Here is a 288,358-nt window from a genome sequence, read left to right on the forward strand (position 1 = left end):
TCCCGATAGACTTGCCATTTTCCTAGGGATGGATGTCAACAACCGACTCAACAGGCGCTGATTCATCTGTCTGAAACTCAGAGAGCTGACTCTGTCAAGGATTTAAATAGCTTCTGGGCTCTGGAATTCCTTCGGACTTTTGTGCAGATCTTCATCGGTCCTTATTAAGAAGATTCTCGGTATGGTCTGACTTTGTGCATAAATATAAATTGATTAGTCAATTAAGAAGCGAACCTGACTTAAAAAAAAAACAAACCTCCAGATCCATGGCTGAAATTGGGAAGCCTAAGGGGGCTACGGAGATGGCTTCAGCCTTCGGAAACCCATTTCAGGCAGCAGCTTGAAGCATAGCAAAGGGGTTTTACTTGCTAAAGTCAGACTTGCAAATCTAGGGGCCGATGCAATACAGGGCGCTCTGCTCTCAGCCGAGCGCCCTGTATAACCCGCAGTCAGATGCGGGTTATACAGGGCGCTAATCCACCCCCTAATGCAATAGGGGGATTAGCGACTATTTAACCTGCGTCGGACGCTGAGTGAATGAGAGAGAGCTCATCACATGCAAATGCATGTAAATAAGGCTATTACTCATTCACTCCAATGCAAAAAGATAAATGTGCGTCTCAGACGCACATTTATCGCTCGGATATTAACGCCTGCCTGGAGCAGGGATTAATAGCCGAGCGCATTGAAAAACAGAAAAAAACGCTTTTCTGTACTTCTTTTAAAAGTTAAAGAAAAAAACCAACTTCATCCGGCCGCATTGAAGACCGACATCGCTATGCTCGGCGTCGGTTTTCATAACCAGTGGGCTGCGTTATGAAAACAGACGCCGAGTTTATCGGCGCCTGCGATCATAACCGGCAGAACGCCGGTAACCGTGGGGGTTGCGTTAGCAAGGAGGCGGTAAGGTCGTGCAAGCGACCCCCTAATTACAATATAGAATGGCAGCCCTTGCGCCATGCGCACATTAAGGAAGCGGGCGCTGACTTTTCAGCGCCCGCTTTCCGCGCTTTTTTTTATTGACCCCCTAGCTTGCTGTTGGCAGAAGGGGGGGTGTTTGTTCTCACTACCATGTAAGCAAATGTACGTCCTACCACTCCTACCATTTTTCTCATCACAAATGTCTTGAAAAAATGAATGAAAATTAAGATTGTTTCATGATTCTTTTAAAGAAGACTTAAGAGTAATGAGATTATTTTCTGTTTTTATTACTAGAGTAAATTCTTTGAATGATGTGGTTCGTTATTCATTCAGTTATGTATGTTTTCTTGTTAGCCGCCTAGGGTTTATGCATAAGCAGCATATAAATAAACCATAAAAGAAAGTGAATGGATTATATATATATATATATATATATATATATATGTGTGTGTGTGTGTGTGTGCGTGTAAGAAAAAGGATCTAAATCACTGTAAGCCCCAATGTAAAATGAAGGCTTTTTATTTCTGTTCTTGTAATCATTCCTTAAGCATTCAAACCCTTTAGAAATCCAACCACTCGTGTCAACGAGAATTTGCAAGGTAAAGTTGTCCTTGGCGCAGTCTCCTTTCAGTTGTTAATAATTGCCCCCAAGCGCTGCAGATAGCGACCGCTGCTAACCGCGAGCCTCGCCATGAGACCCCATCCCGGGTGCAGGCACCAGCGCCACCACCACCACCCAAATCCTGCGAGCCCAGAGCCCACCCCTCACCTTCACGGCGATCTACCCATGCCTCGGCAGTAGAGGACGCTACAAGAACATGAGAGCGAGGGGGGGGGGGGGGGGGGAAGGGGAAATTGGGAAGATTTTATTGCCCCTTTAGCTTAATTCTTTGTCTTCTCAGTCAGGCACAGGATCTCTGCCTTTCTGGAAAGAGGATTCATGAAATAATACATTGATATTTTATGAAATGATTGATTGGATCTGATGTTCGTCATGTGTTTATTTGTTTTTTTTTTAACTTAATTTTGTATGGAAATACAAATAAATAAGCAAAGAAAAAAATAGGTATCCATTCTCATATAAATGACAGGAAGAGGGGGAGCAAGGGAAATGTATAAGAAGAAATGAATCTTCCAGAAAACCCCCAAATAAAATGAGGCTCCAGCAATAAACAGGACAGCTGATTCAAATGGGAGCAGCTGCGGATGTTATTACCCTCCCGGCATCTATAAACGCTTTAAGTTGATTCAGAGCGAAGCAAACATAAGAATCATTTTGATATTTAACTAAGCGTTCACAGGGATATCCTAATAAAAACGATGCTCCCATGGCTGTAGCATCTGCTCTTCTCCTCCTATCCTACAGAAATCAGGGCAAACCTCACTGTTTGAGCATGAAAAGAAGCAGAGAAAGCGGCTAGGAATGTGGCCCGCTCAGTCATCTCAACCGCAGGTTTCCAAAAACGGAGTCAAACTCACTAAGAAGCAGCAGGCGCACCCTGTATATGAGAAGATGCAGGAGAGACATTCATAGACAGTCTGATAAATATCTCATAAAAGGAACTAAAGATATTTCCCCAAAAAAAATTACATGATATTCTTGTGCATTTATAAACTGCAATAAATATAAAATACATTAATACTGGGTAATAAGGAATTTTTAATGATGGTAAGTAGTTTAAATAATTGCCTTAAAATATTTTTGGTTCACGCATGATGCAGAACAGCTGCTGTAGACTACTTAGAAACCCACTGCAGGGTACATGCCAAGGCATTATTTATCAATAAGAGTACATCTAGTAGCGCGCAAACCTGTAGGCCCACGGCCCACCCATGTTAACCTTTGACCCACCAAAAAAATCTTAGTTCTGGCTACACCACGGTTCCAAGCTAAGCTAACTTTCTGACTATCCAGACATGGCAAATATTTAAATAAGAGTCCAATATAGCCAACTTCAAAAAATTCCTAAATAGTGGGTGCATAGCGATACTATATTTCTACATAAAGGCCACTCAGTGGTGGGATTTTGGTCTTGGCACCATCACTCTGTGTGACATTGCTGTCACAATGACAGCCAAATCTACATTAGCAGATAGAGGGCTAGCTGTGCAGACACCTGCTATCACCTTAGCTAGCGCCGTACGGAACAGAAAGGAACTGGAGCAGTGTTTCTGTCTCTGGAAGCGAGATCCAAATGCATTCAAAGCAATACTGTCTCATGCTACCGCCTAGAAGCTGGAGATCAATTTCTGTAGGGAAAGGGTGGTATATGCTGACTCTACGAAGCAGCTATGAGTATGGCTGGGATGTATCTCGTCCAGTCCCGTGGCCTTGTCCACTTTCAGTTTTCCTAGTTCCACCCAAATATGTTTTCAGTTTCCACATTTCTACCCTCATATACTTAACTGACCTGTTGTCTTTGCCTGTTTATTAAATACTTTATTTCAACTTAATATAGCACTACATGAAACTAACTGAGCAGTATTGTAGAGAGATGCGAGCGCTCAAGCCAGAAAGACCCGGGCTAGCCAAACCATGAAACAGCTGTGAAGAAACCCCATGGGACATGCAATTTACAGGTTTTCAAAACGAGCTAGTCCAGGCAGTTTAAGGAAGATCACCAATGCTCCAAATTGTATTGCAAAAATCCAGTTTTTATTTGCTTAATTATCCTAAAGTCGTTACAATCTCTTTCTAAAGACCAAATTCTCACACGGACGAGAACAGTTGAATGGCATCTCCCATCCACACAGCAATGTGGATGGGAGATGCCATCCACAGCCACGCAGCCCATTATGTGGTAAGCCCAGCGTGGGATGTGAGCGTGGGAAACACCAGGCAGAGAGTAACACACGGCCCATCACTGCGGAACATAAAACAGATCATAATTCAAACGTGTTATGTAACGGGCACTGTGAAACCAAAACTGGTTAGGCCATGGCCTTGGAACATCAGTTATTTTTAAGATGTCTCAGGGCTAAGACCGGCTCACTTTGTGAGATGGATTTCCTTTGCTGGTTACTGATATTCCAAATTTCCCAGCCCATACTGTAAACGCTTCCCCTTTCACTGTGAAGCAGCTCCTAAGAAAACCCGCATTCACTTTAATCTATGGACAGAACTGAAGAACATTACCACGGGAAGATGCCACGGCAGAGCTATCCTGGGATCACGGTGCCACACTTTGTCCACGACATCCCTAGGGGGATGGGGGCCAGTGGCAGATCAGAGATGAGAATGATCTTTTGTTCTGCTTCTCCGATGCTTGGGTGGTTTGCTAGGCTTCTGAAAGATGATTTCAACTGGAAAATTTTACTGACAGGGAGCGGTGTGATTTTCTGTAGGGAAAGGCAACACTGAAGAGCGTAACGGCAGAGTGCTTGTTACTCTGACGGAAACGCTGCTTTGTAATTATTAGCCTGCTGGCATAGTGGATAAGTTATCAGCCGCTGAAGCTGGGAATGGCGGATTCCCAGGGGGTGGGGAGAGAAAACACCATAGCAGGCGCTGGCCAACTCCCAGACATCAAGAGCCACAAACTGCTCGGGGTTTTCAGGATACTCACAATGAATATGCATGAGAGAGATTTGCATAAGAATCGAGGCAGGGATGTAACTGTACCTCATGCACCTTCATTAAGGATATCCTGGAAACCAGGGCTGTTTGTGGCTCGTGAGGACTGGAGTTGGCCGTCCCTGCACTATAGGATTTCAGAAAAGCATAGGGCAAGTACAGAGAGTTTTTAAGTCTGGGACAGCAAGGGCAGAGTCAGGGATGAAGTAGGTACTGCAGGATCGCATGAAAGCCCTCGAGATCTTCATCTGGCATCGGTTTTTATGTCTATGACACTAAGATTCTTTACTTTTCCCTGCATTACAGGGCATTTTTGCTGATATCACTGCAGCAGATGCCACTGTTTCTCATTTATCTAGCTGGGAATGGACAATTTCATTTCAGAATCAGAATTCCTCTCTTCCGCACAATTCGTTGCGAGCAAAACAGCTCCAAGCTGCAGCCTCAGGGTGGACTTCTATCCTGGGTCTGGAGATGTTTTTTGTTTCTCCTTCTGTTTTGCAAATTAAAAAGAATCTAGTCCAATATATTTAAGTTGGGATTTTTTGCTATGAACCCTCTCCTCTCTCTTTCCAACTGCATTTCAAAACACCAGAGCTCTAGGAGCCAACTTGCAAAGAACTGTAAAGAGCATTTTGAAACGCTTATGGTAAGAGGGACGGGAGGTCAGTCATCAAATTCCAAGTAAATTGTATTGCACCGGATTGTTATTATTTTGCAATACCGAAGCTTGGTTAATCATTTTCTGTACTTGTCCTCTGCTTTTTTTTTTTTTTAATTCTTATATTCTTTCTGTTCCCACCACTGGAAACCTTCCAAGCAAAAAACAGCCATCAACCCAGGTGGGACTTGAACCCACAATCCCCAGCTCCGGAGGCTGATACCTTATCCATTAGGCCACTGGGTCACTTACCTGTACAGCTTTCTGCCACTGTAGTAACAAACAACCTGGGATGAAGCCATTCAGCTGTAAAAACTAAATACAAAACAAAAAATAAAATCCAACAAAGAACTTGGCTAGAAGTCATGCGATTATAAATTTAAAGTACGTCTGTAGATCTTTCCAGGACTACTGAGGCCCCTTCAGTAGGAAAATATCTTCTAAAAGCCTTCCGAGAATGGAGAACCTGAATTGTATTTAAACACAGAAAACAAACTAGGGACAGAGCGAGGGGTGATGGTGGCAGAGGTTTTTGAGGATAAGCAGTAACTTATGCAGAGCACTAATACTACCGAAGCAAAGGAATCATATGCATAATATGCTGCTGCTGGCATTAGTCGTGTGCTTTTGCACGACTAATGCCAGCCAAAATGTGCTTCCAACAGAAGATTTCCCGCGTCGGCCCCAGGGCGAAGCTGCTCTCTACCTGCCAGTTCGTCAGCTATTTGCAGCATCCAGGCTGGGGCTCTCCAGTCTTCCTGAAACAGCTCCCCAGCAGGGTGAAGGTTGTTCATTTTAACGTGTCGCAGCTTCTGGGCTCCTTTCCTGTGGGGGTTTCTCCCCGTTGGGCCCCATTGTGAGTCAGATTTCCAGAGCAGATCCGCGGTCCTCTCCTAGGAGTGTGTGTGCACTGTGCATGCCAGCCCACAATCCATGCCGGGGCACTGGCACCGCAGCAGCAACACCGGGCACCCTGCATCTGCCAGGCCAGGAGCAGCAAAGGAAGGGAAGGAGCAGAGTTTCACAGACTGCCCTGGCAGCAGGGTGCACCAAACCATCTCCCGGGAGCTAAGATGGAAATGCGAGATATGCGCGAGGAGGTGGAAAATAAACACACACGTAGTCCAAGTTTGGAAAAGCATAAAAGGGACCATGAAGAATGGACCCTGCACTGGAGAGAATGGATGTGCGCTGGGCAGAATATTCTGAGTAGGACAAATGCCAGAAGCTCTCTCAGGCACGATGGTGTCCATATGTGCAAGGCATGGTCGGGGTCCCATGAGACAACGGGAGGGGAAATGAGAGCTGAGACAGGATTACATGTTAGGGTGGAAAACTCATACCCCATCTAGTGATGTGTGAAACTTTAAAAAAAAAAGATTTTCAAACTGTAAACACAAATGGAATCTGATGTCACCAGAATCTTCTGGTTCTTGTGGATCCGCTTTGGATCACGTTCCCCCCCCCCCCCCCCCCAAACTGGGCAGAAATGCACCTGGCTGGAGTTCAGTCTTGAATCCGATCGCATGTTTCTAACCCCAAAATCCAGAAAAGGGGAGGAGCTAGCAACAGCATGAAATGCCCCCCCCCCCACCCCGCCAGGGGGATGCACTCAGCAGATGAAGGCTCCCATAGCTTTTAATGATCTCACCCTCAGTGACCTCCAAATTACTGCATTCGGCTACTGAAAGTCACAGCATCCCACTGATTGGCCACGCAACCCGCTGGAAGGGTTAAACATAAAATGCAGAGCCGTCCTCTTATTCTTGTAGAGTTTATTAATTATAAGAGCAGAACTCCCCACCTGCGCTGAACTCTCTTCGGCACTGCCAAGTTTATTTCTGTTCAAGTAAATCTGAAACCACATCAGAAATAAAACAGTGACCTATAGGGTTTAACCCTACTAAATCCTCTCTAAAAATACAGCGTATGAAAAAAAACAAAACAAACCCCCACCTAGTTCAGCAAATTCTGCCTAAATACCATCGCCCGCGTCTAGGCCCTTCCGCCTGGAAGAAAAGGAAACCTAATCAGAAAAGGACAATTTTTCCTTTCATTACGCGCGCGGTTGCCAGGGCTAACAGGCTGGGGCTTACGCCTCCGGGAGCGGGGATCGGCGTGCGGGGACCTGAACGCCTCACGGCTGCAGCTCCTGTCATAGCGCGCCAGAAGTGAAACGGGTGATTTATCACACGCTTCACTCAGGCTTCCGTTTATTGTGTTAAAGCATAAAACATTTATTTATGTATTTAAGGTGTTTTGTATACCGTCATTCGGTTTCACCATCAAAACGGTTTACATAAACATGTAACAAATTGTTGAATGTGCTGTTACATATACCAGTGATTTCTTACATCCATTAAATTCCTGCATCCCTGTTACATACTGCAAGTTACTTCATTCAGACTGTTGCTGCATACTCCTCCTTATTTCCTTTTTCTTTCTAAGCTCTTGTTATCTACATCATATATTTACTCTTCTGATGTCCCGTTTTTCTTACCTAGGGTTATATACATCAGGTAACATTCAGATCCCAGTGCTAGTTGAAAGGTATTACATATTGTTACACACTGCAGGTTCTGCTTTATGTCCCTTACAGTGTTGCTATTATAACACACTGTTGCATGATAGATTTTCCGACTGCTATGATGAGTCTGGTATATTATTATTACTAAGATGTGGATGTGACCTTTTTGTTGTTGGATGTGTGTCAGATATGTGTTTTGGTTGATTGAGGGAGTCTGAGTAGGCTCTCTTGAATTAATGGGAGATCCTCCTGTTTTATTCAAGTAATGCATTTTCTTTCTTGCTAAAACTGCAATACACTGCACTCTCAGGGATAAATGAAATGAATATTTACTGATATATACATTTATATTTATTGTAGGTGTATATATAAATAGTCTGCATGTGTGTGTGTGTGTGTGTAGCTATAGATATAGGTACTATGTACACACATATATTTTCTCTCATGCATATGTTTACAAAGAATTCTTTTATTTGATTGCATTACTCCATGTTCTTCTTGTTCATTTCAGAATTACAACGCATTTATTTAGCGTTGCCAGTTAATCAGGAGCCAAAATCAGCAGCCTTAACTCATAATAAAGCCTGGTGCAATCTTGCCACTGATGCAGTGATTTAAAACAACAACAAAAATACCCCTAAAACTAAGGTTTGATTCAGTTTCTTACTGCTGATAAAGCTTTTGGTAGGGGCAGCAATTCAGAACTGCCCTGGCGCTGCCGTTTTAGATGCCCTCCATCTTGGTCCCAGCAGAGATCATTATTGCTTAGATTAGGGCTAAAGCAATTAGAAAGGGGCCGATACAATGCGGTGCGCTCTAACCCACAGTGGGACGCGGGATAAATAGGCGCTAATCCACCCCCTAATGCAATAGGGGGATTAGCGCCTATTTATCCCGCGTCCGACGCGGAGTGAATGAGATAAACTCGGCGGCCGTTTTCAGACAGGCAGGTTATGAAAACCGAGGCCGAGTGTAGCGGCGTCAGTCTTCATAACCGGCAGCCGCGGCGCGGCGCGTTAGCAAGGAGGCGCTTCCGCGACCCCCTAATTTACATATTGCATGGCGCCCCCCCTTGCGGGCGCCATGCGTGCATTAAGAAAGCGGGCACTGAAAAGTCAGCGCCCGCTTTCTGCAAACATCACTGCATGGGCCCCATAGAAAGCTGCCCTGCCTACGAGTGAGCGGTAAATGTCTCAGCAGCCTGAAGCCTGCGATTTCTGAGCGCCTGCATGCGTTCGGGGTGAAACAGCTCGTTTTCCCAGCAGCGCCCCCTCGCCAGGCGCTGGATGCCTTCCCTACAATACAGGCTCAGTCTCATTTCTCATCCCCAGCTCGTGCAAGGCAAAGATAATGCACTCGGCAGGTTTTTTACGTAGTGTTTGAATACATCAGTTACAGAGAGCTGCAGCTTAGTTACTAAAAACAGAAGCTGACGCGCTCCAGAGGTGAAACAGCTGCGGACTCCTGTTTGCTGCCTCCAGAAAGCTGAGAATCAAACCTGTCAGACGACAAGGGGACAGGGCTAGCTTGATTCTCCATCGGCCTTTCCGTGTCGCTTCCCCTTGTCACAGGGCAGCAGAGGTGGTGATGGGTGTTTAAGCCTCGGCACCTTCAGCAGGGGTTACAGGTGAATCTTGCACAAGTTGTGGGCTATGCATAGGATTATGGGAGTCTGCACTCACTCAACCAGGCCACTTCCACTTGTTGTCTGTCTGTTATATTTAGGTATTAGGTTTATTTATTCATGTGCTATCTATGTATTATGTATGGAAATTATTGGATAATACTGTACCTTGCGCTGAGTACTCTGGTAAGAGAAGGAAAACACAAATCTCTGTTGTAATAATAATCATGTGTACAGAAATGCATATTTATTTATAGAGAGAGAGTAGGGATGTGCATTTGATTGTGATGAAATAGGAAATATAGACAATATTTCCTATTTTGTCGCATTTCGGGGAGTCTCCAAAACGATAGGAAAACCCACAAAATTTTGTGTGGTTTTCTTATCATTTTGGGGGGTGGTGGAGAAAGGGCCTATAACCCCCCCCCCCCAGCCCACCCCAACGCTTCAGATTTAATTAATTACAATCCCCCCCCACCAAACCTGCCTAAAGTCCCTGGTGGTCCAGCAGGGGTCCCGAGAGCGATCTCCCCCTCTCGGGCCGTCAGTTGCCACTAATCAAAATGGCGCCGATGGCCCTTTGCCCTTACCATGTGACAGGGGCTATCAGTGCCATTGGCCGGCCCCTATCACATGGTAGGAGCAATGAATCTTCCTCCAGGGAGGAAGATTCAGAACCAATGTCAGGAAGTATTTCTTCACGGAGAGGGTGGTGGATGCCTGGAATGCCCTTCCGGAGGATGTGGTGAAGACCAGAACTGTGAAGGACTTCAAAGGGGCGTGGGATAAACACTGTGGATCCATAAAGTCAAGAGGCTGCCAATGAAGAGTGGGTGACTCGCCAGAATGATGGCTACTGCCTGGAGTCAATACCCTTATTAAATAAACATACACAGGCTTGACTCCAACATCGCTCTAAGCTTCAACAGCAAGAGGAAATGTGGAAAAAAGGATTCACACTCACAAAGAGGGGAGTAGCTGGCTTGTTACGGCGGTTACTACCCCAAATCAAATAAGCCGATACTTCACTTTCAATGCATATACAGCATAGTTCTCTGATTCAACGGCAGGGGAGAAGAAAAGAGGGTTCGCACTCACAAAGCGGGGAGTAGCTGGCTTGTTACGGCGGTTACTACCCCAAACCAAATGGGCCTGATACTTCACTTTTGATGCACATCCAGCATGGCTCTCTGCTTCAAAGGCATGGGAGAAGACTTATACGTCACGCATATCCAGCATAGCTCCCTGCTTCAACAGCAGGGGAGAAGAAAAACAACCAATAAGGGCTAATAACATAGTCTGGGTAAAACAAATAAGCATGGGTGCAGCTTGCTTATTGCGGCGGCTACTACCCCAAACTAATCAAGCTAGATATTTCACTTGGATGCAGCTCCATCACTGCTCTCTACATTAAAGGTGGGGATGGAAGGGAAATAGAACCAAGAGCTAAGAGAAACAGATAAGTATGAGAGAAAATATGTGTGAAGCTTGCTGGGCAGACTAGATGGGCCATTTGGTCTTCTTCTGCCGTCATGTCTATGTTTCTATGACTGGCCCTCACCATTTTTTTTTTAATGGCGGTGGGTCGATAACGAAGGCCGAATCGCATCTCTAATAGAGAGCGAGAGCGCCACATACCAAGTTAAAAACCAGAAGTTCTGCTGAGAAGTGGTGAGTAGCAGCAACGTGAGCAGGAGGCGTAGCCTAGTGTCTAGAGCAATGGGCTAAGAACCAGGGAAACCAGGCTTGGAAGCCCACAGGCACTCCTTGTGATGTTTCAAAGGGCTTCCCTGTGTACAAGTAGCATGGTATGTACTCACACACACATGCCCTTTCATAAACATCAAAAGTCTGCACGTACTTTCCATTTTGTTCGTGCATTTTACTGGCAGAAAAAATGGGTTTTACAGGTGCACACAGCAGTTGCTATTTTTGTAAGAAATATTTGTGTATATATTCAGTTCTACCCCCCCTTAAAATCCATATGATCACCTACGAAGAGATTTAAAAATTGTTGCTTGATTGTTGTTCACTTAAGAAATCGTTCGCCTAGTTACTATTTAACTCTGCTTGTTATCTACTCTATAGCTGCGCTATGTTAAGCTATTTCTTCCTCTCTTAGTTGTCCTGTATTCATTACCCTGTTTTCATGTAACTTTCTGATCCTATATCGTTGGTTTTCCCGTGTTTGATGTAAACCGGTACGATAAGATTTTTTAATCTTGAGTATCGGTATATTAAAAGATATTAAATAAATAAATAAATTACCAAACTTATGTGCACATTTTTACGCCTGTTAATTGACTAGTGCAAGTGAAATCGGACTTGTGTATTGGCTGCAATTTTGTTGCGGGAGGTCTGAGTGAACTGGAGGGGGTTCAGGGTGTCTCAGTGAACTGGTGGAGATATCCCATGCAAGCGTATTCAAAACAGGGGGAGGTAATTTGCAAAGGAGTGACATTTATGCACGAAACATACTTTTGTAGCAATTTCAAAAGCCCACTTGCACGCTTAAAGTGCACTTACATGAGTAAAACCTATGGACAATTCAATGGCCTAGATTGTAGCAGGGAAATACCCGCCGTACCTGAATATAATCTGCTTTGAAGTGGCTGACCAGTCACGAAAGGTGGAAAAGAAATAGAATTAAATCAGAACTAAAAGGAGCCCACTTCCTGTAACAGGGAGATGCGCATTCATGCTCCACAGATATGCATGGATCCTGGAAAAATAGTCTTCATATTCCCACACCAGCACAGGCCCTCAGGAAGCCTCACCCCTAGCCTTGTCAGTCTCCCCCTACGTAACCCTGCCTTGTCCAGTACCAAGCCTTCCCTTCACTGCCAAACCCTGCCTGCCTTTGTCTCCAGTCCAAGTCCTGCCCGTGAGGACTCATCACTATGATGCATGTACTGCTGCCTCAACCTGCAGGGGAGGGGGCTGACGAGACAGAGACCGGCCCTTGCCTTGTCCCGAGTCCTGCCTTGAGGTCCCCTGGCGCTCCCCAGGTGGGATTCCCCTGACTCCAGAGCCCTCTCCATCCCCGCTGAGTGCGTCAGCTCCAGGATATCCCTCCACACGAGCCTCACGCACCAGAACTGGGGCCAGGCCATGTCCCTGCAAGTTGGGTGTAGTCAGTATTTCCAGCTTCTCTGCTGTCACATCTATGAATACCGCAAGTAAATTATATTACCCCATAAAATGAAATAAAAAACAAAAAGCACAGCAGAGCTAAAAGAAGAACTACAGAGAAATGGAGTTAATTTCATACCTAAGTAATCCCCTCCCACCCATGCAAAGCAGTTCCAGGGTTGCAGCTCTACCCTTTGCGGCAGTGGTGTTGTGAAGTAACTTACAGGCCGACCATCCCAATCCAATCCAGGACTGCAAACAGCAAACGCAGAGCAAGCGGTGCTCCTGAGTCCTGAGGCCGCACACACGCCCAGGCCCCGCCGTGGCCCCCGCCCTTGCATGGATTGGCCTGGTAACAGGAGGGCTGCGGCCATGCCCCGGCTCACAGGCCCCCGTGCTGACCTTTCATTACTAACGCCGCTGCCATTTCCAGGTCGCTATGGGAACCGTGAGGGGAGGGGGAGTGCCCCAGGCTGGTGAAGATTGCCATAGCTCCCCCTCTCCTCACCCACCACTGAATTTGTTGTAGGCCCACCAGTTGCAATCCACTGTTGGCCCGGGGCGCAAAGCAAAATGCTGGCAGGATGGGGTGAGAGGGAAGGGGCGGGGGGGTATAAGAAGGGCTTGAGGACATGCTAAAAAGCCTGAAGGGAGTGGAGGGGGTAGGACACAGTTTGCTGGAGGATGCTAGAGGGGGATCTGTTGAAGGGGAGGGAGGGGAGAATGTCCTCTGGAGGGCTTGGAGGTGGAGAGAGGAAAAGCTGGAGTGCAGGGAGAGGGAGAGAGATTGTTGGACGGGTGCCACACCCCTGCTCGTCCTCTAGGGACGCGTTGAATAAAAGTTTGAGAAGCCCTGGCAGAACGGGAATTGCTTTTACTTAATTGGAAACACGAGCATGCGGAAAGCAAGATGTTCCTCTCCCCCTTCTCCTTTAGGACACAGCTCGCGTTTCAGCGCTTGTGAGGAGAAAAATGTGCAGGTGGCACCGCAGGTAAAACCCGTTCAAAGGTATCGCAGAGAGAATGACTGCCTCCTCCTGCTGCCGCCGCCCTCTCCTGCCTCTCGCCACATCACTGCACACCAGATGTCATCAATAGGCCATCAATATAGCCAACAAATAATTTTAAACTGGCATTTTACTGCCATTGCTTGCCCCAGATATATGGAAAAAGATCTAAAAGCTACAGGCCATATCTTACTAGCCAGAAATGTGTACACGCGCACCCCCCCCACACACACACACACACACGCGCGCGCACACACACACACGCGCACCCGCGCACACACACACACGCACCCACATCCACACATGCACCCACATGCGCGCACACACACACACGCGCGCACACACACCACATACAGTGGAGACAGGGTAAATAATTAAATGTGCATTGCCAATGGAAAATTGTGACACCAAGGAAGAGACCAGAGGCAGACAAAAGATAAGTCTCATCTCCATTTTTTCCCTTCCAATGGTGCAATATTTTTCAATTGCTGAACAACAGTGTGGATTATTGTTTATGTAAGCAATTCACTGAGCAATATTTCATTATATAGGATTACATGGGCGGTAATTCGTCACATGGGCTGGGTGGTGCCCGTGTGGAAAACGGGCACCGCCCAGCCACCTCTCCTGGGCCCGTGCTTGAATATTTAAATGAGGGGGTCGCACTGCCAGGGAGGTGTTAGGGTCAAATGTCCACCCCTAGCGTCTCCTCGGCAGCAGGCGCCCAGCAGAGGTGGCTGCCAGCGGGTTAGGAAAATGAACGCTCGTTAATTGAGCATCCACATCCCTAAACTGACCGCCGGCACCCTTTTTTAAAAAAAATCTTTTGGTCCTTCTGGTTCCTGTGACTTAATATCGCCATGATATTAAGTCACAGGAAGTACAGAAAAGCAGTATTTTCTACTTTTCTGAACACCTTTTGGGCTGCTCTGGGCAGGCGTTCATTTCTGAGCGTAAAAATGGGCAGGTCGGGCGCACATGGTTTTTTTTTTTTGATCTGGGAAAAATAGCCTCAACAACATGCGATGAGCGCTATTAGTTTTGCAGGGGGTTGGATGCACGTTTTGGATGTGCTAATCCCCTTATAGCATCCAAAACCCGCATCCAACCATGGGTTAAACAGTGCGCTTGGCTGGGCACACCGTATTGCATCGGCCCCTATATGTTTGGTTATGGGACCTTACTAAATTGATGGCACATAGTGAAATTGTTTAACATACAGTATATGGATAGATAGACAGATAGACAGACAGACTGTGGACACAGATATAGAGGAAGGTGGTACAGCAATATATCTGTGTTTCTCCTCTGTCTTTATTTTTGTCTTGGTCTCTCTTACTCATTCCCTTACGGACATGAATATAGTCAGCGAGGGAGCACGATGCACCAAGTCAGGAAGTCACTTGCCCGATGAATGGAGTTCACGTGCGAATAAGTAGGGAAAGAAAACGGAGGTAATAAGTTGCTGCAGAGTGAACGGAAGCTTGAACTGTATACAGAAGCGAATGGGAAGCCAATGTCCTGATGTGAGAAGAGGGTTTTTGTTTTGTTTTTTTTAAATATATATTTATATTCTGCATTACACAATAGCCTTGCTCAATATGGTCAGAGCAATGTTGAAGGAAGATTATTTGCTTTTGTCTGGGCCCATCTCCATCGCCAACCCCCGACTTCCATGCTTTCCGCCTTGAGGTGTCCTATGCATGGAACATATTTCCCTGATTCGGTGCATTGTGTTCCCTCTCTGGCCATATTCAAAAATCCAGTCTAAAAACGTATCTTTTTGAGGCTGCCTTTGCATCCTATTCACTTCTCTATAATAAATACACAGACTCTTGCATGAAATGTACTGTCCTGTCCAGACTGTAAGCTCCGTGGAGTAGAGGCTAACTTTTATATGTATCTGTACAGCACTGCATGCACTGACTAGTGGTGCTTTAAAATGATAAATAGCAGTAGTGGCAAGATAGAAACATGATGGCGAAAAAAACCATCCACACCAAGTACTCAGCTTTACAATCCCTGCCTCTCCCTCAGAGATCCCCTCTGCCTGTCCCATGCTTTCTTGTACTGTCCCTACATCCACCAGCTCCAGGGGAGGCTGTTCCTCTCCGTATGGAAATGTTTCCTTAGATCACTCCTGAGCCTATCCCCCGTCACCCTCATCCCACGAGTCCCTCGCTCTAGAGCCTCTGCAGGTAGGAGTGGTGAATATGAGTGACTTACCCTTGGACGTTTCCACTCCACTCTGCTCGGGGGAGACTTGCTGTAGAAAAGAGAGCCATCCACAGCTGGAAACTCGGGGTCCTCGAAGAGCTGCTTATGTCGCCCACACTGCTGCTTCAGCTCATGATAGGACTGGTTCTTGAATAGTTTCACAGAGGAACTCATTGCTTTGGTGGCAGGGCTAGGACAAGGAGACAGACGTGTCAGTGAGCGGTGTCCTTCCTTCAAGGGAACCTACATTTCCAGGCTAGGACATAGAATACGTTTTCCTCTCACAGCTGTGCTTTGTTATTGACTACATTACTAAGAAGTTAAAGCTCAGGAGATTTTGAGTCCTGGCTGAGGCCCAGGTACATTCATGGAAAATCTGTCTGGTTCACAAAAAGGTCTTCTCCCATTCTGTGTCTACGGGAACAAGGTTTGATCGATTGGGTCCACAGTGTCAATTCTTTCCATTGCAAGACGCGGATTTAATGCTTTAGTTTGAGACTATTTTCTTACTTTTGTGGATGTTTACCTTAAAAGTCTTTTCTAATGGCCCAGCATTTGCTTCCTGCTCCTTTGGTCTCTCAGCTCAATCAGAGCTGGTCTGGGCTGGGACACCATGACCCTTCATTCACAACTCCCAGGGGTCATCCCCTCCCCCCCCCCCCCCCCCCCACACACACACACTATTTTATATCCCAACAAAGCTTCGCAATCACAGTTAAAGTCCTCAGCCAGAGGCCACAAATTGCGGTCCTCTCTGGAACCGGGCTAACATGGACCACAACTCTGGCCACTAGGTGTCACTGATGACAATAACTGGCTAAGACTCCCTCTGCCAGGGGCTGTGACCTAGCAACTAGGAATGTGCATTTCGTATGTCACTTTATGTCATTATTGAAACGAAACGAAAAACGAATGGAGTTTTGTGTTTCACTTTATTTTGTTTTGTACCCCACACACTTCCACAACCAGCCACTATTTTAAATAAAATCCCAAAAAAGCCCCTTCCCCTGGGTTTTTTTTCACACCCACCTGGACCTCCCCCCCCCAGACCCCTCCCCCCAGTTTATCCACAATAATAGAGCTCCGTAGAGGGCAGGAGCGACCCCTGTTGGACTCTACTTCAAAATGACCTCAGGTCAGCCAGCACATTGTGAAATACTGCATTGTCAGGGCAAGATCAACAGCCTTTCATCTGACCCTTATCATTGTGGGTAAGCTGGGGGTGGGGGGTTGGGAAGAGTCTGGAGGGAGTCCAGGGGGAGGAGAGTATGGGAGAAAGTCTGGGGTGGTATTGAGAAATGGCATGCACTAAAACACAGTAACATAATTACATAGTAAACAATGGTAAATAAAGACCAAAATATGTTTTAAAAAACCCAAAGAAAACAAAATGAAGCCCCAAAGATATGAAACAACTACAAAGAAAAAACCCCCAGTGCCAAGTCCTACACACGGCACTGCCCATCACTTCCTACTGAGCCACCAGACTGGCTCCACCGTAAAACGTTTTAAACCAAACCAAACGTCTATTGATAAAGCCAAGACGTGAATCCCAGGAGCCCGCAGCAGAGATTAGATCCTTCCACCTGGACTACTCCCCAAGGATGAAATGCACTCCCCCCCCCCCCCCCCCACCACTAATAATATATTTATGAGGTGGGAGGCAGCAGGAGTACACTGTGCACCCCCCACCCACTCCCACCCACACTGCTGCAGCCATTTCACTCTCCTCATCCACTTCCTCGCTCCCTCCATCCCTCTCATGTGCAGACCTCTCTCTCCTCCTGCCCCTCCCCACCCCCCTCAGCCTTCTACCATTCCCCCAGCCCTTTCACTCTCCTCCTGCCTCTCACCCCTCCCACCCCATCTCTCTAGATGTGGCCTGTAATGAATGTGAGCCCTCCTGCTTCTCACCCTTCCCCAGCCCTCCTGCTCTCTTCCTCCCACCACCCCCCATCTCTCTAGATGTGGCCTGTAATGAATGTGAGCCCTCGTGCTGTGGCGCAGTTGATGCTGACCACCGAGCGAGCCCGCTAGGCCCAAGCTGCCTGCGGGTGAATGAACATGCGCTGGTCTGGGACAGGCTGGAGTCGTTGCCTAAACCAGCCCCGTTCCCTGCAGGCTGATAACTTTGGGGGCAGTCCAAGAGAGACCAAGAGTCCGAGGGCATGCCAGGGTCAGGACAGACAGCAAGTAAATTCAGTCAGGTGCAAGGCAAGAGGTCCGATCCAGGCGGCAGACGAGCAAGAAGTCAAAGTCCATAACTGAGGTCAGAACCGGAGAATCAGGCCAAGACAGAAAAGACGCCAAGGAACAGTACAAGACAAGATGGACAAGAATGACAAAGCGAAACTCAGAGGGGGCAGGGCAAGACAAGAGATCAAGCAAGGGAAGGAGAGGGCAAGGCTGGACCAGACAAGGCTGGAAGGTAAGGCTGGACGAGGTAAGGCGGGAATCAAGAGCTGAAACGCAGCAAAGGTATGGGCTGAAGGCACAGCCAGAAGCCATCGGTGAGCACCGCTTCCTTTCCCACTGCGAGGCCTTTGAAACAATGGGGCCGGAGTGCACGATGCATCGATCTATCAGGGCCGCAGCGGTGGCATCGGGGAAGCCGGGGCCTTGCACGCAGCGAGTGTTGCTGGTCGCAGGACTCTCCTCATTTACTCCCCTACTGCACTCCTTCCTGTTGTCTTCAAGACACTCACTTGCTATTTGCAACTAATTAGCTGGCTCAGGATCTTAAATCGTTAACATAGTCATTGATTTTTCAGTCACTTAGGTAACTGCAATTCGCTGTTTCATAGGTAAATATGACCATGTTACCCTTTTAATGCAAAACCCTCACGGGTTGCCCATTTCCTACTGAGCACAGTAAAACTGGCTGCTTGACCTGTAAAGCACTGCAGTGGGGGACGCCACTGCACCTGGGAAATCTGTTTCCTCACCATCCTTCCAGATGCTACGTTCCTCCCTGTCAGGGCTCCCGTCCCCTTAAAGATATCCACCTATGGTTTGCCTGCTTAGGACCAGCTCTCTGGAGCTCTCGCCCCCTCTCACGGAGGAGATTAAGAGAGTCTGGACTTGGCTTTATCCCAGGGCTTTGGATATTTACGTAAATTATTTATTCTAGCCAGCAGTTATTAGGGCCAAAGTTGCAGATTCTAGTTTTATCCTTCTCTTGATTTGTTTCATTTTGGATTTGCATGCTTTATCTCGTATTTATTTGTTTTAATTTGCCTTTTGCTTTGAATTGTTTGAATGTTTTATTCTGTAATGAATACATTATTGCATTGTAGAACTTTCTTTAATTATTGTGCATTGCCTTAACTGTTTTAAAGAAAGGCGATTCATCGAATATTTTAAATACTAAACACTATCTGTGCAAGCAGCCAGCCCTTATGCTGCTGAAAATATGAAGTATTCCTGCTGCTCCAACCTAAACGCGCCTCGGGGAACACATCTGTGAAACTCAGCTAAGTGTCCATGCACTGTGCAAACCGAGCGGAGGAGGTGGATTCTCAGCCAGGGCATTTTACCCAGGTGAATGGCTTCAGATATTGTCCTTATTGTGCACCTGCCAGATGATGGGGAGGCAGGAAAATACATTTCTGATGTGGTTGAAATGGTGTTTGTGTGTTCCTTCTGCACCTTAAACAGATGTGAGGGACGTCGCAGTCTGCACGCGGGCCTGAACAAAGCACGGACACTATTCACAGGCAAAACAATAGCCAGGCAGGTCAAAGGAATGATAAGAATTACCAGTTTAGTTTTACTGATTCATTTCTTTATTTATGTAGTTGAAATCCCCAAGGCAAGTCACGAAAAAAAAAAAAAAATCTGTTCTTTTTGACAAAGGCAGAGACGTTGGAGTAGCACAGTCAGAGGCAATATTAAAAAAAAAATCCATAAAATGCTTAACTTATCTGACTAAAATTATCCAAAAAAATTATCCAGGATATTCAGCAGGATCTATGCTCCAACGAAAGTTATCCAGCTACCTTTAAACCTAACCAGCTACGTCTGAATACAGCCAGTTAGGTTAGGAGCTATCTGGATGCACGTGACCTGCAAGAGAACATAAGGCGCTTAAGTGGTCATGAATTTAAAAAAAAATCCCGTACGAGCCTCTGGCTCAAATCCCAGCCCCTCTGCTCACAGTGACCAAAAGTACTCCCGCCGACCCCAGCCCCTCACACCTCCTCCAAGCTCAAAATAAAGATGTAAGGAGTCCCTGGCTTTCCCCAGTAAGACAAAATATCTCGGAAATGACCCCTCCCCAGCCCAGCCCTTCCAGCTCGGACCTCAGCAAGGGCCAAACTGCCAGGTAAGCTCAAAGTTACTCGGCCACATGCGGAGGGGAAACCAGTATTGCTCTGAGTCGGGCCTAAAGTTATCTGCCTAACTTTGCAATGGTACGGCTGAAACCTGCCTAAATTAGCCAGATAACTTTCCTCGGCCCCAGAATGCCTCTTGTTTTATCTGGCTAAACTTAAATGGACAACATTCTAAAGTCGGCATGTAGCCAGATAACTCGCCTTTGAAAATTGGCCCCAGTCATGTCCGAAATGCACATTCAGAGGGTAATTTTCAACAATGCACATAACTCAGCTCGTACACGCATGCATTAGGGCAGCTGCAGCTGTGCAGTGAGAGCCAGAGAGCTTATAAAATACCACATAGCTGCACTCTGAAAGGAGTGGCGCATTAGTTCGTAGTGGAGTGACGCATATAGCTCTGGCAAATATTTTACAAAAGTACACATGTATTTTACACGCTGAATAACTGTAACCTGTGTATGTAATAACTCTCCGTTTATGCGCAGGGGCAGGGATTATTTACAAAGTTGGCTGATGTATGTGCACATCTCGCTTATGAAAAAACGCTTGCGATCTACTTCCAAGCATCAGTTTGCCAATCCCACCACCAGCTGATCCAGACTTTCACCAGTTCACGCGCATCCTCCGCCACTTATTCCAGACCTCGCCCACTCAAAACTGAAGGCGAGGGAGTCAGATTTCTTATCCGCGACGTGATCAGCAGGCATAAATGCCTTGCACACGTTTGATGTACAGAAAATACTGCTTTTCTGTACAACCTCTGACTTAATATCCTGGCGATATTAAGTCAGAGGAACCAAAAATGTAAAAATAAATAAATAATAAATAAAAATGTGCCGGCCGTTTTCCTAACTGATCGCTGTCAGCGAGTTTGGAAAACAGACGCTGGTAAGATTGAGCGTCAGTTTCCTGAACCCATTGACAGAGCCAGCTCTCCTGGGCCTGGAAGGCACTAAGGGTACATAATCGTCCTAGCGCCTTCTTTCAGCACGACTCCTCATTTAAATATAGCATTTCGTACCCAGGAGAGGTGGCTGGGCTCACGTTGGGAGAGCGGGCGCTCAAGGAGTGCCCGTTCTCCCGCGATCTGTTATGAATTGGCCTGTAAGGAAATTAAAGAAAAGCTATAGACATGCACAAGACAGGAAAAGGTTACAAAATACTAACCAAGTGCTTGGATATCCCAGTGAGCACTGCTGGATCAATAGAAGAAATGGAAGCTGCATCATACCATCCAGACACTGCCTAGACAAGGTCATCCCTCAAAACTCAGCGTCAGAGCAAGGAGGAGACTCGTGAGGGAAGCCACAGAGAGCCCAACAATCACTTTGAAGGAGCTACAGAGTTCAGTGGCTGAGACTGGAGGAGAGGAGAGGATCACCTTGCTGGTGGCTGAAAGGAATCAGTAAGTTTTTGCTTGGGACAATGTCTTTTTTAAAAGTATGGGGGCAAAGTTAACTATTTGGGAATATTATTTAGTGTGTTTGTTCCTTTAATAGTCAGAAAGGCAGTGAATAAACAAGTTAGACTGTTTCTATTTTTAAATAGTCAATAAGGTAGCTAGTAAGCAGTAGGTAGTGTGTTTATTTTTAAAAGTCTGCAGATCTGAGTGTTCTGCAGACTTTTAAAGAACTGAGTGTTTGTATTAAAGAAAAACAAAAAAACAAAAAACCACAAAAAAAACAAACAAACCCAGAGAGTAGCCAGAAGCTAGAAATAAGCTAGGAGCAGTGTATACATAGTAAAAAAGTTGAATAGTTCAGCTCAGTTACTCACCTTGGAAAGGTGTTGAGGTAGTGTGATTGGGTTTGAATAGGCACCAACATTTGTTAATCAAGAGAGCAGTGAGTCACTGGCTGACTAACTGAAGTTAGACTGTATGGGTAATGATTCAGATGGACTGAATCAAATCACGGTGAACCTAGAAGATGTGGTAGGTCTGATTGACAAACTGAAGATTAGTAAATCACCTGGACTGGATGGTATACATCCCAGAGTTCTGAAGGAACTAAAAAATGAAATTTCAGACCTATTAGTAAAAATTTGTAACCTATCATTAAAATCATCCATTGTACCTGAAGACTGGAGGATAGCAAATGTAACCCCAATATTTAAAAAGGGCTCCAGGGGCGATCCGGGAAACTACAGACCGGTTAGCCTGACTTCAGTGCCAGGAAAAATAGCGGAAAGTGTTCTAAACATCAAAATCACAGAACATATAGAAAGACATGGTTTAATGGAACAAAGTCAGCATGGCTTTACCCAGGGCAAGTCTTGCCTCACAAATCTGCTTCACTTTTTTTAAGGAGTTAATAAACATGTGGATAAAGGTGAACCCGTAGATGTAGTATACTTGGATTTTCAGAAGGTGTTTGACAAAGTTCCTCATGAGAGGCTTCTAGGAAAAGTAAAAAGTCATGGGATAAGTGGCGATGTCTTTTCGTGGATTGCAAACTGGCTAAAAGACAGGAAACAGAGAGTAGGATTAAATGGACAATTTTCTCAGTGGAAGGGAGTGGGCAGTGGAGTGCCTCAGGGACCTGTATTGGGACCCTCTCTTTTCAATATATTTATAAATGATCTGGAAAGAAATACAACGAGTGAGATAATCAAATTTGTAGATGACACAAAATTGTTCAGAGTAGTTAAATCACAAGCAGATTGTGATAAATTGCAGGAAGATCTTGTGAGACTGGAAAATTGGGCATCCAAATGGTAGATGAAATTTAATGTGGATAAGTGCAAGGTGATGCATATAGGGAAAAATAACCCATGCTATAATTACACAATGTTGGGTTCCATATTAGGTGCTACAACCCAAGAAAGAGATCTAGGCGTCATAGTGGATAACACATTGAAATCGTCGGCTCAGTGTGCTGCGGCAGTCAAAAAAGCAAACAGAATGTTGGGAATTATTAGAAAGGGAATGGTGAATAAAACGGAAAATGTCATAATGCCTCTGTATCGCTCCATGGTGAGACCGCACCTTGAATACTGTGTACAATTCTGGTCGCTGCATCTCAAAAAAGATATAATTGTGATGGAGAAGGTACAGAGAAGGGCTACCAAAATGATAAGGGGAATGGAACAACTCCCCTATGAGGAAAGACTAAAGAGGTTAGGACTTTTCAACTTGGAGAAGAGACGGCTGAGGGGGGATATGATAGAGGTGTTTAAAATCATGAGAGGTCTAGAACGGGTAGATGTGAATTGGTTATTTACTCTTTCGGATAATAGAAAGACTAGGGGGCACTCCATGAAGTTAGCATGGGGCACATTTAAAACTAATCGGAGAAAGTTCTTTTTTACTCAACGCACAATTAAACTCTGGAATTTGTTGCCAGAGAATGTGGTTCGTGCAGTTAGTATAGCTGTGTTTAGAAAAGGATTGGATAAGTTCTTGGAGGAGAAGTCCATTACCTGCTATTAAGTTCACTTAGAAAATAGCCACTGCCATTAGCAATGGTTACATGGAATAGACTTAGTGTTTGGGTACTTGCCAGGTTCTTGTGACTTGGATTGGCCACTGTTGGAAACAGGATACTGGGCTTGATGGACCCTTGGTCTGACCCAGTATGGCATTTTCTTATGTTCTTATGGAGGTGCCCTAGTCACTCACATCGAGAGCTCTGCATAGAACTGGCCTGCATGGGAGGGTGGCTAGAAAGAAGCCATTATTGAAGAAAAACCACAACAAGAGGATCACGTGATGCTGCGCGAGGGTTAGGAGGTGCGCCTGATCTCTCTGAGGACCCCCCTCCGGAAAAATCCGAACACCCTTTGCCTCGCATTGCCCCCGCTTTAACATAATCGGCAAGCCAAACTTCCTGAGCAGCAACTTGGTCAGCGGCAGGAACAAGCTTGGCGGCATGGCGGCGAAATCGAACAAAAAAGAACGAGATAAAATGAAGGGACCCGATGCCAAGATGGTTGACGCGGCAGACCCGCAGCAGGTACAGGACCCCACAGACCCCACCGGCGCCGATATAGCCGCCACAGTTATTGCTGCGCTAGAGGGGCGATTCTCCCAGCTTTCTTCACAAATAGCTGGGATCTGATATACTTACTGATATGCACGCGCAAATGCAAGCGGCGGAAAACGGAATTTCTGAGGTGGAGGATAAGCTGGTAACACAAGAGAGGGAGGTGCTAGGCCTAAAAAACGGAGCACGAGGTGCTCTGGAGTAAGTTGGAGGACCTGGAAAACTGGTCGCGCCGCAACAACCTCCGGTTAATCGGCATCCCTGAAAGTATTCCAGACTCAGAGTTGGGCACCAGGTTGGAAACTTGGCTCATGCAGGCACTTAAAATGGGGGACAGACATGGTACATTTTACATTGAAAGAGCCCATAGGATGGGCCCTCAGCCTACAGGGGGCTCTTCACACCAACGACCTAGGGTGGTTATTCTTAAAGTTTTAAATTTTGCCCACAAAGTGCAGATCCTTAGGGCTTACCGACAAACGTCTGATTTACAATATGAAGGATCTGAAGTGCTGATATTCCAAGATTATTCCGCCGCTGTAGCAGCACAGAGGAAGGCGTTCGCGCCCGCCTGCTCACAACTAGCGAACTTAAAAATTCGTGCTACCCTGCTCTTCCCAGCTAAGTTGCGTCTAACATACAATGGACAGACTCGTGTATTTACAGAGGCCACGGCGGCGAATGCCTTTATTCAAGCTTTACCATCCGGCTAATAGGACCACAGTGGTTGCTGCTCTTTGGGTTTCACCTGGAGGCCTGAGTTTTCTGGGGAGTTTCCCACAGGTTTTCCCAGCACAGCTTGTACGGCGGATTACATATAGAAGAGACTTTCTGATTATTTTGTTTTCTTTTTGGTAAGGGGGGTCCTCCCAGTTCTAGTGATCCGAACTTTTCCTAGGTGTGCTGAGAGCTACAGGAGACAACTGTGGCCCTTTACACCTATTCGGGGGATATGGGTATGGGATTTGTGGTTTACCTTTCCCATCACAAAATGCAGTTTCCATAGTTAAAGATATGTTTCGTGTCACCATGAATAATATTCTAATGAGGGGTGGCCCAGGCTGGGGGGGCCACTGCTCATGCTAGTTTGTATACTATGCAAGCAGTACAAGTTGGTCCCAAGTGTTTGACCTACTGAATAATATCAGATATTGTACTTGGGATGTACGTGGTATAGGCTCTGTGACAAAGCGCTATAAGATCCTACAGGCTCTCAGACGTCATAAAGGGCATATAGCCATGTTACAGGAGACAAGACTTACTGACTCAGAACATGAGAAATTGATCAAACAGTGGGTGGGGAAATACTTTTATCCTTCTGCTGGGTCTCATAAGGCGGGGATGGCTATCCTACTACATAAAACACTCACTTTTAAGTTGCATAGCTCTGTGATAGACCCGGGAGGAAGATATTTGTTTCTAGATATAGAGGTAGACGGGACGCGTTTGCTCCTGGGGAATGTTTATGCACCGAATACTTATTCTCAAACATTTTATGACAGGGTGCTACACGTTCTTCAAAAATATTCCCATCTTCCGCTTATAGTTGGAGGTGATTTTAATGCAGTTCTGGATCCCTCCATGGACAGGCAACCGTCGAGGCTCCCACCCCGCACGGACTTGGGGCGTGGTCTCCCCCTCCTGTGTAAACTTTTCGAACTCACGTATGTCTGGAGGCTACTGCATCCCACTGATCGGAATTTCACTCATATTTCCCAGGCCCATGGAACTCAATCCCGTATTGACTATCTCTTGGCTAGCGCCTTGACTTTTTCCAAGGTCACGGGTGCGGACATTGGTCCCCTGGCAATCTCAGACCATGCACCGGTCTGGGCTGACTTTAAAGGCTTACATAGCAAGGGAGGGCAAAAACGGTGGAGATTTCCCGCCAAACTTTATTATGATGAAGGATTTAAATTCTTTTAATTACGGAAAAGTGGAAGGAGTACGCACATTTCAATCAACAACATAGGGGGAACCCTTTCCTTTATTGGGATACCGCAAAAGCGGTTCCAAGGAGAGAAGTTATAGCCTACACAGCCAGGAAGAATAAGGAGTTAGCAGCCAAGATAATCCAACTAGAAAAGCAGCTACATAAGGCTAAGGCCCGTCTAAATTCCATTCCCAGTTGGAGAATCGGAACAAATTTTATGCCTTGCAAAACACTTTACACGATTATAACCAGCAAAAAATGCAGAAAAGCCTTCTTTATTACAAACACAAGCTCTTTCATTTTGGCAATAGGCAGGGAAATTATTGGCGGGACTGGTTAAAACATGGGAAGGGCAATCCTATGTTAAGGGGCTAAAAGACTCTATGGGCCAATTGCATCTAGATACGAAAGAAATTGGGGCGATTTTTATGGAATACTACCAGAAACTATACGCAGCTGACCCCAGTGATGACCGGGCCCTCCGAGATTACCTTGCCAAACTTAAGGTTCCACAGATGTCGGGGGAGGATTTGGCGAGCCTGAATGCCCCACTAGGGAAAGTAGAAATAGAACTGGCAATCAAAAATTCTACCTTAGGCAAATCTCCGGGTCCCAATGGTATCACGAATGAGTTATATAGAATACTATCTGATTTGGTTAATCCTCCCCTCCAAAGAGTTCATGATGAGATATCCTCAGAGGAGTGTCCGGGATGGGCAGCAAACAGGGCAACCATTGTGGTGCTTCCGAAACCAGGCCGGAACCCCGAGCTCCCGGGCTCTTATAGGCCTATTTCCCTTATCAACTGTGACCTAAAGTTATTGGCTAAGGTCATGGCTGATAGACTGGCGGCTTTCCTTGCGAAGTTGCTTTCCCTGGCGCAGGTGGGCTTTGTCAGGGGTTGACAAGCGGTAACCAATGTACGCCGGGTCTTAGCTTCCATAGCTTTCTCACAAACTTTAAGATCAGACTCGCTACTTGTAAGCTTTGATGCCGAAAAGGCCTTTGATAGGGTGAACTGGAATTTTCTTTTCAAAACTTCGGGTCATTATGGATTTCAAGGCCCTTTCATGTCCTTTCTTAGGACGATTTACACCAATCCACAGACTAATATTTGGGTGAATGGGGAACTCTCACAGGTACTACTTTAGAGCGGGGTACTAGGCAAGGCTGCCCCTTATCCCCTTTACTATTTGGATCCGTTGTTGAGGACACACGAGGGGTGACTGGGATCCCGATGGGGCGAGTGGAGTTCAAGGCGGCAGCATTTGCGGATGATCTCTTGCTGCACCTGACAGACCCCACACAATCACTCCCCGCTGCATTACAGATTATCTCTGAGTATGGCTCACCCGCAGGCTTTAAATTAAATCTTGATAAATCAGAGGCGTTGGTGATTGGGGGAGCAGAAACTATACCTTGGAATGGGCAGGGGATCGTATTAAATATCTGGGGATTTGGGTACCTAAATGTTTAGACAATTTGTATGCTTTCAATGTGCCACGGCTACAACAGAACACGGAACGGTCATTAACGGCCTGGCTACAGCTTCCTCTCTCTCTGGTGGGACGAATACACTTGCTGAAAATGACAGTACTCCCCCGATGGCTGTATGTTCTCAGTGTTCTCCCATTGCGCCTTACTCAGGCTACAGTGACAACATTCCATAGAGTGGTGTCTAAATTTCTTTGGCGTGGGAAGAAGCCACGGGTAGCACTGCAGACTTTGATGAGACCGATGTCTTTGGGGGGCTTTGGGCTCCCGGACTTGAAATTATACAACCATGCCATCAATTTGAGACACATTGGCGACTGGATTCAAGGGACGGTATACTTCTCTGATACGCTTTTTGAATCACAACTACTCTCACCTATCTCACTAACATATGCTCTACATGTCACAACGGCATCTCTTTCGTCCACCATATGTTCAGGTCTTCTTCTGCGACCACTACGTCAAACTTGGAAGTGGCTGATGCGAAAAGCAGAGCTGCCAGTGGGTACATCGCCGTTTCTTCAGTTCTGTGGTAATCCTGTTTTCCCAGCCAGACGACAGGGAGTCTCCAATTTCAGCAGATGGGAATGGTCAAATCTTTCCTGTATTGGACAACTGATCCATGTTAATGGGTCCTTTGTGGACTTTGCTGGCCTCCACACCCTGTATGGGCTCTCGTCTAAGGACTATTTCTCATATTTACAGGCCCGTTATTATGTACGCTCAATGGGACAATCAAACTTTTTGGACCCAAGGTGGCAATTCCTATGCATGTGGTTTGATCCAGATACTCCAAAATAAGAGGTCCATTTCCTACTTCTACAGACATCTGGGCAACACTTACAGTGGTCTTTGGAAGGGGTGCGGACAAAATGGCAATCCGACCTTGGACAATCGATTCCTGCCTCAGCACTGTGGATGGCTTTTACTATCACAAAACTGATAACTAGCAATACGCTCCTGAGGGAGACCAGCTACAAAATTATATACAGGATGTATATATCCCTCCATCAAGCCTTTCGAGCGGGGTTCGCCGGGGTCGATGTCTGCCTGTGGTGTGGAGAGGGGGGAAGCGCACTTAGGCCACTGTGGAGTTGCAAAATATTACAAGGTTTTTGGAAGAAGGTCTTCCGATTCATCAACTGCACCTTGGGGCTCAGGTAGAAACCTTCCCCCATTGGTGGGCCTTTTCGGGATTTTTCCTGCTACTTTTCTTGGGAAGAAAAGTCAAAGTCTGTGGATTACAAAAGTCTGCTTATTTGGCCTGCAAAGCTATTCTTGTGGTCTGGAGGAAACCGGAGGGGCCCTCTATGTCAAGCTGGCGTTTGTCCATTATCCACCTGCTGACGATGGAAACTTTGGCTTCGAGTCATTTGTCGATACGGGCAAGGAGGGCTATCAATGCAATATGGATGCCGTTCATCTTAACCTTACCACAGGATTCGAAGAGTCTCTTTCTCAATCGTATTGATGTTTGAACGCTGGACTTCATGGTGATTTTCTTCTTTTTGTTTACAACTCTAGACGGATTGTTCCAGCTACTTTCTTAAGGTCCCCTTCGGTGCAGGGGGGTGAAATGTTGGTTCAATAAGGTTTAAGATAGTGTGATGCGTCTAAGTACAAAATACATATCACATGTCAATCTGTATATGCTGTTTATTACTGTTTCAAAAATAAAAAACAGATTTACCATAAAAACCACATCAAAGCACATCTGGAGTTTGCCAGAAAGCATCAGAGCGACCCAGCTAAAATGTAGGCCAAGTGGTCAGATGAGACAAAAATGGAGCTTTTTGGCCAAAATTCAAAACGCCAACACTGCCCGTTCCTCAGCAGACGCCATCCCAGCAGTAAAGTATGGGGGTGACAGCATCATGTGAGGGGATGCTTTTCCCCAGCAGGGACCGGGCGTCTTGTTACAACTGAAGGACGGATGGATGGAGCAACATTCAGGGAGATGCTGCAAGACAGCCTGCTTCAGTCTGCTAAAAAATAAAACTTGGGAGAAAGTTCACCTTTCAGCAGGACGATGATCCCAAGCACAAGGCCAAAGCAACACAGGAGGGGTCGAACAACAGAAAGATGAATGGTCTACAATGGCCAAGTCAAAGTCCAGAGCTCAATCCAATCAAGAATCTGTGGCACTGAAAACTGCAGCCATAAGAATCATCCAACCAACCTGGAGCCAGGAAGAACGGGCAAAAACTCACTCCCAAACAGGCAGAAACTTACCCCAACAGACCTAGAGCGGTCATTGCAGCAAAAGGTGGTTCTACCAAGTACCAGTCTGAAGGGGCTGAATACTTATGCAAGCAGCATTTTTCAGTGTTTAATTTTATTTTACAAAAAATGCAGAGAAATAATGAATTGTGACTTTAAAAATTTACTTTAAGAGCGCACTGGTTTGCAATAAACATATTGTCTGGAACAATCTGTGTAAGTGTGATTTGTAATCCACACAAACTGCTGACTTTTTGGGGAGTTGAATACTTTTGCAAACCATTGTAGTTTGGATTAGCAGGGAGGGGGTGGAATAGAAAGTTGATGGGATGAGGGTGAAAAGGGGTAGACTCAGAAGTTATCTATTACAATCTCCATTTTCTTAAATTTTGGTGTTGCTCGTGAAGTCATGTTTGCAAGCAAATTGTGTTCTTCCTAATCATTCTGCCTTTAACCAAAATTCCTTTTCTTATTAAGCCATTGTAATGGACCATCAAGAACATTAGTTTCACATAGATGCTATCGGTCATTAGCTTTTAGGGCTTCGGGGGTCATTTATTACATCCTTCCAGCGGACAGTACAGAGCTATAAAACTGTTTGTTCTTCCCATGAAAAAAATATATAATTTCATAAAAATGCATAAAAACACTCATAAAAGATTTTGCAATTACAAGGGTCAACAACTGATGGGCTGAAGTCCGCTGGCATATGTGAGGTAAATGAGGTGTGACAGAGGGTTACTGCCTCCTGATGCACCAGCACATTTACGCTCGTGTTACAACAAGAAGGGATTGTATGGATCAGCTGCACCTACGAAATCTTCCTTTATGTACTGGGGATGAGTGGAGACAGGTCTGCCTGATGCAAAATATGCAGGGCTTGCAATTCTAACCGATGTAACACACACAAAGTTTAACTAGAAGGCTGCAGCCAACAGAAAGACGCCTGATTTACTGAACATTGCCCCTCCTTGTATGTCCCAGTGCACTGCCTCGAAGACATTCATCACAAGCCACTTTTATGGTAGCAACAAGCCTGGTGTCTGAAAGTCCTGCCCGCTCTTCATTATATTTCTCTGCAGACATGGACAAAATTGAGAGAGAGCGAGAGTTTTATTATTCTGGCTCCAGGTGCTGAGTTGTAAATGGCACTCACTATAAATGATTGCCTTGGCTAAAGTGAAAGCAGTTTGGAAGAGCTGCCTTGAAATATTTTGTAGGGAAAGCATTTAATCTTCTTTACAAGATACCGGTTCACTCTTTTCTTTAGCCATTACCATTTTATCAGAGTAGGTTCTTGCAGTGTTGAAACTATTACTGGTATTATATACTTGGTATATATCACCAGGGATACATTATCTTCTAAAGACAGAGTTCTAGCACATGGGTGGCCAACGCCAGTCCCCGGGAGCCACAATCAGGCCAGGTTTTCAGGACATCCACTGTGAGCAGGCATGAGAGTTGCATGCACTGCCTGCAGTCTATGCAACTCATGCCTGCAGTGTATGCAAATTTATCTCATGCATATTCATTGTGGATAACCTGAAAACCTGGCCTCTTTGTGGCTCTTGAGGACCGAAGCTGGCCACCCTTGTTCTATTATCATGACATAGTAACCTAGTAGATGATGGCAGAAAAAGACTGTAGTCAGCCCAGTTATTCCTGTCGATACTGCAAGAATACATCCTAGGTGCTAGTCACTGAGCATGTCTGCTTGTAAGATATCGATGAGAAATGATATCACCTTTGACAGATGAGCATGCAAGTTCCTTTATTTAGCTCACATCCACCTTTCCTATGTGATAACATAAACATTAAACTAGCTACCAATCCAGTGTGGCTATTGCCCAACATCTGTCCTCTTAGATCCCAGAGGCCTTTCTGGAACTACCGACCTGCAGCACCAACCCAGCTGGTCTCTGGGAGATTGTAGCCTGTTGATACCAACCCAGTGGCCCCTGTGGCCTGCAGTGTCACTAGGTCATGCTTCTGTTATCTCTTCACTTTTTTTGCAATTATCCTCTCTGCTTATCCTATGCCTTCTGTTACTGTTTTAGCCTTCACCACCTTCTCCGGGAGGGTGTTGCATGCATCCCTAACTTTTTCAACAAAGAAATATTACCTGCCATTGCTCCTGAGTCACTATTACACTGTATTATTTATTTTCATCCAAAAGCTGAAAGTGAGGTAGAGCAATAAATAAACAAAATAAAACTAATATGCAAAACATGCAAAAACATAAAAGCATTACATATACAATCATGTAAAATCATAAGAAAATACAATAAAATGAAACATTAAAAGAAAACCAGTAAAGGAAAACTAACACAAAAAGCTTTTGAAAGAGTCAAGTTTTGATTACTTTCCTCAAAGTCAAGTAATTAATCATTTACCTAATTTCTTTACAAAAATAAAAGTTAACAAATTAAAACAAAAAATATACATAAGGTGGTGCCCTTTCAAAGGACTAAATGAATCCATTTCTTGACTAGCTCTCTTCATCAGATCAGAACAGAATGAACAAAAGATGTCATTACCAAGAAATACAAGTGAGTCATTAAAGGCATGCGATGGTAGTGTGAAGAGGAATGCGGAGAGCAAGGGGAATGTGATAGGTGATCAGCATATGATTGTATGGCTCATAATGAGAAACCTAGGTCTTTGAATCCTCTCTTATTAACTGCAACGTGTCTGATCATTTTAACTCCAAAAGTCTCAAGGTTCCTTTAAATTATCCTGATCATAAGGTGATTGATACAGTGATCGGGTCCCGAAACATGCACTCCTACGAAGCAGTTTCTTTAGGCATAGCGTTCCACAGGTAGGGAGCAATAAAACAAAAGGATTTACCCCTTGTCCCAGTTAATCCTGCTTCTTTTAAGGAAGGTGCCATTAAAATAGCCTCGCTAGAAGAACATTGACCAAACATTTTAACTACCTCTTTAAGTAGAGATAAAATTTAATTGGGAGCCAGTATAAATCTTTTCAAATAGGAGAATTATGCTCACAAAATTTGGTACCAGTTAGTAATATAGGAGATGCGTTCTGAACCAGCTGGAGTCTAAGAATACCTTTATGAGATAAGCCAATCAAAAATGAAATGCAATAGTCAAGCCACAGCGTAATTAGCACATCAACAAACCATTGCTAGATTCAGATATAAATGTATATGCACAGCCCTTTTGCTGTCGCTCTTCTGAGATGGACTTGAGCAGAGGTTCTCAAACCTTTTTCTGTCGGGACACACCTGAACGATGGTTCTCACATGCGTGACACCCTGACCATGTGACCATCACGGAGCTAAATGTATATACACTCTGCATCCACAGGAGCCCCATTGACCCCCAGCAATGAGTGCAAAGCAGATCTAGGGCATTACCCTGTGCAACTCACCAAACAAAAAAGATATTCTGGTTCTGATGACATCTCAGTAAAAGCAAAACAAACTCCCTCTACTACCAGGCACAATAGCCCTCCTTATAGAAAGATTTACCACTAATGCATGTCCTATTGAGAAAACACATCAAATAAGATTGATGCAAATGCCTACCTGCTAGTAAAATACCTCACCTCGGTCACACACACACAGAACTGACCTTCACCAAGTACAGAAAAACTACAAATTATAAATATGGAGACAGAAACTGGAATGGAAACCTAAAAAAGCCACTCTGCATGCAGTGCGAACCTGGAGAAATGGAAAGAGAAATATAGCACCTAACAGACTCTCAGGATTTGCAATAATGCACACAAACTAAGCCACACAAAGTTACACCGTATTATGGCATGCACTCCAACAGTAACAATCCTATCTAAGAAATACAACTATTAAACCAGGCCCTAAACACTAATACATTTCCTATTGGGAAAACAGAATAAGCCAAGATCCCCACACAGAAATAATTATAAAACTATACTAATAAATGTTACAAAACAGCTGATGAACAGAACATCCAACAATTTAAAAACTCATAAAAATTATTAAAAATTGTCCAAATACCAATATAATATTTCAAAACAGCAGACTCATCACATAATACCCAATAATTAAAATGGTAGTCAATCAAGAAAAATAAACTTAAAAAGCCACCTTTACTTACCCTCTCCAGCAACTCTCCTACTCCTTTCCCTTGCAGGTCAATAGCACTCACCAGAAGCAGCAGTGGCTGCTGAAGCTCTGTCCTCACAGTCCTCTTCCTTAGGGCCCACAACCAGTCTCATACACACACCCCAAATCTACCCCATGACCAGTCTCTCTCTCTCTCTCAAACACACACCAGTCGCCTTCCTGACCAATATGTCTCCCTTACACACATATCCCAGTCACCCTGTCTCTTACACACAAACACACACCCCAGTCACCTCCCTGATCATTCTGTCTCTTACACACGCACCAGTCACCTCCCTGATCATTCTGTCTCTTACACACGCACCAGTCACCTCCCTGATCATTCTGTCTCTTACACACGCACCAGTCACCTCCCTGATCATTCTGTCTCTTACACACGCACCAGTCACCTTCCTGACCAATTTTTCTCTCTGTCCCTCACGCACACCAGTCTCCTCCCTGACCAGTCTGTCTCCCTCACACACACATGTGGGGGCTAACTCTCCCATCGCCCGATGTCCTTAATTTTGGCCTGGGTCCGCGCTGCTGTCAGTACTTTATACAGCATGGTCTTCTCTTCTTCCCATGAGTCCCACTGTACCTCACTTCCTGTTCCGAGCCGTGCAGGCAGGAAGAAGAAGAAAGGGCCACGCAGCTGATGTTTCCCAGCTTCCACTAACGCGCTGCTGTTACTGCCCAGAAGGCATGACAGCAGTTTTAGTGGAAGAATATGTGCGACTCGCTGTGATGGGGAGAGGGAAGCGCAACCGGGACACCGGGAAGCCACGACACACCGGCTGAGAATCGCTGGACTAGAGGGTTCTTGGCCATAGCAGGAAAACAGACATTTCCAGACGCTACTGCAGGGGGGTCACGATAAGATCATTCCTGCTTCTGAAAAATCAAAACACAGGGTCTTGATGTTCACAAGATGTTTTTTTACTTTCCAATATTACAGCAGAGGATCAGAAATTTCAACAAAGCCCCAATATTTATGTACTTCATCCAAACTCAATAGGCAGAATCGTTTCAACCAGTCACTTCCTACACATGCTTAACAGCGAAGAGAAACCAAAAGATGCTCTCAGTCTCCACTGGGAGGGCAAATCAGACAAAGTAAGTGTACAAGAGTCTTCTGCTTGCACTAAGCACGCACCACCATTTCCCAAATCAAGTTGTCAAGTATGTAGCAGCTATTATGCTAGCTATAGTACACTTATTTCCAGGCAATAACTCAATCACTACAAAAACACAACAGGTAGTTAGCTACATTATCAGTGGAGAGAGAAACAACAGCGAGACGTCTATGGTGAGACCCAACTGCATCCTTAATAGCTGAAGGCAAATCACTGTTCAGTTGAGGGGGCTCTTGTTGCAGAAGCTCCGGAGCCAGTGTTCATTCCTTTACAGGATGGCGCATGTTTTTGGTTAAATCAAATCTGTTAATGATTAAACTTGTTGCACAATTGCTAGACCTTACAAAGGACTGCCTGACAGGCCTCTTAATCACTGTGCTTTGTGGTGTTCCTCTTCTCTGACGTAGGGGTTGAGGAGAAAACTGTATGTGTTATATATTTATTATTTAAAAATAAAACAGAGGTGGCTAGAGCTTGGTGCTTCTGCTCTCAATGGCAATCCTCGCTTTTCTGTTTCTTATAATACATCCCCTTCTTAGGAAAACCTTTGTCACGTTCAGTTTCTGTCCTTCGTCTGGCCAAGTTTCAGTCTACAATCCCAGCACTGTCCCCAACAACGTGGCCAAATGCCATTTCCTTCGGGCTACTGGTGGCTTCTCCTTCTTGCACGTCATCACTTGAGGTTAGCAAGTGGGAACTGGATTCAGACAACAGAGGGCCCCGGCTTTTATGGTCTGGGGTACAGATAAGCATGGGGTTACAGAAGTCACGGGATTACTATCCTTAACCAAAAGGTTTTGTTGCTTTTGACGCAACTGTAACATCGCTCTCCACTTCAGTGGTGGGGGTAGAGGAATTGGATTCAAACAATCAGCATGGGCCCCGACTTTTACGGTCCGGGGTACTGATATGCAGCCATAAGAGAAAAAGTGCAGGACTGCTTCTAAGGCCAAGTCCAAAAGCAAAGCACGTTCAAGCAGCACCGCCTGAATTTTCGGGAAGGCTCCTCACCCAGTAAAAAATGATGCTGGCAGTAATTGTTATGGGTTTCACAATTGCTTGAATTGATTGTTACTATTACTCCCCTTAAGAGAAAGATGGGGGTAACCTGCACGGTGCGGCAGATACCACCATAAGAAGCTTGCAGGGCAGACTGGATGGGCTATCTGGTCCTTTTCTGCCATCATCACTATGATACTGGGTTGTCACTCTTCTACCCACAGCAGGCCCCTGGATCATCTTCATGTGTTGATGCTAATGGGTAATATTTTAGTTTGGAAGCTCTCCTCTTAGACAATCTGCTTATGGCACTAAAGGGCCAGATGTACTAAGCTTTTACCCCCACCTGTGCAAAAACAGCAAAAAACCCTTTAGTACAGTGGTATTCAATCCCAGTTTGCGAAGGCTGCCAATAGGCCCGGTTTTCAGGATATCCCTAATGAATATGCATGAGATAGATTTGCACACAATGGCGGCAGGTACATGCAAATCTCTCTCATGCACACTCATTAGGGATATCCTGAAACTCCAACCTGTTAGCGGTCCTCGAGAGCTGGAGTACCAATGATCTAGGAGATCTGACACCATCACCTCATATTTATTGATTTGAAAATGTTTTTCACTTATATCAACTGTGCCGTGCTAGGCGAATTTCAGAAGTATAAATATGAATATAATCAATTTTAAAAATATACAAAAAAATCCCCACACTATAAGATACATCCTCATTGGGAAATGCTTCACACAACAAAAAACATTTGACCTTCTTTCTAAAAAGTTTAACATCTTGCAAATGTCTAATCTCAGCTGGAATAGAGTTCCACAAAAAAGGACCTAAAATAGGTAATGAACACAGCCAGATGTCTTGTAGATGAGCAATTTTGTTACTAGGAAGCTCTCACAATTTTGAGAGGCTTCTAAGAAAACTAAAAAGTCATGGGATAGGAGGTGATGTCCTTTCATGGATTACAAGCTGGTTAAAAGACAAGTTTGTTAAAAGACAGGAAACAGAGAGTAGGATTAAATAGACAATTTTCTCAGTGGAAAAGGGTAAACAGTGGAGTGCCTCAGGGATCTGTACTTGGACCGGTGCTTTTCAATATATTTATAAATGATCTGGAAAGGAATACGACGAGTGAGATAATCAAATTTGCAGATGATACAAAATTATTCAGAGTAGTTAAATCACAAGCAGATTGTGATAAATTGCAGGAAGACCTTGTGAGACTAGAAAATTGGGCATCCAAATGGCAGATGAAATTTAATGTGGACAAGTGCAAGGTGTTGCATATAGGGAAAAATAACCCTTGCTGTAGTTACACGATGTTAGGTTCCATATTAGGAGCTACCACCCAGGAAAAAGATCTAGGCATCATAGTGGATAATACTTTAAAATTGTCGGCTCGTGTGCTGCAGCAGTCAATAAAGCAAACAGAATGTTAGGAATTATTAGGAAGGGAATGGTTAATAAAACGTAAAATGTCATAATGCCTCTGTATCGCTCCATGGTGAGACCGCACCTTGAATACTGTGTACAATTCTGGTCGCCGCATCTCAAAAAAGATCTAGTTGTGATGGAGAAGGTACAGAGAAGGGCAACCAAAATGATAAAGGGGATGGAACAGCTCCCCTATGAGGAAAGGCTGAAGAGGTTAGGGCTGTTCAGCTTGGAGAAGAGACGGCTGAGGGGGGATATGATAGAGGTCTTTAAGATCATGAGAGGTCTTGAATGAGTAGATGTGAATCGGTTATTTACACTTTCGAATAATAGAAGGACTAGGGGGCATTCCATGAAGTTAGCAAGCAGCACATTTAAGACTAATCGGAGAAAGTTCTTTTTCACTCAATGCACAATAAAGCTCTGGAATTTGTTGCCAGAGGATGTGGTTAGTGCAGTTAGTGTAGCTGGGTTCAAAAAAGGATTGGATAAGTTCTTGGAGGAGAAGTCCATTAACTGCTATTAATCTATTATACTTAGGGACTAGCCACTGCTATTAATTGCATCAGTAGCATGGGATCTTCTTGGTGTTTGGGTAATTGCCAGGTTCTTGTGGCCTGGTTTGGCCTCTGTTGGAAACAGGATGCTGGGCTTGATGGACCCTTGGTCTGACCCAGCATGGCAAGTTCTTATGTTCTTATGACATAAAGTCTTAAACTGTGATCCGAGAGCTGTCTGGGAGCATCTTCTTGAACTGCTTTAAGAACATTAACATTTTAAACTTAAGCCGTTGCAAAATTGGCAGTCAGTGCAGCTGTTTTAGAAGTGGGGGTTATATGTTCCCTCCCAGGGGTTCTCAAAATCAACCATGCCCGCTGAATTTTGTACTTGTTCGGACCACACAGACATCCTCACTGCTAAGCAAAACCTAGTCTCGCCCCTTGCATGCGGAACCCTATGTTCTAGGCAGCTTAATCGGGCCAAGGCATGCGGATGTTACATGATTTGAAACTCATTTCGCTATTCTTGCCCCGTATGGACATTATGAAGACTCGGCCATCCTGCTCCTAGACATCTTCTCTGTGTAGCCCAGGAACCGCAGCTCCAGCTGTTTCCACGGGCAGGTGGCAGAATGACCATCACTGCCCAGGCAAAGGCAGCCTCTCGCTTCCTCCATCTGACTGATTTCCCCTCCCTTTTATTAATTCCTTCTCTCTCTTTCCTTCCTCCTTCCACCCCTCTTTGGTGTTGGGTTGCTCTCTTTTTGCTCTCCGTATCACACAGAGTAACATTTATCTTATTTTTGTGCAGAAGAAACGTGGCCGTGTGCATGCAACCTGCTGGATACAGCTCGGTCTCTTGTTTATTTTGTGAAAGGGGGAGAGAGATCATGAACATCCCATTATTTCAGGGCTATGACTCCTGCTGTTCCTGAGGTATCAGACACAGCATATCAGAACCTATATTTTGCAAGTAATAACAACACTTTACTTCTGTACGGTGCCATCACTGAACATTGCACTGCACAAAATGTATAAGGTGGTTACAAAGTCCCTCCATCTAGGAGCTTATAGCAAGGGTCAGCACAAGGAGGTCAGAGACTTCCTCAACATCACAGAGTGAGTGGCAGAAAAGGGATATGAAGTGAAATGTCCAAGTTTATGGTTCTGTACTCTAACTACATACCACACCCTTGGCGTGCTGAACCCCCTTTACCTACTGGCTTCCAAATATGAATCCAGCCTGACAGATAGGCAATTTCCTTGTTAGTAATAATGCAGATAACAGAAACTGTCATGAAAATTATGTTAGAAAAATGGCATTGCACACAACTCTGCTGAATGTGCTGGTGAAATGTAGGAAAGCCATGAGTTGATGCATTTTTTTAAATAAAACCGAGGACATTTTTTGCAAAGACATTACTAGTATGTGCATGCTAATCCATATGGCTCTATACAGCATAGCTGGAGTTCTGTGAATGTTTAATTAAATGTACTGCCACCTTTAGAGAACAGATCTATAAGATGACAGTCAGTACAGCCTCACGGTCCCCCAAAGCAAGTCCTGTGCAGTCCAGAGATAAGCATTTGTTGCTCCATTCATTTCATTCACTTTGGCGGAACACGCATGTCTCACAAATGGATAGTAGACACGTAAAACGAATAGTATTCGTGTTATGTAGTTGGCTGCCCACATAAGCGCATACCATCAGTTTTGCATGCATTCATGAAATATGCGTGTACCGCTGAAACGAATGGAGCGACAAACGCACATCAGTCACAAACTGATATAAGAAACTTGTACTAAATACGAGTGAAGGGCCCGCCCGGTTGCTCAATGACTGTGCTGGGCACTGCCATACAGAACACCTAGGTTTGAGTCCTTGGATCAGGCTGTGGATCACAGCCCCCGGGGGGGGGGGGGGGGGGGGGAGGGGCAGGGGAGGTAAGCAGCCCCAGTCATTCCACAATGCCGACACCTACCGGCTGCACTTAGGGGCTACAAAAGTGCAGGGCTCTGGTGCACGGCTCTACCCCGGGCTAGGGCTGTTGCTGTGATAACTGGGCTAAGTGAGATGAGAGGAGGATACAAAACAGAGGAAAAAATCCCGGCGTGGTTATGAATGGAGGCATATAATGTATAGCCCACCGTGAGCTGGGGGTCAGTTCAGGTGGAAGCTGCAGCGGAAGGACACCACAAGCCAGGCCACAAAGGAATGACACTATAAGACCTGAACTGCTGGGAAGTAAAGAGAGCTCACCCTCTCCTGGCATCCTATTATTTATAAATTGCCAACATACATCTACAGAGCTGGACCAACAGAAGGGAGGCAGAGAGCAGAGGGGAATTATGAGGCACCTACAGGTAAAAGGCCAGGTACAGCCATGCACGGGTCTCTGGGAGGTTCAGGATGATGGGGACAGAGATGTCCTCACCAAAGTGCAACTTTTTTTTTTTTCAGCTAATTCTGAGTCAAAAAAAAAAAAAAAGTATGTGGAGCAGTGTATTTAATTTGCACATCTATTCGGGAAGAATGAAGCTGGTTTTGCCCAGACAGGGCAATATCCAATATCCTAAAGGGAATACGGAGCTCCAAAGACTTCAGCCGGACCGTGCAAGCAAGATACATAATAAGATGCACATTTCCCAGAGATGTTTACAGTCCAAATGATGCAGCAGAGGGAGTTCACAGGACTCCCAGCCAAATTAGAGCCCAGAGGGCAGCATCACTCCAGGCTGCTATCGCATTATATATATATCCTGAGGTAAATAATACCCTGAGGTAAATAATAATAATCATTATAAAAAAAAAAACCCAACACAACACAAAGTAGCTTGGGACAATACCTTGGTTCAGTTTACGTTAGGAAAACTAAGGAGCGCAAACTTTGCGCGCAGCCTTAATCGCACCCCTCCTTCAAACCCGGGCACCGCATCCTCGTGCGATCGCGCTGCCCTGCGGAGGACACAAAGGCGAACAGGCTTGATTAGATGACTGAGAAGAGAGGAATTCAAGCACCATCCGAGAAAGAGAAATGTTCTCAAAAAGTACTAGATTCTGTTAGACTTGTTTTTCCCAACCCAAGAAAAAGCCCTAATCCATATAATCCACTGGCACAGTACAGAGGCGCAAGGAAACGAACAGACCGCCCCCCAAAACTATAGGCTCTTGCACACCAGAGGCGGCTGCACAGCGGAATCCCCCCCCCCCCGGCCCATGGGAAACGTCCGCTACAGTTACTGGAGGAGAGGATCCGGGTTCGAATTAAGCTCCTGCGCTTTCCCGCGGCCGGAGGGAGGTTCGATCCCGTCTCTGCTCTCTGCATTCAGACTTACGTTTGGATTCTGCCTCCTGGAGCTGCTCTGACGGCTCCCAACCCTCATGCACACGCTCGCCAAACTCTAATAAAAGTCAGCCCGGCAGAGAGATCCCCCCCCCCCTCCCCTTCTGCGAGGGGGGAGGCCTGGAGCAAACGTTTGGGAAGCCGCCCAAGTGCTAGGAAGGGCGGCTAATTCCTGCCAGGACTCCCCCTCCGCGGGGCTGGGCTCAGCCAAGGCGGGGGAGGGGGAGGCAAAGATTCCGCCAGAAAGCGAGAATCGCCTTCTTTCCTCGGAAATTAATCGGCAGAAATTACCTTTTCCCCCAATAACAAACGCCTGCTAAACTTTGCTTCCTATACGGTGAATGGCATCTGGAAGATTCATCCAAGGCCCCCGCTTCTGGAAGCTGAGACTCAAACAAATGTAAATGCAATGCAAAAGGGATTTGTTTGTTTTCCCCGTTGATACAAAATTATTTTTCAGCAATGAGTTTTCATAGGAAAAAGTTAAAAAAAAATGCAGGTGCTTTTCTACCGCTTGGACAAGCCTGCAGGACCAAAAGAAACCCAGAAACATGAGGGCAGTAAGAGGGCCTGAGGGGGCGATCGCGCTTGCCCATCCCTGCCTCACAGATCCTCGCAGCCCAATATTCAAAGCCATTTCGCTAGATAAACCACAATTTAGCCTGCTAAATAGCCCCGGTACCTACCCGCTTAACCCCCAACAGGGCAGATCATTTTTCTGGCTAAAAGCCGAAGGGGCAGTTTGGGGAGGGTTAAGCCAGGCGAATAACTTCTCCGGCTAACTTGGACTTAGCTGAACAACTTCCTCAGCCATCTCCAGGCGGTGCCTGGGAGCAGGTTCATGGGGCTGGTGCTTTAAACGTATCCAGCCCAGTGCCCCCCTGCACTCGGAGGCCAAAAGCAGCCTTTGACTGTACCTGTGCAGGTGGGGGGCGGGCAGGTTAAACCTCTGTGGGATCGCTGGCTCTGTACAGTAAGAGGAGGCAGGGGTGGGATCAGGTTTGTTTGTCAGTGTGCAAATCCAGGCAGAATTCCCACAGAAGAAGAAAAGTGTTAGGATAGGATAGCGCAGCAGCCGGGGAGAGTCTGGACACGTACGCCAACAGCTGGGAAGCGGAGGCTGGCAGCAGCACTGACTCCTGACAGATGTGCTGAGTACAGCCATAAAGTCCTGCTCTTACTGCCTGTGCTGTGATGTTTGCCTGTTTGGGGGGGAAAAAACCCCTCTAGCGCTGCTGACTCATAAGTCCAGCAATAAAATTTAAAAGGCTATGGTGGGGGCTTTCTTTCCTGGCCTCCTGGCACTTGGTGGATCTTTAACCTTTCTTCTGCTGAGCTTAGCAAGGGTAGGGGGTAGATTGTTTGCCCCCCCCCCGGGTCCAATTTACCAAGAAGCAGGATAGGCCATGCCTATGGGCAGCCGCCCTGCTGTGTGAAGCAGCTGGGGCTATAAATCCACTGCTGAACGCCCCTCGAGAGGCACAAGAAGAGTCCTTGTTAGGCGCATGCCAAACCACCTGGAGGACAGCTTTGAATTAAAAGCTTTTTTTTTTTTTTGCTTCCTGAGATTGTCTAGTGCTACAGTATCATTCAGCACTATGCCTCCTTAGGAAGGGATCTGGGCCTGGCTGACTTTTCAGTAAGAAGGAGGAGGGAAGGAGTGGTGGAAAAATTAGAGAGACAAAGTTCCGCCAAACTTTATTAATTCATAAAACAAAAGATACCAAAACACAAAATCATTAAACATTTTTAATACAACTTGTCAGTATAAAACTTGATTAAAATCAATATAATCAAGAAAGTGGGAACCGGTTCACAAACGCTATTAAAACAAATATCAAAAAATAAGCCCCAGCATAGCCATTATCATGATCTCTCTCTTCTCAAAGGCTAAAAATTCTTGTAAAAACCTAGGGGACCTAGAGAAGTGTGAAATGCAAGGGAGCTGCTTCACTGTACAGCCTTTATTTCTTCAGGCAAGCAACTCAGTAAATTAGCATCATTCCATTGGCTTGTTCACTTAATAAGTCATCATGGACGATCAACTAAACTTAAAGAGATTCGTCAATAGCACTGCTAAGGAGGGCTTTTTTAAATTACAAGTCCTTAAACAACTCAGACCACTACTGCACTTCCAAGACTACCGATCAGTACTCCAAGCAATCATTTTCGCTAAAATCGATTATTGCAATTCGTTGCTAATCGGCATTCCAGCTAACACCCTTAAACCCCTTCAAATGCTACAGAACGCCGCAGCCAGGATACTGACTAAGACTAACAGGAGAGATCATATCACCCCCATTTTGAGGGACCTACATTGGCTCCCAATAAAGTACAGAATCTTATTCAAAACTCTATCAATCATTCACAAAACCCTTCACAAGGGCATTCCTCTTGAACTCAACGTTCCATTTCAATTTCATCTTCCAACGAGACCAACAAGAACAGCTTACAAAAACACTCTCCGAACAACACACGTCAAAACTTCGCTAAGCAAACGCACACTGTCTTCCGCAGGACCATCAATTTGGAACTCCCTATCTTCTTCTCTCCGGACAGAACATTGCCCAATCAACTTCAAAAAGAGACTAAAAACCTGGCTATTCGAACAAGCGTTCCTATCATGACAATAAAATACATCAACACCTACTCACTAGTAAATAGTCTACCTAAAGACCCTCAAACCAAGCTTAAAATATAAAATATTACTACAAGATAATTTTCATTCTCCATCCTCCATTATGCACTAAGTTATTATACCCATTTTAATTTACCCATGTACAAAGTTATTTTACCCATGTAATCTGTTTCCAAGTTTAACACCCTGTTCTATGTAACTTGCATTACTCATGCTTGTCGTTTTCAGTTACAATGTAAACCGAGATGATATGCAAATTCTGCATGAATCCCGGTATATAAAAATGTTAAATAAATAAATAAATAACAAATAAATATATATATAAACCAAAAATCTGTATACACATAAATCAAATACCCCACTTATAGAGGTAGTACAAAGATAGTTCCCTCTAAGCATTACAACAAACATATCAAAGCTATAGCATATATCCCTGTAAAGAAGAAAATAAAAATAAATGGAACAGCTTCGGTCCCAACTCACCATTCACAAATCTTCCAAAAAAAAAAAGAAGAGGTGACAGGAATAATAGCGCCTACAAACACTTTGGAACTGCATCTTCTGTAATATCTGAGTCAGGATTTAAGATACTTAGACATGTCTGATAAAAAAAAAAAGTGTACTAAATACAAACCGAAAAAAGAAACACTAAAATATACCTCTCTCTTCTTATATTGTTATATAGGTATATAATAATATAAGAACACAAGGATTGCCATACTGGGTCAGATGAGGGACAATAAAACCCAGAATCCTATTTCCAGCAATGACCAATCAAGTTCACAAGTACCTGGCAAGATCCCATGCTGCTGTCACTCAGTGATAAGTAGTGGCTATTTCCCAAGTCTGTTTGGTTAATAACAGTTTATGGACTTCTCCAGGATCTTGTCCAAAACTTTCTTAAAACCAGCTACACTAGCTGCCTTTACCACATCCTCCAGCAATGAATTCCAGAGCTTAATTGTGTGTTGAGTGAAAAAGAATTTTCTCCGATTTGTTTTGAATGTGCTACTTACTGATATCATATGGTTTTGGTACAGTATTTTTTGGAAGAGTAAATAACTGATTTATATTTACCTATTCTATTCCACTCATGATTTTATAGACCGCCATCATATCCTGCCTCAACCATCTCTTCTCCTAGCTGAACAGCTCTAATCTCTTCCTCACAGGAGCGCCGTTCCATCCTCTTTATTATTTTGGTCGCCCTTCTCTGTAGCTTTTCCAATGCAACTGTATCTTTTTTGAGATGCTGTGACCAGAATTATACACAGTACTCCAGCTGCAGCCTCACCATGGAGCAATTCAGAGGTATTATGATATTCTCTTTTATTTTCCATTCCTTTCCTAATAATTCCCAAATTCTGTTTGCTTTTTTTGATTGCTGCCACAAACTGAGCCAAAGATTTCAATGTATTGTTCACGATGACACCAGGATCCTTTTCCTGGGTGGTAACTCCTATGGAACTTATTGTAACTACAGTGTGGGTTACTATATGCATCACTTTGCAATTGTCCACATTAAATGTGATCTGCCATTTGGATGACCAGTTTTCCAGTCGTGCAGGGTTCTCCTGCAATTTCTCACAATCCGCTTGTGATTTCTCAGAATAATTTCGTGTCATCTGCAGATTTGAAAACCTCATTCATCGTTCCTATTTTCCAGATCGTTTATAAATGTATTAAAAAGCACCGGCCCCAGTACAGATCCCTGAGGCACTCCACTGTTTACCCTTCTCCACTGAGTAGACCATTTAATCCTACTCTGCTTAATGTCTTTTAACCAAAATACAAAACAGAAAAATAAAAACACTTTAACACAATATATCAGTATAAAATGTAATTAAAATAAATATACCATGTGCGTATGAAATAAGGAAGAGTGAACCAGTTCACAAAATATTAAAAAAATTTTTTAAAAATAAATCCCACAGGGAAAACATTCTTGCTGTAAAACTTAGGAGATCTGGAATTTTGCTGTGAAGCTTTTCAAAAGTAGAAAACCAGCAAAGATAGAGGATGCTAAATGTGTTATCTAGTGGTTCTCACATCCAGTCCTTGAAGCCCCTCCACAGATCTGGTTTTCAGGGTAACCAGAACATGTAAACTGGCTTGGATCTTACACCAAATGCATGCAATATATTTCATGACTATTCATTGCAGGGAGCTGGAAACCCAGATCTGTTAAGGGTTGTCGAGGACTGCATTTTACATTGTGTGAACCACTGTGGGCTAAGGTATGATGCAGCATATAAATATTAATAAAAGATAAAGTCTGCAATCTACAATAGGACATCGCCTCCTAACCTGTGACTTTTCATGTTTCTCAGAAGTCTCTCATGCCTTCTGAAAATCCAAATACACTCTTATCCACCAGCTCATCATTGTTATGGCTCTGGTTCAGGCAGAGCGTGGGAAACACCACCCTTGGAGTGGCGCAGGACGGCATGACAAAGCTGAAGCAAGGCCTGGACAGGCTGGTAAGGCTGGAGTGAAGCTCGGACAGGAGAAGCATGCAGGTAAGACTGGAACTGAGGCTTGGACAGGAACAGCGTGCAGGTAAGACTGGAACTGAGGCTTGGACAGGAACAGCGTGCAGGTAAGACTGGAACTGAGGCTTGGACAGGAACAGCGTGCAGGTAAGGATGGAGCTGAGGCTTGGACAGGAACAGCGTGCAGGTAAGGATGGAGCTGAGGCTTGGACAGGAGCAGCGTGCAGGTAAGGATGGAACTGAGGCTTGGACAGGAGCAGCATGCAGGTAAGGATGGAACTGAGGCTTGGACAGGAACAGCGTGCAGGTAAGGATGGAACTGAGGCTCGGACAGGAACAGCGTGCGGGTAAGACTGGAACTGAGGCTCGGACAGGAGCAGCGTGCAGGTAAGGATGGAACTGAGGCTCGGACAGGAACAGCGTGCAGGTAAGGATGGAACTGAGGCTTGGACAGGAGCAGCGTGCAGGTAAGGATGGAACTGAGGCTTGGACAGGAACAGCGTGCGGGTAAGACTGGAACTGAGGCTGGGACAGGAGCAGCGTGCGGGTAAGACTGGAACTGAGGCTTGGACAGGAGCAGCGTGCGGGTAAGGCTGGAACTGAGGCTTGGACAGGAGCAGCGTGCGGGTAAGGCTGGAACTGAGGCTTGGACAGGAGCAGCGTGCGGGTAAGACTGGAACTGAGGCTGGGACAGGAGCAGCGTGCGGGTAAGACTGGAACTGAGGCTGGGACAGGAGCAGCGTGCGGGTAAGACTGGAACTGAGGCTTGGACAGGAGCAGCGTGCGGGTAAGGCTGGAACTGAGGCTGGGACAGGAGCAGCGTGCGGGTAAGGCCTGGAACTGAGGCTTGGACAGGAGCAGCGTGCGGGTAAGGCTGGAACTGAGGCTTGGACAGGAGCAGCGTGCGGGTAAGGCTGGAACTGAGGCTGGGACAGGAGCAGCGTGCGGGTAAGGCTGGAACTGAGGCTGGGACAGGAGCAGCGTGCGGGTAAGACTGGAACTGAGGCTTGGACAGGAGCAGCGTGCGGGTAAGACTGGACCTGAGGCTTGGACAGGAGCAGCGTGCGGGTAAGACTGGACCTGAGGCTTGGACAGGAACAGCGTGCGGGTAAGACTGGAACTGAGGCTGGGACAGGAGCAGCGTGCGGGTAAGGCTGGAACTGAGGCCGGGACAGGAGCAGCGTGCGGGTAAGGCTGGACCTGAGGCTTGGACAGGAGCAGCGTGCGGGTAAGACTGGACCTGAGGCTTGGACAGGAGCAGCGTGCGGGTAAGACTGGAACTGAGGCTGGGACAGGAGCAGCGTGCGGGTAAGGCTGGAACAGGAGCAGCGTGCGGGTAAGGCTGGAACTGAGGCTGGGACAGGAGCAGCGTGCGGGTAAGGCTGGAACTGAGGCTCAGACAGGAGCAGCGTGCGGGTGAGGCTGGAACTGAGGCTGGGACAGGAGCAGCGTGCGGGTAAGGCTGGAACTGAGGCTGGGACAGGAGCAGCGTGCGGGTAAGGCTGGAACTGAGGCTGGGACAGGAGCAGCGTGCGGGTAAGGCTGGAACTGAGGCTGGGACAGGAGCAGCGTGCGGGTAAGGCTGGAACTGAGGCTGGGACAGGAACAGCGTGCGGGTAAGGCTGGAACTGAGGCTTGGACAGGAGCAGCGTGCGGGTAAGGCTGGAACTGAGGCTGGGACAGGAGCAGCGTGCGGGTAAGGCTGGAACTGAGGCTTGGACAGGAGCAGCGTGCGGGTAAGGCTGGAACTGAGGCTGGGACAGGAGCAGCGTGCGGGTAAGGCTGGAACTGAGGCTGGGACAGGAGCAGCGTGCGGGTAAGGCTGGAACTGAGGCTGGGACAGGAGCAGCGTGCGGGTAAGGCTGGAACTGAGGCTTGGACAGGAGCAGCGTGCGGGTAAGACTGGACCTGAGGCTTGGACAGGAGCAGCGTGCGGGTAAGACTGGAACTGAGGCTGGGACAGGAGCAGCGTGCGGGTAAGACTGGAACTGAGGCTGGGACAGGAGCAGCGTGCGGGTAAGGCTGGAACTGAGGCTGGGACAGGAGCAGCGTGCGGGTAAGGCTGGAACTGAGGCTGGGACAGGAGCAGCGTGCGGGTAAGGCTGGAACTGAGGCTGGGACAGGAGCAGCGTGCGGGTAAGGCTGGAACTGAGGCTGGGACAGGAGCAGCGTGCGGGTAAGGCTGGAACTGAGGCTGGGACAGGAGCAGCGTGCGGGTAAGGCTGGAACTGAGGCTGGGACAGGAGCAGCGTGCGGGTAAGGCTGGAACTGAGGCTTGGACAGGAGCAGCGTGCGGGTAAGACTGGAACTGAGGCTGGGACAGGAGCAGCGTGCGGGTAAGGATGGAGCTGAGGCTTAGACAGGAACAGACTAAGACAGGACAGGACAGGACGAGACAAGGACAAGACAGTACATGGAACACATAGGCCAGAAGGCAGTGACACAGGAAGGCCCCAAGGGGAAAGAGAAGGAGAGGTCTAGATAGGCCACAGAGCAAGGCAAGGAGACAAGAAGACCCAAAGGGCACAAGGCAAGGATCAGAAGGCCCAGAGACCACGAGGCGAGGCACAGCAAGACTAAGGTCAGAAGACCTGAAGGCCATGAGGCAACACAAGGATAGGCCTGAGTAGGCCATAAGTGTTAGGATTTCGCCTGATAGCCAGCCTTATCCTACCTTCATGTTGCCTCCGCACCAGCAGAGTCCCTCAGTATGCCTCTTCAGTAGTCTTGCCCAGCTCCTCCTCCTCACTGCCCCAACACTGTGTAAACCTGCCCTGTCATTCTGACCTTGTCTTCCTATGGTGCCACTTCTGGCTTTGTGACCCGACCCTTGTTCTCACCTTGTGGCCTCGGGCCTATCCTGCCTTATTTCCTGTCTTGAGGCCGTTTGACCTATTCTCTCTTGTACCCTGTCTTCAGGACTTGCTACTCTAAGCCTTGCTGCCTTCAGGCTTCTGTGTTCCTTGTTCAGTGTTTCCTGTAAGTCCTGCCCTAGTCTGCCTTGTTGCTCTTGTCCTGTCTAGTTCCAAGTCCTGCTTAGTATCCAGCCTTGTCTTATCCAAGCCCTGCCTGTGTGGACTCACCACCACCACCACCATGTACTGCCGCTGCCGCACAGGCCTACTGGACCCCCAGACCCCAAGGGCTCCACGTGTGGTGGGGAGGGCGCTGGCTCGGCGGAAGACCCGCCCCTGTCTTGCTCAGTCCTGCTTTGCAGTCCCATGCTGCTCTCCAGGTGGGTGTCCCGGGCTCTGAATGAGAAGACCAACGCCCAGCTGCGAGAGTGGGTACGAGACCCTCAGCCCTGCCGGGGAGTCCAAGCCAGATTTTTTTGCTGCCATTCGGGCCGATTCAGTGAAGTCCGCGGGAGAGCGGGCGCACAGGCCATTCTCCTGTGCGCGCGATTCAGTATGCTAATTAGGCCCGGCAGTAAAACCAGGTAAAAGGAGGCGCTAGGGACACTAGCGCGTCCCTAGCGCCTCCTTTAAGCCCAGAGCGGCAGCTGTCAGCGGGTTTGACAGCCGACGCTCAATTTTGCCGGCGTCGGTTCTCGAGCCCGCTGACAGCCACAGGCTCGGAAACCGGACGCCGGCAAAATTGAGCGTCCGGTTTTCGACCCGACAGCCGACTTCAAATTTTATTTTATTTTTTTTTTACTTTTGGAAAGTTTCGGGACCTCTGACTTAATATTGCCATGATATTAAGTCGGAAGGTGCACAGAAAAGCAGTTTTTACTGCTTTTCTGTGCACTTTCCTGGTGCCCGAAGAAATTAGCGCCTACCTTTGGGCAGGTGCTAATTTCGGAAAGCAAAATGTGCGGCTTAACTGCACATTTTGTTTTCTGAATCGTGCGGGAATACCTAATAGGGCCATCAACATACCTTTGTATTTGTCTAATCAGTTAGTCCTGGTCTCTTTCCCTCACACACACACGCACTCACACATTCCCTCCCCCCCCCTATTCAAGCCCTCAATTGCTCCCCCCCCCCGCTCCAATTCTTATACACACAAATCAACCCACTCAGGCCCTAATTCACACCCACACCATCAAGCTCCCATCCCCCCCACCATCAAGCTCCCATCCGCACCCATCCCCCCCACCATCAAGCTCCCATCCGCACCCATCCCCCCCCACCATCAGGCTCCCATCCCCACCCATCATCAAGCTCCCATCCCCACACCATCAAGCTCCCATCCCCACCCATCCCCCACACCATCAAGCTCCCATCCGCACCCATCCCCCCCACCATCAGTCTCCCATCCCCCCCCACCATCAAGCTCCCATCCCCACCCATCCCCCCACACCATCAAGCTCCCATCCGCACCCATCCCCCACACCATCAAGCTCCCATCCGCACCCATCCCCCCCACCATCAGTCTCCCATCCCCCCCCCACCATCAAGCTCCCATCCCCACCCATCCCCCACACCATCAAGCTCCCATCCGCACCCATCCCCCACACCATCAAGCTCCCATCCGCACCCATCCCCCCCACCATCAGTCTCCCATCCCCCCCCACCATCAAGCTCCCATCCGCACCCATCCCCCACACCATCAAGCTCCCATCCGCACCCATCCCCCCCACCATCAGTCTCCCATCCCCCCCCACCATCAAGCTCCCATCCCCACCCATCCCCCACACCATCAAGCTCCCATCCGCACCCATCCCCCACACCATCAAGCTCCCATCCGCACCCATCCCCCCCACCATCAGTCTCCCATCCCCCCCCACCATCAAGCTCCCATCCCCACCCATCCCCCACACCATCAAGCTCCCATCCGCACCCATCCCCCACACCATCAAGCTCCCATCCGCACCCATCCCCCACACCATCAAGCCATCCTCTTCACCCTCGCAGGGATGGGATCCTGCAACAGGCTTCTTCAGGTGTGAAACAACCCTGGTTGGGCAGATCTGAGCCCAAAGAGAGTGGGCCATGGCCCACCTGTGGCTACACCACATGTTCTAAGACTCTAAAGACAGACCTTGCATCCAAAAACATCACAACCTGCTCTTATCCTAAGTCTTTTGAAATTCACAGAATCCCTGAAAGCCCTAACTTGCCAGGTTAAAGCCCTGGAAACCTCAGCCTGTCGGACCAATGTTTCTGCTCCTAGTTACCAGGCTAATTTACATTGCATAGATTATGTTCCAAGTTTTAAAATTCTTACTTGAAAAGGAATTTCCTGTTGAATGAATGTAGCACAGAGAACCAGGGCAAACAGAAGCACCACAAATCCCAGTTTGCCTGCCTTTTTGATAACTTAAACTGCACAGTTATTTCCACCACAGCATGTTCAAAATATGAAAATCCTTACCTGGGAAAGTAAAATCTTCTTGCAATTCCTGTATAAGATCCCTGAGGCAAGTGAAAGCACTGCTTAATCCAGCTCCGTCCCCGGCGGTGGAAGCCGTGAGGCAAACCCAGCTAATTAATTCCTGCCTCTAGGACCCAGAAAACCACACGTGGTTCCAGCAACTTGCTAATGAGCTCAGCGCTGACAGCCATGAAAGAAACGTGCAAACCCTTCTGCCTGCCATTTCAGAATCCAGCTCTCTTCCTGTTCCACGGAGTCTGTGCCAGCTTGCAGCTCTGCCTCCAGGTACCTTCAGCACTTCTTGTCAGCCAGCAAGTGAAGTGAAAATGCTCTTAAAACCTCTTCTTCAAGAGAAACCTGATCCTGCAGCCACGTCCCACTTCAGCACCTGCAGGACTCCAGTCCAGATGATCCACCCCAGGAGGAACAGTCCAATTCCAACAAGTGCATTCTTTTCCAGGAAGAACCTGCAGCCATAGCTTTGTCCCAGTGAGAACCTGCCTTGTCTAGCCCTCTACCAACCTTGAGGGACTCCAGTCCAGCTGTGCCACTCCGAAAGGAGCCCCAGACTACCATGCCACTCTCCACACAGCATGGGCCATGGTCCACTCAGTGGATCCTGAGCCAGATGTCTCATGCTCCATGCACCACATAGGGATTTCACTCTCCATGTTTCCTGCGCCGGTGGTAGTTTCTCAAGGATCCTGAGCCGGAGGTCTTAGGCTTCAGTCACCCTGTGCTAATGATCCTGCCGTTTGGACAGTCTGACTCAGCAGTGCTCCTGCCTGTGCACCCTGACCTCCCAGAAGGAGGCGCCTTTCCACAATCTGCCTGCCTAGCAGAGGACAGACTGCCCAGAAGGGGGCACTCTGTCACAGCCTGTATGCCCAGAAAGGGGCAATATTCCTGTTAGGATGTGCCCAGAAGTGGGTGACTCACCTCATACTATTCCAGAGGTCCAGTCTTCCAGCCGTGTTAAGCCTTGCCTTGTTTACCCAGCCAAGTCTCACCTTGTTTACCTGACCATAGCCTCCATGAAAATTGGGACCCTGGTGGAAGAGGTCTTAAAAGGGGTAGGGTTAGGATTTTGCTTGCTATGCAGCCTTATCCTAACTGCATGTCACCTCCCCACCAGCAGAGGCCCTCAGTGAGCCTTGTCACTGGTCTTGCAAAGCTCCTCCTCACTGCCCTTGCCACGCCCAAGCTCCAGCCCTATGTAAACCTGCCCGCCGTTATTAACTTGTCTTCTTATGGTGTCACTTCTCATTCTGTGATCTGACCCTTGTTCTTGGCTTGTGGCCCTCGGGCCTATCCTTCCTTCCTTGCGGCTCTCGAGCCTATCCTGCCTTGCTTCCTGTCTTGAGGCTGTTTGGCCTATTCTCTCTTGTATCCTGCCTTGAGGCCTATTCTTCCTGTTCTATGCCTTGCTGCCTTCGTGCTTCCTTGTTCAGTGTTTCAGTTGTCTAAGTCCGGCCTAGTCTACCTTGTCTGTTCCAGTATCCAGTCCTGCCTGTACCAGAGTTTTGGCCTTGCTTTGTTTCACCCTTGTCTACTGCTTAATATCCAGCCTTGCCTTGTCCTGCCTGCCTTTGTCCAAGCTTTGCCTGTGTGGACTCACCACTATGATGTACTGCTGGCGCAGAGACCTATTGGCCCCCAGAATCCAAGGACTATGGGAGGTGGCTGGCTATGCGGGCCTTGTCTTGCTTGGAGATCTGCCTTGCAGTCCCGTGCCACTCCCCAGGTGAGTTTCCCAGATTCAGGGGCCCTTAACAGCAAGGCATCGGTGACTTGGGCAATGAACCAAAGGCAACTCAATGCCAAAGCATCTAAGGTTTGGTAAGGCAGGGTTCTGGAGGGCTGGAGTCTGGGTGTGGAGCAGTTAGGAAGAAGGAGCTTGGCCAGCCTGGACAGTTTGCTCATTGAGGTCCCCTGGTGGAGGGCTGAGTCATGAGACCAGGGATGAGATGGTGAGGACAGTTTGGAGCGGGGCTCACTGGAGGCTTCTGCCGATAGGGATGTATCCTAGCCAGGGTCCTGTGAGGCTGCATAGCACCTGAAATCATAACAACCACTATTCACATGTTTATTAACTCTTTAAAAAAAAAAGTAGCAGATTGGTGAGGCAAGACTTGCCTTGGGTAAATCCATGCTGGCTCTGTCCCATTAAACCATGTCTTTCTATATGTTTTGTGATTTTGTTCTTTAGAATGGTTTCTATGATTTTTCCCGGTACTGAAGTCAAACTCACTGGTCCATAGTGTCCTGGATCACCCCTGGAGCCCTTTTAAAAATTGAGGTTACATTGGCCACCCTCCAGTCTCTGGATGATTTAAATGATATCTTAAATGATCTGAAAAGAAATGCCAAAACAAAAGATATACAAACAAGTAACTTCTAGCAGAGTGCAAATAACAGCAAACAATCTGTGAGAACCAGGAGGTTTGCATCATTACCCCAGGATACCATTATGTCACTTTAAATCTAGAAAGGATTTTAAGGTGCTCCATTCCTCCTTCCCATCTCTCATACACACATGCATGTGTGTATGAGAGAGCAAATGTGTTACGGAGACCAGTGTTGGGGGGAGATAGGGACCCAGAGTTTTTGAGGAATGGCATGGGGCACAGAGAGTGGCAGGGGGCATGGGGATAGAGTATGTATATGGGGGGAGAACAGAGAGCATGTGTATATGTGTGGGGAGGGAGGGAGAGAGAGGAGAAAGATTGTGTGCCCCCATCCTGCTTCTGCTAATTAATCCACGACAATCTCAGCATGACTGGAAATCAAACGTTCCCAGGTATGGAGAGGAGGTTCCTTAAATCCTTAATTATTGAGGGTTATTTGATGTGTCTGGAGGCGGTCCAGAGAAGGGCAACCAAAAAGGTGGAGGGTCTTCATCGAATGACTTATGAGGAGAGATTGAAGAACCTAAATATGTACACCCTGGAGGAAAGGAGGAGCAGAGGTGATATGATACAGACTTTCAGATACTTGAAAGGTTTTAATGATCCAAAGACAACGACAAACCTTTTCCGCCCGAAAAATCAACAGCACCAGGGGTCACGATTTGAAGCTCCAGGGGGGAAGACTCAGAACCAATGTCAGGAAGTATTTCTTCACGGAGAGGGTGGTGGATGCCTGGAATGCCCTTCCGGAGGAAGTGGTGAAGACCAGAACTGTGAAGAACTTCAAAGGGGCGTGGGATAAACACTGTGGATCCATAAAGTCTAGAGGATGTGAATGAAGAGTGGGTGGCTCGCGGGAATGACGGCTACTGCCTGGAGATAATACCCTTATTCAATAAACATACACACGGTTAATGCAACTCCAACATTGCTCCATGCTTCAACGGCAAGAGGAAATGTGGGGAAAAAAGGATTTGCATCCACAAAAAAGCAGGGAGTAGCTTGCTTGTTATGGTGGTTACTACCCCAAACCAAATAAGCCTGATACTTCACTTTCAATGCATATCCAGCATAGCTCTCTGCTTCAATGGCAGGGGAGAAAGACTGATACTTCACGCATATCCAGCATAGCTCTCTGCTTCAATGGCAGGGGGAATGAAGAAAAGTGGATCTATATACAGACAACAAGAGGCCGCCAATGAAGAGTGGGTGACTCGCCAGAATGATGGCTATTGACACAATACCCTTATTAAATAAACATACACATGCTTACTGTGACTCCTACATCGCTCTAAGCTTCAACAGCAAGAGGTAATGGAAAAAAGGATTTGCACTCACAAAGAGGGGAGTAGCTGGCTTGTTACGGCGGTTACTACCCCAAACCAAATATGCCTGATACTTCACTTTCAATGCATATACAGCATAGCTCTCTGCTTCAATGACAGGGGAGAAGAATAACTGATACTTCACACATCCAGCAGAGCTCTCTGCTACAACAGCAAGGGAGAAGAAAAAGGGTTCGCACTCAAAACGCGGGGAGTAGCTGGCTTGTTACGGCGGTTACTACCCCAAACCAAATGTGCCTGATACTTCACTTTCCATGCATATCCAGCATGGTTCTCTGCTGCATCGGCATGGGAGAAAGACTGATACATCACGCATTTCCAGCATAGCTCTCTGCTTCAACGGCAGGGGAAAAAAAATTAACAAACAAACAAACAACAAACAACGGCAGGGGGAAAAATAAAACAAAAACAAAAAAACTGATGCTTCACGCATATCCTGCATAGCTTCAACAACAGGGGTGAAGAAAAAAAGGATTCGCAATCACAAAGCGAGGAGTAGCTGGCTTGTTACGGCGGTTACTACCCCAAACCAAATGTGCCTGATACTTCACTTTCAATGCATATCCAGCATGGCTCTCTGCTTCTACAGCAGGGGAGAAGTAAAAAAAAAACAAAAAACCAACAAGAGCTGTACAACATAGTCTAGGTAAAACAAATAAGCATGGGTGTAGCTTGCTTATCGCGGCAGTTACTGCCCCTACTACCCCTAACTAATCAAGCTAGATATTTCACTTGCATGCAGCTCCATCACTGCTCTCTACATTAATGGTGGGGGTGGAAGGGGAATAGAACAAGGAGCTAAGAGTAACAGATAAGAATGAGAGAAAAAATGTGTGAGGCTTGCTGGGCAGACTGGATGGGCCATTCGGTCTTCTTCTGCCGTCATTTCTATGTTTCTATGTTTCTATAACAACCAACAAGGACTGAATAACATAGTCTGGGTAAACAAATAAGCATGGGTGTAGCTTGCCTATTGCGGCGGTTAATACCCCTTACTAATTAAGGGGGTCATTTTTCAAAATGCGGTAAGGCGTTTTCGCATGCGTTAAGGGCTTATCGCATGCGAAAAGCCCCGTTTTCGCATGCGATAGGCCTTTAACGCATGCGAAAACGTGTTTACTGCATGCGATCGCACCATCAAAAATGGGCAGAGAGTGGGCTGGGTTAGGCTCCCTGTGAAGAGTATCACACAGCCATAACGCAGATTTTTAGCTACACCTTTTTCAAATGCGTTAGGCGGTGTGATAGCGGCCGTGACCATGCGGAAAGGGTTTATCTCCATTTGCGATGTGTCCCGTACGGCTTATTTCAGAGGATTTGAAGGCTCCAGAGCCCCGGGGGGGAGGGGGAGAGAGAGCGAGAGAGCGAGCCTGGCCGTAATAGCATGTCCCATAGATAGGTATTTGTATCCCTAGGATAGGCCCACCTAGTAACACGAGGTGGGGATTAGGTAAGAGTGTAGGGGGTTAGAGGCCGCTTTCACATTCTACATGAGACCTACGAACAGAACAGTGGTCTCTTGTGACGATTAGCTGGCCTTCGGAGTGAGGAAACTCACTCCAAGATGAGATTTGGGCAAGGGTCTCTCAACCTAGCTTGATGTTACCCAGGTAAGTCCATCAAGCTAGGTTGAGAGATCCTTGCCCAAATCTCATCTTTGGGTGAGTTTCCTCACTCCGAAGGCCAGCTAATCGTCACAAGAGACCACTGTTCTGTTCGTAGGTCTCATGTAGAATGTGAAAGTGGCCCCTAACCCCCTACACTCATACCTAATCCCCACCTCGAGTTACTAGGTGGGCCTATCCTAGGGATACAAATACCTACCTCTGGGCCATGACATTATGGCCAGGCTCGCTCTCTCGCTCTCTCCCTCCCCCCCCCCCCTGGGATCATTGAAAAACGGGTCCCCCAGTGGTTGAATGCAGGACACCCCTTTTGCTATCGCATGCAGTACTTACCGCATTTTGATAAATCTAGGCCTAAGCTAGATATTTCACTTAGATGCAGCTCCAACACTGCTCTCTGCATTAATGGTGGGGGTGGAAGGGAAATAGAACCATAAAGTTACTAAGAGCCAAGAGAAACAGATAAGTATGAGAAAAAAAAAAGTGCAAAACTTGCTGGGCAGACTGGATGGGCCGTTTGGTCTTCTTCTGCAGTCGTTTCTATTTATATATGAGTTTAATTATTGGATTTTATTCTTTTTGTCAGCTGTTTTGAGATTTTTATTTTTTATTCATATGGTGTTACTATTATGATTGAGGTTTTATGGGGCATTGGTGATTCTGTTTTTCCAGTGTTGCGCTGCATACAGAGTCTGGCTTGTTGTTCCAAGTTCAGTTCTTTCTACAAGTTTCTAGTTATACTTTATGGTCTCTTTATTCTGCATAGGGTGAGGGCCTGTCTGGTTCCACCTGTGTGACTAAGGTGAGGTATTCTGTTAGCATGTGGTTTCTGAGTAAGGATCTATAGTAGCCTGACTTGTTCTGTTTTTGAAATAGGAGGTGTATTGTTGTTTTAGGGCCTGGTGTAATGTTTGCAGCGTTTCCTTTTCCTAGGTAGGGTTGATACTGATGGAGTGCTGGTAATTGGTGCTGTTTTGGGAGTTTACTATATTGTAATTATAATTCAGTTTACTCCTGGCTTTCTGCAGGTCAAGCCCACATCCGATGTGTGTTACAATAATCTAAGTCCATATGGGTTCCAAGTGTCCTGTTTGGTGGAGGTTTCTGCTTGGCACTCTAGGAGTGCATGTAAATGTAAATGCATGTTGTAAGTGATATTTTTATCTTTTCCATGTAAAATAATTTTTTTACTGTGTGTGGGAAGTTCAGGGGGTGATGGTGGGGGGATGCCAGGCTATAAGTTTCGCCTAGGGTGCCTATTACCCTTGCACCGGGCCTGGGGTCCTTGGCTTGTGGCTCCTTTGCATTAAATTGACAGATGCTAATGAGATGACTTTAATTTGGTATAGACTGTCATCTAACTGCCAGCAATGCTTTGCTCAAGCCAGTAAAGGTTACCGGAGGGGCCAATGCATGCAGAATAAATTGCTCTGGGATGGAGCAGCTTCTGGAATTGTTTGTGCAGATAAAGCATATTTATAAGTACAGCAGCCACTTAAAGGGACACCGCCAGAATGTAGCACAATGGCCGGGCTTGGTGGTTGACTCGTGCTGGCAGATGAAAGAAGATTGGTTCATCCCATGAAACCCTACAGACCTGGAAAAAGTCCTGTAATGCTTTCTTGCCTACCCTTTAGAGCAATCGGGTTGGGGTTTTTTTTTTCCTTTGGGCTATTTAAAGTTTGTTTTGGACTGGTGTTCCTTTTTTATTTGCTTACACAATTATTTTAAAAAAATTAACATTTTGAGTTGAATGATAAGACCGGGTGGCCCGTGCCTTGCTGGGCACAGCACCTCGTTTTTTTTTAAATATATTTTTTGATAATTGTTTCTTTGGAATATTGTTTGAATTTGTTATGGTGGATTGCAAAACCTTTCTAGTATAACATTTAGTTCTCTTTTTTTTTTGTGTGCCTTGTTTGCTTCAAATGTATGTCTTGGGCAAAATGCAGGATGCTTCAAGAGCTGTGCATGTGTAACGTTTTGCACATCACGTCTGGAGCTCTCCAGTGATAGTAGCATGCCTGTTTTACAGACTCAGACGATGACGGTCCCGCCGCAGTGACCCCCGACAGTTTCAGCAGGATATTGGCTTCTGCAGCCCTATAGCACCAGGCCTTCCCTGGTGGCCTCTGTCCAGATAGCAGCCAGGCCTGACCTTCTCAGATCCAACAGCTCAGGATCTTTCTAGTTGGGTGAGGGAGGGGGCATTATTTACATCAGAAGGACTGTGGGCATAGTTTTGATTGAGCAAACAGGTGAAATGTAAGCCTTGAGCAAAAACTAGGGGGCCAATTTTCAAACAGTTTAGGCTCCTAACTTTTGGAGTTAGGCCCCAGTACTGACTTCTGATCAGCATAGATCCCCCTTGGTGTAATACTCGTTGCAAGTGAATGAAGGGTGACGTCCACCGGAGCCCCCTCCAGAACACGACTGGATACGTCACGAGCTGCAAGAGTACGAGCTTCCCCCCACGCGCTTTTGTTTTTATTCAGTGTACGCTTAGGTCACTTCACACCGTTTCATCGGTAGCTCAGGTACAGAAGGATCTTCACTGACCCCAGAGGGCTCACAAGCTAAGGGTCTGATTTACTATTTATTTTATTTATTTAGGTTTTTGCATACCCGGACTCGCTGCCTACACCATCATGAGTTACCATCTACTTTCTCTCAGAGCTGTTCCCTGGAACCAGCAACTCCCTCCTCGAGGGCCTGCCTTTATTCCAGCTTCTGTGTTACCTTCCAGAAGAAACCGCTGTGTGAGTAATCAACCAACGAGGCTCAATACCAGAACTCTGTGTATGTTCCACTGTACTCACTATCTCAGTTTCTCTCCACTACAGCACAGCTATTGAGGGATCGCTGTTCCAGTATCCTGAGGAACCCTAAGCCCAGCCGGGCTTCATCTCTACTCACTACTGCCACCTATGGTGGCTTCTCAACTCTGTTTAATAAAAGATAATTCTTGTTGTGTGTCCTAAAGCTGAGCCTGACCTGTGGCCCCTCACAGGACTCCCCCCCCCCCCCCCCCGTGGGTGTGGATATCTGCCACAGTGTCCATGGGTCCACCCAAAACCTTACAAACAATAACAGTACCTGAAGACTGGAGGGTGACCAATGTAACCCCAATATTTAAAAAGGGCTCCAGGGGTGATCCGGATAACTATAGACCAATGAGCCTGACTTCAGTGCTGGGAAAAATAGTGGAAACTATTCTAACGATCAAAATCACAGAACATATAGAAAGACACAGTTTAATAGAACAAAGTCATCATGGATTTACCCAAGGGAAGTCTTGCCTAACACATCTGCTTCATTTTTTTGAAGGGGTTAATAAACATTTGGATAAAGGTGAACCGGTAGATGTAGTGTATTTGGATTTTCAGAAGGCATTTGACAAAGTTCCTCATGAGAGGCTTCTAAGAAAAGTAAAAAGTCATGGGATAGGAGGCGATGTCCTTTCGTGGATTGCAAACTGGTTAAAAGACCAGAGTAAGATTAAATGGTAAATTTTCTCAGTGGAAAACAGTGGAATGCCTCAGGGATCTGTATTTGGACTGGAAAGGAATATGACGAGTGAGGATATCAAATTTGCGGATGATAAAAAATTATTCAGAGTAGTTTAATCACAAGCGGATTGTGGTACATTACATTACATGTCATAATGCCTCTGTATTGCTCCATGGTGAGACCACACCTTGAATACTGTGTACAATTCTGGTCGCCGCATCTCAAAAAAGATAGAGTTGCGATGGAGAACGTATAGAGAAGGGCAACCAAAATGATAAAGGGAATGGACAGCTCCCCTATGAGGAAAGGCTGAAGAGTGTTATGCTCAGGCTTGTGAACCCTTGGGCCGATGAAGCAGAACTCTGCAGCATACAAATCAGTTCTCCACAGCTACAGACTTCTCCACCCAAAAACACAAACGAGATTATTACGCTAAAAAAATCCATGACTACAGATTCAACCCCAAAACACTCTTTTCCTACGTCTCTGGCCTCACGACTCCTATCCCTCCCACTACACCTGAATTCGATGACTCCGCCAAATGCGAGGAACTAGCCAAGTTCTTCTTCAACAAAATTGCAACGCTCCTAAAGAGATTCCCCCCTTCTTCAAACAGTCTCACACCTACCCTGACCATTCCCTCTTCCCCCTCCCAACCCTTAATGCCTACTCTTAACTTCACCCCCACCATAGAAACCCAACCCTCAATGCCCACCCTTGACTTCACCTCCACCATAGAAATCCAAACCATTTTCAAAAAACTCAAACCCTCTTACCACCCTGAAGACCTTATACCCTCCAAAGCACTTCTAACCATACCCAATACAATAGCTAAAGCCGTAGCAGATATTATCAACTGCTCGATTGCACATTGAGTGCATCTGGAACAGATCAAACACGCAGTGGTCAAACCCCTCCTTAAGAAACCTTCGCTCGACCCCAAAGACCCTGCTAACTTCCGCCCAATATCCAACCTCCCCTTCATTGCCAAGCTTTTGGAAAGAGTGGTTAACTTCCAACTCATGAACTATTTTATTTATTTTATTTATTTAAACATTTTTATATACCGGCATTAGTTGTGGACATCATGCCGGTTTACATCAAAACTGGTAAAGTATGGAAATTACATTTTAACAGGGAATTAGAAACTGGGAGGAGGGTAAATAATTAAATAGGATAGACGAGAAATAACAGTAACATTAACTATCTAGAAGACCACCAGATCCTTCACCCAGCACAATTTGGTTTTAGGAAACACTTCAACACTGAATCCCTTCTGCTCTCCCTTTCCGACCACCTCCTCAGAGGCATGGGTCAAGGCCATAGCTACCTCCTTGCCCTCCTCGACATTTCATCAGCTTTCGACACCATCAGCCACCACCATCTAATAACTCGACTGGAACTCATTGGCATCTCAGACCTAGCCCTTTCCTGGTTTAAATCCTTCCTCTCAAACAGAAAGTTCTCAGTCAAAATCGGGAACTCCACATCCACACCACAACCCCTCCAACAGGGAGTCCCCCCAAGGCTCATCTCTCTCATCCACCCTTTTCAATATTTACATCACCCCTCTCTGCCAACTCCTCTCTGATCTCCATCTCAAGTTTTACCTCTACGCTGATGATGTTCAGATCATCATCCCCATCCAGAACTCCATCTCTGACGCACTAGAACATTGGGAGAAATGCCTTACAGCCATCAACTCCCTGCGCACCAACCTACACCTCGCCCTCAACACGAACAAAACGGAACTTCTACTCATCTCACCTCATGCTGCCCCTGCACCTCCGCCATTGGGTAACTCCAAACTCCACCTCCTCTCAACACAACCAGCTGTGAGAGACCTTGGAGTTCTCCTTGACCACCAACTAAGCATGAAGAACTACATAAACTCCATTCTCAAAGCTTGTTTTTTCAAACTCAACGTACTTAAAAAAACTCAGACCCCTTCTTCACACCCAAGACTTTCGTACAGTCATACAGGCCACCATATCATCCAAATTAGACTACTGTAATGCTCTTCTTCTAGGACTCCCTTACTCTTCCATCAAACCTCTACAAATGTTACAACATGCCACAGCGAGACTCATTGCATACTCTCGTAAATATGACCACATCACCCCTATACTCAGAGACCTACACTGGCTCCCCATAGCCTCTCGTATTATCTACAAAACACTCACCATAATGCATAAAGCAATTTACACCCACAACTCCAACTGGCTAGACCTACCCTTCACAACCACCCAGTCCAATCGACCGACTAGAACGACCAATAAAGGCACCTTAGTTGTGCCCTCCCTTAAAGCAGCCCATCTCACCTCTACACGTGACCGTGCTCTTTCCATAGCAGGTCCCACTCACTGGAACACACTGCCGCCTGACCTACGCCTTGAACCATGTATGAACAACTTCAAAAAGAAATTGAAAACATGGTTGTTCAAACATGCCTACCCAGAATAAAAACTCACACCTCCTCCAATAAAAAATAGACCACATTGCGTCTGTTCCATCTTCCTCATACTGAGGAACCATATGTTGTTATCCTCTCTCCTCGTTCACACCGAGGAACCATGTTAATGTTAATGTTACTGTTATTTCTCGTCTATCCTATTTAAGGGGTTGTAATCAAGTGGATTAGGAAAGATTTGAACCACTTGATTACAACTCCCTTAGGCATCAAGGGAGTTGTAATCAAGTGGTTCAAATCTTTCCTCGACAATAGATTCTTCAAGGTTAGGATAAACAACAAGGAATCAAACCCCATCATTTCCAATTTCGGAGTTCCCCAGGGATCCTCACTCTCACCCACCCTCTTCAACATTTACCTTCTCCCACTCTGCCAACTACTTACCAATTTAAAACTAACGCACTACCTCTACGCGGACGATGTTCAAATACTTCTCCCAATCACGGAATCACTCCAAAAAACTTGGTCCCACGTCTGCAAGCCTTCCTATGTCTCCCCTTTAAACCGAAGTAACCTTTCTATGGATATTAACCACAAAACCAGCACTTCCCATGCTTTTCCTGTTTCCAAACCACATATGAGTGAAGCCGACGTAACAGGCCTAGATGCACCACTGGCTCCCCCTGCTTTTGCATGTGTGGAGTCCTAGAAGATTTTCGGGTGTCCGTTACATCGGGGTTCCCCCCTAAGGAAGCCGTTTTGGTGAAACAAGGGCCTTCTCGGGGCATTTGACATCATTCCCAAGAGGAACACCGTTTTTGTTACAGCCTTCAAGCTGATTTCTGAATAAATATAAATTGTTCATATTTCTCGCTGTGTGAGTTGTCTGTTTTGTATACTCTTGAGCAATGCTTTTTTGAGTTGACGTTTACAGCAAATTGACATTCCCTTGTGACATAGAAACACAATGTTTATATATATATATATATATAATTTCTGAGTTAAGCCATGCTGTAAGATGTTGTGATGTCTTTTTATTTTGGTATGTGAACAAGTAATATGGACACAACAGTGAATCAGTGTTCATAAAGAATCTGTATACAGGCGGGGAGGTACTTATAGTGGATTGTTTAACTCATGTATGTATATAGGGATACATGTTAGGCTGTTTGATGCGCTATACTCAACAATAATAAAGTGTTCTTTTATTTTAATTGTTTCAAATAATATACTAATAAAGATTTACTTTTTAACTGTTCCCATTTCACATACATAAGTGCCCTTTTTCCATTCCTTCGGAGTGTTTTTTTGTCTATGTATATATGGATATATAAGTATGTGTATATACACAAAAACGTTTACATTTTAAAATTATGGGGACAATTAGTTTTTCCCTTTGAACTGTGAACTTATAGGTGTTTTTAGGGTGGGCAAGATTCAAAGCACTTTTTATGCAGGTACATCAGTAATTAACCAGTGTTGTAAATGGCTTTCAGAAATTATCCTCCATATTTTTAATTCTATGTTCTTTCAGGATTGTTCTGGGAAGGATAGTGCTGGGGAAATCATAGGGGTAGATTTTAAAAGCCCTGCGCGCCGGCGGCCTATTTTGCATAGGCCGCCGGCGCGCGCAAAGCCCCGGGACGCGCGTAAGTCCCGGGGCTTTGCTTGGGGGGCATGTCGGGGTCGGCGCGGCATTCGTGGCATGTCCATAGGCGTGACGGCGGTCCGGGGGAGGGGCCAAGTGCTCCGGCACAGCGGCCTGGGCCAGGTCAGGGAGCCGGCGACACGCGCAACTTACGCCTGTCAGAGGCGTAACTCAACGAAATAAGGGGTAGATTTTTAAAAAACTGCGCCCGCGCAAACAAAAGTACGCCGGATTTTAAAAGATACATGTGTAGCCGCGCGTATCTTTTAAAATCTGGGGTCGGCGCGCGCAAGGCTGCGCAACATCGGCAGCCTGCGCGCGCCGAACCGCGCAGCCTGCCTCCGTTCCCTCCAAGGCTGCTCCGAAATCGGAGCGGCCTCGGAGGGAACTTTCCTTCCACCCCCCTACCTTTGTAGGCGTGCCATGTTCCGGTTTGGGTGCTGGTCCGGAGGCTGCGGCCCCGCCCCCCCCAGGAAATCTCCAGGACTTGCGCGCGTCCCGGGGCTTTGCGCGTGCCACACTATGCAACATAGGCTCGGCGTGCGCAGGGGGAGCTTGGGGCAGGTTTTCAGATTGAATGTCGATTTATAATAATAATAATATCTTACGCGTGTTACCCCTTTGAAAATCTGCTCCTAAGGTCAGAAGGGGGATTTAGTTAGGGCTGGGGGGTGGGTTAGATAGGGGAAGGGAGGGAAAGGTGGGGGGGGACAAAAAAAAAAAGTTCCCTCTGAGGCCGCTCTGATTTCGGAGCGGCCTTGGAGGGAATGGAGGCAGGCTGCGCGGCTCGGCGCACGCAGGCTGGTGATTTTGCGCAGCCTTGCACGCGCCAACCCCGGATTTGAAAAGCTATGCGCGTATCTGTTAAAATCCAGTGTACTTTTGTTTGCGCCAGTTGCGCGTACGTTTTAAAAATCTGCCCCATAGTGCGGTGCATCAAATTTAAGATTTTTTTCTGACTCCTCAAAAGAGCCCATGGGCTCGCACCCCCCACTTTTAATGGAGCCTTAAATTTGTAGGAACCTGCACGCAGCCTTCGCCCGGGGCTCGGAGTTTATTATGCGTACCGTCATTTAAACTAATAAGACGTGACGCATTAGGAGAGCGATTCTTCTACGTGTGGGGGACCCACCATATGGAATGGGCCTTCCGAACATCATTAAGGCTGAATCTTCTCTCTTGAAGTTTAGAAGATTGTTAAAACCTCATCGTTTACCAGCAGGTTTTTAGCAATCTGATTTGATGAGTTTGGGCCGACTTCCGATGGCTTTGTGCACCTTAGTACTTTGAATCCTGCTGGGAATATCTCGTGTAGTGAAGCCGGCGGAGAATAAATGTAGGGGTGGGTCATTGTTTCTTGTTTTCTGTTTGAATAGCTGTTTATGTTGTCAGAAACAACCTCAGATTGTCAATATGGCAATTATGCATGCTTGTATGAGCACCAGCAACTGATACGGCCCTTTTACTGGATAGTGAAGGGATGGCGATTTATGGAAATGGGGACTTCGCTTCTTTTCTGAACAGCATCTGGGCAGTTTTATTAGAGTAGGGGGAATTTTTATAATTTTTTATATATTTTTTTTAATTCGTTTTATGGTTTTTCAGTGAATTTTAAGTTTGTATCTTATTTTATTTTGTTATTTTGCTTACCTTTTATGAATATTTTATTATAAACCACCTAGAAATGGAGATTTACAGTATAGAAGTTTTTTAAAAATAAAATAATTATCAGTATCTCGGGGTGGGGGAGAGGGGGGGCTAAGGGTCTGAAAGTTAATAGGGAGCAGGGGGGGGGAGCACAGAGGCTGAAGGTTCATCTAGGGTTGCCTATAATACTGGTAGGATGGAACAGGAAAATAGGGAAGGGTTATTTACCCTTTCAGAGACACTCAAGGAAACTAACAAGTAGCAGATGTAAAACAAATTGGAGAAAGCACTTTTTTCACTCGATGCACAATCAGTCTGTGGAATTTGTTGCCAGAAGATGTGGTCAGGCCGTCTAACACAGCGGGGGTTTCCGGAGGGAAAAAGTCATGAACAACTCTAGCCAGGCAGAGCGGGGAAAGCCACCACTTACTCTTAGGAATGAGCAACAACAGAAACTCAGACCCATGAGGGCAGAGAGAGACCGTAGGGTCCATCCAGTCTGCCCCTACGTCCAATTAATTTAGCATTATAATTCCTATCCCCTCCTTCCCTAGGGAACCCCTGCACCTATCCCATGCTTTCTTGAATTCAGATTCTGGCTTTGTCTCCACCGGTTACGTTGGGAGGCTGTTCCACAGATTACTCCCGAGTCTACCCCCCCTTTCACCCTCATCCCATGACCCCCCATGACCCATCCACCATCGCCACAGGATGCTGGGCTGGTTGGCTCTTAGGCCTGACTTAATCTGGCGCCTCCAATAGACTCATAGTCTCAAAGAAAAGCACGAAATGAAATGAAATTTTCCTTCCAGTCTCTCCCCACTCAGAAATCAGGCACCAATGCTGCAGCTACTTTTATTTACAGCGCTGGCAAGAGGCAAAGGAAAACCACGCCTGTGACTGTGTTTCAATTATTTCTGCAAACCCCAGGGGTTAGGAAAATGCACAGGGCAGGCAGTGCGAGGATTGCCAAAAGAGAAACATTCTCTGATGTTTTGTGTAAATTCCCCAAAGACAGCCTCGCTAGAGATTTCCAATTCACCTTAAACTTACCTTGAAGCAAAACATTTTGTGTTTGTTACAGGGAAAATGTTTTTATGGAACTGCATCAGGTCAAACAAGGCGCGATTCTAGGTGGCTGTCACTAGGTGGCAGTACTGCCTAATGAAAGTCAGCTGAAGCCTTACTGCCGGGCTGTGCTCCTTCAGCTAAAACACGGGAGGGATCTTTCTGTCAGATTGGAGGTGGAAGGGCAGGGGTAGCCACCTCCGGCCCTCAAGAGCCACAAACAGGCCTGGTGTTCAGGATATCCACAATCCATGCATATTCCTTAGGGATATCATGAGGGACTTTGTCAAACGCCTTCTGAAAATCCAAATACACTACATCTACCGTTCACCTTTATCCACATGTTTATTAACTCCTTCAAAAAAGTGAAGCAGATTTGTGAGGCAAGACTTGCCCTGGGTAAAGCCATGCTGACTTTGTTCCATTAAACCATGTCTTTCTATATGTTCTGTGATTTTGATCTTTAGAATAGTTTCCACTATTTTTCCAGGCACTGGTCAGGTTCACTGGTCTGTAGTTTCCCGGATCGCCCCTGGAGCCGTTTTTAAATATTTGGGTTACATTGGCTACCTCCAGTCTTCAGGTACAATGGATGATTTTAATGATAGGTTACAAATTTTAACTAATAGATCTGAAATTTAATTTTTTAGTTCCTTCAGAACCCTGGGGTGAATTCCATCTGGTCCAGGTGATTTGTTATTCTTTAGTTTGTCAATCTGGCCTACTATATCTTCTAGGTTCACAGTGATTTGGTTCAGTTTCTTTGACTCATCACCCTTGAAAACCATCTCTGGAACCAGTATCTCCCCACCATCCTCATTAGTAAACACAGAGAATTCATTTAGTCTTTCTGCAATGGCCTTATCTTCCCTAAGAGCCCCTTTAACCCCTCGGTCATCTAATGGTCCAACTGACTCCCTCATGGGTTTCTTGCTTTGGATATATTTTAAAAAGTTTTTTTTATGAGTTTTTGCTTCTACAGCCAACTTCATTTCAAATTCTCTCTTCGCCTGTCTTATCAATGTTTTACACTTGACAATGCTTATGTTTTATCCTATTTTCTTCAGATGGATCCTTCTTCATAATTTTAAAGGATTTTTTTTTTTGGCTAAAATAGCCTCTTTTACCTCACCTTTTAACCATGACGGTAATCGTTTTGTCTTCCTTCCACCTTTCTTAATGTGTGGAATACATATGGACTGCGCCTCTAGGATTGTATTTTTAAACAATGCCCAAGCCTGTTGAACACTTTTAACCTTTGCAGCTGCACCTTTCAGTTTTTTCTAAATATTTTCCTCATTTTATCAAAGTTTCCCTTTTGAACATTTAGTGTTAAGAGCTGTAGATTTACATATTGCCCCTCTTCTAGTCATTAGTTTAAATCTGATCATGTTATGATCACCATTGCCAAGTGGCCCCACCACCATTACCTCTTTCACCAAATCCTGTGCTCCACTAAGAATTAAATCTAAAATAGCTCCCTCACTGGTTCCTCAACCAATTGCTCCATGAAGCAATTGTAAAGTGTATGGGGACCATCTTAAAGATCTAAAAATGTATTCCCTAGAGGAAAGATGAGATAGGAGAGAGATGATTAGGGTTGCCAGCTGGCTCCAGATTTTCAAGACACATTGATCCAGTTCTACTTTTACTCACCTGCATGCAGATACTTATAGTCTTGCTTTTTTTAGGGAATGCCATAGGAAAATCAGAACAGGACGATCAGCCTGTCCTGGAAATCTGGAGCCAGTTGACAACCCTAGATATGATAGAGACATTTAAATGCCTCTGAAGTTGTCCTCTTTCAATGGAAAGGAAGCTCTAGAGCAAGGGGTCACTGGATATGGGTGCATGGAGATAAACACAGAAAGGAAGTATTTCTATGCAGAAAGGATGGTGGATGCACCAGTTGAGATGGTGGAGAGAAGGGCAGTATTTGAATTCAGGAAAGCATAGGACAAGCTCAGGGGATCTCTAAAGGAGTGGTAGGGATTGTAGAGATGGACTGACTAGATAGGCCCCAAGGTCTTTTTCTGACATCATGTTCCTCTGCTGACCTGTATTAAGTGAGATAAATACAGAAACCCCTTGTAGGTATTTTAAAAATGAATACTGAGAGTAAATGGCCTCAAATAAGCATTCATCAAGGTGGGGGGAGAGCACTTTATTGACCCTGATTTGTCCAATGCTGCGTTCTGTGTTCAGGAACACTGAGTTAAAGGGCAGGACTATGGTTTCCCATAATAGAAGCAAAGAGTTGATATGCAGTGATTGGCTGCTGAGCCACCCACGTGGCCCTTTACGTTCCAGGGTGGGGCAGGATGAAAGTAACAGCCAGAATAATAAGACTATTGTTGGCGTTTAGCTCATTCTGGCAGGAGACCAACAACAGTAGAAAATTAAGTTCAACATCTGAGCTGAATTCCTATTTTGTAAATTCAAGGCCTCTTGTTCACAGTTAGCTTTGCCTTAAAACTAAAATTTCCTGGTCATAGCCTAGGCATTAAACATTTCCAGAAGGTTCACTTAACGTATTGGCTTAGAAATGAACTTCTCTCTTAGAGAAAGACAATGATTAATGACTGTGTTGGGGACAGCTGGAGAAAGGACCTATGTGCTCTCAGATACTCAGGTATAAATTCATCTCTGGATAAATTCCATCTTGCTCCAATTTATGACCTGCTGAGATCCCATTTTGTTCTAAGACCAGTATGGCAGAGTCTCCAAATTGTGATGACACTCTATAATGTACCAAGAAATCAGAAAAATGTCCTAGTAATTCATTAATTTAGATGTCACTTCTAACAGAAATATGTTAGAAGTGATATGTAATCTTTTTCAAATTTCATAATTTTATAGTATTTTTAAAATAAATATACATTGTAAGGTTGTTTTTTTTTTTTAATACCAGAAAGGAAAATCCTCAAAAACTTGGTGTTTAAATTGGTAAAAAAACCCCACATCAATTGAAAACATAAGAAGTGGCCATACTGGCTCAGACCAAGGGTCCATCAAGCCCAGCATCCTGTTTCCTACAGAGGCCAAACCAGGCCACAAGAACCTGGCAAGTACCCAAACACTAAGAAGATCCCATGCCACTGATGTAATTAATAGCAGTGGCTATTACCTAAGTCAACTTGATTAATAGCAGGTAATGGACTTCTCCTCCAAGAACTTATCCAATCCTTTTTTAAACCCAGCTATACTAACTGCACTAACCACATCCTCTGGCAACAAATTCCAGAGCTTAATTGTGCGTTGAGTGAAAAAGAATTTTCTCTGATTAGTCTTAAATGTGCTACTTGCTAACTTCATGGAGTGCCCCCTAGTCTTTCTATTATCCGAAAGAGTAAATAACAGAGTCACATCTACCCGTTCTAGACCTCTCATGATCTTAAACACCTCTATCATATCCCCCCCTCAGTCGTCTCTTCTCCAAGCTGACCAGCACTAACCTCTTCAGCCTTTCCTCATAGGGGAGCTGTTCCATTCCCTTTATCATTTTGGTTGCCCTTCTCTGTACCTTCTCCATCACTATATCTTTTTTGAGATGTGGCTACCAGAGGCATTATGACATTTTCTATTTTATTCACCATTCCCTTCCTAATACGTTGTTTGCTTTTTTGACTGCTGCAGCACACTGAGCCGACGATTTTAAAGTATTATCCACTATGACACCTAGATCTCTTTCTTGGGTTGTAGCTCCTAATATGGAACCCAACATCGTGTAACTACAGCAAGGGTTATTTTTCCCTATGTGCAACACCTTGCACTTGTGCACATTAAATTTCATCTGCCATTTGGTTGTCCAATTTTCCAGTCTCACAAATTGAACAATTTAAACCTAAATGTTCTACAGATTTTAATCTAAAAATCCATTTGTATTTTTCTGAAAATAAGAACATAAGACTTGCCATAGTGGGTTAGGGTCCATCAAGCCCAGTATCCTGTTTCCAACAGTGGCCAATCCAGGTCACAAGTACCTGGCAGAATCCCAAAATGTTGATAGATTCCAAGCTGCTTATTCTCAAGGGCAAGCAGTGGATTTTCCCCACCTTAGTAATAGTTTATGGACTTTTCTTCCAGGAACTTATCCATACCTTTTATCCATACCTTTTATAACTTCAGCTACACTAACAGTTTTTACCACATCTTTCAGCAATGAATTCCAGAATGTAATTATACATTGAGTAAAAACAAAGGGGTAGATTTTTTAAAAGTGCGCCCGCGCGTACTTTTGTTCGTGCACCAGGCGCAAACAAAAGTACGCCAGATTTTATAAAATCCGGGGTCGGCGCGCGCAAGGGGGTGCACACATTTGTGCAACCTGTGCGCGCCGAGCCCTGCGCGCGCTGCCCGTTCCCTTCAGAGCGGCCTCGGAGGGAAGTTTCCTTTGGCCTCCTCCCACCTTCCCCTCCCTTCCCCTACCTAACCCCCCCAGCCTTATCTACACCCCCCCTACCTTTGTCGAAAAAGTTATGCCTGCGCCAGCGGACTGCTGGCACGCCATCACCCGACCTGGGGGCTGTTCCAGAGGCCTCGGCTGCGCCCCTGGAACACCCCCGGGCCGGCACCACGCCCCCGACACCCCCCGGAACGCCCCGAACGTCGCGCCGCCCCCCGACACGCACCCTAGCAAAGCAACTGGTAATGTCGGCACAGACTGGGGATTCAAACCCCCAGATACTCCTGCTTTGTCTGCGGCACCTGTTACTGCCCTCGCGCCTTGTCCTGCCTGGATGGGAAGGCAGGTTTTTCCTGTGATTCCTCGGAGCAGGGAGAGAGGCGAGCCTTGCCAGAGGATGTGGTTAGTGCAGTTAGTGCAGCTGTGTTTAAAAAAGGATTGGATAAGTTCTTGGAGGAGAAGTCCATTAACGGCTATTAATCAATTATACTTAGGGAATAGCCACTGCTATTAATTGCATCAGTAGCATGGGATTTTCTTAGTGTTTGGGTACTTGCCAGGTTCTTGTGGCCTGGTTTGGCCACTGTTGGAAACAGGATGCTGGGCTTGATGGACCCTTGGTGTGACCCAGCATGGCAAGTTCTTATGTTCTTCCTACGGACAGGTGGAGAGGAAGGCAAGCTGTTTTCTCCTTCTCAGGACAAAAATGTAGAAAAGGCACACCTTCTGCAGATTCCTGAACATAAATGCCAGGCTGGGTGAGACCAAGGTCCATCAAAGCGCAGCATCCTGTCTCCCACCGTGGGCAGTCTGGGTCACAAGAGCCTGGCAGATCTCAAGAAGTAGACTCATTACTTGTTACTCACTGTCAGGGATAGCAATAGCTTTCTTTTCATTCCCCTTTCCAGACCATTTATTAACGTGCTGACCCCAGAGAAGAGATGCGCCTGCTCCCCTTTGAGAACTGGTGTGAAGTTTTCATGTAAATATTCCCTGCCTTGTTCTGAAAATCACCGTATCAGGGGCCAGTTTTGAAACTGCCCCTGTGGCTTTTCCCTATGGGTCCTGCATAGGGGTTTCCCTTTGATCGCTGGCCGCTTTTTCACCCCAAATGGATGCAGTGACAGGGAGCTTTCCTTCCCTCTCCCAACCTCCCTCCTCTCCATCTCCATCTCGTTTTGGGGATGGGTAAAAGAAGCTCACAGCACACGTAACCTTTTCAATGGGAACTTTTACAACTGCTCACCCCTGTCATAAGCTTTTGAAAATCACCCTCTCCAAGACCAAGCCCAACAGAACACCTTGGGCAGGCACCCGAAGAGACTATCACTAAGCCAATTGTATTCGTCACTTGGGTCTTTAGGTGCACATTTTGCATGGTCAGGTCGTGTTTGCTCACGGGATATTATTTAATGACTGTAGATCTAACTTACTTGCAATCCATCCTACTGACTGATATGCTGTTCACAAGACATAGAGCATGTCAAGGGAATATGTCACAAACTTGAGTTAGGCCAACAACTATTTTCCCTGAACCAAACTATGATGGAAGAACTTGGATTTTCTACTACAGCTTAAGAATGGAAAATGCAGACATTACAGAAAAGCAAGGTTATGAACTTTATTTGACAAAACTGTTTATCCCTGTCCTTGTCTGAGACAAAGAACTGGACATAGATTGGATATGGCGTATCTTGTAGCATTCCTAAGACCACGCGCTCATCTAGGCAAAGGTGAACTCTTAACTTCCCTGCTAATCAAAAGCTGAGCTTGGTCTTCCCCCATGTGCATGCACTATGCCTGATCCCTTACTATAAAGTAAGTAAAATCCAGGAACAAAGCAGCTGCCACCGATGATAGCCACTGGCCCCCGAGGGCTAGCACCAAAAGATGTTTGCACAAGGACGGTACCTTGACACTGGTGGTGGTGGCACGCATGCACCCAGTGACGCGGTGGTTTTACGACACGCATGCACATACATGCTCACTTTATAAAAGAGCCTTGGTGCAGTATGTGTGCACCTAATTTTGCAAGTAGGCCCCCCCATTAGCCACGCAAATCAATTTTCGGCCAAGTAAGTCAGGGGATTTTATAACCAGCGCATGTGCACACCAAGAGCAGTTTCATCAGTTTGTCCACCAGTTTGCCCAGTGTGGAGCTAGGTCTTCAAATCCCCCCTTGATTTAATAGCCTGCACTCTCCCCAGTTACCCCAGACCCCCTCAAGAATGTTTTGGGTTTTTTTTTGGTTTTTTTTTAAACTTACACCTCCTCCATAGCAGAAGTAAAGTTAGGCAGCCCTGGAGCCGGCTGCCCCGCCCAGGCGCGTAAGCATTCGCAGGCACGTCTCTCGGCTCCGCCCCAGCGTGGCCAGGCCCTGCCCAACCACGCCCCCTTTTTTTAAAATTCTGAGCGAGCGGGAGACAGGCGCGCGTGCAGGCTGCTTTCAAAATATGGTGGGCGTGTGAGCCCTACCTGCATGTGCATCTTCTGGTTCTGGCTTGCACCAGGTTTTTAAAATTCACCTTTAAGGCTGCTTCTTTGCTCCTGCTCCTGTGACCAACCTACATCCCTGCTTGTCGGGCCGATACAGCAAATCCTCAGGAGAGACGATCAAGTATTTAAATGAGGGCCCGCGGTACAGGGAGGCGCTAGGGACACTAGCACGTCCCTAGCGCCTCCTTTTTAACAGGAGCGGCGGCTGTCAGCGGGTTTGACAGCAGACGCTCAATTTTTACAGCGTCAGTTCTCGAGCCTGGTGACAGCTACGGGTTTGGAAAACGGACGCTGGCACAATTGAGCGTCCAACTTCCAAACCGCGGGCTGATTTACATTTTTTTTTTTATTTAAAATTTTTTTTTTATTTTTGGGACCTCTGACTTAATATCGCTATGATATTAAGTCGGAGGGTGCACAGAAAAGCAGTTTTTTCTGCTTTTCTGTGCACTTTCCCGGTGCTGGCAGAAATTAACGCCTACCTTTGGGTAGGCGCTAATTTCTGAAAGTAAAATGTGTGGCTTGGCTGCACATTTTACTTTGTGTATCGCACGGGAATAACTAATAGGGCCGTCAACATTCATTTGCATGCTGCGGGCGCTATTAGTTTCGGGGGGAGGGGGGTTGGATGCAGGTTTTTGACGCGCTATTACCCCTTACTGTATAAGGGGTAGAAATACCGCGTCAAACACGCAGGCTTACAGTGCGCTGTATCGGCCCATTTGTTTGAAGGCAGACGTTATCCAGCGATCCTTGCTGCAAGCATTGCTGCCACGGTTAAAGGCACTTTTCCAAGGGAGAGAGGGAGACTGCCCAAGCTGCAACCACCGATTGTTTATCAGTGTGAAGAAAATAGACATTAACTCATACCTATGTTGAAAAGTCAGTTCAGATAATTGTTCCTAAGTAATCTGGGGTTAGCTGGTGGGATTTGTGAATTTAACAGATCTGTGCAGACTTTCGATTAACGTTTGTGTCACTTTAGAAACTGCAGGAAAATCTCTAACTGTCCTGAATCTCTAAAGCAATTGCTAGATATTTGTGTGATACTTAATCAATTATGTATGATTAAAAATCTTTAATAAAGAAATTATTGAATTTAGACAAATCAAAATGGTTCTTTATTCTGAGGTTGATCCTAAATAAAAATTATGCACTAAATAATACATACGAAGCTGTAGATCTGCAAACAAGTCAATCAGGAACTGAATTTAAAGAATCACAGAAAATATTCCATACCCTTCCCTTCTTACCTACTCGTGAGATTTGTGGGCCTTGAGTCTTGTACAATGATGTGCCATGCTTCAGCTCGGTTCCCGTTTGCACTGTGGGATTCTTCTTCTAAAGATGACCTTTCATATTAAAGACATAGCACTTTGGAAACCCTTGCCTCGGATGGTCCTTGTGCATGTTACTAATTCTGTTCTCACCTTATCACAAAACCTCAGCGCATGGACGGTGCTTACCAGGAGTCAACGTCTCGCGAGCACAGGCTACCACGTTTGCAACTTTCTAACTAATCCGATCGGTGGCGTAGCCGGAACTGAATTGTGTGTGTGGGGGGGGGGGAGCAAGGTTACCATGGGTGGGCAGTAGACATGCAGACCTAGGTCCTACTAGTTGTACTCTTAATGATAAATAATGCCTTAGCATGCACCCTACAATGGATTTCTGAGCAGTCTGCAACAGCAATCATGCATGAGTGACATTTTAAAGTATTTTAATGCTATTACTTCAAGCACTTACCAGCATTAAAAATGCCTTATTCATATGTATTCATTTATTTGATATTTATTGCAGTTTATAAATACACAATATCTTGTAAAAAAGTAAACAAAGAACAGAAATATCAGATCCAATCATCTAATAAAACAAAAATCAATATATTCTTTTCTGAATTCTCTTTCCAAAAATGCAGAGAAAACTACAATAAAACAGCAATAATCATCATAAAAAGATTTACAACCGGTGGAGAACAGAACTAGGACATGCAAAAAAAAAAAAAGAATTAAAAGTCTGGTATCACCTCAGTGACAGCAAAACAAATTCCCTTCACTTCCAAACTCTTTATGAAGTAACACAAATCCCTGCAATAAATAAATACAATAAATACCTAGAACTTTACCATACCATAACAGTAATAACTCTCAGGACTCAAGCAGCAGCAACCTTATCTATGAAAAGGCAGTAAGGCAAACATTACACCAGGCCCTAGAACACTAATACACCACCTAATGGGCAAACAGAACAAGCCAGACTGCTTTAAATTCCTACAGAGAAACAAAACGCTGGTCACACATGCACAACACAGACAGAGCCTTACCTAATACAGAATAAGGGACTACAAATCAGAAACAAACATGCAGACAAAACTGAAATGGAAAGCCTGAGAAACCAGACTCAGTGATCACTGTACAAATATATAAGAAATGCACATTCCCAAAGATGGCATATTCCAGTCCCTGAAAGGCAAAATAATTTTTTTTTTACCTTTGTTGTCTGATCTTATTTTTCTAATTGGTTGGTCCCAGTCTCTTTTTCTCCCTTGTCTGTCTTTTCCTTGTTCCTTTTTCAGGGTCTCTTATTTTTATTTATTTTTTTAAACATTTTTATATACCGACATCCGTTTGCACATCGTATCGGTTTACACAAACTTGAAACTCTGACAGGAAACTGTCAGTTAGGCATAGCCTTTACAAAGAACCAAGTTAAATATGAGATAGGTAACATATACAGGAGCAGGATAACAATGAAATATGAGAGGATTAGAGAAATTATCTGGATAACCAGGTTAACTGAAAGGTTATAAACCAAGAATTCTGTCTTCTTTCCTTCCTCCTTCATACACACACACACACACACACACACACAGACTCACTCTCACATGTCTCTCTCACACACACGTGCTTTCCTCTCACACAGGCTCTCACTCTTCCATGCTCTCCGTCACATATACACAGGCTCTCACTCTTCCATGCTCTCTCTCTCACATACACACAGGCTCCCATTCCCGCACACACACACATATATAGGCTCTCACACTTACATGCTCTTTCACATGCAGGCTCCTGCTCCCATGTCCATACATACGTACACACACACAGGCCCTCACTCTCATGCAGGCTACCACTCACACACACACATTCTCTTCTCCCGACTTGTGCGTCTTTGGGCATCTACTGGGGCTGTCAACAAGATGTCAGTTGGCGATAGTGGGATTTTATTATTATTTTTTTTTAATAATAATATGAACCCCTGTCCACATAAAACAGAACTGAGGCAAGCAAATCAACCACTCCATTCTTCTGGATCGCCTAACAGACATTGGTATCTCAGGATCTGCCCATAGTTGGTTCAAATCTTTCCTCCACAATAGATCCTTCAAAGTTAAAATCAACAACAAAGAATCGCCATTAACAAAATCCAATTTAGGAGTTCCACAAGGATCTTCCCTTTCCCCAACCCTTTTTAATATTTACCTCCTACCCCTTTGCCAATTGCTATCTGACCTTAATTTAATTCATTATCTGTATGCAGACGATGTACAGATTCTTATTCCTATTACAGAATCTATTTCAAAAGCACTTTCCCACTGGAATAACTGCCTTATATCTATCACTAACCTCCTCAATAGATTAAATCTGGTCTTTAACTCTTCAAAGACGGAGCTCCTCCTCATCTCAGCAAATGAAGAAAATATTCCCATACCATTCCCTCACAACACATTCATCACTCATAAGCAGGTGAGAGATCTTGGAGTAATTCTCGATAATAGACTAAACCTTAAGAAAATGGTTAATACTACATCCAAAGACTGTTTTTACAGACTCCAGGTTCTGAAACGACTCAAGCCACTTCTTTTTTTCAAAGATTTCAGAACAGTACTCCAGGCGTTGTTATTCTCCAAGATTGACTATTGCAGTGCCCTCCTCCTTGGCCTACCCAAATCGACCATTAAACCGCTTCAGATGATTCAAAATGCTGCAGCGAGATTACTGACCAACACCAGCCATGGAAATCACATCTCACCCATCCTCAGAAACCTACATTGGCTACCTGTAAATTTCAGAATCCTTTACAAAGCAATTACCCTAATACATAAATCCATCCATCACCAACTCCAACTCAACCTTGAAATACCCTTCAAACTTCATTCCTCCAATAGGCCAATTAGAGATAATCATAAAGGTACTTTGAACTACCCCCCAACTAAAGCCTCACGCCTTTCCTCGACCAAAGACCGAGCTTTTTCAATAGCAGGTCCATCTATTTGGAACAACATTCCTTCAAGCCTCCGACTAGAACCCTGTCTCATTACATTCAGAAAAAAACTTAAGCCGTGGCTATTCCTCCAAGCCTTCGATGATCCTCCAGACAACCCTTAGTCTTCTTTATCCACACTTGGACGTAGAAGATTAAAGTCTGACAACCATTCAAACGAAGAACTCTGGCACTTACTGATTAAAGCATCTTGCTTTAATCCAAATTCCTTTTGGACTATGCTTCTTTAATTATTTTTTGGCATTTAACTTCCTTCCAGCTTTTAAGCTTCCCAAGTTTTTACTCCTTGTTAAATGTAACTTTATCTTATTCTCTTCTCTTGTTTAATTACTTTTATTTATTGCTTCTGTTATACCCTTGTTTTATGTAAACCGATCCGATATGGTTTATTTACTATGAAGGTCGGTATAAAAAAGTGTTAAATAAATAAATAAATAAATTTCATAGAAGCTAATAAACAGCTTTAAGATGAACAAGGGCTTTTGGCCATTACCGTCCTCAGCTGGATTGCAACCAGTGTCCTTGAGGTGAAAGGCTACGTAAACCTGTGGCAATAGATTGAAGCCATTTAGACCCCTTCAGGGGGCCTCAGTTTTAAAACAATTATCAACTCTTAAATCAGCCTGTCAACACGGCTGCCCAAAATGCTTGGGTAAGAGTATCTCCAGCGGTACTAATCTGCAGAACACAGTCTGATCCGACCCAGCCGAGGGTTAGAGAGGCATCAGGTGCCATCAGGGAGCAAACAGATTCTTACGCAAAGGAGTTGAACCAGAATACCACACACCTTCTTATACGGGTAGATTTTCGACCTGCTGCAGGCATAAATTCCGGCCTTTATGTGTGTGGCCAGGCCTTGCGTGCGCTGAGCCAGTTTTCCACAAGGCCCGGCCACGTGCGGAAAGACCGGTAACGCACACAAGTGCCGGCCTTCCTGCAAGGGATGGGTCGGGTGGGGGTATGTTCTGGACGGGGCGGGGGGACAGTGCGGGAGCTGAATTAAGTTGCAAAAACAAGAAGAAAAAAATGAAAAAAGGTAGGATTTAGAGGGTGGGGAGGAGAAGGGGAGGGGAAGGGAGGTTAGGTAGGGAGCGGACTGGGAGGGAATTGGGGAAGGCCGGGATGCGTCGCCATGCGAAAATTGCGGAAGTCTCACCCACCTTGCGCACGCCGCCTGCACATACGTGCGCAGTATGTAAGCCCACCGATTTTATAACATACATGCGCTGGCACACGCATGTTATAAAATCAGCACGTCCATGTGTGAGCGCCGGGAAGCACGTGCACACCTTTTAAAGGTTTTTCATTTTTCCAGGAGGGATGCATGGCGCTCTTCTCTAGTATCCACGCACGCGATCTCATGATGCTGCTCTCAGCTGAAAAAACTGCAGGAATAATACATAAAAAAAACCCAGAATGGAGTATTTTCAAAACAGTTGCTTGCTTTGGACCTGCTCGTTTGTTCTGATGGTAAAAAGAAGGGAACCAGAACCCTGGGAAGCAGGAGTCCGACCACTGCAAGATATTTCACTTCATCAGCATCAAGTTGGCAACCATGGCGGGCCAGTTCTGCTTTGGCCTAACTTTTGTATTTACCTCTCTAATGTTTCCAGATCTTCACCATGTTTCCATTTGCTTACCCCAGACTGCTCCCTGCTTTCCTCTGTCTTTTTGATGTTGTGTATTTTAATTCAATTGAAAAAATATATTTTTTTTAATGGGTGAACTGGGCAATGGGATGTTTTGGTAATAGTTTACTTTTCTGACTATACACAGCTTCTATACATATCTTCCCCTACTGACAACCGTTTCATGCGTCGTACAGCCCTCTAACATGCCCTCCAGTACTGAATGAGCTAGTTTGTCACCAGAACCTCTGGATACACAAACGTCTTTTTAGATTTGGGTCTGGAAGGTTTTCTTGGCTGCGTTTTCAGCAGAAGGGCGTGTCCCCTGACCTTGTCCCAAAGGCAGGTTGACCTACGTGCCTGATAATGTTGACTGCACACTTAAATTAGTAGATGATAGACCTGACAGGCATGGTTGGTGGAAGAAACTATTTACGAGTGCCCCAAACAGCTGCTGGGTTTGTAACACTTGCAGCTTGGAACAGCTGCAGGAATACTTGGGCTTAAAATAAACAGAAGTTCATAGCAAGGGTAGAAGGCAACATGTCAGCTTAATTTCTCTTCCTTATATATAGCAGAACATGTTTAACCATGCTATTGGATCTCCAAGGAATCTATTTATTATGGACATAATATTGTAATTTTAAGCAACGTACTTTCCATTTTATCTTTCTTCTTGAATAGGTCTGCTAGAGAGGAAGAGGTAAATGTGTATTGTGTATCTCTTTTTGTGTGGCCTCTACATGTCATACAAATACAGGTGTTGAGTGCCACAGGAATCGGTTTTTGGATTGGTTCTGTTCAATATGGGGTAGATTTTCAAAGGGTTACGTGCGTAACCTCCGAAAACCTTCCCCTGCGTGCGCCGAGCCTATTTTGCATAGGCTCGGCGGCGCGCGCAAGCCCCGGGTCTTCGAGAAAGGGGTGGTCCGGGGGCAGGGCAGAGTCCTCCGGCACAGGCCGCACGCCGGCAGCTGGCAGGCATAACTTCGGAAACAAAGGTAGGAAGGGGGACCGAAAAAAAGTTCTCTCCAAGGCCGCTCCGATTTCGGAGCGGCCTTGGAGGGAACGGGGAAAGCCATCGGGGCTCCCCTCGGGCTCGGCGTGCGCAAGGTGCACAAGTGTGCACCCCCATGAGCGCGCTGACCCCGGATTTTATAACATGCGCGTATTATAAAATTGAGTGTACATTTGTGCACGCTGGGTAGCGCGCACAAATGTACCCCGCGCGCGTTCCTCTAAAAATCTGCCCCTATATTTGTGAGCGACATTGCAGAAGGGATAGAAGGTAAAGTTTGTCTATTTGCAGGTGATACTAAGATCTGCAGCAGAGTGGACACACCTGAAGGAGCAGAGAGAATAAGAAGAGATTTAAGGAAGCTTGAAGAGTGGTCGAAGACTTGGCACATGGGATTCAATGCCAACAAGGGCAGAGTCATGTATTTGGGATGTGGTAATCCAAAAGAGCTGTATATGATGGGGGGTGAAAGACTGATGTGCACGGACTGGGAGAGGGATATTTGGGTGATGGTGTCTGGGGATCTGAAGCTGGCAAAGCAGTGTGACAAGGTGAGAGCTAAAGCCAGAAGAATACAGGGCTACATAGAGAGAGGAATAACCAGTAATTAAAAGGTAATAATCCCCTTGTACAGGTCCTTGGTGAGGCCTCATGTAGAGTACTGTGTTCAGCTCTGGAGTCCATATCTCAAAAAGGATAGAGACAGGGAGGAGGTGGTCCAGAGAAGGACCATGAAAATGGTGTGGGGTCAGTATCGGAAGACCTAAGAGGAGAGGCTGAAGGATATGAATATGTACACCCTGGAAGAGAAGAGGTGCAGGGAAGATAGGATACAGACCTTCAGATACCTGAAAGGTTTCAATGATGCACAAACTTCAATCCTTTTCCGTTGGAAAGGAAACAGTAGAAGTGGTCATGAAATGAAACTCCAAGGGGAAGACTCAGAACCAACAAAAGGAAATATTTTTTCATGGAGAATGCGTGGATGCCTGGAATGCCCTTCCGGAAGCGGTGGTGAGGACGAAAAACAGCAAACACTGTGGATCCCTAGAGGCTTGTGGATGGTAAATACTATTTATTTAATCAGGCTTTTGCAGACCTATGTGATTCGAAGTAAACCTGGCTCTTTTCTGTTTAATCCTTCCCTCCCTGGATGATATTTGATCGGATTTTATTGTATTTTATTTATTTATTTATCGAGTTTTATATACTGTCATTCGGTGCCATGATTTCTGCGTGTGGAATGGCTCAAAACTCATCTGTGCACATAGGTGCACGCGCCGGGAGACTTAGTTGTGCGCTCCGGGTGCGCCGACAATGTGCGTGCAGGATGCGAAAGATGTGCACGCAGGTCGCTATTTGTGCGCTTAGCAGAGATGCGCGCTCCGCTGTGTGCAGAGGCCTATATGTGTGCCCGGCACTGCTGTGTGTGCCGCTGTGCGCCCGGCACAGATGTGCGCGCCGCTGTGCGCACAAGTCGTTTGTGCGCTTGGCTCGCCACCATGCACACGGCTCAGTTGTGCAGACAATACGGCGATCAAGGGGGGAAAATGGCGCCGACGACCACGTGGGCAAGATGGCGACCCCCCCCCCCCCCCCCCGGAGGGTCTCCGCGTGTGTGAACCCTCGCACCAGATTGGGGTCTAGCCTGGATGGGGCTGCTTCTAACAGACGCCAGAAGGACAATCTGTGCGGCTATCCGAGCCTTGGAGACTTCACTGCCGCGCTTGGTATCGTATCCACTGCCACTCAGCCACTCTGGGGTCTAAGTCCATGCCGGGAACGAGGCTCACCTCTGAGGGATCTCAGAAATCACCTCAGGAATTCTCGACTGGGGAGGGCCCCTTAGGTATCACCGCAGGAGAGCGGGGCTCGTCTTGTAGAGGTAAGATTTTCTCTCTTCATTGGTTTGGATTTTCTAACGCTGTGCAAGTGTGTGTACTGTCCCTAACTGCTTAGGAGACGGAGAAATACCGACGAGCTAAGCTTCCTGCATGGGTATACGTAGGATGACGCCAGATTGACATCGGACTCCGTCTCCAAAACTGCTATCAGGAGTACACTATACCCATTGGTCCTGAGTCCATCTGCTACATGCTAGGAAATTGTGCATTTATTCTTAACCTCTATACCTGTTTAGATTTGGAACGTGCATGCTTACCAGAAAATAAGCATGAAAGCGGCTGAGACTATAGATTACTGACTGGTGACCCCAAATCCTCCCGTGGTGTCTCCCATAAACAATCTGTCTCGAGCTATAAATCAGCAAAAGAGGTACCCAAGCCAGGTGTGCTCAAATCAAATTTTATTTCTGAAAATGACATTACACACATCTCGCAAATGTACATGGAAACATGGGGGAAATGAGTAATAAATATTAATAGCAAAGTCCTAAGGTTAGCAAGTTTCTCTGCGACACTGCACAAAGAGGCAGGGACTGTCAGATCTGGGATGAAGGACGTCATAAAAAACAGTTCGCAACAGTCTCGAAAGAGGAGAAGTGGAAGTCGTCTCTTGGCACAAAACATTCTAAGGAAAAACTTGAAAGAATTAGACAAATATCCTGCAGGACGGTGGGGGAACGGGGAGGTTGGGATTTCATGCCTGTGATGTTCGACTTTGTTGCTCACAAAACCAGCTTGTGGCATTATTTTATTTAACCAAGTATTATTTAAAATTCTTTAAAAAAAGTGCATGCTTCATCCAACTAGGAAAATGGAATTGCACCCCTAAAACATGAGCCCTGTGACTTAAAGGCAGGGTGCGGGCGCTCACGATGGCTGATTTACCTTTCACGGAGCCCTAGAACGCTTCACATATGCACCTCTAGTGGAACAAGGTTACAGTTCAGCATAACCCATTATATTTGTTCTACTTACCGTTGAAATGATATATTCCGTTCTTTTATTGTAAAATGCCCTACGTAGGGACTATATAAAGAAACAAGATGAACTAAACCTTCTCCGTCCAGTGAGTGGCTGTGTTGAGCCACCGTTACCTTGTCTGTGTACAGAATACTTTAGTCAGCTGTAGCTGAGCTGTAACTGTAGCGTGTAAGGTGCCTTGGCTAGAGTGTTATACAAATAACAAAATAAGTATGTAAGGCCCTATTTTCAGTTGCTGGGTGGCCAAGTACAAAGTAGAAATGGGAAAAAGTACAAAACCTAGCACAAATTCACAATTCTTCACCCTTTTTTTCCAGAACATTCTATAAAATAGGCAATGTGTGTGTATGCTTTTATTGCAAAATCAACACATATTTCTGTTACGTCACGTACCAGGCACAACGGCTGTACAATATCTTAGTTGTCGGACTGCGGTAACAAACGCACAAGTTCACAGTTTTTGGGGCATTCTCTGCAAAACTGAACATGTGCCCATCACCATGTCAAATGGTGCTGTGCAGGGGGGGGGGGGGGGGTGATGGAGGGGTGGGTAATCATTTTTATTATACATCAAGCATGTCTCTGGGACCAGTTCAAGAAAGAAAGAGAAAAAGCGAAGCCTTTCTATATCTGGCTACAGAAAACACGAGTAGGAGTTGATCTTTAGAATAGGTTTTGCCAAACCTGTCCTGATGAGCCCCCACAGCCAGGTTTTCAGGATATCCACGCTGACGATGAGATGAGATAAATTAGCTCATGCATATCCCCCCTCCTGGACATCCTAAAACCCAACTGGCTGTGGGACCACCAGGATGTTTGAGAAGGCCGTGGCCATTTTAAGAAGAGAGTTTGTATTTAATTTTTGGTAACAGATGACTCCAGCTCATCAGGGCTAGGCTATCACATGCCTGCACTTCATCTTCAAGCTTGCGATCCTCCTTTACTTGAGAAAAATTGTAATTGCAAACCCAAAGACACTTAACGAGGCCAAACTAGGAGTGGTTCTGTCTGGCCTAGTTGACCTGGAGCCAACTGGTAACCCTACCTCTTTGCAGAGAGGAAGAGTCCCTTAGGATTACAGGCTGATTTACATGGTATGATTTTAAGAATAATTAAGCAGGTGTAAGAAAACCAAAAGATTGAAGAACATAATTTCTCTCCACTTTTGTTTTATTTATTTGACGTCTACACTGGGGAACCAAAATCTCTGTGCAGTTGAGAGCTGTTTTTTTGTTTTTTTTAAACTTTTGCCACACATATCTTATTTCCACCCAAATCTGCAACAGACAGCCATGAGGGAGGATAGAGAGGAAGAGGGTCTTATTTTTCAATGGGAGAGAAAAAACGATTTAAGAAATGTTCCATCCAGTACCATGCACCTACTTCCAAAAAGCTTGTCTGCGGGCAAGCTAGAGCGTCTAACACTACAACCACAAAGTTACATCTGTCGGCTAAGTAATCATGTCCTAACTAACAACTAGGGTCCAAAGAAGGTTTTCTTTAAACATCAATAAAAATGCGTTCTGTACAAGTCAAATGGCACAAAAGGCAGTAAAAATGCAAAGGAAGTCACCACATATGGAGGCGGGGGTTAGTCTAAAACATGCAGAAATGGTATACAATGGAGCAAGAGATCATTGGCTTAAAGCTGCAATATATTACAAGAGGATAGAACTGAGACATTTTGGCATTAACCTTTTGCTTTTCACCGTCCCTTCAAGAGAACTGAAGACGTTAACTTGGTTGTACAGGAAACCCATGGCATATGATGAAGCAGGTTTAGACCAGTTGCTTAGACTGCAGGAAGGATAAATAAAAGAAGTCCTTAAAAAGGCAATTTATTGTCTGTTTCTACAAGCTTATCAAAAGTTCCTGCCAATCCCCTCAAAAAATGTCAGATGACCCCTATGAGAAAAACGTGTAAATTAAAACGTTCTTTGTACAACATGTAATCAGTCAAAATACTTCATTTTTAAACAAGACAAGTCTACCACACTAGCAAAAAGTACGACCGAGCTGGTGCATTCAGTAAGGTTATATGCAGAAAATTTCAAGGAACGAGGCCCAACTCAACCTGCCGCCAAACCTTTACGTCCAGGCCAGGACGCAGCTTCTCGGTTTTTATATTATATTGCAGCTTTGTCAAATAAAGAGAAAAAATAAAAAGAGCAACTTATCGCTAAACAAGTCAACAGCAAAAGGCAATAATGAGCAGTTTTTAAATGAGCTGCATACTTCCCCTTTCATCCCTACAATATCGCACGCTGCTGAACCGACGGGGCTCAGCCCGAGGCATCAAGGCAGTGCATGCCCTTCAGACGACGGCAGCGCAGTCTGAAGAACAGAGACATCAACTGGGCACCAATTATTTTTCTGATTTAAAAAAAAAAAAGAGAAAATCTGACAAATGCTAGTGGCAGCTCGTATTAAGGGGCTTCTGATCCTCGGTCTTTCCGGAGATGGGTTGTTGTTTTTTCACACCGTGCTATTAATAAATTATCCGAGCTAGGCCAGGACCCAGTGAGAAGCTGTTCCTAGGGGGCAGGAAGAGGCGTCTCTTCCACCTTCACACTCTGTTCCAACTTGGCAGAGTAGACGGGTAATTACTTTGTCGGGTCCCCTTCAGAATGCACCGCTGATGGCCTTTTAAGCTGACAACTGGAACTGTACCGTAGTAGTATTTGCCACATCAGGAAGTCTACTTGAGTTGCACAGAACTTCAATTAGAACCAGACTAATAATTTGCACGTCAGAATCCAGCCCGCAAGTTTGTGCACGTAGGCCTTCTTGTTTTATACATTCAATTCTTTTGTGTCTGTAGACCCCAACTGGTTTAAGAGTGCAATTAATTTCATAAACATTCTTACGTAAGAAGCCACAGGGACTGTGATAAATACCAGCGCTGCTGTTATGGTGAAATAAAACCCTTGTCCCAGTGATAGGGGTGGGGGATAGAGGACGCCCCTTTTGCATCCTGTAGCACAGAGCGAAATATTCAAGTTTGTATCTTGCTTCGCCGACACAAGGTAGCGAGGATGGGAATGTGGTGGGGGGAGGAGAGGGGAAGGGATGGGGGGTTTCTAATTACTTGAGGCAGGGGGGCACTTTGGTGAGAGTGAGAGTGAAACCTGATCATTTTAGGGACCCCCCCACTCCGGAAAGCCCCATAAATACATTTTGAAATTCTAGGGCCACTTCAAAGATTCTGCTCTGCGCCGTCTCGCCGCAGCAACTCTGCGAGGAAGGCCAAGGCGCCTGACAACTAGGGCAGCGCGGCTCTGCCAATGGGCTGGTCAGACCGCTCGTGAACATGGGCACCTTCGAGCCTGGTAACAGATGCCAGAGGAATGCAATAGGTACCTACTGACAGGCAGTGAAGGGGAGAATCTTCAAGGCGAAGCAGAGGATCTGGGGCTTGACCTTGTACTGGGACCTGCGTACTATGTCGTGTTTTGTAATTTATTCTTGTTTTGGTTTACATTTTGGATTTGAATGTAGGTTTCTTTTTGTGTTAAGTGATAAATATATTTTAATAAATGTAAATGTTTTTTTCTCCCATTTTGTGATTATGGGAAAAATGCTTAGTACCTAGGTCCCATAAATGTCCTTAATATTCCTTTTTCAAATATTTCCCATAATCTACAAGGAACGAGGAGAGCAGCCTCCACTGCAGGTATATTATGGCAGTTAAGGTCAAGATTTTGTTAAGTGCTGAGAATAATATAACGTTCACATACATCTGGAGGAACATGAACCTGCTGTCAAATGTTGCGATACTTTTCAGGCGGGGGTAGCCGAGATTTCATACCACAAACGCCCTTTCAGAGGAAGGCTGTGAGATCTCAAGAGCTCGGGTTCCGCTTGGTCCTATCAAAGGTGCAGATAAATCCAACGGCATGTGAAAAGCGAATAAAGAAAGCCAAAAACGAGTCACCGGAGAATATAAATATACATTTCTTATAAAACTGAGACCCTCAGATTCCCCATCAACACCAATGAAAAACCCTTCAATCATTGATCTCAGGGAGTCTGAGCTTTACCTTTTCATAAGACATTCAGAGATCAATTTTAAAAAGCGTCGTTCGTACAAAATGCCCACATTCGCGCCTACGTGGGCCGCGCGCAAGCCACGCAGACTTTAAAAAGCTGCAAATTACACGCGTGCATACCTGCGCAGGCGTGGGAAACAAGGGCGCAAAAAGAGGCGGGGCCTGGGCATTTCAGGGCGGGGACAACATGCCCGCGCCTCCGTATTTTGAAACCGAAACCCACGGTGCGCGTATGCTGGAGATCCGCGTAACTTTACTGCTGCTCCTGCAGGGCTCACGTTTTGGGGTTTATAGGACAGGGTGGGTGTCCGGGTCCGCTGGGCAGCAAGCAGAAGGAAGAACCAGAGAGGTCGGAAAGGACCTCACTATTAACTGGTGGATTAAAAGCAAAACTGGGGATGTGCCTCGTGTGAGCACGTTTTAACATGCATAGTCCTACAGAAGCCACATGTGCCAGCTTTGCTGGAATAACCTCTTAAAATCAGGGGCATACTTACGCGTGGTTGGTGTATTTTGAAATACGCCTGTGTAAGTGCGTGCACGATTTAAAATGCCAGTGCATCTTCACCCGCACGCCAATACGCGCGTCTAACTATGGGTGCATGCGCACTTATTTTAAAATGGACGTCCCTATTTATATTCTCCAGTGACTTGTTTCTGGCTTTCTGTTTTCCCACTAAAAGCTGTCACAACCTACGGAGAATCTACTTATCCGGAGAACCGATCTGGCTCGGAGCACTGGAGCCCTTGCCCTTGACCGTCTAGTGCTATCCTAAGTCAGAGAATGCAGTATGTTCTTGCATTTTACTTTACTCTCACACATGGCAGAAGAATTTCAGGTGCAGCTTAAAATCAGAATGTCCCTCTGTGGTTTAATTTTAAGCTGTGCCATTAAAAAAACAAAAAACAATTCTTGAGGTGCAAGACCGTCATCCTGGAGTCAGGAGGAGCCACCCGACCACCAGACAGTATGGCCACTCTAGTTCAACAAACGTTATCAAGGCGCATTTCCCTTTCCTTCTCTCTCAAGCCTTTCCATTTGCATCTCCTTCCTCGCCTGCCATTGCTCCGACAGAGGGGTTAACTGCACCCCCCTCTAACTTCCTAACAGTAAACCCTGGGAATCATCTTTGCTGTCCATATCAGCCATATTCCCTTTGAAAATACTGCTGGGGAAGAACAAGAGATGGGCAGGAGAGTCACGGTGTCGGAGTGATACAATCAAGTGTCTTACATTCTTGAATCTGGACTCTCTCGCCCTCCCCCGACCCCACCCACCCAGCAGGACATACCCGGAGACGGCCACTTCCTGGCCAATCTCTAGGATTCATTTCTAACGGGGAGCATCGGGGTGTCTGTCTCTCCGCTCACCTAGCTCCGGTCCCGAGCATATCCCCAGCTCCTGCTGACACCTTTCAACCTGGGGGCTGAGCAGAATGATCTGTCAGCAGGATTAATTTCAGCTCTAGTGGAAGAGGTCACAATGACCCTTAGGTTTTCATGGGCTCTCATCGGGCAGCAGGTTTTCCAGAGGGGAAATAGATTCTCCAGGGAAGAAGGGGGGTTCACACAAGGAACAGTTTCAAATCACATTCCTCTGCCTATGGCCAAGGGCGACCATATTTTTGTGATCAGGAATGGGACATAAAGCAGTCACCACAAATGGATTACAGCATGTCGTGGTCTAGGCTTCCGGAGATATTCGTTTCAAGCAGTAACTGTTCCTACTCCGGGGGCTCTTCGTGATTTTCATTCTAAAGCCAATCTATCTCCAAAGACTTCTTCTCGCTGCCCTATGTCCTTTATGTACAGTGGCACTGCAGGTCCTCCTGATCCAATGCTCCCTTTATATGTCGACTCTCTTTACATCTGTATTACATAAACTTGGGGCAACTTAAGCCTGCATTTCTATGGGACCCAGGAGATGGTGCTCTCTAGTGATATCCGGTGGCCAACGCTCTGCAGCTGAAGCCGAGAGTTGCTGAACGTTTTCCGCTTCAGGAGAGAGGCTGCATGAGCCACTGGACTACACTGCAGCCAGGGCAATGGTTGCTTTTGGAACTTCCCTTCTCTTTCGGGCTCGCCTGCCCTCAGACTGACTCAAAAGGGCATTGTGACACCGCCTCCTCCCCAGGCTTGCCTCCCAGGGCGGTCATACTCCTTGCACGCCTGTTGCAACAGCCCTGTCAGAGGATGAGAAGGGAATCTCTTTCTGTACTGAAAACAAACAAACTTTCTTCTGCAGGATGAGAAGGCTCCAATATAATGAGATCACTGACCCTGGACAGCAAATGGAGAAGGAACGCCCCAGCTCACATGAAAAAATGGGGAAGATGTATCTTTAATATGAGAGCAAAACTGCTCTCTTTCTCTTGTTAAATCTTCCTGCAAAAGTATTTTCTGCCCTTTTACTGATTTCAAATCCCTTACTATAAAATTAGAAATGCATTAATCAGTATAATCTCTGTAAGGGCCAAACTTAGATGCGAGTTTCAGAAATCCATTTTACTGTAAGTTAAGATGCAGGTATCAACGCCGTGAGATCCACAGTTACGCCCTTCAGGCAGATAAATTAGGAAGATTATCCTCTGCACTGGGATTACGCTATTAATAAATATGCTCACGCGGAAAAGGAGACAGAAAAGAAACTATAAAAATGCATGGAGCCCAAGAGGAGAAACTGTAGTGGCCGGAGGATAAGGTTCAGTGTGGCTGGCTGCATTAAACACAGCACAAATCTGATCTGGAGCTCAGCGTTCAGATCCAGCCCTCACCACTTGCAGTGGAATCCTGTGCAAGTCACTCGACTTTCCTGTGCTCCCAGATAAACCACAAACCTCCGTCTGGCGCAGTGACTTGGGCGGTGCTGTGGACACCGACTAGGACTAAATTATACTTCCTCCACAGCTTTCTAATGATTATTCAATTACCCCATGAAAGAGAACACTGCTAGGGACCTTATGCACATGAGGCACTGAGAGAATTCCAAAAATCGTACACCTTGCACCACCGGGTCTTCCAGCAAGAGAACGGCATGACCCGCGAGCTCTCAAGTCACCGCACCTAGAAAGGCAGGCGAGGCAACGGCAACGCGGGCACTGCGTGTTTAGCACAGCGACGAGCTTCCCGAGGCACCAGGACTCCGAGCCACTCCATAAAGCACCCTCTGTTCACCAAATGCTATATACAAATCAGAGACAACGGGGTGACGTGACGGGGGCATTACCCGCCTGCCACAAATAAACAAAACTGTAACCCTCACCCCCCCCCCCCCCCACCCAGGAGCACAAGTGTGAGAATCCTGTGCACTGGGATTTAAGAAAGCCAGGGCTGGATCAGCCCGTCCCGGATCCGATGGCAGCACTAGCGTTCTGCTCATAGTGCAAGATCCGGGGGCGGAGGTCGGCAAACTCTGGCCGGACCATCATCTCAGGCGGAGCTGGAGCTCCTCGGGCCAGACCCTAAGATTCACATTCACTGGCCTGCCTGGTGCTGCCTCTCAGCTAGGAACTGTTGCAAGATTGCTATTTAGAAATGCTGTTCAATGAATACTAAGGAAAGGATAATTCCTTAAAATGTTACAAAAAGAATCCCCGATCAAAACTTTACACTGCATGGGCATCCATTCTCTCTCTCTCTTGCATTTTTCATGTTTGTCTCTGTGATTTTTGTTTCTTTTTTTTTTTTTTTTTTTTTAAACACATGAAGATTGCCAACTTATTAAAAAAAAAAAAAAAAAAGGAGAATCTTGAATACTTTCGCCAAAACACAAGACAAAAAGGTATTTTTATTTTAAAAAAGTGTACTGGTTTGCTGCTATAAAAAGCTACCTAACAGGTGTCAGGTGTGAAAAGAAGTTTTCACAGTGTTTTCAGTGGCAGCTGTCATAAAGGCATTCAGGTTCGAAGCAGGAACGGGAAGGCACTGCCCACGTTTTACGACGGCTGGGAAGATGGGCTCTGGTGGCCTTGTCTTTGGGTTATGCAAGGGGCCCAGCCGTTGCCTGACACATGTTCAGATATCCTGTAGGAATCGGCAAAATCAGTCCTCTCCGCCCGCTTCTTCATCTGGAATTCCCGAGAAATTAGTTTGCTTAAAATCAGAAACAAATTTTTATTTTCGCCTCTTTCTGATTTTTCAGACTCTTCTTCCATGTTGTGCACGCGTGACCGGGGGCCGTAATTAGCGTGTCGGCCGCATAACTTGTGTGAATTTACTGCCGTGTAAATCCCCAAGCCCTGCACGGCTGGCAAAGGGAAAAAGCCGGCAGACCCGGGGATCACGTTCAGAACACCTCACTTTTCTGAAAGGCTTTGCCATTCGGCCTACATAAACCAGTCCGATATCCTTTCATCATTTCAGACTGGCGTTATCAACAACCCATGCATTAACCTCACCTCGTCTGGATCTGGCTTCCGAGCCTTGGGATAGTCGCCTCTGAGACACTGTTTAGGTGCAGACCCCAAAACGTCTTCCCAGGAATGCTGGGTAATTAACAGGCCCGGATTGCGTTGCTATTTCCCTATAAAATTAATCACCTGGCGACGGACGCTGTGCACCCTTGCTGGGCATTTCCTAAATGTGTCCTACAGCCTCTCTCAGGGAATGTGCCGGCAAATGTCAGTTTCCATCCCCCCGCATGACTAATTCGTCATTCTCCTAAGGTGCAAACACGCCGGGGCTTGATGGCTCGCTGGTGGCATAGCCGGGATGCAAGGCTGAGGAGAGGGTTCCCAATCCCGAGTGGTTCTGAGAGATGGAAGCTACGTATAAATCACGTTCTCGGCTGGCTGAAAAGCTGCGGCTTCCCGGGGGAACCTGTGGCCAGGCCACGCGGGCACCTATGCAAAACGCAGTGGCTGCCCGCTGCCCAGTGACTTCCCTGAGATTCCCACTGAACTCTTTGACGTTTTAGGTTCTCTGCGTAGGTTGTTCTGCAATCCCAGACCAGTGAAGGTTCAGCACCAGGCCAGGTCACCGGAGGGGGAGGGGGAGAGGGTGTGTGTCCTTCCCTGACCAAAAGGTGGGCCTGCTTCCTCCCATCAGGGGAACGCAGCGGGAGAGGGGGGGGGGCATGTTTAACCCTGACAGGGCACTGACTGACAGAAACTAACCCCAGCAGGGGTAATTATTGTCATTACTAATTACCATTTCTCCATTACTGTGATTTTGAGTAGGTTTTTAAAAAAAAAAAAAAATCATATTTTGGAGAAAAAAAAGAAGTTCCATCGAAGACTGAACCATTCCAAACAAACGGTGTCATGTTTAGGGGCTTATATATATAGAGAGAGAGAGAGAGAGAGAGAGAGCAGGATTTCAAATGAACAACAAATGCTGGCAGCCTGAAGCAGTAACAAGACCCCCCCCCCCATAGAAGATCTGCCACCTATCTATCAGCTTTTCAAAACCTTCCCCTTTCTTTGCTGACAGACAGCAGCTGGTTTTACGTATATCGTGTATGTATATATATATATATATATACACACACACACACGCACATATACTCTGTACAGATAGCAGGATTTACTGCTTAACGTGTGTATATATATATATATATATATATATATATACACACACACACACACGCACATATACTCTGTACAGATAGCAGGATTTACTGCTTAACGTGTGTATATATATATATATATATATATATATATATATATATACGCACACATACTCTGTACAGACAGCAGGATTTACTGCTTAAAGCGAGCATTCAGAGCCAAGGGCGACGTGGGACGAGCGAGGCCTTCGTGTGCTGTGTGCCCTGCACCGGTGCTATCTGCTCAGTGAAGGACGCACAGCGAGCACGGGCTAATTCTTTCAGGAGCAGGCGTCCTTGCGCAGTTGCCTTCCTCCCGCCGGGTGACATCGGCTCCTGAAAGCGCCAGCCGCAGCTTTGCATTTATTTCATTTTTTTTTCCCCGACTGCGCCGCCCCATTGATTTCAGCTCGGGCAGCTCCCACCAGCTCCGCTCGTCTCCGGTGAGATACTCAGGCAAACCCCCCCCCCCCCTTCCAGCAATTCACCGATGTTAAGGGTTTCTTGTTCTTCCATAGCCCTAAAAAGCAAGCGTGCACACCGGGCAGGAGCAAAAAAAACCCAAAAACACGAGAGAGACTGGGAAATAAAGGGGTTACGCTCGCCGGCACACGAGCAGGTGGCAAGCGGCAGAGGACTGGAAGGGCTCTAGTGTTGCATCCCCTGTGAAATAACGTGAACAGATGGCGTGGGTTTATCCCTACTGGTCGAGAGGCGTTGATCTCCGGGCACGAAGGAGAGAGCACAGAAAAGGAAAACAAAAAAAAAAATAATAAAAGGCTAACAGTTTGTGTCCTTTTGCCGTGAAGACACCCATGTGACGGGTCTGCTTCTGATTTTTTTTTTTTTTCTGCAGAGGACATGGAAAGTCGAATTTCTTTACATGGAATCGCCCAGAGAGTCGGAATCATCCAGAGACAGCGGCAGGTACAAATCCTGTAGGAAGAAAAGGAGGCAGGATTAATTTCTATGCCCAGGACCCACCCCGCGATTCCTAAAGCCACCACCACGGGAGCTAGGGCTTGCCAGCCGGCACCCGGACATTTCTGCGGCATCTCCAGCGATCTCACAAAGCCGCCTCGTACATTATGCTGGTTGGCAAGGCCTTTCGGAGATCTGCGTCAGGTTTTAGCACTAAAAACACTGCATGCAAGCGGGAGTTTATCAGCAAGCCCGCTGCACTGAAGCCCGGGACAGGCACATCCAGCCATGCAACATGCGTGACACACAGGGACCGCCAGCGCCAGCGTGCTTATCTTTAAGGAAATGCTCTGACTGATTGGCTTAAAACAAGAATCCGTCACCCGGGTATTTCAAATTGCATTGAGCAGAGCATCATCAAGGAAAGGTCTGATCCGGCAGACATGGCATCGTCCCCACTGCAATCTATTCGAAATTCAGCTATGCAGCCTGGCTCTCACTACTGTCCCTACAGCCATATAATAAAATATAGCCCCCTCTCCTCCAGTCACTTCACAGACTCCTCATCTGTTCTCACACTACAGATTGCGTTCATTCTGCAGCTCCTCCTTACCTCTCCTCTCTCTCCCCCTATACTCCTCCTAAGGAACTCCGCTCTCTGGGCAAGCTACCTCTTTATCTGTGCCCTTCTACTCCTCGTCAACTCCTGACTCATGCTTTAACCTCTCCCCAGGCTGTCACCTCATGATTGGAATTCCTTAGCCGGTGCGTCCTGCTCCCCTCTGGCTGTATTCAAGTGCATTTTTATAGTGCTGTGCATTTCAGAAATGATAAATAGTGGCACTAGTAGGGGTAGTGGTCACACATCAAAGAGGTTTCCAAGTGGCGGTAGGGATATTGTGGGTAACCGCGCAGAAGAGCGGTCTTGCTGGGCAGGCTGGACGGACCATTTGGTCCTTATCTGCCACCACTGCTACGTTACTGAGTTACCTTCTGAGCAGGAAGGAGAGAATTTCTGTTTCTTCAAAACAAGGGGAAAGGCGAGACTCTGTCCGGGTCGAGTGTAGATGACGCTCACCTCCTCCGCTACGTTCCGACTGCCCCCCCCCCCCACCCCTTCCACTGTCGTGCCACACCCCATGCCTGCGGACTTAGCTCGCTCCTTCGGTGATCCCTGATCTTCTCTCTCTCCCCCCCCCCCCCCACACCCTTCGCACCCTTTATCTTCAGGACTTTAAGCTTCACACTGGGTTGTATGAATTACCTGCTTGTCTTGGTTTTTGCCTCCTCTTCTTCTTTGCATTTGGCTGAGATAATTCCCCCTCCCACCAGTATTAATTATTCACTTTGCAAGGTTGTTTGAGTAGCGGTAAATAATCCGCACGCCAGGAAGAGACAGCGGGAGGGGGTAGCACAGTTTCGGACGTAAATCGGAGACCTCCTCTGGGAACCGACCACTCGTGCACAAGGCTGCGGGCCGTGGCTCTCTTCTCGCCTTGATGGGGCAACACCGCTCCGTCATAATAAGAGATTTGTTTTTTGTTTTTAAAATCACCGCAGCCTTCTCTAACCTTAAGAGCGCGCGTACCCCTGACATCAGCTGCCTGGGAATCTTCTCTATTAATTCTGCAGCTGCGTAATTAATGTCAGCGGCAAAACCGTGTGATCCCCAGGAGAAAATCAAAATCTACCAGAGGACATCGAGCAGCACAAACACGTAGAAGACTTTCTGACACTGATGGAAAGAGTGCCTTTTTTTTTACAGCCATGAGAGTGGGGAAACCTGGTACCTGTGGATGCAGGTGATGCAGCGGTGACAATTACACATTACACTGCTTTCTGGTCCTGCTGCTGCCTCTACAGATACCCCCACTCCCCCACGCTAAATGTAAGCATTTCAGAGTCCTTTGTGGAACACAACCCTTGCTACTCGGTCAAAACTTATGCAGTGCAAGAAGATTTGAAGGATTCTGTGCTTGAGACTGAATGATCCGGGCGGCCCCGCTCCTCCTTCCCCCACCATCTCCATATATATGTGTGAGTGTGTGTGTGAGCTCCTTTCCACCCCTTCCTCTTGCTTATTTTCCCCAATTTCTTTACAGAAACGTGTATCACTTTGCTGGTTCCTTTTCCTCCCTACAGAACAGCATTCACCCCGCCTGCCTCTACTTCTATCACTCCTTGCACTCCAGCCTGATCGTCCCGGCGGAGACTGGCTCTGCAATGCTGAGGGTGGATGTTACTATGCTCAGAACTAGAGAGGGCGACTAAAATAACTTGAGAATAAGCAGAAGAGGCAATTCTTGTGGCGTTTTGGTGCAAACAGGACTCAAAATGATTTGATCCACACGTGTGACTCATGGACTGAATTTCCACTAATTCATCCCTTGCAGATTGCTCATGATCCTATGGGGATGGCAGTGAATAGGAACGGGATACCCATCTCTAGCAGAAGCATTTACATTTTCAATGATTTCTTAAAAGACCAAAAAAGAAACATTTATTTTTACAAGCCTTGTGTGCATTCAGGTAAAAATAGATCCAGTAAGGTATAAGAAACGTAATACCTTGTGTTTCCGCAGACTTCCAGGACTGGTAGGTGTGGAGATTGGAGACTGCTTGGACTTGGGCGTGGAGAGCTGGCTGCTTGATGTTCCATTTGCTATCATAAAACCAAGTAGAAATCAGAAAATAATTAGAAAGGGGCGCTCACATTTTTTGACATTTTCAAATCAAACGTCACAAGTACTGTAAGAGGGAAGTAAATTACTTAACAAATAAGATCTTCTCTGTTAGAAGGAAGCAGGATTTTTGATATGCAGCAGAAGTTTTGAAAGATGAAAAATGCAAATAAGTTTGTATGTATTCAACAAAACTTACACAATGCAGAATGGACATCAAACAAATAGAATTAATTTACTTTAATAAAAAACTGGGTGACACTACTTGAAAGATCGAAATCAGTATTCTTTCAGAGATGGGGGAAAAGAGATTGGATTGGAGGAAGAGATACTAATAAAGTGAGGGTTGTACAATATATATGGTAAATCACAGGGAACTGATGGTTTCCTTCTTGCCATTTTAAATGAAATAGAAATAGTAGAAATCATATATTACTTTAACTTTTGGGCCTTGGTTTTCATAACAACTGTCTAACAAAATGAATGGCAACAGTTAACTTTGAAAGAAAATCAGAAGCATTAAGGAAAGTAAGGGTTTATTACAGCAATAAACTAATCACATATTGTTTCATTCAAAAACATGGCATCTAGCTTAACGACGGTATAGAAAAGACTTTAAATAAATAAATAAATATGTGTATGTTATGGCCGCACTGGCCAATTTGAAGGTACCCCCTGGACAGGGGTCTGCTGGGGTCTGGGGTATAGAGATTCTGCCTGATCAGCCACTTTCCCTTCAGATTGGGCCCTCTGGTCCTGAAGGCTGGCAGATCGCAGGGTCAGGGTATCTACTGGAACTGGCAGGCAGTAAGAAGCAAGGGGGATGGGAAGGTGCCCTGGCCACACTGAACACAAACAGGGGTGAGCACCAATAAGATAGGGACTGACAAATATGCACAAGGCAGGGTAGGTCCTGAGACCAAACAAAGCATGGAACAGTAACATATAAGCACCCGGGCAAGAGGGGCCATTGGAAGGCTTAACAAAGGATAGGAGCAAAGCTAGAAACATGCAGGCAAGAAAGGCCCCTGGGAGGCCTAAACAGAGCAAAGAACCAGGAAAGGCAACAGGAACATGGAATCCCAGAATAGGGGCACTAGGCAAGACATACAAGGGGCCACATGCAGAGAAGAGACTGCATGCTGAGGCGGTGAGTAACCTGTGAGGGAGGGTTTTATAGGGCTGGTCTTGCTGCATCATGCAGCCTTCATGGCGGAGGCTAGAGCAGGTAGGAGCATGGCCCAGTGAGGGCTCCTGCTGCCAGCCAGTATCTTTACAGTGTAGCATATACCACATGTATAAAGCATTTTCTAAGTTCACTTTATTCTAACTTTTCCTAAACAATTCGTATGCTGTGAAAGGCAAAAACTTCAGGCTTTAGTTGCATTTTACATTTCTATATATCAATGATCTGGAAAGGAATACGATGAGTGACGTTATCAAATTTGCGGATGATACAAAATTATTCAGAGTAGTTAAATCACAAGCAGACTGTGATACATTACAGGAGGACCTTGCAAGACTGGAAGATTGGGCATCCAAATGGCAGATGAAATTTAATGTGGACAAGTGCAAGATGTTGCATATAGGGAAAAATAACCCTAGCTGTAGTTACACGATGTTAGGTTCCATATTAGGAGCTACCACCCAAGAAAGAGATCTAGGCGTCATAGTAGATAATACATTGAAATCGTCAGCTCAGTGTGCTGCAGCAGTCAAAAAAGCAAATAAAATGTTAGGAATTATTAGGAAGGGAATGGTTAATAAAACGGAAAATGTCATAATGCCTCTATATCGCTCCATGGTGAGACCACACCTTGAATACTGTGTACAATTCTGGTCGCCGTATCTCAAAAAAGATATAGTTGCAATGGAGAAGGTACAGAGAAGGGCAACCAAAATGATAAAGGGGATGGAACAGCTCCCCTATGAGGAAAGGCTGAAGAGGTTAGGGCTGTTCAGCTTGGAGAAGAGACGGCTGAGGGGGGATATCATAGAGGTCTTTAAGATCATGAGAGGTCTTGAACGAGTAGATGTGACTCGGTTATTTACACTTTCGAATAATAGAAGGACTAGGGGGCACTCCATGAAGTTAGCAAGTAGCACATTTAAGACTAATCGGAGAAAATTCTTTTTCACTCAACGCACAATAAATCTCTGGAATTTGTTGCCAGAGGATGTGGTTAGTGCAGTTAGTGTAGCTGGGTTCAAAAAAGGTTTGGATAAGTTCTTGGAAGAGAAGTCCATTAACTGCTATTAATCAAGTTTACTTAGGGAATAGTCACTGCTATTAATTGCATCAGTAGCATGGGAACTTCTAGGTGTTTGGATAATTGCCAGGTTCTTGTGGCCTGGTTTGGCCTCTGTTGGAAACAGGATGCTGGGCTTGATGGACCCTTGGTCTGACCCAGCATGGCAATTTCTTATGTTCTTATGTTCTTAAGAAAAACAGAATTACTGAAAAAGGTCTCTCGGGATTTTACCAACAGTAATTTGGCCCTTTTCAAATTGAAAGATAAAGCGATTGGTTATTAGCATAAGAAACTAAAGGAGCAAAAGAGCTCCCCCCTTAAAATCATTAATCACAAACCAGAACTGTTGTCTACCTGAGATATTCTCCAATGTGGCTTATAAATTTGTTTTGACAAAATAGCAGAATAAATCTTTTAGAAAGCTGCATTTTTGGTTTCCACAACGCTGCACTGCTTACACAGCACACGAGTTCCAGTGACGGTGCCTGTACCTACTGGGTCCACCTAGTTGCAAGGAACCTGCATACTTTACAGTTAATTTTCAAAGGGAAAGTACTTGAATAGTTACGTTTTGAAAATGCCCTACCTTAAGATGTGTACGCTGATGGTGTGTTCACTCTGTACCTCCTAATTTATACAGACAGCCAATCGAGGTCTTAAACAGCAGCATGCACTGCAAATGTACACACACACTGTTCACTCCCCCAACCTAACCCCCCCCCCCCCCCCGACTGCTCCATGCTGTGGAAGCCCACGCATGCTTTTAGCTGAATTGAGGAGGGCAATTTTCAGTCAGACCTATTAACCCAGGTCCTCGTTATGTCTTGGTACTTGGAGCCTGAGCAATCTATGGGCTGGGCTCCAGTAAATTTTCCAAAATGGATATGCCCCCCTCGAGATCTACAGGGCGTGATGGGTATGTAAAACCAGGATGCCAATATATACTGGATGGAAAACAATACAATAATCATTTTTATTTTCCAAATTGCAATGTAACATATTAGGGGTATGCAGTGTTTTTAAGGTGGGTCATTTTCATATCATTTTTTGCTTGATTTCATTTCTAAACTGTTTTATTGGGCTTTTTCCCCCCCTAATTTTGTGATCAATGTGCACTAACTAGACTTATAGGTGAATTTTCAAAGAAGTTACACATGTAAACTTCAAACTATCTTTACATGCATAACGTGCACATGCAGGTAAATCCAATGGATAAGTCAATGACATATACTGTAGCAATTTTCAAAAGCTCATTTACACAGGTGAAGTGCATTTACACATGTAAAACCTAGTTTTAAGTGTGTAAATGCTTCTGAAAATCAGGCCCTATGTGTACACTAACACGAAACTCAAAAAATAAAATTTCAGCATTTCTTTTGTTTCGAGGTTCCAACAAAATGATACAAAATAGACAATGTCTCGTTTTAAATGAATGCACATCCCTACAACATCGTAATAAATCCAAGATAATGAGTTTCTTGGTTTGAGGTCACATTTACTGAAGGCTTCTTCCACTAGGAAAGGGGCAAGTTTTTAGGAGTGAGCACAGAAAAGCTTTTATTTCATTTTCTGTTTTGTTTGCTACTTGTTTTGAGGGATTTTTTTCATTCCGAACCAACCAAATCCTTATTTGTTGTGTCGTTTCGGATTGGAAACAACACTAAACAACAAATGTCATTGATTTTCTATGTTTTCAAATGACAGCACATCTTTTATAGTGAAATGTCTTTAAAAAACACACCTCAAATCATCTCAGAAAACTTCCACAGTAAATAATCAGCCTCATTTGGCTCTGGATAACAGTACAGCTACTCTTGCAGCCAACAGACCTTCTCCTTTAAGACAAATGAGGAAGTGCTTCATTCTGAACATGCAAATGCTGGACTAAGTCCTGCCTGATTTCTTCCATACACCAGCAGAGGCAGCACGCAGTCTGTTTAGCCTGTGATAAATGGATCTCTCGTTGAGTACTTATGCCCATAGTGAATAAGGAAATCTATAGGTTTTAAGTGTGCAAATATAGTCAAGATTATGACGTGCTTGATTTTTTAGATTTTACCCGAGATATCAGCTTTTAAGCTAGTATTAAATTACAAGTATTAGCAAAACATGCTTAGTTAATTAAATTGAAAGTTAAAGGAACCAAAATCATTGAGACATATCGGGGTTAATATGCAGTCATTGGGTGGAATACAAAGCTCTGGCTAACTTTGGGGGGATATTCAGTGGTGCAGCCGCACTACTGAACATGGCCAGCTATCTTAAAGATATCTTATTTGGCTACCTTTACGACTACTCTATGGCACAGCTAGAGTAAGCCGGGATAACTTATCTGGCTAACTTAACTCTACACCAAAATGCCCCTATTTAATCCTGCTAAATTTCAGCCAGATAATGAGCTATCTGCCTAAACTTAGCTGGATAAGGGGGGAAAATATTTAAAAAATCAGATAACCATATAACTTGTCATTGAATAATGACCTCATAATTTCTTATTCTGGTTATTATTTCATTCTACTGTTTAAAACCAGGTCTACCATTATGAATCTAAATAGACAGGGGGTGTGCTTCTATTCTGCTCCTTATCAGAGCCTCCTAGAGGTATCCACCCTCCCCCCCCCCCAGCACAGGTAAAGCAAGGTCAGCTGAAGAGCAAATATTCTTCAGAGCCGCAAGCAGCTTTTGCACAGATACACATAAGGCATTAACAAGCACAGAAAGCTGGACAGCAGATCTCCATCAGAGCCCCCGTGAAGGCATGAATTTAGTACAGAGGGCTGACGCGTGAACTCAGTGACAAATGTTTTTAAAAACAAAGGGACACGGTCATAATAAAAAAATATGTACAATGTTAAATGCAAAAGTATGTAGAAAACATGACAAAAAAAGAAAGGAGACCTAGGAATAAACCGAAGAGAGGCGACAAGAGAAGCAAAAAATCAGACACATTGATATTTTGAAACAAATTCCAGGATTATAACTCTGATCCTGGGCAAAGAACCAGTGGCGACTTACAACCATAGTAGTTAGTGGAGAAATCATGTGAATTTCTGTCCTCTGCAGTTCTATAAGACAAGTGTTCAACGTTTAGGCTAGGAATGGGTAACTCCGGTCCTCAGGGGCCGCATATCATTCAAGTTTTCAGGATATCCTGAATGAATATGCACGAGAGAGTTGTTGCACACACACGCCATCATCTGCATGCAAATCTCTCCCTTGCATCATTCATTAGGGATGTCTTGAAAAACCCGACTGGTGGGCAACGCTCAAAGGCTGGAGGCTCCCCACCCATCGATGCACGCGCTGGCAGGTAGAGCGCGACGCGTGGAAGCCGGGGAACGGTGCCTGGAAGCGCCGTGGCAAAACCCGCCCCAATTTGTATGGATGTGCGGCCCCTGCTAACACAGCAAGAGAATGAAAACAGAGGCAAGGAGCTCGCTCAGGCCCTGAAAAGGAAACCTTTTTTGTTCTCCATCAGTGACACAAAATGAAGAAAATAAACACGCACTGCGCGGACAATGCTCTTTTGCCCCCGGTCAAAGCTTTCCTACCATGCCAGCGACGTTCCTAAATCAAGGCGACCGCCATGTGCTCCATGTCGGAAGAATCAGGGACCCAGCGGGGCCTCTGGTGTTCTCTTAGAGAAGCTGCCATTTTGCCATATTTCAGAAGGATGACATTTTTGGTGAAGGGTTTAAAGTGTAAACGCTGAGGCTGGGAGCACTGTACAAACGACGTTCCCACTCCCTCAGTAGGGATCTTTGTGAGAGCGACAGGCCATGGCTGCCGGCCAGGCTACAGAAGTACTGGTCGAAGCCCACCCCGTTGGCTACAAAAGGTTGCCATGGTTACAGGCCACCTTAGGTGACCGGTGGAAAGGACAAGAAAGCCAGCAAAGAATAAGCTGCTGTATGATAGTTGGGGGCGGGGGGGGGGGGGGGGGGCGGCAGCTCGGCTTTAGATTCCTTCTGCCTTCGGAAAGCTGTAGATGCTGCACCAGTTCACTTTCTTGACTACCTCTTTGCTGCTCTGCTTTCAAGGTATCTGTAAGGAAAACCCAGGAGATACATCTACATGCAATAGAGGCAGTTTATGCCAGTCTCCAGTGGTGATCTTCTGAAGCTGGAGTGGAAGATGGAAGACTGTATGGACCCCAGCTTCATACCTTCACACCTTTTTTCTTTTAAAGAAAACTCCCACTACCAATCTCATGCATATATAGAGAATATCCTGAAAATCAGACCGGCTACGTCAGAACTCTGCACAGACAGTCCAGTCCAGGGTTCCAGGATATCCACAATGAAAATGCATGAGTTAAATGTGTTTGTGTTGGAGATCCTGGAAACCTGGAATGGACTAGTTGTAGGATCTCCAGAACAGGTTTGGGAACTCTGATGCCTAGTTTTCAGGATATGCTACCTGATCTCATGGATATTCAATGCGGCTATCCTAGAAACCCGGACTAGACTGGCTGTGGGATAGCCAGAGTTAGGTGGTAATTGCACAGAATTAGGTGGTTCATTGCCCAGGATCAGAGTTATAATCAAAACCCCTCCCATATACCACGTTCTGGTCATTCACTTCCAGAATGTGATGAGGCAGGAAGCAATCCTGTAGCTAGAACCTGGTGATGTAGTATCCGATGTAGTTGGTGATTCGATTATTAGGAATGTAGATAGCTGGGTGGCTGGTGGGTGCGAGGATCGCTTGGTAATTTGCCTGCCTGGTGCGAAGGCGGCAGACCTCACGCATCACATAGATAGGATTTTAGACAGTGCTGGGGAGGAGCCAGCTCTCTTGGTACATGTGGGTACCAATGACATAGGAAAGTGCAGGAGGGAGGTTCTGGAAGCCAAATTTAGGATTCTAGGTAAAACGTTGAAATCCAGAACCTCCAAGGTAGCATTCTCAGAAATGCTTCCCGTTCCATGTGCAGGAACGGAGAGGCAGGCAGAGCTCCAGAGTCTCAATGAATGGATGAGACAACGGTGCAGGGAAGAGGTTTGTTAGGAACTGGGCACCATTTTGGGAGAGGGAGCCTTTCTGAAACAATGGGCTCCACCTTATCCAGAGTGGAACTAGGCTGCTAGCACTACCCTTTGAAAAAGAGATAGCAGAGCTTTTAAATTAGAACATGGGCAAAAGCAGAGCACGGGTCAGAATGATGTGCCTTTGAAGGATACTAAGAGAACAGGGAAATTAGGGCATCCCAGTAAAGAGGTTGCAATAAAGGCTAAAGCGGACCAGGTACCTTTAAGTAAAGAGCAGACAGAGCGGAAAGATTCCAAATTACCTCTATTAACTGATAAGCAGGTTCTTAATACAAACAAGAAACATACTTTGAAATGTCTATATACAAATGCCAGAAGTCTAAAAAATAAGATGGCAGAGTTAGCGTGTACAGCACTGGATGAAGAGGTAGATATAATTGGCATCTCAGAGACCTGGTGGAAGGAGGAGAACCAATGGGACACTCTGATACCAGGTACAAATTATATTGAAATGATAGGAAGGATCAAATTGATGGAGGGATTGCACTATATATTAGAGAGCATTGAGTGAAACAGCATAAAAATTCTGCAGGAAACAAAATGCAATGCTGAACCTTTATGGATAGAAATTCCAGGTGAAAGGGGGAATAAAATAGTAGTGGGGGTGTATTACCATCCACCTGGCCAGAATGAACTAATAGAGAATGAAAAGCTAAAAGAAATTAGGGAAGCTAACAAAATCAGCAGCACAGTAATCAGCAGGGAGAGGGAGATGCTGGTCAGACTGGTGGGGATAGGATGGGAGGATTGAGAGAGTGGTGGGGGTAAAATGGGACTTGGAGAGAAGTTTGGAATATGGTGGGGGTGTGGAGAGAGATACTGGCAGGGATGAGGGGGACTTGCTGGAAAAAACAGCAACCAGGCAAGGATTGGTTTGGCAATCTCTTTCCCTTTGGGTTTGGATGCTCACAGTCTTACAGACCTTCTCAGAAGGGCAGGGAGGTGTAGCCCCCGATTGGCGCCGTGGGTGGTCGCCTTGCAATGGCCCTGCTCCTCAAAAGGGACCCTCCCATCTCTGGAAAATATGAGACCCTTTGGTACTATGCAGTCAGAGTCCTTGGCTCTTGGTGCTGAAAGATGTGCTCTTATATAGCACATCTGGAATACCAGAAAGCAGGTGACACCTCTTATATAGCACATCTGGAATTCCAGAAAGCAGGTGACATTTCTTATATAGCACATCTGGAATTCCAGAAAGCAGGTGACACCTCTTATATAGCACATCTGGAATTCCAGAAAGCAGGTGACACCTCTTATATAGCGTATCTGGAATTCCAGAAAGCATTTGACAAAGTCCCTCATGAGAGACTTCTAAGGAAATTAGAAAGGTCATGGGGGGGGGGGGGGAGAGCCGAGGAGAAGAGAGAGAAGGCTCAAACCAGCTTACCATCTGCCACACGAGTGCGTTTCCCGATTAACATCGCTGAGAACAGCTGGGAGACTCGGCGTGAGAGAGATCTGGGACTGACGTATAGGCAAGCGACTGCCTATAAGAGCGGGCGCCAGAATTTGAATCTTGGGGAGAGCCGAGGAGAAGAGAGAGAAGGGCTCAAACCAGCTTACCATCTGCCACACGAGTGCGTTTCCCGATTAACATCGCTGAGAACAGCTGGGAGACTCGGCGTGAGAGAGATCTGGGACTGACGTCATAGGCAAGCGACTGCCTATAAGAACGGGCGGCCTGCGGCACACCTCGCCGCCGGTGCGCCTCCTAAGCCGCGCGCTCCGAAGGGGCGCGCGGCTTTGTCCGGCTTAGTCCGGATAAGCCCGGTAAGCTGGGAGATACTACTGGTGAAACGGGAGAGGGTGTTATTGTTTTTGTCTAGTTTGTGTGCTCCCCAGTGGGTGTATGGGGAGGAAGAGAAAATTAAAGAGCTTTCCTGTTTCCCCAGTAGTAACTAGAGGCCCCATGGACAACCACGTCAGCCGACGGGTTGAAGCGCCAACAGGGGAAGACTCAGGGGAGCATTTTTCTGCCTCTCTGAGCCCCGGCGATGGTCCGATATTTCCACCTCAACCGACGACATCATTACCAATATCTTTGGAAAAGGCAAAAACAAGCACCTCAAAAGATAATGAGGTAAGCTTGGGGAATGCCGATATGGCTTTAGGAGCTTCGACTCCTATAGATAATTTATCATTATCATTGTCAGGAGAATTGATGCGGCCAGAACAATGGCCCACAACTCCTCCAGACAATGTAACGTTAGTAGATATATGGAAAATGATTTCGTCTGTAAATGCAAATATTCACCAAATGAAATTATCTTTACCAATGATTGTAAATGAAAATAAGTTGAAAATTGAAGATCAGGGAAAGAAAATAATGAGTGTGGAACAAGAGTTGGGAAAATTGACAACAAAGGTTAAATTATTACAGGATACCGAAACTATCCATATTAAGGATAGCTTTGCTATCCATAGAGATTTGGAACATTTAGAGAACATGATACGATATAAAAATTTGAGATTGGTTAATTTCCCACAGACTAGACTCCTCTCACCCAAGGAAATGTTCTTAAAATATCTTAGAGAAATAATGCAGTATGAGGTTAAAGATTTCCCACATATTTCTAAGATCTTTTATTTTCCTAGTAAATTGAATAGAGATAATAAAGAGGTGTTAGAGGGGCAGGTGGAGGACTCAACAATTGGAGTCTCCACCTTTCTGGAGGAATCCATCGACATAATTAATAAGAGATCAACGTTGTTTGTATCATTACAATTGGAATCTGAGAAAGATAAATTATTTAGAGATTTTTTTAGATTTAAGGAATTAAACTTTTGCGGTCAACCTATACAAATGTTCCATGATGTATCTAGAGTTACCCAAGTGAAGAGAAAGCATTTCTTGTCCTTAAAAACTAGATTACTAGCTTTAGGGGCAACTTTTTTTCTAAAGTACCCATCTTCATGTTTTGTAACATATCAAGGAAACAAGTTTAGTTTTAACGATCTGATGCATTTGGAGACCTTTTTGCAGGATAAGACCAGTGTTGAAGGAAATAATGTGGCCCAATAAAGGTAGGGAATCTCTCTCATCGAATCTTTGTTAATATGGTGAAAAATTTTGTTGTTATCTCTCCCCCCATTATGGGTTTAGTAATTACAGATATGAATGATTTGTGTACACATGTTGGATAATTATGATCTGTAAATTGCCATCTATATAATTTGTTTAAATGGATTTTAAATAAAATTCAATAAAAATTTAAATTAAAAATTTAAAAAAAGAAAGGTCATGGGATAGGGGGCAGTGTCTTATTGTGGATTGCCAACTGGTTAAAAGATAGAAAACAGAGAGCAGGGCTAAATGGTAAATTTTCCCAATGGAAAAAGATGAATACTGGAGGCCCCAGGGATCAGTTCTGGGACCACAGCTTCTTAATATATTTATAAATGACCTGCAAATGGGAACAAGTGAGGTGATCAAATTTGCAGATGACAAAATTATTCAAAGTTGTCAAAACACAAGAAGATTGTGAGAAATTACAAGAGGACCAGGCGAGACTGGGTGACTGGGCATGCAAATGGCAAATGAAGTTTAATGTGGACAAGTGCAGAGTGATGCATTTAGGGAAGAGAAACCCAAACTATAGCTGCACAATGCAAAGCTCCACATTAGGAGTCACCACTCAGGAAAAGGATCCAGGTGTCATCATTGAAAATACTTTGAAATCTTCTGCTCAGTGTGCAGCAGCAGAAGCCAAGAAAGCAAATAGAATAATAGTGATTATTAGGAAAGGACTGGAGAATAAAACAGAATATCATAATGCCTCTGTATCACTCCATGGTGCATCCTCATCTTGTGTTCATATACCATACACAAACAGAATGCTGGGGATTATTAGGAAAGGAATGGAGAATAAAACAGAGAATATCATAAAGCCTCTGTATCACTCCATGGTGCATCCTCATCTTGTGTTCATATATCATACACAAACAGAATCCTGGGGATTATTAGAAAAGGAATGGAGAATAAAACAGAGAATATCATAATGCCTCTGTATCACTCCATGGTGCATCCTCATCTTGTGTTCATATATCATACACAAACAGAATGCTGGGGATTATTAGGAAAGGAATGGAGAATAAAACAGAGAATATCATAATGCCTCTGTATCACTCCATGGTGCAACCTCATCTTGTGTTCATATATCATACACAAACAGAATGCTGGGGATTATTAGGAAAGGAATGGAGAATAAAACAGAGAATATCATAATGTCTCTGTATCACTCCATGGTGCATCCTCATCTTGTGTTCATATATCATACACAAACAGAATGCTGGGGATTATTAGGAAAGGAATGGAGAATAACACAGAGAATATCATAATGTCTCTGTATCACTCCATGGTGTGACCTCATCTTGTGTTCATATATCATACACAAACAGAATGCTGGGGATTATTAGGAAAGGAATGGAGAATAAAACAGAGAAAATCATAATGTCTCTGTATCACTCCATGGTGTGACCTCATCTTGTGTTCATATATCATACACAAACAGAATGCTGGGGATTATTAGGAAAGGAATGGAGAATAAAACAGAGAAAATCATAATGTCTCTGTATCACTCCATGGTGTGACCTCATCTTGTGTTCATATATCATACACAAACACAATGCTGGGGATTATTAGGAAAGGAATGGAGAATAAAACAGAGAATATCATAATGTCTCTGTATCACTCCATGGTGCAAACTCATCTTGTGTTCATATATCATACACAAACAGAATGCTGGGGATTATTAGGAAAGGAATGGAGAATAAAACAGAGAATATCATAATGCCTCTGTATCACTCCATGGTGTGACCTCATCTTGTGTTCATATAACATACACAAACAGAATGCTGGGGATTATTAGGAAAGGAATGGAGAATAAAACAGAGAATATCATAATGCCTCTGTATCACTCCATGGTGCAAACTCATCTTGTGTTCATATATCATACACAAACACAATGCTGGGGATTATTAGGAAAGGAATGGAGAATAAAACAGAGAATATCATAATGTCTCTGTATCACTCCATGGTGCATCCTCATCTTGTGTTCATATATCATACACAAACAGAATGCTGGGGATTATTAGGAAAGGAATGGAGAATAAAACAGAATATCATAATGCCTCTGTATCACTCCATGGTGCAACCTCATCTTGAGTACTGTGTGCAGTTCTGGTGACCACATCTCAAGAAAGATAGAGCAGAATTAGAAAAGGTACAGAGAAGGGCGACCAAGATGATAAAGGGGATGGAACAATTCCCTTATGAGGAAAGACAGAGATGGCTGAGGGGAGATATGATAGAAATCTATAAAATAATCAGTGGAGTGGAACGAGAAAATGTTAATCAGTTGTTTACTCTTTCAAAGAGTACAAAGACCAGGGGACACACAATGAAGTCACTGGGTAAACATTTAAAACTAATAAGAGAAAATATTTTTTTACTCACTGCACAATTAAACTCTGGAATTCGTTGCCAGAGGATGTGGTGAAAGCTGTTCGTATAGCTGCGTTTCAGAAAGGTTTGAACAAGTTCCTGAAGGAAAAGTCCATTACTAAAGTGAAGCTGTAGAAATTCACGTCTTGTCCCTTGGGATCCTGCCAGGTACTTGTGACCTGGCTTGGCCACTGTTGGAGACAGGATGCTGGGCTTTGCTGGACATTTGGTCTGACCCTGGCAGGTCTGAGACCCTAATGAAAGGGGTGGACGTGCCAGGGGCTAAGCGAGGGCAATAACTGAAGCCTTTTCCATGTCACCCGCGTAAATCGAGGCTTTCTTTATTGCCCGACCCCTCCGTGGGCAGACGTATGCGTGGGGGAGGATAACGCGCGTGCTTTTACCCGGGGAATGCAGAGGCAGTCCAGGGGGGGCAGGGGGGAGGGAAGAGATCAGAGCGGCGCGCGGGGTTTTCTGTAATCAAAAGCATGGCGGTGTTTTCCACCAGAAAAACCGCCCGCAGGCGTAATCCGCGCAAGTGATTATTACGGCCGCGATAATCAAAGCAAAAGCCAGTGCGGATTTTTGCCTTGATAGCTGATGCTAGAGCCCACCCACCTCTAGTATCCATGGAGTCTGCAGCGACACGGGCAGTTTTGATCATTGCCCCCTGTAACTCTCCGAGACATCAGGATCGATATCTTCTCTAAGCATTTTAGGATTTGTGATCCTGCTTTTCTGAACACAGCATGCACACAGCAGGACTGTAACAAGAAGAGATGGGTGGGCCAAGAACCCACATCTGCAATCCAAAACCCTGCCTGCAATCCGGGTACTTACTGTCAGATTTATTGGACTGAAATCCAGAAAACATTGGGGAGACATAAGGCCTCTTAAAGCACTGCCTGCCTGGGGGACTCTTACTTCTCCACCTTTTTAAACGTTTTGGATGGGGAGGAGGCTGGCGGGGATCCCTCTTACTCTAACCGGTAAACCAGTTACTCCTGTGGGAAGTCTGTGCAATGGTGCAATGCAGGATTGGCGCAGCCGTCTCCACCCGTGCAAAGGTTTGTGCACGCAATCAGCCATAGGAGGAGCAGCAGCGGCGGCTAAGCCCGTGCCAGGAGAGGAAGGGGGTGAGCGACTGGACCTGTGCTGGCTGGAGGAGGCAGGAGGCTGTTATTTTCCCTTCTCTGCCGTGCTCTGGCAGTGACACGAGGATCGGACGCTGCCCCCTCCCTCCCCTCCTCACATGGCCTGAATCGCACTCATGAGCGCAGACCCGGGCTTCTGCCACTGGACGCAGTGGACGCAGGAGCAGCTGGTCAGGAAGCTGGGCCTTCAGAGGCTGTTTCGTTTTTTTTTCCCAAGCAATCCCAGAGCCTTTCCTGGCTTGGGACAATGCTGACATCTGGGCGAGCAGGTTTAAAGGGACAGCACCTTGAAAATTTATAGCAGAAGACTGAGATGAGGTGGATGGTGGGGGAGGGGGAGGAAATGAGCCTGATGGAGGAGGGAAGAACTGAACCTAGGGGACTGGGGAAGAGAGAATGCTGGGCTGAGCAGGGGAGAGTATGTAAGGGTGGGGGTGAACCTGGGGTGAGAGAGAGAGAGACATCGGGGTGGGAGGGAGGGGATTGCTGAGCCTGGGATGGGGGAAGAAAGAGAGCTGGGGGTTAAGAGAACTGAAGCAGGGGTAGATAATATTGAGCCTGGAGTGGGGGGGGGGGGGGGGGGAGAGAGAAAACTGAATCTGGGGTAGAAACAGAGAAAACCAGAGAAATGGTACTGAGCCTGGGGTAGGGGAGGGAGGGAGGGAGAGCAAGCTGGGGGGATTTGAATTGCTTTAACCTGATGGGTAAGTGTATGGCTGAGCCTGGGTGGGGAGAGAGAGCCGAGGAAGAGGAGGAACAGAGAGAGAGAGAGAGAGAGAGAGAGGGAGGGAGAGAGAGAGTGTGTGCATGGAAGAAAGAGGTGGAGGAGAGCTGTGGAGCCTGGGGGCAGAGGGCGGGGCTCCTGGTGACATTCTGCATCTCTCAGCAGGAACGTTTTCTTCTTTATTGCATTTTAAATTCATTATTACTCAAAGGCAGTGACTGTCTTGCATCGTTTTGACAAATAACGAATGCAGAATTTTAAAACAGAATCCACCCAGGAGTAATATTGCATGTTAGGGGGGGCCGTGATTGATGAGTCCCGGAGAGAGAGCGAGATGCAGAAGGAGCCAGTTTCCCCCCTGAGGGTTTCTTCAGGCCAGTGAGGTCACCCGCTGGAGGTCAGCGTCTAACACAAGGTTGGAATTGCTCTACGGCTTCCGTCCCCGCCTCCTTGCAGCTGGCGAGTGCCGGGCACCAATGCTTGAAGGTCAAGCTTGGTGAGAGCTCCCTGCTAGAGCTGCGTGGCTGCGTGGCAAGGGCTGCAGATCCCAGGTACACGGGAAGAAGGCAACGGTTTGCACAACTGCAAGTCCATGGGCGTCCGCTTCAGATTTATTATTCCGTATATGCAGCGCTAGCTGAAGTGCAACTGTAGGACTAGCAGGAGGTCTGAAGCATCTTGTGGGCAAAGCAAGAGACATCTGCTGCTTGGAACACATTCATCCGTAATAACCCTCGGGGGATGGGATGTGCAGGCAGGACAGATTGATGCTCTGTATCCTGGCTCTGTTAATTGTCGCTGCCTTGTGGAAAAATGCTTTATCCCCCCCCCCCCCCCACCCCTTCCAACAGGGAAGGATGAAATTAATCCCCCCCCCCCCCCTGGAAACAGTCACTCACCATCGATCTGATCATAGGCTGCCTGAGCCAGATCCAATCCCAGGCAGTCGGAAGCTAAGAATAAGCTGCTTTGTTATATTTAACATCGATTCCCTGCGACAAGAAGGGAGAAGAGACGGCTGAGGGGGGATATGATAGAGGTCTTTAAGATCATGAGAGGTCTTCAACGAGTAGATGTGACTCGGTTATTTACTCTTTCGGATAATAGAAGGACTAGGGGGCATTCCATGAAGTTAGCATGGGGCACATTTAAAACTAATCGGAGAAAGTTCTTTTTTACTCAACGCACAATAAAGCTCTGGAATTTGTTGCCAGAGGATGTGGTTAGTGCAGTTAGTGTAGCTGTGTTTAAAAAAGGTTTGGATAAGTTCTTGGAGGAGAAGTCCATTAATGGCTATTAATCAAGTTTACTTAGGGAATAGCCACTGCTATTAATTGCATCAGTAGCATGGGATCTTCTTAGTGTTTGGGTAATTGCCAGGTTCTTATGGCCTGGTTTGGCCTCTGTTGAAAACAGGATGCTGGGCTTGATGGACCCTTGGTCTCACCCAGCATGGCAAGTTCTTATGTTCTAAAGCTCGGTCAACCTTCTTACTGAAAGACTAACCACCAACTCCGCCACAATGGAACAGGCGCCATCGTACTTATATTCTCTATAAAACATCAACATACTACAATTGTTTTAAAAAATATTTCAATGGAATAACCCCCCCCCCGCAGAAAAAACAGTCCGGTTTGGAAAGAGAAAAGTTGTGATAGATTTATCAGCTACGACGTCTTAGGCTTTGTGTACACCAGAGGTCCCCAACCTTCTCCTGAGGAACACCACCCCCCCCCAACCAGTCGGGTTTTCAGGATCTCCACAATGCATATGCATGAGAGAAAATTTGCATGAGCTGCCTCCATGACATGCAAATTTTCTCTCATGCATATTCATTGTGGAAATCCTGAAAACCCGACTGGCTGGGGGGGGGGTCCCCAGGAGAAGGACTGGGAACCACTGGTGTACACTAACCCCAAACCACATCCTCCTGAAGTCTTTAACTTGGGAAAGCGCTCATCATCACACGCAAACTCTAGAAGACCACAGGCTGAGCAAAGAATTCATTTCATGTCTTTTTTTTTTTAATACTACTGGTGCCTTTTGACTACAAAACTCTCAGCTACAAAGAGAACACAAATGACAAAAAATGCTCACATTAAGTGCCGTCTTCTGCACCTCTCCCAGGATCTGAGCCCCAAGCAGCACACCTGAGCTCCTGCGGCAGGAGGGAATGCTGAGCTCTGCTGATTGCACCTGAAAAAGGAGGTGGAGATATCCCCCTCTGCCTCTCCTGGGATCAGACTATGGGGGTGTGGCTTCTCCTCAGAAGGTAAGACTGGAATGAACAGGCCGCAATCAAGACGCCAATGAGAGGCACCAGATGTAAGCTAAGGTTTCTTTCTTTACATATTCAATTGCAATGGACCAGTGTAGTATGCCAGAATATTTAGGAATGTTATCAATAGCTTTAAGCAAATTCTGTTTCCAGAATTTCTGTTTGATGCTAGTTGGTAAATATTTATAGCTTTGTTTGCTGTCTGAATAGTGAGCATTCCTGATGCATATTAAGCTATCTACCAGGAAAAGGATCTAGGCATCATAGGGGATAATACATTGAAATCATCTGCTCTATGTACGGCAGCAGCCAAGAAAGCAAACAGAATGCTGGGGATTATTAGGAAAGGAATGGAGAATAAAACAGAGAATATCCTAATGCCTCTGTATCACTCCATGGTGCATCCTCATCTTGTGTTCATATATCATACACAAACAGAATGCTGGGGATTATTAGGAAAGGAATGGAGAATAAAACAGAGAATATCCTAATGCCTCTGTATCACTCCATGGTGCATCCTCATCTTGTGTTCATATATCATACACAAACAGAATGCTGGGGATTATTAGGAAAGGAATGGAGAATAAAACAGAGAATATCCTAATGCCTCTGTATCACTCCATGGTGCATCCTCATCTTGTGTTCATATATCATACACAAACAGAATGCTGGGGATTATTAGGAAAGGAATGGAGAATAAAACAGAGAATATCCTAATGCCTCTGTATCACTCCATGGTGCATCCTCATCTTGTGTTCATATATCATACACAAACAGAATGCTGGGGATTATTAGGAAAGGAATGGAGAATAAAACAGAGAATATCATAATGCCTCTGTATCACTCCATGGTGCATCCTCATCTTGTGTTCATATATCATACACAAACAGAATGCTGGGGATTATTAGGAAAGGAATGGAGAATAAAACAGAGAATATCCTAATGTCTCTGTATCACTCCATGGTGCATCCTCATCTTGTGTTCATATATCATACACAAACAGAATGCTGGGGATTATTAGGAAAGGAATGGAGAATAAAACAGAGAATATCCTAATGCCTCTGTATCACTCCATGGTGCATCCTCATCTTGTGTTCATATATCATACACAAACAGAATGCTGGGGATTATTAGGAAAGGAATGGAGAATAAAACAGAGAATATCATAATGCCTCTGTATCACTCCATGGTGCATCCTCATCTTGTGTTCATATATCATACACAAACAGAATGCTGGGGATTATTAGGGAAGGAATGGAGAATAAAACAGAGAATATCATAATGTCTCTGTATCACTCCATGGTGCATCCTCATCTTGTGTTCATATATCATACACAAACAGAATGCTGGGGATTATTAGGAAAGGAATGGAGAATAAAACAGAGAATATCATAATGTCTCTGTATCACTCCATGGTGCATCCTCATCTTGTGTTCATATATCATACACAAACAGAATGCTGGGGATTATTAGGAAAGGAATGGAGAATAAAACAGAGAATATCATAATGTCTCTGTATCACTCCATGGTGCATCCTCATCTTGTGTTCATATATCATACACAAACAGAATGCTGGGGATTATTAGGAAAGGAATGGAGAATAAAACAGAGAATATCATAATGTCTCTGTATCACTCCATGGTGCAACCTCATCTTGTGTTCATATATCATACACAAACAGAATGCTGGGGATTATTAGGAAAGGAATGGAGAATAAAACAGAGAATATCATAATGCCTCTGTATCACTCCATGGTGCCTCCTCATCTTGTGTTCATATATCATACACAAACAGAATGCTGGGGATTATTAGGAAAGGAATGGAGAATAAAACAGAGAATATCAAAATGCCTCTGTATCACTCCATGGTGCATCCTCATCTTGTGTTCATATATCATACACAAACAGAATGCTGGGGATTATTAGGAAAGGAATGGAGAATAAAACAGAGAATATCATAATGTCTCTGTATCACTCCATGGTGAGACCTCATCTTGTGTTCATATATCATACACAAACAGAATGCTGGGGATTATTAGGAAAGGACTGGAGAATAAAACAGAGAATATCCTAATGCCTCTGTATCACTCCATGGTGCATCCTCATCTTGTGTTCATGTATCATACACAAACAGAATGCTGGGGATTATTAGGAAAGGACTGGAGAATAAAACAGAGAATATCCTAATGCCTCTGTATCACTCCATGGTGCATCCTCATCTTGTGTTCATTTATCATACACAAACAGAATGCTGGGGATTATTAGGAAAGGACTGGAGAATAAAACAGAGAATATCCTAATGCCTCTGTATCACTCCATGGTGCATCCTCATCTTGTGTTCATGTATCATACACAAACAGAATGCTGGGGATTATTAGGAAAGGACTGGAGAATAAAACAGAGAATATCATAATGTCTCTGTATCACTCCATGGTGTGACCTCATCTTGTGTTCATATATCAAACACAAACAGAATGCTCGGGATTATTAGGAAAGGACTGGAGAATAAAACAGAGAATATCCTAATGCCTCTGTATCACTCCATGGTGCATCCTCATCTTGTGTTCATATATCATACACAAACAGAATGCTGGGGATTATTAGGAAAGGAATGGAGAATAAAACAGAGAATATCATAATGCCTCTGTATCACTCCATGGTGCATCCTCATCTTGAGTACTGTGTGCAGTTCTGGTGACCACATCTCAAGAAAGATATAGCAGAATTAGAAAAGGGTACAGAGAAGGGTGACCAAGATGATAAAGGCGGATAGAACGATTCCCCCTATGAAGAAAGGCTAAAGAATTTAGGACTGTTCAGCTTGGAGAAGAGATGGCTGAGGGGAGATATGATAGAGGTCTATAAAATAATGAGAGGAATGGAATGAGGAAACGTTAATCAGTTGTTTCCTCTTTCGAAAAGCACAAAGACCAGGGGACAAAAAATGAAGTTACTGATCTATGAAGACACTAAGTCAACTATTCTCAACCAGTATGTTGCGACCCGAAAACCGGAGCTACAGGCCACCGCCGGAGACCAAGCCAATGGGGCCAAAGAAACGAAGACTGGAGTTGCTGGCTGTTGCTGCCCGAGACCAGAACGGCAGGGCCAATGACGAGCTATTTAGCTGGGGGTCGGTATGTGTGGTGTATGTGAGACAGGGAGGGTGCGCTTGTGTGTGTGTGTGTGTGGTGTATGTGAGACAGGGAGGGTGCGCTTGTGTGTGGTGTGGTGTGGTGTATGTGAGACAGGGAGGGTGCGCGTGTGTGTGTGTGTGGGTGTATGTGAGACAGGGAGGGTGCGCGTGTGTGTGGTGTATGTGAGACAGGGAGGGTGCGCGCGTGTGTGTGTGTGGTGTATGTGAGACAGGGAGGGTGCGCGCGTGTGTGTGTGTGGTGGTGTATGTGAGACAGGGAGGGTGCGCGCGTGTGTGTGTGGTGTATGTGAGACAGGGAGGGTGCGCGCGTGTGTGTGTGGTGTATGTGAGACAGGGAGGGTGCGCTTGTGTGTGTGTGGTGTATGTGAGACAGGGAGGGTGCGCTTGTGTGTGTGTGGTGTATGTGAGACAGGGAGGGTGCGCTTGTGTGTGTGTGTGGTGTATGTGAGACAGGGAGGGTGCGCTTGTGTGTGTGTGTGGTGTATGTGAGACAGGGAGGGTGCGCGTGTGTGTGTGTGGTGTATGTGAGACAGGGAGGGTGCGCTTTGTGTGTGTGTGTGTGTGTGGTGTATGTGAGACAGGGAGGGTGCGCTTGTGTGTGTGTGTGTGTGGTGTATGTGAGACAGGGAGGGTGCGCTTGTGTGTGTGTGTGTGTGGTGTATGTGAGACAGGGAGGGTGCGCTTTGTGTGTGTGTGTGGTGTATGTGAGACAGGGAGGGTGCGCTTTGTGTGTGTGTGTGGTGTATGTGAGACAGGGAGGGTGCGCTTGTGTGTGTGTGTGTGGTGTATGTGAAACAGGGAGGGTGCGCTTGTGTGTGTGTGTGGTGTATGTGAGACAGGGAGGGTGCGCTTGTGTGTGTGTGTGTGGTGTATGTGAGACAGGGAGGGTGCGCTTGTGTGTGTGTGTGGTGTATGTGAGACAGGGAGGGTGCGCTTGTGTGTGTGTGGTGTATGTGACAGGGAGGGTGCGCTTGTGTGTGTGTGTGGTGTATGTGAGACAGGGAGGGTGCGCTTGTGTGTGTGTGTGTGGTGTATGTGACAGGGAGGGTGCGCTTGTGTGTGTGTGTGTGGTGTATGTGACAGGGAGGGTGCGCTTGTGTGCACGTGTGTGTGTGTGGTGTATGTGAGACAGGGAGGGTGCGCTTGTGGGTGTGTGTGTGGTGTATGTGAGACAGGGAGGGTGCGCTTGTGTGTGTGTGGTGTATGTGAGACAGGGAGGGTGTGCTTGTGTGTGTGTGTGGTGTATGTGAGACAGGGAGGGTGCGCTTGTGTGTGTGGTGTGTGGTGTATGTGAGACAGGGAGGGTGCGCTTGTGTGTGTGTGTGTGTGGTGTATGTGAGACAGGGAGGGTGCGCTTGTGTGTGTGTGTGTGTGGTGTATGTGAGACAGGGAGGGTGCGCTTGTGTGTGTGTGTGTGTGGTGTATGTGAGACAGGGAGGGTGCGCTTGTGTGTGTGTGTGTGTGGTGTATGTGAGACAGGGAGGGTGCGCTTGTGTGTGTGTGTGTGTGTGGTGTATGTGAGAAAGGGAGGGTGCACGTGTGTGTGTGTGTGTGTGTGTGGTGGTGTGACAGGGAGGGTGCGTTTGTGTGTGTGGTGTGTGGTGTATGTGACAGGGAGGGTGCGCTTGTGTGTGTGGTGTATGGTGTATGTGACAGGGAGGGTGCGCTTGTGTGTGTGTGTGTGGTGTATGTGACAGGGAGGGTGCGCGTGTGTGTGTGTGTGTGTGTGGTGTGGTGTGTTGTATGTGAGACAGGGAGGGTGCGCGTGTGTGTGTGTGTGTGTGGTGTGGTGTGGTGTATGTGAGACAGGGAGGGTGCACGTGTGTGTGTGTGTGTGAGTGTGGTGTATGTGAGACAGGGAGGGTGCACTTGTGTGTGTGTGTGTGAGTGTGGTGTATGTGAGACAGGGAGGGTGCACGTGTGTGTGTGAGTGTGGTGTATGTGAGACAGGGAGGGTGCACGTGTGTGTGTGAGTGTGGTATATGTGAGAGAGGGAGGGTGCGCTTGTGTGTGTGTGTGTGTGAGTGTGGTATATGTGAGAGAGGGAGGGTGCGCTTGTGTGTGTGTGTGTGTGTGTGTGTGGTGTATATGAGACAGGGAGGGTGCGCTTGTGTGTGTGTGGTGTATGTGAGACAAGGAGGGTGCTTTTGTGTGTCAATGTGAGAGAGGGTGCTTCTGTGTGCCTGTGTGTGTGCAAGAGAGAGATGGAGCATGTTTTTGGCTGGCTGTGGGAGAGTGTGTGATTGAGCCTGTAAGTGAAAGAGAGAACATGTGTGTGATTGAGAGCTTGTGTGTAAGTAAGAGAGAGAGCGCATTGTGTGATTGAGAGAGACTGATCAGGGAGGTGACGTGTGTGTGATTGAGAGAGACTGATCAGGGAGGTGACTGGTGTGGGTGTGAGAGAAAGACTGGTTGGAGAGATGACTGGTGTGTGAGAGACAGAAACTGGTCCTGAGGGTGAGACGTGAGAGAGAGAGAGAGAGAGAGAGAGACAGAGAGAGAGAGAGGGACTGGTTGTGGTCCCTAAGGCAGAGGTCCGTGAGGACAGCTTCAGCAGCTACTGCTGCTTCTGGCGTGGCCTGCAAGGGAAAGGAGTAGGAGAGTTGATTGACTGCCATTTTAATTATTGGATATTATTTGATGTGTCTGCTGTTTTGAAATAGTTTATTGATATTTGGACAATTTCTAATAATTTTTATATGTTGAATGTTATTCTGTTCATCAGCTGTTTTGTAACATTTATTAGTATAGTTTTACAATTATTCCTGTGTTGGGATCTATAGCAGCTTGGCTTGTTCTGTTTTCCTAATAGGAGGTGTATTGGTGTTTAGGGTCTGGTTTAATATTTGTAGTGTTGCCTTTTCATAGATAGGGTTGTTACGTTTGAGTGTGTTCCATAATGCAGGTGTAACTTTGTGCGGGTTAGTTTGTGTGCATTATTGCAGATCCTGGGACTATGTTAGGTGCTATATTTCTCTTTCCATTTCTCCAGGTTCGCACTGCATGCAGAGAGGCTGTTTTGGGTTTCCATTCCAGTTTCTGTCTCCATATTTGTAATTTGTGGTCTTTCTGTACTTGGTACTTGTGTCTATGACTGAGGTGTGAGGTATTTAACTTGCATGTAGGCATTTGTATCAATCTTATTTGTTGTGTTTTCTCAATAGGACATGCATTGGTGGTGAGCTGCTGTCTTTTCATAAGTAGGGCTATTGCGTCTGGTATAGAGGGAGTTTGTGTTGCTGTTACTGAGATAACACCAGAATATCTTTTTTGTATGGTGAGTTGCACGGAGAATGTTCTAGTTCTGCTTCACACCCATTACTGAGGGTCGGGGGTGGGAGTGGGGTTAGCCCTGTGACTGTCATGGGTTCAGTGTGTCACGCATGTGGGAACTATCTATCAGGTGTGTCCCAACAGAAAAAAGGTTGAGAACCACTGCACTAAGTAATACATTTAAAACAAATTAGAGACATTTGTTTTCATTCAACGCATAATTAAGCTCTGGAATTCATTGCTGGAAAATGTGGTGAAAGTTGTTAGTGTGGCTAGGTTTAAAAAAACGTTTGGACAAGTGGGAAAAGCCACTACTAATGCCTGGGTGTTAGCAGCATGGAATTTATCTACTATTTGGGATCCTGCCAGGTACTTGTGACTAAGATTGGCCACTGGCCTTGATGGACCTTCGATCTGACCCAGTAATTTCTTATAAATTAACATCAGCAAAGGAGATTTGATAGGAGCATAGAAGGGCCAACAGAGTGGGGAAATCAGAGAGGTTCTTACATTTCCGAATGCTCTCCCTGCCACCCTCCTTGAGATAAGAGAAGGTTTGGGGAACCTGGCAATACAATGCTGCGATTTTGCCAAGCAGGGACACTAGCTGGTCAATATTCAGTAAAAGCCGGCAAGCACAGAAGATATCCAGGTCACTTTAGCTGAGCGTTCGGTGGAACCTATCCAGGTAAAAACGCAGGGACCAATCCCTTCCATAACTTAGTGACAGAGAAGGAGCCAATCCCCGCTCATTACCGCCCTGGATGAAGGAATATTACGAGCTGAGTGGGGGGACCTCTGCTCCTTTCCGCAGGGCTTCCAGGGTGCTGCTTTCAGGGGTTTTGGCTGGGCCTCATTTTTTTTTTTTTTTTGTAAGGTAGAAGGGATGGGGTGGGTGGCAGTGTAAATTGTGGCTGCTCATCCTGCACTACATTTGGGGGTTGTGAGGGAGAGCCGCTCAGCTCATGCTGCCTTTTAAAAAATAACTTGGGGAGGAGCGGACACCCTCCAGCACCACCTCTTATCCGGCTTCATTTTTTTGTGGGAGATGAGGTGCCCAGAAAAATATTTAGCTGGTGAATTAGGGGAGAAATATTCAAATCAAATTTTGCCAAAGGTTCAGCAGACCAAACCCTTGAAATATTGACCCCTGGGGGCCGGCCCGCTGGCTCGGTGATAACTGCCATGGAGAAGACTCGTATTCAGTCTCCAGGCCTGGCTTCTGCTCTCCGGGTTGGTGGTGGAAGCTGTAGAGAGAGCGAGATAGTACGCACGGCCCCCTCAGGGAAAGAGTCCCCAGCCATCATGGTCACACCTACTGCAGGGGCCAGACTCCAGGTAGCCCAAGCAGCGGGGACTAGCACTTTCACTGCAATGGCTGGCGCTCAGTGCACCGTAGTCCAATAAGTGCCGGCTCCAGCTGAGCTGAAAGCCCCAAAGGAGCAGGAAAAAAAATAATAAATTATCGGTCAGCTGGCACCGCAGGGCCTGCAATGAGGCTAAGCCTTTGCACTCCGGTTACCCACCATCTTTTGAGCTTAGACGCCACTCTTAACTCCAGATGTATTCATTTGGCATCAACGATCAGAAGGTCTCTGTGCTCGGCGGGTTCCTACGATGCACGGTTGCTATGGCAATTATTCATTATTGTGGAACAACAGAACAATTGCGAGATTAAAATTCAGAGAGATATTGCACTGTGTGCATATTAATGACGCTACCTTGAGTACCTCGTCTGCCTGTGCAAGCTTTGCTTTTCTCCCCAGAATCCCTGCAGCTGGGCACACTGGGTGCACTTAACAGCAGCTGCTTCACTGCCCTTCACCTGCTTTCTCGTCATCACTGGACACAGTTCAGTCCCGATCCGGGTACCTGCCCAGACCACACGGTGTTCGTCTCCAAGCCCATCCCCCTTGTTTACATCACCCTAACGTTGTCCACGAGGGCATTTCCAGTGCTGGAGACGGCAGTGACCAATGTCGCCCCCTGCAGGCACGGGGGGTGCCAGGCTTACCTGAATCAGCTGGAGATTTGCTGCGGCGCAGGGGAGCAGGGCTTTTGGCAGAGCTCTTCTGACCGGAATGGGCTGGTTTGGCAGTCGGCGGAGCTGACTTCATCACTCGGCACTCTGTGATATCAGGAAACAAACACAGCTGTAATCCATGGATGCGAAGGGAGAACAGTGCGAATTAACACAGCCGGAGCGGTGCATGCACGGAACATGGAACACGGAACATGGAACAGACTCTGCATGGAGCCCAGAGAGGCAAACACAGTAACAGAAGCTTGGGACAGGCACAGGCGCAGGAAAGTGAGGGCAAAGCTGGAGATCCAATGGTCCACAGCACAGATTCCCAACCTTTACTATGTCACTGCTCTCCCACCCCTGACATCACCTTCCCTCCCCCCTCCCAGTCACACCGTCACCATTCCCTGCTCTCCCACCCCTAACATCACCTTCCCTCCCCCCTCCCAGTCACACCATCACCATTCCCTGCTCTCCCACCCCTAACATCACCTTCCCTCCCCCCTCCCAGTCACACCATCACCATTCCCTGCTCTCCCACCCCTAACATCACCTTCCCTCCCCCCTCCCAGTCACACCATCACCATCCCTGCTCTCCCACCCCTAACATCACCTTCCCTCCCCCCTCCCAGTCAAACCAATCACCATTCCTGCTCTCCCACCCCCGTCACCTTCCCTCCCCCCTCCCAGTACACACCATCACCATTCCCTGCTCTCCACCCCTAATATCACCTTCCCTCCCCCCTCCCAGTCACACCATCACCATTCCCTGCCTCTCCCACCCCTAACATCACCTTCCCTCCCCCCTCCCAGTCACACCATCACCATTCCCTGCTCTCCCACCCCTAACATCACCTTCCCCCCCCCCTCCCCGTCACACCATCACCATTCCCTGCTCTCCCACCCCTAACATCACCTTCCCTCCCCCCCTCCCAGTCACACCATCACCATTCCCTGCTCTCCACCCCCAACATCACCTTCCCTCCCCCCTCCCAGTCACACCATCACCATTCCCTGCTCTCCCACCCCCGACGTCACCTTCCCTCCCCCCTCCCAGTCCACACCCATCACCATTCCCTGCTCTCCCACCCCCGACGTCACCTTCCCTCCCCCCTCCCAGTCACACCATCACCATTCCCTGCTCTCCCACCCCCAACGTCACCTTCCCTCCCCCCTCCCAGTCACACCATCACCATTCCCTGCTCTCCCACCCCTAACATCACCTTCCCTCCCCCCTCCCAGTCACACCATCACCTTTCCTGCTCTCCCACTCCCGACGTCACCTTCCCTCCCCCCTCCCAGTCACACCATCACAATTCCCTGCTCTCCCACCCCCGACGTCACCTTCCCTCCCCCTCCCAGTCACACCATCACCATTCCCTGCTCTCCCACCCCTGACATCACCTTCCCTCCCCCCTCCCAGTCACACCATCACCATTCCCTGCTCTCCCACCCCCGACATCACCTTCCCTCCCCCCCTCCCAGTCACACCATCACATTCCCTGCTCTCCCACCCCCGATGTCACCTTCCCTCCCCCTCCCAGTCACACCATCACCATTCCCTGCTCTCCCACCCCCGTCACCTTCCCTCCCCCCTCCCAGTCACACCATCACCATTCCCTGCTCTCCCACCCCTAACATCACCTTCCCTCCCCCCTCCCAGTCACACCATCACCATTCCCTGCTCTCCCACTCCCGACGTCACCTTCCCTCCCCCCTCCCAGTCACACCATCACCATTCCCTGCTCTCCCACCCCCGACGTCACCTTCCCTCCCCCTCCCAGTCACACCATCACCATTCCCTGCTCTCCCACCCCTGTCATTACCTCCCTCCTCCCCCCTCAGATCTGGACAATTATTTGCTTGTTGTAAACCAGAGGAAGAGGAAAACAACACGGGTGCAACTTCATCCTGTGCTGTTGCACAGATATTAGGCTCCTCCTTGACTCCAAGCTGCAAATTTCTCAGTCAGGACCTACTGATTAGAGTCAGACTAAACCCAGTAATAACCACTAACCTCCTCGGGACTGCTGAATACCCCACAGCTTGATTCTCCAGTTGGGAAACTGGACAAGGACCATGGACAGATTGAACACGTTTGTATTATTTTCCATGCAAGGAGATCTCTGAAAACGTTATTAAATGACATTTTCCCCTCTGGCTCTCGGCAGGACAGCCAGACAGAACTCGCTTTCCTCTCAGACACCGCTCTTCGCCCCTAGGTCAGAGAGTGATGAGATTGTGCCAGAGATACTGCAGGCCCTAAGTGCAGATAATGACAGCTTGAAATGAGATAATTTTCCTGTTCCGCTGGCATTTTTAAATCCCATATCACTAATTGAGCGAATGCGGACTCATGGGTGAGTGCTCCCTCTTTGTGGTAAATCTCAGTTATAATAAAGTCTTGTCCAGCCCTCTCACCCCAAAATAATATTTCTGCTCTGTGTTAGAGCAGCCATGTTGTGTTGTAGCAAGTTCTTGTTATAGTTTATTGTCTCCCAGTCTCTTTGCTGGAAGGAGAAATCAGTGTATTAGTAAGAATGCACACAATTTCATGGCTATTGTTTCTATTCGTTTCTGTGGTGTAGGGGAGGGGGATTTCTATTCGTTTCTGTGGTGTGGGGGAGGGCGACATACAAGACACAACAGTGACAGCATTGGGTTTTTTAAAAATTAGTTGAATTTAGTAAATGCTTTGGTGTTCACGGAAGACTAATAGCACTTTTTAGCACTGAGGATCTTGAGACCTCTTAGGTCTAAATATTCAAACCCCAGCCACACTATTTTCAGGAGACAATGTCTTAAAAATAGGTTTGCCTTGCACTCACAATAACAGGAGTAAACCTCACTCTTAAGTTGGGGAGTGCTGGCTGTGATCTCAGTCTCTCAGATTTTTTTGTTAATGCTCTTCTTAATGTGTCAGGGGTAGTGTGTGGACGTGTGAGCCCTTTGTGCTGCTAAATGGAAAGCCCCTGAGGCCTACACCAGACGCTGGAAGACGCACCCTGTAGTGGTACTGTCTGGAGCTTCACCTATACCAGCCGCTTCCTTCGCAGGTTGAGCCTTTGGGTTCTGGCAGCCAGCGGGACTTAGGCGGGTCCCTAGGGTGGAGAGGATAACTGGAGTCCAGAGACACACCGAGGTCAGGGCAGGCAATAGACTGACGGAGTCAGAGACAGGCCAAGGTCGGAGCATGCAGCTAGCAAGAGGGGTCAGGTCCAAGGGGGCAGGCAATCGTGGTCCTGTCCAAGCAAGAGGTTCAGATCCGGAGAGTCAAGCCAAGGGGGGACAAAAACACAGTGAAGACACTGAACAAGGCAAGGGAGGACAAGGCAAGGCTGGAGGACAAGATCGGATTCAGGAGCGCAAGAGAACGGGAAGTAGGAATAGGCAAGCGACATGTACTGTTAGGCAGTAGACCCATTGCTGAGCCAAAGCAATGCTGCAGAGTCATTGATTAAGTAGCCCGGTCGGGCTAATGTCATCGGGAGGCACCACTCAGCATTTCCCACTGCGGGGCCTATACTATGCATACACACGCGTGTGCATGCCCCCCCTAAGGGAAGACGGCAGCCTGGCTACATCAGCGCCAGTCAGTAGCATGCGGGAATGGCGGCGTTCTGCCACGACAGGAGGCCTCCAGCAGCGTCAGCCAGCAGAGCCGCCAAATGTAACACAATGCTTGCCCCGTGCCAAAGAGAGCTTCCTTCTGGATTCTTGCAAGGTGTATTCCTTGCAGGCAACCTGTTGTGCTGTGCTTGGAGGCTCTTTCTGATCAGCCTGCTGGCTCTCTCTTGTTCTGCACACTTTCTTGGTCTCTGATGGCATCTCCTGGCACTTGATCTTCTCTCTCCATACCATTTGGAGCTGTTTTCGGGGGCTTGGGGGACCAGAAGGAGGAAGGAATTGAGCAAGCAGGCCTGCAAGTTTTGTTTTTGGGTTTTTTTAATTAGAATCGCTACTTAATTGGTTTATTCTTTGAATACAGCAGGTTACTGTTAAAGTTATCTAGCCACGCCTTGAGCTATTTGGCTAACTCCTCTCCACCCTGGAATGCCCCAGTAATGCCTCTCACGTGTCCAGATAATGATTTATCTGGGTAAAATTTGTCCACATAAGTGCCAATAATATTCAAAGCTTGGCCTTTACCTGGATAACTAAAACATTATGCAGAATATCAAGCTTATAGTGTTCATATGGTTTCCAGTGGACAGCCCATGCTACTTTATTGTACTTCTCTGTATGCATCCCAGCTGTAATTTCATCCACAGTGGCTTGCAACTTTATAAGACTTCATCCAGAGCCAATGAAATGCTCTTAGAAATTTGTCGTCCGAGCTCATCGGGTATTGTCGCTGCAGATTCGTCTTTGTCCGCTGTGGCAGCCATTTTTTTTGAGTCTTGTAGCTTAGCTTTTCCTCGAGCATACCATGAGGTCTTAAGAGGGCACACCAGCAACACAGACTTACCGTCTAGCTCACAACTCCAAACTTCAGGCAGAGGAAATACATTGAGAAAAGTGGGCACTTCACAATGTGGATGACATCACCAGAGGCTCAGTCATGTCACTTTCATCAGGATGGATGCTAATCCTTCTTCTCCCAAAAACTCTTTGAGCGGGAACCTTTCTACTTTGCAGGTAACTGTTGCACAAGCAGTGACCACTACAACCTGTCACGTTTGGCTGAACGTGGGGCTGTCCCGCGGCTGGCCTCACTCACCCTGTGCTCCACAATGCTTCCTCCTCCTCCTCCCCGGTGCCCTTTGGCGGGAAAGGCTCCGCTGCGCCCTCCGATGATGTCACAAGCCGGCTCCACTTAAGCGCCACCGAGGCAGTGGCTCAGCACCTCAGCTACAGGTTCTCCTGCCTTCCCGCAGCATGTGCTGTTCCTTACTTCGTTCCAGCTTGCCCAGTGTTGCCGCCTGCCTGCCTGCCTCGCCCTGTTCCTGCTTTGCCCTGCCTTCTCCCTCCGTGGAATGACTTCACGTCTTCTGACCTTTGCCTGGGACCGGTACCACTTGATCTCTGCCTGGCCTGTCCACTGCTTGGACTCTCTAACCACTTGCCTCACGCCTGGTCTGACCACCGTCTGTTTTCTGACCTTGACTGCCAGCCTCAGAACCCAAGGGCTCAACCTGCAGGGGGAAGAGGTTGGTGCAAGTGAAGCTCAGATCTGGATCCTGTCCAAGCAACTCTGCCTCCTGTTGGAAAAACCCAGCTGGATCACCAGTTGGGCAGTGCTAAGCTCCCTGCAGCACAAGGGCGCATGGACCATGACACAATTGTGTGCATTGAAGTCACTTTATAAACCGTAATGACAGAGCCAGGTAAACCACAAACCATCAGGGCACTATGGTCAAGAGTCTGACCAAACTACGGATTGTAAGGCCTTAAACCAGAGCAAAACAAAACCTATCCAAAATAACCCCTCCGTTCTGCACACATCATCTCTGTATAATTCTTATGTTGATCCACCAAAGTATCAGAGCCTCTAATCCCCTGCCAAATTTTCTTTTTCCAAACAGAGCCAGAGAGAGGATATTTAGAGGGAAATAATCTAGGAACGTAGAATGGAAAGGTGGATGGGGAGGAGAGCAAGAGAGGATTTAGAAGGAAAGGACAGGAGGAATACAGGCATAAATGGGGAGAGAAACAGCCGGAGACTAGTAGTGAGGGGGAGAGTGAAGCTGTAGGAGGAGAGAACCGAAGGTAAGGAGGAGAGAAAAAGAGCTGAGGGAGCAGGCAGTAGAGATCAAAAGAGGGGAGACTGGGAGGATCCACAGAGATCCAGGAAGGAGAGACAGTGGGGAGATAAAGAGGACAACGGTTGGAGCTGGGAGACTGCAAAAGGAAGAGCCCAAGGGGGAAAAAGCCAAAGGCGGGTGCCAGAGAGGAATAACTGAGGGGCAGAGATGATGATGGGAGGAGAGAGAGAGCTTTAGCAAGAGAGAAAAGCTTTGATTGATGGAGGGAGGGAGCCAGAGAGGGAAGTTGTATGAGTGGAAGAGAGAAAGGGGATGGCGAGATCTACTGAGGAGGAGGTGAGCGAGAAGAGGCAACAGAAGTGGCACCCAGGGAGGGGTGGGCTAAGATGGGGGGCTAAGAGAAGGAAATGAGAAGGTGGAACGGCTTGAGAAGGTGGTGATGATGATGATGATGGAGTGGAGAGATCTGGAGGCAGAGAAGCAAGAAACGGACCAGATGAAAGGGAAAGTGATGTCAGAGAGGAAGGAGGGATGAAGAAGACCACAAGAGTGAAAAGTAAAGCATGGAAGAGGAGTTAGGAGGAGAAAGACACAATGAGGAAACATTCCCTGCACAACAATGGGAGAAACAGGATTCCATTTTTAGGCTGGAAATGTGGGGTTCTAGCGAGTGGCTGTGGGCTGCGGCAGCTTTTATTGATTGCCACTACATAAAAGTTATTAAATGTGGAGTTTTAAGAACACATATAGGGGGGGTCAAAGTCCTGGAGGCTTGTTGTTGTTGTGGTGGCGGTGAATGGGGTGAGGGAAGATTTTTTTTTTTTTGGGGGGGGGGGGGGAGGGTCCTGGCTGGATTTCTTCTACATCTGGAAGAAGGTCATCAAGCGATGTCCACCCTACCCTGCGTCATCCCAAACGAAGCATCCCAAGTGCTCTTATCTAAAAAAGAAGCCCAGGAAGATATCACATGCCTGCTCTTAGCTTCCAGCTCCTCTCTCTCTCTGCTGGCAGCAAGAGTCCATCAGGAAGCGAGACAAGAGCCACAGCAGCGTCCTCCTAAGCTCCTGCTGGCAAGCTGGCAAGACAAATATTTCCCTATGTACAATGCCCTTCATCCGAAAAGAACCCTAAACCTGTTTTCTTGGCTTTTGCACAAAGTGTAAGCGATGTTCCGATTAGAAAGACATGCATGTTTTAATAGTATAGAGCGGCATATTATAAATAGCTCCATACACCAGCACAGCAGTTTCGGGTAACTGAAATATCCTGCAGCTCACGCAGTTGGCGACATTGTTAGACAGTCTGGCTTAAAAAAAAAATGCCTGGATTCCAGGCCCACACAGTTTGGGTCCAAATCAAGTCCGTGGTACCCATCGCTCCAAGCATTCACCACGGATCCCTGGAGCTCCATAAACAGCAGCCTCTCGACACAATGTAAACAGTACCCAGGTCGCTGAAAAACTACTCAGCAAAAACAAAAAAAATTGTAACTTGACTGTAGAGGATTTTTTCCCCCCCTCTCTAGTTTAAGATCTCACTTCTCTAGCTGATAATATTTTCTTCTTGCTGTCTACTTTCAGCACATGGAACCCGTATGATCCACTGCAAGAGGATTTAGAAGCCCTGCCCTTTGCTCGGAGGACTGTGAGCGGTGACTCTAAGGGTTTGGAGGGGAGGTCTGGAAACGTCATGCCAGGCTATGAAAGGAGCCCCAGCGTCTTCAGCCCCTCGAGTCACCATCCTGTTAGTAAGGCAGTGAACGGGGCTTGGATCCTGTCCTGGTGAAGCAGATGGAGGTACCTAACGAGCGTAAAGGAAAGAAATCCGACGTCCCCAATTAATCAATAGCTTGGGCACGGCTGGTAAACAGGCAACTCCTTTCATTTCTAATGCTTTTCACCGAAGCCTACATGGACTGATTCAAGTGGAAAACTCATACATGAGAAAAAGAGGCCATAAAATAAAATCTACACAGGCAAGGCATAATTGCAAAACGTCTGCGTTCGGTCATTTTGAGTAACCCAACAATGGAAAGAATGGAGCAGAAACTGCCTGGGGAAACCGATGCATCTCCGTGGCACTTTCCAGTGATTGCTGTGCCGTAAGAGGGAGCAATCAAATCCAACCTTACCGTTTTCATCCAAGGAAAAATCATCTTGTGCGTAGCGGAATTTTTCTGGACCGCAGGCAATGAAGACGTCATCTTCGCCAAAGAAATCGTGAAGACAGGACACCTTGGGAGAGAAGAGAAACGCTGCCGTTATTAATTGCTGAACAGCTTGACGTGATGCTAGCGTGGACGTCCTTCGCCTGGGAATAACAACATCACAGTCAACATGCTTTTTGGTTAATCTGAGAGCAGACAGTATCTGACGCATGGCATTAAGATGCGCAAAGCTGGACATACGGGACATCTGGGATACGGACAAACCTACAACTGGGGCTTGCAGCTGAAGAAAGGGAACTAGCGTGGTCTTGAAAGCTTATGTACAACATGTGAAGCTGAATTCCTGGGGACACCGGTCCAAATATCTGAATTCAACAACGGAAACAAAACAGGAAATGTCCTATTTTGACATTTCCTATTTTGTTTTCAAAATGAAAGAAAAGCAAATATATATATATATTTTTTTAAGAAGCAGATGCTGCATTACAAAAAAAAAAAAAAAAAAGGCTAAAAATGCCACTGGGGCTGATTCCTTTCTCCTGCCCTCAAACCCACTTAATTGAAGGGCTCCCTCTGGCCCCCAGAACCCCTCTGAACTCAACCCACTTGTCCAAGACAGGTCTTGCAGGCCATTAGCAGGTAACAGCACTGGCCTTGGTCTGACCGGCGGCCATTTTGAAAAGCAGGAAGTGCTGAGCAGGAGGGACTGGGGATCGCTTCTGCCACTGGAAGACACTTAATGGGGTAAGACCTGGCTTGGAAAGGTGGGAGAGAGGTCAGAGGGGTCCTGGGAGCTAGAGGGGGCCCCTTTAATTAAGCAGGTTGGGTGAGTGGGGAGAGAGGATCCTTTTGTTTTTCTGGGGGGAGGGGGGTTGTTTCATTTTGGCTTAAATGAAACAAAAGAAAAAAAAAATGAACTGAAAAAAAAAAATCCCAAAATGAAAACCAAAACAAACTAATTTTTTTTTTTAATTTTCACACCTCTAATTCTTATGTCGGTCCTATGGAAGGCTGCGGAGCTTACAACATGAGCTGGGAGGAGAAAGATTTTTTAGAGCGTGCCGGGTAGCGGGAGGAAAACAGACACTCGTAGATTGAGCATCCATTTTCCCAACCAGCTTGACAGTCACCTCTCCGGTTTGCCCAATGCCTCAGAGGCGGCTAGGGACGCACATTTGTCCCCAGCGCCTCCTTTTTAGCGCAACCCCTCATTTTAATATTGGATCTCAAGCCCAGGAGAGGTGGCTGGGCACGTGTTAGGAAGATGGGCACTCAACATAAGAACATAAGAACCTGCCATACTGGGTCAGACCAAGGGTCCATCAAGCCCAGCATCCTGTCTCCAACAGAGGCCAATCCAGGCCATAAGAACCTGGCAAGTACCCAAAAACTAAATCTATTCCATGTAACCATTGCTAATGGCAGTGGCTATTCTCTAAGTGAACTTAATAGCAGGTAATGGACTTCTCCTCCAAGGACTTATCCACTGAGCGCCCGTTTTCTGTGTACATTTATTGTATCGGCCCCCTTCATGAGCTCCTCCCTGTAACCTGAAGAGCGAGCAGGAACCACAACCTAGTGCCGAAGGGGTTTAAATGCTGACAGTGCTCTACTTGCCTGGTTCCACAATGAGTGCTGGGGATGCCAAAAGAAGGGCAAAGTGGTCTTAAGTGGAAACGCAAGCAAGCAGGTTTGCCCGGCAGGCTGAGACGGTAGATTTGACCCTCAGCTTGGTCTATCGGGCAGGCTGTAAGTTCTGTATGAACTGGAAGCCCTTGCGGCAGCACAGGCACTCGCGTAGCTGGGTCTGACCAGCACTAGTATTGCTGGTGATTTAATTCATTCAAGAGCTTTGTGTTAGACACAGCAAAGGTGGGGAATCTCGTACACTCTTCCTCCTAAGATGGTGGCGAACAATGGAGGAATATCTTCCAAGAAGGAGCAGTCACGCGCTGTGCCTGGTAGCTGGGATATATCCTTAGCAATGGGCAGACTGGAGGGGCTAATTGGTCTTTTTCTGCTGTCATCTACTCTGTCACTATGTAAAAAAAAACAACCCTATGGAATCAAACCCTATGGAACCTCTAATTAACACCTGCCAAACCCAACAGGTATAAGTAACATAATTGGAAACAATTTTCTTTCACTCTCTATCCTCTGAGGATTCTGCGAATAATCATTTCCTCTACCAACCCTTCACCATCTCTTAAATCTAAGTAAGTGGGGACATGTAATATTTGCCTTCAGCACTGCTTTTGCGTGGCTCCATTTTTACCCCACTTACATTCAATAATTAGTCTGGCACAGCGTGCAAACCTCAGAGAACGGAAGCGTCTACCAAGGATTACTCCCCAGAGAAGTCTGGAGAATCTTCTGCATCATTAAGCCCTGCTAAATGTTTCATTGCATTACCAGCAATGAACTTCCGAAGGCCTGGGGAGGAAGAACTGACAACGGACCATGAGTGCAAGAAGCAGCCTGCTCACTTTGAAAATGACAGGGTCTGTGGGTCAGGTCTCTTCTTCAGAGCTTCTCGCCAGGTCTAGCTTTTTTTTGTTGGTCCTTTCGAAGTTAAAAAAAAACCAACAAAAAAAAAATACGTAATCACAACTTGTAAAGACTCCAGTTTTCTAGAGGACTAATACACCTCCTAGAGCTCCATGCTACAGGACTGATGTCATCGCCATTACTTCGCACAAGGGTTAGGACGTTAAACTATTTTAAGGCAGAATTACATTTAGAGATGGACTTTTCTCACCAGCTACAATGAACGCCAAAGAAGAGTCTCGTTTAGCAAAGTACTGGATGCATTTGCTTGGCGGATATTTTACTCGGATTACAGGATAGAGATCTAAAGCCCTGTGTGAGTGTTTTTGGAGTTACTTGCACAAAACCCGATATCTGGATAGTTCTACCCCTCCCCTCCCCCCCGCGCATGACTGCAATCATTTTGTGCGGAAAAGTTATTGTGCGCACGCAAAATTTATCCAGATGAAAAGAAGGCATCGCTGGAGACGCTCCAGTGAGAAGTCTAAACTTTAGCCAGACAGCACCCAGTAGGAGCTAAAGTTGCGCCTGTGAGCCTGCCCTATGGTCATCCGGGTAACTTTACCAGGGCATATTCAGCGGCAGATACCCCCACTCACCGGCTCTCTGAATGCTGACCCTCGCAGCTTTCTTCCTTTGCATCACCAGCGTCTTCCCCCTCCTCTAACAGGAGCATTAGGTGGGTACCGGACAGCTCAAGGTCCATATTCAGTAAGGCGGTGAGCGGACAACGTCTCCGGCTCATGGCTTGCCGATATGGGCCTCTGTGACCCGGCAGGACTCCAGCCTGCTGTTCGTGTGCGGCCTTAATTCCACTGAAAACATAAATGTTGCTTATTTCAACAGGGACCCCAACCCCCTATCGTCTTTCAAATTCTGGCTTGTAATCAGAGACTTACAAGCCAAGCAAAAGAAGGTTTGGAAAGCACCATTTGCTCTTCAGATTTTCGCTGGGTGGGAGATGAAATGCGTGTCCCCCGTCTAATAAATATAGCAATGGTCCCAGGCCATGGCGGATGATTCACCCCTGGAGATCCAGCACGGCCTCCTGTACGTCAGGCCCACAATCTCCGCTGGGCTTCACAGGGGCTTTTAAAGGAACAGAAGATTGAGTGACAGCAAAATGGATGATATCTAAAATGGCAGGCAGCATAATTATCTGAAAGGAGCCCGAGCATTTCCCTGCTGAAATAACAGCACTGCTTTACAATTCCATCACGTCCACTCGCCGCCGGATTGCGGGGCACCATTCACTCGGCCATGATCCCGGCAGCATTTCCCCAGGGATCCCCCCTAAGGCGAAAGGGTCGGAGTCTTGCCCTTCCCCCTCCCCCATCCTATGAGACAATCCGGAGGAGAGGAAATCTGATAAGGAGACAACGAGCTGCTGTTTCCAGACACCAAGAAACTCTTCCTAAAGGAATAAACGCAAGATGAGGCTGATGGCAGTGCTCTGTGCACCGCAGTCACCAGATCCTTCATAGAAATCCTCCTGCTGATTGCATGCCTTAATGTGTTGTTAAATCATTTTAACCTATTGGGATTGTTTTGTCTTTAGCTTCCTCTCCCCGATCCTCCCCACCTGGTTATGCACAACCTCGATTCTCAGTTTAGGAAAGGCAGCCACCTCATGTTGCCAAGATTCGGATGCTGCTGTCTCCAGGGCAAGCTCCTCCATACAGCCTCTCTAGTGATTGGATGTCACCATAAAATCACTTTTGTTCCCCCCTCCCCATGCAAGAGGCTTTCCACAAGGTACAAATCAAACCCAAGCCTTACGCCTGCCTGGCGCCGACCACAAAGAAGCTGACATCGGCAAAATGGTATCCTCCATCCATTCCACTGCGTTAGAGCATTACCTGCATGTTTCCCCTCGATTCCCCCGCGTAGTTACAGGCATTAAAAATGAAAATGTCAACAATGGACTCAGGAAACGTCCAAGAACAAGCTCTGCTGTTTTAGTGCCGTACGATGGACGCAACGGCCGTCGTCGTGCGGAAGCTGCGTATAAATCAGACACTCTTCATCATTAAGTAAAGCAACCCATCTCCCAGTCCCCATTCCCCCCCCCCCACCCCCTTTTGTAATATATTTTTCTCAGCATGAAAAGAGACCGAGGAAAGACGTCTGGGGCAGGGGAAGTCAAAAAGCAGTCAACACCCGAAAAAGGGGCTGGCTCGGTGGCTCGGCGGCAGCGCTGTGCACTGCCATGTGGGAGACTCGGGCTGAAATCCTGGGCTCTGTCTTCCATGCCCCAGGCAGGCTGGAGCCGGGAATGTTGCAGAGGCGGCGCTCACATTCCCCTGGCGGGGATGGGAATTAATAGTCATTGTTGCATTGGCGACATCTAGAGGTTGGTCCTGTAATTGCAGGGTTCCGGCAGGAGTCTCGAACAAGGACGATGGGCTGCAAGGACTGATTTGGGAGAGAGATGTAAAATAAAGGGTTAAAAAATTCGAGTAGCTGCAAATGAAGGTTTATGTGGCCAGGGCGACCCTTGGGGGGGGGGGGGGGGGTAAACAGGGGCGGCTGCCCTGGGTCCCGCACTGAGGGAAAGACACTGTACCATCATGGCAGCCCCATCCCCAAGAAAATACATTTCCTGTCAGCTTGGGGCTGGAGCTATGCACGTCTGGGTGCTCCCAGGCCCCCACCACAGTTAATTTACCCCAGGCTCCATCAGCCCTGCAAGGCACCATAGCCCCCACCGAGGCAGGCTCCCGTTTTATTTATTAAAAACAATTTATAAGCTGCACAAATCCAAACCTCTCAACAGTGTACAGAGACGCCTAAAAGCACTGACGAGAAAAACACCGCGATCAAAGAAACCAACATGACATCGGAACAGCTCTACAAGGATAAGGAGGGGACCCCGGAAGGACCTCGCATGCGATCGAGGCCCCGTTATCACAGGTACCAGAATTACTGGGGCCGCCTGAAGAACAAGCACCGGTGACGCAGAAAGAATACTGAAAGGAGCCGGGCTGTAAACATGGTAAGTGGTTACCTGCTTAAAACCTGTCTAAAGGTTTGAGCTGGGAGCCTGCCCCACTCCCCAAAATAAATGGAATTCTGCGAGGTATGGAAAATGCTGGGGGGATCAGTACAGGCCCCCCGCCCGGCCCCGCTCTGCATTAGCTCGTCACGCTGCAATCTCCATGATAAACTTGTCTCTTGCTGGCCGGGCCAAGCGACTGAGCAGCTCTGTTTCAGTTTGCCGCCTGCGACGGTTCCCAACGCCCACCCCCCCCCCCCCCCCCCCCCCCCTAGGCGCCTCCTGCCCCGTCTTTGCTGGAACACGGACAGGAGACGCCAGAAACCAGTTCTCCTTCCATCTCAAGATGCTTCTCGTGCCCCGTGATCACCATCTAAGTCCCTCACAGCCGTCAGATAATTTAATGCCTCTTGCAAATCCACTGCTGTCAACTGACTGGAAGGAAGAGAAAGATGGGAGCCGGCACTTATTGAAAAGAAAGGAGCTACACGTCACTGTTTAATCTGTATTTAACCACAGAAATGGACAATATAATGGTCAATGATGTCTGTGGCTGCTCTGTAAGACACGTTGAGAGAGAGACCATTTTTCCACAGACTCGTGAATACCCCTTTTCTCTGTTTTTACATTATGATGATGAAGGCAGCCGGAACAGCCTGATATCTCAGCGGGAAACCTGGGTTTGCTTCGGGAGCCCAGCTCTTCTGTTTCTTGGTGCCAGCCTGGGGCTTTAGATGCTGCAGAGGCAGCACTCACAGTCCCCCTAGCGGGGAGGAAAGGTCTCACGTATCACAAAACGGTGACACCTACCCGCCGCGCCCGGAGCACACGTGCATCAGGACGCTGGAGAGCGCCGCGCCCGGAGCACACGTGCATCAGGACGCTGGAGAGCGCCGCGCCCGGAGCACACGTGCATCAGGACGCTGGAGAGCGCCGCGCCCGGAGCACACGTGCATCAGGACGCTGGAGAGCGCCGCGCCCGGAGCACACGTGCATCAGGACGCTGGAGAGCGCCGCGCCCGGAGCACACGTGCATCAGGACGCTGGAGAGCGCCGCGCCATGCTCTGGGGCCAAGACCTGTACCAGGAGGGAAACAGGAGGAGGCCGGGCGTGTTTACAGTCCCAGGGAAACTCCGGAGCGGGCTGTGAACGAAGGCTCATAAAAGCTGCCAGAAATCCTATCATTGTTAAACCGGGAGGGAGATCACCCAGGGTCGTGGGATTTCTTGCGATTGTCAGTAATTCACCATTGCAAATGGATCTTCCACACCACGTTTTCAGTGGCTTCATTTTTCATTCTCATTATCCGTGCCCTTCTGAACGACTGCTCGGGGGCACGATACAACAAACGATAAAGCACACCACAGAATATCCGATTCACGTGACCAGCACACAGCCTCTTACCTTTTACATTTACCTGTGCACTGCCACCTGGAAAAAAATCAAACTGTACACATTAAATACTCGATCAGCTTTTACATAAAAGATGCTTCCACTCAACCCACCAGAAATCGAAGAAAGGCTGAAGGAAACGGGTAATAAGACACCTGGGGAAAAAAAAATGACCTCACGTTGCAACCATCCGAACCCGCACCTTTCTGCCCACACCTCAAAGCGCAACTTCTCTGCGCAAGATTTACTGCAGCAAAGAGTTCTGCGCACAGGAAATGCGCATCCCTAAACGGGAGGTACTGCTTAGCGCCCTCGTGTGGAGATCCCATGCAAATGAGGGCAGTAGGCAGTGCTCCCCAATGCAGAGAGAGAGAGAGAGACTGCATCTGGCCAGCGCACCTTTCTTAGTGCTTGGTTGGGGCTGGAGTTAGGTTTCTATTGCTACTGCGATGGCACTTAAAATCCTCAAAAAAGTAAAAAAAAAAGTAATAAGAAACAGAAATCTGGCTTCCCGCTTCCCCGGATAAATCCATATTTATTATGCGGATAGGTGGCCTCAGTGGCTACCAGGAACACACTGGGCCTGTCAGGGATGCCTCCGTTTCCAGATAAAAAGTGCGGGGTCAGCCTGTGCCAATCGCAGTTTACATTCAGCGTGCTTTTTAAAATTCCTGATGCATTTGTACCGCCATCAGCTTTACTGCATCAGGAGCTCGATATTCAGAGCTCATTCAGCGCCATTTAGCCGGACAAGTAGGACTTATAGGGCTGAGTAGCGGCCGCTGAATTTGCCCCTTACGACGCGTCACTCAGCGCCCACCGCGTTGCTACATAAGACACTGATCCAGCTAAAAACGTAGCCACATAAGTTGTGGGCATGCAGTGGGTGAACCGGGCCAGAATGAGTTAGCAGCATAACTTATCCGGCCGACTAACAATATTCAGAGTTAGCCGCGCCCGATAGCAGGCCTAGACTTAGCCAGTTAGAACTAATCCGGCTTCATCGTGCCGCTGAATATACATCGTAACTTAGCCGAGTAAGTTACTTAACCGGACAGCTCTGAATATCGGGCCCCACAACTTAAAAAAAAAAAATTAATAATGTAATCTGGCCATTAAAAAATGTGCATTGAAATCCAGCGCAGGGATTACTGCCTGGGCCCCCGTGAAGTAAATCCTCATGAGCTAGGAAGTGGGGGTGAACCAAGGTAAACAGCAATTCCCCTGCTAGCTCGGCGCATGGGCCCCGCTGCTGATTATAGCCTGGGAGTCATCCATTAGATGAGCGACCCTGCAATTGCATGCAGAACTACCCCGCCCAGGGAAGGGATCGGGCCTGCTCCTGCTGGCGGTGCTCCAGTCTAACTCGTCCGGTGAAGGAGCGATTTCCTGCTTGGCCCAGCACAATCCCTCAGCTCTTTAACTGACGGGCTGCGATATCGTCTTCTCTTTCTAGCAGGGGGGGGGGGGGCAGGTAACCAACCGTGACGGCGGAGGACAAAAAAATCCATCACCCGCCAAACATCCTCATCCTTGTAATGAACGCGCTCCGCTGCAAATAAAGGTAAAATCCGCCATCTGATGGACGCACGACCAAGGAATTAAAAAAAGAGCACCCTTGATTTCTTTGCGGCCGAGCGCGCCTGCGTTTCGACGGCGAGTAGCGAGGCAGAAGAAAGCGACTTACCCCGGCCGACTGGCAGTCTGGTTCCCGTCCGGCGGGAAGCGCACGGGGGCTTCTACGGTGCCCGTCCGGACTGAGAAGAGGCTGCTCCCAGGGCATGGGCCAAGCTTGGGAAACTTAACCCGCACCAACTGGATTTTCGTTGTTTACCAGCAACAAATCTGACCCCAGGAGAAAAGGCCGAAACTATCTAGTTTTATCTTTGGAAATGAGGCGGGCTCTTTGAAAAAAAAAACAACCCCTCCTTCTGCCCCGTGATGTGGATTTGAGCAGAAGGGGACAAAGTGTTGCCTTCCCCTGAGAACATCGTTTTGGGCTTTTATCTTGTGAAATTCTCCGCTGAACCCCCTACTAAACAAAAAAACGACAAGGGACAGAGCAGGAGAGGCATCTTTGTGTCAGCCAGAAAGCCTGAGACAAACGAGAGCCGCGACGCAGCTTTTACTGTAAGTTTAGACTTCAGAGCCAGCAGCGGCACAATTCATCCGGGCTCCAATATCCTAAAGCCCATGCAAGACTTGTCCTTGCCATCAAGTTAGGCCCTGATGACCTCACAGGTGGAATGCGGGCAGACTGGGCCTGGCCATGTCGGGTTTTCAGTCATTTTTTTTACTCTCTCACATTACCCTAGCCCCTCCTTGCTAGCGCGACCCCCTAATTTGCCTATTGCATTAAGAAAGCGGGTGCTGAAAAGCCGGCGCCCGCTTTCCGAAAAAATCATTGAAACGAGACACTGGCTGACAGAAAGTAAGGGGTAGCTCCCATGTTGTGAGTACAGGAAAAACTAGTAATACCTCCAGCCCCGGTGTGCAGGTACGGGCCATGAATACATCGATGATCCCGAAAGCCAGACGTGTCTGGGACACCCAGAAGGCTGAAGCTGCATCTGCCTCCTCCACGCCGGTCCTGGATCAGATGTCAGAGCCCGGGCCAGAGACTCTCTCCTCTGTCCGATAAACCTGCCTGCTGCAGGTGCTCTGGCAGTAGCGGGGGCTGATGCAGCTGAAGGAGGCGTCCGGGCTGCAGGGTATATTGCAACCCTGGGGGGGGGGGGAGGGGGGCATAAGCCAGGAGGATCCACTGGAGCAGACGGCACCGAGGCACGTGCACCTGCCGTCCTCGGGCAGGAGACACTCTGTACTGCCCTCCCCCCCTGAACAGCGCTAGGGGTGCAAAGCACCCACAGACATTTCCAGCTGCTTTTACAGTAGCAGGTTCAGATCTGAAACTTTGATCTACGGGGGGGCGTTCCTGTCGGAGCCCGTCCTCAACCCTCCCCACCCCTGGGAACACCTCCTCCCAGCCAGATTGCGGGTTGAAAGGTTTCGACCTTGCTAAATTGCTATTTACCTGGATAAAGAACTTTGAAAATTGCCCTCTAAAAACACCTGGGACTGGATGTGTATAAAAATGATTCTCCGTGTGTGCATTAGGGCAGAACAAAAGATTTACAGTGATTAGGACAGAGCAGAGCATTGGCAGACAAAGACCCCGGTGGGCTCCTGTTATTGACCGAGGGCTGCAGGAAGGCTACAGGTTTTTCCATCGCTCAATCAAGAGTTTTTATTCCAAAAATAACCAATGTTTTGTTCTCCCCTTAGGTACAGGGGTACACAGCGGAGCAGCACGTTCAGTTCAGCCAGCCCTGGCCATGTCTGTGTTTCCTATTCAGCTGTCTTGTCTACATTATGCCCAGATAAAAATGTCACCCTTTACCCTGGTAGTGTGCAGTTATCTGGTGCCAGCGCTATCACAGCCGTCTGCTAAACTGCATCCCTGAATCTTATGCAAGGGATCTGGCTGTCCTTCCCGGGCAGGGGTCCTTTCATGGGTTTGCATGTCGCAGTGGCGGTCCTGTCACCCCGGCTGGTGGCTTCCCACCAATACTCGATGAGCGGCGAGCAGTGCTCTCTCCCGTAACTTCCTTCTCTTTTCGCCTTTCATCAGGTTACGTTCAAGACACTAAAAATCTTAAATGGCATAAAACAAGAATTCCGTTCCAATTCTGTTCATGCTTATTGATTCTGTGTCTTTAATTTGAATGTAACACTGTAAACCGCCCCGAGCAATCTTTCTTTTTGTACGGTGCGGTATATAAAACTTTTACATAAATAAGAAATGTAAAAAAAAAAAAAAGGAAATCAATTCAGCTCTTCTCTATCATATATAAACCCACAACGAAGAGAGGTCAATACGCCATGCGTCATTAATCCTCAGAAAAACAAATGTGTCCAAAAGCAATATTCAGCAGAGAGAGAGCGGAGTAGGCAGGGACAGACACCACAGTCATTTCATTCGCTCCGCTTTTAAAAAAGCAGGTACCTAATTGATTCTTTCTGTATTTGCCCGCAATATGCATTGTATTGTCTCAGTGGCAGCCCAAGGAAGTAAATCCTAAAAGGGATATTCAACCTATTCCAGATAAGCAAGGGCAGCTCAAGGCAATCTGCTGCCTGAGGCAAGGGATGAGTTACCCTCACCCCCCCCCCCCCCAAAACGAATGGTGCAGATCAAATCACCAAAAGGGCCACGGGTGAGTTTCCTATGGAGCCGGGCTCTTTTGATGATTTGAAATGCCGGGGCCAGGGGATTTGTAAATAGAGAGAGCGTCCGTGATAATATTTCCAGGAAGCTGCAAGCCTGTCACACTTTGAGAACCTTATACCACACACCTCTCATCCTCCCCCACCCTGGGGAAGCGGGAGATGGGCGAACGGTGAAGGTCTGTGCAAGGGTATTAGGTGCTCTAGGCAAACCTTACAGCCTTGCACCTCCCCACTCACAAGAATTGTGCATTTCTAACAACAAATTTTACATTAAAAAAAAGGACATTCCAAGCACAGTCTGCTGAGATAAAAATATCACTTACAACATGTACATTATATTTACATGCACTGCTGTGGTGCCAACAAGGAAACCCTGCAAAAAAGATACTTGTAGTCTATATTGTTTAATCTGCTCTGAACAATGAGTTGGAAGCAATAGAATACAAAGCTTTTACATCAAATAAATAAATATAGTTCTATTGTAAAGTGCATGGGGTTTGACCTTGACTCTCAGAAAGCCAGGAATATAATAGAAACATAGAAACATAGAAACATAGAAATGACGGCAGAAGAAGACCAACCGGTCCATCCAGTCTGCCCAGCAAGCTTCACACATTTGTTCTCATACTTAACTGTTTCTCTTGGCTCTTAGTAATCTTATGTTCTAATTCCCTTTTCACCCCCACCATTAATGTAGAGAGCAGTGCTGGAGCTGCTTCCAAGTGAAATATTAAGTTTGATTAGTTGGGTAAGCGGCAGCATAGCTCTCTGCCATGAAGCAGAGGGCAATGCTGGAAATGTGTGAAGTATCAGTTTTTCTTTTCCCCTGTCATTGAAGCAAGGAGTCATGCCGGACATGCACCGAAAGTGAAGAATGCCTTGAAAGTCACATTAACTATCATCAAATATTGAAAAGCCTAATAATTGGTAATACCTATAAGCCCATGAACCCATCCCTGTTTTTTTTTCTTTTTTTCTTTTCTTTTTTTTAATTGGGAGATGGATGCCCTTCATCCTTCTACTCTGTGAAGGTGGACACCTACCACCGGCCACTGGCATCCCGCTCCGTTAATGCCTCTGTGGCTACTGCCGCTCCATGCAGTGTTTTACTACCTGCTCTTTATATGCGTCCTCTAGAACTGATGGATCCCATCCCTGGGTTTTTTTATTATTTATTTAATTAGGAGATGACAGCCCTCCATCCTTCCGCTCCGTGAAGGTGGACACCTACCACTGGCCACTGGCATCCCGCTCCGTGAATGCCTCTGTGGCTACTGCCGCTCTGTGCAGTATTTTACTACCTGCTCTTTATATGGACACCTACCACTGGCCACTGGCATCCCGCTCCGTGAATGCCTCTGTGGCTACTGCCGCTCCGTGCAGTATTTTACTACCTGCTCTTTATATGTGTCCTCTAGACCTGATGGATCCCATCCCTGTTTTGTTTTTTGTTTTTGTTTTTTATTTAATTGGGAGATGACAGCCCTACATCCTTCCGCTCCATGAAGGTGGACACCTACCACTGGCCACTGGCATCCCGCTCCGTGAATGCCTCTGTGGCTACTGCCGCTCCGTGCAGTATTTTACTACCTGCTCTTTATATGCGTCCTCTGGACCTGATGGATCCACAATATTTATCCCATGCCCCTTGAAGTGCTTCACAGTTTTGGACTTCACCACTTCCTCCGGAAGGGCATTCCAGGCATCCACCACTCTCTCCGTGAAGAAATTCTTCCTGACATTGGTTCTTAGTCTTCCTCCTTGGAGCCTCAGCTCGTGACCTCTGGTTCTGCTGATTTTTTTTCTGTTGGAAAAGGTTTGTCATTGTCTTTGGATCGTTAAAGTTTTTTCAAGTATCTGAAAGTTTGAATCATATCACCCCTGCTCCTCCTTTCCTCCAGGGTGTACATATTTAGATTCTTCAATCTCTCCTCGTATGTCAACCGATGAAGACCCTCCACCTTCCTGGTCGCCCTTCTCTGTACCGCCTCCAACTTGTCCTTGTCTCTTTGTAGATACGGTCTCCAGAACTGAACACAGTACTCCAGGTGAGGCCTCACCAAGGACCTGTACAAGGGGATTATCACTTCCCTTTTCTTACTCGATATTCCTCTCTCTATGCATCCCAGCATTCTTCTGGCTTTTGCAATCGCCTTGTCGCATTGTTTCGCCGACTTCATATCATTAGACACTATCACCCCAAGGTCTCTCTCCTGCTCCGTGCACATCAGCCTTTCCCCCCCCATCGAATACAGTTCATTCGGATTTCCACTCCCCAAATGCATGACTTTGCACTTCTTGGCATTGAATTTCAGCTGCCATATCTTCGACCACTCTTCCAGCTTCCTTAAATCCCGTCTCATTCTCTCCACTCCTTCCGGCGTGTCCACTCTGTTGCAGATCTTAGTGTCGTCCGCAAAAAGACAAACCTTACCTTCTATCCCGTCCGCAATGTCGCTCACAAAGATATTGAACAGGACCGGTCCCAACACCGATCCTTGCGGTACACCACTTAAAACCGCTCTCTCTTCAGAGAAAGTTCCATTTACCATCACGCATTGTCTTCTGTCCGTCAACCAGTTTGCAATCCAGGTCACCACTTCGGCACTCACTCCCAAGCTTTTTGTTTTATTCACCAGTCTCCTGTGCGGAACCGTATCAAAAGCTTTGCTGAAATCCAAGTAGATGACATCTAGCGCTCTTCCTTGATCCAATTCCTTGGTTACCCAGTCGAAAAAGTCAATCAGATTTGTCTGACAGGATCTTCCCCTGGTGAATCCATGCTGCCTCTGGTCCATCAATTCTCCGGACTGTAGATATTTCACTATTCTCTCTTTCAACAGTGACTCCATTACTTTTCCCACCACCGAAGTGAGGCTAACCGGTCTGTAGTTACCAGCCTCTTCTCTGTTCCCACTCTTGTGAAGCGGGACCACCACCGCTCTTCTCCAATCACTCGGCACCACTCCCGTTTCTAGGGATCTATTGAACAGGTCACACAGCGGACCCGCCAGCACATCTCTGAGCTCCCTCAGAATCCTTGGATGAATCCCATCAGGCCCCATGGCTTTGTCCACTTTCAGATTCTTTAGCTCTTCCCATACATTTTTCTACTGTAAAATGATTTTCATCTATTCCACTACCCTCCAGCTTCTTGTGTAGAAATGGTCCTTCTCCAGGGTCTTCTTTAGTGAATACAGAGCTGAAGTATTCATTTAATATTTCTGCCATTTCTTCGTCTCTCTCCACACATTGATCATTTCCACCTTTCAATTTCACTATACCACTATGGACTTTTCTCTTTTCGCTGATGTATCTGAAAAATGTTTTGTCACCATTTTTTATCTCCTTGGCAATCCTCTCTTCCGCTTGACTTTTTGCCAACTTGATTAATTTCTTCGTCTCCCTCAGTTGAATCAAATATTCTTCTTTGTGCTCCTCCCTTTGGGATCTTTTATATTTTTTGAATGCTGTTCTTTTAGCTTTAATTTTGTCAGCCACCTCGTTTGAGAACCAGATAGGTTTCATTTTCCTTTTGCTTTTCTTTACATTTCTAACATAAAGAGTAGTTGCCTTGGTGATTGCTCCTTTTAGATTGATCCACTGCTGATCCACATCTCTCTCATTCTCCCATCCATTTAGTTCTTCCTCTAGGTACTTCCCCATTTCCTCAAAGTCTGTGTTTTTGAATTGTAAAACTCGGGTCTTTGTGGTTCTTTTCCCTATTCTTTTAGTGATATTAAACCATATTGTTTGATGATCACTGGTGCTGAGGTGGGTGCCCACCTCGACATCAGAGACATTATCTGCATTAGTGAACTACAAACTACAATATAATAAATACAATATAATAAACATCCCATATCAAAACTGCCCTAGCTGCCAGCACCAAAACAGAAACAACCCTATCTATGAAAATGCAACACAACAAATATTACACCAGGCCCTAAAACACCAATACACCACCCGTTAGGAAAACAGAACAAGCCTGGCTGCTATAGATTCCTACACAGAACTTACACTCTAGCAGAATACCTCACCTCGGTCACACACCAGAATAGACAGACAGACAGACCCTCAGAATAAAGAGACCATAAAGTATAAACAGAAATGTGCAGACAAAAACTGAACTGGAAAAGTCAAAAAGCCAGATTCCGTATGCAGTACAACAATGGAAAAACAAACACTGCCAACCCTCATAAAACAAAAGTAGGAAACATAAAACAATCAATCATAATAGTGAAACCACACTGACAAAACAAATAAATATGACAAAACAGCTGAAGAAAAGAACAACATCCTTTAATTAAACTCATATAATCAGTTTTAAAAGGTTCTTAAAAACAAAATAAATAACATCCAATAATAATAAAAACCAATAAGTATTTTAAAAATTCCCAGCTTTCCATATCTAGGAACTTTTGATTTCTAGTCACCCTGAGATTGTTATGGATTAATGGAGGAAGGGGGCCGTACTCCAACACTGCCCATCTCTTATCACACTCACACAGTCTCTCTCACACATGCTCTCTCTCTCTCTCTCACACATATACCAATCTCTCTCTCACTTACTCATGCTCCCCATTCTCCCCCTGCGGAAGGCACAAGTGGCAGCAGCCTCTATCTTCAGGCGACTGGACTCTTTCCTCCCAGGGCAAAGGCCGATGCTGCTCGCTTCCTCTGACCATGCAGGGCGATGCTGATTCTGCCCCTTCTGACCACAGTGATGGCAGTTCCTTCTTTCCACCTCTGCAGGCCCAGACGACACAATTTCCTCTTCTGGGGCCCCCAAGCAGAAGAGATGAACAAAGAAGCACAATCGCTGCAGTTCTATCACCCCCAAAATTGTGGCACTCTAATCAGCCATCTAAACCATCTTGTGCTTCCTGGCCCTGCACTCTCTCCCATACATTTTATTTATTTTATTTATTTATTGTTTTTGTTATACCGAGTTTCATGATAGGCATCACATCAACCCGGTTTACAAATAACAAGGAGTGTAAAGCATAACGTAACGTAAAAAACAATATTTTCAATAAGAACCTTGAACTTTAAATACAGTGAATCAGAAAAAGGGAGAGGGAAAGTTACAAAAAACAAGGAAAATAAACTTGGGATGGAAGGGGAGAAATTGTATGTATGTATGTATGTATGTACGTACATACATACATACATACATACATACACACACACACACACACACCCCCCATAGGATTGCTCCTTCTCTTTCCCACCCTTTTCTCCTATCTCCTCTCCATCTCACTGATACCTCTTTCCCTTTTCTTCCCTCCCGCTCACTCACCCCCCCCTCCCCTCACATCAACCCTTTCACTTCCAACCTCTCACACACTCACTTAATATCTCCCTTCTCACTCACCCCTTCCCTCTCACTCATGTACCCCTTCCATTCCATCTTCTCTCACTCACCTATTCCCCCCCTCACACCCCATCTACTGTGTCTTTTTTCCTTCTTGCCTGCAGGGTGCTGGAGAGTCCCATGGTGCCGTTGCTGCTAGCATTTTCTTCCTACCTGTGGGGCCTGGGATACCGGAGGGCATGTCATTGCCGCAGGAATCTCGTGTCATTTTTTTTTTTTTAATTTAATTTTTAACTTGCATCATCATTCTGCACCGGCGCTGCTACATCGTCTTCCTTCCCACGGGGCTGCACATCAGCAGTATCTTCTTCCTGAGGGGCTGGGATTCCGCAGTGTCACCACTCCACGGTCGTGCAGGTATTTTCTTCCTACCCCCATGGTGAGGATCTTGTATCACCATTTTGCAGCAGTGCTGCCGCCACCGCTGCTGGTATTTTCTTCCTGCCCGCAGGGACTGGGATGATCTCTGTGGGCAGAGCATCTTGAGGCACCATCACCACCGGCCTTTTTCTTCTCAAGAGCGTTTCCATCTAGAAGCAGGGTGAGGCGGCCATTGCAGAGGTGTTTTGGGGAGCACTTTCTGCAACCTCAAAATTTTGCCACCTGCAGCAGCTGCCTCACCTCTGCCTAATGACAGAACCATCCCTGTGGATAAGATTTACCCAGCTAACTTACATGGGATATTCAGTAGAAGTCGCCTTTTAACTGGATAAATCTTATCCAGTTAACTTTAGACCTGCTATTGAGTAGTTCTAACTTATCCAGTTAATTTAACCAGAGAAGTCTGAATATTGGCACTTATCCAACTAACAGGGTCATTCATCAAAATGCATTATGGCGTTAACAGCATAACGCATGCCATAATAACTGTAGCACACATGCAAATTTTGGGAAGGGGTGGGATTAGGGAGGAGTTTATGAAAATGAGGGGTAATATTGCACGGTTTTAACACCAGAAATAACTACCCCTTTTTTTCTGGCATTAGGCTGTGCAATATGAAAATAAACACAATTCATGATAAATTTTTGGTATTGCATTTCTGAGAGAGAGAGAGAGACTGACTCTAGGAAGGCCCTCACAGTGTGCAACTATTTATATCTCTATAGGAGGGTCCTCTAATAGCTCGAGGTGAGGTGCTGGTTGTGATTTAGGGGCCAGTTTCTCATGCAGAGTGAGATGTACGAACAGCACAGTACACCTTGGTGAAGATTTGACGTCATCTGGAGTGAGGAAAGACTCACAAAGATGAAATTTTGTACTATGTTATTTCACCCTAGCTTGATGGTACCCTGCTATAGTCCATCAAAAGAACATACTAGAAATGGCATCTTTATGAGACTTTCCTCACTCCAAATGACGTCAAATCTTCACCGAGGTGCACTTTGCTGTTCGTACATCTCACTCTGCATGAAAAACTGGCCCCTAAATCACCACTAACACCTCGCCTCGAGCTATTAGTTGGCCCTCCTATAGAGATATAAATACTTGACTACTACTAAGGTCTTACAGATAGTTCTCTCTCTCTCTCCTCACCCCCCCACAAGATGCAAAATAGGAATTTATCACAGGCTGTGAAAAGTTTACCATTCTATCAATGCAAAGCACTATGTTGCCCCGTGGTGCAGTAATTCTAAAGTTTCCATAAACATGCCCCTTTTTCTTAGCGCATGCATTATTTTAGCATTTTGATGAATTTGGGGAAAGTTAACTAGATAAGTAGCTCCTTCCCGATGCCACCCATCACTTATCCAGCTCAGTGGTAACAGCCATTCGCCATTGGCCAGATAAGTAGCGCTGAATATCGGCCTCATAATTTCCTTCTGGCTGCTGGGTAAAGTCCCTTTATTCACTGAGAAGAGGGGCAAACCCAACAGCATATGATCTTTGGAGCTCTTTTTGTCTCTTAACAGCCATCCACTGTGAATTTTCCATTACCAGTGCACAGGCCCAAACATTCTGGTTCTCTGCTTGTAGCCTCTCACCATATAAACAGACCCAATACAATGATTAAGTGCCATACTAAGCAGAAACCCTACATTTAAACAGGACCTGCTCCCCACTTCCTTATTACTCAGAAGCACCCGAATATCCAATAAGTAGTGACCGGCAGAAGGATCTGACATACCTCCAACAATGGAATGCTCCAGCTGTCACAATACACATGGCTAAGCCCCACAGATGGTAACACAACAGTTTTCCCTCAGTTATATCCCAGTAAGAAATGTATAAACGATTGGAAGCTCAGCAAGCTGAGGACTGACTTGAAGAAAGACACGCAGTAGGGTCATGTGGGAGGTCCCAGTGCTAGACCAACATGGATCCAGGAGAAACAGGTCGCGTCAGAAAGGGCCCATAGCGTTGGAAGCTTCAGGTTTCAAGACATCAGTCCTTTGGCTCATCAAGGTGGTCTTCCAAGTTCTGGTGCAGCCTGTGAATGAGACAGCGTGTAATCCCAAACCTTTCCAAAGCAGCCAGCGGTGGACGAAACGCTTAGCAGAGCAGGCGGGCTGGGGGGTACAATGCCGAGAGCACCAAGTATTTCACAGCAATCAGAGACGAGAAAGCTCTTAGTCACATCCCATTCCCCGAGCACACATGTTGTAACCCCCCCCCCCCCAAGACGCACACCCACACGCACAGTGCATACAAAGAAGCTTGCTCTCCCCCCCCTCCATCAATGTAGCATGTCACCAATAATCTGCAACTTGACATGTCCCAGAAGAGCAATGGTTCAGCATCTTTCTATTAGCAACTGTGAAAATCAGATTGAAAGATTTTGGGTGGAATGATATTTTTCCATGAGGATTAATAGAAATTAAAAGCATTTAATTACAATTTATTACGGCCCTTGGCTACCATTCTCCTTTTAATAGCCCTCTACATTCGGTCACAAATCAGATTTGCACATAACTGTAACAAATGCAATTGCAATTATCTGCTTGATATTCTGCGCCACAGGAGGCCGGCACAGCAAAGGCGCCCCCGTGCAACCAAAGCGAGATGGAGTACGTTACTTACAAATCACATTTCAGAAGGCTGCTTCCTGCACTTGGGTCTACAAAAATGCCATAATTTTACTTAAGTTATTTAAGCTTAAAAAAAGTTACAGATTTCCCAAGCTTCAGTTAAATTCTAAAATGCAAAGCAGTTGAGCTAATCTCGGTTTATTTTCACCACGACGTAGAAAAGCACATGGGCTTCTATGGGACCCAGGGTAAGAGACTCGCAAAGGGGATGAATGAACATTTGGGAGCAGTAGTGCCAGCCGTCACGGCTTCAGCCTCAGCTAATTTGTGCTAATTCAGCCCTTTTGTGTGCACATGGTGGGCGCGTCGCCAGCACATAGGAAAACGGGAAGTCGGGAGCACTTTGATGGGCAGCTCCTCCATTCTTTAAGAGCTGGCGACTTGTGAATGTCCTGCTGAGGCTCCGAGAGATTCTGTAATTATAAAGGCAGGGCTGGACATTTCATGGTCCTGGCTTGGGTTTGAAGAAGCCACCTATGATACGGAGTATCCTAAATTAGAAAATTATCACTGGGGGGAGGTGGAAGGGTGGATATAAACAGAGATTTATTTTAAAATAAGTTATTCAGCCCCAGTTATTATTATGAGGAGAGGTTTCAACACAACTGGAATATTTCTCCGGAGAAATACACCGGATAGGATCAGGACTCAGAGATATTCAGCATAGCAGGGCATTCACTACATAATATGGATTCACTGGAAGAGGCTTTTCGCATATTAACCTTTCTTTCCATAAGAAAGCTGTTACAGCCTTATTAGCTCGTGCACATGATATAGTTAGTGACTGTAGTTACTTGTATATTGTGTTTGAGATCATCTGGATAAAAAATCTCCAATTGTGAGTTACCGAGAAGGTTTGACCCATCTTTGCTTTGTGTGCCCGAGTCGCCCAATTAGCACTGCAGTGGACACAAGTCCTGATTTTTCTCTGATCCCCCTGAAATACTTTTCCCCTTCTCTCCCCATCTGCTGTTATTCTGGCAAGCAGGGGTTAAGCAATAGATTCGCAGAATCCAATAATACCTAACCAAGGCTCCCAAAGCGCCGTCACATCTGCACAGTACAGAAGACATCTCTGCTCAGCGCACGTTGGTGAGACAAAAAATAGTCCTCCTAAATATGGCAAGCACCGCCATGCGGGTACCACCCAGCAATAGCACATTTACCCGGGTTAAACAGCTTCGCTGAGCAGTTCCAGAGGGCTGGAGGCGGGTGGATGTGGTTCCTATTCATAAGAGTGGAAGTAAGGAGTGGGAACTATCGGCTGGTCAGTCTGACCTCTGTGGTCAGCAAATTAATGGAATCGCTGCTAAAACAGAGGAGAGTGCGGTTTCTGGAATCCAATGGGGTGCAAGCAGCAGGGTTTTACCAGACGTAGATCTTGTCAGACCAACCTGATCTATTTCATTGATTGGGTGATCAGAGAGTTGGATCAGGGGTCAGTGGGCTAACAGGGCAGTTTTCAAGAGAAAATGTAAATGTAGCAGATTTGAAAAGCCCATTTGCCTGCGATAAGTGCACTTAATGTGGATAAAATTGGTGTTTGTCGTGGTTTTACATAGGTGACTTATAAATAAATTGGTTTGGGCTCTTGAGTGACTGAGTGGGTTAGAAATGGTTGTGTGGGAGGTGACAAAAGGTCATGGTAAATGGAGTTCACTCCCCGGAGGGGTGGGGGGGGCGTAATTAGCAGCGTGCCTCAGGGGGCAGTCCTTCAACTGGTTCTCTCTTTGTGAGCGACATTACCAAAGGATATCAGCAGAGGTTTGTACTTTTGCTGATGATACCAAAATCTGCAAAAGGGTAGACACAGCCAGGAAAGAGTGGAAAACATGAGAGGGGATCTAGAGAACCTTGAGGAATGCTCTAGGCTGGGGTCTGGTAGCTAAATTTAATGTTAAAAATGCAGTTATCTATTTAGGATGCAAAAACACAAGGGAGAGGCGGTGAAACTCTAAGCACAAAAGAAGAGCAGGATCTGGGGATGATCATATCCACAACAGGTGGATAAAGCGACGGCAAAAGCCAGAAAGATGCTTGGCTGCATGGGGAGAGGAAAGGTCAGCAGAAATAGGGAGGTGACACTGCCCCTCTATAGATCCCTGGTGAGACCTCACTTGGAAGTCCTCATGAGAGGCTTCTACGAAAACTAAAAAGTCATGGGATAGGAGGCAATGTCCTTTTGTAGATTACAAACTGGTTAAAAGACAGGAAACAGAGAGTAGGATTAAATGGTCAATTTTCTCAGTGGAAAAGTGTACACAGTGGAGTGCCTCAGGGATCTGTACTAGGACCGGTGCTTTTCAATATATTTATGAATGATCTGGAAAGGAATATGACGAGTGAGGTTATCAGATTTGCCGATGATACAAAATTATTCAGAGTAGTTAAATCACAAGTGGATTGTGATACATTACAGGAGGACCTTGCAAGACTGGAAGATTGGGCATCCAAATGGCAGATGAAATTTAATGTGGACAAGTGCAAGGTGTTGCATATAGGGAAAAATAACCCTTGCTGTAGTTACACAATGTTAGGTTCCATATTAGGAGCTATCACCCAGGAAATAGATCTAGGCATCATAGTGGATAATACTGAAATTGTCGGCTCGTGTGCTGCAGCAGTCAAAAAAGTAAACAGAATGTTAAGAATTATTAGGAAGGGAATGGTGAATAAAACGGAAAATGTCATAATGCCTCTGTATCGCTCCATGGTGACACCGCACCTTGAATACTGTGAACAATTCTGGTCACCGCATCTCAAAAAAGATATAATTGCGATGGAGAAGGTACAGAGAAGGGCAACCAAAATGATAAAGGGGATGGAACAGCTCCCCTATGAGGAAAGGCTAAAGAGGTTAGGGTTGTTCAGCTTAGAGAAAAGACGGCTGAGGGGGGATATGATAGAGGTCTTTAAGATCATGAGGTCTTGAACGAGTAGATGTGAATCAGTTATTTACACTTTCAGATAATAGAAGGACTAGGGGGCACTCCACGAAGTTAGCATGGGGCACATTTAAGACTAATCGGAGAAAGTTCTTTTTCACTCAACGCACAATAAAGCTCTGGAATTTGTTGCCAGAGGATGTGGTTAGTGCAGTTAGTGTAGCTGGGTTTAAAAAAGGATTGGATAAGTTCTTGGAAGAGAAGTCCATTAACAGCTATTAATCAAGTTTACTTAGGGAATAGCCACTGCTATTAATTGCATCAGTAGCATGGGATCTTCTTAGTGTTTGGGTAATTGCCAGGTTCTTATGGCCTGGTTTGGCCTCTGTTGGAAACAGGATGCTGGGCTTGATGGACCCTTGTTCTGATCCAGCATGGCATGTTCTTATGTTCTTATGAAGTGAATGCGAGTAAATTTGTGCGTGTAATAAGGGGGCAGGGCTAACATTTACATGACTAAGTTGCTATTTCATAAATGATTTACGCATGCAAATTTGTCAGCTTCCTGGCGTATTTTTACACCTGCTCTATATCTGGATTGTACGTGATCGTAAGCGACTTAAAAGTGAAATACTGACTGATTGGAGGGGTCTGGGAGAAATGGGGGGAGTTCAGGCTGAAGAACCAGGAGGGTCTTGATGACCTGCAGATGGGCTGGGGAAACTGATGGACGAATTGGTAAAACTGGTAATTTCATTGCCGTGTGCGTTAGAAAATCTTCTGACTTACACGCGATAAAGCTGACTTGTAAAGGGTTAAATGCGTGAGGATTCCGCAGGGAAAATCTTTACGCGTATGGGGCAGATTTTAAAACCTGCGCGCGGGCACAGATTTGTTCGCGCACATGTTATAAAATCCAGGGTCGGCGCGCGCACAGGGGGTGCACAATTATGCAACTTGAGCGCGCTGAGCCGCGCAGCCTGCCTCCGTTCCCTCCCCCCGCACCTTCCCCTCCCTTCCCCTACCTAACCCGCCCCCCAGCCCTACCTAGAACCCCCCCTTACCTTTGTTGAAGGAGTTACGTGCGCCGGCCGACAGCCGGCCCGCGATCCCGGGCACAGCGGCAAATGACCGCTGTGCCTGGAGGCTCAGGCCACGCCCTGCCCTGCCCCCCGGACCGTCCACGCCCCACCCCTTTTTGCAAGCTCCGGGACATACGCGCGTCCCGGGGCTTGCGCACGCGCCGCTGAGGCTATGCAAAATAGGCTCGGCGCGCGCAGGGTTTTGTTTTGTTTTTTTTAAGGGTTACGCGCGTAACCCTTTTAAAATCCGCCCCATATTTTTTAACATTAGACATAAATATATGCGAGTATAGCAATTGTGCACTATTTATCCAGCTAAGTTCCCATTTCTCCGGCTAAATCTTGAAATCGGCACTTATCTAGGCACATTCTGAGTTATATGGCTAAGTAGTGACATCTGGAAAAGTTCCAACTTCTCCAGCTAAAGTAGCAGCAAAGATAAGTCTTAAAACACTACTTCTCCAGCTAAGTCAGATAGCCAGGTGTCTAAATTGTGCATGGTCTATCTGGTCTACCCAGCAATTTGCTTGTGGCAGTAACTGCTGCTCCACACAGATTATCCCCATGCCTTCTGTTAAGGGTAATCACTGCTGCTCTGTTTTCTGCTACTTAGCTGGATAAGACTTGTCAGGCTAAGTCGCAGCTTTGTCGCCACTTAATCGGATCAATCGGAACTTATCTGCCTAAATGCCGGGTAACTCGGAACTCGTCTGCATAATTGGAATAACGTATTCCTGCAGTTTTGTTTTTATGTGCACGCACGTACACGAACACATGTTCCCGGGTACATTTACGCGTATTTTATGACCTGCGTACATGGAATATGCGCAGACTATAAAATACTGGAGTGGATTCCTGCGCACAAACTGGGGCAGATTTTCAAAGGGTTACGTGCGTAAGATACACACGTAAACCCCCCCCCCCTCCCGAAAAGCTGCCCCCGCCTGTCCCTGTGCGCGCCGAGCCTATCTTGCGTATGTCCCGGGGCTTGCAAAAGGGGGTGCCGCTGTGCTCGGGATCGCGGGCCGGCCGTTGGCCGGCCCGCGATCCCGAGCACAGAGGTAAGGGGGGGTTGGGTTCTAGGTAGGGCAAAGGAAGGGAAGGTGCGGAGGGGCCTCGGAGGGAACGGAGTCAGGCTGCGCGGCTCGGCGTGTGCGCAAGTTGCACAATTGTGCACGCCCTTGCGCACACGCCGACCCTGGACATGCACACGGCTAGGAAAATAAAATTAAGCGTATCTTTGCTCACATGCCCAGTCCTTTTAAAATTTACCTGTAAGAGGGGGAATTCTCAAGGAGACGTCTGTGGACAAAGCAGTAATCTCCCCGCCCTTTAGGAAACCGAGTGAGCAATAGGCCCATAAAAGCGCTGGCAGACGCGCTGCACCTGCGCGGGTTTTACGCACACAGGGGAGGCGTTCCAGGGGGTGAAGCATGGGCAGAGCTAGGGCTTACCCCACGCAATTTTGGACTTTGCAAAGGTAAGCGTGGAAATTTTCACGAACACCACACTGCAAAAGTAACCGGGCATGCGTCGTTCTGCCAAGATAATTTTCCAAGTGGATTTACGCACGTGCGTCTGCTTTGAAGATTAATGTAACTTACGCACACGTTTGCAGGCTAAATTAGGGGGCCAAGCAGGGTCAAAACGGCATGCCTACATTTTTAAATACAAACGCGTGCTCGCTGTTAACTCCCCCCCCTTAAACACCTGCTCCCACCCCAGGAATGCACTGCGGCACTGCGAGCGCACACGTGGCTACCTACCCGGGTAGGCAATCCCTGCGCGCAGAGAGCCCTGTGCGGATCACAGGGAGCGGGATTCTCGCTTCCATTGCGGGATCTGAAGCCCGGCTTCCCTGCTGCTCTGACCCCCAGGCTGCCCCCTCCTCGCAGAGGCCTGGCCTGCTAATCATTTTTAATGGCCGAACCTAACGAAACAAAGCAGCAATTACTCCTCCAGGACCTGCTGCACAGCGCAGGACCTCCGGTCCCTTCTCTCGTTCTGCACCAGCGGGCTCCTGCCGCCGCGACACTGCAACACACGGCGGCACTTCGTCCGCCACCCATGTCAGGTCAATTACAAGGAACGGACCCCGGGCTACACGCGAGCAGAACCCTTTCCTGGAATTCAACGGCAAATCACAGAAACATTTCGGTTCCTAATCAGTCTGGACCAGATTCCTGCAGGAGAATTAACAAATGCACTGCTTCTTCAGCACATAAATTAGGCTTTTTAACATTTCGGAAAGTCACTTTCTACCCTCCTTGTAGACAGTTACAAATCTCAGCAGATGCATTAGTTGTTATAAAGGCAGTGTTACTTGCATGCCAATTAACTCTGTTATTTAGCAAAAGAAAGATGCAGCATCAGTAAACCGTATGACACCTTGAAGATGGCAGACCAAACTGAAACCATCACCCCTCCTAAGGTAGATTCTCTGTCTCCAACAGAGAAGGACAGATGGGTAAATGCATTTGTACGCAGGGACCTTTCCTAGCTTTCTAACTTTTTATCTTTTAAATACTTTATTTTTGAATAAAACTGTGCTATATACCACGCATGCACCCGTACTCAAACACAAAAACATTGCCTGAAACCTGGTCATGTCAGGATTTTGTTTTTTTTTAGACAAGGATGGTTAGTCTTTTATTGTATTTTACTTTACAATGGTATATAAAGCGCGTTATTTTCTGATCCTCTCACTAAAATTGTGTGTTCCCTTCCCCACCTCATTGTTTGTTGCTGTGGGTCAATTTTTTTAGCAGTAGGCGCCTGGCAGGCAATTTTTAAATCCTGTGGGGATCTTGTAGGTCTGCAGTGTTTAGGCCTGCAAGTACATTTACAAAGTGAAACTCCCTGTGGAGTTTCCCTTTGAAAATGCAGGGATAGCTGCCGCCATGGGGGGGGGGGGGTGTGTGTCTCTCTCTCTGTACCTTTAAGGGAGGTGCAAATCCCGTGCCAGAAATCACATGCAAGGATTTCCAAACGGAAACCCCCCCCCGAGCGTGTGACTGCTGGCTCCACCCTTTCCCCCCCCCCCTGTCCCTTTGTGGCACTTTTACCTGTCAAAGGGGGGAGGGCAACTTGTATTCCCAGGTAAAATCTTTTGGAAACTGCCCTCCCCTAAGGGCAATTTTCAAACTGTTCACATAGGGAGAAAGCTTGCCAGTACCTTTAACCCGTGGGCCCTTGTGCTTGCGTTTCATTGCGGGTGCTTTTTTTCCCCCATGCGGAAAACGCAATTTGTGCGTAGCATTTCTCTCCCCCTCCCCCGACTCTTAGCCGCAGCGAGGGCGGGCAGTTTACAGGCAGCCAATCAATGCGAGCTGTAAAACTCTTTGTACCTGCGTAGATTGTCCTTTCACTGCTTCGACTTGTACGAGGACCCCATTTCTACCTATTTCTCTGTCCTTTCCAGCACTTTTCCTGCCAGATATATTCACTGGATGGCAAAAGGATGCCCTCCTCTCCGATTTTGGTGAATCCTATTCCACGTTCAAGAGCAGGGCCAGTCCTGCAGCTCTTATCGCAAGATTACTGTGTGTGTTTTGAAATATTATATTGGTATTTTGGGAAATTTTATTAACATTTTTTTTATGAGTTTTAATTATTGGATGTTCTTTTCATCAATTTATTTTAAAATATTTATTCTTTTTATTAGTATGGTTTCATTTTTATGATTGATGTTTTATATTTCTTTATTTTGTTGTTTGTTGGTCTCTTATTTTGCCTTTGGAAAGGGTTTGTCTGTGTTCTGTATGTGTGATCCAGGTGAGGGATTCTGCTAATTTATAATTTCTAGGGGGTCTATAGCCGTCTGTCTTGTTCTTTTTTTCAAATGGGAGGTATATTGGTCTTCTAGGGCATGATGCAATATTTGCACTGCTGCTCTTTCCTGGGTAGGGTTGTTGCTGTTGAGTCCTGGGAGTTAGTGTTGTGTTGAAATGGCAAATTTCCCTCTTGGGGTAAACTGTATTAATGGCAGGCTGTGATAGCTTTTTTTGGAGCTTTGTGAATTGTATGTGAATTGCTGGGATCCGTCCGTGAATGTCTCTGATCCTACATCTGAAGAAGGGACATGTAGTTTTAAAAGCTTTTGTACAATATTTTTAGGGACATGTATTTTAGGCAGCCTGGCTTATTTTGTTTTCTAAATAGGAGGTATATTGGTGTTTTAGAGCCTCATGTAATATTTGCAGTATTGCCTTTTTGTAGATAAGGCAGTTAGTGCTGTTTTTGGTATAGGAAGTTTACTATATTGCAATTGTTAATTCATGGCTTTCTGAGGGCCAAGCCTACCCCCATTACATTTTACAGCAGGCCTAATGCCCTATGGGTTCCATGTGTCTTTTGAATTTAGGGGAGAGGGAGTGAGACTGCTGTAGGTGGGGGGGGGGGGGGGGAGGATGGACAGGCAACGCATGTGGGAGGGGAAAGGGGAGTGAGGCTGAATCCCCTGCTATAAATGTCACTGCATGCCACTGATGAATATTCATAAAGTGGATTTGCACTGCATACAAATCTATCTCATGCATATTCATTATGGATACCTGAAAGCCAGGCCCATTCGTGGCTCTTGAAGACTGGAGTTGGCCATCCCTGATCTAGCCTGTTTCAATGTCCCAGAGGCAGGTAGCTCCACACAGAGCTTCAGGAACGAAAGGTTGTGTACTTATCTTTTGCATCCCGTTTGATATTTTCTTTCCACTGACAATATCAGCTGCGCTCTGCATATTTCTGAGCGAAACAAAATCAGTCCTGTGCAGCGCTGAGAATTTACCTGTGTTGTCATGTGATCGCACTCTTCAGATGGAACAGTATTTAGGATGGGGAGGGGGGTTTAAGCTGATGTTTTGACACGAGCTATCACTCTGATGGAGGGATCGGAGAAGGCAGATCCCAAGCTTTGCATGCCGATGTCCCTGAATGCATGAAAAGAATACTTAATTGGTTTAGTTCCTGATCTGTGTCCCTGGAAAGCACCCAAACATTCAATGAATAGATCCCAGGCCAGCCCGGCCAAGGCTGGGGATGCCACAGAAGCACCTGCTCGTTGGGAGGCGATCCCGGGCCATCACTCAATAGCAATGCCTACAAGCTAGAGTCAGTCTTCATGCCAACAAGAACCACAGTCTGTTCTCCTGGCCAAGGATTTCTGGTACGACGGCTGGGCTAGAAGAAAGAGGAAGAGACCTCCCCCTCACACACACATACACACACACACACACACACACAGACACACTCACACACACAAACACACAGACACACACACACACACACACACACACACCTTGGATTCTTGCACATGAATTAAAGGCATTTTGTGTTGGAAGCTTAAACTGCCAAGGAGGGAAAAAAAACAAACGACAAGTTGTAATCAGTGAACATCAAAATTTCAGTCCCTTGCCAGACAGGCCCTGATTTCCATTCTACAAAGCAGCTTTAATCATTGGGGGGAGAAGGCGTGAACACGTCGGATGCATCAGCACACAGTAAGAATGCAGCGCCGCGTTGCTCCCACCCTTTTCATACATTTCCCCTAAATCTGTGAGGCTCAAAATAGGTAAATATGGCACCGTGTGACACCCCCCCCCCCCCAAGGAAAATAATGCCTGGCAGAACAAATACAAAGCAAGAGAGCACCTCACGTCAAGTTAGAAAGGGGAGCAGGATGGGGGAGGGGGGCATTTCAAAATATGAAATGCAGGGGGTCCATTCCAGTACTGAAAACAAAATCCATGCATCGGGTGCTGCCTCTACCCTGCCCCTTCTGCCCTGCCTTCTGAGAGGGAAGAGACTTGGCTGCTGCCTGGGCAGGGACGTGGGGGGATGGAAGGGGACTGACGCTGGGCCCTGGGGAAGGAGCGAGGGGATTAAGCCTGCCGGGAGGAGGGAGGCGCACGTTATAAAATCTGGGGTCGGCACACGCAAGGGGGTGCAAACTTCTGCACGCCCAGCCCTAGGGGAGCCCTGATGGCTTTCCCTGTTCCCTCCGAGGCCGCTCCAAAATCGGAACTTTCCTTCCACTCCCCCCCCCCACCTTCTCCTATTTAACCCACCCCCCCAGCCCTACCTAAATCCGCCCCGGCCACGCCCCTGCCCGCCCCTTTTTCAAAGCCCCGGGACATATGCGCGCCCCAAGGCTTGCGCGCGTCGCCAGGCCTATGCAAAATAGGCTCGGCGGCGCGCGCAGAAACGGGTTTTAAAGGGTTACGCGCATAACCCTTTAAAATCCGCCCCTAAATGAATAGATCCTAGGCTACTAATAGCAGTTTATGGACTTCTGCTCTAGGAACTTATCCAAACCTTTTTTAAACCCACCTACACTAACTGCTGTAACCACATCTTCTGGCAATGAATTCCAGAGCTTAATTAGACGTTGAATGAAAAAGAATTTTCTCCAATTTGTTTTAAATGAGCTACTTGGTAACTTCATGGAGTGCTCCCAGGCCCTGCATTATCTGAAAGAGTAAATAACTGATTCACATTTATCCGTTCAAGTCCTTTCATGATTTTGTAGACCTCTATTATATCCCCCCTCAGCCGTCTTTTCTCTAAGCTGAACAGCCCTAACCTCTTCAGTCTTTCCTCATAGGGGAGCTGTTCCATCCCCTTTATCATTTTGGTTGCCCTTCTCTGTACCTTCTCCAGTGCAACTCTACCTTTTTTGAAATGCAGTGACCAGAATTGTACAGTAATCAAGGTGCGATAGAGGCATTATAACATCCACTATTTTAAACACCATTCCCTTCCTAATAATTACTAACATTTTGTTTGCTTTTTTTGACCACCACAGCACACAGTGCCAACAATGTCAATGTGTTATCCACTATGACGCTTAGATCTCTTTCCTGGGTTGTAGCTCCTAATATGGAACCTAACATCTTGCAACTACAGCAAGGGTTATTTTTCCCTATATGCGTCACCTTGCACTTGTCCACATTAAATTTCATCTGCCATTTGGACACCCAATCTTCTAGTCTCACAATGTCCTCCTGCAACTTATCACAATCCACTTGCGATTTAATTATTCTGAATAATTTTGTATCATCTGCAGATCTGATAACCTCAATCATCGTATTCCTTTCCAGATCGTTTATAAATATATTGAAAAGCGCCGGTCCAAGTACAGATCCCTGAGGCACTCCACTGTGTACCCTTTTCCACTGAGAAAATTGACCATTTAATCCTACTCTCTGTTTCCTGTCTTTTAACCAGTTTGTAATCCATGAAAGGACATCGTCTCCTATCCCATGACTTTTTAGTTTCCTTAGAAGCCTCTCATGAGGGACTTTGTCAAACACCTTCTGAAAATCTAAATACACCACATCTACTGGTTCACCTTTATCCACATGTTTATTAACCCCTTCAAAAAAAATGAAGATTTGTTAGGTAAATCCATATTGACTTTTTTCCATTAAATCATGATTTTCTATAAGCTCTACGATTTTGATCTTGAGAACAGTTTCCATGATTTTTCTCAACCCTGATGTCAGGCTCACCAGCCTATAGTTACTCGGATCACCTGTGGAGCCCTTTTCAAATATTGGGGTTACATTGGCCACCCTCCAGTGTTCAGGTACAATGGACGATTTTAATGATAGGTTACAAATTTTTACTAATACATATGAAATGTCTGAAGGGTCTATCCATGATCTGTCTATATGATTTTGCTAGTATGTAGTTTGTTTGGCATTTTTTCTCTTCCCAGCAGGAAGTGTACTGGTGTTCTAAGGTTGGGTGTAATATTTGCAGTGCTGTCATTTTATAGGCTCTGTGGCCAGCTACAGGAGGTATGGCCCCGGCTGGTTGCTCCTTCCTACCCCACCGCCCAAGGAGAATACTTGCATGGGAGTACCGGTATCTTTTCCAGAATATAAACACTGCATACAGACCCTTTTCCACAGCACAGCAATGGCCCATGGCTGGCGAAGCTCACAGACTCATTCAACAGAATCCTTGCATGTTCAATTAGCCTGGTGTGGCGTTTCCATCTCTGGCCATATTCAAATCCCACTTAAATATCCACTTCTTTGAGATTGCTTTTAAATCCAAACACCTTGACTCATCTTGATCTGGACATTAAATATTATTACTAGAAATAATTTGTCTTGTCTGTGTGTCTCAGCTACACTGTAAACTCTATAAAGCAAGGACTATTTTATGTAACTGTTCGCGCTGCATATTCCAAGTAGTACTATAGAAATGTTAGGCAGTAGTAGTAGTAGACATTTATTAAATCTGCCAAGACAAATATAAACATGTACTACCATTTGAATCATCATGTTACAACTTACAGATTGATAAATACCTAAAGCTTTTTTTTGTTGTTGTTGTTTTTTGCACCTACAGTGTTGGATGAAATCACATTGATGTCTAACGCTGCATGCAAATCCGAGGTCATAAGAACGGTGCTGAAATAGAGTGGATACAAAAAGAACCCAAAAGTAGAAGGCATTATTATTACAACCCATCATGCTCTGCTGCACATATGTTATACTGCAGCCATGTATTCCCAGGATGCCTCCGCGTTGCAGTGGTTGCTTAAAGAAAAGCATTTACTGGCAGCATGTGTGTGTGTTCCGGTTCTGCTCTGGTAGACCCTGGACAAGACTTGCGAGCAGCATAGTTAACACACACTCATATCAAGTGAGCTGACCATATAAAGCTATGGTTTTATTAATCAAAGGTAATAAATATCCATTCTGTGTATCTGCTCTGCAATGGCGGCCATATTTAGGCAGGAATGTGTATTAAAAGATGTGTCATTCTGGTAACTATCCTGCAATGCCCTTTTTCTAGGCTAATACCGTTATTTATAAAGCTAGCAGTACAGAAGCATCTCTTTAGGATTCAAATAGCTATTCCCAAGATTAGTCCAGGTGGAGCACATCGTATAGCGACAGTTGTAAAGAACTCTTTTTTTCAAAATTCATTTGCTAAAATGCCTGCGCCTCTTGCTTTTCACAGACGATTTTTATACTGTGTTGCAATCCTTGTTGTTCAGTGGTCTTGATTACTGCCAACGCACTTTATCTTGGCCTCCCTGATTATGTTCTTTGCCCTCTGCAATTTATTGAAAAACACTGCCGCCTGCATCTTAACAGGCACTTCCAAGAAAGATCATATTTCACCCTCCACTGGCTTCAGAATTCAATATAAAATTGTATCCACCATACACAACCTTATACATGACCATTCAACCATATGGCTGTGCTCATCTCTTCGTGTATATCAACCACACAATCACCTGCGATCCCTAAACAAAGGCCTACTCGAGGTCCCCTCAATCCGTCTAGCCAGGCTTGATATAAGTAGGAAACGCACGTTCTCAGTTGCCGGTCCACTGTTATGTAACTCCATTCCAAATTCTCTAAGGCAGATTTCCAACCCAAAAGAATTAAAAAAAACTGAAAACTCGTTTATTTTCCGCTGCCTTCAGTTTGCCATCTATCAAATGAACTCAGGCCTAAGCAATCATTCATATGAATACAGGCCTTACTATTTCTGTCCAATAATTTGTAACCTTCCTCTTCTGTAATTTCTATTTAGCTTTTAAATGTTTAGTTCATTATGTGATTTTTATATCACTATTATGAATGTTTTTATTTGTAAACCGTTTTGACCAACTTTAATTGTAAAAGCGGTATATATAAATATTTTTAAATAAATAAATAAGAATTATCCAAATATTATTGTACACAGGTTTTACAGACCACACAAGTCCCTTCAGCTTGTCCACAATAATATGCTTATTTGAAATAAAGCAATACATAAATATTAAAATTAATCAAGTGGCGGTATTAATCTACTTACATTCATAAAAATAAAAGGTCATTAAAACAAGCTGAAGGCAATACCTTTCAACTGGACTCAATACATTTTAATATGTACGCGTGCTTCCCGATGCACACACATGTATGCGCCGATTTAATAACACGCACACACCGGCGCGCGCATGTTATAAAAATCGTTGGGCCGCGCGCATAATTTTGTGATCGCGCGGCACACTCGAGGGGGGGTAGATTTCTGCAACATTCGCGCGGCAACACATCGCAGTCTTCCCCAGTTCCCTCCCAGTCTGCTTCAATTAAGGAGTGGACTGGGAGAGAACTTTCCTACCCCCTACCCTAACCTCTCTTCCCCCTTCTCCTGTCCTCACCAATCCCTAATTCCTACTTTTTCTCGGTTTTTGGGGGTTTTTTTCACAACTTACTTCAGGGCCCGACCTGCCCCTTGAAAGAGGCAGAGTTCTTGTGCGGGTAACAGGGGTTACACGCGCAGCTGGGCCCCCTTCTAAAATGCGCGGAGTGCACACAAGGCCCGGCCGCGCGCAAAACCCCCATTTTCCCCGTGCTCACCTTTTTAAAATTGACCCGTTTGTGACTAGTTGTCAAAATGTATACTTTCTTCATCAGATCCCCACTTTATACATTTTAACAAATTGTTTCTGGCATTTCTTACTGTACCTTGCTTTTTTTTTTTTTTTTAGAAAAAAAACTAATCAAGTCACAGAACTAAATCTGACTTATCTGCAGATTTTGGGTAAGAGGGAGTCTGGAGGAACTGTTGGTGGGTGCAAGTCTCAGCCAGGATTTGCGAAAGACTGGGGTATGTATGCACACAAGTATTTTCATAAGCAAGATGTGCATATACATCATCCAATTTTATAAACCTCCTGCATCTGCGCAGGAACTGAGGATGATTATGCACACATTACAATTATAAAACCTATAAAATATATGCATGTACTTTTATAAATTATATAAACTGCAAACCTCTGCATTACAAAAAAATGTGTGTGTGTACTGAAAAATATGAGCGGGTTTTTGGAATGGTGAAATGTGGTATTTTATCAACCCTGTGGCTCTTGTTGCACAGTTCATCAAATCCAGGTGGAACTCTAGGTGCACCGACTTACGAATGTTATGTGCTGCGCTATGCATGCTGTTGAAAATGCCCCCTATAATTGCAGTGCTCATCAACAAGAGCAGCTTGATAGAATTAGTACAGGCATTAAGTGTGTCCACACCAGGAAATGCAAAAATGCAAGTCTTTCTAATCAGATTTACCAATGTTCCCATTTCCTTTCTGAACAACGATCAGGGCTGTTACATTCATACAGGAAACTGTAACTTTCAGGACCATGGCCAGCTCTGCTGGGAGACAGCCATCTTCCCTTGGGCAGGCACAGGAAGCATTATTTACACAGAAAACTTTCCCAAAGGGAAATATTTCTTTTGTGGTTCTCTGCAAGCTTGTTCGATCTTTGTCAAAACAAGGGAATAATGTTACTGCACAGCACTACTCGCTCAGTGATCAGATGTTACTGATTTTGAAAGTACTGTACAACTAAATGAAATTTCCCATTTCTTATTCAGCAAAATTAAATTCAGATTGGCATCACTTGTTAAGGGTAAACCACGAGTTCCAAAAACATCACAGGGAAATAACTCAAGTCGGAAATAACTTCTAGCATTTCTTGATTCTAAATACTGTAGCTCTCTAGGCCAACAGCTCATTTGATTGCGGGACATGAGCTCTCCAAAATCTTTCAGTTGAGAGTTAACTATAAATTCCATGCAAAGCACATTTGGATCTCAACATTCAAAGGGCTGCAAAACCTGGAGAGCCCATCCCATATTGCTAACGGCTGCTTACACTGGGAAGCAAGGGCTAATGCTCAGACAATCAGTAAAAGCCAGACAAAGCAAAGCATGCTGCCTATAGGAGACTGAAATCTGAGCAAGACAAAAAAAAACCAACAAAAAATGGAATTATCGTTCTAGCCAAATCGATCAATTCAAACTGGTCAGACTTTCAATTATGCATTGTCAATGGCAACAGTAAGACGCATCTGCGTATTAGCATCAGATGTCCAGTCCATGTTTGAAGCTTTGCATATATTTACGCAGGAAGGATTAGTGTTACTAAGCACGACCTGTAAAATAAGAAGTTCTTATGAATATGAGATTATAAATGTGGCTGCCAATATTACTGCCAAAAATGATTGTTTTGTTTACTGTGTTGAAACAGTGAACATCAACATGAAAAGAAAAAGAAAAAAAAAACCATTTGCTTTGGTGGTGCGTTATTTTGGTAATAGGGACCCACTGGTAAACTTTATGGTGCATTTTGTGAAAGAAAGAAGCACCTGTGTTTTTTTGGATTGTCCATCCGCCCGTCCTGACCTCCACACCCTACGACTGCTGGTGGACAGCAGCACACTAATCACTTCCCATGGACCTTTGCATGCATGTCGGTGAACAACTCACTAGCAAGCAGAGCCACAAAAACCAGAGCCCCTCCCCCTCCCCCCCCCCAAATCCATGTTCAGAGACTGAATACAAATGTAAATTAGACCTGCTGAGTTGTGCACGCAAAACATTTTTTTTAAGACCAATAATTTAGCTGCCGAGATGCTCTAGCTGTGTCCTTAGAATACTGCAAGGAACGGTACCACAGTGTAGCACAATTTCAGCCTCCTCCAGGAACAATACAGCTGCTCATAAACTGACCGGGATATGTAAGAAATAGCACAGTCATATCTTTCCTTTCTAATTATTCATATATTGTAATGCGAAGTAGAGTGGGGTGTACGTAGATGCTGTCATCAACTCATGCTTCCAAGAGCTCACCTTGATGGGAGGGAACACCATAGCTGAAGAGATGTTTTTTGATCATCAGCCAGGCACTGCTGTGTCCTAAGATAGCGGAGCTGTCTCGCTGCAGACGCTGAAGGTGTCGCAGCTGTTCCAGTAACAAGATTCAGCACTTGCGCGACAAGTCCGCATTCCAGCGTGCTTCATGACCTCGGCCAGGGGGGTGGGATGGTTCTCCTGCTTGGACGCTGCCATTCCCGGGAGGTGTTCGGACAGTCCAGGACCCTGAGCGGATCTCCACGTGCGAAACCCTACAAGCGTTTGGGTTTCTGCACTACAATAAATGTGGGATTTTGTTGGCTCCATGCAAAATCATATTGTTTGCCTTCTTATGAATGCCCTCCAAAAACTGTGGAAAGATTATCTTATTTATGTAGGTAGGATGGCTCTGTATTTATAACAGCATATTGCGATTTACAGATGATTATTCTCCACAGAAATTACGAGGTGAGTATCCCCTAAAGTTAGCACCTTCTCCTGACCTCCAGTCAACCATGAAAGGTGATGCAGGATCCTAGTAGTCACAAGAATAGGACAAGTGCTACTGGCAGCCCACGGCTCACAGTTAATGAACTCAGTCAGAAGGCCAAGATGGCAGACAGGCTACAAAGAAGTAGAGAGACAAAGGGGAAGACTGCAAGTGGAAGCAGGGCCGGCGCGTCCCAACGGGCGCTAGCTATTAGGGGGTGGCAAACAGCAGCCATGTGGGGCCGAGAGCAGAGTCCATCCCACTCACAACCAAGAGGAGTAGACACTCAGTGGGCCGCAAGCAGCACCCATCCTGCTCGCCACCCAGAGAAGCAGAGTCTTGGTGCACCATGAGCGGCACCTCTGTTTGTGTGTGTGGGTGTGAGAGAGGGATTGTGTGTGTATGAGAGTGCAGTGGTGTTAATGAGAGAGAGAGAGAGAGAGAGGGAGGGAGCCTGTGTAAGAGTGAATGTGAATGAGAGAAGGAGCCTGTCTGAGTGAATGAGGTCGGGGCTGGTGCTGGGGACTGGACCGGGAGGGAAAGGGGTGCGGGCATGAGGCAGAAGATTTGCCTAGGGTGCCTAATACCCTTGCACCGGCCCTGGGTGGAAGAGACAGGAGGTCCTATGAAGTGGGGGAGGGGGTGTGAAACAAGTCTGAAGGGGACGAGCAAGAGGAGGGAGAAGGAGGACATACCAAATGAGAGGAGAGAGAGGGGGAGACAGAAGGAGAGAAAGAGAAAGGGGGAAGGGGGAAGGGCGGAGAGACACCATATGAAAGGAGGCAGACTTCGGCAATGCTGCAGGAGAGACTCAAGAATAGCAGAATGCAGTAGAGAAAATGGGCAGGGAGGGGGGCTTGGTGTCTCCATCTCCTCTCTACAGCAAGGCGTGAACATCGCTCATGCAGAATCCATGCCTCCCCCGCCCGGGAAGTCGGAGCGCCAGACATTCTTGCAGTGATTAAATTTAGGCACACAGCCTGCCCGATTACAACCATGTCAAATATTTCCAGCAGAAATACAAATCCTGCCAGCTGTTTGAAACCTGGCAGCCCTGACCTCTCCAGCTGAGTGCTCTTTGTGCTGCGGAGGCCGTTGCCTGGCAACAGCCCTCGCAGCTGCTGGGCCACCAAAAACGAAAGCGTGACTTGTAGAAAGAAAAACCCATGTGAGGAGCAGAAGGGTGGGGGGGGGGGGGGGGACTGCATCCAGCTCAGCTTTGTCTGACGGCGGCAATAAAACAAAGGATTAGCATGAAATCTGCTGCTAGGGCCCTGTTGCCAACATGCGTGTCTTGGACAATAACACTTACGAGCCATCAGTACCTCTGTTTCAGGAAAGGGAGGTAAGGTGACTAGGGAGCCCCATGTTAAAGGAACAGGCTGAGCCAGTCATATGGTTTTAATCTCTCTCCCCCCGCCCCCCACCCCTCTCCATATCTGGACATGCGTCTTACTGTCCCTAGAGAAACCGGCACAGTCTATAGATACATCATCGTCAACTTCTTGCATGCTATTCTAATTAAAGAGCTGGAAGCGAGTTACACCCCTGGACATCTGTAGACTTGTAACCAGCTCTTGCACTGTTTTCACGTACATCTCTCATCCAGCAGGAGATGCGCATTCATTTAAGTTCACAACGAAAGGAGATCAGAGGAAGGAAGCTGCTCACCTCACCCAGGCAGACATGGTCCCAGGAGGAACCAATGCTGGATAAATATTTGTGAATGGATGTCTGGAGTCAACTCCACGATTAAGTCTGAACGCAAATGGAAACTGTTCTGTATTTAATCCTGGTGTGAACAGAAGCAGCAAAACCAAATTAACTGCTCCAGGGCCAGATACTGGAGTAAGTAATCCAGAAGTTAATGTGTGATGACAGTATTAGCAAATTTGGAACCAGTCCATAGATTTAATGTGGTAAAGGAGCAGGGACCTGCTCAGCCTTTCCAGATGTCAAGGAGTCAGCTGATAACCCCCAGTAGGGAGACATGCCCATGACTTTAGCAGCAATAACCCAACTGAGCAAATGATTGTCAAAGGAATGGAACCAATAATGGAGAAATTACTTACCTGACAATTTTTTTTCCTTAGTGTAGACAGATAAACTCAGGACCCATGGGATTATGTGCTCCCCTGCCAGCAGATGGAGACGGAATCAGGTTTCAAAGCTGACGTCACCCTAGATACACCCCTGCAGTGACCTCAGCTCTTCAGTATTCTCTTCAAAAGCCATTGTGGAAATACTACTGAACAAGCTTGATTAAAACTTGATTAATAATGGAAAACTGTAACTGTACTCAACCGAACACAAATGCTGAATCCCAGCAAGATTATAGATGCCCTGATCTAGGGATTGGGCGATGGCATATCCGTAACCTCTTGGAATTAATTTTCATTTCACGGACGATTCCTAGGCCCCCTTTTTTGGGCAGCCGTGGGCGGGATGCTGAGTCCATCTGTCTACACAAAGGAAAACGAAATAATCAGGTAAGTAATTTCTCCATTTACTAGCATGTAGCCAGATGGACTCAGAACCAATATGATGTACAAAAGCTACTCCTGATCGGGGCAGGAGGCTGCCCATGGTCCGATTAGCACTGCCCTTGCAAAGGCTGCATCCTCTAGGGCCTAACGTCCATGTGATAGAACCTGGAGAAGGTATATAAAGAGGACCATGTTGTCGCTTGGCAGATGTCAACGGGAGACAGCAGTCTAGCTTCCGCACAAGCTTCTGCCTGAGCCCTAGTAGAATGAGCTTTAACTTGAAGGGTAATGGCTTTCCTGGCTCTACATAGGCTCCCGTGACTACCTCCTTGATCCAGTGAGCTATGGTAGCCCACGAAACTGGTTCACCCTGTCTCCTTCCACCATGAGGAACAAACAAGCAAGCAAGCGGTCTTTCTTACGCACCAATTCTGAAACTTCCAGATACCACACCAAAAGCCTACAGAAGTTTAAATGGCGGAGGAGGTGGTATTCTTCCGTGTCCTTGAGCCTATCTAGGGATGGCAATGAAATGAAAAGACACTCCAAGACTACATTGGGCAAGAAGGATGGAACAGTACAAAGTTGTAACACTCCTGGAGAGAATCCTGACACGACAATGCCTGTAGTTCACAGATGTGATGAGCCGAGCATATAGACACCAGGAACACTGTTTTCAGCTTTAATAAGTGCAAGGAAAGACTGCACAGTGGCCAAAAGGAGGCCCTGTCAAACACTCCAGCACTAGATTAAGATTCCATAAGGGAACCGGCCTCCATAGAGGTGGCCAGAGGTCCTTCATCCTTTTCAGAGAAGGGGCCACGTCATGATGAGCCAACAGGCGAGTTCCATTCACCTGGCTTCTGAAACAGGAGCCACCGCTATTACTGGCATCAGTAGCATGGGATCTTCTTGGTGTTTGGGTAATTGCCAGGTTCTTGTGGCCTGGATTGGCCTCTGTTGGAAACAGGATGCTGGGCTTGATGGACCCTTGGTCTGACCCAGTGTGGCAATTTCTTATGTTCTTAAACTTTTTTGAGCTGGGGCCAATTACAAGTTATTGAGCACAACGAGGGCCAAAGGGCGGGGCATGGTGGGTCATTGCCACAGCAATCAAATCCCCACCACTTGCTGCAGGCATTTCAGTATCCGGCAGGCTTAAGCGCTATCATTTTTAGCACCCAAGGAGCCCCTTCAATCATGGATCCCCAGGCTCTACCAAAATCAGAAAAACCTTCAACCCTACAAGGCGTTTTCCCAGCTAGCAGACTACCTCACTTCAGTCACAAATGCAGACCATAAAGAATAAATAGTAAGGTGTACTGGAAACCACTAAAAGCCAGACTCATATGGTCTTGCCGCCATTCTTCTTTCTTGGCCCTGCCAGCCTGGGGTCTAGCGAGTGCTGCTACTGCGTCGTTTTTTTCATCTTTTCCGGCTTCGGTGGGCAGCACTGCCACATCTGTCTCTCCTCACTGGCGGGAACCCAGCGCCAATGAAAAGGGTCTCTCCTCACTGGTGGGGGATGGAAACCCCACCAGCGCCAACGAATGGGGTCTCTCCTCACTGGTGGGGGGGGGGATGGGAACCCCGCCAGCACGCTGACAAATGGGGTCTCTCCTCACTGGTGGGGGGGGGATGGGAACCCCACCAGCAACAACGAATGGGGTCTCTCCTCACTGGTGGGGGATGGAAATCCTGCCAGAATGCTGACGAATAAGGCCTCTTCTCCTTGCCATGTGCTGATGCTTCAGTCTCCCTGCTCAAGTGTCATCAAGGGCAATAACTTGGCCTTTCATGACGACATCGGTAAGGCAGGTCGGAGCACTGACCGGCCGCACATAATGGAGAGTGTCCAAGTGATAGGTGGGTCAGATTAAAGACCTTTAAGGTCTAGATTTGGCCCACGGGCCGTAGTTTGGCCACCACTGCTCCAGTCCCTCAGGTATGGTGGCAGAGTGCAATGTTAGGTTACAGATTACAAGTAGCAGCTCTGAATTTCATAACTTTGTTATTTCAGAACCTTCTTTTTATTATGACCTGCATTGGCTGCCAGTAAATTTTTCAGTCAATTCCAAATACTCATGGCCACATTCAGAGCCAAGAGTGGTGTGGGGTCCTGAGTATTTTTCAAGACTAATTAGGAACGGATTCTGCAGAATTCTGCCATGGTGTGAAAACCTGGTTATTTCATCAGGCCTTCGCCATCGTTTCAAAGTGCTTTGTTACTAGGCAGTCAAAGTAGGATCCTGCAGCTTGTATTTATCACGCTGATGCTTTCCTTCTGCAATGTTTGAGATTTATCCTGTTTAATTTAGCAAACCTGTTTTAACTTGAACTTATTTATGGCTATTAGTAGTTTTATTATGTATTTCATTGCTCTAGGGAGATTTGTAACCATGATTGTTTTTATTTACATTTATATACTTGATTATAAAATTATTATACCTGCCTCTGTGCAAAAACTGAGGGTTACTGTGCAGAGATGTTAATTATTTAATGCATAAAATCTATGTGCATGCTTTTATAAAGAACAATGCATATCCCTGCACTGTCCTGAAATATATGCGCCTACTTTTGAGGCAGCGATATGCAGGGACGTGCATTCGTCCTGGATCGGGGAGCCCGAAATCCGATTTTCGGGAAAAATTCATTTTGGGTTTAGTGCGCGCTAATGAAAAATTGTTAGCGCTCACTAATGGGGAGTTAGTGCACACTAAACCGAAATTCGGGTTTCCCCAAATTTTACAGGCCCGAACCGCGGGAAATACGAGATTTCCCATGGTGGGCTGAAAACGAAGCCCGAACCAAGAGGTTCGAGCTTCACACATCCCTAGTGGTATGTGGTATTTTATGAACTGTGCAGCACGGTTTATAAAATCCAGGCATGACTTTCAGCATGGCGATTTGTGTGTGCATGCTCCGGGATGATACGTGCGCTTGAAAATGACGCTCTGAATGCATAATTCAGCACAAAGCTGCCAGGAGTTGAAGTCCTGACGGGATATCTGGGTTTCAGACCGAAAGTCTCCTGTTTTCTAAATGATCCCTCTCGTTCTCTACCATTCCAGGGCAAAGCTGTTTTGAAAACAAAGCCCCCCAAAAGTATTTTCCCTTATTGTACAGTGAGCAGAGGCATCACTAGGCACATGCCTACCAGTACCCTGCGTGTCGCTGTCCTCAGGCCAGCAACTGATTCTCCAAAGGGATGGGTCAGACGGAACCGTGCAGTTGTGTAGGAAGGAGGGCAGTCATGTTCGGGGAGGGTGACCCTCCCCCAGCCACACTCCCTGAATCCCGTAATCATCCACCAAAGCCTCTGCTGTTGATGCACAATTTAAAGCAGCAGGGTATGCAGCAGCTACATTCCCTAAGCAATAGCTTGCTTGTCCTATGGTTCGATAGCTTGAGATGTCTTATGGTCCTATTCCGAGGTCTCCCTTCTTTTTTGTCTCTTTATATATCCTCGATCTCCTAACTGCGAAGCCTTCCTATCAGCCCTTTCAGACATGGGTTTCAAACAACACATCAACCAACCCACACATAAAGCAGGTCATACTCTTGACCTTATCTTCACAAATTCCAACCTCTTTCCACTTCCACCCCCTCTATGCCTCCCGGTTCCATGGTCAGACCATTTCATGATCACCTCCACCATTAAGTCATTGACAGGATTTTCTGCTCCCCGTCAGGTGACCACTCTGCACTACAGGAAACCATGTCCTTCAGAAGACCTCGGCAACTCTCTTATCAAAGAACTTCCTAACCTGGACCTATCTAACCCCAACTCTGCTATTAGCTCTTGGCAAACTATTACTGAAAGGATAGCCAATAATTTATGTCCACTGTCTAAAAAAACCATAGATCCTTTTCGAAAAAATAAACAGCCATGGTTCTCTAAGGAGCTCCGTACCCTGAAGCAAAACCTTAGACGGAAAGAAAAGGAATGGAGGAAGAACCCCAACCCCCATTCTCTATCCATATATAAAGCCGCCCTCCACCATTACAGAACGACAACACTTCGAACAAAAAGAGATTTCTATGCCCACCGTATCCACGATATGATATTCGTTGCGAAGGCTCTTTTCTCTTACGTATCAGAACTCACCAAAACTGCCCCCCCTATCATTCCTGACGATACAGCCCAATCGAAAGCTAATGATCTGGCATTATTCTTTCAGAATAAAATCTCAAACACCCTAGCTAAATTACCCACCAACCCAAACTCACTGCCTCCGGATACCCTCCACCGACCGAACACAGACATAAGATTGGAATCCTTTGATCCAACCAAAAAAGAATGAAACCTTCGACCCACCCGCTGGACCAAATCCCCTCCAAATTCCTGATTCTCATACAAGAATACATCTCTAAATATCTAGCTGATATTATCAACTGTTCCCTCTCACAAGGAATATTCCCAGACATTCTCAAATCAGCCACACTTAAACCCATTCTCAAAAAACCGAACCTGGATCCGGATGACCTCAACAACTACCGCCCCATCTCAAATCTCTCATTTATAGCCAAGATCATGGAGAAAATTGTAAATAAGCAGCTTTCAGACTACCTGGAGGACCATAATTTTCTACACCCATCACAATACGGTTTCTGTAAAGAACACAATACTGAAACCCTCCTCATCTCACTCCTTGATCAAATCTACATCGGTTTCGACAAAGGTCAATCATTCCTTCTAGCCCTTCTTGACATCTTCGCAGCTTTCGATAGTGTAAATCACAATAACCTATTAAACCGGCTACCAGATATAGGGATTGCAGGATCAGCTCTCAAATGGTTCGACTCCTTCCTTAGCAACAGAGGGTATAAGGTTAAAATCAATAACAAGGAATCCTCTCATACTAACGCCCCATTCGGAGTTCCTCAGGGCTCCTCCTTATCACCCACCCTGCTTAACATCTATATACTCCCTCTCTGCCATGTCCTCTCAAATCTAAATCTTAAGTTCTATATATATGCCGACGATGTACAAATTTTAATCCCCATATCCAGATCACTGGACTCTACACTCAAATTATGGAACTCTCATCTACAAACGATCAACCACCACCTTTCAAGCATTAACCTGGTGCTCAACACTTCCAAGACTGAACTACTGCTAATCACCCCAGAAGGCAGTCCCTTTCATAACCAACTGCATTTTAACATACAAATATCCCATGCCCGAGATCTTGGAGTTATAATAGATAGCCACCTGAACTTAAAGCAGTTCATAAAACATACAACAAGGGAGTGCTTCTACAAGCTACAAGTACTCAAAAAACTCAAACCGCTTCTATTCCATTACGATTTCAGATCTGTCCTTCAAGCCATTCTTTTCTCCAAGATAGACTACTGCAACTCCATCTTGCAAGGTCTACCGACTTCTACTATAAAACCTCTCCAGTTGCTCCAAAATGCAGCGGCGAGAATTTTAACAAATACTAATCGCAGAGCGCATATCTCCCCCATCCTAAAAGATCTTCACTGGCTCCCAGTAAACTTCAGGATCCTTCATAAATCACTGACAATTATCCATAAAAATATTCATCATCAAACTCCATTAGATCTTTCACACCCTCTCAAATTGCACTCGACGACCAGACCCTTAAGAGATGCCTACAAGGGATCCTTACATGTTCCCCCAATCAAAACAGTTCACCAGTCAAACATCAGAGACAGGACATTCTCTATCACAGGACCCTCCATCTGGAACGCCATGCCTCTGGACCTCAGGCAGGAAACCTGTCTACTAACTTTCAAAAAGAAACTAAAGACATGGCTATTCTGCCGAGCCTTCCCAGATACTAGCTCTACAGTCTGATTTAGAATCATATCACTTATGTAAATAATCAAACGCTAATCTTGCTCACAACTTATCATGAGGTTTGGCCTCTGCCTCCATCCCATACTCCATTGTATATAGTAATTTATTGTATATAATAATTTATCTTTCGTTCTCCCCCTCTTTTTTTCCTTCTCCCAGTTAAGGCAACCTTGTTATAATGTAACTTTTATGCTCCTTCTAAATGTCTCTTGTTGAATTGTTGGTTATAGTTCTGCTTAGTTCGATATAAACCGAGTTGATTTGATCTGTATCAAATAAAATTAATCTGTATCAAATAAAATAAATATATTTTCAATTTATTTGATTATGAAGTGTACCCTTCTTAATTATGCCCATAGCACCGCTATTGAAAAACCTTACTGCACTCACACTTCAGTTATTCAGGCTGTATTCCTATGTATGCATCAGTGTTGTGCCCGCAGCACAGAATTCTGATAAGGATCAGCACGAGCCTAACACAGGCAACAGAGCAATGCATAAAAAATATCACTGCCTTTAAACTCACTCGGGGAGCGCTCTATTCCCCTGCACTGCAAGCACCATCTCAACCTCTGCATTCCTGATCAATACCAAGCTGGCTCCCCAGTGCTGTGAGACCTGGGAATCTCTGTGGGGGGATGGTAAATGGGAAGAAAGCTCACACTGTGGGTGGGACCACTCAGAAATCCCCAGCAGTTGCCAGGGAAACTAAAATGTGTTCCGCATCCTACACAATATGGTTAATTATAAGAGAGTATATATAGTATACCGTAGCTGTGCATAGACAGAGAGACTGACACAGGTATACATCTCAAGTGATGATAAATCGTGCTAATGAACGTCCTAACAAGAGTTCAAGATGCATTGGCAAGGCAATAAAAAATGATGCCAAGACAGCTCTGGTCAACGTAAGTGTTATTATGCACAATCATACACCAGAGCAGCCTTGACTACAAACAGGAAAACCCATCTGAACTTACAGAGTGCAAGGATACAAGGTACGATGTCTATTGTTTCTACTCCAGGACATCTCTTCTTTCCACACTACAGTAACTGGAAGGAAAGAAATGTCCTACAATCTCTATTTGATTTGCATTTTCAGCAATTGTATTTGAAATTCAAACAACAAATGTTCTGATGGAGTAATAGCTGAGGGGGGATATGATAGAGATGTTTAAAATCATGAGAGGTCTAGAACGGGTAGATGTGAATCGGTTATTTACACTTTCGGATAGTAGAAGGACTAGGGGGCACTCCATGAAGTTAGCATGGGGCACATTTAAAACTAATCGGAGAAAGTTCTTTTTCACTCAACGCACAATTAAACTCTGGAATTTGTTGCCAGAGGAGGTGGTTAGTGCAGTTAGTGTAGCTGTGTTCAAAAAAGGATTGGATAAGTTCTTGGAGGAGAAGACCATTAACTGCTATTAATCAAGTTTACTTAGGGAATACCCACTGCCATTAGTAATGGTAACATGGAATAGACTTAGTTTTTGGGTACTTGCCAGGTTCTTATGGCCTGGATTGGCCACTGTTGGAAACAGGATGCTGGGCTTGATGGACCTTGGTCTGACCCAGTATGGCAATTTTTTATGTTCTTATGGCTAGGAGTTGAAATGCATTCTCCACTGGAACAAAGAGCTCTCTTGCTAGTGAGTTAGCATATCACAAATAAAATGGAGACTGCATTGCCACTGGGCAAGTTCTTAGAAATGGGAACTTGCCTGAGGCCTCAGAAACCTTGACCTGTACTGCAGTGCTAATGAGTAATAATGATGCCCATGGTCTGTCCTTTAATCACAGTTGAAAATCTTTAGGCCTGAACTGAAACCAAGCAGAAGAAGCTCTGTGCTCTCACCCCATTCTCCTCCTGCTCCCCTCCCCTTCACCATGCACCAGCCTTCATCAATGGTTTGAAAACATAAGATATTAGCACATAGTCAAGGAGTCATGGAAAAGAAGGGAGAAGTGGTGCTCATTGGAGATTTTAATCTGCCAGACATAGACTGGAGAATCCCTTCTGCGGAATCTGCAAGAAAGTAGAGAGACAGTGGATGCTCTTCAAGGGGCTCTGCTCATACAAATGGTAATGGATCCCATGAGGGAGGGAGTGATCTAGCAGGTACTAATGGAGATAATGTCTCCGATGTTCAGGTAGGGGCTCACCTCAGCACCAGGGATCATCACGAGGGAGGGTGTGATCTAGCAGGTACTAATGGGGATAATGTCTCCGATGTTCAGGTAGGGGCTCACCTCAGCACCAGGGATCATCACGAGGGAGGGTGTGATCTAGCAGGTACTAATGGGGATAATGTCTCTGATGTTCAGGTAGGGGCTCACCTCAGCACCAGTGATCATCACGAGGGAGGGAGTGATCTAGCAGGTACTAATGGGGATAATGTCTCCGATGTTCATGTAGGGGCTCACCTCAGCACCAGGGATCATCACGAGGGAGGGTGTGATCTAGCAGGTACTAATGGGGATAATGTCTCTGATGTTCAGGTAGGGGCTCACCTCAGCACCAGTGATCATCACGAGGGAGGGAGTGATCTAGCAGGTACTAATGGGGATAATGTCTCTGATGTTCAGGTAGGGGCTCACCTCAGCACCAGAGATCATCACGAGGGAGGGAGTGATCTAGCACGTACTAATGGGGATAATGTCTCTGATGTTCAGGTAGGGGCTCACCTCAGCACCAGAGATCATCACGAGGGAGGGAGTGATCTAGCAGGTACTAATGGAGATAATGTCTCTGATGTTCGGGTAGGGGCTCACCTCAGCACCAGTGATCATCACGAGGGAGGGAGTGATCTAGCAGGTACTAATGGGGATAATGTCTCTGATGTTCGGGTAGGGGCTCACCTCAGCACCAGTGATCATCACGAGGGAGGGAGTGATCTAGCAGGTACTAATGGGGATAATGTCTCCGATGTTCAGGTAGGGGCTCACCTCAGCACCAGTGATCATCACGAGGGAGGGAGTGATCTAGCAGGTACTAATGGGGATAATGTCTCTGATGTTCGGGTAAGGGCTCACCTCAGCACCAGGGATCATCATGAGGGAGGGAGTGATCTAGCACGTACTAATGGGGATAATGTCTCTGATGTTCAGGTAGGGGCTCACCTCAGCACCAGGGATCATCACGAGGGAGGGAGTGATCTAGCAGGTACTAATGGGGATAATGTCTCTGATGTTCGGGTAGGGGCTCACCTCAGCACCAGTCATCATCACGAGGGAGGGAGTGATCTAGCACGTACTAATGGGGATAATGTCTCTGATGTTTGGGTAGGGGCTCACCTGAGCACCAGTGATCATCACGAGGGAGGGAGTGATCTAGCAGGTACTAATAGGGATAATGTCTCTGATGTTCGGGTAAGGGCTCACCTGAGCACCAGTGATCATCACGAGGGAGGGAGTGATCTAGCACGTACTAATGGGGATAATGTCTCTGATGTTTGGGTAGGGGCTCACCTGAGCACCAGTGATCATCACGAGGGAGGGAGTGATCTAGCACATACTAATGGGGATAATGTCTCTGATGTTCGGGTAGGGGCTCACCTGAGCACCAGTGATCATCACGAGGGAGGGAGTGATCTAGCAGGTACTAATGGGGATAATGTCTCTGATGTTCAGGTAGGGGCTCACCTGAGCACCAGTGATCATCAGACGGTATGGTTTGATATCACAAATAGGATACAGAGAAGTCACACAGACCAGAGTTCTGAACTTCACAAATACAGACTTTGGCAAAACGGGGATGTACCTGAAGGAAGAACTGGAGGACTGGGAGAAAACGGGTGAAGTGGAACAAAGTGGGCCAAACTGAAAGGAGCAATTACAAAGGCAACAAATCTGTATGTTAGAAAAGTAAACAAATGTGCAATGAAAAGCAACCAATCTGGTTCTGAAAGGAGGTGGCTGAAAAAATAAAAGCAAAAAGAACAGCGTTCAGGAAGTACAAAGGATCCCAAAAAGAGGAACACAGGGAAGAATTCCTGGTGAAACTGAGGGAGACAAAGAAAGTAATCAGGAACGCAAAACATCAAGCAGAAGAAAGGATTGCCAAAGAGGTAAAGCAAGCTGACAAAACATTTTTCAGATACGTCAGAGAGAGAGGGAAGATCCAAAAGGTGATGAGGAGCAAGGTGTAGAGAGAGAGATGAAGATATGTCAGAAATATTAAAAAAATACTTCAGTTTGGTGTTCACTAAAGAAGACCCTGGAGAAGGACCATTGCTGGTAGACAAGATCATAAATTGGGATGGGGTAGATGAAACCCCATTTATGGAAAAGAATGTATGGGAACAGCTAGGGAAAATGAAAGTGGTCAAAGCCAAGGGGCCGGATGAGATATATCCCAGGTTAATGAGGGAGCTCAGCGACTTGCTAGAAGTTCTACTGAAAGACCTGTTCAATAGATCCCTGGAAACGGGAGTGGTGCCGAGCGATTGGAGAGGAGCGGTGGTGGTCCCGCTTCACAAGAGTGGGAGCAGAGAAGAGGCTGGAAACTACAGGCCGGTTAGCCTCACCTCGGTGGTGGGAAAAGTAATGGAGACTCTGCTGAAGGAAAGGATAGTGAGCTATCTACTACCCTCAACCAATAAGCCTTGATATTTTTGATGCAACTGCAACATCACGGTCTGCTTTGACGACGAGAGAAAAAAAAACACCAAGGGAATTCGATTCAGACGGCAACCAACATGAGTGCCGAATTTTTCCAGTCTGGGGTACTGATATGCAGACATAAGGGAAAAAGTACACCCAGTAAAAATATTGCTGGCAGTCATTTTTTATGGGTTTGATAGTTGCTTGGTTTTTGATTGTAAATATTTCTACCCTTATCTAAGGATTAGGGGTAATTGCATGGACTACCCTTATGAGAAACCTGGGGTGACCTACACGGCGCAGTAGACATTACCATGAGAAGATTGCTGTGCAAACTGGATGGACCATTTGGTCCTTTTCTGCCATCATTACTATGTTACTGTCTCTTTATTCTCAGCAGCCTGCATGCAAACAGTGGCACTTCTTCATAACATCAGCCATCAGCCAGTCCTCGTTGCTAGACAGAAGGTTTAGCAGATCGTCATTCAAAATGGCAACTCATGGTCTAACAGGTTAAGAATAAGATGGTGAGGTGGAAGGAAGCCACCAGCTCAGAATCTGAAAAATAGATATGAGAGGCTACCCTCCAAATGTAACTAAATAACCACCCAAAAATGTAATCAAAGCTCCAAAAAAATCAAACTATATGAAAGGAATGACAAAAGCTAGCTCATTCCAAGAATTTGTTCCGACCGCTATGGCAGTCACCCATTATAATCATTACTCGCTGAGAAAAAACCCCCTCCAGAATTTTTTTAAAGTGGAACTTTTATAGTGAATTTGGTTAATTTTTTTGGTATTTATTTACATTTTGAAGGTAGCCTCTCACACATATTTTTCACATTCTAACAGGTTAAGAGCCAGCTGACTTTCCCACAATACCTGACACTGCTCAGGTCAGGTGATTTCAGCTTTTCAGGGGTTTACTGCGTTGCATCCAAGGCACCTCCACTCTCCTGGGTGCTTTCTGATGCACTGTGATGGTGCTTTGAACGGCAGGAAATTAAATACGGTTGGCTAAATACATAAATAAAACACCCACCTAACAGAGTTTCCAGGTTGAGTGAGAGAAGCAAACCCAAGGCTACTGAACACAATTCATACAAGACCCGTTTTCTGATATCAGGACGTGCGGCATCTCCCTCCATTTTCACGCTGATAAGAATGAGTTTATGTAGACCACGCACACCTGCGCTCTCCTTTCTCTGTAAGGCTGGAGTGAAGTCGTATAAATAGGTCTGGTTTTCAGCTCTTTTAACAAAGTGTTTTTTGTTTGTTTTTTTTGTGAATCTCTTCCAGGTTTTAAACAGTAGGACATTTGTTAGCAGGGATAAACTTTAGTGACTTCAAAAGTGAAGTCTAGAGAAGAAATCCTTTGTACTTCCAGAAGAGCTTTATCTTTCTTTTTGGAGGGGGAGAGCAGGTAGGGGGGTGGCCTGGAGATAGAAGGGAACGGCCTCACCTTCCTCAGTGCCTGGCTTACCTCCCAGCTCAGGCTGCACCACTCATTGCTATTTATGGGAAAGGGAGGGGGATCTGGAGCCATAACGCCAAGAAATCACCAGGATTTTCCATGATTAGACCCCCATCTTATAACAACATAAGAACATACCCTACTGGGTCAGACCCAAGGTCCATCAAGCCCAGTATCCTGTCTCCAACAGTGGCCAAACCAGGTCACAGGTACCTGGCAGGATCCCCAGGGGTAGAGAGAGTCCAAGCTGCTTATCCCAGGGATAACAAGTGGCTTTCCCCAAGTCTTACCTGATAATTTCCTTTCCTTGAATATTGCTGGACCAGTTATTACAATTGGGCTTTCCCTCCTCCTCAGCTTGACGGAGACAGAGGACACACCTTCTTCATTATCTTACTTTAAGGCTATAAAGGAGACTATTGCCGAAGTAATGTCCCCGATAAGAATCCCCTTTACGCCCCATTCTTGAAACGTACACTACGGGGCGAGGCACAAACGTAAGATGAGGGAAGGATACAGGCAGCAGGAGGAGGGGGGCGCTGGCGGGCGCGCCTCACTCGATGCCCTCAGTCCCCCCCCCCTAACCCTCCTCGCCCTTGTCTTCCTGGACAAGATCCTGACTGGCCCAGCAATATTCAAGGAAAGAAAATGTTATCAGGTAAGTATGATTTCACCTTCCAGATCAGTCATTACCACTGCGACTTTCCAAAGCTTCCCCTCGCTGGGGTGGGGGAAAGACAGGGCTGCCTTATCAATCCTCGTCTCAAAGTCAGTGACCAACTCAGACTGTGTGACCAATGTATGCTGTTCATACAGGGGCAAGGATGACCGCCACGCCTCTGCCCGGGATGATGTCTGTGACCTTGTAGGGTGAACCCAGAGCCCCACCAGGAAATGCTATCCTGATAATAGGGGGGCCAGTGCAATTGCCTCCTTCTGGTATGGTGGCCTTAGTGGCCGTCTACCTCATTTTGGGCATCAGATATCAGGACCTGCTCCTCTGTTCCTCTATAATGTTAGGAATGTCAAGAGAATCTGATGTGCAGGGGAGATAGGAAACAGACCTTCAGATAGCTGAAAGGTTTTAATGATGCACATTTGACAAACCTTCTCTGTTGGAAAGAAATCAGTAAAACTAAGGGTCACAAAATGAAACTCCAGGGAGGAAGAACCAACGTCAGGAAATATTTCTTCACGGAGAGGGTGGTGGATGCCTGAAATGCCCTTCTGGAGGAGGTGGTGAAGACAAATACAGTGAAAGACAAAGGGACATAGGATAAACACTGTGGATCCATAAATGCTAGAGGATGGAAATGAGGAAAAGAGCGCATGGGGGTAACTTGCTGGTGTGGCGGTTACTACCCTTAACCAATAAGCCTTCAGACTATTGATCAATTCATTACTGCTCTCTGCTTTAATGGCATGATCTCTGGGGACCTACGTTTTCAGTTTTTATTTTGCCTGGGAGTCTGAATGTTAGAACAAAAAAGAAATCAGTGATAAAATTCCTTTTCCACTAATTTTTCTCCTATCAGTTATTTTTTTCACTGATGTTTTTGCTATGACATTGAAATTCCCAGGCAAAATAAAATAAAACAAAAAGGTCCCTAGTGATCTGGCAAGCATTCATTGATCACCAACTGCATAGACTACTGCAACTCTCTGTTTCATGATATCTTCCAATATAGTCTCAAGTACCTCCAGATCTTACCAAACACAGCAGCAACATTGTTGATGGGGATCAAACCTTCCAACCATGTGAAGCCAATTTTGCTAAAAGTTGCTCTGGCTTCCAGTTGAAAGTAGGGTAAAAAATTTAAAAAAACACTCTACTTTGTCTTCAATAAACTCAATCATTTGTTTCCTGAGTATCTTTCCCACCTACACTCTTACAAGGGAACTCTGGTCCTTCCAGCAGGCCCCTCTGTTATGCCCACTTCTAGCATAAAAGATTAACATGAGCAGCCTTTATTTATTTAAAAAATGTATATACTGCCACAGTTAACATAACAATACACATACAAATAGAATAAAAAATAAACACCAAGATAAGAAATAAGACAACACAAAAATAAAATAAAAAAAATTATACCAAGATCATCAAGATGGATGGAAATCTACCTTTAACTCGGCTAAAAATCAGTATCTATATAAGAGGTCTGAAGGATCGTCAGCCTACCTGAACCCGAGCATGTAGTGTTTGTAGACATGATATTATAGTTCAGAATCAAAGGCGAGCTGAAACTCTGATCTGCTGAGGTGTTCCAAAACATTGAGCCAGCAACGGAAAATGCACACGCCCTCATCTCAGCTAAATGTGCTTAACTGAAGGTACATTAAGTAATCTAGTCTGTGAGGATCTTAATGAGCAGGAAAGAAGATAATAACTTGGAACTTTCAAGCATTTTATGTATAATTATGGTGACCTTGTATTTGATTCTCCATGAAACTGGAAGCCAATGTAATTTACAGAGAATCGTGACGATGATATATTGCCTTACATTCAGTCCTATAAGCAGCAGTGTTCTGAGCAAGTTGTAATGATCTCAGGGAAGACACTAGGAACTCCTAAATATAATGCATTACAACAGTTGTCGCCTATGAAAAGTAAAGACTGAAGTACTGTTCAAAGTTTATTTGCCTCTAGCAATGGTTTAAAGTGTCGTAACATCCTTAGTTCTAAAAAAAAGCTGCTTTTGTAATAGCATTAATCTGCAGATACATAGACAGATTTGAGTCTAAAAAATGACTCCAAGACTCTACTTGAGATACAATTGGAATCTGATGACCATCAAATGAAAATACAGAAAGTTTGTCGAAAATGTACACTTTCCAAAATCATTATTTCAGTTTTATCCATGTTTAAAGAGAGCTTATTGTGAAGTAACCATGATTTAACTGTATTTTACTATTTAGGCATGATACAAACTAATATGTAGCAGACCATGAGGAAGACATCGGAAGAAAAAACTGAATGTCATCAACATATATCCTGTAGTGTACACTGAGACAAGAAAAGATTCTACAAATTGGAATTAAATAGATATTGAAAAGGATTGCCGAGAGGGCAGAGCCCTGAGGAACTCCAGTTCGGACGGTATACCAAGGTTAATTCTAATCTGCTGTTGACAATTAAGTATGAACAGAACCAGTATATCACTTTCCCAGCTATACCACATTCCTGCAGATGATGGATTAATATTTTGTGGTTGATCATATCAAATGCAGCGGATAATTCTAACAAGGAGTAGATAGTGACAACTGGAATCGAAACCACAGTGAAGAACATCTAGTCCTGATATTAACAAGGTTTTTGTGCCACCACTTCTCCTGAAATCAAACTGATTTGTGTCAAGAACTGAATAGTCATCCAGGAAGTCAGGCAATGGTTTAAGGACAGCAGCCTCAAGTAGATTTGTCAAGAAAGGTAGGAAGAAAATAGGGCAATAACTGGAAAAGCAAGATGGTTTCATGGAAGGTGGTAAATATCCCTCAGACAGTCAGAAAATGAGATATCAAATCTTGAAGTGCCTTGAACAACATGGTAGAAGCTGGGTTCAAAGGTCATGAGGATTGGTTCAGCTTTGATATAAAACTGTGCTACCTCCATCAATGGCACGGGAGAAAATTGATCTCATCTTTTTTCAACAGCCTGAAACTCGGCTGTCAAATTACAATTAGGAAGTTTAGTGCAAATGTTTATGATTTTTTTGTTCAAATTCATTACATTTTGTTGAAACCAACCATAATTCATTGGCATCTGATTTTTCCAATGATGAGCATGTTAGGTAATGCACAAACTGGAAAAACTCTAGTATTATTACCTGCCTGATTACTTCTGCTAAAGTAATATGCTTTTTGGCATTGTTAATAGCAGACCTGTATTGATTAAGAAAGCATCTTATTAGTTTCTAAATCCGATATGGAACCAGACTTTCGCCAGTAGTGCTCAAGCTTTCACAATTGATGTTTCAAGTCCCAGAAGTTAGGGGTGTACCATGATATATTATGACTACTACATTATATTATACGGTTACATGGGGCAATCTCCTCAACTGTTTTGGACAATATAGCATTCAAAGTGTCGACTGTTCATTTACAATCTGCTGGGATTTCATTAGCTAGTGCAGGATCCAATCTACAATGAAGTAGCTCTGGATCAATAAAACATCTTTTCATGATATACTGAGGGGCATTTATCTGTGACTTATTGTTATCGTACTAGTGACAGGCCAAAGTTAAAAAATAATGGTCTGACCAAAGGATTTTTGTTGCTACAGGACTGACAGACATTTTATCATAGTTACTGAAGGAAAATGCTTCTTTGTTTAAGAAAATCAACTCAAGCATGTGGCTTGTCTTACAGTTAGGGACATTGACAACCTGATCCCATCCAGGGTCGGATTTAGGCACAGACCACATAGGCGCATGCCTTGGTCACAAATTCTGAAGATTTCCTCTGCTGCAGTTTGATTTCTGGGGACAAAATCTCCCACATCTGGTCCTCTGCCTATGGTGCCATAACCTTAAATCCAGCTCTGATCCATCCCAGGACTTTCATAACATCCAAAAATTACACATCACAAGAAAACAATCCAGTGTCGACGTGCAAATTGGAATTATCTAACAATAGTAACATTTAATTTTACTTTTGCATCTCCAATGCATTCAATTATGGGGGAATAACTGAAGGCTATCAGCCCAGGTGGAGCACAGGTTAGACATATACTCAAAACAGAGGAGCTGATGCATAACTTTACATAAGGTGGAGCAAGATTAATATCTAGTATCTACTGATGAGATATGGTGATCTTCCCTAAAGACAATTAGCAAACCTCCCCCTTTGTGCATTGCACCCAGACTGTGGAACAAAATATACCTCTTGAACTACACATGGAAAGTTATTATCCTACCTTCTGTAACAAAAAAATATAAAGGTGGCAGTTCAGCCAGGCCCTCACCTAGACTTTATAACCTGTCTGCCCCTAACTGCCTGTAGCTATGGGCTTCCTCCTAAGGTTCGCCTTTATTACTGGGTTGTACTCTCCCCAATGTATCTTGTAACATTCTTGTGATTAATGCGTTTTGTATCAGTTTATGTATACATCACTCTTTGCTCAGTGTATCTCTCATCTTTTTATTCACTCCACCTTGTACCTTAGAAAATGCAGAACATCAATTGAATATATCTATAAAAAAAATAAGTACTTAGCAAGGAGCCGGGGAGCAGCCAAGCTGAGCAGTCATCATTTACATCACACGTTATACACTGAGCATATAAAGTAACTGTGAGGTAGCTCATCTGAGCATGGAAAATCTCTGATTTGGAGGTTTATCGGCATTAAAAATTTAGGGTTACCAGATGATTCCAGGTTACAAAAGGACACAGGCTTTGCCCCTTTACTTCAGTGCTCATTTAGGGTCACGGTTTCGCCTGCCATGCAACCTCACCATGCCCTGATCCAGCCGGCTATGACATCTCCCCACCAGCAGAGGCCTCCAGTGAGCTCTGAGCCACCTCCACACTGGCCACCTGACTCAGCCTGTGTGCAACCTTCTCTACACAAGAAGTCTTCAGCAAGCTTCAGCTCCAGCCTTGCCAAGCTCCGCCTTGCTTCTTTCACCACACCCAAGCTCTAGCCCCATTTAACCCTGCCTTGCCAGAACCTAGATGCTGTTTCATGGAGTCACCTTTGGCTCTCTGACCTGGTCGCTCTTATCTTGTGGCCTCTGGGCCTTCTCTCTCCTTAGGCCTTGCTCTGTGGCTTACTCAAGCCTCTCCTTACTTAGCAGCCTACAGTCCTTTTGTGTTGCTGCCTTCAGGCCTCAGTGTTCTCTGCACCGTGTTGTCCGTCTTTCCTACTCTAATCTGCCATGTTTAGTCCTGTTCTTGTCATGTCCTGCCCAGTCCAGTTCCCACTATCTGTTCCCTGTTTTGCCTGGCCCAGTATCCAGTACCTAAAGCCAGACCTCAGCTTCCAGTCTGTCTCTGCCCACCATGTCCAGCCTGTGTCTGCCCTGCCTTGTCCAGCTTTATCCATTTAAGTCATACTGGCCCCCAGAACCCAAAGGCTCAACCTGTTGGGGAGGAGACTAGCTAGGTAAAAGACTAGCCCAGCTACAACCATGATGTTCAGCCGACATAGCCAAGTCCTGCTGGCCCCCAGAACCCAAGTGCTGGCCAGGCAGAAGGTAATCCCAGCTCCGGCCCTGCAGTCCTGCCTTGCTCCTGAGAGGATAGTTCCAGGCCTCAGCCTTCAAGCCCCCACCTGAACAAAAACAGAACAAAACCCAGGACTTCAAGTCCATGCACGCAATGGAGCAACATTAGGATGAAATCAGTGTAACCTGGCAAGAGTGATAGCGCCACCTGAAACATTGCTTTTAACCTGCTTAGCTGACAATCAGATAAGAATCGGACCTCATTAATCTCCTCATAGGTTAAGCCTTGTATCCCTTCTCTGTGTGATCAGGTCATGGATTGCATTAAGGGTTCACCCTTTCCAGTCCTTATTTGATTCATAAAAATCCTGCAGCAGGTTGCCTTATTACTATTTAAACCTGCTCACCACTTCTTAAATTAGAATACATAAATATTTGCTTTAGCCACACCTATTAACATAGAAACAATCGATGGCAGAAAAAGACCAATTGGTCTTTTGCTATTATTAGCAACGGTAGCATGGGACAGACTTAGTTTTTGGGTACTTGCCAGGTACTTATGGCCTGGCTTGGCCACTGTTGGAAACAGGATGCTGGGCTTGATGGACCCTTGGTCTGACCCAGTATGGCAAGTTCTTATGGTCTATCTAGTCTTCCCAGTTATTCCTGTCCACAATGCTAAGGATATAACCCAGCTGCCAGCCATAGAGTGTGACTGCTGTAGAGTATCACTCCTTATCTAAGTCTATTTTGTCATTTTCCTCCACTGTATGCCACCCTCCTGGGTAACTGAACATGCAAGCTTCCCGTGTTAGTTCACACCCACAACAACTTCTCCCCTCCCAATTCAATCACTAGGTCCTACGATAATCCAAACATCCACAGGAAAGGCATATGTGGGCCAGTTAAGAATGAGTCCCTTATCCCAATCAGGCACTTTCAGACAGGAAATGCTTTGCTATAGGTTGATGGGAGGCTCACCATTCCTATAAAATTTCCAAAACTCTAAAAATGGAGACAAAATTCAAATACTTTTTAGCTCTTTTTCAGCAAAATTTGCAAGATCGCTGATGGAAGCAAGGTATTTCCTGATCTTTCGGAAGACCAACCAATTGGATTGCGGCAACTCTCCTCCTAGTGCTCCAAACCCACCCACTTTAATGGGAAGACTGCTGGGAATCCTCCCGACCTTCTACTCCCACCGGTGCCGCTGCACCCATCGGAACACCGGATCCACTCCCCTGCTTTCCCCAAGCTTTGCCAAGAGAGTCTGATTAGAGCTTTCTTTAAAAAAATAAAAATAAAAATCCATGGATAAAAAAGGAAAGTTAATGCCTACCTGCTTGCCATCCAGAGTGTACAGCTTTTTTACCACCCCAGTCTCCAGTTTAATGGCCTCAGTGATATCAGTCAGGACTTGCTCAAAGGAATGAGCGGTCTTCTTGTTCAAGAGCACCCTCACCGCCTTTCGAGGTTTGACGCCACTGCGAATGATGGTGACCAGCTTGGGACGCACAAAGTCCTTATTTTCTCTAGCCTGGGTGCTATTGCAGCTCGCCAGGGACTGAGGGGGCTTGACGTTGGCCGATGTTTTCACGTTGACTGACCAGTTAGGGTTGACGTTCTTGGTGTATTCCACTTTCTTATAAAAGTTGTCAGATGAACAGACATAGCTTCCCCCTAGAACGGGAACAAAATGAGAATTAAATAAAACAGGGCTCACGGAACCAGGCTGAAATCAGCAGATGGGCTTTGTATCGTTTAAAGCTCTTATACAAAGCAGGAAGCGCATGCAGAGGCATGGCTTCAGGAACGCTCTCCAATCTGGATATGCAGAAGGGACGTGAGTGAGTGGGGGTGTTAGGAATGGAGGGTGTAGATGTATAGGGGTGGGAGGGGGGTGTCGGGTTGAGTGGAATCGTGTCGGGGATGTCTATGTGTGTGCATGTATTGCGGAGGTGTGTGGGTTTTTGAGTAGGTAAGGGATTGTGGGGTGTTCTTTGAGGGATATAGCTGTATGTTTGTAGGCAGTAGATGTGTTTGTAAGAAGTGTATCTGTGTGTGGGCAGGGCTTGTCTGTAAGTTGGGTGTGTGCATGGGAGTGTTTGGGGGATATGGTTGTGTGTGTGTGTGTGTGTGTAGGTGGGGAATGTGGTTGGGACAAATTGTGTGTATGCGGGTGTGGGGTGAACTGAGAAGATGCATCATTTGGTTTTGCTCTCTTTCTGTGTGAGGGGGGTGTAGTTGTGTTTTGACTATGAGTGTGCGGACAGCTGATGTGTGTGTAATGGACTTTTGTGTGCATGTGGGGATGCTGTAGGAATATGTGGGGTATATGTATATAGAGGACATGGGTATGTGTGTGTTGGGGGGCATGCATTTGTGAGCATTTGTGGTATGTGTGCTTGGGGGGGGTGTATCTGGGTGTGCAATGTGTGTGGGAGATGTGGGCAAGTATGAAGTGTGTAGGGGTGTGGGTACACATGCAGGTGTAGAGTATGTTTGGGGGGTTGGGGGGGTGTGAGTGGGTGGGAATATAGGGGAGTGTGTGTGTGTGGGGGGGGGGATGCTGTAGGAATATGTGGGGTGTGTGTGTATAGAGGTATAGAGGATATGGGTATTTGTGTGGGGCATGCATTTGTGAGTATTTGTGGTATGTGTGCTTGGGAGGTATATCTGGGTGTGCAATGTGTGTGTGACGTGTGGGTCAGAATGGAGTGTGTAGGGGTGTGGGTGCATATGCAGGTGTAGAGTATGTTTGGGGGGTTGTGGGGATGTGAGTGGGTGGGAATATAGGGGAGTATATGTGTGTGTGTGTGTGTCTGGTAGGGGGGGGAGTGTTTCTGGGTATGCAATGTGTGTGGGACAGTATGGAGTTTGTGGAGGGGCTGAGAGTGCGCGTGTCTGGGGGGGGAGTGTTTCTGGATATGCAATGTGTGTGGGACAGTATGGAGTTTGTGGAGGGGCTGAGAGTGTGCATGCAGGTGTAGAGTATGTTTGGGGGGTTGTGGGTGGGAATATAGGGGAGTGTGTGTGTGTGTGTGTGTCTGGGTGGGAGCAGAGTTTCTGGGTATGCAATGTGTATGGGAAGTGTGGGCCAGTAGGGAGTGTGTAGGGGTGTGGGTGTGCATGCAGGTGTAGAGTATGTTTGGGGGGTTGGGGGTGTGTGAGTGGGTGGGAATATAGGGGTGTGTGTGTGTGTGTGTCTGGGGGGGGGGAGCAGAGTTTCTGGGTATGCAATGTGTATGGGAAGTGTGGGCCAGTATGAAGTGTGTAGGGGTGTGGGTACACATGCAGGTGTAGAGTATGTTTGGGGGGTTGGAGGTGTGTGAGTGGGTGGGAATATAGGGGTGTGTGTGTGTGTGTGTCTGGGGGGGGGGAGCAGAGTTTCTGGGTATGCAATGTGTATGGGAAGTGTGGGCCAGTATGGAGTGTGTAGGGGTGTGGGTGTGCATGCAGGTGTAGAGTATGTGTGCCTTGTGTGTGTCTGTGTGAAGGATGTGCGAGTGTGTGTACTTTGGAAGCTCCTTTTTAGCAATTCTTTGCCATTTGCTTCAGCTTTTTTCCGTCTCTGTGTGTAGGGGGGGAAGTGTAGGAATGTATGGAGGGGTTTTTTTTTTTTTGGGGGGGGGGGGGGTGTATATTTTGCAAGCTCCTTTCTCCTTTGCCAGTTGCTTCAGCTCTTTCCCTCTCTTTGCTCTGTGCCATAGTGCTGGAAGGGTGGAGGGGTGCATTGGGAAGGAACAGCTTCACACATGAAGCAATGGGGACAGCGGCAACAGAACGGAGATCGTTTGCAAGGAAAAATATTGCACTAAAATAGAACAGTATTTTTTGGGGGTAGGGGAATTACCACTAAGGTATTTAAACACAGATGCCAAAGAAAGACAGGCTGGATTTATCTGCTTGCAATCCATTTAGCAGAGTCATGTTGCAAATTTGGACTAGATTAAAAAATTGCTTTGAACTTTCAAGGGCTATATTTTTCAATTCTCCAATTAGATTTAATAAGGCCTTCCCACCAGGGTTACAGTATGTAGTGTTTAATAGATGGGAAGCAGTTGATCTATAGAGGTGGGGGACAATTTCTGTCTTACACGATTCAATTAGCTTTTCAGACCAGAGAGATAAATATGATCTACATCAATCTGACAACTATCGGGATTATTTACAGGTTCTGCCATGATCTTAAAACCAGGTTAAAATATTCTTTTTCAAGGCTATATACAATTTGAGACTCTCCTACAATAAATGTTCTTCTACGAAAAAACCTAATTTCTCAGTTATAAGAGATTTGCAGGCAGGTCCACAGAAATAAACCTTGTCATATTCAATTCTGGGAAAGAGAACTAGATGGTCCACTTACTGAAGAGCAGTGGGAAATTATTAGCGAAAGGGTACATAAAACTTCAATATCTACATTATTAGTGAAAAGTAGCTATGACATCTATTTTCAAATGGTACTTAACCCCAAATCGGTTGAGTAAAATTGATCAAAGATAAAATGTTGGCGGGCTTGCAGTGGAGAGGGTATAATGTTTCAGCCATGGAAAAAGAAAATCCTTGCGTTTATTTGGAACATCCTTTATAGTTCTCTGGATTTCTTATTTGGATTATTGGAAGGGGATCTCTCTCGTTCTGAAGATAAATTAATTACTCAGACACTGGTTGCAGCTAGGTGGGAAAGTGCAGCACACTGGAAGAAGGTAGGTCCACCAGCAATGCAAAAATGGCTTAAAAAGCTTTGCACCAGCTGGCTGCTCCAAGCCATACGTGCTAGGGGTGTGCATTCGTTTCTGAGTTATGCGCATGACTCACCGACTTTATGGTATACACGTAAAAACAGTGTGCGCAAAACTCGAGTTATTAAAAGTACACCATACTATTTATTATGCGTATACTATAAAGGCCGTGATTTACGCACATAAACGAAACGAATGAAACGAATGCACATGCCTAATAATTGCAAAGGAACAGCTGATGCTGTTGTGAAAGCCCTTTTTAATTGCAATCTGTCAGGTTTCCAGAAATTTGGGTTCTGAAGGCTTTTACTGGGACTCTGTTTCTCAGTATCTGGACCTCAGGGTGTGCATTAGGTTATAATTTGATGGACATCCAAGCTACTTAACTTGGTTATTCATGTTCTTTGGGGGGAGGGGTATTTAAAATGTGTTGGCTTCAGATATTTGCTGAATTAGTGGCACACACTGAAACTGCTTATGTTCTTTATAAATGGATATCATTTGTTCTCATTGTTACCAATAAAATATTTAAATGGAAAAAAAAAGAAAGCAATGGGGATACTTTTTCCCATAGAAAGCAAAGGGGATTTATTTTTGGAGGCTTGGTTCTCTGAAAATATTGATCTGATGTTTTTGGTTTTCAAACTCGTCCGAGATATTCACATTTTCTTCCTGCATGCCAAGGGCCTGATTCATTAAGGCTTTTCTCCCATTTTGGGTCTATGGGAAAAGCCCTTAGTGAACCTGGCCCCAAATTTGGTGAAGTTCCCTCCCTTTTTTGAAGCGTTATTGTGCCTTCAGCCAGCCAGATGGATGAACATCGAGCCCTTTTCCATAATTCCTTCCAACATTCCTCATATTGGAAAGGATAAAAAGTTGAGGGCTGTAATGTTCTGACCCCCCCAAAGCTCTCTTTATTATTTTACAGATCTGACGTTACGGTATAGTACGTTTATTTCAAGGAAACGATCCTGCATTGCTTGCCCCACACCGCTGAGATTTGTCGTCATTGCTCTTGCGTTGCTTGGCCAATGGTTCGGCATGGCTTGGACACGGTTTTTGCAATTCTTGGTCACTCAATGCTTTGACCCCGCTTCACTGTTCCCTTAGAGCAGAGATGCCCAGTGCAGGCGCCTGAATGTAGCAAACAGGTTTGGGGTTTGGCTATCTGCAACTTGAGCCTTCCATTATTCAGATGGGAAGTGGTGCCTTATTTCTTAGTTTGCATGAGCACAGACAGTTGGTCTGGCTTTCTATTTATTTATTTATTTATTGCCTCTGATATTCCGCCTTTTCACCTGGATGTCCGTGACTGAACAACATGCTCTCGTGTTTTTGCAAGGTATCATACAGAGGGCAGTTAGAACTCCTCTAGCTCATCCATGGCATCCAATGCAAAGCCGGGGTAATAAATCAGGAACGCCATAGCAGACCAGCCAACTACTGCTATTTAGAAGCTTCAGATGGACATTGTGAGTAGAATAAAAGGGCAATTGTTTTTCCCCCTCTGACCAGTCAAAATGTGGCTTTGCACACTGAATTTCAAGGGGAAGTTAAGACATGGCCAACATTTTCACAGAAGACAAATTTCAACTGAGCTATCAAGAGCTGGGTGGTTGCCATATGCACTTTGGCTAAGTCTTCAAGGCATCTCCGTACTCTGCTTTATATATCTTTTAGGCAATGGTGCGACCCATGGGTAACATCACCGAGCTAAAGGGAAAAGTGTAATTGGGAAATAACACAGTTTTCATCTCCCTTCAATTTTTTGGAAGCAGTTATGTAGTCTGTGCAATAGAAATGTGCTGCCAGGCCATATAGCTTACAGTTGGCAGCATGCGTGTTTTTGATGTATTAAACTGAAAAGCCAGCCAGACTGCCATTTGTATGAAAGGCACTCTCTCTCTCTCTCTATATATATATACACACAATTCATAGAACACAAAAATGTATGAACCAGCCTCTACTTTTCTAATAATAATTATAGAATGACTTGGTCAGCTACATTTTCTTTCAAGAATTCTCAAGCAGCCTGTGCTGAGGGAAGCGCCTTGGAGGCTCACTTGGTGGATGCACTATAAGGGGAACAGAACAAGGGATACTCAAGAGTTAAAGTCACTTGGCTCTTCACAGTCCTCTGTGGCCGTTCGGCTTTATGTGATTTTTTTTTTTAAAGCTTAGGAACTGAATGAGGCAACAGGTTCATTAGAATGCTGTGAGCAATGTCCGGGAAGGCGCAGGAGCACGCCTCAGATGCCCATTCATTACCAGAAATGTTGCAGAAAAGCAACTTAAATCAAGGGCAGGACTGTACGTGAGCCAGCTTCATCCAGCTGGAAGAGGCTTGAATGAGTCCTCTTTGCCCATTGTTGATAATCAATGCATTTCCATTGCGTAACACTCTTCCCACGCAGACTGGCCAGAGATGGGGGTAAAGCACAAAACTGTAGAGTGATGCTGAAAAAGGGGAGCCAGGTACGTAAAAGGCTGCTGCCTCTCCTACGAGGAAAAGCCCATGATAAAAGCCCATGTACGACCGGGCAGGCACTTCCCGGAAAGAAGAAGGCAGTCCGTCTTCCCTTGGATCCCAGGTGATGTCTGCCATGGAGTCCGTTCTCCTCCTCAGGCAGCATGTGCGTTTTTTCGTGCAGCTGCTTGTTCTCCTGATTTACGAAAAGTGCTGTTGCCAGTTTAGCACAGCGAGGGTCAGCAAGCCATTGAAACCAAGACCAAGCCACACTGACCTGAGCCAGCACAACCCAGCCTTGGGGTAAAGCAAAAGAAGTGGCCATGTATGGTGGAGCATTATGAGTGCAGGTTATAGAATGTAAGACTGGCAACTTATTAATGCTGCCCTGGCAAGCAAGGGATAGAAAGTCTTATTTATTTATTTATAACTTTTTATATACCGAGGTCTTAGTAATAGCTATTACTACTAGGGCTGGTGCAAGGGTATTAGGCACCCCAAGGGCACCTTCTGCCTTGCGCTCGCACCCCCTCCGCCCTAGGTCCAGGCCCCAGTCTCATTCACTCAGACACACACTGTTAGGTTGCTTGTGTCATTCACACAAGCTCCCTCCCTGTCTCTCACTAATACCACTGCACACACACACACTGCTTGGACCCGCCGAGTCTCTGCTTCTCTCGACCGGGAGTGGGATGGGCTCTGCTCGTGGCCCCATATGGCTGCTCTTTGCTGTCCCCTAACAGCTGGCACCATAGGCGACCTCCTAGTTCGCCTATTGGGACACCGGCCCTGATTATTACTATTGCTTATCAAGCAGGACATATGGGGCAGAAGATGTCCCACTGTCATCCCTCTGATGTCTGCATGAAGACTCAGCGGCACGGTTACCCTCTTCCTGAACCTCAGCCAAACGCTATCAATGACTCAGACGTTCAGAGCTAAACAAATAACAATGAACAATTTATATTTGTTCTGGCCTCTGCAGACTAGGACCCAAATAGCACCTTTTCCTTTTGGCTAGCATCTGGACCCTGTGCTTGTTAATACCTTTGGTAATATAGGAATGGAAGTTTGAATTCACAACCCCTCTTTGCAAGGTGCCCTTCATATTCTCAAAAAAGTCTATAACTTGAGATGTTTGTTAGACTGATAAAGGTATCTTTTCTCTACCAAACTAATTATTTTGTTGATTTTATTTTGACATGCAGTGTTGTAGCAACTCTACTGACCCTCCAGGACACCAAACGTTTTCCACGCTGCATGGGTGTACCAGTATATTTTGGTCCTTTTCTGTCAATTTTAGTCGTCTTGTTGAGAAGGGAAAGGGTTTACAACTGCTATCGTACACGCACATGTATTCTCCATACTAAGACTTGCTTTCCGCTTCCTCTTTGCTACATAGTCAGAGACCGTTGCTTACATCCTCATTACTTAGTCATCTGTTTGGTTTTCTGGCTGTCCTTCTGACATTTGGGTAAAGGGGGGTGGGGGTTCAAAGATGAGAGGGGAATAAAGATAAAAATATACTAGAGAGCTAATGAAAAACCTAAGTGCATTCAAACAGAAGTACAGGGACTTTCAAGCATAGCACGGTGCAGTAATCTGCTTCCAGCATCAGAAGCCCATTACATACATGGCTGCTCAAACACGCACGCCTACACACATGAACAGTTCCTGGTTTATCATCACGTCTCCCAGGAATCCACAGCCCAACGGCGAGTTCCCATGGCTTCATCGCATCTTCCCCCACTCCATCTCCAGACCCACATATCAACCTTTCACTCGCACTTCCTGCCATCCCTTGCTTATCATGATTCTGGGCTGACATGTAACCTAGGTGTATATATATATATGTATATGTATAACTATAATGTACTTTGCTACAATATTTCCTATCCCCGGTTACTAGGAGGAAGAACTGACATTCACCAAGATAGGAAGGCACCTTATGGTGCTTAACTTGCTTCTTATCTATACGTATGCTGCATTATTTATACCCACTCGCAATCCACCTTGTATCTGTAAGTATGCATTACTGCTGTCATCACTCAATGGGTTTTTTTTCTCTAAGTAATCTGCCTTGTGCCTACGCTTAGAAAAAGAAAGGTAGAATATCAAATGTTTCTAAATAAATATATAAAAGTGGCATGGAAGGGGGGGGGTCATCACCTCTGATAAACTGAAAGGAGTCAATGGTTTGGGTTACTTAGAAGAGGGGAGTAACAGTACTTCTGGATCAATCTCTGGTGAGACCCCCACCTTGAGTACCATGTCCAGTTCCAGAATCCACGTTTACGAGAAGATGGACGGTGATTCAGGCCATGCACCTCTTTTGGGGGGGGGGGGGTCTGTCTTTTGAATTGCCTGCATCATATTAATGCTTCTCTCTCTCTTTAAAGCAGCTCAGAATACAATGACAGTAATGCTTAAATCAGAAAGAAAACAAGGAATGCACCATTTTGGGGGGTGGAGGGAAGGGATGCTCTCTCGAATACAATGGGTGACAAAGGGTGAATATCAGAACCCCGAGTTGATGCGATCCCTTCTGGAGCCCTAGTGCAGGAGTTCAGCTCCTGAGAAAATCAGTTGGATACCTCCGATTTATCTGTGTTGTGATTCCGGTCACTGAGTGGCCTCCTCTCCACCAGAGGGCCCCAGTGAGTTCAGTTCCATGCTACCAGCATGTCCTTGGTCCTTTGCCTGCTGTACTACCTCCACTCCACCAGGGGATCGCCATGAGCACAGCCCTCAGGCTGACCAAGCTCTTTTCTCTGCCTTGCACCACACCCACACTGCAGCCCTATTTATGATCCATGTTCTATGTAGTCCATGCTTTGTCCTAGCCTGTCTGCCTCAGTGCCAGCTCCACCCTTGCTTGCATCCAGCTCTGCCTTTGCCAGCACTCAGCTCCAGAGTTCCAGTGCCCCAGCCCAGCCCGCACCTTGTTCCAATATTTCAGCCTCACCGGACCATCTACACTCCGTTCCAGTCCTGTGCCACTCCAGGAGGTGGTGTCTACAACACCCTCTCTCCAGCTGCCCTTCATTCCCAACAGGATGCCGAAGCCAGCCATTGTTTCCAGGAGTGGGGGCAGGGCATTTCTTCAGCCCAGCGAGTCTACCCTTAATTCTGCTAAGAATAACACCTCTGCCACTTAACAATATTTTACCTGCAATACCTGCCAGACTTCAAACCCCAAACATTACACGCAATGTGGAGCTTGCCAGTAATCAGAGCATGAATCATGGTCATGCAGTAGATGGGGGGGGGAGAAAAATGTTTTTTTTAATAACAAAATTGTTTGAACTACAATTGTTCTCCACCAGGCTGGTGGAATTGCCCCACTAGAGAGAGAACCTGCCCCATCTGTGGGGCCATCAAGCCAGTCTCTAAAAGAGCTAGAGCACATTCAGAGACAGAGGCTCGCTCAGAGAGAAAGGTAAACCAGGCTACCAGTGACTGTTCTCTGACGTTAGTCACGCCACTATTGAATTCTGCAGACATTTCTAAGCCAGCTGTTATGCCTACAACTCCCAGGTCCACTTTTCAGTTGTATTTTGTCTGCTCCCGATGTCAGCTCCACGACCTTTCAGACTTCTCTATTAAATGTCAACCCAAATCTGTGGAGGTGCAGTAAGTGCCATGAAGCTTTGTCCCATGGGTGGGAGACCTACTGGGAATGTGGGGCTGCCACAGACAGTGGGGAAATCTCTCCAGGAAAAAACCTGCACGAAACTTGTGAAGCCTATTGCCCCAAATTCCTTTGAGTCTATACCAGCAAACACCAGCTCAGGATCTAAGCCAGGGGAGAGGGCACCAATTGGTGCTGGAATGGCAATTTTAAACCCTACCATGAAAACTAAAGCCAGGAAGACAATTAACCCAAACTAACAGGACACAAACTATTGTAAAAGGTTTCAGCAGAACATGGTTAGAAAAAAATCCCTCGGAGAAAATTAAAACACCCACCAGAAAAGAGTGACACCAACCTAGTCTGTAGCATCCCTGCGGGTTGTTCCCAGACTCTGTTCCCGAGCAGGAAGCACTATCCAGCAGTTCTAAAGCCTGTACAAACTCTACCTGAAAAACCTGAGTTGCAAGGATCCCCAGGTTTTTCCATCCCACCCTGCCAAGAGCAGGGAGGACTAATCAAACCCGGTGGTGCTCAATTTCCTCCACCTGCAATCCAGCAGCAGAAGTTAACGAGCTTTCCAGGGAGACGGCTGAAAGTAGCGTGTACCTTTAATAATCTTAGACCTTTCACTCCCCGCTCCCTCAGCTCAGCAAAAACACCCAGCTTGTTTCCAGACAGCTCTACAGAGGTTCCCAGCATCATCCAGGCTATGCCAGCTAAGGTCTCAGCCTTGCCTCAGATGCACCCAATCCAGTAAAGCACTGTCAGTATGGAAGAAACATCCCTTCACAGCCTGTCCTTCCAGCAGAAGGCTTCAACACGCAGCCAGCACACCCAGCAGGAGAAACCTGCACCCAGCCACCACGACCAGCAGGAGGTGCCTGCACCCAGCCACCACGACCAGCAGCAGGTCCCTGCACACAATATGCTGTCCCAGCAGAGGAAGCTAGAACACCTACCTTAGGCCTCTCTGTTCCCTAACTTGGCCTGCTTGAGGCTCCCTTAGCCTCTTCCTGTTTCTTGGCCCTGCCTGCCTGCCATGTCCCTCGGGGCTCTCTTTGTCTCTGCAGCCTTCGGCCAGTCTGTGTTGTCCTTGTCCTGTCTTGTCCTAGCCTGTCTGCCCCAGTCCCAGCTCCAGCATTCCAGTCCCACCCTTCCCAGCACTCAGTTCCAGTGTCCCAGCTCAGCCTGCACCTTGTTTCAGTGCCCTAGCCTCACCGGACCATCTACACTCCATCCCAGTCCTGTGCCACTCCAGGAGGTGGTGTTTACAACTCCCCCTCTCCAGCTGCCCTTCATTCACAACAAACTGTGATGCAGCAGGAAGTTTGCTGCTGTTTAGCTCTCAGTATGTAATAATCTATTTGGGTAGAGCCTGAACCTTGCTGGATTTTTTTTAAAAGTAAAATATCACGTTGTCTTGAGAACCCAAGCCAACCTGAAACACAGTAACTTCCTTCAACCTGTACCAGATCCCCAACTAGACAGCTGACGTTACCTTCTTCCAGTTCATCCATGCTGGAAATCTTGTTGACTCCATCAATGGTATAGATGTAGCGCACTCCTTGAGGCAGGTTAATGTTATCAGATAATGACCTGGTCAGGTCAGCCAGCAAGGCATCGAAGCTTCGGAAGCGGTCAGGGGACACAGCATACACAATCCCCTTAAAGTAGCGGTCACCATTGCGATAGAAGCGCACCTTCTTGGCTTTCTTCTCATTGCTCAGAGCTTGTAAGGTCCTGGTCCGGTAGAAGCTGCAGTGAGCGCTGTGAGTAGGACTGGGCAAACCATTCATTCTGGATGTTCGTGAGTTCCTGGAAGTTTTGTCTCGTTCGTCAAAGTGAGCGAAGTCCAATTCCATCTCTTGTGAACGCTGAAAACCTGCGGTAAAAATGAGAGAGGTTACACCTTCTGCAAACAACATGGCTTGTTCTCTGAATTTTCATGCATAAATTGTTCAAAATTGCATCTTTTGATCACCCCCAATAGAGATCCATGACTATATCATTCTTTCATATAGTCATGAATCTATTTCATTTTGGCATGCAAATTTATGGCCAGCCAATGGTATTCTAGAGACCTGGATTTGATTCTTGATTCAAGTTTTTGGTCCTTAGGCCTACCAGGGCTTCAAATACTGCTTACACATCATTCACAACACCTGGGCCAAGGAAGAGCCAAGAGCTACTCTTACATGGCAACTGAGAGGCAGCCAAAGAGCAATCTACCCAGCCACAGGAAGTCTTTTTTTGGTCCACTCATGAGAAAAAGTCCAGGGTGATAAATTTATTACAGAGGGAGCACCAGTACTTGGCTGTAAACTGGGTGCCCTGATCAGAGACGATATGTTTAGGCAGGCCGTGCAGGCAGAAGATGTGGTGAGTGAATAATCGGGCTAACTCCAGCACCATGGGAAGGCCAGGAAGAGGGATAGAGTGAGCCATCTTTGACAACTGGTTGACTATAACCAAAATAATTGTGCAGCCCTTAGAGAGGGAAAGGTTCAGGGTTCCCTGTGGGCTGTCAAAGCCTGTAACAACCCCCAAGGTTGTCCTACCAGGAGTTTCTACTTTGTGCAGGTTGGCAGGGGCGGATTGGCCTATCGGGGGATCGGGCATCCCCTGGTGGGCCGGTCACACTAGTCACGTGGTCTGCCGAGCACGGCCGTGACAGAGCCGCACTCGGCAGACCACGTGGTATCTCCTGGGCTGGCCTGGGCGGCGAATCCCCGGGCCGGTCTTCATCGGGAATCTGCCGCTGCAAGTGGGACAGGATTCCATGTAGGCCCGGCACCTCTCTGTAGTTGGGGCCACCAGTATTGCTGGAGCAGCACAACAGTTTGGGGCTATCCAGGGTGACCTGCGACACGGGAATCATAGACCACTTTAACACTTTTTCTTGGAGTATGTGTGGAACAACCATCTTCCCTGGTGGAATGGTCATGGTGGAGGCCAAAAGGATCAGAGCCGGATCAATAATGTGCCTGGGTGGATCTGGGGTGTCCTCTGTCAGGAAGGGCCAGGAGAGGGCGTCCACTTGGACATTCTTGGTGGCTGGCTGGTACCTCAGTTCAAAATCGAAACGTGCAAAGACCAGCAACCACCAAGTTTGGTGGTTGCTGGTCTTTGAGCATGATGAAGATGTTCTAAGTTTTTGTGATCAGTGTAAATAGTAGTGCAATGTTGAGCACCTTTCAGCCATTGGTGCCATTCTCAAGTGCAATTTTGATGGCCGTTCTCTGTCCCCAGTTCCATAATTGTGTTCCATGGGTGAGAATTTCTATGAGAAGAAGGAGCAGGGGCAAAGGATCGCAGTATCAGAGTGTTGACTCAGTACTACTCCTACCCCTAGTGAGGAGGCATAGAATTCAAGGATAAATTTCAAGGTTAAAGGGACATGCGGGGTCAGGATGATGGAAGCACGGTTCTTGTGGGAATGTGTTCTTCTACTCTCTGAAGGCCAGGCTTTGGGGTTGGCTCCTTTTTCGGGTGAGCGCTGTGAGTGGGGCCACAATCCGGGAGTAGTTGAGAATGAAATGCCGGTAATAGTTAGCCTAAGAGTCTTTGCAGGCCATGAAGACCAGAGGTTTGTAGACAGTCTTGGATGCACTTGAACTTATCTGGATCCATATGGAAGCCCTTTCTGGAGACAAAGTATCCTAGGAAAGGAAGACTCTTCTTCTCAAAAAGGCATTTTTCCAGCTTTGTGTATAGTTTGTCTCGTAGCTGCTGGAGGTACACGATGACACAGATGTAAAAGAGGACTCTAAAGATTTTGTTCATCATTTTATGAAATACAGCAGGGCCATTACATAACCCGAAGAGCATCAGTAGATACTCGTAGTGCCCATCCCACATATTGAATGCTGTCTTCCATTCATCACCATGTTTGATACAAATTAGGTAGTAGGCCCCGCGGAGGTCCAGCTTTGTAAATAGATCTCTGGAGATGATCAAAAAGCTCAGAAATAAGCGGTAAAGGGTATTGGTCCTTCTTTGTTATTGCATTCAGCCCCTGTAATCAATACATGGCATAAGGAGCCATTTTCTTTGGACATGAAGAAGAACCCTACTCTGGCAGAAGACATGGAAGGTCTAATGAAACCCCGGTCAAGGTTTTCCTTTATGTAATCTGACATCGCTTTAGTCTCCAGGGTGGTTCGGTGTTAGGTAGCAGATCGATGGCACAGTCGTATACCCGGTGGGAAGGCAGCCTCCCTCTTGGAGAACACATCAGTATACTCTGCATATTGGGGAGGCAGCCCTACTAGGGTGGTTGCCAAGGGCAAGCACAGCAGTGGTTCAATGAGTTGCAGGCACGAGTTGTGGCAATGGGAGTCCCAGCTCATCAGCTGTAGCAAACCCCAGTCAAAGTGAGGAGAATGAAGTTGCAACCAGGGTAGCCCCAGCACAATGGAATTTACCACCTTGTCAATGACATGGAGTACTAAGCTCTCCACGTGTGGTATACCGGTGCAGAGACGCAAGGGTGCTGTAGCCAAGGTGATCCGGCCAGGGAGAGTCCATGAATGGAGGAGATGACAAGGGGCATCTTCCTGGCAACTATAGGAAGCTACAAGTGGTCGACGAGGGCTTTCATTATAAAGTTCCCCCCCCCCCTCCCCGGCACCCGAGTCAACTAGTGCCAGGGTGGGAAACTCATGGTTATCCTCAGAAATAACCACCGGAAAGGTCAATTGAGCTGGTCATGAAACCTAGGATCACCTCCCCACTAGATCCTAGGCTTGTTAGTTTCCCAGCTTCAGAGGCAGTGTGGGGTCCCAGCACAGTAAAAGCAGAAACCCAGCTGGCGGTGGCGGAGCCTTTCCTCAGGGGTGAGGCATCCCTGTCCGAATTGCAGCGGTTCTTCTGATTGTGCCTAGGTTGGGGCTGACGTCGGTGCAAGAGAGAGAGGGCATGAAAATGAAGGAGCCAGCACAAATTGTCTGCGTGGAGGACAAAGATCCCAGGCCCACTGGAGGCGGCGGTCAATTCTCCCGGCCAGATCAATAAGAGCATTCAGAGATTCAGGAACTCACGGGTGGCTAGCTTGTCCTTCAGCCAGGATGACAGCCCCTCTATAAAGATGCTACGCAGGCTGTCCTCCCTCCAGTTCAGCTCTGTGGCTATGGACAAACTCAATGGCATAGGCCATTAAGGGCAGACTGCCCTGACGAAGGTGTAGAAGGTCCAAATCCACCTTGGCCGGCCAGCCAGGTTCGTCAAGATGAGCTTGAAGACCTTGACAAATTGCTGCAGATCTTGCAGAAGGGGATCCCCATGCTCCCACAAGGGAGAGGCCCAGGTCAAGGCTTTCTCATCCAGTAGAGACAGCATGAAGGTGGTCTTGACAGAATGACTGGGAAACAGTGCCAGCTGGAGGGAGAAGTGCATGAAGCATTAGTTCAAGAACCCAAAGCACTGCTTCGGATCTCCAGCCTTCCAGGGGGGGTGGGGGGGACTGGTAGGCGTATTATGGGTGTAACCGGTATGGCTGGAAGTGCTGCGGCAGCTGCAGGAGGTGAAGAGACAGCTGTGGCATCCAGGCGGGCGCTGAGTCGCTCCATGGAACCTGCCAGGAGTTCCAGAAGCTGCTGCTGCTGCTGGATTTTCTCTGCCAGGCCAGGAATGGCCTGGAGGCCCATGAGGTCCACCGGCTCCATGACCTCAGCAATCTGTTGCGAAGTGGATCCTTGTGCTGAGGTGGTTGGCGCAACCCATTATGAGTAATGGTTGGGGCAGGTAGCAGAGACTGGTGTGCAGGCCGTGGTCAGAGGCAGGAGGAATTCAATCAGGGTCATGGTTCAGGCAGAGGTCTGGGCAGGCAGAGTTCAAGCAAGTCGATGAGCAGGTGGTGGTCAAAGGCAGGCAGAGGTCAAGCACCATCAAGGTACAATGCGAAGTCAAAGCCAGGAGAGGTGGAACAGCAGTGCAGACAAGACACTGAAGCAGACCACATAGACAGGAACTCAGGAGAAGACCAGACTTGTGAGGGAAGCAGGAACTCAACCAGATGCACAGCGGAACAGGAACCAGGAGGCAAGGATCAGGAACCAGAAGTGCAGAGGCAAACTGCTACGCCAACGGAATTGATCTACTGCCGAGGCGGGGAGCAACTGAAGGAGAGGCCTTATTTTATCCTTAAGGCAGTGATGTCATCATGCAGCGCCTGACCCGGTTTCCCACCACTGGCCCGTTAAGAAAGGCAGGGTCAGCGCGAGCCCGTGTGCCTAGGAGGGCCTGGGACTGATGCGGCATCAGAGGCTGGCGGAGCGCAGCAGCTTGCCGCATCGACGGGGAAGAGCAGTGTCGGCGCTCCCTTGGCGTCTGCTGGTTGCTCGCGGGTCCGTCCCGCCACCAGCTGAACGCAACAAGCTGTCCATGTGATGATGCCTTAGTAATGAGAGCCAGGGGGGTTCAGAATAGCGACAGGCGTCGTGAGGTAGTCAATGAAACACAGATCACCATGGGCATTCAGAGGAGGTAGTTAAATTATTGACGAACATTTGGGTTTCCATCCGATATCAGGCCAATCTGGACAGGTCAACCCAGTCCTGTTATTTATTTATCCTTTAAACTAACGCTGTTGTACACGGAGAAAAGATTTCACTACTTTATCTTACCAATGAATAAATGCTGAGAGTCACAGCTCAGCAGATCGGCCTCTTACCAGCAAAGCAATCCTGCATCCACATCTGACACTGCGCAGGGAGCAGCAGAGGGAATGTGTGCGCATTCCTCAGACATTCTTCGATCTGGAGCAAGCAACTTGGATTTTGGAGCACGAATGCTAGCAAGGGCGGGGGCTTGGTGTGACATAAGGCTGCATGCACGCAGGGCACCAGCAGAAAAATGACTATTTCCAACACAATTGTGGGGGTGGAGCACCCCATTATTATAAGAGCCGCCACTTTGTCTTATATGCAAAAAGAAAAAGAGGAGAAAAGCCATTTTCCGTGGTGACACAAAATGTATTCAAGTGTTCGGATAGTTTTATCTATTCTCCTGTTTTGGCTTTGACCGATTTAAAGATTCAGTCATTCATTAAAAGAAAAAAAAAAAAAAAAAGGATTGGTCCACAGATCAAACAGAACAGAAAGCCACAAAAGCCTAGCGCTTCGAGACAATAAAATCAACCTGTGGTTTGCATAATTATGTTGTTTAAAAACATTTTAACAATAACTTTCAAATGAAATTACCAAAAAAAAAAAACCAACGCCCAGGGGAAACCTTCTGCCGAGCTTGGAAGCTGCCTGGTCTCTTCGGTGCCCTCCACCCGTCCCTTCCTCCCAGCCACTCCCCTCCCCAGCCCTCCTCTCTCTCTCTCCTGCGGGGCTGCGGCACCCCTTCCACCCCTCCAGTTATATGGAGGGCACTGCATGGCCAGGCTCTGCCAACCTAACGGTACCGAGGGGCTCCTGGAATCGCTGCAGATGGCACAATAAGCACAGGAGCAGGATTTCTACATTACCTGACCGCAAGCCAGGGGGAAAGCTTTTATTGTTCTGGGGTGGGGAGCATGAGGCTATTTAACACTCTCACACACACACACATTCACACACACACATGCACTCACACACACTCTCACTCACACACGCACTCACACACACACACTCACACACATTCACACACTCACTCACACACATTCACACACACATTCATACACACTCACTCACGCACGCACTCACACATGCACGCACTCACACACATTCACACACACATTCATACACACTCACTCACGCACTCACACATGAAGCCCCTGCGGTGGGATTCACTTTACAACACATAAAACACCTTTTCACGGGCACTTTTATAGGCGTGCAGTTGAAGAGTGATAATATCAATGACACAAAAGAAAGGAATTGGCATCCCTGCCCTAACACACACACACACACTCACAGCCTAGAGCAATTCAGAAAAGGGTTATAAAAGACAAGAATCACAGAAAGCCCAGAGAGAGAGCAAGTCGGAGTCAAAGGGGGACATAAAAGAGGTTTTGGCTCCTGCCTCTCTCTCTCTCTCTGTCCGACCCCTGGCTCCCAGTGCCAGTCAAGCCCCCGCCTGATGAGGATCCGCAGCAGAACACAAATGGCTATAAATGAGCAGTAAATGGTCGCAGCCCCTGGCCGGACCCGGGCAGGGCAGCGCGGTACTCACCGGTGCTCGGCTGCAGGGCGGAGATGCTCGGGGGGGAGGGAGAGAGATCCAGCCTCGCTCTGCCTTTGTTGTCTGAGCTCCAAGCAAGAAGCTCCTGCCGGGGCGGAGCAGACGCCCGCCAGGTCCTAGTGCCGAGCCGCAGCTCCCCCCCAGCAACCTCTCACCATCCCCCCGCTAAGGACAAGCGGAAGCCAGGGCTGGGGATTCATTGGGTAACCGCAGTCAGACCTTGCTTCCCATCTCAGGCTCTGGTTTTTTCAGGATAGCCACAAACAGTATGCACCAGATAACACTTGCAGGCAAATTTAGTATGTAGATGCAGTTCATGCATATTCATTGTGGATAGCCTGAAATATAAATGGGACAAATAATCAAAAATAAAGTGTTCCATGTAAAATACAAAACAACAAAGAGACCAAAATGGAGCCCCAATGGCAAAAAAATAACAAAAACAATATTTTATTTAAATATATTGTGTTAACACATAAAGTTCAAAAATGATATACAAGTACAACAAATAGCATAAGAACAATGTACTACAAAAAGCAGCACAGTGCCGACTACTTAAACCCAACTGCTCTAGAAAAGATTCAGTAGAGCTAGTACAAAACAAAATAATGTATGTCAAAAATACAAAATAGTTACATAGTCCTTAAGATTACAATTGATGAATGAATCATCAAAACCTCTTCCTCTGAAAAATGCTCATTTTTAGAAGTCCACTTGCCCCAACAAAGGCCATTTGTTTCATGGCAAAGAGCGGCTTCCTCAGAGAGAACATTGCTTGCCCATCAGGGACTGGAAAAGACCCCAGGAGTACCAGAAAAGCATGCTGTCTGTGAAAAACAGATTATGTACATTAAAAAATGATTTAATGTGCAAGAGAGAAAAAACTAGAAAGCCGAAATTTGTACACTTACATTAATATGCTGCAAACAGAAACGCCAGTACACAATCCTGGGTTCCCATTAGTTCATCACTGAATGTTAAAATTAATATCTCTCTCTCTCTCTCTCTCTCTATATATATATATATAAAACACTAGCCGCTGTGACATTCTGTGAACTTTCTTACATTAATATGCTGCATACAGAAATGCCAGTACACAATCCCGGGTTGAAAGTAAAGTACACAGCTGTAAAGACTTTAAATCATCATTTGCACTCGGTAAAAATGTTGGTAACTACCAAACTTCTCATGCGTTTCATTGAGTAGTGACTTTAATGCTCATCTATGCTGTTATCATCAGTGCTGTGTACAAAAGACTTCACTATGGGAACATTACAAGCAATGGGGTAGATTTTAAAAGGTGCGCGGGAGTAGATTTGTTCGCTCAACCCGGCGCGAACAAATCTACTCCCGATTTTATAACATGCGCATGCTAACGCGCGCATGTTATAAAATACAGGGTCGGCGCGCGCAAGGCTGCGCAAAATTGTCAGCCTGCGCGCGCCGAGCCACAGAGCCATTCTCCGTTCCCTCTGCCCCGCCCCCCACCTTCCCCTCCCTTCCCCTATCTAACCCATCCCCCAGCCCTAACTAATTCCCCCCCCCCCCCACACCTTTATTTTACAAGTTTTGCCTGCGCAAGGCGTAACTTGTGCCGGCCAGCTGCCGGCACACCATGTTCAAGTTCGGGGGCTGGTCGACGCTAATAGCTGAGCGATAAATGTGCGTCTGAGATGTACATTTATTTTTTTGCATGCGGAGTGAATGAGTAATAGCCTTGTTTACATGCATTTGCATGTGATGAGCGCTATTACATCCACTCCGCATCCGACGCGGGTTAAATAGGCGTTAATCCTCCTATTGCATTAGGGGGTGGATTAGCGCCTATTTAATTCACGTGCGGGTTATACGGTGCGCTCAGCTGAGCGCACTGTATTGCATCGGCCCCATTCTGTTTTGTTTTTTTGATCGATGCCGCTACATACTAAGCTGAGGATTTCAAAGTATTGTCCATGCTGATGTCCAGATCCTTTTCCAGGGTTCTAACTCCTAATATGGAGCCTAACATTGTGTAAGTATAGCATGGGTTATTTTTCCCTATATGCGTCACCTTGCACTTATCCACATTAAATTTCATCTGCCATTTGGATCCTCAGTTCCCACTCTCACAAGACATTCCTGCAATTTCTCACAATCCACTTGTGATTTCACTACTCAGAATAATTATGTGACATCTACAAATCTGACATCTCACTCGTCGTTCCCTTTTCCAGATCATGTATAAATATATTGAAATGCACCGGTCCCAGTACAGATCCCTGAGGCACTCCACTGTTTACCCTTCACTGAGAAAACTGACTAATCTTACCAGTATGCAACTCATAATAGGACATTGCTTCCTAGCCTATGACTTTTATTTCTTCTCAGGAGTTTCTCATGAGGGACTTTGTCAAACACCTTCTGAAAATCCAAATACACTGTGTGCACTGGCTCATCATTATCCACATTTTATTCACCCCCTTCAAACAAATGTAACAGATTGGTGAGGCAAGACTTCCCTTGGGTAAATCCATGCTGGCTGTATCCCATTAAACGACGTCTGTCTATCCGGTATGTTCTGGGATTTTATTCTTTAGTTTCTATGATTTTTCCTGGCACTAAAGTCAGGCTCACCGGTCTATAGTTTTACACCTTTCCAACAAGAGAGTTCACAGAATGTCACAGCGGCTAGTGTTTAATATATATATATATATATATATTATATATATATATATATATATATATATAATATATATATATATAGAGAGAGAGAGAGAGAAAGAGAGATTAATTTTAACATTCAGTCAGATATCAAATACAATTGATCCATTTTTTTTTTAATTATTTGATTTCTTCCCTCCCAATGGATACAGGGTAAGTTGGGTGACTTCCCTCCCAATCTAGATGAAGTATCAAAGATGTAATTTTAAGTTATACTATTTATTTATTAATTTATTAATTTATAGCTCTCTGCTTCAACGGCATGGGAGAAGAAAATCAACCAATAAGGGCTGTATAACAGTCTGGGTAAAACAAATAAACATGGGTGCAGATTGCTTATTGCGGCGGCTTCTACCCCTAACTAATCAAGCTAGATATTTCACTTGGATGCAGCTCCATCACTGCTCTCTACATTAAAGGTGGGGGTGGAAGGGAAATAGAACCAAGAGCTAAGAGAAACAGATAAGTATGAGAGAGAAAATTTGCAGGGCAGACTAGATGGGCCATTTGGTCTCCTTCTGCCATCATTTCTATGTTTCTATAAACCATCAGTCTGTGGGGGATAATCTTAACGGTGTACAAAGTTATAACAATAAACATTACAATTGCAATATAAAAATGATAAAAAGAATAAAAGAATAAATAAAAACAAATAAGGGGCATAACAAAGTAAAAAGCATATAAAATGAAAATAAAAGACGACTAAAAGCATAGAAAATAGAAACAAGCAAAAAAGGATCTCAATAATTATATGTTGCTAGTATGCCATGGCTGATAAAGGAGTTTAAGAGTTATAAGCCTTTTTTAAAAGCTATGTTTTCAGCATCTTTTTAAAGGCCTTATTTATTTTATTTATTTATTGTTTTTACATACCGACATTTGATCTCAATTGAGATATCACACCAGTTTACATTCAGGTACTGTAGGTATTTTTTGCAATCTTAGCTCACAAGGAATTTGATTCCACATCGTTGGTCCTGCTATAGAAAAGGCTCTCCCTGACCTCTGAAAGGAGGGCAGATCTAATCGAAGGGACTGTTATCAGCCGGTCTCCCATCTCCTTTATTAGTTCCTCTTACTCCTCCTCTCCCAATCTTCTGCTGTGGTTGGTGGTCCACGGGCTTCTCCCACAGATTGCCACACTTACCCCCATGGGGTGCGCCTCATCCTTTGCTCCCTGACCCGGCCGGCTTCCCAGAATCCTCTGCGCCCGCTGCTGAGCCCGCCTGTGCGGCCGGATATACTGCCCACATCCTCTGGCCCCGCTCCTAAGGCGCATGAGTGCCCAACGTCTTTAAGTCTAAAGGGCCCGTGAGGTGAAAAGGCTAAAGGCGCCTCTGGATAATGTCAATCCTCGGCCCTTTAAGAGGCTCCTGCAGATGCTCCAACAGGTCTCCCTACTGTGTCCAAGTAGTGTTTGTTGTTCAGCAATCTTCATTCCCTGGTTCCTGTGCCTTTCTTCTCCAGTCTCTGTCTTCTTCTTCACTTCCAGTGTTTCTTGTTTCATTTGTCTGTTCTAGTGGTCCTTGTCTTCATGCTTCAGTTCCTGTGATTCTGGTCTTCTTTGTCAGTCCTTGTGGTCAGTTCTTTAGTTCTTCTCTGCCTGCATGTCTGCCCGCCTGTTCTGCAACTTGCTTTCCTACCCTGCCTATCCATCCTGCCTTTTCCTCAGACAGCTACCCGGTATTGACCTCGGTCTGACTTCTGAAGATTATTGGCTGCCACTGACCACTGCCTGCCTCCCAAAAATTCCTGAACGCTGCCTGCCACTGACCACTGCCTGCCTCTGGGACATTCCTGAATGCTGCCTGCCACTGACCACTGCCTGCCTCTGGGACATTCCTGAACGCTGCCTGCCACTGACCACGGCCTGCCCTCTGGACATTCCTGAACGCTGCCTGCCACTGACCACTGCCTGCCTCTGGGACATTCCTGAATGCTGCCTGCCACTGACCACTGCCTGCCTCTGGGACATTCCTGAACGCCTGCACCGATGATTGCTGTCTTCCAGATTCGCCTGACCTGCCTCCACTCCTACCTGATGACCCCGACAGATCTCTCGATCATCAGCAGAGGCCCCCCACCTAAGACCTGCCAGCCCCGGCACCCAAAGGCTCAACCCGAGGGGAATGTGGGCTGGTAAAGGAGAAGCTCCAGTTGGGCCTCTGCCTCATCCAGGTCCACCTGCCGACAGTTGGGACTTGTAGGGCTCCTCCCTGCAGGTTGTGCCAACTCCACCTCGGTGCAAGGTTCCACGAATCCAACATCTTCAGTAGATGTTCATGGGCCATTTATCTGGACCATCTCCTCTCCACTCTCCCCTTTCAGGAGGGTTGGAAGTCATCCTGTCCTTGGATCTTGATGATCTCAGGTCCATCTTACACTAAGGGATAGATTTTAAAAGCCCTGCACGCTGGAAGTCTATTTTGCATAGGCTGCCAGCGTGCGCAAAGCCCAGGGACGCGCGTAAGTCCCGGGGCTTCGTAAAAGGGGCGGGAGAGGGCGTGTCCAGGGTGTGTTCTGGGTCAGGGGGCGGTCCGGGGAGGGTCCGGGGGCGTGGTGATGGTTCGGGGGCGTGTCGTGGTGGCATGTCATCCGGGGGCGCGGCCGCGGGCGTGGTTCTGGCCCGGGGGCGTTTCGGGGCGTGGCCGAGGCCTCCGAAACCGCTCCTGGGCCGGGGAATCGCTCGCCGGCCGGCGTGTGCAAGTTACGCCTGCCTCAGGCAGGCGTAACTTTTCAAACAAAGGTGGTGGTGGTGGGGGGGTTTCGGTAGGAGAAGGTGTGGGGGGGAGGGGGGGGGTGGAAGGAACACGGGCAGGCTGCACGCGCGGGCGTAGTTTTTTAAAATCTACCCCAGTGAGTCAAACCACTCACAAAATATAAAACCTAAAACCCAAAAATGAATAGAGCCAGGGTGGAAAGCAGTGCTTGATGTGGCTGACTCCGTGTGCACAGGAAATGATTAAAGCCGCTGGTGGCTGTTGTGCTGTGACCCCCAGAGGCCGGCACCCTAGCTGAGACGCCGAGTCTGCGGAATGGGCAAGCCGGCCCTGCCTTTCCAGCCCGGCTCTGGCTGGCAAGCTTTACCTGCCGGCGGCACGTGGTAGAAGCCCCTTATTCTCCATATTCAGCCAAGGCTCGATGGGAGAAATACGATGCACAGGATGCAGGCAACAATGATAATTTATTTTTTTTTAATGAAGAAAGAGAGCGAGGTTCTTGAGTAGGGGTCGGAGGTCACCAGAAGATTTCTTCTACAAAGGGGGTGGAGGGGGGTAGGGGATTTATAAAATTCTGCTAAGTGGCCATGAGTGCCTGCACGTGTGGGGGTGGCAAGGGGATCATTTGCCCCGCCCTCCTCCTGCATTATTATGACTAAGGGTTTTTTTTTAATGCCCCCCCACCCCCCCAAAAAAAAGATTTTCTGTGGGCACTCGTGTAGGTGGTCATCCACATGGCTCCAGCTCATAGGAGGGAAACCTATCCTGTAAGTCAGCGTCTCCCAGCTCTCTCTCCTGGCGGCACACCTAGCCGGGTTTTCAGGATTGCCACAATGAGAGTATGCAGCAAATAGATTTGCATGCCCCCCAGTCCCCACTGTATGCAAATCTATCTCATGCATATTCATTAGGGATCTGCTGAAAACCCAACTAGCTGGCTGTGCCTCCAGGAGAGAGAGAGCTGGGAGGCACCGCTGTAAAACCATCTTTTACGTTTGCAGTTCTTTGGAAAGAGCTATTAGGAGAAGCTTGTCTTCCTGAGTGGGGATGCAAGATAAAGCAAGGTGCATTTGCACTAACGAGGCATCTGCCTTGCTGACGCAGTTTTATTAATACAGGGGAGGGGGTGGCCGAGTGGTGAAAGCAATGAACTAAGAACCAGGGAACCCAGAGCTGAGATCCCTCTTCTCCCACTGGAACTCCTTGTGACCCTGGGCAAGTCGCTTTATTTCCCCTTGCCTCACATAGCCAGATTGTAAGCTCTTTGTGGCAGGGGCTTCGTCTCTGAATTCTGCCTTCAAAGCTCAGGTACAGCCTCATTTTTGGAGAAAAAAAAGGTACCACAGCCTGCAAGTATGCACACAAAACACCATCCTGTCAAAAACTAAATGTGGTAAAAACCAGACCACAGTAAATCTTGCTTCAGCCCAAGAACCAAATGCAAAGCCACAGGGCCCACTCACTGCATAGACAATCACTTAAAAAGCAGAGATTGTATTATCCAGATATATTAAAAATTTCAGTTCCACTTATCATCCCACAGGTGGACATCGTGCTGCCCTGGGAAAGTTATTTTTTTTTCTTTGCTTGCTCATATTTCAGCGCTTCTTTTGGAATTAAAAGTACTTACAGCAGGGCTTTTCAAACCCGCTCTGGCGACCCCCTCAGCCAGTCTTGTTCTCAGGCTATCCACAATGAATATGCACCAGATAAATTACATGCATCAATGAGCCAGAATATGCAAATTTATCTCATGCATATTCATTGTGGATAGCCTGAAAACCCAATTCACTGGGCCTGCTCTGTGATTTCATGCTGCATTCCTGCTTGCATGTCTCCCTCTGGGGATCTGATTATGATCAGTGCAAATGCACCCCAATTTTGAATCAGATTCAGAATGACAAACGTAGCTGAGGAGCAGCTTCTATAACCTTTGACCTCTAGGACCACCTAAAGCAGTGCTTCCCAAATCTGACCTGGAGGACCCCCAGCCAGTCGGGTTTTCAGGAGATCACCAATGAATATATATGAGATAAATTTGCATGCTCTTTGGGGATATTCCTTGGAGATATCCTGAAAATCTGGGGGTCCTTCAGGGTAGGTTTGGGAACCTCTGAGGTAAGGAATACTATTAAAAAAAATAGCTTGATCAGGCTGTAATTTACTATTTACTGGGTGGAGGGGGAGTTACTTATTGCGATTATTATTTATGGTGGCTGTTTACTTAATTTAACTTCTAATCTGCTATAGGCTACTTTAAGTATTTATAATATTTATATTTCTTGGTATTTTCAGCTTTTTTGTAATGTGCTTATTTATTATTCCATGTAAACTGCATTGATGTTTGTAACGATTTTATTTATTTATTTATTTTTGGTTTTTTATATACCGAATGTTCCTGTATAATATACATATCACACCGGTTTACAAGGAAAAAACTGTCGCCTCGTTGGCGGTTTACATTGAAACAGTTAACAATTTATGTGTTTTAACCACAAATATTTTGTGGTTAATCAAGAGTTAAATAAACTAAACTTTAAATATCGTCATAGATTCACTGAAAAAAAAACCAAACAAAAACCCAACCCGTTTGCTGGTTTGTGTTGCACCGACCCGGCAGGACACCTTGAGCACAGCAGAAAGAGCGACAAATCAGAAACAGCCGGTGTGTGGTGGAGGCTGCTTCCCTATTGGTTGACTTGACAATAGCTTCTTCCCGATTGGTCGCTCTTCTATTCCCCCTCTGTCTGTCTGGCAGAAGGGGCTGATGCAGCGTTTCAGAGCGGAGTCGCAGTAGGACCCGGAGGACCTGCCGGCGGGGGATGAGTAATCAGGAGTCAGGAGGCAGGCGGAGCTCAGCTGTCGTGCAGAAGCCCCCGGTCCATCAGCCACATTGTAGGAATAATTGCAACTTAACTTCCCCACCTTCCCTTACCAGCAGGAACAGCTGATCTACCAGGAGCCTTGCATTCAGTCCCTGGGGGTGCTGTGATGTTACATCCGATTCCTAGAGGGGCGACCTTTTTCAGCTGTTATTAAGTCCGTCTGCAAGAATCGCAGGATGAAGGCAACTTGCTGGTGATGGCTGCGGAGCTGATCTGATGCCAGGAGGCTGCTTATCATCCACCTGGAGCTGCTGCAGGGTTTGAAGGAGCCAGCAGGAAGCGGGGGAGCCTTTCGGGGTCCCCTGCAAACGTTCTGCTAAGCAAAAGGTTTCTAGCACAGGAGGGAACAGATTGGGACTCCAGAAAGATGCCAGGAGTTGCTTTCATAGGCAGAAGTATGCTGGATGTATGAAAAGACTTCTTATCAGCAAAAGGACTTCTTATCAGAGCTTTGAAATGGGCCAGGCTGGGCCTGTCCTGGTTTCCTAAAAGTTAAGTGGCTGAGTCCGCAGGGACTGCAGGCACATAGGTCTGTGTTTTCCAAGCTTTTCATGCCCAGGGCACACCTACATTAACAAAAAACATTGTGTGGCGCACCAGCCTCCATGGGACAGGCAGTGCAAGCACGGAGAGGACTCAGGAGCTCATCACAGTGCATCAGCTCCAGCAGGGAATGTGCTATAGGCAGCCGGCTCCGTTAGTTACTTTGGCTGCGCCCAGCGCTCAAAGGGACTGATGCAATAACGTGCGCTTAGCCTGGGTCACGGGGAAACGTGCGGTCGGGTGCGTGTTTTGGACGTGCTAGACTAACACCCCATGCGAAAAGGGGATTAGCGCCTCCAAAACATACATCCAGACAAATGCGTAGCTAATAGCGCTCATCACGTGTCAATGCCATGCAGACGAGGCTATTGGCTATTACCCCTGATGCAGAAACATGCCGGTTGCCCAATGCACCCTTTTTAAGGTGGCAAACATAATGCCAGCCACGGAGCTGGCGTAACATCATAGCGTGGGCCAAGGGCTCATAAAGAAAACCCAAAAATACTGCTCTCTTTCATTCCTCCCACTACTTAGTCTCATTGCGATACTAAGATCTACTGCTTGCGGCGATGAAAATGAAAGGAAAACGTCAAGGGTTGATAACCAAAATAGAAGTTTTGGGCGCACGATGTACACACACGATACAGTATATGCGCCAGAGCGATGCTATTGTGCATGTACATTAGTGCATGTGAACCAACTGCAGGGGGGGGGGGGGGGAGAAAGCGGATGCTCCTGGATGGAGAGTGCCCGTTTCTCCTGATGCGTGCACATCCACAGCTCCTGGGCGCCCGGTGCTTTCCAGTGCTAGGGAAGCCCAATTTCTCCCTAGCGCGGCAGCTCATTATAATACAGTATCGGGCGCCCAGGAGCGGTGGTTGTGCGTGTGTGTGTGTGTGTTAGGAGCACCCGTTTTACCAGGCGTGACATTGCCTCGGACCCACAGTGAGCTCGGTGCACGCTCTCTCTCTCTCCCCGTTTTCTTAGCCTGGGGATAAGATGGGTCTGAAAGGGAAGATGAGGAGGTGCTCCGTGCCCGTCACAGTGCGGCTCCCACCCATCCATGCCCTGCGTGCTGCTCGTTCATTTCTACCTTCCAGCTCAGTTTCCCACATTCTCAGAAAGAGCTCTCGGTTTCAGTGCTTCCTTGTTGGTGCGAGGTGAGGGTCTGGCTCTTTTCCGGGGCACCCCTGATCCTATCTGAAGGCACACTGGTTGGGTACACAGGAGCTGCCCAGCCTACCCCGCTCTCATTCTCAGGAAAAATCAAATGGAATCCGAAAATGTCATTGCTTTTATTACGACAAGAACAAAAAGAGATATTTACGTGGAAAATGAGTCATTTCCCCCCTCCACCAGCACTAATTTCTCCCATTTTTGTTTTTGTTGTAACAAACACTGATAAGTTTGCAGGAAAAACTGAAAACTAAGGTCCCCAAGGAGAGGGAGGCTGCCAGCTGATCTGCGCATTTCTCCCACTTCTGCCCCCAGCAGGCCAGATGTTGCCCCCAGCTGCCTTGGCTGCATCCACCTGAGCGTGCCCCGACACTCCCGCGCGTTGCACGTCCGCCAAAACGTGCAGCAGTGGGAGGAGTTCCTAGGAGGCTGCAGAACTCGACATCCGCACGGAGAGATATGGGGGTGGGCGGGGGGGAGGAGGTCTGGAGTCACTGGGAAGAAGTTAGCAAAAGGGAAAAGATCTTGCAGTTGAGAAGAAGGGAACAGGTTCTAGATGTGTTAGGAAAAGGCACAGCCCCGCCCGTTTCCTGTGGCAGCTCAAAGGCAGATTCTGCGGCGAGCTGGCAAATTTGGCAGGAAAACATCTGCTATTTCTTAAATTTCTAGGTCCAGTTAATGTATTTGGTTAGAGAAAGGGATCTTAGTGATGGTACCGGGAAGGGTAGAGGATGGAGGAGAGGGGAAGGGGATCAGAATGGAGGGAAATGGAGCAGGGATCTCAGGCAGGAGATGGGGAGGGAAGGAGGATGCAGGATCAGCAGCGGGAGGGATGATTAATTCACACCCTTCTCCCAACATCAGTCCCTTCTCTCTCTCTCCCCTCTCTGATCATACTCCACAGCCTCTCCAATGCCCTCACCCAGTTCCTGCTGCACCCACCTGATTCTCTCACTCTTTTGCCCCCTTCCCCCCCCCATCCCTTCACTTCCCCTTCCATCCCTGCTTGGGGCTTGAGGCACTGCCCTGCCACTCTCCTCTGAATAAGCCGGCATTGTACCGGAGGGGTGGGACGGGGGAGGGGGAGACTCCGCTACCGCCCTGCCTGGTACCTCCGCTGACCCTCCGGCCCAGTCTCTCAGGCATGGAGCGTCACACAGCAAGGCCCTTCCCGTGGCGTAAGGGGTCTCAGTCTTTCCTTCGCTGCTATGAATTCTGCAAAACTGCATTCGGTTCATTGCAGAGAAATTCCAGGAACTGAGTCATAACTGAGATAATGTCCCATTCCCACACCCGAGCTGAGATAACGGATGATATCACTGGGCGGCCAGGAGCGCATCCCACAGTTTAAGCAGCCACCTGGGAGCTCTGACCCCAGTCACAAACTTCAGGACTGAAAGCAGCCAAATAGTGGGCACTGGAATCCCATCCCAAATGACTACATCTGAAACAGGAAGGGCATGAGTGGCACCGCAGGTAATGAGCAGGCCAAGCAGGGTGGCAGAGGATGCAGTGTGAGTGTGCAAGCAGGGAGGACGAGTGTGAGTGTGCAAGCAGGGAGGACGAGTGTGAGGGGGGGAGGGTGAGTATGAAAACAATGAGTAGGCGTCCACGAGCACCGGGGTATATAAGAGTTATCCAAACACGTCCCTGCACCTGAGGTTTCAAGAGCATGCAGATATCCAACCATCTCAAGAAGGGACCTGAAAGCTACATGAGCCATTGTCATCCGCACAGTAATAAGAAACTCAGCCTCTTTGTGTGGCTGCTCTGAATGTGCACTTCCCATCGCTTTACACCAGAGATATAACTGGGCATTTCAACCCCTGCATCATAGCCACCTCTCTTAACCACTAGGCTACTTCTGTACACTGCAGGCACTGCTAGCCCCATTGTACAAATCAACTCCTTTTCATCACGTATAAGGTCTACAATTCTTTGTCAGTTTTACAATGGATACCTCTGAATGTGTCTGTAACAACACCCCCCTAACCCCAACCCACCTCCTGAAAACTCACCCCAAATCAAAGTGCCCCCTTACGATGGTCCATATACAGAGTATCAGTCTGAGCCTTATAAAGAGGCACTCTCTCTCTCTCTCTTTTCCCCCCATCAGACACCCACCGAGGAGCTGCAAGCTGACATTAGGTGCTGGAATGCCCATGTCCTGCCTACTTTTTCCGGGCACACGTATATGAATGTACACGCACCCTTCCTAGCTATTTAAAATTCATGTAGCTCCTGCACAGCCCACTTTCGCACGTATGTTGTCATTTTTGGGCACGCAAGGCTTTTAAAATCTACCTCTTAGTGTTTTTTCCTGCTTTGCACGTGCTTTGGAAAGTCCCGTCAATGCGTGACAAAGTGGCTTGTGAATAAATGCACTGCCTGGCCTGCCCGATGAAGTATTTATGGGTGCGTCAAGGGTAGCAATAATGTGCCCTTCTGGAACCCAACAGGTGCACCTATGGGGCGGCCAGTAATATGACCAAGACATCACGTACCTCAATTGAGACTTTGCATATATGGCCAATCCACCAGGAATTTTCAAAGATGCAATCTAAATACCGACCTGGTCGGAAGCTGGATATTTGAAGGGCAGGAAAATATTCACATTCATGTTCTAGAATAGTGATTCTCAAGCAGTGTGTCACCAGGGGGTGGAAGGTGTCACCCAAACTGTGACCTAGCAGCAAGCCTCTGCTCTCTCTAACAGCCACAGGTGCTTGCTGCTTGAGGAGAGTGCAGAGCAAGGAGCTGATCTTATTCCTCATCACCGCTTGCAATCCCTGCCACCGCCAGTCCGAGTCAGAAATGTTGCAGGCGTGCTGTGCCCTCCCTACCCTGCCATCCTGCCGCACCTCCCCCTCCCCCTGCTTCTTGGAGTTTCAGTTTTTCTCTGTTCACTTGTTTATAATTTAGGACCTTTTATTCTGCATTAGATAAGGGTCAGTGTGCACTGGGCATGTTTGACAGAGGCGAGGGATTCTGGGTAGGAATCTGGAGCAGTCTGGCTTGCCTTGTTTCTCCAGCAATAAGTGCACTCTGTTCTGTATGTGCAGTCTTGCTTTTTCATAGGTAAGGCCGGTGCTGTTCAGTGCTCTTATGGTATGGATGGTACGCTGTATATAATTTCTAAATGTCTTTAGCAGGTTTTCATGTTATTTCACAAAGTGGCTGGCAGGGAAGGGATTTTGAAGTTCTATTACTGAGGGGATACCAGAATTTGAATATATTTTTTTGTATGGTGAGTTGAAAGGGGACATTTCCTAACTCTGCTCTGTATGAACTCCATGTTGACAATGAAATGCATGAGAAAAACTGTTTGCTGCATATGCATATCAGTCCCAGATTTCTCACTGATGCAGTAGGATTAAAATGTTTGTGAAAAAATAACATTTAATAATGATATTTTATAAGCCGTTATTGAAATTAAAGACTAAGTTATCTTTCTCCTGCATCATTTTCAATAATAAAATAATATCTAGGATATTTTTTTTAGTATAGCTGTTAAATGTAGTGTGAAATGTGTCACACACGTGAGCATCATCTGTCAGGTGTGCCATGACAGAAAAATGGTTGAGAACCACTGTTCTAGAACACTTGCAATGAATGAGGTGCCATCATTTGAAATTTTGCTAATACAAATTTTAGTTGCATCAATGGGCTTGAATCGATGATTTTCCTTTGTGCCGGCAACTGTATGACCGTTACTAAACCTCTCATCCTGAACAGATCTGATTGTTTCAATGTTCTCCTTTGGGACAAAGAAAAATTTGATACCAGGGACATTTCTATCACAAATGGATCCTTTGGTATCAAAATTTGGCTATGGAGGGTCGTTGTAGACTAGCACGGGCAGCTAAACGTTTTGTGCTTCCTCCAATCCCACCACAGAGTGATTTTCCATGGCTGGTGCCAAAAAAAGTTCTGTTCAGCTGTAACCTGAAAGTCACTACTATGATTGCAAAGATTAATTAAATTTGTTAAGTTTTTGTATTGAGCAGTAGATCCATCGCAAAAGAAGCGAATATGCTCCAAAATGGGTAAAACACCCTTCAAATGCTTACTGAGTGTTCTGAAAAACCTGGGCACAGCTATTATGTCATCGCGCAAGCAATCACTGAGCATGCATGTACAGAGACCTTGGACATCAGGGTTGCAATAGGAAACAACAAAAGGCTGAGGTGTTGCCCGACTGTTTTCCCTATGAAATCCTTGCACTGCATCCTGAACAGTAAAGGAATCATTTTCCATAGTTTCATCAAGATACATAAAACATCAGGATGGGCCAGGACTTGTCCTGTCGTTGTACCCCAGATAGGCCGATGCAATATCGGCATGCGTTAAATGGGCGCTCGTGATTAAACGCACGCCGATCCACCTCTCCCGGGAACCTGATTTAATATTTAAATGGGCTGCCGCGTTTAAAAAGGAGGCGCTGAGGAAAACTTTGCGTTCCTGGCGCCTCTTCAGCAGCAGGCGCCCAGGAGAGGTGGCTGTCAGCGGGGTAGGAAAACAGACGCTCAAGTTTATGAACATCTGTGTTCCTAACCTGTGCACAGCCACGGGGTAGGAAAATGGATGCTCGTTAATTGAGTGTTCGTTTCCCTAATCTGACTACCAGCACACTTTTGTTTTTGTTTTGTTTTTTTATGGTTCTCCTTTTTCGGTTCCTCCAATTTAATATCCAGGTGAAATATTTAGTACAGTTTTGCAAACTTTTGTTCAATTTGGAGGAGGTTGAGCATGGACCCCTGGCCCACGTGATATGGAATGACCCAGGAGCAATTTGAGAGGAAAGAAGAAAACCACTGGTAGACTAGATGTAATACCTATGGATTGATGTCGATCTAAAAGAATAGAATGGTTAAGCGTATCAAATGCTGCTGAGAGATCCAGCAATACCAGAAGGTATTTAAGACCAGAATCAAAATTAATGCTTCTGTGTTATGGTGGGATCAAAAATCACGTTGAGCCTCATGTAGTATGTTATTGTCATCTAAGAATTCCTGTAGTTGGGTGTGAACTACCTTCTCAATGACCATCGTTAACATTGGAAGGGAAGAAATGGGACGATAATTATTAATCTGAAGAATCAGTGTCTAATTTCTTGATGATAAGACGGACAACTGCAGAGTTCAATACTGATGGTAGAAAGCCTTCAGGCAAGGAAGCATGTACTGGAGAATTAATATAGACCCCTAAATCTGATCTCAGCATCTTAATTAGAGCAGTCAAACATGTATTAAGAAGTCATAGATTGTCCTTCAGTGAGGCCAGAACAGAACAGATTTTTACTATGAGAGAAAGAGAAAACTCACTCCAACAAGGGCCCAGTGAAGATGGTGATATAAGATCAATGGAATTACTAGAAAACTTTCCTGTCAGCTGCATTATTTTTGGATGGAAAAAAAGTGCTAGGTCCTCACAGAAACTTGAGGGCTCAGAACAAAAGGGCTCCCCCTTTGGTGGTTGCACTAAAGAGTGAACCACTTGGAGCAATTCATGAAGGTGGGAGACAGAAGCCACTTATTCACTGGTTTCCACAGGTACCACAACAGCCAACTTCTCCGCAGCACTCTCTAAAACCCTATTTAATTGCATTCATAGTACTTCTTGATTTATCAAGCACCTTGGACTTGGTAAATCATGATATTCTTGTGTCACGCTGTCAGTCTTTGGGATTGGAGGGTACTGTCCTGAGGGTATTGCACTTTTAGGGGCTAAGTTCTTGTATGTGTTCTGTAACTTGTGGCGTCCTCATTATCACCTTTATTATTTAATGTATATTTAATGCCCTTAGGGGCTATTATTCATTTGGTTTTACCCCATTTATATATGCAGATGAAATTCGGGATAGGACCTCTTCCATTTTAATGAATGCATGAATGCATTGGCATTTGGCTAAGGGAGAACTACTTGATTTTGAATGCAAAAAAGCTGAAGTGTTATAAGTGGGATCTGATTTGGAGGGAGAGATGGTTACCGCAAGTGATGATGCGAGATCTCTTGGGGTCTTGTTAAATTCTAGTTGGACATTAGAAAGTCAAATAAATGCAGTTCTTCAAACAGCTTACGGGCGTTTAAGAATAGTGAGGCAATTATAATCTTTCCTCAGTTTCCAAGCACTAAAATCAGTGGTCTATGTCCTAGTAATAGCGGTAATAGACTGCTGTAATATCGTCTACTGGGGGGGGGGGGGGGGGGGGGGCGTCCAAATTATTTGGTTTGGAAACTCCTAGTAGCACAAAATATGGCTGCGAGAATTGTTGTGGGTCGATCCAGGAGGGAATCAGCTGCACCTCTTCTTTTGAAGTTACTCTGGTTACCTGCAAGATTACGGTGTTACGATTCCTCCTTTAGCTGCGCCACAGGAGGCATTTCACCTTTTTCTGGAGGCCACTCCGAAGCCAGGGCCTCACCTGAGCAGTTGTCTGGATCCTGCTCCACGGCCTGGGAGGCCTTCGGTGTTGTTCGGGGCCTACTCGAGGCCTGTTCCACTGCAGCTGGATGCACTGGTGTGGGCCACGCCCTTCCCCTAAGGAAGGGCGTGGCCCGCAGCTCCTCTCCACTCTTATGGAGCCAGCGAGGGGCGGACCTTCTAGACTCCTCCTAGGGAGTTGCCTGCTTCTAGGCTATAAAAGCTTTGCTCCAGCACTCATGCTTGGCCTTGCATTGGAGTTACACCTCTCTGGATGTCTCCTCTTCCAGTGCGCCGTCAGGCCTTTGTTTCTGTTTCAGCTTGGTGTCCGGTGTCTTGCACGTCCTGATGTTTCATGATGTTCGTTCCTGACCCTGATGTTTTAACCTGCTTTTGACTGCCGGTGTGCAGTAACCTATTTCAGACTGCCGGTGGGCAGCCTCCTGCTTCAGACTGCTGGTGTGCAGTACTTCACTTTTGACTGCCGGTGTGCAGTACATTACCCTGGACTGCTTTGTGCAGCATATTTCCTTTCCTGCGCTGGTTCTGCTCCCGCGGATGCAGGACAGGGTGGTCCGTGACCAGACCAGTCATACTGGCTGTGTAGGGCGCCCTGAGGGACAGTGCCAATGTCTGAACCTCCCTGCTTGTTTCAGAGTCTACGTCTACAATACCTTGCTTCAGAGTCTACGTCTACAGTATCTTGCTTTAGAGTCTACGTCTACAGTCTATGGTTCCTGAGTCTTCGTCTCCTATTTCTGAATCTTCGTCTGCCCATGCCCTGAGTCCGGCCTGCTGCCTCTTGCCATCTCAGCGGCAGGTCCGAAAGGGCAAGGAATGGTCAGAGGACTGTTCATCACCAACACTTCACAAGTTGGTTCCAGAGGCTGGGGGTCGGGCTGCCTCTCGCCACCCACGCTACACCTACCCTTGGTGCGGGATCGTGCCAGGGGGCCCAAGGGCACACTCTCTCTAATGGGGACTGCTCTCCTAGTGCTCCCCGGGTAACATACGGTGTACATTTAAGATCTTGCGGAGATTAGGTCCTCCACATATCTCATGTGTTATGTTGGAGAACCTCATCTACACGTTCACAGTATTGTTATCATCTTCAGCTTCCTTCACTTAAAGCTTGCCAACATACTAAACTGCAAAATCAATCATTGTCGATGAAAGTGCCCACATTATAGAATGACCTTCTTTTATCAATTAGAGAGGTCACAGATTTGACATACTTTCAGCATAAGGTCAAAACTTGATGATGTCTGAGGTGGAGTAATCTAAGAGGAGATTATTAATGAAGAAAAATGGAGGTAGACTAATCTAAGAAGGGATTATTAATGAATAATAATGATGGCTATCTTAAGGCATTATTATATTGTTTTTTATATTTATCTTATGTACTGTATATATGATGTTATTGTTTTATGCTTTTGTTTAATTATGTGTACATTGCTTTGAAAGATTTTATTATAAAAGCTGGAAGGTGTTTATAAATTTTATAAATAATAAACAAAGTGATGTGCTGGGTCCACTCCTTTCACACCAGGCAAGTTACCAAGTGACCCTCACAGCCACCAGTCACCCATCTAGCTACATCCTTAATGAATGAATCACCAGGATCAACAGCAGCCCTATTCCTTCCCTCCTGGCACACATCCCTGAAGCTCACTGGCCTGGCAGACTCCAGCCACAGCATCGCGTTCTGCTAGCTCAAGCTGATGTGCTCTTTCCTGGTGACCCGGCTCCTCCAGACCCACACAGTGGCTGCCAGAGCGGAAGTGGCATTTGTGGTGCTAATGCAGGGAGGTGCCATTGTTTTGGTGGGGGAGGCTGATGAAAGTGGTTTTTCCATTGGCAGGCTCTCTTGGCTGTTTCAAACTGTGTTTCCTTTCTCCTCTGAATTGCAGCATTGCAGCAAAAGAGAGTTGAATACAAAGAGTTTTGGTCTCCGCTCAGCATAAATTATTGTAACCACAGTAAAAGTGCCACCATTGAGACGATGATGCATTTGACAGCCATCTTAGATTCAGGAAGTAAAGACCATTCATAGATATCATTTGTTGGACTCTGGAAAACGATTTATAAATACTATTAAATAAATGTAGCATGAAAATCCCAACCTGAGTGCTATGGAAACCCTGCTTGTGATGTGATTGTGAAAGGATTACTGGGGCTGGTGACTGACCCTTCCCTTCTCTAAATAATCTCCTCGCTGACCTTTCATTAGTGAATTTTATGGGCCCCAGCTGGATTGACTCTGGCTGTCTAGCATTTTATTCCACTGCTTTTGGTTTTATAGTTCTTAGTTATGGTTGGTCCATGGAGGCTTTCTCTCTGTTTATTCTCAAGGGTTACTTTTAATGATGCTGGATAGCATCAGATCACACAGGACAAGCTGAGCCATTCCATGTATTAACCTGTAATTCTCAGGTGCTTATGAGACGAAACTACAACTCCCTACATGCAATGGGTCAGAAGCAGGACTGGCTCTGGCCTTCCATTATGGCCAGATCTATTTGCTAATCAGGTTTGTGTTTTCTTCTTTTAATGCCTCTTGAAATCCCCTATCCAGTAGGCCCACCTCAAGGAGTCATCATTGCAGCAACGGCTAATGTAAGCAGGGTGCAGTGCTTTCAGGAGAAAATGTCACTACTGCTCACTTGCACCTCCATGAGACGCTGCTCTACTTGAGTCTCCTTGGCGTCCAGTGAAGAAAGTGGAGGAGGGCAGCAGAAGAGCTCGGTTGTGCGTGTGACCAATGAGCAGGGAAAAGGGATCCTCTGCCAGCTCTCAGGCATACCACCTCCTAGGGGAAGCAGAGCAACACCCTCTGCTCTAGTCTGGAGGGTGGAGAAACAGCTCAGCACCTGTGAGAGGTTGAGTGGGAAGGTGAAGGAAGGCCTAGAGAAATTTAAGGCCAAAATAAGAGAAAATGATTCCTTATTAGAGTGGAATGACAGAGATTTGTAGCCCCCTGGTCGAAATGTGAGGACTTCAGGTGGTCCTTTGAGTTTCACCTAATTCTGATGGATTAGCGGTTCTGGTGCATAGGAGGGCCCTTGATTGTCTGGGGAGAGACCTAACCTCTAGAGGGGGGGATAGTCCTGTGCATGTAGGTCTGATAGATTCTGGGATCCAAGAGTCTGTAGAAGGATTCTAAGATCCAGGCAGAGGGGTAACTTACTTCAATGTTATTTATTGCATTTTTCCATAATTATTATTGGTGCTTTTTTAAAACCTTTTTTATTTATCATTTTATACATTATACGCAAGGATAACTTGCTACAGAAATAGCGTTTCAGTGTTGTAATATTAACAGGAGAAATAAGCAAACAAACAATAATGACAGTCAATGGCTGATAGACCACCATGAATTAGGGGAGTCCAGACAATGTCAAGAAAGAACCCTCCAGAAAAGGAGAACCAAAATCTTTCAGTGAGGACATTATATACTTTGTACTTAAATCCTGATAGGAGAGAGCCCATCCTAAGCTAAATTCTCTCCAAAGAAAACAGATAAACACAATATTATTAACCATTGTCAGGAACTTGAGCATTAATGAATGGTCTAAGCTGAATACGTTCTAAGAAGACAAATTTGCGAGAGAATCACAAGAAAAAACGGGCCCCCAAATCAACAACCTCTTGTCTCATGTCTGGAAATGCTTTCCTTTGTGCCTGTGCAGCTCTAGAAAAATCAGGAAAAATATGAAATTTGCTCCCTATGAAAGAAATATGCATAGCCTGAAAGTACAATCAAAGAATCAGATCACTATTAAGGTAGATCTATGTGACGCATCAACTGTAATAGTCTCCAGGATAGCAGAAATATCCAAAGGTTCCCCACCAGATCTTGATACAGCGTGAGCAGTATCTACTTCCTCAGGCCTTTTTGCCCGAAAAAGATAATAGACTTTGCGAATCAACAGGGGGGCAGACTGAGATAGCTCGAGTACTTCCCTCATTTAGGTCTTAAAACATTCCTAAGATTAGACGATCTTACAGAGGTCTCTAGGACAGTGCTTCCCAACCAGTGTGCCTGTAGACCGGTGTGCCTCAGAAAAGTCACCTCTGGCCTGATGCTCAGATCCAGGCCAGCACCTGGGATCTGCTCTTAGCACCTTGCATCAACAAGAGGCACCAGTGGTGGCTTTTAAATCTGTAGGAGCTCCTTTCTGAGAACATACGTAATCATAATCATCATACATGCCTCTTCTCCCTAGCCACATCATGAGCCCCGGATTTTGGTAATTAATGCAGGGCATGGATAGCTGTGCCCTACTTTATGTACACAGCACCTCCTCCTCTCCTCGAGCCTCTGTCCTCACCCCAGGCTGAGTGAGATGGGGAGAGTGTGCATGGAGAACTGGATGTGACTCACTGTGAGTGTTGGGAGCAGCAGCGATGGAGGAGATCTGACAGACACAGCAGCCAAGATAAGTAACTGAGCCGGCTGCTTGCATTGTATATACAGGGAGCAGGCCCAGCGTGACTGCTTCATACGTGTCTCCACCCCCCTCTTTCCCTTGGTCTTAAAGTTTGGGGCTTTCAATACTTCCCGGCTTTTGATCACATGAATCCATTCCATGTCCATATTTCCTGCCACATGGAGGCTGTTGGTGCCACATAACATTTTCCTTAAAAGTAAGTCTGCCATGGCCTTGAAAAGGTTGGAAAACACTGCTCTAGAGGCTCCAGCCTTTGATATCCCACACTGTTACCTTGTATAAAACTATTCTGGACAGACGTAATTTTTTCTAAGTTAGATTCCAAAGATGCTATTTTTACAGTATGAGTAGAGGCAAGAGTCTCCTGAATTTGCATTCTGGGCAAAAAGTTATTCATGGTGGCAATACGAGATGTTGAGGACATCTGACCAGGGGAGAGTACCAACCAGATATTGTCTAGGGTTATACCAGATATTGTCCAGGCTCCCATAGCATGAAAGCTATTGGCCTCCAGTCTCCTCTTCCCTCCCCTCCCTGGCCGTAAATAGCAACGCCACCCATGGAGCTCAAAAACAATTTAGGTAAGAAAGAGCTCGAACTAGAGAGTGCAGCAGGCTCAACTTGATGGACTCCAGTTGGCACCATCTCAATGGAATCCAGTCGGCACCTCTCCCAAAGCTACAGCTGACTCCACAGCTGCTTCTGGGGTTCCAGCTGAAAATGAAGCTTCTCCGATGCCATGTTGGATCTTCAATAATCTGGTATCGCCTCCACGGATGCCTTCCATTGCACCATGAGCAGACGCCGCTGATTGTCTACATCTGGGCATACTTTACCCGGAATCACATCGACAAGCGGCAGCGTCACCAACAACCACAAATGGGGAGGGGAGAATCCTATCGTCAGGGCTGAGCGAGATATCAAAACTTGCTTCAAACTGGTGTCCTGCTTCCTTAGAAACAGCAGCAACGAAGGCTGGCCCTGATGGTGACAAAGTGAAACGAAGCTCCGGGATCATTAACTGCCGCACAGAGGGGCTTTGAAGGTGAGTAGGGGGAACTCTCCTGACCCTACCTCATCGCCTAACCATTGGTAGAATGAAAAAAGAGCGAGGAAATCAAGCAATTCCAGGAGCACTCGTAAACCACGTCCTCACCCGATGCCATCTTGGGCTCCCATATTAGTGCTTTTATATCTGTATTTTATGTACTTTTATGAATGTGTTTTACGGAATCTGCACTGGACATTTTATGGAAGATGCTGAATACAAGATTCAAGATTGTTTAAATAAAATAAATAAATACCCTGTATGCTGGTGTGAAACCAGACGACCTCTCAGCACTAAGGCCTAGGTTCTTAGCAAGAACACCAGGAGGAAGAACGGACACAACTGATTCCTGGAACCAGTTTCTATGAAGGGAAATCCTTTTTCTACATTCAAATGCTTTTATCATTTTACTTCAAAGATATTAACAACATATAAAAGAAAAAAGACATCTAAGCACAGCAAAGAGCTATAAATCACATGTGAAGTACCAACGAATGATATGCAAAATAAATGTTCTCACTATAGTATTTGCATATCAGAAAAGGTAACCCAGAAGTGAAAAGGAGTTATTACTGCACTGGATCCCACACTTCAGAACATGCAAAAGCACAATTCTGTTTTTCTGCGGCGGCTAACTCATATTTGTAAGCCAGACATACAAAATGCCACCTAAGGACGATTTTCAGTAACAAAGAATCTTTCCAACATCCCCGCACATTCTGAGAAGCAACAGACAACCAATCGGAGCCGTAGCCAGCCCATGGCCGATGTGGCCTCGGCCATAGGCGCCATCCACTGGGGTCGCCAAAGTGTGAAAACTATCGGCCTCCAGCCTCCTCCCCGCCCGTGGAGCTCAAAACCAATCAATCAATCTCCTCTTTCCTGCCACCAGGCAAATATGGAACAGCGCAGGACGCACTTCCGACCCCTCTCTGCCCTGCCCCAGCAATGAAGGGTAGCACTGCCCGTAGGGTCACAGAAAGCATTGGTCTTTTCCTCCCTTTCTCTGTCCGGCAGTGGAAGGTAGCGCGGCCGGCAGGGCCTCACGGAGCAGCCATGAGCAGCAGCAGTGCGGCCTGCACAGTGCCAGGAAGCAGTGGCCTCCCTCCCCATGCTTCAGCACACCTGTCTGCAATGCCTGCCCTCTGAAGCTTGGTTTGCCCTACAACAGTTTGGTTTAAGGTAGGTGTGCCTTGGGCTTGAAATGGCTGGGAAACCCTGCTTTTCACTCTCTCCGTGTGTGAGCAAGGTGAGGTGCTCTGCTAGCTCGTAGTTTCTGTGTGGGGGCTCTGTAACAGTCGGGTTTGTTCCGTGTTCCTAATAGGAGCTGTTTTGGTGTTCAGGGCCTGGTATAATATTTGCCTTTGCTGGCATTTAGTGCTGTTTTGGTAGGGGGGGGGCGGGAATAATATACTGTAATTGTAATTCCATTTACTCCTGGCTTTCTGAGGGCCAAGCCTACACCTAGCCAGGCGCTACCAGAGGCCTAATGCCATACGGGTTCCAAGGGCCTTTTCTCTTTTAGTTGTTTTGCAGGGTTTTCTAGTTAGCACCACAGCAATGCGTGTACATATAATATAGATAATGTTGTAAGTGATATGCTTAGCTCAGAATGGCCTTTTTCAGGTAAAGTCTGAATACTCTTGACTGTAGGGTTCTGAAGGGATCCCTGGTGCATGATCCCCAGCCCAGGACTGACGCTTCAGTGACTGGATTAAGATCCCCGGGAGTTGTGAATGAAGGTTCCTGGTGCCAGGATCTCTCTCTACTGGTTCTGATTGAGTTGGAAGCCCAAAGGAGGCGGAGGAAACCGCTGGGTGAAAATAAAACTCAAAGCCCCCCTCCATGTAAGGGTCTCCCTGCTCGTGGTGTCGCGTGTCGTGCTCAGGATGAGGGCGCACGTTTTCACTTGGCCCTAGGCGCCACATGACCTGGCTACGGCTCTGTAACTCATGGCGCAATAATTTCCCAGGGGGGCAGGATAAATATAATTGCCGAGCACAGCAGATTTCAAAATTACAATGGAAGGTGCTAAAAGTATAGCCAGGTTCCAGATTACACACCGCATGCCCTGCCAGAAGGATTAAACGCAAACCATACAGAAGAGGGGTAAGCAGCTGCAGACTGGTTTCCAGGATATCCACACGAGATATCCACCGTACTTGCATACAATGGCGGCAGCGTTTGTGCAATCTGAGGACTGGAGCTGCCTATGCCTGGTATCGAATGTCATCAGAAATTCCCTACTCCTCCAAGGGAGAGAGTCCAGGGGTCCAGATCAAACGATGGACAAGGGGATAAAGAGCATCGCATGAACTTCCTGCTCCCATGCTTCCTCTACTCTGGAACAGCAGGGAACCTGAGAACGCTGCAAAAACGCGTAAAAGCCGGAAGCCATGTGACCATTAGCAGACATTTCATAGCACATCCCAGTCCCAAGAATGTTTCAATTATAACCATTTACAGACCATAAGAAAAAGGAGGATTATACTGGCAATTTAATTCATGAAATGACACAAGGCAGCTGTCCTGTAACAAATGGGCAACAGTCCAGATATCCTTTGAACACCAGGAAGAGCAGAATTATTGCTTTTTGGCTCAGTTTATATAGAATGGGTTGTTCCACAAATTGCATGGTTTGCATTAATTCCATTTAATGTTAGCTGGTTTATCCAACACACCGAATGCTCGAGGCCCTAATATTATAGGATAATTCTGAAAACTTTCGGAAAGCGGAGAGCCAGGGAGGTAATTTAGTAATAGGGGAGCCATTAAAGCCTTCTCCAGTACCAGCCAACCTGAGGGATCTGGATTATCAAATTGCAGAATCCAATAACACTCCTGCCTCAGTGAGAATGCAAGAAATTGGGGTATATTTTCAGTTATGCGCGAGCGTAGATTTGTTTGTGCAACCTGGCGCGAACAAATCTACGCCCGATTTTATAACATGCGTGCGCTGGGGGGTGCACAATTGTGCAACCTGCGCGCGCCGAGCAGCCTGCCTCCGTTCCCTCCGAGGCCGCTCCGAAATTGGAGCGGCCTCGGATGGGAACATTTTTTTCCGCCCCCCCCCCCACCTTCCCCTCCCCTCCCTTCCCCTACCTAACCCATCCCCCAGCCCTAACTAAATCCCCCCTACCTTTGTTAAGAAAGTTATGCCTGCCTGAGGCAGGTGTAATTTGCGTGCGCTGGCAGGTTGCCGGCGCGCCATTCCCCAGCCCGGGGCCTGATTCGGAGGTCTCGACCACTCCCCCAGAATGCCCCCGGGCCGGCACCATGCCCACGACTCGCCCCCGGCACGTCCCCGACATGCCCCCCCCCCCCCCCCCCAAGCAAAGCCCCAGGACTTGCGCGCGCCGGCAGCCTAGGCGCGCCGGCGCACAAGTCCCCTGCGCGCATAAATCCGGCTTTTAAAATCTGCCCCACTATATTTAAACAAAATTTTTGAAAATTAACCCCCCCTCCCAAAAAAAAAAGATTAAGGAGTTTTAATTTCTGTAATAACATACGTGGAGGCTTCTTGTTGCATAAAAACCTAGTATCCCCTCAATAGTATTTCTGTGGATTTAGGACTCAGTAAGACCCTGCTGATCAATGGGGTGAACTGGAGGGCTTTCTGTGTGTTCCCAGAGCAGAGGGAGCTCTGACTGTTTTCTATGCTGATAGCAGGGTTTATGCTCTGTGTGTCTACGGCTCTCTGTCAGCCTTTGACTCGTCTTTGTGTGTGATTACTCTGATTTTACTGCTGGTAACCCCAGAAGAGAAAAATGAAGTCTGAGAGACATAAAAGTCATTCAGGCTGATTTAATGAAAGGTGCGGGAGAGCGGGCGCTCCTAGTTGAGCGCCCGCTCTCCCGACGCGCGCCCAGGCCCCTCTCCTGGGCGCTCGATTCTCTATTTAAATAAGGCCGGGCGCTAATAAGGAGGCGCTAGGGACACTGGTGCGTCCGCAGCGCCTCCTTAATAGCGGAAGGGTCAGCTGTCAATGGGTCTGACAGCCGACGCTTAATTTTACCGGCGTCGGTTTTCAAACCCGCTGACAGCCACGGGTTCGCAAAACAGAAAATTGAGCGTCTGTTTTCAAACTCGCCGACTGGTGGGCAGATATTTTTTGTATTTTTTTTTTATTTTTGGTGCCTCCGACTTAATGTCGCTATGATATTAAGTCGGAGGGTGTTTCAGAAAAGCAGTTTTTTTCTGCTTTACTGTACACTTTTCCAGGTGCCTTGGGCAGGCGTTAATTTCTGAGAGTAAAATGTGTAGCTTGGCCGCACGTTTTCCTTTCGGTATCCCAGGCGACTAATTCATAGGCTCGTCAGCGTGCATTTGCCTGTGATGAGCGCTATTAGTTGCAGGGGGGGGAGGGCGGCGTTTTCACCGCGCTGTTAACGGGTGTTAAACCGAGCGCACCGTACTGTACCCAGGGTTGGGTGGGGCCAGGATTACTCAGAGGCATCCCCTAGGAAGGTCTGAAGAGGAGGGCAAATTTTCCCAAAAATAGGGGAGGGGCAGCAGTTAGAAAGTCATGGGGGGGGGGGGGGAGAAGAGGAAATTTGGCCTTTTCCCTGTCCTGCAGAGAAATACCCACCACTTTCCTCTGAGCCTGGGCCAATCCAACGTCGTAGCCGACTACTGTGCTAAGGCAAAGTAAGCCCCAGGACAAGTTTCTTTTTTTTCAATTGTCTCTTTATTAAATCTTTTGAAATATTACAAACATAAATCATATTTTCCAACATATGTAGGCAATCTTAATAAGAAATAACATTATATTATATCTTCCAAATAATATCCTAAAAATAATATAATCACAAACCTTTCTTATTAAGAACTAATAATGTCGAGGGCTCAAATTATCCAAATACATTTTCATAAAAATTCACTTTGAGAAGGGACACTAATTCTCTCTTTCTCTAGTGCCATTTCTGTTGGTACAATCTGGCTTTCTATTGGGCTCGATTTATCCTTTAGGAAATTATCCAAATGAGGTGGCTCAGTAAAAATAAACTTTTTACCCTGATGCTTCAAATAAAACGTTGCACCAATTTCCAGAGTCTTATTTTTAAGTCCAGAAATTGTCTCCTACGGAGCTGCATAGGTCTTGAGACATCTGGAAAAATAAACACCTTTTGGCCACAAAATTTGAGATCTTTATTCCTAAAGAACTTCTCCAATAATGCATCTTTCTCTCTCTAAGTTAAAGGATACAAAAAGTGTTGTCCTATTATTTATGTCTGTAGATTCTTCTAAGAAAGTTGATATGCCTATGGAGTTTTCCTCAGCTAAACCTGTACCTTTATTAAACCGTGATATAAAAGAATATATTTTAGAAATAGATGGTATATCTTTATCATCATACATCAAGATCTCTTTTAAATATTTTACTAGCAATTCTTTAGGTGATAGTAACCTTGTAATAGAAAAATTAACTAATCTCAAGTTCTTTATTCTTAATAAATTTTTTACTATCTCCAATAAACATACTTTCTATGTTTTGTACAGAACTAACCTTTACAGACAATTCTTTCAAAGATGACTCTACCTCACTCAGTCTTTTACCCTGATTTACTATAGATATTCTATTAACATTTACCAGAGATGAAAGAGAGGAATTAACTTGAGTTAGAGTCCAATTTTACCAAAACTCTCCACAAGTCCCCTAGATTCACATTGGCAGGTTCCACAGAATCTATCTGGGAATTACCAATGTTGACATTTTCCTCCCCTGCATCAATGCAGGGAGTTGGTATTGCCTCTGCCAATGATTGTTGTGACTCAAGACCACTCACATTTAGCGATGCAGTCCCAACTTGAATTATTTCTCTCGCTACTCCTGGGGGTTGTGGAGGTGTAGGCCCATTGCCTGGACTTAGCGATGCATCCGAAGTGCTACACAAACTGTCCATTACTGGTGTACCCTGCCGATTTACATGGGCGTCCATGGGGCCTATCCTGGTTGTGGATGGCGAGGAAGAAACAAACCTCGCTTTTCTCTTCCGTCCCATTACGGGATGAATTCCAGACAGCACATTGTTAATTGTGGTCATTCACGGTCAAAGCCGGTCTAACCCACATGCGCCTTCGGCACGCGCAGCTTAGGCAGCGCGCCGGCACCAGCTACACGCCGGCGTGCCTCGGGATTTAAAGATCCCAGGCCCTGGTGATGATGTGGAGCACTTTGGGTCAGCTGTTCTCTCGCTTCTCCTCTGACTCCTTGGCGGTCTTTTTGATGTTATTCAGCTGCGGTCTAAATCACACAGAGTCTCTTACCAGGACGGCTTGATATCCCTTTCTCATCCACAGCCAGCCCCCTACCAGGACAAGTTTCTGCAGTAGGTTTCTTTGCATGAACAGGAGACAGGTGGTTGAAAATTTTGTGGCCTTTATATGTGAAGATGTTTGTAACATTAGGATAACTTTTTCACATCAGTATAGTTTCTTAATTTGCTCTAATCTAAATGAGGTAAAGCAATGCATAGGAACCGAGCCTGGTGGGTGATAAGGCCCGTGAGGGCCTATCTGGTCTGCAATGTTTCTTTTATTCTGTGACACAGATTCATCTGCAGCTTTCCCTTCGATTCTTCGCAGCTGAGGATGCGCTGTGCTTCTGCCAGGCTTGCTTGAATTCCACTGCTGTTTTAGAAACAGAAAACATGAGAGTAGACAAGGAGTGTAAGAGCCACCTGGCCTGTCCCCGCGACACCCTTGGTGCGCTGCCATTTTCTCTACCACCTCCCCTGGGCAGCCGTTCCATGCAGCTACCATGTGTTTGTGTTAAACGGTTCGTTTCCATTCACCAAGGAAAACAAAAAAGTGCTTAATTTCTATTTTATGATAATAGTAATCAGTAAAAAAAAAAAATTAAGCACTTTTTCGTAACTGGCAGACCAGTTAGGCCCCTTATGGTCTTCCAAGTGGCCCCCTCTTCCTATTAGATGTCATGCCCCAGATGCTGCCTGTAGTCATTAATGGGGTGCGTGTTGCCATGGAGGGCTCATTGTGACCCATAACAGCTTGTGAAATTCAGGCTCTCTTCCGTTACTCTCGTACACTTCAGTTCTGCAACATTCCAGAACCACATAAATGGCTAAATAAATATCTGGAGACAGATGGCCCTGGCTGGTTGTTTGGGGGGTGGGATGAGGAAGGGGGTGGATGATGAATTAGCCAGTTCTGTCCCAGCAGAAGCCTGGATTCTGCACAGAATTCTATGCGTACCTCTGAGTTTCACGGAGTACAAGCTCCATGGTTTGTCATTCAACCGCCACAGCACAGAGTGGTCCAAGTCAATGCTGCCACCTTGTGGCAATTTTCAGGTTTTGCAGACCTCACCTGGAAATTCTGTGACACATTTCTTAGGGCTCATTTATTTGAAATATTCATTAGCCACCCCTCTTTCTTTCCCAAACCTGTCCTGGTGACCCTACATGGTCAGTCAGCTTTCAACATATCCACAATGAATATTTATCAACAGCAAGAGGAAATGTGGAAAAAAGGATTTGCACTCACAAAGCCGGGAGTAGCTGGCTTGTTACGGCGGTTACTACCCCAAACCAAATGTGCCTGATACTTCACTTTCGATGCATATCCAGCATGGCTCTCTGCTTCAACGGCAGGGGAGAAGAAAAACAACCAATAAGAGCTGTATAACATAGTCTGGGTTAAAACAAATAAGCATGGGTGTAGCTTGCTTATTGCGGCGGTTACTACCCCTACTACCCCCTAACTAATCAAGCTAGATACTTCACTTGGATGCAGCTCCATCACTGCTCTCTACATTAATGGTGGGGGAGGAAGGGAAATAGAACCAAGAGCTAAAAGAGATAAGTATGAGAGAAAAAATGTGTGAAGCTTGCTGGGCAGACTGGATGGGCCGTTTGGTCTTCTTCTGCCGTCATTTCTATGTTTCTATATGTTTCTAAATATGCATACAGTGGAGACCCAGTATATGCACATTTCTCTCATGTATATTCATTGTGGAGAGCCTGAAAACCAGACTGGCCATGGGGGTCACCAGGTCAGATCTGGAAAGCCCTGGACTAACACAGCTATTCAGAATGGCTGCTGTATATGAGGTTTGGAGATCTTCTTGGTTTGTTCCAAGGAGGGGAAAAAAGGGGAACTGAATTCAGACGACAACATCCGAGGGTCCTTTCACGGTCTGGGGTACTAATAAGAATGGGGGTAACCTGCTCAGTTAGTACCCGTAACAGAAGGCATGGGGATTACTGCCCTTGACCAATAAGTCTTAATGCTTTTGACGCAACTGCAATATCGCTCTCCACTTCAACTGCAGGGGGGGAGGGGGGGAGGGAAATTGGATTCAGACGACAGCCAGTGCTGGACCTAACTTTTATGGTACAGGTACTGATACTCAGACTTAAGAGAAAAAGCACAGGACTGCTTCTACAGCCAAGTCCATGAAGCAGCATCGTCTGAATTTTCAAGAAGGCTCTTCACCCAGTAAAAATGTTGCTAGCAGCAATTTTTAATGCAGTTCTTGAGAGTTGCTTGGTGTTGACTGTAAATATTACTAGCCTTATCATAAGGCTTGGGGATAACTGCACAGAGCGGAAGTTACTCCCCTTAAGAGAAAGTTGGAGGTAACCGGCATGGCCTGGGCAGACTGGGTGAACCATTTGGACCTTTTCTGCCCTCATTACTATGTTACTCTGCCATGTGTTACTCTGCCTCATGCATGAATCATGTCTTTGCAGAGCTCTTGAGATGACCGAGTAACATGTAACACAGTGCAAAGAATCCAGTTTGCCCCTGGTCTACAACTCTGCTCTACAGGCTCATTTAAGGCATCTGATCCTCATCCAGGCTGCAAAATAACTAATTCGCCCCAAGTATGAGGGCCTGAAAAAAATGATCCATAGGCATCGTTTGAAAAGAAAGTGATCTCCAAGGAGAACAATTTAAGATTTGAGGAGAACCTGAAAGACGGGCACCCAAGACTCTCTCTCTCTCTGTCTCCCTCTGGATGGTGTCCTCCTGCTAGATGCCAGTTAAATCTATGCAGGCAGGCTGTCATCTCCCTCTTTATAAAGTTTGTGCTTGTATTGGCTGTGAAGTCCGCGGAGTGTAGGGTGTGAGCAAAAATGATTGACCGGGAAGAGCAGAGAAGGTTAATGCCCAAGGCAAAGACGAGAAGATTAACTCTACAGGTTAGAATTCAATGTTTCAAGCTTTGGAGGTGTTTAAACTAAGAAGGTTCAGGTTCATAGAAGCCACGGACATTTCTTAACAATTATTAACACTGCGTCTAGTGAAGAAAGCATCAGTCAGTCTGAACCTGGGATTCTACTTTTCCTTTCAATTGTAACCTTTAGCATGACTCTCGGCAGTTTCAGGTGAAGTGCACTGTGGTCACATTCTTTGTAAGATGTATTCCCAGTACGTGTTCTGCTTATAAAAAATGGGTCCAAAGAAAAAACAGCTAAGATGTGAAACGTTGCTTCTGTATAAGGATGAAAGGCAAGAGGGCCTGTGTGCAACAAATACAAGCATTTCTTCAGTGGGTGCAGCTCAGGGGATGTGGTGTACAGATTTTGGCAACATTTTAACGCAAATTAAATTTACAAATGAAGACTCCTCCACCTTGCTCATATAAAAATCTATTAGAGCAAAAAAAAAAGGGTCTGTCTGATCACTGTGGTGAAAAGGGAAACACAAGGCTGTACATCCACCGGACCCTGCCAATGTTTGGTGCTCTCTGCCTACATACGGGGCCAATAGAAACTAACTACTGCTGTAAAAAACTAAATCTTAATTAATACATCAAATACTTCTTAAAAACAATGACTGTTCTCATTACGGCGTGGAGAGGCTTAAGTGAATCCCCTTTCAATTAGACATTCTAGGTTTTGTTTTGTTTTTTCATTAAATTGAACCGTTTTCACTTGCATAATAAACAACGCATGATAGTACCCAGTTTAAAAAAAAGTTTGATGGTGATATTGGCATACGATAAGAAGAACTGGTGCTGTGAAGACCTTGATGGCCTTACAGCAGTGACGGTCTAGCACCCTCTGTAGGCTGTGAAGACCTTGATGGCCTTACAGCAGTGACGGTCTAGCGCCCTCTGTAGGCTGTGAAGACTTTGATGGCCTTACAGCAGTGACGGTCTAGCGCCCTCTGTAGGCTGTGAAGACCTTGATGGCCTTACAGCAGTGACGGTCTAGCGCCCTCTGTAGGCTGTGAAGACCTTGATGGCCTTACAACAGTGACGGTCTAGCGCCCTCTGTAGGCTGTGAAGACCTTGATGGCCTTACAGCAGTGACGGTCTAGCGCCCTCTGTAGGCTGTGAAGACCTTGATGGCCTTACAGCAGTGACGGTCTAGCGCCCTCTGTAGGCTGTGAAGACCTTGATGGCCTTACAGCAGTGACGGTCTAGCGCCCTCTGTAGGCTGTGAAGACCTTGATGGCCTTACAGCAGTGACGGTCTAGTGCCCTCTGTAGGCTGCCTGCTCGCCTTTCTTGCTTTAACATTTAACGATGCCCATTCGGTTTTCTTCTTAAAGCCCATGTTCTAGAAATCCTTTATAAAGCTGGATGCTCACTCTGGTGCCTGAAAAGGAATGAAGGGGGTGTGGCCGATTCTTCTTTACTTCCAGATGTTTCCAGCTGGGGATGAAGCTCGCTGGACAGTAGCTCGAAGTGGGGGTGGCAGATGGAGGAGGAGGAGGAGGAAGAAGAAGAAACTGCTCCAAGCAAAAGCTGGGTAACCAAACCCCCCTCCTCACCCCCTCCTGCTGGGGCTCCGCACGCCAGCCCTCCCTCCAGGGCCTCCACAGGGAGCGCACATCTGCAATCCCCTCCCCTTCCCGAGTTTCACTGTGCTCAGTCTGCCCTGGCAGATGTTCGGGCAACCTTTCAGCATCTCTGCAAACCTTTGTATTCCCTTCACAAGCTCGGAGACCCTGTGAGCTGCTGCTGCACGCTTAGATGGATGCTCCACACTGTAACCCAGGGGCGGATCGCAGGCAAATATCAGCCCGGGGGATTTTTTTTGTTTTTCAAAACTAGCCCTCGGGATATCTGTGACTCACTTTCTGTGCATCAGGCGCTTCGACAGCTCCAAAAGCACATCAAGCTAATCCTGGAGAGGAACGCCTGAGGGCTGGCAGAGCTGAGACACAAAAATATCTCCAAATAAAACTTCACATTTCTCCTAACAAACTAAGAAGAGCACATCCTAGACCATGAGCTGCATCCCCCTTCCATCCATGTAATCGACGGGGCCCCCCCCACAAGTTTGGTTACATCTCTCCTACATCCTGGATCCCTGGTCTGGTGCTAAAGTCTTTTGCCAACCAATCAGCTCTTGAACCAGCTGCCAAATAATGAGACAAGCGCACCGGCAGCCAGTGACTCGGACGCCCGCGTGTGCTGTGCTGCTGCTTCTCTCCCGCTCAGTGACTGCCGCCCCCTCCCCTGCTCCAGCACTGCCGCTTCGTGTTATATGTAAACGTTGATGCTTATTGCCAGCAGTAACACCCCCTCTCCCTTTTCCATTCTCACCCCTCACTCTCCGGAAGACTCACCCCATTTCCACAGCCCCTCAAAGCTCAGCCCAGCCGCCTCAGACAGAAGTCTCACTGACACTGCTCGTCCTCTCCCTTTCTGACCGTAAGCTTGCTCCACTTCTCAGGGCCTTCCCCCGCTCCAGCACATTCTCCTCGACTCGCCGCTACAAAGTCGCTCACCAAATGCAGAATAAAAACAGATCATAAAGTATAAACAGAAATTTGCAGACAAAAACTGAACGGGAAACAGCAACAAGCTAGACACCATATACAAAAAAACAGAAACATTACTATTCCTCAAAAAACATCAAACAATAAAATGTAATAGTAAAACCATACTTTTAAAAAAGAACAAATATTTAAAAACAACTGATGAATAGAATATCCAATAAATAAAATTTGAAATTTTTTGTTTGGGAGACACATCAAATAACACACAATAATTAAAATTAGTATGGATAAAAAAAAATCCCATGCTCTCCATACCTGGGAATGTGATTTCCAGTCATCCTAAGATTGTCGTGGATTAGCAGGAGAAGAAGTGGACAAGCTTTTGTCTTCCTCATACACATGCATAAACAAGATCTCTCTCCCACTCTCTCAGATATACAAGCAGGTTCTTCCTCTTTCTCTCTCTCTCCCACACATACATAAGCAGGCTCCTTCTCGCTTTCTCACACACACACAAACACACACACACACACAAAAGCAGGCTCCTCTCTCTCACACACACGTATACACACAAGTAGATTCCTTATTTTTCTCTCTCTCACACAGGTTGCTGCTCACTCTCACACATAAAAGCAAGCTCCTTCTCTCACACATACACAAACATACGCAAGCAGGTTCCTTCGCATACACACATACACACACAAGCAGGTTCCTTCTTACTCTCTCACAAACACAAGCAGGTTCCTACTCACTTTCACACACAGATTCTTTGTCACTTTCACACACACATGCAAATTCCTGTTCAATCTCACACACACACAAGCAGGTTCCTTTATACTCACACATACACACAAGCAAGTTCCTGTTCACTCTCTCACACACACACACACACACACACACACACAAAGCAGGTTCCTTTATACTCACACATACACACAAGCAAGTTCCTGTTCACTCTCTCACACACACACACACACACACACACACACACAAAGCAGGTTCCTTTATACTCACACATACACACAAGCAAGTTCCTGTTCACTCTCTCACACACACAAACAAGCAAGTTCCTGTTCAAACTCGCGCACACACACACACAAACAAACAAGCAGGTTCCTTTACACTCACACACAAACAGTAACCACGCCTTACAAAGGAAAAGGCGATCTCTTTTTCCCCATCCCTGGCTCATCCATCAAACAGTCAAATTTTGGGAGAAAGGAAGATACAAGATTGTAAAATTCATTGTAAATACCTCTGTAATTTCTCCCCCAAACTTGTACAACCGGGCAAGACCAAAACTGGTGTTCCAGGGTTCCCCAATCATTGGTCCATTTGAGACATAAGTCAGATGGTATCAACCCCGCTTTAAAGAACCTGGTAGGAGGAAGATGTGCCTTCCTAAAAAATATATCAACTGCAATTCCCTCGTTTGCATTCCCTGTCAAGGTAGGGATTCTGCCAAAAGCAGGGAGCAACTGCTTCTCCACCACCTGCAATGGATGCTGAGCCCTCCACTGGTCTAACAGAGGTTCAAGTACAGGCAAAGCGCGAAGTGTCGAAAGAGCTTTATAAAAACGAGATATACCCATTTTACGTCTTTCACCAATTTGAAAGAAATCTTCAACTTGCACCTTAAGCTCATCCCGACGGTTATCTCTGGAGAGAGACCACCAGGAGTTAATTATAAGCAAATCGCTGTCCCACAGACATTCCAAAATGAAGTTCTATATCCTGAGGATATGCACTGTCTGTGCCACATGACCCATCCTCTTATGATCCCATTCTACAAAAGGTTTATTATGTATCCCAGGTAACAAAGTCTCCATTTCCACGCAAAGGTAGATTCTCGAGAGCTGTGACGGAATCCAGTGCAGACCGCCAAACCCATCTAATAATCCAATGGGTCCGCAAAGCAGCTGGTATGGCAGAGTTTTCCGATTGTAAAACAAAACTCAATGCCAGTGGAGCCACCCACCCCGCTTCCCAGGACCTGTGTGTATAGAGAGTAGTGTCAAATAACCAATCTCATAGATGGCGAAGTACACAAGCTGTATTGTACAGCTCAATGTTAGGAACCCCACAAGCCCCTCACTCTACCAACCCAACAAATGGTGAAAAAGAATACGAGCACGCCTGCGCTGCCACAGGAATCTAATCAGAGCATAAACCAATCGGATGTCCTGCTTCTGTAAGAAGATAGGCAAGACTTGCAAAACATACAGCCACTGATGCCATAGCATCGTTTTGAAAAGGCTGATGTGCTCAGATAACGACAGTGGCAGAGAATCCCAGCGTAAAATCTTGTCTTTCATTCCTTTCAACCAAGGTATAACATTCGGTAAATTCAAAGTAAGAACAATCCCTAAGTAAACAAAAGAACCATTAGCCCATTTCAACGGAAATGCATTGCCCCACAAAGGTTGTAATGGAGGATTAGAAGCCAAAGCCTCCGACTTCTCCATTTTAAGTTTAAAACCCGAGATGGAGCCACAGGCAGTCCCCTAGCACTGCATCCAAAGGCCAGAAAAGATGGACTAACAAGTCATCAGCAAAAGCCACAATCTGAAAAGCATGACCCTCAATCAAGATTCCAGTTATCCTATCATCCACTTACACAGAGCCAAGAGGAATAACAATGGTGAGAGGGAATATCCCCGACGTGTCCCTCTCTGAATATCAAATTCATCCGTTAAGCGCCCGTTAACCCACACTCACGCCTTGGGATTAGAATACAATAACCACACCACATCAGAAAAAAAGCCCCAAAGATCCCAAATTTATCCAAAACAAAAAACAAATAGTCCCAATCTACCCTGTCCAACGCTTTCTCAGCATCAAAACTGAGAAGTAGAAAGGAATATGTGCAAATACGAAATCATTACCTTACAAACATTAAAGGCAGCTTGCCTCCCTCTCACAAAGCCCACCTGATGTTCCACAATAAGGGTAGGTAAGTGAACAGCAAGACAATCAGCAAATATTTTAGCTAGCAATTTATGGTCAAAGTTGAGCAACGAAATCGGTCTGTAGGATTCTGGAAGTAGCAAATCCTTCCTTTCTTAGGGAGGACCGTAAACAGGGCCCTATTAGTATCAAAGGGAAACTGTTTCACCTCTCTCAAGTGAGTAAACATAGCTTGTAGAGGTGAAGCAACTTGATCCTTCAATAGTTTATAAAATTCACCCCCATACCCATTGGGGCCCAGTGTCTTATATAAAGCAGCCTGCTCAATTTGCACTAGTACCTCCATAGGAGTTATAGGCACATTCAGAGCCTCAAGCTGAGAAGGTGTCAGTTTAGGCAAGGAAAGATTGCAAAAAAAACTTTTCCCTAGCCTCCAGATCACCTTCCCACCAAAATACCATACGAATATCAGTTGCAGAATTGATCACCTTACCCTGAGTGTTTCATAGTGTAGCTATGTGAGGAACACCCTCCCTGCGCTTGACCAAGGAAGCCAGCAGTTTACCAGATTTATCTCCATGTTTAAACAATTGGTATTTATAATAAAACATAAATTTCCGGGCCCTCTAATGTAACAGAGAATTCAAAGCCACCTGGGAAGACATAAAAGCCAATCGATTGGCAGGTGTAGGGGAGGCAGCAAACAGCTTGTCCCACCTCATCTGTTTTTCCAACAGCAAAAGCCTTTTATCCAACATCTTCTGTTGCCAACTCAAGTAGGCTATGATCTCTCCCCTCAAGACCACCTTTGCCATCTCCCAATAAAGAGGAGAGTAAGAAACACGTAACTTATTTTGCTCATGAAAGTCATTCCACTTGCCTTGTAAAAAAGACCTAAACCCTGGATCTCTATAGAGATGCATGGGAAACCGCCACCTTCTGTCCCCTGGTCATTTCTCCCCAATGAAAATCAATCCAAATGATAGCATGATCAGAAACTTCTGGGCCAAATACCACATGAGTGATCTGATAAAACAGTGCTGGGGAGGCCAATAAATAATCGATCCTAGATTGCAAGCATGGGCTCAAGAGACATGCATATAATCTCGTTCAGTAGAGTGCAAAATTCGCCACACATATAAAAGATCTAGGTGGTCACACAACCAGGGAACCCTTTTGTGCTTCATCATTCTCTCTCCAGCTGGAAAATGCGATTTGTCAAGAGCAGGATCAGAAACAATATTCAAATCACTCCCCACCAAGGAATATCCCCCACTCGCAACCTGTAATTTACGGAGAATGCCCTGGAAAAATCCATGTTCATACACATTAGGGGCATAAATATTACATAATAGTAAGGGCTGCCCATGCAAAGACCCCTAAGTATTAAGAACCTGCCACCAGGGTCTTTAATCTCTTCCTGTATGGAAAAGGTTAGAATTTTACGAATCAAGATAGCCACTCAGCTTTCTTGGAACCAGAGGAGGCCCAGTAGACATCTCCCACCCACCATCTGGCTAGCTTACTGTGTTCTTGATCACTCAGGTGGGTTTCCTATGGCAATATCTGCCTTATGCCTCACTAAGGCAAGATCTTCTGCCACTTTATCGGGGAGTCCAAACCCGCCACATTCCAGGAAATCACTTTGCAACCATCTTTAGTCATGAGAATCCTCAAGGAAACACCCAAGAAATTGATATTCACTGCGCAATAGTTCCTTCCCTCAGCCTAGAAAGAACTCCCCCTCTATACCAACAGATCGCCACATGGACCCCAACTAACTAATCCCCATGAAATCACTTCCTGCCTGTATTGTTCTCCCACTCACCTCCCCCTGGCCACTCCCAGCACTCAATCCTGTCCCAATCCTCCCCTCCCTACCCATTGTTATCCCACAATCCCTGCCATCCCCACCTCTCCAAATAGGAGAAAATCACATGCAAATTGCCATGGGACCCACCCACTACCCATCCTCCATAGCAAGTATGTGGAAGAAACAGAGAAGGAAAGAAACAGAAAAAGTAAAAGGATAAACAGCTTCATATTTAATATGAGGTCACCCATCCTCTGTGGCCAAAGGCGAGAAAAATCAGAACAAAAGAGGTAAACCAAAGTCCATTACTCAGTCAGTAGCCACTACAAAAATAAAAGGTACGTGACACTCCAGGCAGATTAACAACACGGCGCAACGGCGCCTCATGGAGTCCATAACATGACCCATCCTCTGTGTCCAAAAATGAGAAAAATCAGATTAGAAGAGGGATACCAAAGTCCATAACTCAGTCAGTAGCCACTAGAAAAAATAAAAGGTACATGGCACCCTGGAAAGATGAACAATTACAGCGTAACTGCACCTTACAGAGTCCAAAACAGGACCAACACTATGACAATGTTTAGGCACACTGTCGAGGTGAACAGTAGGCCAAAAAAGAATAAATTAAGCATCCCAAGTTCATGAAAATCAGTCCCCAGGTCCAGGTTCTGAAGCGCCGTTGATCACCGCTTCAGGCAAGGAGTCCATAAAACCCTGGGCTTCACTGAGCGTGGTAAAGGAATGTTTGCCCATTATAGTGCACTCTCAACTTTGCAGAGTATGATAAAGCAAATCAAATTTTTCGACTAAATAAGAGAGAGTATATGGGAGAAAAGGCCCTGCGAAGGCCCAATAACTTCACTGAATAGTTCCCCCACCTTTGGCTGTATACCTTAAGAACATAAGAACATGCCATACTGGGTCAGACCAAGAGTCCATCAAGCAAAGCATCCTGTTTCCAACAGAGGCCAATCCAGGCCATAAGAACCTGGCAATTACCCAAAAACTAAATCTATTCCATGTTACCATTGCTAGTAATAGCGGTGGTTATTATCTAAGCCAACTTAATTAATAGCAGGTAATGGATTCTCCTCCAAGAACTTATCCAATCCTTTTTTAAACACAGCTATACAACTGCACTAACCTCATCCTCTGGCAACAAATTCCAGAGTTTAATTGTGCGTTGAGTGAAAAAGAATTTTTTCAGATTAGTTTTAAATGTGCCACATGCTAACTTCATGGAGTGCCCCCTAGTCTTTTTATTATCCGAAAGAGTAAATAACCAATTCACATCTACCCGTTCTAGACCTTTATGGATAGCCTGCAGGATATAATGAAAATTTAAGAATTGGGCTATCACGATCCGTGGTCTCCCCTGATGATCTGAACGTGATCCCAGGCGATGTGCCCTCTCGATAATTATCGGTCCCAAAGAAGAGTCCAGCCAGAGCTCCTGGGTCAGCCAGATATCAAGATATACCTGAAGTTCCGCATCCAGGACGGACTCCGGTATACCCACAAACTTCAAGTTATTCCGGCTGGATCGATTCTCCAGGTCCTCTACTCAATCACCCAGTCTCGCTACTTTGGCGCGTAAATTATAAAGAACGGATTCCGTCCCGCGTGCTCCATCAACGTCTGAGACATGTTGCTCCACCTCACTCACCCGACGCGTCACTGCTTCCATGAAGGCTGCAAAATTATCAAACGTTTTGAAGACTCGCTCGAATTTTGTGTCCAGGGTTTTCGACACGGCCGCAGTCACCGCCTTGACCTAATCTGCCGAAAGCGAGCAATCCTCCGGCAGCTGGTCATCTTCTCTCTCCGCCATCTTAGAATCGCCAGCCTTTAGCTTGTCCTTGTCCTTTCGGGCAGATTTGATTGTCATCAAGGCTCCCGAGTCTTCAAAAACAGTGGAACAACAGATGCCAAAGGCAATAAGAGAAATGAAAAGATAGGTGCCGATGGGATGCCGGTGAACGGGGGTAGATAGTAAGTGGGTGCCGAGAGCAGAACTAATATATGTCCGGCTCCTAGCAAGGCATCACGTGATCTCCTAAGGTGATGTTTTTTCCACCCAAAATAGAATGCCCCTGTGCACCTGGGAAGCCTTGCTTTTCAAAGCCCTGGAAGGTGTTTTCCCAGACCCAAATACTAAGAGACACTTACACATAGAAAATTTGGAGAGCACTGATTACAAGCTCTTTGTGCCAAGAACTGTTGTGAAAAGTGGCATCATTTGCTATTGGAGATTTGCTACTTCAAGCATCCAGAGTATTTTGTTAGCACTCATATCCCTCACATTGAACATAAAAGAGATTTCTCCCCAGGACAGAGAGTCTGAGAGTCATCAGAGTCATCCCCCCGCCCACCTTGACCCCTGGAGGAATGTTCCTCTCCCCCTCCATCGGTAAGAAATCAATGCTTGAGGAGAGAGAGGAAGAGTTGGCCCTGGGAACCCATGTGACCCCTGACTTCCAGGCCCAACCACCAGAACAGGGGCTTCACTCACTTACATCTCTCTCTCTCTCTCTCTCTCATGTCCTTCTCTTCTTCCTCTGCTCTCTCTCCCACCCTCTTTTCCTTTCTCCCTTGCTCTTTCACGCAGCTCTACTTACTCCTCTACCTCTTCTCTCACATCCCTTCCTGACTTTCCCTCCCTCCCTTTGCTCCCCTGCCTCTCCTCTGTCACTCCTCCTCTTATCTTCTTTCTTATGTCCCCTTGCTTCCCTTCCTTGTTCTTGAAATGGTTAGATAAATTAGGACATTGTCTGCATAAAGAGAAATTTTATGCTCTCTGCCTCAGCTGTAATGCCACTAATAGCAGGAGCCGCACGAATAGCAGCCGCTAAGGGTTCTACCACAAGGTCAAAGAGCAGGGAAGATAATGGACATCCTTGACTAGTACCCAATGTATATTTAGAAAAAAAAAAGGAATTAGTGACCCATTTACCAAGATTCATGCCCATGGCCTAGCATACATAGCTCAAATCCAGGTGATCATTTTAGCTGGGAAATTGAATTTCTCCAATACCACAAATAGAAAGGACAACAAAAGCCTCTCAAGGGCCTTGTCTGCATCCAAGGAAATAATTAATTCTCTATTACCCCTACTACTCCAGCCTCCAATGTATAGGATATAAGAGAGCCTCTGAGTGTTAGCTGTGGAAAGGCAACCCTTGATACATCCAGATTGATCTAGATTTATCAAATTCGGCATGATGTCTTCCAGTCTAAGTTGTAAAACTTTTGCCAGAATCTTTATGTCCGTTTATCGGAGAGATTGGATGATATGAGCTAGAATGGAGCTAACTATTGTGAATGAGAGATACAGCAGCATCAGCAAGGTCTCCCAGTAAATTACCCGGGTTTCTTAGTGCGTTAAACAAAGGCACTAGAAAAGAACCTACCTCAGGCAAAAAATTTCTTGAAAAAATTAATATAGAACCCATCTTGGCCTGGGCTTTTGCCAGCAGGTAGAGCTTCGACCATCCTCTGGATCTCTGCCAGAGTGATAAGAGCATCTAGTACTTCATCCTGGGTTTGTGATATCAACAGAAACTGCAATATATCAAGCTATGACCTAATATCATCCATGAATACTCCTCCTTGCTCCTCATATAAGAATGAAAAGTGTTCCAGTAAAATTCTTTCAACCTCTGTGGGATGATATACCACCTTCTTATTTTAATAGCAGAGATCAAAGATAAACTTATACTTTTTTTTATTAACTGCCCACACTAAAAAGGCTCAAGCCGTACCACCATGCTCACAGAACTTCAGTCGTGTATATTTGTGCTCCTTCTATCTTTCCGCTCTCCAGGGTTTTCAGCTCTTGCCGAACTCTCTCGAGTTGATGATATGCTCTACTCAAACAATCGGATTTATTCTGTGCTTCTAAACGAGGTATTTCAGCCAAAAGTGTGTCTTGCTTCGCTCAACGCTTTTTTGGCAATCCACTGGCATATGCTATGATTTTAGCTCACAAGAAAGCTTTAAATACTTCCCAGCGTAGAGTAGGACCATATTCAGTTTCTGGGTTAAACCGATTATATTCCGCAACTGCCTCAGATACCAGTAAGTGAAACACTTTGTGGCCAAGCAAGGAGACGTTTAAATGCCATGCACGCACCCTGGGCATAATACCCTGAAAATTTAACTCCACAGATACTGGATGATGATGATCTGAGATGGAACAGGAGAGGATATCGCGTTGCAGAATGCCTGCCCCATGTTAGCGGAGCAGAGAAAATCAATTCTGTATCTGTATCATGCTGTACTCTCCGAACATCCACTAACTTAAATAGGTCAATCAGCTGACACCCCTGAGAGAGCCTGCGCTGACACATTTAAGGAGGACTTGTCCAATTTAGGCTCCAAACAGATGTTCCGTGGTGGAGTCCATGTTTAGGTAATATTGCACTAATGGATTTTCTGGCCCAGTCTGTGCAGTAAGGAGGAGTGGAGTCTTAATACAGCACCGATTTGTTGTGCATGGGGCCAGTTTCAATGACGCAGATTTTGTAGATCTTGTGACTCGCACTGCGAGACTGGCCTCCACACACAGAAAGCTGACACTGTATTAATGTGCCGTTTATTTTCACTGCACAGACTAGCCAGCTGGTGGAGAGTGGCCAGCGAGGAAACACTGCCCTCCATGTCAGCGGCTGGCTCAGCTATATAACACCACACCCGTGAAGCTGCCACCAAGTCTCTTGTGTTGGGCAGCAGTTTCCTGCTCTTCACAACATCCACGAAGGGGGAGATTCCCACCCAATGCAGAAGACTTGGCAGGTCTGTCTGCACATGGCATGGATACACCAGGAACAAAGGCAGGGTCTTCTCAGGGGAAGGAGATTTGTTCTTCGATTATTTCAGTTTTGGAATTCCATTTCAATCGGAACCATGAACATTTAGTCACAACCACCCGAAGTGTTCCCTTGTATTCTCCCTTAGCCCAGGCATTAAAATGACAGTTCTTGGCCAGGAGCCACAGAGCACCCATCCCTCTAGAAACCGACGCGCGCACACCCCAGTTCCATGGAGTAAGTGACCAGCACTGAACAACAGCTGAAACTCCCATTCCCTACTGGGGGCTGTGACTCCTGCTTCCACGGCATCCCCAGCCCCAGTCAGCTGGGGGTGTAAGGACTGAACTTGGGTTTTCTTCACTGCAATGAGCAGCATTTATCACACAGCCACTGGGCCAGTCCCAGGAGGGAAGATATATTCTTCAAAGCAGAGGTAGATCTATACAGAAGAAATAATATATATGAAGGGTTTCAGTGGAGGAAGTAAGAAAGGCAGTCTAGCTAAAGGTTATGGCGTGTTAACCTCTTCTGGGGACTTGCAGTGCCTTTCTTCCTGTTTCCTCTTACACAGACTCATCCTGAATTTAATGGGAGGGGGAGGGGAATGGATTTAATTTTGATAGAAAGCATTATTTTAAAGTGCAGTTAATTCGTTACAAAATCCACAGAGAGGGAAAAGGCAGTCCGCAAAGAGGAAACTTGGCTGCAGAGCGTTTTTAGTCTCTCTTGCTCAAGGAGAGATCGAGATTTTCCAGCGTTACAAGCCTCTTCTCTATTGATGCCAACGTGGTTTGCAAGATGTTGGAGACCCGCAAGCCATCTGAAATGCACCATGTGAGACACCACTGCTAGTCCGATCTGAATTCAGTTAGTTTACTAAGCACGGGGTATGGGGCAGGTTCCGATATCAGTTTTTGGATGAAGATAAGAGTTATCCAAACACGTCCCTGCACCTGAGGTTTCAAGAGCATGTAGATATCCAACCATCTCAAGAAGGGACCTGAAAGCTACATGAGCCATTGTCAGCTGCACACTAATAAGAAACTCACCCTCTTTGTGTGGATGCTCTGAATGTGCACTTCCCATTGCTTTACACCAGAGATATAACTGGGCATTTCAACACCTGGGACAGACAAGCAGATTTTTTGCCTCTGCTCTCACCCCTATTCCCCACTCTGCTCCTTACTCCTCTCTCCCTTCAACTCCTCCATGCTGACCCCTGGTCCTCTTCCCCTCTCACCTCCTATGCCAGATGATAGGAGGACAGTGGTACTTGGCCTTGCTTTTCATTTAATGCTGACCCACAACTCCATGTCAGCTGCCCACCTCACTGAACCCTAGTTACGACCCTGTCTTGCACACATGCTTGTCTGGTATCTTCAGAGAGAGGAAAAGATGTAGCTTGGAGTCGTCTTTAGGCTGGAGTGAGGCCTGGAGCAGGAATGAAAGATGGGGGCGGCAGGGGGGAGGAGGCACATATTCACACACAAGACCCTTGCCTTTCACGTGGAAGAGAAGGGAACGATATATCCAACACAGTCAAAAAGCAAAGAAAGGCGCTGCTACATTACCATAACACAGATTAGGAAAGACACAAGTATTCAGAAAAACAACTGTAAGGGGACAGACAAATATTGTGTGGAAGGGGCAGAGGGAATAATCAGAAGATAATTAGCTCTAAATTATAATCATCTGCCCCTTCATTTTCAGTGCAAAAATCACTCTCTAAGGTGCCAATTACTGTGAAAAATTAATTCATTAAAGTACAAAATTCAATATTAAGGAATTGTTCAGAAAAAATAATCAACGCATTAGAGCCGTCACAGTGACATGCCTCCCTTTAATTAATGAACTCTGCACATTGATGAGCCCTTCGCTGACTGAATTTGCAGAGAAAATGAAGGGAGGGATGATTATAAATTGGAGTTTATTATTTTTTGGTGGTTATGATAGTCGCTTCTTCACAATATTTATTTTATACAACTCTAAACCTTGACCCTTTCTGGCCGCCGGAGGCAGTGTACAATAATTAATAAAATACAAACCAATAAATGAGAACCAGACTGACAGAGACCAACAAGCACCCAATTATAATCAATTCACACAGAAGCGCAGCGTACAGCTCCCGCCATCTTCTGGCGCCAGATGAGTACCGCACTAATCCCCCCGCCCTCCTAGAGGAGCAGCTGAGCCTTTTCACCATCCTCCGGAACCACAGATAATCCAAGTCCAGCATGGAAAGGTAACTTAGTGCTCAAGAATGAACAATAAACCACAAGAATTCAATGGCAATACCCCTCAAGATATAATTACCAAAAATAGGTTTTACATTTGAGGGAAACTGTAAAATACAGTACTAAATTATTAATTAATTACTAAAATATCGGGAATCGGTATCAGAAAATTCAGTGCTTCAATCTCCTGGGCTCCTCCCCGCAAAGGGCTACAACCCCTCTCATCTACACGCACTTTGTATAACGTCATTTACTTCATCCCGTTTGTTATATCTTTTTACTGTTATGTCATAAGTGAAATCTACTCCAAATGTTACCCTTTAAAGTACCCTAAGTGAATTACTCTTAATACAACTTATCCTTTTGTTACTATTTGTAATGTCGCCGTCTATGTTGCTGTTTCTTGTTGTTGCCTGCCCGACATTGACAATGGAGAAAGGTAGGGGGGGGGGGGTTTAGATAGGGCCGGGGGTGGGTTAGGTAGAGGAAGGGAGGGGAAGGTGAGGGGAGGGCGAAAGCGAGTTCCCTCCGAGGCCGCTCCGATTTCGGAGCGGCCTCGGAGGGAACGGAGGCAGGCTGCGCGGATCGGCGCGCGCAAAGCTGCCCAAAATCGGCAGCTTTGCGTGCGCCGATCCTGGATTTTAGCAGATACGCGCGGCTACGCGTGTATCTGCTAAAATCCAGCGTACTTTTGTTTGCAACTGGAGCGCGAACAAAAGTATGCGAACGCGCCGTTTTTAAAAATCTACCCCTTAATGTACAGGAAGAGATCTACTCAGAGCCAATTAAAATAATTTAGATAAATGTGTTTCTTAGATGGCAAGCAAAGAGGTTCCAGTCAGTAAGCAGTATAGAAAAGTATAGAAAAAAAGATATAAAATGGTTTACAGCAAGCCCGTCTCTTTCTCCCTGGGGATGCTGCTGTAACCTTCAGCAATCTACTGAGGAGATGAGGGCAGTATTGCAGTCCTAAATGTACAACATCAAGCCTTTATACTCTGAAGGGCACAGGCATACGCGGTTTCCAACACACAAATCTCTCACTGCAGCTTTTTGCTCCCTTCCCTGCTATCCAGCCTGTGCTCCAGTCTGCTCCAGCTCCCTTATCTACAGCCCACAGCACTTTTGCTTTGCTGTTAACTTTTCAGTGTCTGGAAAATGCCAGAGTTTGTAACTTTACTTTCTTACTATGGGAAGCTCAAACCTCAGACAGTCATTTATTCAGGCTGTTATCCCAGCGCGGTTATGTCCTCCAAATGACCTTGGATTCCCATTACCTTGTTTTATTTTTATTTCAATGCTCAGTCCCTTCACTGCCCAGTGTTGCAAAGCTGGCCGGGCTCTGCCCCACATGAAACAGCAATATGGACTCTTACAGCACCAAACATTTCTGCATGAAGGCTCCACAATTCTTACATTGAATAATTGTTATTGTGATAGAGAACACCTATAACGTGATAAAGAATTACCAAATTATCTTGCTACCGATTATGTATCCCAGCCAGACCAGTTGGAGATTGGTTGGGAATCACTTTGAAGATATTTTCGGTTGCAGTAAAAACGTTTTTGTTTTTTTAACACCTCACAACTGTGAACTGGGAGAGAAAGAGAAAGAGGCAAGGGAAATTGTGGCCCTGGGACAGCCGTATACTCCTGTAGTCAGGACATCACTAAAAAGGGGGTTGTAATGATGCACAAAACTCAAACTTTCCAACGGAAAGGAAGTTGCAAACCTAGAAACATGAGCTGAAACTCCAAGGGGGCAGACTCAGTGAGAGAGGTAACGGTGGTGGGGCCGCTTGGCAATAGTGATCATAATATGATCAAATTTGATTTAATGACTGGAAGAGGAACAGTGTGCAAATCCAAGGCTCTCGTGCTAAACTTTCAAAAGGGAAACTTTGATAAAATGAGAAAAATTGTTAGAAAAAAACTGAAAGGAGCAGCTACAAAAGTAAAAAATGTCCAAGAGGCGTGGTCATTGTTAAAAAATACCATTCTAGAAGCACAGTCCAGATGTATTCCACACATTAAGAAAGGTGGAAAGAAGGCAAAACGATTACCGGCATGGTTAAAAGGGGAGGTGAAAGAAGCTATTTTAGCCAAAAGATCTTCATTCAAAAATTGGAAGAAGGATCCAACAGAAGAAAATAGGATAAAGCATAAACATTGGCAAGTTAACTGTAAGACATTGATAAGACAGGCTAAGAGAGAATTTGAAAAGAAGTTGGCTGTAGAGGCAAAAACTCACAGTAAAAACTTTTTAAAATATATCCGAAGCAGAAAGCCTGTGAAGGAGTCAGTTGGACCATTAGATGATTGAGGGGTTAAAGGGGCACTTAGAGAAGATAAGGCCATCGCGGAAAGATTAAATGATTTCTTTGCTTCGGTGTTTACTGAAGAGGATGTTGGGGAGGTACCCGTAATGGAGAAGGTTTTCATGGGTAATGATTCAGATGGACTGAATCAAATCACGGTGAACCTAGAAGATGTGGTAGGCCTGATTGACAAACTGAAGAGTAGTAAATCACCTGGACCGGATGGTATACACCCCAGAGTTCTGAAGGAACTAAAAAATGAAATTTCAGACCTATTAGTAAAAATTTGTAACTTATCATTAAAATCATCCATTGTACCTGAAGACTGGAGGATAGCAAATGTAACCCCAATATTTAAAAATGGCTCCAGGGGCGATCCGGGAAACTACAGACCGGTTAGCCTGACTTCAGTGCCAGGAAAAATAGTGGAAAGTGTTCTAAACATCAAAATCACAGAACATATAGAAAGACATGGTTTAATGGAACAAAGTCAGCATGGCTTTACCCAGGGCAAGTCTTGCCTCACAAATCTGCTTCACTTTTTTGAAGGAGTTAATAAACATGTGGATAAAGGTGAACCGGTAGATATAGTATACTTGGATTTTCAGAAGGTGTCTGACAAAGTTCCTCATGAGAGGCTTCTAGGAAAAGTAAAAAGTCATGGGATAGGTGGCGATGTCCTTTCGTGGATTGCAAACTGGCTAAAAGACAGGAAACAGAGAGTAGGATTAAATGGGCAATTTTCTCAGTGGAAGGGAGTGGACAGTGGAGTACCTCAGGGTTCTGTGTTGGGACCCTTACTGTTCAATATATTTATAAATGATCTGGAAAGAAATACGACGAGTGAGATAATCAAATTTGCAGATGACACAAAATTGTGCAGAGTAGTTAAATCACAAGCAGATTGTGATAAATTGCAGGAAGACCTTGTGAGACTGGAAAATTGGGGCATCCAAATGGCAGATGAAATTTAATGTGGATAAGTGCAAGGTGATGCATATAGGGAAAAATAACCCATGCTATAATTACACGATGTTGGGTTCCATATTAGGTGCTACAACCCAAGAAAGAGATCTAGGTGTCATAGTGGATAACACATTGAAATCGTCGGCGCAGTGTGCTGCGGCAGTCAAAAAAGCAAACAGAATGTTGGGAATTATTAGAAAAGGAATGATAAATAAAACGGAAAATGTCATAATGCTTCTGTATCGCTCCATGGTGAGACCGCACCTTGAATACTGTGTACAATTCTGGTCGCCGCATCTCAAAAAAGATATAATTGCGATGGAGAAGGTACAGAGAAGGGCAACCAAAATGATAAGGGGAATGGAACAACTCCCCTATGAGGAAAGACTAAAGAGGTTAGGACTTTTCAGCTTGGAGAAGAGACGACTGAGGGGGGATATGATAGAGGTGTTTAAGATCATGAGAGGTCTAGAACGGGTAGATGTGAATCGGTTATTTACTCTTTCGGATAGTAGAAGGACTAGGGGACACTCCATGAAGTTAGCATGGGGCACATTTAAAACTAATCGGAGAAAGTTCTTTTTCACTCAACGCACAATTAAACTCTGGAATTTGTTGCCAGAGGATGTGGTTAGTGCAGTTAGTGTAGCTGTGTTTAAAAAAGGATTGGATAGGTTCTTGGAGGAGAAGTCCATTACCTGCTATTAAGTTCACTTAGAGAATAGCCACTGCCATTAGCAATGGTTACATGGAATAGACTTAGTTTTTGGGTACTTGCCAGGTTCTTGTGACCTGGATTGGCCACTGTTGGAAACAGGATGCTGGGCTTGATGGACCCTTGGTCTGACCCAGTATGGCATTTTCTTATGTTCTTAACAATATCAGGGGCAGGTCCTGTCGCCCGGAGCAAGGTCCCATCACTGAGGCCCATGCACAAGACCAGGTCCCGTCGCTGATGGTTACATCACCAAGGCCCAGGCTCAAGGATAGTTTCCATCACCAAGGGCAGTTGCATTAGCCAAGACCCAGGTCCAATGCTGGCTCCCAGCCCTAGGCCAAGTCCGTCAGCTAGGCCCAGGTCCGAATCAGACCTTCCACTGTTTTTTCTTCCATCAGCTAAATGTGAAACTTCTGCTCAAAGGACGTTGCACGGTGATGCCACTGTGGCACTTTCCTCCTAAGCGAATGCTACCATTTTGATGTACAGCCATACATTTCTACGCCATTCATCAAAATGGCACCATCTGCTCGGGAGGAAGGCACAGTGCAGCATGTCCTTCTGGCGGACAGCATTATTTTTAGTCGATAAAAAGATGATGGAAGGCTTGGGCCTGGGCAACAGGACCTGACCTTGTGCTGGGCCCCAGCAGTAGACCTAGGCCTAGACCCACGTCCGGGCCTCGATGATGGGATCTGGCCTTGGACTGGGCCCTGGCTTTAGGCTTTGTCCTAGGCCTTGGACTGGGCCTTGATTATGGGATTCAGCTTTGGGCCAAGCCCTGCCTTGGTGGGTCTCAGTGACAGGACCAGCTTCGGGCCAGACCTCGGCATTGAGCCTAGGCCCAGGTCTCAGAGATGTAACCTGGCCTCAAGGCAAGGCCTTGCCTATGGACCTGGCCTCAGGCTAGGGCCCGTGTCAGGTCTGGGCCTCGGCGATGAAACAAGCCTCCTACGTGAAGCCTGAACCTAGGCCCAAGCCTCGGCAATGGGAGCCAGTCTTGAGCTGGGCCCCAATGTCAGACCTCAATGATGAGGCCTGCTCCCATTTTTTTCTTTTACATTGAAGTCAATGGGCCTATGAATTACTTACGCCATTGATTTCAATCAAATGAAACAAAAAACCTTTTTTTCCTTTGAGACAAACCTGACAAATAACCATGAGCTACGAAACAAATGAACAAACCAAAACACATTTTTTGACTCTGCACACCCCTATTTAGAGCTACAGGTAGGGTGTGTTGGGGCCAGGGGCGTGAGTGTTGGGGGGTGGGGATGTGCCTGGGGGGAGTTGTTATTGCTTCAGCTGGCCCAACAGTGGAAATGTAACTCCTTGGGTTGAGGCGTAAAGGCACATTTCTGGTGGCCAGTGCTATTCTCTTAGTGTTCCCAACCGAGCAGCAGCAGGAGTGGAGGCCTAGCCTAGTGGTTAGAAGAGCAGACTCCAAGCCATTGAGGCCAGGGTCCAAATCTCTCTGCTGCTCCTTGTGACCTTGGGTAATTTGCTTTATTCTTCTTTGCCTCAGGGGAATACCTATAGTACCTGAATATAATCCACTTTGAAGTGCCAAAAAAGTGAAATATAAAAGTCAGAGAGAGAAAAAAACACTATCAGATAAGATTGGCCACTGTAAATGTGAGCTTACTCCACCTCAGACCCAGCAGATAAACTCCCAGCAATAAGAAAATGTATCTTAGTGTTTGGGTAATTGCCAGGTTCTTGTGGCCTGGTTTTGGCCTCTGTTGGACACAGGATGCTGGGCTTGATGGACCCTTGGACTGACCCAGCATGGCAATTTCTTATGTTCTTATCTTGAGCTGTTTGCCCTTTAAGGTGCCTCCCCGAGTTGCTGGGAAAGGCTAATAGCCTCATTAACATGAGGATTTGTGTGCATCAGTGCTGATTTTAACTCCTGTTTTAGTGGGGATTTTTCCAGTGCAAATCAAAGAAACCCTGTAAACACCAGGATTAAGTTACCGGGGAAAAATGCTCACTAAAACAGGAGTGAAAACCCAGTGCTAAAGTCAGCACAGCTTATTCCATGGGCCCTGTGTGTGCTTGCAGCTTATTTGGAAAAATGTGCACAGATACAAAGTTTTTAAAAAACGCACCAGCAGAGGGCGCAATTGCAATGCAAGCACCAGGTCCAGCTTGGTAGAATTACAGCTGTGGTTTTAAAATTATTTTCCATGGGACCCAGAGGAAGAAGAGCATTCAAAACCCTCACCCCACGCCCCTAGCCCCCATTGCTTATTCAGGGCCAGCTCTGTGTATAAACTGAAATTGGTGCACCCCCACCACAAAATAATAACTCCAAAAGCAACTTACGCTCTGCCTAGCACCGTTATCCCCCTGCCCCTCTCCACTTTCTCCCCCTCTGCTCCTCACCCCTTCTCTCCCCACTGTTCCTTCCCCTTTTCCCTCTCCCACCCCCTTACTTTCTTCCCCCCCAGTATCTCCCAGACCCTCTCTCCCACTCTCCCAATTCACCGACCTCAGGAGCTTCCTCTTCTCTACCTTCTCTCACCTCACCAGACCACCCCGTCTCATCCCCACCCCTCCCTCTCTCTTTCTCTCCCCTCTTCCCATCAGTAGTATCCTCAGGACCACCCTCTCTCTCTCTCTTTCTCCCCTACCCCACAGTGCTCAGCAGATTCCCCATCTTTTCCCCCTTCTCTCCCCTCCCAGCATCCCCCCTTCTCCTCTCCATGTAATCCTTCCTAGATTGATCCTGGTAAACAGTGCTTTTTTTTTTTTTTTACCTAAAAAAAGAGGTCTCAGCACTCAGATGCAGGGTCATCCTTGGCTGGGGGTTTGGAGGGCACGGGAAATCAGGGCAATCGGCAATGCCCTGCAGCTGGCTGATCCTCCCGGCTTCCCAACCCTCCTCCCACCAGCAGCAGGCTTTTACCTGCTGTACCTCCTCTGCCACTGTCATGGCCTGAGAAAAACACCAGAGGGGAAGAAGGTTGAACGAGGGAGAGGCACCCCTGCTGATTTTCTCAGATTTAGATTCAGGAAACTTTATTTCTCAGCATTCAGACAGGTTCATCCACGACCCGGGTTATGCACCTCTACCAGCAGATGGAGACGGAGCAAAGCTGATGTCACGGTATATAATATACCCCTGCACTGACATCAGCCTGCCAGTATTCTCCGTCTCCAGCAGATGGGGGACGCGCATCTCCTTACTGGGGATTGATTGTTTAAAAAAAAAAAAACGAGAAAGAGAAGGATTAATCATGCACTGCTTCTCCTGAGGTGATATCTTGTGGTCTCTCCCTCAGTCGGGTTCTCCGGAGGTGAAACCTGTGATCCCTCCCTCAGTCGACTGCGTAGGTCCAGTAGCTGGTTTTCCAGCATGGACTTAGCTGCCAGGAGAGATTCAGATGAAAGACTAGCGGGTGCAGGAAGCTGAGTGTGGAAGGGAAGACATTAGCCCTCTCTCCCTGCAGCCGGAGGGGGAGAAGACTATTTAGGGATTCCACTCCCCTCTTCTGTTGCTGATCTCCAAGCCTTGGCTCACCGATCAGACATGCGTTCCTGCCTCCATGGGGGACTTGGGGAGTAGCAGTAGTTTTGGCGGGTTACGTGGCCCTTTGGGCTAGGCCCCGCTCTTAGGCTTCGCTGGGATGCTGAGTGGTAGGCCACGGTGGTGTTTGCACACTTTTTTTTTGCGCAAGTTGCAAAAGAAAGCAGTGCCTGACGTCGGGTCACACCTGTGCATCCAGGTTGAGCTTCTGTGTGGACTGCGTAGTTGGATGTCTAGATTTTGGGCATTTGAAGTTATGGGCATCCTATCCGGGCTTGCCGGGTCTGGACGCACTTTTGGATGCACATTTGTCAAATCCTTGTTTTTAGGTGTGCTGCTATTGGACGTCCTTATCCATGGCGCTGGTAGAAAAGAAGCCTAAACACCTTGTGATTTTCACTGCTTGCCATATTTGAGCGTCACAGCCTGGGGTCTCCTCTAATCTTTGGAGGCTCAGGGTGAGTTGTCTCCTACAGACTTTGCTAAGCCCGTCCCTTTGCAGCAGGTAACAGGAAGGGAACCAGAGGGGGTTCTGTCAGAGGTTTCGCCTGGCTTTGAGACTCTCCTAACTGGTTCATCAGCAGGGGAGGGCAACTCAGTGGGTGCCAGACAGACGACCCCTGGTTTTAGTATGGACCCTTCCACCTTCTCTTGGGTGGAAATTTTTCAAGGGCTCCAGTCCTTTCTGCAGGCGCATTCGGCAGAGCCGGCCAAACCTGAAGCTTCAGGACCGCAGGCTGCAGAATCCCGCAAGGCTGGTGCTGCGGGTAAACGTCGGAAGGCACCTCAGCCTATTGCGGGTCACACTGATGGGGACCCGGATGACACGGATGAGGAAGGCGATCCTCACTCCCTGGAGAATAGGGAAATTCCTCTGGGATTGGAACCCTATAGAACAATGTTGTGCTTCTTTCTTAGAGATGAGTTGCCGGCGCTAATCTCTCAGACACTGAAGATGCTGGGAGTACCTGGTACTGATCCCATGTCTGAGCCAAAGAAGAATCCTATTTTGGGTATTTTGCATAAAGTATCATGTTTATTCCCCATTATAGATGCTATTCAAGAGTTGATTGATCTTGAATGGGACATTCTGGAAGCTAATTTTAAAGGGGGAATGAGCCTTGGAAGGTCTGTACCCCCTGGATCCGGAGGCGAGAAAGCAGTTGTGTTTTCCTAAAGTGGATACGCTGGTGTGTTCTGTCACCAAGCAGACAACCATTCCTATAGAAGGAGGAGCGGCATTGAAGGATGCTCAGGATAGGAGAATTGAGGCCATCAAGCAGTGGCACTGAATTTGCAGATAGCTTCTTGCTGCTCCCTGGTGGTTCATGCCTGTTTGCTGCTATCTTTGAAGGTCGATGAGGCTGGTTTGAATTCCAGGGCAGTGATGGAACCAGCAGCTGTCTTTATAGTGGATACGGGCTGCAACCTGGTCCATACTTCTGCCAGAGGGGTGGCTTCGGTGATAGCAGCCAGGCGTCAGCTGTGGCTGCAGAATTGGTCGGCCGATACAATTTCAAAGTCTAATCCCACGAAATTGCCTTTAAAAGATCCCTCTTATTTGGGAGTCAGAAAAAATGGCCGATAAGTGGGGTGAGTCCCAAGTTCCTCGGTTGCCAGAGGTGAAGAAGCAGGTGCTGTGCTCATTCGGTACGAGAGGCCACGCTAGGGGTTTCAGATGCTTTCAATCCTACAGAGAAGCGGCTTCTCAGAGGGCTAGACCATTGTCTAGGTCTCAGACCTTTTGGCCCAGTCAGTCCAGATGGGGCACAGGTTCGGGTGGCGGTGCCTCCCAACCCCCTCAATGAAGGTATGCCGACCCACTTCCTGGAGCAGGAGATAGGGGGTCGCCTATCTCTTTTTATTATCAGAGATGAGTCAGGATCACATCAGACCAATGGATTCTGGAGGTGATAAGGGAGAGCTATGCTCTGGAGTTTCTCAGTGTTCCTCGGGATGTCTTCATGGCGTCTCCTTGCAGCTCTCCGCAAAATATAGACGGGCAGTGGAATCTACAGTCGAGACTCCTGAGCTCATAAGCCATGATTCCAGTGCCCAAATCACAAGAAAATATGGGCCGTTATTCCATTTATTTTGGGAGTATCTCAGTGTTCATTTCAACATGAAGCAAGGTAGGGTTTTCTGCCGGAGATCCGCATTCACAAGCTGATGGTTCAAGTGTGACTATTGCTAGAAGCAGTTCGCCCGACAGTATGGTCTTATCTGCAGGTGCTTAGTTTGATGGCGGCCCCTAGAAGTGGTCCCATGGGCAAGAGTGCATATGTGTCTTCTTCAGTGCACACTGCATGTACCATCTCCATGACGTTTTGATAAGTTTATTAGCCCGCCATTCCTTTAAGAGTCAGCAGCGTTTTCTGTCCATTTGGGGGAAGTACATTCAGACCTTGTCTCACAGAGCTGGTAGCTTTATTTTAAATGGTTAGAAGTCAGTCAGGGTTGACTGGATCTTAAACGAGACTGATCCTGGATGGTGGGGGGGGGGGGTACTGTAGACAATGTTGAACCTACATTTGAAGGTAGGGAGATTGCTGGATTCTGTTTTGTTCTGTATATGAGATATTTTCTTGAGCTGTTAATTGTAATTATCTAGAAGATTTTGGTTCTTTTGTCTCCCACCCTTCATTAATTGCTTATTGGGGTATATTAGGTTCTGCATATTGGAAAATGTAAATTTCCTGCATATGATGCTTGGGGTACCTGGGAGTTCCAGGAATCTCAATTGATGTACTTTTCTTGTTTAATAAAAAGATTTAACCTAAAACAAATTAAAGAAAGTATTTTTTCACTCAACCCACATTTAAACTGTGGAATTTGTTGCTGCAGGATGTGGTGAAAGCAGTTAGCCTAGCTGGGTTTAAAAAGGGTCTAGACAAGTTCCTAGAGCAGGGATTTGCAACATTTTGCATCATTTCATTACACTGGCTCGCAATAAAATACTGAATAGACTACAAAGTACTTACAATCCCGTATAAAATAATCATAGGACAGCAAAACAATAGGCTAAGCAAATCCATCGAAACCCACGCTCCAAAACGGAACCTACGCTCAACGAATAAAGGCCTCCTCAAAATCCCTCACGCCAGAACCACACAACTGAACACAACCCGTGAGAGAGCCCTATCCATCGCCAGCCCCACACTATGGAACTCAATACCAATCGAAATAAGAACTCAACCAAACATTAAAATCTTCAAAAAAAAGCTGAAAACCTGACTGTTCACCAGAGTCTATTCAATCTCACTCAACCACACGACCAGTTACCAATCAACCACACTACCAGTTACCCACACAACCCAACACCAAGAAGAATGCTCCATCCCTCGATCAACTAAATAACTCATACTATTCGAATACCTAAGATAATGTGCAACTGACCTCACATCGTATATATTACAACCTCTTAATTATATTTAGAATCTTTTAAACCCCTGTTGTTACTGACCCAACTGTATAACTCATCCAACCTACACATTCCTTTCTTCCTCACTTATTAACCCCAATGCTGTATGTACTATGTAGCAACACTTCGTATGTAATAACTTTGCTATAGGTAATAATTTTTATATGTAATAACAATTTTTATATGTAATCAACTAACACACAAATCCCAAAACTATAATCCAACTTCATGACAATTTGCTGTGATGTTTATCTAACCTTGTTTCACAATTACTGTAAACCGTTCTGATGGCGAAACCGAATGACGGTATTTTATTTATTTATTTATTTTATTTAAAAACTTTTATATACCGGTATTAGTATGCATACATCATACCGGTTTACAATGTAACTTTAAAGGTAGAAATTACAATGAACAGGGAGGGCGAACAAGGAGGAGTATACAAAGAGCAGGAGGTGGAGGAATTAAAGCAATAAATAAAAACTGCAACGGACTATTTACAGGAATATACAAGGCGTAGGCAAGATACTTGCAGAAGTCGGTATACAAAACATGTTAAATAAATAAATAAATAAATAGATTTTTTGATGTGAAGACCCTCTTCCAACATCCAAACATTTTAGGGTCCCTCTTCCTATCCCCACCAGTCTCGCTCCCCTTCCCACCTGTCCTCTCCATTTATTTATTTATTATTTATTTAGATTCTTTTGATATACCGATACTCAAGACTAGGGTCTTATCGTACCGGTTTACAGCGAAACAAGGGGTAACCAATTAACTAGAAAGATAAAGTTACAATGAACAGGGATTTACAGAATGGGAGAGTTGAGAGCAAAAGGAATGTTTAACATAACAGAGATTAACATAACAAAGTTTAACATAACAAAGTTCTAACAAAAGGAACGAATGTAGCAAGCTTTGACAATGGCTTAATCTTTAGATCAAAAACTGAAGGCAAGAACGTGGGAGAAGGGGGGGGGGGGGGCGGCAGATCTGTGAATGAAGTGCAGGACTGTGCTGTTTGTGGGGTGTCCATCAAGGGAAGGCTTGCGTGAACAGCCACGTTTTTAGTTTCTTTCTGAATGAAAAAGGGCATTGTTCCTGCCGAAGTTCCGGGGGAAGAAGATGCCAATGATACTGTCCGGCCGAGGACAAGGTTCGTTTCTGGATGGAGGTGTGAGTAGTGGATTTGTTAGGGGGGGGGGGGCCTGGAGAGTTCCTTCGTATGCTGATCTGATCGGTCTTGTGGAAACTTGAGGTTCGAGTGGTATTTTGAGTTGGAGTGTGGATCGGTGATAGATGTTTTTGTGGATGATGGATAAGGTCTTAAACATTATTCTGTGGTTGATAGGTAGCCAGTGTAAGTTTTTTAGGATTGGTGTGATGTGGTCCTTACGACGAGAGTTTGTAAGGATCCTTGCTGCGGCATTTTGTAGCCATCAGTGTCTCCCTAAAAATGTTTCTTAAAAATCACCAGTCTTTCTTCAATCTCTTCCCCTCAGCCCTCTCCACTCCTACTCAGTGCCACCCCACCAGTATCTCAACCCCACAAACCCTCCCCATTAGCCTCTTTCCCTCAGTCTCTCCTCTCCAGCTGCTCCCCACCAGTCTGTCTCTCTTATACGCCCTCTTCTCACTTGTTGCTCACCCCACCAGTCTCTCCCACCCAGTCCTTCTCCTGCTCCCTCCACCAGTCTCTCTCTCTTTCAGCCTCCCCCCACAATAGTCAACTTTGTACAGGCTTGCAATCACATTTGTAAAGAGATAGTCTTGATGGAGTTTCCCTTATTGGCTGGTAGCACCGCAAATACATTAATAACCACAGACGTTACATGCGGGGTCTTCAAAATGAATCCTGGTGATTATCTGTCCCTCCATTCCCCTTCCTTGTTCCCTGGTAGCTGTTTGTCCCACTTTCCTTGTGATCCCTGGAAGTCATCTCTCCCTATGACCCCTTCCCAAGTGCCTTCCCTCATGTCCTCTCCTCCTGTGGCCCCCTTCACTGGTACTCTTCCTTCTGCCCTCCCCTCATGGCCCCCTTCCTGAATTCCTTTTCCTGTCCTGCTTCTCCCTACCCTTGACCCCTTCCAGAGTACCTTCCATCCTTCTCGCTCTCCATCCTGTATTCTTTTTCCATGGATCTCTCCCTCCTGGCTCCTTCCTGAGCGCTGCCTTCCATGGCCCCTTCTAGCTGCCTTCCCTTCTGATCTCCTCCCCCTCTCATGTCCATTTCCCAAGTACTCTCCCTTCTGCACTGCTCCATCCCACCTATAGCACCTTCCCGAGTGCTCTCCCCATGGTCCCTTCCTGATTTCTGCCCCCGCCCCCATGGTCTCTTCCTGAATGCGCTTCCTCCTGCCTTCGACTTCCTGTGGCCCCCCTTGCCCCCACTGGCCACTAGATGGCACAGTAACATCAGAATTGGTGTCTTATGTTAACATGAGGAACTTTCTAGTTCACGAAGGTCCAATCGGAGTGCAAAAAGAGATGGGGGTGAGGTTTGAGCAACAGTGCGGCCTCTCCCCTAAGGTGTCTGTAACTTTGGGAGAATAAAAGAAGACCTTCCATGTGGAAACAAGGACTGTTCACTGAGGAAGGGTTCCCAGAGGATGAGAGGAGTCTGAGAGGAGCCCTCAAGGAGTTGATAACAAGGAGAAAAGTGAGGAGCTGAATCCTGGAGTAAAGGAGAGGAAGCTGCAGTGGAGTCTGCAAGGACCCCCGGGAGAGTGGTGCCTGTGCGGATCTCCATTCCCCAGCCTACAGAAGGGGGCGGGGGAGATGGGGAGTTACCTTGGAGCTGACTGCGTGCTGGAGAGTAATTGGACTATTGGGATGAGGGGCCGGTAAATACATTTTGGGAGGAGAAGCTGGTGAGAGAAACCTTATATTTTTGGTGTGGGTCTGCAGAAGACTTGGGGGGAAAGAAGAGAGAAGAGTAACTGTGCAGGAGAAGGGCTTGTGAAAGAGTGCACTGTAATGTGCCATTGTATTGGACTGTGAATTCAGTGTGTGGTTTGTGATTATTTTTGGAAGTAAGCCATCTTTATTTTGGAGCACAGTTAGGGTGTGGACACTGGTTTGGGGGGCTTTGCAGGTGAACCCTGGCTCCCCCACCCTGGGCGAGCTGGACCAGGGCTCCCCAGGGCTGGGAAGGTGACCCCGGGTGAAGGAGGGGGGGGTCACACCTCTTCTTGCGTGCTTGTTTTACTCCTTGCTGACTTCCAAAATGTCCCTTCTCTTTGGCTCTACGTCCCCTTCCCTCATGGCCAATGCAGCTTTCCCCCCCTCCCTGTCAGGTCAGGAAGGTGGCCAGAAACGCTTCCTCGGGGTTGTTAACCTGCTTGCCTCCTCCTCCCCTGGGCTTCCCCCTCTCCTCTTCGTGTGACTTCAGGCTTCTTGTGGTAGTGATCAGCCGCACTCTCTCTTCCAGGCCGATGCAAGGCCAGCGCTCAGGCTACCGCACTGCTTAACCCGCGGGCTGGAAGCGCGTCCATAACCCCTTATGCAATAAGGAGATTAGCGCGTCGGAAATGTGCGTCCAAGCCAGCGCGTCGCTAATGGCGCTCATCACGCGTAAATGGCAAGTCGATGAGGGTATTAGCTGTTCCCCACTTACGTAAAAAAAGAAACGTGCGCCCGACGCTCACATTCTTACTCTCAAAAATTAACGCCAGCCCCGGAGCCGGCATAAAGTCTTCAGGAGCCCCTAAGGTTAACAGAAAAGCAGAAAATACTGCTTTTCTGTAGTTCCTCCGACTTAATATCGTAGCGATATTAAGCCAAAGGAACCGAAAAGTTAGGGAAATGGATGCTCAATTAACGAGCTTGAGCATCCGCTTTCCAAACCCGTGCACAGCCGCCTCTCCTGGGCCGCCCGCTGCAGAGGAGGCACTAGGGACGCCCAGTTTCCCCTAGAGCCTCCTTTTCATTTGCTTAGTGCATCCTGCGCCCGGGAGGGGTGAATGGGCACGCGTTAGGAAACCGGGCGCTGGATCGCGCGCCGATATTGCATCTGCCTGTTTGTCGGTTCCAGGCTTCCAGCGGCAGTGATCCTACCCCGTCCTCCTCGCCTCTCCTCTGGGTGGGTATGGGCTCCTTTCCTCTGGGCACGGCTAGCAAGGGATCAGGCAGTGGGACTAGCCGGCAGCAGAGCAGAAATCCTCAAAGATGAGGTCAGCCTTTCAGTGCTGGCTCTAGGAGTCCTTTCCATGTCAACACTGCCTGCTCCGTGGAGGTCGGCGTGCCACACGACATTTTTGTTGATGTAGGTGCGCCTTGGTCATGCACGTGAAAAGGTTGGAAATCGGTGCCTTTATCTCACAGAGATCTTCAAGCCCTTTCCTCCCCTTGGAAGACTTTAATTAAGAGCTACAATAAAGGTCTCGGCAGGTGGGTGATGAATGATCTTCTCCGCGTAGACAGAAGCCCTGAAGGTGTAACGAAGCCCCCTCCTCGTCCTAGAGTCAATTTATAGCATATTAAATGCCTGCGGCTTGACTTAATTAGTATCAACTTTTCCAAATGATTTAAAAACGAAAAGAAAAAAATGAAATAGTAGCAGCGTTTCCTGAGTAAAATGTCACCCTTGCTATTTTTTTCCTATATGCTTTAAGGCTTTTTAAGGGAAAATCCAATCAAACTCATCTCAGGCCTGGAGGCTTCCAGCATCCTGCTAGGCCCAGAGCTCCACACCAGCCTCAGTCATCCCTGGCTCTCCCTAGTCTGGGAAATTTCCTCTGCTCCATGCTGAGATACCTTCAGGTTTACCAAGAGTGAATATTGCGTGCTTAGTTTTTTCTTTATTCACTTTTGGGTGAGGACCGATATCAGAATTCAGGAAAACATGGGGCAAGCACAGAGGATCTCGGCTGCACTCACCGCCCGCGGACCCCCCATGCCGGCTCCCTCCACTCGGCTGCGCCTCCGGGCCCTGCCTGGGACGTCGGCTGCCACGGCCTCTGCCTCTCCGACTCCTCTCCGCCCGCACCTACTGACGCCGAGGCCTCACCAGAGCACGAGACGCCGCCAGCTTCCGGCCCCACCTGGGGTTTCCCTTAGGCGTGCGCGAGTGGCACCGGCAGCTATTTAAAGGGCCCTCGGCGGGAAACCTGGGACCGCCCCAGAGGATGACGTCATCAGCGCGGGACTATATAAGGCCCTCTCGGGCTGTACCCAGACGGCCTGGAAACGAGACTCCTGCGCTGCTTCTCTCAGGATCCTGCGCTTCACCTTGGACTCCCGCTCCAGTACCTGACTCCCGCTCCAGGACCTGACTCCCGCTCCAGGACCTGGCCTTGTGCCCTCCTTGCTGGAGTCCCTTCGGACGGATCTCTTGGCTCTGAACCTCGGACTGATCGTCTGCCGCCTGCCTCTGAAGCTCGGACTGGACCTCAATCTGCTCGTCTACCCTGCGGCGGGATCAGGGCTCTTGGCCATCCCTGACCTGCCTGCCCTCTGACTCTAAGTAGGTGCCCGACTCCTGCCTGCTGGCTCCTGAACTCTGCCTGTCTTGTCTTGTCTGCCAGCCTTCTGACTCCAAGCTTCTGGACCCGGCACCTATACCTCGCCACAGGGGCCTACCCATAGTGAAGGGCTGGCGATGGATATAGCTCTCTCACGGGTTGTTAGTAGATGCGTGGTTTTTGCGTGATGTATTTCGAGGAGGCCTTTATTCATTGAGCGAAGGTTCCTTTTTGGAGCGTGTAATTCGATGTGTTTGGTTAGCCAGTAGATTTGTTGTCCAGTGATTTGGTTAGTACCGCAGTCTGCCAGTTTCAAGGTGACTCACTGGAAGATGATTCCCTTGTGGCTGGCAAAGAAGGACAGCTCAGTACAATCCCTCTGAACACACTTATGCAGCATGGGAGTGATCACATCCAGCACTTAAACACTGGGTGCTATTGTCGTTGGATCCTTAAATATTAATGCATGCTATTGCATATCCAAATACATATGAGGAATAGTAGGGATCAGAGTCAAGTGTACGAGACAGCATATGAACCCAAGATATCCCTTGAAGAGCAAAATGATAGTGCCCAGCTGGCTGCCATCACCCCTAAAATCTCCTCCAAAACCATGTGAAATTCATGCAAAATACACAAGTTTGCAGAGATGGAGTTTCGGACATGGGAAAATGATGCTGCAGCCTCCAGTCCACCTAGTGCAGTCTGGTCACATTGGACACTATCTGGATCAGCTCCATATTGGAGCTGGCTGGTGAAGGGTTGCAATAAGCAAGCGGGGTTTCACCAACGGCACTGCCCCCAGGGACTGCGGCACTTTCAAAGGCGCCACAATTGCTGGTAGAGGAGTGATCTGCATGCTTTTGAGGTTTTCCTAAAATACCTGGCTCCTTTTATTTACATTACATAACTGTCCTGACCGTGCCAATCTTCTGTCTATGTAACCCCTTCTTCACGGTTTCACTGTTCCAAAGGGCACACGAACTTACTCTCTGGGGCCATCGCCACTACTTGTCTGTCCCCCATCACTTGTCCCCAAAGTGTGGGGCTGAAGCAGTCTTTCTGGGCCCAGGCAGTGGTGTGACTTTCTCTAAATGTGTGAGTCTCCCAGCATCTCTGGAGATGTGATGCTGTGGGGACAAACAGCTTGCACACAGCTCTGTGTGTTCAAATAAAATGTGCCGATTCTCTGGAAAGTAAATCAATGTCCAATAAGAAGACAGCTGTGCGCATTTACAAAGAGATATCTTGCAAGGCTACCACTTCTTCTCTTAGTGCATAAACCGTCCCGAGAGCTAGGGAAATCCCAGAAAAATCCTACCTGAGTCCACTTGTTCAGTCTCAGTCACCCAGCCTGTGTCCTAGACCCTTGGGGTGGAGATTCAGCTGGGAGTCTCCAAAGAGCTTCTTCCTTCTTCCCGAACTTCCAAATAGATGTGACTTCTCTGAAGGAAAAGTTGGATGTCTGCAAACAAGAACCAGGCTCCTGCAGCCCTGGCTCCCCACGTAAGGAGGGGTGGGAAAATCCTCCTCACCACAAAAAAAAGGGAAAACCACAAAATCCCCCCCAAATCTCATGCTGGGTAATTGTTACGAGGCTTCTCGCGCCTCTCACCTCTGCTGCCAGTCTCCAACGCCGTCCCTATGCAGCTTAGGGCCGCCGTCTTTCAGTCTCGTGGCCAGGAGGCCGCCGACATTCCTCTTCCTGTGCGGCGGCAGGGAGCCACCATCGCTCCACCCATGCGGCCTGGAGGCCGCAGACGTCAGAGTCCTGCTCCGCAGCATGGTGCCACCCCCCAGCCTTCTTTCCGCGGCCTGGAAGCCGCCGCCGCACTGGATTCTGGTCCTGCGGCCCGGTGCCATTCCTCCTTCTCTTTGCGGCATGGATGCCGCTCTCCAGGGTCCTGCCCCTAGGCGCAAGGCCGCGCCTATCCTGCCTTCTTAAAGGGCCCGCGGTGGGAGTACTCCTGTGGCCCCCTCCTGATGATGTCATCCTGGGTGTTCCTCTTCAGCCCTATAAGACGAAGAGGGCTGAAGAGGAATCCTGCCTTGTTTCTATCAATTCACTTTTATCCAACCTCCACCTTGCACTGAATGCATCAAAAACAGAAATCCTCATCATCTCTAATCATCTGGAACACACAATACATTCCACCCCTCATAACTCTACATTAGCCATTACCACAGTGCACTCTGTAAGAGACCGAGGCGTCTCACTAGATCCACACCTACATTTCAAACCCCACATTAAGTCTCTTCTAAAGGGGGGCTTCTACAAACTCCATGTCCTTAAAAAACTTAAGCCCCTCCCTCCACACCCAGGATTTCCGCATAGTTCTGCAGACGACCATTCTAAGCTGGACTACTGCAACTCCCTTCTTTTAGGCCTCCCATCATCCACTATTAAACCCCTACAAATACTGCAGAATGCCATGGGGAGAATCATACCCAATACCCGTAAAAGGGACCACATCACCCTCATACTAAAGGATTTGCACTGGCTGCCCATCCCCTACCACATCCAATACAAAACGCTTACCATCCTACACAACACGCTTTGCAAAAATGATCTCCCCTGGCTCGAGGAAATGCCACGTTTCTGTTCCTCTACCCACCCTACCAGAACCTCTCTTGCGGGTACCCTCCACACCCCATCCCTCAAAACTGCTCACCTCACCCTTACCAGAGAAAGAGCCTTCTCCATTGCTGGCCCGACTCTCTGGATCTCCCTTCCCACTGATCTCCGTCTTGAACCGTCCTTATGCAATTTCAAAAAAGGTATCAAGACATGGCGTTTCAAGAAAGCCTACCCGGATGCTAACCAAACATAGACAGTGCTAAGTCTACCCGGACACTTTTCAATCTTAGACAGTCCCCCCCTTTCAGATCTCGCCTTCGTACTATGCCATTGTAAGGCTAATCCAGTTATTCTATGTACCCTGCACACTTTGTGATTTTAATAAGTTTATTCTATGATGTTAGTAAGTTATTATGGTTATGTTGATTGCTCTTCATTCTGTCCTCTTAGCTTCTTTCCGCTATCTCTCCCTCAGTCTTTCTCGCTTCCGCCCCCACCTCTACTTCCCCTTTTTTGCCTGCTCCCCTCACCCCGCTCCTCGTTCAATGTAATTTTCCTTTCCTCGAGTTAATTGTAAACCGGCGTGATGTGTTCCACGAATGTCGGTATTTTAAAAGTTCGTAAGCAAATAAATAAATAAATAAGAAGGGCCTTTCTTCAGTTCTTTATTGCCTTTGCAAGGAGCCAGTCCGCTCCTGGACTTCTCGTCATCTCAGCTTCTCCTAGGCACTCTGTTCTTCATGGGAATTCCTTGTCTTCATCTATGGTTCCATGTCCTGGTCTCTCTCATCGGATCCTGTGTCTCCATCTCGTCGTTGCCTTGATGTTCCAAATGTCCTATTCCTCCAGATGTCCTGATGTCCAGTTGTTCCATCTCTCGGTGCCTCCTTGATGCTCTTGATTGAGTGCCCTGGGGGTCCGAGGTCCTGATGTTCCAGATGTCCTATTCTCCAGATGTCCTGATGCCCAGCTGTTCCATTTCTCAGCGCCTCCTTGATGCTCCTGATTGAGTGCCCGGGAGGTTTGAAGTCCTGATGTCCTGATGTTCCAGACTTCCCTTGATGTCCTTGTATCCAGAAATCCTTTCCATGGCAGCACAAGCCTCCAGCAGACCCTTGCTTTTAATGTTCAGAGTTCCAAGTTCCGAGTCTTGAATCCTGAGTCCTGTATCTTGGTCTTTGGAGTATCTTGTGCCTGCTTCTGTCCTTGACCTAGTCCCTGAGTCCTTGTCCTCGTCTGAGTATCCGAAGTTCATGCCTGACTTTCCTGAGTCCACGTCTGAGCATCCTGCATCTGAAGTTCCAAGTGATCTCATCTTGTCTGAGTTCCAAGTACCCTCGTTTCATCCAAGTATTGTCGTCTCGTCTGTGTTCCAAGTCCCAGTACCATCGCCTGTCCTCGACCCCTGCCTATTCTGTCGCATCTGCTGTTCCCAAGTGGCAGGTCCAAAAGGGCTATCGAGTGGCCAGAGGGCTACCCCAGAGACCAGCATTTTGTTGTTGGGTCTCTTTGATGCATTCAGGTTCGGCAGAGGTCAGGGCTCCTGATCTTCAGTCTGTCAGCCCGTGCTTGGACACATCTCGCCTGCCTCGGTGCTTCCCCAGAGCCCCTCTGTGGTCGCGCCGTGGTCCAAGGACACACCAACTCCCCGGAATTGGGACCACTTCCCAGCGCTCCTGCAACGTAATGCTGTCACTGATCTTTCTTCCTCTAGGGAGTAGAAGGACAGCTCATAGGAGTCCGGGCTTGTCCCTCACCAAAGGGTCCAGAGTTTTCCTCAGTACAACACAACTTTTCAAATAGTAAAAATACTTCAAAAGTAAGGCAACCCCTCTCAGGCAGGGAGTGCCCAGGCAAGAAATCTCCTCTAAAGAAAACACCAAGTTAGCGAGGGGCAGCCTTGAAAAAAAAAAAAAAAGGATTGCAGAACTGGGAAGAAGCAGATAGGGTAGGTAAGAGGGGAGAAAATAGCAAGATTGGGTCAGGTTGGAGTGGAGGGAAAGGAGGAGGAGGGTGGGGACCAAGAGAGTTCTGGGTTTAGGCTGAGGAGAGGAGTGAATAAAGAGTGGGGAATTTCACCAGATATCACTTAGCATTCACATATATAGGTACAGGACAGAAAGTTGTTCTAAAAATGTACTAATCTGAGATACGTCTGGATTAAGACCTGATTATTTTCAAGGTAAATTGGCTGCGTTTTCACAGCACGTGCCAATATAATGTGCACAAAAGTAAAGTGCGAGACATTTGGGGTTTTAAGACCCCGTTTTATTGTAACTTTTTTTTTTTTTTTCTTCCATGCACTTGTTTTACTTTTTAATGTATTCTCTTATGTTATTAGTTATTTACGTTATAATGTATTTCTCACCCCTTGTTTTATGTAAACCGACATGATACGAACTCCGTGAATGCCGGTATAGAAAAATACAAAAATAAATAAATAAATTACGAGAAACGTTACTTCTCCTGAGTCTTGCAAGGCTATGGGGCGGATTTTAAAAGCCCTGCTCGCGTAAATCCGCCCGGATTTACGCGAGCAGGGCCTTGCGCGCCGTTCCCCGGGACTCGCGTAAGTCCCGGGGTTTTTCGAGGGGGGCGTGTCAGGGGCGTGTCGGGGTGTGTCGGATCGGCGAGGCGTTTTGGGGGCGGGACGTGGCGTTTCGGGGGCGGGCCTGGGGGCGTGGTTTCGGCCCGGGGCGGTCCGGGGGCGTGGCCGCGTCCTCCGGAACCGCCCCCAGGTCACGTCTCGGCGAGCGGGGATTTACTTCTCCCTCCGGGAGGCGTAAATCCCCCAACAAAGGTAGGGGGGGGTCTAGATAGGGCCGGGGGGGTGGGTTAGATAGAGGAAGGGAGGGGAAGCTGAGGGGAGGGCGAAAGCGAGTTCCCTCCGAGGCCGCTCCGATTTCGGAGCGGCCTTGGAGGGAATGGTGGCAAGCTGCGCGGCTCGGCGCGCGCCGGCTACACGAAATCGGCAGCCTTGCGCGCGCCGATCCAGGATTTTAGTGGCTACGCGCGTATCTACTAAAATCCAGCGTACTTTTGTTGGCGCCTGATGCGCCAACAAAAGTACGCGAAGGTGCGCTTTTTTAAAATCTACCCCTGTGTGTACAGGACTTTTTTTTTTTTTCAGCCCAGCTGTTTCCTCTTGCTGCTTTGAGATTTCGGCTCAGTCAGATCTGGTCTCCATTGGACCACGGGGCCATGACCTTTCATGGGCAACGACCCAAGCTTTCCCCCCCTTGTTCACTTAGCCAAGCCATTACAGTGACAATCCTTAGCTGGGGGCCATGCAGCAGGCTTCCCTTCTGAACCCTGTAATCATGGGTCCTGGATCCAGCCACCGGGTATCACCATTGCCGAACTGGGACTCCGACACGTCCATGGGTGCTGCCTCTACAGACTGGGGAGCAGACCCTTGACCCAGAATTCAACCTGAGTCTTCTGCCTGGGCAGCCACCTAGTCAAATGCGCGTCGCTTCTTGATTTTTCATCCTTGCATCAATCTCATACTGTTCTAGCCCGATGACTCTATCCCACGTGTGCTCTGCGTATCACCCCAGAAGTAATCTTGTAGAGCGGCAAGTCTGAAGGGGTCTGGGGTTCATGGCCAGATTTAGTTCTCAAGCACCCCTGGGTGCAGAAGCGGGGGCGGGTGCACCCTCCAAAGATAGCCTTGCACTGAAAGGGCAATCTCCTTCTTGGTCTCGGCAGTGCTGAGTGGCAGTGTCCCAATGGACCTGTCCCCTTAAAGATGCAGGGGTGGCCAAGTGGCAATTTGTATTTTACTGTGCTCCAAATGCACGGGGGTGAGTCTGCTGGGACTGAGTGGTGCATCGCCCAGAAAGGAGGAGCCAAACTCTTTTCACCCTGGCGCCTTCCACCTTAACTGCAAACCTGGGCCTGATGGAGTTGGGTATTAACAGTGATTGCCAGAACCTTCCTTCCTACTGTCAGAGGTCACTGGGAAAAAACCCCCAAACAAACCAGAACAGATGCAGTGACTGGGTTTTCCGTAATAGTCAAAGTTCTGTAACTTGACAGGTTCCTCTTCTTTTAATTTGAATTTTCCGGAGGTTTAATTTACCTGGCACTTTCATGCTGTGTTAGTGATTGCTACGTAAACGGGAGGGATGCAGGGAAAAACTAAAACTGACTGCTGCACGTGAGCATTAGCTTCCTCTGTAAAGGTGCTGTACACACATTTTCCTTCGGCTCCTTGTGTGTTTTGGCATTTGCTCATCTGGAATTAGAGGGCGATGGCTGGAGAACAGCACGGAGAGATGTTATCGATATTATAGGAATGCCTTATGACCACCGATTTATGCCTGATGCTTTATGACCTCTGATTATTGTATATTGTTACTCATGTTCATAGTTCTTTATCTATCTATTTATTGATTTATTAATTTGCGTTGCCTTTCAGTATTATCTACTCTCCCTGTTAATTGTTTTTCTATCGGTTATATGTAAGGGCTACGCCCAAAAGTTCTTGTTTTTTGTAAACCGATGCGATGTGCGAACGGCTATCGGTATAGAAGAAACTTTAAATAAATAAATAAATAAATTATACTACAGTTAGTCCAAGTGCCAGATTAACGACAGACTTTGTAGTACGCATTAAGTGGAAGTAGCTCATTTGTACACCTGGCCCTAAGGGTCCTAGGGTGATTTATCATTTGCAGATGCCTGAGGTTTTAAAAAGAAAAAGTGGAAGAACCAGTATACCTACTTGTTTTCTATAATAAATGCAAATTTTTCATAGATTACAATTTGAAATTATTTAGGCAAGAGCTCTTTCGTTATAGATAGATGGCTATAGAGTCTTCTAGAACAACTGTTAGACATGGACTGCCTGCTGTTAACACCATCGTCGCCACCCTCTCCCCCTACCCTCACCCCAGTCCCAATTACTCCCTTCTTTTCCCTCTCTTTTGTTCTTTCCTGCAATGAAAACTCAGAAAAAGAAATTGTGCTGCCGCCGGTCTTCAGCCCTCTCGCTGTGGTAGAGGAACCGGAGGGAGAGTGTAAAGCCACCCTGCCACCTGGTGGCAGTGCTGTGAACAGCAGCGAGCGAGCTATAGCCCCCCAGAAGCCCTCTCCAGCACACGAGGAAGTGCAAAAGGACTGTCTACTCCCGGGAGCTACTCCACTGCGCAGCGGGGTATTTGTAATTCAGAAGGGAATAAAAAGAAAGGACCAGCAGGTCACGCAAAACGTTCCCCCCAGACATCTGTAACCTGAACAATCTGTCGCTGGTAACTGTCAACAACTCAATGTCACATTGACAGCACAGCAGGGCTAATCTGACTGAGGCATGGCTCCCTTCTCATCTCTTCTCCCTTGCTCATTTATCTTAATTAAGGACCATGATCATCATCCAATCTACCACTGCTGATTAGCACATAATCACGTTATGCTCCATACCCTGCCAGAAAATCAGCATTGTGCAGTAACAAGTCAAGAGCAGGCTGACCTTGGCAGCTTAGGAGGGAGAACCTTTATGCAGGGCTGGCACCACTGCGTGAACGGTGCACGAGCACTGGGCGGCAGCCGCTGAATGGGTGGCACAGGACAGCTGTAGTCACAGCAAAACAAGAGGTCCTAAGGGTCATTTTCAGATATTTGATGTAGAATTTTTTTTAAAGACAGTTTTTCTTGCCTTTTGCTGCTTCGGTGTGGACCCATTGAGTATAGCAAACTTGCAGAAGCTTACAAAACCACAAGTGGGTGGGGGGGAAAAAACACCTGAACACATTAGAGAGATCTAAGTTTGGTTGCTTTTAGAACGTCACACATGGGTGAAGGCTGGAGAGTTCCCAGGTCTGCTTCTTAAATCTCTCCTCTCTGCTTTAACACCCACATACCTCAGAGGCATCCCAGGAGATATGGTGCTTTTAAGACTGTTTCCATCCCGCTGATTTATTTTAAAGGAGACTTGTAAAAGAGCTACAATGCTTATTACTGCTAAAACAAAATGGCAACCCTGGTGGGAGGGGAGAGAATTGGGGAGTGAAGGAGGGAAAGGGGCAGAGTGCGTACACGGGAGGAAACCACAAAGGGGAGAAGAGGGAGAGGAGAAAAAGGATAGGTCAGAAGGAAGGGGAGAAGTCAGAAAATGGGCACAAGGAAGGGATGGAAGATGCAGAGGAGGCCACTGGGAAGATAGGGGGAGCAAGTCGAGGGGGAAGCTGGACAGAGGGAGAAAATGATTTAAGAGGCTTGAGAGTGGAGAGAGAGGCACAGGAGATGAAAGAGAGGAATGACGAATGGGGCAGAAAAGAAGGGGCTAGAAAGGAGGGAGAGAGAGGGGGTATTTATTTATTTATTTAGGATTTTTATATACCGAAATTCTTGTTGGGAAACAAATCAGTCCGGTTTACAGGTAACAACAATAATGCCGCGGGACAGGAAACAGTGCCCCTGGCTTTACAAGAAACATATTAAACAAGGCTTTACATAACATAATGAATAGTAACGATTCAAGGAAACTTCATAAGGTAACTTCTCTGGGTTAGGGACAAACTGGATGGTTTTAGATAAAGATGAAGGAGGCACAGAGATAGAAGGCTGGAGTAGGTAAGGAAAAGAGGGGAGACGAGTGATGGGGGAGGGGGAGAGGGAGCTGGGGGGTGGGGTTTTGGGAGTGAGATACCAGAAATGGAGAGCTGGGATAACGTGATGGAGGAATAAGATTTATTTATTTATTTATTTATTTATTTATTTATTTAAGGCTTTTATATACCGACTTTCTTGATACAGATCAAATCAACTCGGTTTACATCGAACTAAGAAGAATTATAACCAACAATTCAACAAGAGACATTTAGAAGGAGCATAAAAAGTTACATTATAACAAGGTTGCCTTGCCTCAGCGAGGGCTGAGCAGATGCAAAGTGGTGGCAGATGGAAGGAGGAGATTCCTAGAAGGACCAACATGGAACGGATGATAAGGAATGGAATCTAGAAAGCAAACGGTACAATTGTATTTTCAATGTAAATATCCAATATTCTGACTCATAGATATATTTTTAAAGTGTAGCTACAATGCCGGATACCCTTCTCTCCTCTCTGTCCTGTAACTTTGCATCGGGGATGTTCTCTCCCCGCTGCATCTCCCAGCCCGGTCTCTCTGAAGTCCTTAACCCAAACTTGTGCATTCGAGAATTTCTTCTCAGGGCTGGCACCCCCTGCTGACCTCCTCAGAGCCGCTCTCCAGCTCTTCACCCATGCCCTCCTCTACCATCCTGGGCCGCGGCGTACTCACGATCTGTGACGCCTCTGAGCGAGGGGAAGCGGCGGGGCCCCCTTACACAGGGACTGCGAGCAGATGGCGGCTCAGAGTCCTCCACATTCAGGCACTTGTGGGACTGCCCAATGTCAATGAGCAAGCGTTTACTCCTGGGGGAATTCTGCGCGCACAACATTCTGCAAACTTTATATTGGTCAAAATAACACGATTAACATCACAGTCTTTAAGTAATACAGAACAAAAAAGGACCCATAGACCTCTAATATCTGAAAGTCAATCAATGACCATTATTGTCATATTTTTTGTATCATTTGAATGACCTCATACTTGGACATCATCGTAAATGCTCTTCTAGCACAGATTTCCTCTGCCGATATTATAATCAGAGGTCATAAATGAAAATTATTTTATGCTCAGTGAATCCAAAGTCCCATGTGCAAAATCAACTTCTTCTTTGAAAATTATAGGTGAACTTCAGTGTGACAACAATATTCATTTATTTGTTAAATAATAAAGCTACTTAGCTTGGTATCGTCGCAGAAACACTTGTGAGCCCAGTATTTTAAGAGGCTGCTATGAGACTGCCCGACACGGTCCGTGTTTCGGCATACACCTTCTTCATGGGGCCGAAATGATCTGTGAAAAGTATTGATAAAGGTTTATAATATAAGAATTCATTCAGTTCAACAAGGCACAATGAAAATCCATACTAACGCGTAGTAGCTTCAGTGGCATTTTACTGTCCTATCGGTAATGTGTTTCTTCTACCAGAGGGGCCGCACATGTGCCATTTTTAAAGGGACTTACCACCAATAGAAAACATCAACTATCTGTGGAAACTGCAATCTAGACGCGATATCGTATGCTTAAAGAATAATATACCATTCAATGGCACCATTTCAGCCATGCTGTTTAAATAGTAGATCCACCTTTGTTCATAGTAATTTAATAAACTTTGTGGATCACCCCCCCCCCCTACTCATCATCTGAATCTTATCTATGACCTGCCACTTCAGATCCACAAATTTATGTGCATTTTGTATACAGTGCGAAACAATAGGAGCTTGAATTTTTTCTGTAGTCAGACAGCTGCGATGTTCGATGAGCCGTGTGCGTATGGATCGCTTGGTTCTGCCAATGTAGTACTTATTACAGGGGCACATGATCATATAAGTTACATGAGAAGTCATACATGTATATATTTACGGATTATTGCTGGTATCTGAGCAGATTTAGAAGAATACCTTAACGTGCTTACTAGAGGAGATTGGTCCAAATTATTAGATTTTTTCCAGAACCATTCTCTTTGAGCATTCGATGCTCGTTTGAGTGCTTTCTTAATGGTATTGGAAGGGTATCTGCGATTAAGTAGTCTGGTGGATAAACGTTGAGCTTGTATCAAAAATTTGACTTTTGTAGAACACAGACGTCAAAGGCGTAAAAACTGACCAATGGGCAAATTATTTTTTAAACTGTAAGAATGAAAGCTGGAAAATGCAATAAAACGTTTCTGTCCGAGGGCTTCTTATATAAAGTAGTTTCAAAGGAATTTTCATGTAGAGTAATTAAAATGTTCAAAAAATGTATTTGTTGTGAGTGAAATTGCATTGTGAAATGTAAGTTGATTTCCAAGGAATCAAGCCAGTCCAAAATTGTAAACTATTTTCATCTCCATGCCAGAGGAAAAAGATGTCGTCAATATAGCGGGTTCAATGCGAAATTTGTCTAAAATTTGCTGCTGAGTACAGATGAGATTCTTCAAAGTTAGACATGTAAAGATTAGCCAGACTAGGGGGCCAAAGTTGAGCCCATTGTGAATGGCCTCAAAAGGCCTTGCATTCTGTTGAGTATGGGGTGTTTTGTGTGCCCATGAGCCTCAGCCCGGACCCAGACCTTCAGGGCCGAGCCAAGGGTTGATGGTGGCTCCGCATGGCTGACGGTCTTACCCTCTGCCAGGCCGGCAAGTTCCCCAGGCCAACAACCGAGGATGTTGGAAGTTGAATGGTCCTCCGACCATTCCGAGCCCTTTCGGACCTGCTGCGAGCAGCATGGAGCAGCAGGCCTGGCCTGAGGTTGAGGGCAGACGGCCTTGACATGAAGACATGACAATGATTGATGCGACGGCATCTAGACGAAGACACTGGGTTGATGCAATGGCATCCTTGGACGAAGACACGGGGTTGATGCAACGGCATCCTTGGATGAAGACACGGGGTTGATGCAACGGCATCCTTGGATGAAGACACGGGGTTGATGCAACGGCATCCTTGGACGAAGACACGGGGTTGATGCAACGGCATCCTTGGACGAAGACAGAGGGTTGATGCAACGGCATCCATGACGAAGACACATGGCTGATGCAACGGCATCCATGACGAAGAACTTGACATCCAAATAGGCAAAACACAAGGCATGGACATTGGCACTGTCTCTCAGGGCGCCCTACTCAGGTCACCCGTGGGACTGAGTCGCGGACCACCCTGTCCCACTGCGCGCCCTACACAGCCCTTGCAGGCTGGTCACGGACCACGAGGAGAACGGGACAGCGCAGGAAAGATCCAGGATATGACGGCTCGAGAGCGCAGGACACCAGTCCACCTGCAGGCCACTCCAACCCGGGAAAGACGTCGTCCGAGGGAGTCTGGCCCACAGGACCAGAAGGCTCAGGAGCGTAGAAGACGAGACGCAGGAACACACATCACAACATGGAGGAACATAGCGAGACATCACAACATGGACCGGGACCTCAGGCAGAACACCAAGACATGAAGACGTGGTAGAAGGCAGACAAGACAAGGAGCTCCACAAAGACAGAAGACCTTACAAGGCTCTGGCAGGCAGGATCCTCCAGAGGGAAGTCACCACGATGCAAGTCCAAGAACAGATTGACGAAGCAGCCCTTTATAGGGCTAAAGCAGGAAGTCCCATCAAAGGTGGGGCCAGCACACTTCCTGTGCCTGGCCCTTTAAATCCTGCAGAAAGGCGCGCGCCGGCGCCTAAGGGAAGCAAGCAGGAAACTGTGCAGGACCGCGGACAGCGGCCTGCACTGACGCGCAAGACAGAGAGGCAGGACCGAGCCTGGACGCAGGCTCAGACGTCGGCAGCGGCTCCAGCCACTGCAGGAGGCCCCAGGGGCGGCTCCAGCCGCTACTCCAGCCCGTGGCTAAGGCCTTAGCGCCGCGAAGATGAAGAGCAATGTCGGGGGCGGTCCCAGGCCTCAAAGAAGGCTGGAAAGTCCGCGGCTCCGGCCGCGGTGAAGAGGAGAAGCATGGGCGGCCTACATCGGCGGCATCGCACCGCGAAGAAAAGGCAGCATGGGGGTGAGTAAGCGGAGCCTGCTCACGGGGAGACCCGCCGGCAGTGCATTCATAACACCCATGGCTGTTCCGTGGATCTGCTGATAGAAATGTTCATTGAAAATAAAATAGTTATTGCAAAGAGCTATCTCAGCTAAAGATACTAAAACAGCTGTGGGGACGCGGTGAGGACGAGGTCTCAAATCCAGCACGTTTTATTTATTTATTTAGTTGACTTTTTAATACCGGTTGTTGCATCCTTCGGTCTCAGACGGCTTCGACCTCTGTGCCTCACCTTTCTTCCTTCTCTCTCCTCAAGCCTTGGGAAGATGGCTGCTGCCGCGTCTTCATGCCGCTCTACCTGGAGTCCCCGGATCGGCAATGGCGACGGCGCTCGCCATGTTTTTCCTGAGGGTCTCCTAGGGTGCGCGCGCACCACCCACCCACGTCTATCTACATCATGGCGGGAACCTCGGGGGCGTCCACTCCGAGTGACGTCATCACATCCTGGTATTTAGCCTGCCCTTCATTTGCTAACAAACCGAGTTAGCAAGGATTGGATTCGCCTCCGGTCTAGGCTGCCGCAGGAAGCTCTCTCTCTGCTCTTCGGGGTAATTCTACTACTTGGGTACCCGCTCCTCGGGGGCCCTTCTACTTTCTTTCAGGTGCTTATCCTGGGATCCCAGGTACTCGCTCCTCGAGGGCCTGCTCTCCCTAATCTGGTGCCTGCCAGGACTCTCAAAGATACAGCGTCTGCTTCAGGGAGCACTAACCTACCAGTCTATCTCCTCTACAGCTTCAGCGCTCTACATCCGGGATCTCTTGCTGTGTGCTGAACTCTGAATCTTCAAACAAGGGACTTAGAATGTAAAAGTAATATTCTCCTGCTGATAGAATTTAACACTAGAAACAAACAAAACGCTTCTTTGAAAATCTTACACTTCCAGGCTCTTAAATGACACGAAAGCCGTGTGCCTCGGGCCTGTACTTTGCAAGCAAATTACCCATTAGTAACTGGAGCGGACTGGCAGAAGAGAACCATGCACAGGAGACAGCGTTTCAGCAACGTTTTGCACGTCCATGCATGCATGTAGAAGGGACACTGGTGACCCCATGCACAGGAGACAGCGTTTCAGCAACGTTTTGCACGTCCATGCATGCATGTAGAAGGGACACTGGTGACCCCATGCACAGGAGACAGAGTTTCAGCAACATTTTGCACGTCCATGCATGCATGTAGAAGGGACACTGGTGACCCCATGCACAGGAGACAGAGTTTCAGCAACATTTTGCACGTCCATGCATGCATGTAGAAGGGACACTGGTGACCCCATGCACAGGAGACAGAGTTTCAATGTTTTGCACGTCCATGCATGCATGTAGAAGTGACACTGGTGACCCCATGCACAGGAGACAGCGTTTCAGCAATGTTTTGCACGTCCATGCACGCATGTAGAAAGGACACTGGTGACCCCATGCACAGGAGACAGCGTTTCAGCAACGTTTTGCACGTCCATGCATGCATGTAGAAGGGACACTGGTGACCCCATGCACAGGAGACAGCGTTTCAGCAACGTTTTGCACGTCCATGCATGCATGTAGAAGGGACACTGGTGACCCCATGCACAGGAGACAGAGTTTCAGCAACGTTTTGCACGTCCATGAATGCATGTAGAAGGGACACTGGTGACCCCATGCACAGGAGACAGAGTTTCAGCAACGTTTTGCACGTCCATGCATGCATGTAGAAGTGACACTGGTGACCCCATGCACAGGAGACAGCGTTTCAGCAACGTTTTGCACGTCCATGCATGCATGTAGAAGGGACACTGGTGACCCTAGTGCTCCTCCGCTAGCACACGTATTTTACATCATTCAGCGGCCGGTTAATCACAGAAAGTTCCACAGGAAATTAGAGTTTCACAAGGTCTGAAGGCTTTTCCTGCTCAGGCACACGCAGCATCCTAAAATATCTAAATTAGGGGCGCTGCGCGGCTGCGATCAGGCAACGAGAGTCTGCTAATCATAATGAAAAGGGGCCCACTTTTTATTCCAAATGCATGCCCAAATATTCTTTTTAAAGACACGGAGTCAGAAATACAGCAGCAGAAACAAGAGCTGAAAGGTGGAAAATAAACTAAAGATAGGCAGGTTCGTATTTTGGGCCAAACGAGACCATCCAAATCCTTAGATTCATCTTTCAGCAGGCGCTGCATGCTCCACCGCACCCCGCTACAGCGCAGCCAGGGCCCCCCAAATCAAAAACGAATCTTTCAAGATCACGGACTAGAAAAGGAGCAAAAGGTCTGGCGGGCGGAGGAAGGGCGCGCACACGGCCAGAGCGCGTCCCAGCTCCCCAGCCGCGCAGGATACGGAGCTTCTCTGGCGCCCCCTGCAGGCGAGATCCTGCAGCGCCGGGAGATTCCGCCCGCTGGAGGCAGGGAAGGACTTAAGCCGAGGAGCCTCGCATGTACCCCCTTCAGCGAGCGTCCGGTGCTGCTCCCCCCAAATCTCAGTCGCCCGACAGAGACAGAGTTATTTCTGTTCAAAAGCACCGGAATGCATCCGCGGAACATATGCGCCCCATTCAAGCCCTCTCCTTTCCTAGTGTTTTAATGCTGGGAGCCTGCACCACCCCCCTTGCACCTGCACGCATAAGTCCCCATGATTGCACAGGTGCAAAGCCGGGCGCACAAAGGGGTAATAATTTTACCAATTTGCAGGAAAGGACGATCTGAATGCGAAGCCTCCGATTCCCCCTTACTCGGCAAAATCGTGCCTTGTGTAGCGCAGGTGCAAGCACTTAGTAAATCAGTCCCACAGAGAGTTTGCTAGGGCGCTAATGAGCCGTGGCTATAAAAATGTGCATATTAAATGTGTCGTGCATGGTCATGCAGCCTTCGTTTTAACTCTGCAAGGTGTGGCCAAAGTGGAAGCGGCTGCGAGGGGAGCTGAATCCTCCTGGTCCTCAGCCGCAGGGGTCTGCACCGAAAGCTCCGCAGAGCCAAAGCTGTGTGTCCTGGAGGAGAGGAGAGGCAGCGAAGTTCAAACCACTGGGATAAAGGGGGAAAGAAGGCTGAGTGCATGGAAGATCCTCCCAGGGGCGGTGGGAGATTGCCCAAAGCCTGGGGTAAGCACAGACAGAGGATGGTTAATTACAAAGACATTAAGGGAAAGCCAGTGATCAGCTGGGGTGGGTGGCAAATGCGAGAGGGGAAGTACCTTGGGGAAATGTAGATAAATCTTATTTGCCCATCATCTGCTCTCCTTTTCGTGTTTCCACTCCTGGACTCATTCTGCATTAATCCAGAATTTGCACAGAATTCCCTCTCCCATGCTTCACAGAGTTTGGGCAGCTTCTTTAACTGTCCAAAGCTTTTCTGCTATAAGCTGTATGGAACACCTTGTAAATAAATACATAAACCCATGCGGGCAGGGCTGGATTGAAGATGTGGATGCCGGTAGGTAGGATTGCATACAGGCTGATACAGTACAGGGGGCTCCGGTGGAGCGCACTGTTAACCCGTGATTGGATGCGCGTTTGACGCGCTAGCTTTACCCCTTATTCAGTAAGGGGTAATAGCGCGTCAAAAACGCGCGTCCAACCCCCCCGAACCTAATAGCGCCCGCAACATGCAAATGCATGATGATGGCCCTATTAGTTATTCCTGCGCGATACAGAAAGTAAAATGTGCAGCCAAGCCGCACATTTTACTTTCAGAAATTAGCGCTACCCAAAGGTAGGCGCTAGTTTCTGCCGGCACCAGGAAAGTGCACAGAAAAGCAGTAAAAACTGCTTTTCTGTGCACCCTCCGACTTAATATCATGGCCATATTAAGTCGGAGGTCCCGAAAGTTAAAAAAAAGTTTCAAAAAAAAAAATTGAAATAGGCCCGCGGGTTGAAAACCGGACGCTCAATTTTGCCGGCGTCCGGTTTCTGAGCCCGTGGCTGTCAGTGGGTTTGAGAACTGACGCCGGCAAAATTGAGCATCGGCTGTCAAACCTGCTGACAGCCGCCGCTCCTGTGCAATAAGGAGGCGCTAGGGACGCGCTAGTGTCCCTAGCGCCTCTTTTTGCCGTGGGCCCTCATTTAAATACAGAATCGCGCGCCGGGGTTCGCCTGCTCTCCCGCGACTTTTACTGTATCGGCCCGATAGTGAGGGGTGGGAGATTCTGGGTAATATTTGGCTCCCTGGACAATTGCCAGTGCCTGGGCTTGCACATGAAAGCAGCACAAAAGGATTTACTAGGGTACTCAGCACACACCACTCCCCCCCCCCGGTGCTGCTGTTCCAGAGTCAATACTGGGCTGGAGCTGCCTCCTGGGGTCAGAGGGGACTGATGAAGGTTCACCTAGAGCGCCCGGCTCTCCCGTGTATTTCAGACAAGCAGCGTCTCAGCTCCCACACTGCTCCCGAAGAAGAAGAAGAAGAGCGAGGGAACCCAAGCACTGCCCATTGCTGGAAGGACAGCACCAGCAGCAAGCATCGGGACAAGGGGGTGGGGGGAACTGACTTGTGGAGGGAGGAGAGGCTGAGGGAGGCTGGAAGGTGGGAGTCAGTGCAGGCTGGCTGGGGGGGGGGGGGGAGAAAGGAGAGAGATTGGGAGAGGGCAAAGAATGTGGTGGGGAGGAGAAGTTGGGATGGGAAACAGGAGAGGAGGGAGTGGCAGCCAACTGGGGGAAGGGATGAAGTGGCAGAAGGGAAAGGGGGGGGGGGGGGGAGAGTGTGTGTGGGCGGGTGAGCTGCAGGAGGAGGAGAGAAGGGGAGGGAGATAAACTGGGATGGGAGGAGTGCTGGTGGGGAGGGACAGTGAAGTATTACCTTATGATTACGACTTGGAGCTAAATTTGCAAAGCCTGTGAGGACTGTGCTGTCATTTGTTTCATAACTTCGGTTTCTTATTCGTAGAAAAAGTTCCCCAGAGTGTCCCCTCTTGAAGCGGAGGGAAATGTGAGGAGAGATTGATCTGAAGGGGGAGGAATGCTGCCCCCGCGTGTCCGGATAATGAGGAAACGGCCCTCAGCTGGGTCACGCACCCCACCAGTATCCCCAAGAACTAGCAAGCTCCTCTACCGACGGGTGCCAGCGAGACCCCGGCAGAGTCCCTCCACGGCTGCCCTTGCCTGCCAGGTTGGCATCGCGCGTGTTACTGGCAGAGGGCCCAGGCCATCGGGCGCCCACTTCCCTGGGTCTTCCGGGAATGGATCTCCAGCTGTGGCTACCTCGGCATCCGGTTGGGCCCGGGACGCCGACCTCTGCTTCTCCCAAACGCAAGAATCCCTCGGCAGAAATGGAGGGATGGGGCAGGAGGGGACGCCAAGCGCCCACTTCCCAGCCTTCCTCCTGAGGCAGGCCCAAGATGCAAGAATTTAATGGTCCTCCAGCGATGCCCTGTTATAGCCCGAGTCCCGGCCTCTGTGCTGAGAGGAGCGGATGCAAACAGTATGGAGGTAAGCGAGGAGCTCTCCCGGATGCGGCCACCCTGGCTGAGCCGTGGATAAACCTTTGGTGCACGATTCCCCAGGGAGTGGGTTTCCTCGCAGTGCTACTACTGATCACTTCCATAGGGGCTGCTGGAGGTAGGCAGCGATGTACAGATACAGTACAAAAGAGACAGTCCCCGCCTCCTGGAGCTGACAGTCTCAGCAACACAGGCGGATAAAGAGAAATGCAGGAATCAAGTGTAAGAGGAAAACTACTGAAGGTAAACCAGGAGGGCTCTGATGAGTGGCCTTGAAAGGAGGAAGGAGCAGATAAGGAGAAAATGAACAGGAGTGGAGGCAAATCTGTGCTTTACACATTCATTTGCACAGATAAACTTAATCACTGTAATGGGGCACTTAATTAGGTTCTCAGTGTACAAGTTACCCTTTTCTAGCCCAGTGGGAAAATGCTATTTATTGCTGCAGGACAGAAGGGATAGGGAACTACCCATCCAAGGCCAATCTGTCAATTAGGCTCTCCCGACTGACTTCCTGCACGGCACAGGTGGGAAAGCGAGATTAGGAGGACGCGCAGGCTCCGTAAGGAGTGCAGCCGGGTGGCTCTGGGAAATCCAGCAGCTCCGTTTTGCGCTGCAGATGTAGGAAACAAGTCAGCAAAGAAGCAACAGGTGGAAACAGGGTCGCCAGTGGTTTTTGGATCCTCAGGTGTCGGTGCTATCCCATGGCATGCTGGGAATTGCAGTGCCCACAGACCTGAAAAAAAGATGGGACTACAAATCCAAATATACAACATGCCAGAGCCACCAAACCTGAGGAGCATTTAATTCATTACATTTTTGTGATTGCAAAGCTGTTGATATATCAATGGGACGCCCACTGCACTGATTACACCGACAAGGAGTCAATTTACCAAAGGAGCGCACACTGCACTGATAATACTGACAAGGAATTCATTTACCAAAGGAGCGCACACTGCACTGATAACACTGACAAGGAATTCATTTACCAAAGGAGCGCACACTGCACTGATAACACTGACAAGGAATTCATTTACCAAAGGAGGGCACACTGCACTGATAACACTGACAAGGAATTCATTTACCAAAGGAGGGCACACTGCACTGATAACACTGACAAGGAATTCATTTACCAAAGGAAGGTACACTGCACTGATAACAATGACAAGGAATTCATTTACCAAAGGAGGGTACACTGCACCGATAACACTGACAAGGAATTCATTTACCAAAGGAGCGTACACTGCACCGATAACACTGACAAGGAATTCATTTCCCAAAGGAGCGCACACTGCACCGATAACAC

General features: G+C 46.5%; 2 protein-coding genes and 1 non-coding gene across 8 annotated transcripts in view; all 3 read right to left on the bottom strand.

Moving 5' to 3' along the window:
* The window catches only part of CAPN6 (calpain 6), a 160,458-nt gene extending 84,900 nt beyond the window's left edge, over positions 1 to 75,558 (bottom strand). Inside the window, exons 1-3 of one of the 6 annotated variants that reach the window (XM_029607633.1) lie at positions 51,606 to 51,780; positions 40,660 to 40,768; positions 15,673 to 15,853 (exon numbers count right to left, since the gene is read on the bottom strand). In XM_029607633.1, coding sequence (XP_029463493.1) covers positions 15,673 to 15,837 — 165 coding nt within the window. In that variant the 5' untranslated portion in view covers positions 15,838 to 15,853; positions 40,660 to 40,768; positions 51,606 to 51,780. The other 5 variants (XM_029607631.1, XM_029607632.1, XM_029607635.1 and 2 more) reach the window with 5 other exon arrangements.
* On the bottom strand, positions 5,330 to 5,402 carry TRNAR-CCG. The gene has a single exon. It is a non-coding gene; the product is annotated as a tRNA-Arg (tRNA).
* An 18,523-nt stretch (positions 75,559 to 94,081) lies between the features above and the next one.
* DCX (doublecortin) lies at positions 94,082 to 206,966 on the bottom strand. Its single transcript, XM_029607636.1, has 7 exons — positions 206,630 to 206,966; positions 199,971 to 200,354; positions 188,969 to 189,309; positions 130,370 to 130,472; positions 122,522 to 122,635; positions 97,063 to 97,157; positions 94,082 to 94,510 (listed from the first exon to the last, which is right to left on the bottom strand). Exons 2-7 carry the CDS (start codon positions 200,332 to 200,334, stop codon positions 94,454 to 94,456), a joined length of 1,074 nt encoding a protein of 357 aa, XP_029463496.1. The 5' UTR covers positions 200,335 to 200,354; positions 206,630 to 206,966; the 3' UTR covers positions 94,082 to 94,453.
* Positions 206,967 to 288,358: the final 81,392 nt, after the last annotated feature.

The sequence above is a fragment of the Rhinatrema bivittatum genome, chromosome 6 (genome assembly GCF_901001135.1).
Source record: "Rhinatrema bivittatum chromosome 6, aRhiBiv1.1, whole genome shotgun sequence".
Taxonomy (NCBI): domain Eukaryota; kingdom Metazoa; phylum Chordata; class Amphibia; order Gymnophiona; family Rhinatrematidae; genus Rhinatrema; species Rhinatrema bivittatum.

What these genes read in the sequence shown, in the direction of transcription:
- DCX (XM_029607636.1), bottom strand. Translation starts at nt 200,334, where the DNA reads ATGGAATTGGACTTCGCTCACTTTGACGAACGAGACAAAACTTCCAGG. An exon ending in ACACTCTGGATGGCAAGCAG is followed by an intron (nt 130,473 to 188,968) that starts GTAGGCATTAAC and finishes TTCTCTCCCAAG; the next exon opens with GTGTCCTGTCTTCACGATTT. An exon ending in GAAGTCTGCGGAAACACAAG is followed by an intron (nt 94,511 to 97,062) that starts GTATTACGTTTC and finishes TTCTTCCTACAG; the next exon opens with GATTTGTACCTGCCGCTGTC.